We start from the raw sequence: 288,358 nt of genomic DNA on the forward strand, positions 1-288,358 counted from the left end.
AGGGATCTGTTCTGGGACTCCTGCTCTTTGTGATTTTTATCAATGACTTGGATGAGGAAGTGGAATGGTGCAGTTTGCAGATGACACGAAGGTTGGTGGTGTTTTGGATAGTGTAGAAGGTTACTGTACATTACGACAGGACATTGATAGGATGCAAAGCTGGGCTGAGAAGTGGCAGATGGAGTTCAGCCTGGAAAACTGAAGTGATTCTCTTTGGAAGGTCAAATTTGAAGGCAGAATACAGAGTTAACGGCAGGATTCTTAAGAATGTGCAGGAACAGGGGGATCTTGGGGTCCAAGTCCATAGATCCCTCAAAGTTGCTGCACAAGTTGATAGGGCTGTTAAGAAGGCATATGGTGTGTTGGCCTTCATTAGTCAGGGGATTGCGAGGTAATGTTGCAGCTCTATAAAACTCTGGTTAGACCACACTTAGAATATTGTGTTCAGTTCTGGTCACCTCACTATAGGAAGGATGTGGAAGCTTTAGAAAGGGTGCAGAGTTTACCAGGTTGCTGCCTGGATTGGAGAGCATGTCTCATGAGGATTGGTTGAGCGAGCTGGGGATTTTCTCTTTGGAGTGAAAGAGGATGAGAGGTGACCTGATAGAGATGTACAAGAGGATAAGCAGTAATAGATTGAGTGGACAACCAGAGACTTTTTTCCCAGGGCGGAAATGGCTAACACGAGGGGTGATTTTAGGGTGATTGGAGGGAAGTACAGGGGTGGGGGGATATCAGAGGTAAGTTTTTTTACAAGGAACATGCTGCCAAGGGTGCTGGTAAAGGCAGATACATTAGGGACATTTAAGAGACTCTTGGATAGGCACATGGATGATAGAAAAATGGAGGGCTATGTGGGAGGGAAGGGTTAGATAGATCTTAAGGGTAGGCTAAAAAGTCGGTACAACATCGTGGGCCAAAGGGCCTGTACTGTGCTGTAATGTTCTATGTTTGTTTTCAAATCCATTTAATAGTTTTACTCTTTATTTGCATAATCCCTTCCACTATCTGTGCTTCTCCAATTCTAGCCCTTAATCTCCTAACTGTTCTGGAATTTAACTTTTCTAGCACCTGGTAGCCATAATTCTGAAACGTTACCTTGTTGTCACCCCTTCTGTATTCCTCCTCAGCCCCTTAAAACTCCCTACCTCCATCTCATGTTCCCCCATCTATCATGGCATGCTCACAGCACAGGAGGTCATTTGGACCATTAGGTCTGTGTTAGAGCAACTCTCTTGTTCCACCCACTGGCCCCTTCTGTGGCCTTCCAAATTGTTTTCCAACATCTACGTACCCAATTCTCTCTTGAAGGCCACAGTGGAATCTGCCCTGCCGAATCTGCAAATCAGTGCATTCCAGATTCCAACCACATTCTATGTACAAGTTTGTCATCATATCACTAGCAATTCCCTGCCTTCACTTCATATCCATGGCCTCCAATCCTCAACTCCTCCAACAATGGAGTACATTTTGTGCATATCCATCAGATCTTTCCTCATCCTTTTTCTTCAAAGAAAACAATCTCATCCTTTCTGATCAATCCTTGTAACTATAGCCCCTCATCCTCAGAACTATTTGTGTAAATCTTTTCTGGACCCCCCTCTAATGCCTTCACATCCATCCTACAATGTAGTACCAGATCTGAACAAAGAGCTGTGGTTAGACCAGTGATTTATAAAGGTTCAGTATCACTTCCCCGCTTTATCAAAAGCCCAGAACTGTATATGGCTTAACCATAACCATCCTGCTGCATTTATTGATTTGTGCACTCATTGCTCCAGGTCCTTCTCTTTTTGCACTGTTTTTAGGACCTCACCTGTTATTTTATATTGGCCTCTCCATCATCTTCCCACCAAAATGCATCACCTTACATTTTTCCACATTAAAAGTTATGTCTACTATTCCGCCAGTCTGTTTATATCCTGATGCAATCTATCACTTTGCAGTTTACAGTACTGGATGTGTGTCATTGCAAATTTAGAAATGTTACCCCTCTTTAATCCAGTCAGGTGTCAAATGTTTGTTTGGCAGTATTATAATAAAGCAACCTGGGACATTTTTATGATCCTTTTTAAAGTGAACTAATACTGGATTCAGATGTTGGTTTGCACATTTCATATGCTGCCAATAATCTACCAGTTCTCTTGTTTAATGAAGTACTCACTCATGAAAAAATTCCTAGGAACTGTTGTAATGAACTTGCATTGAAAACCCTGAGAAACTTTGCAAACTAATGTTAATTGAGAAGACTAATGAAACTGTGGCCATCAGCAACATTAAGATGTTTTTAAAAGTTTGACTCCTAGCTTTTGACAAATGTTCATGAGAAGTTAGCAAAACTAACTGGGTGATGACAACCTTGCACATACGATACACGCACATTTAAAAAAAAAAGTTCCTGCGAAGGACAAAAGGCAAAAAAAAAAGTCAGGGAGCTTAAGATCAGGGAGATGACAACATCAATGCTACTGCACAGAGTGAAATACATGGCGTGTAGAAGACCATTTTAAGCTTTATAAGTCAGTGGTTCCAACCATTTTGAATGAAAGCTCACTTAAACTTGGTAAAATGTGCTTCCTGGTCCTGCATATCAAGTCTTGATAATATCAAAAGCCACTGTATTTAGCAAGTTGGGCTGTCCTGGGCAATATCAAGATCTACCGGCAGCTCTACTGTAGTCAGGTAGCATGCCAAGTGCCTTTACATTTTTACTTTTTTGCATGTATTTTCTAACTGACTCATCCTGAGGGTATCATGTACCCCAGATCGCAAACCACTGCTTTTGTCATTGCAAAAATGCAAACATATTTATACCAATCGTATGCAGCATTCCTATAGGTGCTGAGACGATGTTGCCTCTTGTAGAAGAACCTAGAAATAGGAAGTGTCATTTCAGAATAAAGGGTAGCTTATTTAAGATGGAAATGAGAAGAAATTTCTTCTGACAATTGTAATTTTTGAAACTCTCTACCCTAGAGAAACTGAATCATTGAATATATTCAAGGTTCAGAAAGACTAATCTTTGTCAGCTTAGGCAACAGAACAAAAGCAATGCCATATTGTTACTGAATGGTGGACCTGGCCCAAGGACTATTGGCCAACTCATGCGTCATGTATTCTTGATGTAGGGTGCAAAATAATGAACATTTTTCTTTAAAATATTTTAAAAATTTAATTTTTTATATGCAGAGAATTAACTTTGAGATAACTTAATTTTTCATGTACAATAGGTCAGCTGAAAAGCTGAACATACAAAAACTGTTAAAACACAAGTAGAATCTCTTTGGAATCCAAAAACCACTCAGAAAATATTTATACAACACCACCATTATTTAAGCAACAAATAAATAAAATGTCAGCTCATTTTTGTTGTAGGCCACAGGAGGCAGTAAAGAAGTCATCAGGTACATTTTCCATAACACGTAATTTGTAATAATGGTTTTAGCCCCTCAATTATTAGCAAACCAGTAATGCCTGCTCATAAGTACAAACATTACTAACAATCATTGAGACAATTTTTATATTCTTTAATACATTTGATATTTTACAACTAAGCAAAATAAACACTACAGCAAAATTTTTTCAAAATCTGTACAAAGTTTGTTAGAGAACAATCAGTGGGTTGAAAGTAAGAATCTAAAATGAACCACACTGATTTCTTTGTCAATATCTACAAAATCCAGTTGGTCTTAACGCTTTTTCTAAAATTCCCCTGCATGTATAAAAATAAATTAATAAAATGATACTTTCCCACTCAACTGCATAACTGCTAATTAGAAATATTACAAACCAAAATATTGATGTTTTATTTCAATTTGCCAAGAATTAAGGAAATTCACAAAGCATATTTACAGGTGAGATACAAACTGTGCAACATTTAACCTTGAGACTAATCATAACCAACTGCAAGTTTACATGGAGGGGATTGGTTTGGCCATGGAGAGCTGGGAATTCCTTCCAAGAAGGAAAATTCCTGCTGCTGTAACAGGAATTGTGATTGAGTGCATACTCAGCTGTCCAGAGCTATTTCACAATGGACTTCGCAACAGGCACTTGGTTAGGCTGACAGCCAACACATCTCTCAAAGAAACCTTGCCCAGCAGCAGGCTAATCCATTTCTTCCTCTTTTATAGAGTGGTCTGGTTCCCCAGCGACCAAAAATCTCAGAAGCCTATTGCACCACAACTGAGTACCCATCCTTGAAGTGGTCCTGGAAACATTCACAGCAAAGGGACAGAGCACAACACAAAATACATGCAACGTAAAGCTCGGGTAATGCAAATCCCAAGACTTGTCCATCACATCAGCAGGACCAGGAATAATCACTGTGTCACTTTTTTTTGCAATGTAACTTGCATTTGCCATTTAAAAGATTTAATTCTGCATTTAAAAATCATAATTACATTGGCATCAAAACATGCCAATACAAGCATAAAATCTGATTGATTCATGTTTTACTGATGAAGTTGATAATGAATTTATTTTTCAGATTCCTCAATGCCAAATGTTGCTAAGTTTTATGTTAGTGCAATCAAGCTGCAAAACTAGTAAACCACATGTGACAATTTAGGAATGGCTTATGGAAGTTTATTTTGGTTATATGTTCAAATGGGAGTGACGACCAGTGTATTTGCCACAATTATTCCCACGAGACACAGTAAGATTCATCCATTATGCAGCTGGTTGAGCTGCTACAACACAACACACATTCTGGAATTTGAAAGTCCTGTGTCAACTTTTCTCTTGTGTGACAGGGCTACCTTTTTCATTGAGCCTCTGGAAAGAAAGGAGAAGGTATGTTAAAATGATTCCACACAACTTAACTTTCACCTCAGTTTCCAAAATTCCTTTACTTTTGCAAATAATCAATGTTATTTTAAGATATTCTGTACCTTAACGTCTTTATATTTCAAAAATATTAAATTTTTAAAGAATTTGCATTAAATTAAATGCAGGAACATGCATTTGAAACAAATTTCATTTAAAATTAGATTGTGTTCAATTTCAACTTCTTTGAAATATGATCCAGTTAGATCTATAAAGATAAAATAGCTTTTGTCCTGAACTGCAATTGTTTAAAAAATGTATTGCTGTTTCTAGATGTTAAACTTACTGCAACTTTTGGTGTGGAAGCTTCACTATGAATGGATATGAAAGAGTTAGGAGGAGCTGAGTGAAGTGGCTGTGTCTGGGCACTTGCCAGTAGGTTACTCATAGGAATGTGTGCTGTCCCAGTGATCTGTAGCTGCTGCAGCTCATGCTGATGCTGGTGGTGCTGTTGCTGCATTATCTGATAAAACAGAGCCTGATGTTGTTCCTGAATTTAAAGAAAGGCATAAGAAAATGTGCATTTCAAATTAACAGTAAAAAACAACAAATCCTCTTAAATGTTTAATTTATAAGTACATGAATCAAAACAAACAGGCGAAAATAATGTAAGAGATCAGGTAACGTCATTATTGAGCTGCAGATTGGCAAGAATACAAGAACATAAGAAAAAGGAGTAGGAGTAGGCCAGTCAGCCTTTTGCACCGGCTCTGCTATTCAATAAGATCAAGGCAGATCCAAACTTACCCTCAACACCACATTCCCGATCTCTACCATTACCCCTGACTACCTTATAGTTTTAAATGTGTGTCAATCTCTGCCTATAACATATTTCATTACTCCACTTCCACAGTGCTAAGGGGTAGAGAATTTCAGGGTTTCACAACCCTCAGCAATAAGGAGAATTTTCTTCTGGGTCTTAAATGAGCAACCCCTTTGTTTGAAATTATGTCACCTAATTGTAGATATCCCAACTGGGTGAAATATCCTTTCAGTATTCATCCTGCCAATCCCCTCAGAACCTTGTATGTATTAATAAGATCACCCCTCATTCTTCTATACAATGAGCATAGGCCCAACCTGTTCAACTTTTCTTCATTATGTCAACTCCTCCTTCCTAGGAATCAACCTTGTAAACTTTCTTTGTACTACTGCCAATGTAAACAAATCATTCCTTAGAAATGTAGGCCAAAACTATTGGCAGTACTACAGATGCTGTGACACCAGCATCCTGTTTAGTTACATCAAAATATCCCTACTTTTATACTCCATACTCATTAAGAATATCAGAGCAGTTGCAGAAATTCTGGAATTGGGTGCAGGTGTGGAAGTTCCTGCAAGTGGATTTTAGCACCTCAAAAAGCAGCAATCTCTAGATTACTCCCTTTATCAGGGAGTATAGAAATAGGATAAATGAATGGCTGTGAAGATGGTGCAGGGAGGTTTAGTTTCTTGGAGCATTGGGACCAGTTCTGGGGGAGGTGGGGCCACTGCAGGCCTACCAATCGCACTTAAACAAAGCTGGGACCAATGTCCTCACAGGGCCGTTTGCTACTGCTGCTACGGGTGGATTAAGCTAGGCAGGAGGTTGTTCACAGGAAGGTAACATTGCAAAGGATAAAAAAAAAAGGTACACATTAAGGACTGGGAGAAGTAAATAGCATCAGAAAAAAATGGGTTTCTGGACAGAACTAAACTAAAAGAGAATATAAAGAGGTCTCGGATGCACTTACATAAATGTAAACCTGGGAAGTGTGTTAAACAAGAGTGATGAGCTGCAGGTGCTCTTACTCTTGTGGCATTACAATGTTGTGGCAATAAGAGGGAACTTAAAAAAGATTGGAATAGACTTTAAATTAAATTAAAAGGATGTAAGGGGTTCAGGAAAGATTCAGGATTTAGAGGGATCTTGATCAACTGGGTAAGTTGGCTGAGGAATGGCAAATGTAGTTTAATTTGGATAAGTGCAAGATGTTGCATTTTGGGATGACAAATGAGGGTAGGACTTTCACAGTGAACAGTAGGGCCCTGGGGAAAATTGTAGAACTAGGAATACAAGTACATGGTTCCCTGAAAGTGAGGTCACAGGTAGACAGGGTGGTGAAGAAGGTTTTTGGCACGATGGTCTTCATCAGTCAGGGCACTGAGTATAGAATGTTATTGTTATGTTGCAGTCATACAAGACATTGGTGAGGCTGCATTTGGAATGGTGTGTTCTGTTTTGGTCACCCTGCTTCGGGAAAGATGCCATTAAGCTGGAAAGAGTGTAGAGGAGATTTACAAGGATGTTGCCAGGACTTGAGGAACTGAGTTACAGAGAGAGATTAACCAGGTTGATACTTAATTCATTGAAGTTTAGTAGAATGAGGGGTGATCTTATAGAGGTGTATAAAATCATGAGGGGCAGTGATATTGTCAATGCACATACTCTTTTTTTTTTCCCCCCCAGGGTTGGGGAATCAAGGACCAGAGGGCATAGGTTTAAGGTGAGAGATTTAATAGGAACCTGAGGGGCAACTTTTTCACCCAGAGGGTGGTCAGTATATGGAACGAGGTGCCAGAGGAAGTAGTTGAGGCAGGTACATTAACAACATTTTAAAAGGCACTTGGACGTATACATGGATAGGAAAGGTTTGGAGGGATATGGGCTCTGGGCCAAACATGGGCAAATGGGATTAGCTTGGATGGGAATCTTGGCCAGTATGGACCAGTTGGGCCAAAGGCCTGTTTCCTTGCTGTATGACTCTATAAGGAAGGGAAGAAAGGAGAGAGAGCGAAAGTATTGATTAAGGAGAATACTGCAGTGCTAGATAGAGGATGTTTGGGAATGATCAAGGACAGAATTTGTTTAGAATTATATATAAAAAAAACAACAGATGTCATTAATACTACTGGGTCCATTCTATATTGTGGAGCAAGTCCTCAGGGATATGCAAAAACCAGAGGGTAGTGGTTATGGAATAAATCAACTATCCAAATATAGACTAGGAGGCGTTAGGCGGGAGGGGGTTTCAGAAGTATGTTCAGGACAACTTTCTTGAACAGTATATTTCTGGCTAAATAAGGAAGGTAGCTTTGTGGATTTGATTCTGAGAAATGTGCCCGGCCAAATGGAGCAAGTGCCAATAGCGGAACATCTAGGAAAAAGCAATCAGACTTTTGTGAAATTTAGAATAGCAATGGAAAAGGGTATAGATCTCTCCAGGTGAAAATAATCAATTGGAGAAGGGCCAACATTTATGGAGTGAGAACTGGTCTGGTTCAGGTAAAGTGGAATCAAAGCTGATAAAATTGCATCCAAACAATGGAAGGCCTTTAAAACAGAGACGTTTGAATTATAGTCCAGATACATTCCTATGAGGAAGGAGGGAAAAGAAATTAATGCCAGAGATCCATGATGACCAAAATGATAATAAAGTGGTTACAAAAAATAGCATTTCAGATTGCAGATTGTTGATACCAAGCCAAAATCAAGCTGATTATAGAAAGTTCAGAGGAAAAGTAGAAAAGGAAGAGGCAAAGAGAGCATGTGAAAAGACCATCTGATTAGAAAATGAATCCAGAGAGTCACATGAACAAGTGTTTAAGAGAAATGGGGCCAATTAGAGAACAAAAACTCATGGAAGAAGAGGGCATGGCTGAGATACTAAACAAGTACTTTACATCAGTATACATCAAGGAAGATGATGCTGCCAGCGTCTCCGTAAAGAGTGAGGTTCTGGATGCACTTAAAATTGATAAAGGGGAGACAGTAGAAAAGCTAGCTGTATTTATCTGATGGAACTGTGTAAGTTTATCAGAGGCAAAGATAGGGCTCCCATGATAGGGCTATCAAAAACAAGAGGGCACAGGCTTAAGGTGAAAGGTAGGAGATTAAGGGGATCTGAAAGGTACATTTTAAAAAAATTTACACAGAGTGTGGTTGATATCTGAAGCAGGCTGCCAGTGCAGGTGGTGGAAACTGATACAATTACTATATTAGAAGGGCATTTAGACAGACACTTAAATAGGCGAAGCATAAAACAATACAGTCCAAATGTGGGCAAATGGAATTAGGGTATATGGCCAAAAAGGTCAGCACAGCATGAATATGGTGGGCTAAAAGGGCCAAAATCTATCCTGTATAACTTTATGAGTATGAGTTAAAGTGGATAAATCACCTGATCCAGACAGCATACCTTCTAACCACTGAAGGAAGTTCAGGACTGGTTTGTTCCAGTAAGAGGGAAGGAAGGAAAAAGGATGCCAAGGTACAGAACCTTGAATGATGAGAGAGGGAGTTAATTTAATCAAGGAGGAGGAGGAAGCATAAAGTTTAGGAAGCTGGAATCGAACAGGGTGCTTGAGGACTGTGAAAGGCACAGAAGGGAACTCAAGAAGGGACTTGGGAGAGCTGGAAGGGGTCATGAAAAGTCCTTGGCGAGTAGGATTAAAGAGAATTCCAAAGGCATTCTACACATACTTCAAGAGCAAGAGGATAGCTAAGGAGAAGGTAGGACTGCTTAAGGATTAAGGAGGGAACGTGCTTAGAGGTAGAGGATGTGGATGAGATCCTAATTTGAGTACTTTGTATCAGTATTTACAGAGAAGGATGTAGAGGTTAGTGAGATCAGAGTGGAGCATGCTAAGATGCTAGGGCATTTTGAGATTAGGAAAGAGGTAGTGCTAAGTCTCTTGACAAACATTAAGGTGGATAAGTCCTCTGGGCCTGATAAGATATACCCCAGGTTATTGAGAGAAGCGAGAAACAAGATTGTTGGGGCCTTGACCAAGATCTCTGTATCTTCGCTAGCCACAGCTGTGGTGCTGGAGGACTGGTGGGTAGCTAATGTTGTTCCATTGTTCAAGAAGGTAAATGGAGATAATTCTGGAAATTATAGACAGTTTTTTTAAATTTTAAATTATTTTAAATTTTATTTACAGCATGGTAATGGGCCCTTCCGGCCCAACGAGTCCGTGCTGCCCATTTTTTAAACCCAATTAACCTACCTGTATGTCTTTGCAATATGGGAGGAAACCGGAGCACCCGGAGGAAACCCACGCAGACATGGGAGAACGTAAAAACTCCTTACAGCAGGAATCGAACCCTGATCGCTGGCACTGTAATAGCGTCGCGCTAACCACTACGCTACCGTGCCGCTATTGAGTCTATACAGTCAGTGGTAGGGAAACTAATGGAGAGGATTCCAAGGAATAAGATTTATGAGCATTTGGAGAAGTATAGTCTAATTAAGGACAGTCAGCATGGCTTTGTGTAGGGCAGGTCAGGAATAACTAATCTGATTGAGTTTTTCAAGGAGGTGACAAAGAAAATTAGGATTCATGGGATTCAGAGTGACTTGGCTGACTGGATCCAAAATTGTATTGTCCATAGAAGTCAGAGGGCAGTGGTAGATGGGTCTTATTCTGGATGGAGGTCTGTGACGAGCAGTGTTTCACAGGGATCTGTACTGGGACCTCTGTTGTTTGTCATATATAAAGAGGATTTGAATGAAAATGTGGTGGGGTGGGACAGTAAGTTTGCAGATGACACAAAGATAGGTGGCATTGTGGATTGCACAGAAGATTGCCAAAGGACATAGCGGATATAGATCAGTTGCAGATATGGGCGGAGAAGTGGCAGATGGAGTTTAATCCGGGCAAATGCGAGGTGTTGCACTTTGGGAGATCCAACAAAAAGGAAGTGTACACAGTTAATGGCAGGATTCTTAACAGCACTGATGAACAAAGGGATCTTGGGGTCCAGGTACATGGCTCCCTAAAAGTGACCGCACAGGGTGACAGGGTGGTAAAGAGGGCGCAAAGCATGCTTGCCTTCATTACTTGAGACATTGAGTTCAAGAGTCAGGATGTTACAGCATTATAAAACTCTGGTTAGGCCACATTTAGAGTACTGCATTCAGTTTCGTTGCCTCATTACAGGAAGGATGTGGCTTTGGAGAGGGTGCAGAAGAGGTTTACTAGGATGCTGCCTGGCTTAGAGGACATGTGCTAGAGGAAAGGTTGGACAAGCTGGGGTTGTTTTGTCTGGAGCGGCAGAGGCTGAGGGGAGATTTGATAGAGGTTTATAAAATTATGCAAGGCATAGATAGACAGCCGGTATCCTTTTTCCTAGATTGAAATATCTAGTACTAGAGAGTATGTATTTAAGGTGTGAGGGGGTAAGTACAAAGGAGATGTATGAGGCAATTTTTTTTTTACAGAGAGTAGTGGGGACCTGGAATGCACTGCCAGGGGTGGTGGTAAAGGCAGTTAGCAAAGAAGCATTTAAGAGACTCTTAGACAAGCACATGAATATGCAGGAGAGGGATATGGTCAATGTGTGGGGAAGAGGGATTAGATTAATTAGGAGTCGTTGGTTTAATTAGTTTGGCAATAACATCGTGGGCCAAAGGGAGTGTCCTGTGCTGGACTGTTCTATGTAAGGAAGAGAGAAAGTTGTGGAGGTCTACGCCATAATTTTTCACATTATTAGATTCAGGGCTTATGTCTGCAGATTACAAATATTAACCATTGTTCAAAAGAAAAGGCATGGGGATAAACTGAGTATCTAAAATCAGTCAGTTTAATCTGTGGTGAGTAAAGTTCTAGAAACAACAATCAGGGACAGAACAAGCAGTCAGTTTGATAAAGTTTGAATATTTTGCAGTGGTAACAGAGAAAGTTGATAAATAAAATGATGTTCATACAGTGTGAAAAAAAACTTCTAAGATGTATTTGATGCCATTTTATAGGCTTATCATCAAGACTGAAGACCATAAAATTAAAAGGGGGTGCAGGAACAGAAACAGAAAATTTGGCTGTGTAATAAATAGTGTGATGAAAGGTTATTTCTTGGATTCAAGGGAAGATTAAGAAGGTAGTTTGGGGTTTATAAACCAAGGTATGGAGAATAAGAACAAGATAGTCATAAAACTCTGGCTTAGCTACATGTGTGGAGTTCTGGCAGCCACACTTTAGGAAAGGTATTAAGGCTTTGGAGGGTACGCAGAAGAGATTTAAACAGATGACTTCAAGGATGAGGGATTTTATAGACTGGAGAGGCTGAGGCTGTTGTTCTTGGATGTTCGAGGCACATCAGATAGAAGTATTTAAAATCATGAAGGGTTCAGACAGAGAGAAGGGACTGTTCCGAGTGGCAGAGGAATCAGGATGAGGGAACACAGAATGAAAGGGATTACCAAAAGAATCAAAAGGAGGTTGTTTTTTTTTACACAGCCGAAGGTTAGGATCTGGACTACAATGGCACAATGGCAGGGGCAATAGTGGAGCTATACAGAATTGAAACATTTAAGAAGATAGTTAACTATCTGAAAAAATGGGTTGGGGGGGGGGGGGGAATATAGTAGTGGGAATAGCTAGATTGCTTTTAAATGGAGTCGCTATTAATGGCCTCTTTCTGTGCTGTTACCATTATTCTAAAGTCTCTTATCATACTTTCCACATTAATTAATCTATATAAATGCATGTTGATGGTGTAATGTGGAACAATCAATATGAAATTAGATTAGATATCACAACTAATTTGAAGATATTGACAATCAGTATTTGGTCCATTGCAGATGCTTACACCGCTTGGATGGATCTCCACCTGTTCACTGAGGGGAAAAAGTCCATGTATGTATATGTGTGTGTCTAATATATACATAAAAAAATTAAAAAATGGCTGTACGTGTATATATAATGGCTGTGTCGGTCCACCAAGTTTTTCTCCAGCATTTAAAATGCTTACATAGAATGGACAGCAGCATCCATGTTCTCTTAATACTTTGGTCAACAGCATGCAAGTTTGGGAATATATCCAGCAGCTCTAAAAGATCCCTCAGCTACTGTTAAACCTGGTGTAATATTCCAGTGGCATTGTACTGAACCCAAGCACTGCAACATTATTGCACAGATCAAAAGATTAATGTCACTCTCTCAGCAAAAATGATACATAAACACAAGAGGCTGCACGTAATGAGAATGCTGTTCTGAGCCAGTGTGTGAAATTCCCTGTCAATGAAGTCTGGCAATGTGGCTGCATGTGACTCATATTCATTTTCTGCATGCAATTTAGATGGAACTATCCTGCATTCTCTGCATTTCAGAGGGGTTGCTGCAAGTCTATCACATTGTTTCCTCTTTTGAGTAAATTGACTTTGTTTGCGGCATAATTGACTGCTGAGCTCAGATGTACACACCACCCTCCTTCCAATTCACTGACTGATAAATTAAAAGAAAATGGTTCCAGCTTTGTGGTACTTTGTAAATATGCATCTCGCCTTGCAGTTAACATTGTTCAAATGTGTAAGAAACACCAGAATAAAAAGACCCTAATCAAGGATAACCAGCGTGGATTTATTAAAGGAACTGCATTTTTGGACAAGGTTTCAACGAGGGCAACATGTTTGATGTGGTCTATGTGGAGTATAGCATAGCTTTTGACAAGGTCCCTTATGGTATACTATTCAAGACCATGGGATCCAAGTGAGCAATAAACTGGATCTAAAACTATCTCAGTATCAGGAAGCAAAATCATAGTCATGCAGCACGGAAACAGACCCTTCAGCCCAACTCATCCATGCTGACTGTGTTGCCTAGCGAGCTAGTCCCATCTGCCTGCATTTGGCCCATAGCCCTCTAAACCTCTCCTATCCATGTACTTACCTAGATGGCTTTTGAATGTTGTTAACGTGCCTGCTTCAACCACTATTTCTGTCAGCTAATTCCAGATATGCATCACCCTATGCATGAAGACACTGCCCCTGATGTCCCTTTTGAATCTCTCACCTCTGATCTTAAATGTATGCCCTCTTGTTTTTAGCACCCCCTCCCTGGGGGAAAAAACCATGTGCATTCACCCTATGCCCCTCATGATCTTATCAGGTCACCCCTCAATCTCCTACATTCCAGGGAATTAAGTCCTAGTCTACACAACCACTCTTTGTAACTCAGGCCCCCAAGTCCAGGCAACATCCTGGTAAATCTTTTCTGCATGTATTGGTTAATAGGTGTTTGTGAGTAAGTTTTACCAGTGGAATTCCACAGGGCTCAATACTTAGTCCCTTGTTTTTTTTAACAATACAGGTCAACCCCAGTTAACGATCATTAATTTAATAAATCTTTACAAGAAAATAAAGGGTTTCATTTGATTCATCACTTAACAAAGAAGGGTACAGAACACATTTGGAGACCATCTTTCAAACACAGATCCATGAACAACAGTAAGATTTAACAGACTTTGTTATTGGGTTAATGGGAAGGAATCTGTGAAATAAACAAGCTCTTCAAAATGGGGAAAAAACTGTTGAGCACCTGTGCTCTTCTGTCTGGCAACAACAGCCAATGACTTGCAAGGTTCAGTTTGTATGTTTCAGCTTGTCGAAACAAGAGCAGATTGCATTTGATTTATTGCATCTTTACTGGGAGGAGATTGACTAGCTGACTTTTTTCTTGTTATCCACGGCAAATGGTATCTCCTGCAAAAGTTACACATTTACTATACTGCTTGCAGTATGAATTTTTTCATAAGGAGTTCTTCAGGAATCTAATCTCCGCTAACAGGAGGACACCTGTATATATTAATGATTTAAACTTAAGTGTAAAGAACATGAAACAAAAATTCGCTGTGACTGATAGTAAGGAGGAAACCTTTAAGCTGCTATAAGATCCAGATGGTCTGGTCAGTTGGTAACAAAAGTGGCTGAGGTAAGACATTTGGGGTGTTGCAACAAGGCAAGGGAATATAAATAAATATGAAAGCTGTGGAAGAATGAAAAAACCTTTCTGTATACATCCACAGATCCTTAAAGACATGGAGGTGTAGAGGGACTTAAAAGGTAACAGGTCGACAAGGTCATTAGAACGGCATAGGGGATGCTTTGCTTTATTAACTGAGGCTTTGTATTTGCCAGCTGTAGACAACATTATCAGAATGCAACTTTGGTATTACGTACATAATGAAGGTGCAGAGTAGGAACTTTAAAAATGTCCTCATGGGACCTGGACATTGCTAATTACTGCTGAACTGAGGTGGCAGTTAACGGTCAAGCACATTGGTGAGTTTGCAGTCACATAGGTCAGACTAAGCAGATTTTCTTATTTAAAGGTCATTAGTTAACTAGATGGGTTTTTGCAATGAAACAGCAATTCCATTTTTACCATTAATTGTATTCATTTTTTTTTAAATCCCCCAGCTGCCATAGTGTGATTCAAACACATAACCCTCCAACTGTTCAGAACTCTGGTGTAATACTCTTGCTGGTGTTGCAACTAAACCACCACACTATCCTGTTGTCAGGGAAGGTTGAATAGGCTTGGGCTATTTTCTTTGGAACAGAGGAGGGAGAGGGGAGACAATTAATATGCATAAAATCACAAAGGGCATAGATGGACTAAATGGGGATGATCTGTTGGCCTTAGAGGTGCTAAAGGTGAGGGAGATAGATTTAACTAATCGATAAAACAAGTAGTGGGGAAACCAGGATGCTGTTAGTGGTGTGAAATTCAGTGCCAGAAGGGGTGGTAGAGGCCAATACCTTCATTGTAATTAAGTACTGAATGCATACTTAGAGAGCAGTGGCCTTCAGGGCTAACAGGGGTTTAGGTGGGGAACTCTTTCTTGACTGGCATGGACCAAACTGGCTGAATGGCTTCCTCTTGTTTTGTAAATTATCTATAATTCTTTCTATGATATAAATGTACATAGCAAGCTATCAATCAAGTAAGCCATCTTATTCATGTACTTTGTATGTGATAAAAGAATAGTCTTACTGGAGTAAGTTGCTGGGACGGTAACAATTGTTGAAGTTGTTGTTGCAGTAACAGTTGTCTCTGTTGCTCAGAAAGTAAGCTCAGTCCTGGCATGCTATAAAACAAAAATATTTTGCAGAATAGAATACTGTATGTAAGACATATGCACATTAAAATAGAAATACCAAGACCACTCATTTTTATTAGGTGCAGATTCATAAAATTCAACACTTTGCTGCAACAAAACATTCTTATTCAGAATTTTGAAGGGACCATTGCCTCTATGACCCTGGTTCACTCCAACAGTCCTTCCAGGTGAAGCAGCAGTTCATTTGAACTTTGTCCAATTTAATGTTTGGATTTGGGGGCCATAATCTGGTCTTCTCTACAAGATGCTGCTTGACCTGCTTTGTGCTTCCAGATTTTTCTATTTGTGTTTCAGATTTCCAATATCTGCAGTTTTTTTTCTCCAATTCTTAACTCATGCCTTTGTAAGCTAGTTATTTGGGTTCTTTTGGAAATCTGAAAGATTTACAACGTTGTCTTCTTACAATATTTGGTAAGTATTAGTAAAGCCCTAACCCACTCACATACATTGTACAATGACTTTTATGATGGCTCTTGAAATGAATGGATCTTGCTCTGTGATAACATATCATGTGTGGGAACAGCAGAAGATCTCAATAATCAGTGTTGAACCTAAAGACTAGTTTGTTTATAAAATTCAAATTTGGTAGTTTGGCAATACAGGCAAACTGGGTAGCTGGTATCTCATGTTTCCAGCATTCAGTTTCTTTTTTTCTGATAATTTTAGATTTCATTAATTGGTAAAGTATAATGAATAAACTGGTAAATTGGTTTATTACTGTCACACATACTGAGGTACAGCAAAAAACTTGTCTTGCATACCGTCTATACAGATCAATTCATTACAACAGTGCAAGGTAAAAACAATAACAGAGTGCAGAATAAAGTGTTACAGTACAGAGAAAGTGCAGTGCATGCAGACAGTAAGGTGCAAGGTCACAATGAGGTAGATTGTGAGGTCAAGAGTCCATCTCATCATACTAGGGAACCATTTCAATAGTCTTATAACATTGGGATAGAAGCTGTCCTTGAGCCTGGTGGTACGTGCTTTCAGGCTTTTGTATCTTCAGCCCAGTGGGAGGGAAAGAAGAATGTCTGGGGTGAGTGGGATCTTTGATTATGCTAGCTGCTTTACCAAGACAGCAAGATCTCTAGACAGAGTCCATGGAGGGGAGCCTGGTTTCTGTGATGTGCTGAGCTGTGTCCACAACTCTCTGCAGTTTCTTGCGGTCATGGGCAGAGCACTGCCATACCAAGACATGATGCATTCATATAGAATGCTTTCTATGGTGCATCGATAAAAATTGGTGAGGGCGAAAGGGGGCATGCCAAATTTCTTGAGTCTCCTGAGGAAGTAGAGGCACTGGTGAGCATTTTTTGGCCATGGTGTCTATGTGGTTGGACCAGAACAGGCTATTGGTGATGTTCACTCCCAGGAGAAGCTCTCAACCCTCCTGACCTCAGCACCATTAATGTAAACAAGAGTGTGTGCATCACTGACCTTCCTGAAGTCAGTGACCAGCTCTTTTGTTTTGCTGACATTGAGGGAAAGGTTGTTGTCCTGACACCATGTCACTAAACTCTCTATCTCCTTTCTGTACTCTGACTCATTGTTATTTGAGCTACGGCCCACTAAGGTGGTATCATCTGCAAACTTGTAAGTGGAGTTAGAGCAGAATCTGGCCATGCAATCATGGGTGTATAGGGAGTAAAGTAGGGGGCTGAGGATGCAGCCTTGTGAGCGCCAGTGTTGAGAATAATCATGGCGGAGGTGTTGCTGCCTATCCTTACCTATTGTGGTCTGTTGGTCAGGAAGTCAAGGATCCTGTTTCAAAGGGAGGTGTTGAGTTCCAGGTTTAGGAGTTTGGAGATGAGTTTGCTTGGAATTATAGTACTGAAGGCAGAGCTGTAGTTAATAAACAATCATCTATGATAGGTGTCTTTACTGTCTAGATGCTCCAGAGTGTAGGGCCAGGCAGATGGCATCTGCTGTAGACCTGTTATGGCAGTAGGGGAATTGCAGTGGGTCAGGATTGTCTGGAAGTAATGGAAATAAGCCATTTGCAGTCAGTTTTTGCCATGTTCTAGCATACAATGGCTCAATTTTCCAAGTTAATAGTGAAGCTGGAGGTCATAGTTTTCAATTCCCAACCCACTTCCTCTGTCAATATCAATGTTTTGGGGAATTAGAAAGATAAAAATCTAGTGATACCTGCTTGAATAGTCATCTCAAGGTATGTCATTGATCAGCTGTTTTCCTCCCCCAATAAGAAAACCTGCATGCCACTGAGATCTGAAGAACAGATATTAGTTTAAAATAGTTGGGAAAGCTGAGGACATCTTGGTTATTGGCTTCAGTAAGGAATAAGAACCTTTTACATAGGATTAAAAGAAAAACGGTAAACTAACAAGGGAGAAACCTTTTTCAGAATAGATGTTAGGAAGCTATAGAGAAAACTGCAATGTCAAAGGAGTTTGGTAAAAAGGTTTGAGAAAACAGAACCAAGATTTTGAATTGAATTTGTTGGGGAACTGAGAGCAAGTGTAGGTCTGCAAAGAACAGAATACAAACGCCTGAGGACAGTGAGGGTTGAGAAGTTGGTCTATCAAAGAAAATGTGTTTGAAAAAAAAATTATGAGGAAGTGGTCAGGGTCAGCACTCTTTGCAGCAAGGAACTACAAGAGGTGGCCAGTCCAAACACTTCAGTGAGCAAGGGACCAATTTGATCAATCATTCCTCAAAAGACAACTCAGTCTTCCAGGAATTAACCTAGTGAATCTTCTCTGAACTTGCTCTGATTCAAGTATATCACTCCTTGACTAAGGAACCAAAATTGGACAAAGCATTCTCGGTGTGGTCTCCTCAACATCCTGCAGCAAGACTTACCGACTTTTGCACTCCATACTCCTTGCAATAAAGGCCAGCACTCCATTTGCCTTACAAATAACTAGCTACACTAATCTGTCTAATGCACAAGGACACCCAGGTCCTATCGTATATCATCCTCTAATGTTTTTCCATTTAAACAATATTATGGTTTTGTATTCTTACCCAAGTACACTGGATTGCTTAAGCAGTTTGGGTAGGTTTGACCAAGTTTTTCCACACTCTCCACGTAAATGAAATGCCAAGGATTGCTCACGATGTAGTTATTAATGATAAAAGAGTGTGTGACCTTCAGATACTGTGCACTCAATACATCATAGCTTATAATAATTTCTAAGTTACACTTTAGTAGAAACCAGCCCTTAAGTAACTCTTAAAATTTCTACATCTCAAGCATTAAAATATCACATAGCCAATCTGCCAAAGCATGAGCTGCTGAACAATAAGTGGTGCAAAGAACCAAGTCTAATGGATTAAAAATGATTTGTTTCATTTAATGCAATAAGCAGTCAAACAAGAGCCCAATGCATAGCTGTTTCAAAACCAGTGAAAAGTTTTGTGCTACAATTTAACATCTTATATTCCAGTTGCATGCACGTATGCCAGTCACAGTCTAATATAGGAATTTACTGTGCAATTGCACAATCTAGCCACTGGATGGTAGTTTGAAGAAAGCAACTAAACTTCACACTATTCCAACATCATCTTGTTCACTCCCAAGGTAACTGCCAAGAAATTGGATTTCACCCCTTTTTGCATGCCAATACTCAACCTCATCTCCTGCAAAGAAAAAGTGAAACTGATCAAAAATGCTCCAGAAACACTTAATGATGGCTTATACACGGAACCGTACTAAAATGGGACCTATAGAATCACACAATGTAGAACTGCTAGAAACCCTTTGCTGTGCAATGACAAAAGGGGTGACAACCCTAAAGGCACACTCCCCATGGCAGCCAGACTGAGGCAACACATATTTATGGCTTCCATGGTAGAGAGCAACAGGGAGAGACTGCAGAAGAGAGGGCAGCTACACGAAGGCTTCTAAAAGGAATACAGACATCCTGGACCAGAAGAAAGGTGGCAGGAGAGATATTCTGTGTGCTGGAGATGGGGGGTAAATATAAAACCCACCAGGACCACCATTGAACCTTGACTGGAGTAGAGAATTGACAAGGAGCGAGAATCTCTTTATTATATTTTATGACACTGCAAGAAATGTCATGACATCACCACTTATGTCAAAGTAAGATCTAGACCAACAGAAATACAGGTCTTTCATTCTGACACCCAGTCACATACACAAATTATTAATCCCACCACTTCTGACTCCATCCACGTATTCCGCCCTCACTCCACTACTGCCATTCTAGCTCCCTACAACCCCCACAATGGTCAAGTCTCTAAAGTGATGATTACAAATTAATCAATCACTGTCTTTCATCTTCTCCACTGAGACAAAGACAGCGAGAAACAGGATAGGACAACCCATTGGGAAGGGGCTTTCATGTGCACCACATCATGAACTTCAGAAGCAGCAAGGCCACCAAGCCCCAAACCACCTGATGAGTGAAGAAAATATCCAAACTGTCAGGTGCTAGCAATGTTTCACTGTGATCACTTCATTCCTTTTGATTCAATCTAGAAACCATTACTATCATCTGTGTTCTATCGTCATAAAAGTATTTTTAATCGCAGCTTACAGAAGAAAATACCTTCTGTTTTGACTTTCAACGTAGAGGGATAGGACACACGTTTACCACTTTCCCAGAGAAGGAGAAAAAGGAGGAAGAAGAGGGGATCGGTGATGATGTACATCATTCTACGTGACAACACAGAACACAACTTCGAAGATCAGCACATGAGAAATCAGCAGACCAGGGCAGAAGATACACTGGACATGAAGGCGGCAGTCTGGCACAAATCAGAGGGAAACTAACGTGGGAGCTCACTGGAGGGTAGGTCCACACATCTGTACTGCCCTAAAGGATGCTCTCATGCCAATTCTGATGCAGATACACATGGAGATGGTTTGTGGGCTGTCAGGTTTGCCTCACTATATGCAGGAGATGACAAGACCAATGTAGGGGTCCCCTCTCCAAATTCTCACAGCAGATTATCAAGAATCAGGAGACTTTGACCTTGACTCTGGATGTTGTGTGTACTTCTTTGCTGAGTATAGATGACAATCACTTTTGGTGCAGGTGACAGCTGCTGTGGAGACACAGATGGAGGCCACATGACGTCTAGAAGCTTCTACACACAGACTTTTCATGTAGTAGCTAGAGGCCTGGTAGCCATTGCATGATAGCAGCTTGAAGCTTGGTAGAAACACTGACACGCCACCAGGAGCACGATGTGCGGTGGCAGAGAAAAGCCACTTGCATGCAGTCTACTCATGAGCATCTATCTCATGGTTCTACAGGGGCCATGGGATTCAGCACATGAACAGGTTGCATTCCTACACAAGCAGAGATATGGCAAATGGGAAGTTGCCTCATTTCTGCAGAAGCATGCTTCATTGTGACCAGTGTCCTGCTCTAATGGAGACAGGTCACTTCACAGAGTGAAGACAGCAGGGACCAGGCATCCACGACCAGGGGTCTACCAACTAGCTCAACTCTGCATCTGGAGGTGGAGAGGTCCAATTGTTAGGAGATCATTCTGTCATTGTCTATTCAATCCTCACAAGTCACCTAGCGAGTTGGTTCAGGACACTGATGCCCCCCCTCATCAGGGCACCCAGTCAGCTCCCAATGTGGCCCCCTTGGGCAGCCACAAGACCTTAACTTTCTGTCAGCAGTAAATACCAATCTTCCAGGATTGTTACAAAGTTATGGAGATTGTTATGGAAAGGTTATTACTTGGGTACTGATACGAGCAACCTGTGAGAAAATACATAAGTGGCTCACGTTATTCATACCAGGCTTATGGTTTCTGCAAAACCTCCATTATGCTACCTTCTGTGCTCCAGTCCAATGAATGACTTACTAAAGGTTGTGAAACACCCCAGCTAAATGTACAGGGGTTGCCAAGTTTAAAAACAAAAAGTACAGTAACTGGCCCTTTCTGACTGTGATGCCTATCAATGCTAATCCCACTTGCCCGCATTCGGCCCATATTCCCGTATACCATTCCTTTCAAGTACCTGTCTAAATGTATTTTAAACATTGTAATTGTATCTGTATACTGTATATAATTATCTTCTGCTCTCAACTGATGTGACTGGATTCCTATTGTGCAGTAGTACTGGAGATCATTTACTGTGTATACAAATGACTTTGGTCTTTCTCAGTTACAGAAGAGACCTAATTGTCTTCAGTTTTTTATTCTCTAAAATATCATTGATAATTGGTTGCTTGGTTTTAAAAATCATGTTTTCCTTGAGCAAATAGTTTGTAGAGAACAAGTTACTGGAGAAATAAATGGGGGAATGGAACTCATGGAAATGCTCTGAGAATGCAATGATTTGATGGGCCAAATGAGAAATATTACAATAAAAATTGGGAAAATACTGAATAGTCACAAGACTGATCAGATTAACTCAAAAATGAAAAGCAAATAACACTGCAGATGCTGAAAATCTAAATTTAAAAAACTGCAGATATATTCAGTAGATCAGACTGCATGTGTGTTACTGTTTCAGGTTAATGACCTTTAGTTACAACCAAAACTATAGCAAAACTCCAATAATCCACTTTCCCATTATTCAGAAATCAATGGTTTGGTATCTGGCCTACCAGGACCCTGTCTCCCACACTCACTTTAAACTCACCAGGGCCCCAGCTCCCACACTCCCTTTAAATGCATTGGGGGCCCCAGTTCCCACACACTCTTTAAATGCAATGGGATATCAGTTCCCACACTCCTTTTAAACTCACTGGGACCCTGTTTCCCACACTCCATTTAAACTCACCCCGCTTTGTTTCCTGTTCTCCCTTGAAACTAACCAAAGCATTTCCATGCCCTCTTGGGATTCACCAGATTCTCTATAAACTTAGCAGGTTTGTTGGAAAATTTATTATACTATTGTGTAACACCATAAAAATAAAGCAAATTAAGTGTTTGGAATATTAATTGGAATAACATGCAATATTTCAGAAAATGTACTAGTCTGGCAGGACCAAAGTCCTGAGCAAGCCAGATTTGTTGAAGTTTTATAGTAGTTCTAGTTCTGATAAAAGGCCATCAAGCTAAAACATTAACTTTGTTTCTTTTTCCATGGAGACTACCCGACCTGCTGAACATTTCCAGTATTTTCCGCTTTTATTTACAGCTTTGAAATTGTCAGATGAAAACATTTTAAAGATGTTACCTGTTAGTTAGATTGGTGGATATTGGAAAAGTTACATTCGGTGGTACAGTTGCATGTGACAGCGGACTTGGGTTTTGTGTTATTGACACTGGGGGCTGTACAACTCCATTCAAAGTACCCACAAATCCATTGACTGCCAGCTGGTTTCCTGGTAAAGCTCCCATCAATGCACCAACTGAAGACACTGTGGGCATGGTGGAGGCCATCGTCTGCATTCCACTAGCCAGTGCTCTTGACATACAGTTAACCCCTTGCAGAGCTGGACTTTGTCCAGTAGTGGTTGGACTGGCAAGAGAAGAACTACCAGTACTATGTCCACAGGAAGTTCGGTCCTAAAATGAGAACACTAGACTTTAATAAAGAGCTTATTTGAATAGAAACTTAATATGACAGTAAGTAAATTGATATAAACCTTTACACAGCATATTAAACTCAAAGAAGTTCTTCTAATGAGTGCACACATTGAAAAGTAGTTTTGATAACAGAACAGCATTGACAAAAGTAGGATGAAAGGGTCAGTTCCAGAGTAGGGCTAAAAGCTCTGATTATAATCAGGAGGTAGCAGAGTGATACACAGAGGACTAGAATTCAAGGATTAAGTGGTCTGGGCTGGGATGCAAGACTTAAAGCAAGTATAATGGGGTGAGGCCCATGAATGAACTACGAGAAAGCCGAATTCAGTGTACTGTAGTCTCAGGATCCAATGGCTGTTTCCAATCAATGGGGTGATCGGTGATTCTGATGACGAATGTTGGAAGAGCCGTATTTATGATTGATGGGATACTGGTTCTTAAGAAATGGAGAACACAACCAAAGCAAGAATACCATTTGCTGACCAAGAGTGAAGTCGATGGAAATAAATAGTTTGGATACTGAGAAAGGAGCTAGAGTAGGTGAAACCGATTTGAGTTCATACAGTACTTAATGACATGTACAGTATTGACATTAAATTCTAGCTGCAGTGTTCTTAGCCAAAAAGAATGATTTTTACCACCGCATTACTAGCTTACCTGACCATTCTCACGACTGTAGACAGGGTCAAAAGTGGAGTGAGAGGATTTCAGAAGGAAGGTTATTAGAAAGATAAGAGGTGTTTTGTGTTATAACAATACTCAAATTCTTTTTTAGGATACATAGGATATAGGACTGTCTGTAGGGTGATTAATGAATAGAGGGTAAACCAATTGAGAAGATTGCGATTACAGCTTTGAAATTAGTGTCTATGGGAATAAAGCCAGTTTTATTGCCAAACTTGCTGAAGATGGATGGAGATTGGGATTCATTGCAAAAGATGTAAGGTTCAGAAGAAATCAGCCTGGGTTGGGATAGAGGACCAAAATCTGCAGCACTGCAGGGATTGGCGATTATGGATTCAGCAGGCTAAGTTTTGGAAGAATTGTATTTGTGATGGATGGAAGGAGGGTGCTGGAAAACTAGAGTATGTAACAAAGCAGTATTTATTTTTAGCAGTGGAAGTGTTGAAAATAACAGTGATGATCCTGGTGGAAGAAAATAGATGTATAGAGGGAGGCATGGTATTGTTGAAATTGCTTGTATTATTGAAATGGTTAACTCAATTTTGCATTTAGTTTTCAGATATTAGGGTGCACATTTTAGGATGGAAGACAAAGGAAATGTGGAACATAGCTATCAAAGACAAATGGAGCCCGTAATTAATGAGGTCCAGAGAAAAAGAAACAAGTAGGATTGGGGTTGACAAGATTTTCTCAGCATCCGCCAACACCCACCTCAAGTCTGACACAAAGAGAAATAGGACTGGAGCTGAGAAACAAGCAATCGAGAATTGCCTAGTCAATGACTTGCACGTGAAGTGGTCTTTCCTGCTCTTATGCTAGGCATTAACAAAAATACAGTCTACTGAGAAGTGACACAAATAAATAAATTAATAAAATAATTCTCAAATACTATGCAAAATTCATAAATAAGATGTACACCTGGTTTGACATTGGATGTGAGCTTTCAGGCAGAAAACTGTTGCTCAGATGAGGACCTTTACTGCTGTTCAAGGATGTTGTGTTGTGGACTATAAGAGAACACAGCAAAATTGAACACCAAGATAAAATTTATAATTTCAAACATTAAATCGAACTGATTATAGTGATAAAATATTTTGAAATAATTAAAAAAATAAGCATGCAAAGCAGAATATCACTAACCAGCTTGTACTGTGAATGGGTGGATTTGAGTTGTTAAACTGGTATTCGAACTCACAACTGGAAAAGGTACCGAGAGCTGAGCATTTAGAAGTTGGAGGCGTTCCTTCTTAGCTGTCAAACTCTTAATTTGCTCCTCCAGCTGCCGATTCTCAACTTGAAGTTGATGCAGAGATTTCAACATTCCCATAACTATTTGCAAGACAAAAATTAACCATCACGAATAACAGAATCAAATTCATCGCACCAACATCACAAACTTCAAGCAGTAAATTAAATAAGAATCAGTTCAATGCAAAGAAACAGAAAGTTGCATATTTCAAGGAAATTAGATGAATGGAGGCATAGAAGTAACTGAAAAAATCCTTTAAAGCACCGTAAATAGAGAGAGAAAAGCACATGGAATATTAAAGGTGGGAAAGCAGGCTGAAAAGAGACTTCTGATTATATATTATGGTGTACCAAATACAAAAGCAAAGAATTGACTTTAAAATTGTCCAAGTCACTGGAGGTTTGTATGCTTTTTTGGCACTCATTACATGGAAGGTATCAGAGATATGGGCAGGATATATTAGAGTTGCACCAGGAAATAACTACAGAGAAAGTCTCCCTGAAAAAAATGAAGCCTTTAACTGGAACAGGTAAGATTAGGGGATCTAATAAAGAATTATAAGATTATGGAAAGTTTTGAGGGGGATGGGCATGTAAATAATCATACATTGCTTCCTTTGGTTGGTGAATTGTTAACAAAGGAATATTGTGTCAGTATAGTCACCCAAGGTGGTACGTCAGTATATTAAAAATGTTTGTCACCCTTTAACTTTACAGAATTGTTGGAATATGAAATATTTTACAACACTGCCATTAATGACTATAACATCTTTTAAAATCGAACTGGGTATTTATTTTGAAAGGAACAAACAATACAATTAATGTGCAAAAAACAGAAAATTGGATAACAGTATACAAATCCATTAAAAGACTTCACTGTACACAGTGAAATCATCAGTCCCATTAAGCTGGTGTTATGTGAATCAACTCAAGATAGGGTTATTTTAATCCCATTTACAATAATATTGATATTGCATTCAGATTTCTCTTAATATTTTTCTAAACACAAATCATTTTTATAAAGTGTAAATTCATATTCATTCTATCATTTTTAACTTCTTGTAGACTTTAGTTAAAAAAATCAAAACCAGGTTAAAATTAAGGGAGAGTAAATAAATATATACCAAGAGAAAACTGAATGGAGGTAAATTTGTACATCTTATTTCAGTAATAATATAGCTACTGCACTGTTCTTTGCTTTTTTGTTTGGATCATATATATTTTGATAGCATAATATTCAAATGAATGCAAATCGAAATCTCTGAAAGTTCACATACAACTCAAATCTTTAAATAAGGAGACAACCATCAACTTGCAGATGAAAAATTGGTCAACTTAGCTCGGAATTCACAAGTAAAATTTGGTAACGTTTTGTATTCATTGAAAATATGATGCTTGCTGTTCACTTCTAAGAAATCTGTCAACAATGATTTACAGTTCCATGGCACTGATTTCCTCTATATCAATGCAACTTTTAAAGCAGTAACAAGGAATGGACAAGATGAGTTTTGAAGTGATTTAACAATTTTTCTAACAAGTCAGGGAAAACCAAGTGTAGTTATGCTATTGAGATAGACGATCTAAATGCTTTCCTCAGTCAACTAAAATACATGAACTTTACCATATCCCAAACCAAAAGCAAATAACTTGGTTTATAATGCGATTACCAGAAAAGACCATGAATTAGCTGATCATTATGCTTCTCTAATTCATGATCTATTAAATGAAAAGACACAATTTTAAATCGCAGATGGATTTTAACTATCTTGAAAAATTAATTCAACCCTATAAGTGGAAAGCTCCACATACATCACAAGTCAAGGCACGCTTTGATCACAATCTGTAAAAATTGTTAATACCTTACTGGTGAAGTCAGGTGCTTTGACAAACCTTGGAAATAGCATTAGAATTTAAAATAAAACTACCACATGAACTAGCTACTAGGTGTGCTTGGTGACGGTCCTTGGAGAATAGTGGCCACAATTATATTATTTATTGTTTAAACATATATGTAGAATATTGATAGAATTATGAAAACAGCAACAATTGAAGAATAAAAATGTCTCTAACAGCATGAAAATACAAATAGACACTTTTTGTATATGAGATATAACAATACTGAGCAAAGAAAGCACTTATAAATACGTACCTTCACCTGGACTGCCCTGTTCAAAAAGAAACTGTTGTCCTTCATTCCATTGCCTTTCCAATAGTTGTTCTATGCTGGATGCAACTGGAGGCAAGTTCTCCAAGACACTGTTACTTGACTGATCGTAACGAATCTGTAAGCCACTCACAGGAGATCTGTTTGAAAGGTTAGGATTTCCAGATTAAAAAAAATACAACTAGTCTGAACAACACTAGCAAATAAAAATAAAAATGGAAGTAGTAAAATGAAAGATGTGCATTTCCTTAACAGTTTTTAAGCATCTCAGAATCTCTCAAAGCATTTTACTGCCAAAGACGACTTTCTGAAATGTAGTCATTATTGTAATGTAAAAGATATGGCAGCTTTTTAACATTCAAAACTTCTTGTTAGTTGATAAACTTTAGATCCTACCTGGACCTTTGGTGATTTACATCAGTTACTGGGCTCCAGTGAATTGCATATGAACTTCTGGCCACAATCATATAGGCGTCATACGTTTTTAGTGTCATATATGATTTTTGTATTATCTGGTTAATTTACTTTTAAGATTATAACTATTTGGGAAGCTTATTTCTATCGGTCACCACTTAACCAACTGAGGTGGCTCGGCTGGTGGTGCTTGTGTGTATAAAATCCTATCTTCCTGAAACATAGTGTAATTAGACACAGTAGTTCTTTTGAGTATGGATACGGGTGAGGGTGAAATGAATGGGGTTGGTGAGAATGACTCAACGTGACTTGGAAGTGTGATTCCTCAGTTCAAAAATGATGTTGGTGGAAGGCAGGTAGTTGAAAGTATTTTCTGGCAAGTTTCTACTCTGTACGTTACCTGTAAAGGTGAAGCATGGCAGAGCAGCTCAGCTGAGTGGAACATGTATCCTGTTACTTGGGAAGCCTGGTGACAGAGACAACCACATATGCAGGAAGTATCTCAAACAGCATCAGTTTGAGCTCCAGGGTTCATAGCTAGAGTGGAAGCCACTGCGGCAGCTATTGCAAGGCTGAGAACTTCATGGAGACACGAGACACTGCAGATGGTGGAATCTGAAGCAATAAACAAAACTGGACAGTCGACGTTTCTGGTTGAGACGTCCATCTGAACATGATGTCCAGATAAAGGGTTTCAACCCGAAACACTGAATGTCCACTTCCCTCCACACATGCTGTCTGACCCGCTGAGTTCTTCCAGCATCTTGTTTGTCACCCAGGACTTCATATAGCTTCTTTGGGGAGGTAGTCACACTGCAGCTTTCTGCAAGTGTTGACAGAAAGAGAGGAAATGTGAAATTGTCAGACTAACAAGAGCAAGCAGGCAGTCCTGAGCAAGCAGGTATCTCAAGTCAATCTGGCTCAGTAATAGATATTCTCTTTTGGATAATGGTGAGGGTGATGGTTCCTTGGGGGAGTGCAGTCAGACCTGGGAGTGTGGTACACCACGTGGCTTAGCTTCACAGAAAAGGAGAAAGAAGAGTGTGGCAGCAAAAGTGATAAGCAACTCAACAGTTAGAGGAAGAGGCAGATGCTTCTGTGGTCAGAGACATGACTCGAGGATATTATGTTTCCTTCCTGGTGCCAAGTCAAGGATGGCACTAAATGGCTACAAAATATCCTGAGGGAGAGAGTAAAGAACTAGAAGCTGCAGTCCACATTTGGTATGAACTACATGGGCAAAAGGAAGCATATTTTTAGGGAGCCAGAAAAAAGGTTAAAAAGCAAGCCTTCAAAGATAGTAATCTCAGGATTAATGCCAGTGCTATGTGCCAACGTACAGAAATAGGACAAATGAACGTGCGACTGGAGAGATGGTACAGGAAAGAGGACTTTAGATTTAGAGTCATAGGGATTTAGCACAGAAACAGCCCCTTTGGTGCACCGTCCATTTTGACCATCAACCACCCAATTCACACTAATCCTACATTAATCCCATTTTTTTTATATTCTCCCCACATTCTTATCAACTACCCCAGATTCTACAACTCATCTATTTACAGTGGCCTATTAACCAACCAACCCGTACGTCTTTGAGGCATGGGGAGAAGCTGGAGCACCTGGAAGAAACACACACAGTCACAGGGAGAACATACAAACTCCACATAGATAGCACCCGAAGTCAGGATTGAACCTGGGTCTCTGGTGCTTTATGTCAGCAGCTCTATTAGCTGCACCACTGTGCTGCCCTGAGACTTAAAGACAGTTTCTGGGGCAGGTGGGTCCTATACAAATCAGATGGATTACACCTTAAACAATTATGAGCAATATCCTGGGGCATTTGCTTATGATTTTCGAGAGGGTTTTAACTGACTTGGCAGGGAACTGGGAACATGTGAGGAGAGTCAGGAGGAAAAGACACAGAAGTGGGAAATGGAAGTTAGAAATGTAGTAACCAAAATAAATAGGCAGTGAAAACAATGGCAATCAGTAATATAGGGTCAGAGTATGAAAATCTGTTAATAGACCAAATTTAAAGCCATTATATCCAAATGCATCCACAATAAGGTGGATGAATTAACAGCAGGATTTTAAATGAGTATGATCTAATTGCCATTACAGAAGTTACTGTGGGTGACCAAAGCTAAGATTTAAATATTCCAGGGTATTCAACAGTTAAGGACAGGTAAAAGGAAAAGGAGGTGGGGTAGTGCTGTTAATAAGGGATGATACCAGTTTGGTAGCCAAAGGGTTTTGGCTCATAGGTCATGGTATAGACTCTGAATCAGATTGGGTGGAGATAAGCAGCAGCAAGGAACAGAAAGCATTGCTGGGAGTTGTTTATAGGCCTCCAAAAAGTAGTTGTGATGTAATGAAGAGTATAAATAAAGAAATTAGAGGATTGTGTTAAGGATTAATATGGTAATCAGGAAGGTCTTTACATTGCTACTACTGATGTAATTAACAAATTCCTGGAATGCATACAGGTTGAATTTCTAGTTCAGTATGTTGAAAACTAACCAGGGAAGAAGCTGTTTTAGAACCAAGACTGAATAAAAAGGGTTAAATAATAATCCTTTGGGGATCTCTAGGAAGATTGACCATGATGTAATAGAATTTTTCATTGTTTTAAAGTGATGCAGTTCAACCTGAGACCAAGGTTTTCAATCTAAATAAAGGAAATTGAAGATACGAGGGGCAGGCTGGTTTAAGTAGACTAGTAAACTGCATTACAAGGTTATGATAGTGGAGAGGTAATGGATTTAAAGAAATAATATTTGATGTGCTACAAATTACAAAGACACTACAGGAAAAGTGGTCCAACCATGGCCTAGAGAAATTGAAGTTAGTATTAAATCTAACGAAAAGAAAAACCAGCAAGCCTGAGTAGTTGGAGCATTCAGAATTCATCAGATGATCAAGAAATTGATTAAGAACGGGAAAAATGGAATAATGAGTAAACTAGCAAAAAAAATATAAGAACAGACTTCAAGAGCCTCTATAAGTATGTAAAAAGAAAGACTAATTGGGCCAATTGTGAGTCCGTACAGAGAGAGATGGGAGAATTTATAACAGGAAATAAGGAAAATAGAGGAATTAAATATCCTATGCCTCTGTTCAAGACACAATAAATCTCTAATATTGGAGAACCACAGATCCTGTGCATATGAAGAATTAAAAGTAAGTGTTAGTAAAGAAATGCTACCAGAGACAAAAAATTGATTAATCCCAAGGACATGATGATTTATATCCCAGAGTTTTGAAAGAGAGTGCACATGGAGACAGTGAGTACCCCATTATCGTGTTGTAAAACTCTATGGATTCTGGAATGGTTCTTGTATATTGGAGGATAGTAAATTTGACTCCATTATTTAGGAGAGAGAAAATGGGAACTACCATCTTATTTGCCCATTTCAGAAAATACTGGAATCTGTAATAAAGGATATGATATTAAAACACTTAGAAATAATGAATGAGCAGGGTCAAGATTAATTTATTAAAGAGAAATGTTTGATTAACCTGCTGGAGTTTTGTTGAATTTATATCTAGTAAATAGTTGAGAGAACCAGTGGATGTGGTATATTTGGATTTTTGATAGGTTTTCAATAAGATCCCATGCTGGAGGTTGGTGAACAAGGTTATAGCACATGTAATTGAGGGTAATATACTAGCTTGGATGGCAGGTAGGTAGGTAGGTAGGTTAACTGGTGGAAAACAGAGTAGAGATAAATGGGTCCTTCTTAGATTGGCTGGCTGGGACTAGTGTGATACCTCGGGGATTTTTGCTTGAATGCCAACTATTCCACAATTTATGTCAATTATTTGGCTGAGGAGGCCAGATACAAGATATCTTTATTAGTCACATGTACATCAAAACACACAGTGAAATGCAACTTTTTTTGCATAGAGTGTTCTGGGGCAGCCCGCAAGTGTTGCCACGCTTCCGGCGCCAACATAGCACGCCCACAACTTCCTAACCTGTACTTCTTTGGAATGTGGGAGGAAACCTGAGCACCCAGAGGAAACTGACACAGATACGGGAAGAACGTACAAACTCCTTGCAGACAGTGGCTGGAATTGAACCCAGGTCGCTGGTGCAATAAAGCGTTACGCTAACCGCTACACTACCGTGCCTGCCACTTGTAAATGTTACTTGTAAACTTGTAACATTTACAAGTTTGCTGATGGCATTAAATGAAATGGGGACATTAGCAGTGATCAGGATACAAAGGTGTTAAAGGGATACAGACAAGCTAAGTGACCGAACAATGACATGGCAGATAACAATAACACAAGAAAACAGGAGTAGGAGTAGGCCACCAGGCACCTCGTGCCTGCCCCGCCATTCAATATGATCAGGGTTGATTTATGATGGTCTCAAACACTCTTCTGTGCCAGTTCCTCATAGCCCTCAATTCCTCAATGGAGTACAATGTGGAAAAATGAGGATGTCAGAATTGGTGATATTTTTTTTAAATGTGGAGGGACTCGGAAATGTTGATGTATAAGAACACCAAAGTTTCTTTGGACAAAAGTTACTGATAGTTAGTATGCAGCATGCAATTAGAAAGACAAATTACATGTGATGCCCTTTATTGCAAGAGGATGCAAGCACAAAACTAGACATATCTTATAGTTATATAGGGCCTTCGTGAAAGAACATTTGGAATGCTTTGGGCAATTTTAGTCTTCTTATCTAAAGGATATACTTGCTGTAGAGGGGGTGCAGCAAAGATTCAACAAGACTGGTTCCTGGGATGGTGGGAATGTTCATGAGAGAATGAGTAAGCTAGGCCTCTATTCTCTAAAGTTTAGGTGAGCTCATTGAAGTGTATTCTTTGAGGGCTTGACAGGGTACATACAGGGAGCATGTTTCCCTTGGCTGAGAAGTCTAGAACTGTGGGTGGTTACAGTCTCAAAACAAGGGGCAAGTCATTTAGGACTGAGTAGAGGAGAAACTTCTTCATTTAGGGGATGGTGAATCCTTGGAATTCCCTACTCTGAAGGACTGTGGAGACTTAGTCACTCATTACATTCAAAATCGAGACTGATATATTTTTGGACATCAAAGTGAAATGGGCATGAGCAGGAAAATGGAATTGATATAGAAGATCAGCTATCACCTTGTTGAACGGTGGAGCAGGTTCAAGGGGTTGAATGGCCTGATCCTGCTCCAATTTCTTATGTTCTCATGTTGCAATCTTAACAGTTTTAGTAATTATTCCATTGCTGTGGGAATGCTGTACTAGGACAAAGATATTCTAAAATAAGAAAAATCAGCCTTGAAGCATTATTTCTAATAATTACTGTTCCAGTTCACTCATTATTAACAATATAAATACACAAAACATAACATCTCCAAATCATTATTCTCAACTAAAAAATTGATGAGCAGCATGGTCAATGACACATAATTTTTCATTTAATGGTCTGCTGTATCACGGATAGCAGGCAAGAGAATTGGGTTAAAATATGAAAATTTAAATTATTAATGTCATCAGAGGTTTTAGTAAGCATCTGAGATTTACTTTATGTAGAAGTAATGAAAAAAATCAAAGGGCAAGTAATTTTGCTTCACTTACAAGCCTGTCTTACTGGTGACATAGAATATAGAATAGTGCAGCGCAAGAACAGGTCCTTCAGCCCACAAAGTCTGTGCTGATTAAATTTCATCTGTCATTTCTCCACCCATATTTCCAATCAATCTATATCCTGCTGTCTTCTTTGACAACCTTCCTCACTAGCCACAATTCCGCCAATTTGTGTCACCTGCAAACTTACTAATCAGCCCACCTATTTTCATCTAAATCATTTACATTATCATCATCAGAGGTCTCAGCACTATTCTCTGTGGAACACCATGGATCCCACATGCCTTAATCCTTTGGATCAGCACGTCATGAGGGACCTTGTCGAAAGCTTTACTGAAGTCCGTGTAAACAACATCTACTGTCCTACCTCGTCAATCATTTTCTTCACCACCTCCTCAAATAATTGAATCAAGTTTGTAAGACATGACCTCCCCTGCATAAAGCTATGCCATCCCTAATAAGTTCATGCTTTTCCACAAGTGAATAGATCCTCTCCCCAAGAATCTTCTCCAATAATTTCCCTATCATTGATGAAAGGCTCAGTGGCCTATTATTTGCTGGATTATTCCTATTGCCTTCTTAAACAAAGGAACAATATTGGCTATTCTCCAGTCCTCTGGGATCGCTATGGCCAAGAAAACTCACCAGTGCCTCTACTTCCTCAGGAGGCTAAAAAAATTTGGCATGTCCCCTTTGACACTCACCAAATTTTATTGATGCAGCATAGAAAGCATCCTATCTGGATGCATCACAGCTTGGTATGGCAACTGCTCTGCCTAGGACTGCAAGAAACTGTAGAGTTGTGCACACAGCACATCACGGAAACCAGCCTCCCCTCCATGGACTCTGTCTATACCTCTCACTGCCTTGGTGAAGCAGCCAGCATAATCAAAGACCCGACCCATCCGGGTCATTCTCTGTTCTCCCCTCTCCCATCAGGCAGAAGATACAGAAGCCTGAGGGCACATACCACCAGGCTCAAGGACAGCTTCTATCCCACTGTGATAAGACTATTGAATGGTTCCCTTATACGATGAGATGGACTCTTGACCTCACAATCTACCTTGTTATGACCTTGCACCTTATTGTCTACCTGCAATGCACTTCCCTGTAGCTGTGACACTTTATATTCTATTATTGTATTTACTCTGTACCACCTCAATGCACTGTATAATGAATTGATCTGTACGAACAGTATGCAAGACAAGTTTTTCCACTGTACCTCGGTACAAGTGATAATAATAAACCAATACCAATATTATCTGTAGCTGAAGAGGATACAAAGGTCTGTCAAGACCCCAGCAATCTCCTCTCTTGCCTCTTAATAACCTGGGATAGATCTTATCAGGCCCTGAGAACTTATCCATCTTAATGTTCTTCACGAAGTATTTGCAGAGGTTTTGCCAGAAGTTTACCTGTTCTCAATTCTTAAAGACAGATTTAGAAAAAAAAACTCTAGTGTAAATAATGATTTTAAACACTCCAAAGAATAGATTAGATTATATGTCTATGTTACCTACTAGCAAGAATGAGAAAGTTTAATGTTGTCATTGACTACATTGCATTTGTCCTGTGCTTTTCATAGAATCAGAGTGATACAACATGGAAAGAGACCCTCGCATCAACTCCTCCATGTCAAGGTGCTAATCTCATTTGCCTGCATTTGGCTCATATCCCTCTAAACCTTTCCTATCGGTGACCCTTTGCAAATGTTTTAAACATTGTAATTATACCCACCTCTAACACTTCCTCTGGCAGCTCGTTTCATATACCCACCACCCTCTGGGTGAAAAACCTGTCCCTTGGGTCCTCTTTAAATCTTTTCTCTTTGACCTTAAACCTATGCCCTTTAGCTTTAGACTCCTCTACTCTGGGGGGAAAAATGTCTCTGACCATTCAGTTTATCTACGCTTCTCATGATTTTTATAAACCTCTATTAGATCACTCCTCGGCCTTCTTCGTTCTAGGGTAAACAGTCCCAACCAATCAAGTCTCTTGTGACAACTCAAGACCTCCAGTCCCAGCAACAATCTTGTGAATCTTTTCTGCATCCTCTGCAGCTTAATCACATCCTTCTAATGGTATGGTAACCAGAAATGCACATAACATTCCAGGTGCGGTCTCACCAACATTCCACAGAGCTGTAACATGACCTCGCAAAACTTGTATTCAATGCCCCATCCGATGAAAGCAAGCATGCCATTTGCCTTCTTCTCCACCTTGACTACCTGTGTCACCACTTTGAGGGAAGAATGTATTTGTATCCCTAGGTCCCTCTGTTCTACAATACTCCCCAGGGCCCTGTCAATTACTGTGCAAGTCCTATCCTGGTTTAACTTCCCAGAAATGCATCACTTTGCACAGGCTACCTGCCATTACTTTTCCCACTTTCCCAGATGATCTAGGTCCTGCTATAACCTTACATAACAAACATACTGTAGCGGTTGCCACCGCGGAATAAAACAAGACTCTACTCGGAGGATTGCCAAACAGAACTGGTTTATTTTCCCGCCTTGCGCAGGCCCTTTAAGGGAGAATGTTCCCGCCCAAAACAACCAGTAATGACGTAAGTCCTACGTCATCAGGACTTTCCCGCGCGCGGGTTCTCCCCGTCGCTCGGAAAGACGAGGCCTGCCGCCATCTTGGGCCTCGTCGCTCCGATGCCACGCGACCCGACTGCCGAGCCGGTTCGCCCGACTAGACGGTGAGTCGCCGCACAACCCCCCCCAGAACCGGCGATACAGTCCCCAAGGTCCGTGGGCTGTGCCAGCTGCCGCTTAGGGGGGCGGCCTCTGCGTCACGGCGTGGCAACCTCGACAGGCTGTTGCAGATCCAAATGAGCCGGTTTGAGGCGGTCCGCCGTGAAAACCTGTTCCCTGCCTCCAATGTTCAAAATAAAAGTGGATCCGTTATTCCGTATGACTCGGAACGGTCCCTCATATGGTCGTTGCAATGGCGCCCGAGGTGTGCCCCTGCGAACGAAAACAAACTTACAGTCCCGTAGTTCCTTGGGCTGGCAGGATGGGGCTTGACCGTGCCGTGAGGTGGGAATCGGGGCCAAGTCGCCAAGCTTCTTGCGCAGTCTTTGTAGGACTGCTGGGGGTTGTTCCCCTTGGTCCCGAAGGGCAGGTATGAAATCCCCGGGGACAACTAGTGGCGCCCCGTATACAAGCTCAGCTGACGAAGTGCGGAGGTCTTCTTTGGGGGCAGTGCGTATGCCGAGCAGGACCCAAGGCAGCTCGTCAACCCAGTTAGGATCCTTCAGGCGGGCCATCAAGGCCGATTTCAGATGGCGGTGAAAATGTTCCACCAACCCGTTTGATTGAGGATGGTAGGCCGTGGTGGTGTGCAGCTGCGTCCCTAGCACGTTCGCTAATGCAGCCCAGAGGCTGGAAGTGAATTGGGTGCCTCTGTCTGAAGTGATGTGGGCCGGAACGCCAAAACGTGAGACCCAAGTTGTGAGCAGTGCCTGGACGCAGGAATCAGTGGTGATGTCAGTCAGGGGGGTTGCCTCAGGCCACCTCGTGAAGCGGTCCATGATGGTAAGGAGGTACCGGGCTCCTCTTGAAACCGGCAGAGGGCCCACGAGGTCGATGTGTATGTGGTCGAACCTCCTACGGGTAGGCTCGAACTGCTGTGGTGGGACCTTGGTGTGTCGCTGGATTTTTGACGTCTGGCAGTGCGGACAAGTCCTGGCCCACTCACTGACTTGTTTGCACAGGCCATGCCAGACAAACTTGCTGGTGACCAGTCGGACAGTAGATCTGATGGACGGGTGCGCCAACCCATGTACCGAGTCAAAAACGCGTCTCTGCCAGGCTGCAGGGACTATAGGGCGGGGCTGACCAGTCGCAACGTCGCAAAGTAGGGTCCGCTGACCTGGACCAACCAAGAAATCTCGGAGCTGCAGACCCGAGACTGCGGTTCTGTAGCTGGGTAGTTCGTCGTTGGCTTGCTGTGCGTCAGCTAGGGCCGTGTAGTCGACACCCAAGGATAGGTTGTGGATGGTTGGTCTGGAAAGTGCATCAGCAATGACATTATCCTTTCCGGAGACATGTTGGATGTCAGTTGTGAACTCGGAAATGTAGGATAAATGTCTCTGCTGACGAGCTGACCAGGGATCAGAGACTTTGGAGAAGGCAAAGGACAGAGGCTTATGATCGGTGAAAGCGGTGAAAGGCCTGCCTTCTAGAAAGTATCGGAAATGCCGGACCGCCAGATACAGCACTAGAAGTTCCCGAACAAAAGCGCTGTACTTCAGTTCGGGCGGTCTAAGGTGCTTGCTGAAAAATGCCAAGGGTTGCCAGCGGCCTTCGAGTAGCTGTTCCAGTACCCCACCCACTGCGGTGTTGGACGCGTCTACCGTGAGGGCAGTCGGGACGTCAGTCCTGGGGTGTACCAGCATCGTGGCGTCTGCCAGGGCGTCTTTGGCCTTAACGAAAGCAGCCGCAGCCTCGTCAGTCCAGGTGATGTCCTTGCCCTTACCAGCCAGCAGCGAGAACAGAGGGCGCATGATACGGGCTGCTGCAGGGATGAAACGATGGTAAAAGTTGACCATCCCAAGGAATTCCTGTAGGCCTTTGACTGTGTCGGGGCGGGCAAAATGGCGGATAGCATCCACCTTGGCGGGTAGGGGTGTTGCCCCGTCGCTGGTGATTTTGTGGCCGAGGAAATCGATAGAGTCAAGTCCGAAGTGGCACTTGGACGGGTTGATCGTGAGGCCGAAATCGCGGAGGCGGGAATACAGCTGGCAGAGGTGGGAAAGGTGTTCCTGGCGGTTACGGCTGGCGATCAGTATGTCGTCCAAGTAAATGAACACGAAGTCCAGGTCTCGGCCTACCGCGTCCATCAGCCGCTGGAAGGTCTGCGCGGCGTTCTTAAGGCCGAACGGCATCCGAAGAAATTCGAACAGGCCGAATGGGGTGATAATCGCAGTTTTGGGGACGTCATCCGGATGGACCGGGATTTGGTGGTATCCCCTAACAAGGTCCACTTTGGAAAAGATGCGGGCCCCGTGTAAGTTCGCTGCGAAGTCCTGGATGTGAGGGATGGGACAGCGGTCCGGGGTGGTGGTGTCATTCAGCCTGCGGTAGTTGCCGCAGGGCCTCCACCCTCCGGTGGCTTTGGGGACCATGTGCAGGGGGGAGGCCCAGGGGCTGTCTGACCTGCGAACAATCCCCAGCTCCTCCATGTGACGGAACTCTTCCTTTGCCAGGCGGAGCTTGTCTGGAGGTAATCGTCGTGCTCGGGCATGAAGGGGTGGCCCTGTGGTAATGATGTGGTGACGTACCCCGTGTGTGGGCCTAGAGTTTGTAAACGAAGGTGCCAAAATCGATGGGAATTCGGCTAGGAGCTTGGCGAAATCGTCGCCAGAAAGGGAAATGGAGTCCAGGCACGGGGCTGGTGGGCTGATTTCTCCCAGGGGATAGGTCCGGAGAGTGCTAGAGTGGACTAACCGCTTCCTTCGCAGGTCGACTAACAGGTTGTGGGCCCGAAGGAAATCGGCTCCTAGGAGTGGTCAGGTGACGGTGGCAAGGGTAAAGGTCCAGGTAAAATGGCTGCCGCCAAAGTGTAATTGAAGTGTACGGGTGCCGAAAGACCGTATCGTTGTACCATTGGCGGCATTGAGTAGAGGACCTGGTGGCCTGTCACGAGTGTCGCGGCCTGTCGGGGGCAAAATACTGACCTCCGCTCCAGTATCAACGAGGAAACGCCGTCCAGATTTCTTGTCCTGAACAAAGAGGAGGCTCTGTCGGCGGCCAGCCGCCGTAGCCATCAGCAGCGGCTGGCCCTGGCATTTCCCTGAAACTTGCAGGGTGGGCGGCATTGACGGGCCTCCGCACCCCACCTCTGATGGTAGAAGCACAGCTGGTCACCCGTGTCGTCGTCTGCGTTCCTGGGGCGTGGCTGCTCGGTTGCTGGGGCCAGGTGAGGCGGGCGTTGGGCTCGTGGCCTGGTGATTTGACTGACGGACGAACCACTCTCGCGCTTGGCCCTCCACAGGACATCTGCCCGGGCGGCCACCTCACGGGGGTTACTGAAGTCGGCGTCAGCTAACAACAAGTGGATGTCATCGGGGAGCTGTTCGAGGAAGGCCTGTTCAAACATCAGGCATGGCTTGTGTCCCTCGGCCAATGCCAGCATCTCATTCATTAGGGCGGATGGGGATCTGTCCCCCAGGCCATCCAGATGAAGCAGGCGGGCGGCGCGCTCACGACGGGAGAGGCCGAAGGTCCGGATCAAAAGGTCTTTGAAAGCCGGGTACTTATCTTCCTCCGGAGGCGACTGGATGAAGTCTCCAACCTGGGCGGCTGTCTCCTGGTCCAGAGAGCTAACCACATGGTAGTACTTCGTGGAGTCGGAGGTGATCTGCTGAAGGTGGAATTGCGCTTCGGCCTGGTCAAACCAGACGCTGGGCCGAAGTGTCCAAAAGGTGGGCAGCTTGAGGGCCACTGCGTTGGCTGCTGTGCTGTCGTTCATTTCGCGGGTCCAAAAGCCGTTTGGACCGTCGGGGTCACCAATGTAGCGGTTGCTACCGCGGAATAAAACAAGACTCTACTCGGAGGATTGCCAAACAGAACTGGTTTATTTTCCCGCCTTGCGCGGGCCCTTTAAGGGAGAATGTTCCCGCCCAAAACAACTGGTAATGACTTAAGTCCTACGTCATCAGGACTTTCCCGCGCGCAGGTTCTCCCCGTCGCTTGGAAAGATGAGGCCCGCCGCCATCTTGGGCCTCATCGCTCCGACGCCGCGCGACCCGACTGCTGAGCCGGTTTGCCCAACTAGACGGTGAGTCGCCGCAATACCATCAATTTTGCTGTTACCTGCAAATTTATTAATTGTGCTACCTACATTCACATCCAAATCTTTAATATATATGGTAAACAAATGGGAATGCAACACTGATCCCTGCAGCACACCACTGGTCATAGGCCTCCAATCTGAAAAACAACCCTCCACTACCACCCTCTGACTCCTTCCACTAAGCCAATTTTGTATCCAGCTGGCACACTCACTTTGGATCCCCAGTGATCTATCCTTCCAGACCAGTCTACTACATGGAACCTTGTCAAAAGCCTTGCTCAAGTCCACGTAGATAACGTCTACTGCCCTGCCCTCGTCAATCCTCTTGGTCATCTTCTCAAAAAACTCAATTAAATTCATGAGACATGATTTTCCATGCACAAAGCCATGCTGACTATCCCTAATCAGTCCTTGCCTTTCCAAATGCAGAGAGACCCTGTCTCTTAGAATTCCCTCCAGTCAATTTCCTACCACTGATAACAGGCTCACTGGCATGTAGTTCCCTGGCTTGTCCTTGCAGCCTTTCTTAAATAAATGTGCAACATTAGCCACCCTCCAGTCTTCTGGTAACTCACCTATGGCTAAGATACAAAAAACTCTGCCAGTGTCCCAGCAATTCCTTCCCTTGCTTCCTACAATGAACTAAGATACACTTGTCAGGCCCCGGGGATTCATCCACCTTTATGCGCATCAAGATTGGCAACCTCTCCTTTCATAACATCGATATGTTTCAGGACATCACTGTTCTCTTCCCTGAAAGCCCTAGCTTCAATGACCTTCTCCACTGTAAATGCAAACAAGTAGTATACATTTAGGATTACACCCATTTTCCACGGCTCCACACATAAGACAGCCACACTAATCCTTAAGGGGACCTATTCTCTCCCTAGTTGTAGAATCTTTTAAGTCTCCTTTACCTTATTTGCCAAGGATATTTCATGTCTCCTTTTTGCCCTCCTGATTTCCTTCTTAAGTGTACTCCAATATCCCTTATACTCCTCAAAGAATTCATTTGATCCCAGATGCCTATACCTGACATACAGTAATGCCTCCTCTTTTATCCTAACCAGAGTCTTGATATCCCAAGTCAGCCAAGGTTCCCTAATCATGCCAGCCTTGCCCTTCACTCTAACAGGAACATACTGGCCCTGAACTCTCCCTACCTCACTTTTAAAAGCTTCCCACTTGCCAGAGGTCCCTTTACCTGCAAACAGCCTCTCAAGTCAACCTTTGCAAGTTCCTGTCTAATGCCATCAAAATTAGCCTTGCCCCAATTTAAGAGTTTTTTTTTAAACTTGTGGACCAGTCCTATCTTTTTCCATAACCATTTTAAAACAAGTAGAATTATGGTCACTGGTTCCAAAGTGCTCCTTCACATACACTTCAGGCACTGGCCCTGCCTTACGTCCCAAGAGGAGGGCAAGTGTTGCCCCCTCTCTAGTGGGTAGAGAGGGCATCCTCTACATATTGCTTGGGAAAACTGTCCTGGACACACTTAACAAATTCTGTTCCTTAGCACTATGGCAATCCCAGTCAGTATTAGGAAAGTTAAAATCACCCACTACCACAACCCTGTTGTTCCTACAGCCAACTGCAATCTACCAACATAGTTGTTCCTCTAATTCCTGCTGACTACTGGTGGACCTATAGCACAATCCCATTAAAGTGATCACCTCCTCCTTATGTCTAAGTTCCTCCCATATAGCCCCACTGGACGTTCCGCTGGAGAATATCCTTTCTAAGTACTACTGTGATGTTGTAATGAAAAATGTAACTCCCCTCCTTTCTTACTTCTCACACCTGTAGGATCTGCCCTGGAACACTGAGTTGCCAGTCCTGCTCATCTCTCAACCATGTTTCTGCAATAGCAATAATATCACAATCCCTTGTGTCTTTCCGTGCCCTGAGCCCATCTGCCTTACCAGTCAGGCTCCTTACATTAAAATAAATTCAGTTTAGCCTATTATACCTTCTATACTCCCTGTCCTGCTTACTGGATTTACTTGCTTTAATTTCTGTATTTGCCACAACTCTCTCATCTGTCATGACTACTTTGGGTCCCACCCCCTAACAGACTAGTTTAAATTCTCCTAAGTAGCTCTAGCAAAATCTCCCTGCCAAGATATTGGCCCCTCCAGTTCAAGTGCAACCCATCCCTCTTGTACAGGTCACCTCTGCCCCAGAAGAGTTGCCAATGGTACAAATGAGAATAGACATACTTAAGCAATTTTGAACAATACTTGTGCTGATGTCGCTGCAGCTGTATGAGAAATACTTGGTTAAAATTTAGAGGGTTCACTTTCTTTTAAAATACAGGCCATGTGTATTTTTCACGTTGATCATCGATATAATGGACATTGCGATTTTTTGAAGCATTACCTTTTTCCTCCTTGTTACCATCTTAGATGCCCACCACTATTCACTTTGATAGGACCACAGAGCTTTGACCTGATCCATTGTTTGAGAGATCGCTTTCCACCTGACAGCATTTAGCTAATTAGTAATTACCCACTGCATATAAAAACTAATTTCTGAAAATCCTATCTTGTAGAAGTCTTCTGACCAAAGTTTTGTGAAACTCCATATAGATGATGCCTACTAGGTCACCCTCATCACTAAATTCAGACTTAAAAAACTGATTTAAATTGGCAAGACACAAGCTTTTAAAGGAGTCAAGTGTATTAACATATCAAGATCTACCTACCACATGACACCACAAAAGTGATTAATTTCCATGCCATGAAGATGTATGCACAAATATCTTGGGCTAAACATAATTTGCCCTGAATATCTGCAGTTGTTTAGTTTACAGGAGATTAAACAGACTCCTAGAAGGATAGGTGCTCAGTTGAAAACTGTGTTCTCAAAGTAATAACATCATCTGGTTTAAAATGTAGCTGTACTACTTCTTCCACTGTTCCAGCTTTCTAATTATATATTTTCTTACATAGTCAAACAACAGCTACAGTATTCTGAGACTATGGCATTCTAAGTACTACAATGAGATGTAGCAGCATAGCCGTCTGTGTGGAACCAAAGGAAACGGGAGAAATTTTTAACGAATATTTCTCTTCAGTATTTACTGTGGAGAAAACGATGGAAGCCAAGGAAATGGTGAAATGTTTGGTAATGTCTTGGACCACATATGAATTAGCAGAGAGAAGGTTTTGAAGGCCTTAAAGTGCATTAAGGTGGATAAATCCCAGGGCCTGACCTGGTGCATTCTTGGACCTTATGGGAAGCTGGAGAAGAAATTCCAGAGGCCCTTGCAGAGATTTTTGCTTCATCACTGGCCACAGATGAGGCTCCGGAGGACTGGAGAGTTGCTAATGTGGTACCATTGTTTAAAAAGGGTAGCAAAAACAAGCCAAGAAACAAGAGGCCAGTGAGTCTGACATCAGTGTGGGTAAATCAGTGGGGGCAGGCACAGCAGAGTAGCAGTTAGCTTAACGCTTTACAGCGCCAGCGACTCGGGTTCAATTCCTGCCACTGTTGGTAAGGAATTTGTACGTTCTCCCCGTGTCAGTGTGGGTTTCCTCCCACCTTCCAAAGATGTACAGGTTAGGAAGTTGTGGGCACTCTACGTTGGCGCTGGAAGCATGGCGACACTTGTGGGCTGCCCCCAGAACATTACGCAAAAGATGCATTTCACTGTGTGTTTCCATGTACATGTGACTAATAAAGATATCTTAACCTTATCTTAAGTTGCTGGAGGGGATTCTGAGGGACAGGATCTACTAACATTTGGAGAGACAGGGTCTGATTTGGTACTGTTAGCACGGCCTTGTGTGTGGGGAGTCATGTCTGACAAATCTCTTGGAGTTCTTTGAGGAGGTAACCAAGAGGGTAAATGAGGGTAGGGCAGTGAATGTTGTCTATATGGACTTTAGCAAGGCCTTTGACAAGGTCCCTAATGGCAGGCTAGTCTGGAAAGTTAGATTACAATGGGATCCAGAGGGATAGCAGACTGGATTCATAAATGGCTCAGTGGAAGGAAGCAGAGGGTGAAGGTTGACTGTCGTTTCTTAGACTGGAGGCCTGTGGCTAGTGGTGTGCCACAGGGGTCAGTGTTGGGACCTTTGTTGTTTGTAATTTATATAAACAATGTGGATGCAAATGTACAAGGCACGGTTAGTAAGTTTGCGGATGATACTAAAATAGGTGGTGATGTAGACAGTGTAGAAGGTTATGAAAAATTGCAGGGGGATTTTGGTATGTGGTCTGAGGATTGGTAAATGGCTTTCAAACCAGATAAAACTGAGGCATTGCATTTTGGGAGATCAAACCAGTGACTGGTACGGCTCTGGGGAGTGTTATGGAACAGAGGGACCTAGCAGTGCAAGTGCATAGTTCGCTGAAAATGGTATCACAGGTAGATAGGCTAGTGAAGCAGGCGTTTGGCACACTGGCCTTCATCAGTTAGGGTATTGAGTATAGGAGTTGGGAAGTTATGTTGCACTTACAGAACTCGTGGCAAGGCCACACCTGGGAGTATTATGTACAGTTTTGGTCACTCTGTATAGGAAAGATGTTATTAAACTAGAAAGAGTGCAGAAAACATTTATCAGGATGAAGCCTGGACTTGGGGACCTGAGTTACAAGGAGAGGTTGTGCAGACTAGGACTTTATTCCCTGGAACAGAGATTGAAGGGTGACCTGATTGAGGTATACAAGACCATGAGGGGCAGACAGGGTGAAAGCATATAGTTTTTTTCCCAGGAAGGGGGTGCTAAAAACAAGAGGGCATCGGCTTAAGATCAGAGGCAAGAGATTTGAAAGGGACATCAGGGACAGCTTCTCCACACAAAGGGTGGTGCAAGTTTGAAATGAGCTGCCAGGAATAGTGGTTGAGGCGGGCACATTAGCAACATTTAAAAGCCATCTAGGTAAATACATGAATAGGAGAGGTTTAGAGGGTATTGGCCAAACCCGGGCAGATGGGATTAGCTCACTGGGCAACACAGTCAGCATGGATGAGTTGGGCTGAAGGGCCTGTTTCCATGCTGTATGACTCTACGACTCTAATGAAATGCCAGTTTAGAGTGCATGTTCATGTCCTGTTTGGGATTTAACTGCAGAAATAACTGTGTATCACTGTGTTTTCTACTCTTTCCTTCTACTCTTCCATCCACTAACCCTGTCACCCCAAAGCCAGATAGATATCTCCTGGGGTCCAAGTCCATAGATCCCTGAAAGTGGCAACACAAGTAGATTGCGTGGTAAAGGCGGCACATGGTATGCTTGCCTTATCGGTTGGGACATTCAGTATAAAAGTCAGGAAATCATGCTGCAGTTGTATAAAACTTTGGTTACGCCACATTTGGAGCATTGTATGTAGTTCTGGTCGCCCCATTACAGGAAGGATGTGGAGGCTTTGGAGAAGGTACATAAGAGGTTCATCAAGATGCCGTCTGGATTGCAGAGTATTAGCTATAAGGAGAAGTTGGACAAACTTGGATTGTTTTCTCTGGAGCATTGGAAGTTGAGGGGAGACCTGATAGAAGTTTATAATGAGAGGCATAGATAGGGTAGATGGTCTGAATCTTTTTCCCAGGTTAGAAATGTCAAATACTAGAGGGCATAGCTTTAAGGTGAGAGAGGGAAAGTTTAAAAGAGATGTGCAGAGCAAGTAGTTGTTTTTCTTTTTACACAGAGAGCGGTAGGGACCTGGAACATGCTGCCAGGGGAGGTGGTGGAAGCTGACACAATAGTGATGTTTAAGAGGCATTTAGACAGGCACATGAACAGACAGGGAATGGAGGGATACAGATCACGTGCAGGCAGATGGGATTAGTTTAATTTGGCATCATGGTTGGCACAGACATGGTGGGCCGAAAGGCCTGTTCCTGTGCTGTACTGTTCTATGGGTGCTGTGGACATTGTCAAAGGCCCTCATCCAAGTGACCCAAGGGGCATTTCTTTTATCGCAGATAATGAAAAGGAAATGTAGGAAAAAATTTCAAATATAACTTTAGCCTAAAACTTGAAATAAACTTGGTATACCGTGGTGAAAGACTTCCTCTTGGCGAACTGCTCCTCCCCGGAACACTGTGGCCATTGTCTAAATCTTGATCTAAAAATATAAACAAAAATAACAAAATTGTTCAGGTAACTAACATGGTGAAATGTTATTCAAATTGCCAACAACATTTAAAAAAAGATTCAGTTTGGATTATTTTTGTTGGACTACATTTGGTCTTACTTCACACTTTCTGCATTAAGCCATTTATTAAAGGAAGAGGGAAATGGGCAGAGGGAGCGTTTGAATCTGTTGCAAATTTGGGCACATAAATTAACTCTATTATATACAAATACTTGTTTTTAAAGCTGCAATAAAATATGCAGCTAAAATTGAAAGTTCATTTGCAATGACACAACTAAAAACAACAAAACAAAGACAAGTCAGCCCCTTCTTCAACATGTCAGCTGTTGTCAAGAAAAAAAACTTCGGAGGCTTCGTGGGTTTCACTTCAGAAGACATCGGGACTTCGGAGCAGATAAGTTTTTTCTTTTATTTTTAATAGGGTTTTTATTATAAGGGTTAAATTTTATAAGGTTCTTTTTTAAGTTGTTTTCTAAGTTTTTAATCGGGAATAGTGAGGGCTGGACTGCGCAGGCACGTGACATCGGCAGGTAAGGAGCGGGCAGTTTAAAAAGCAAACCGCTATATCCAGCGGGCAGCGTCGGAGCAGGCAGCTGAGTGAGAGGGAGCAGAGTGGTTGGGCTTTGGCTCAAGGGGCTTGGGTGTAAAGGGGCAAGGCAGGTGAGTAGCTGGTAGGTAGGTAAAGGTTAGGTTTACCTGTTACCTGTTATAAATTTTTATGTAGAAAAACTAGGGGGAAAAAAGAATTAGTTCTGATGGAGGACATGGTGGTGTGCTGCAGCTGCTTGATGTGGGAGCTCGTGGACCTTGCTGCAGTCCACGATGACCACATCTGCAGTAAGTGCTTGAGGCTGGAGGAACTTTGGCTCACAATCGATGAGCTGGAGTTGCAGCTTCAAACACTACGCAGCATCAGGGAGGGGGAGAGTTTTGTAGATACTGTGCATAAGGAGACGGTCACCCCCCCCTTAGAGCAGGTACTACTGGAGTCCAGGAAGTAGATAGATTGGTGACTGTCAGGGGAGGGAAAAGGAAAAAGAAAACGAACAGGCAGATAGAGCAGAGGACCACTGAGGCTGTTCCCCTCAGTAACAGGTTTTCCGCTTTGGAGGCTGGTGAGGGAGACTACCTGCTGGGGCCTAGCAGCAGTAGCCAGGTCTATGGCACTGGGACCGGTCCTGCTGCTCAGAAGGGAAGGGAGGAGAAGAGGAAGGCAGTAGTGATAGGGGACTCGATGGTCAGGGAAACAGATAGGAGATTCTGTGGCAGTGAGCATGAATCCCAGATGGTATGTTGCCTCCCAGGTGCCAGGGTCTGGGATGTCACTGATCGGGTCCACAGGATTCTAGAGCGGGAGGGAGAACAGCTAGAAGTCGTGGTTCATGTTGGTACCAACGACATAGGTGGGAAGAGGGATGAGGTCCTGAAAAGTGAGTTTAGCGAGCTAGGCAGAGGCTGAAGAACAGGACCTCGAGGGTAGTGATCTCGGGATTGCTGCCAGTGCCACGCGATAGTGAAGGGAGGAACAGGAGGAGATGGCAAATTAATGCGTGGCTGAGAAGTTGGTGCAGGAGGGAGGGTTTTAGATTTTTGGATCATTGGGATCTCTTCTGGGGAAGATGGGACCTGTACAGAGAGGACGGGTTACACCCGAACCTGAGGGGGGCCAATATCCTTGCGGTCAGGTTTGCTAGGGTGGTTCAGGAGGGTTTAAACTAGATTGCGAGGGGGAAGGGAACTGGAGGAGTAGGTCAGAGGAAGAAGGGGATGGGGAAAAGTCAGATCTGACAGGTAGAGAGGCTTTGAGGAAGGAGAAGCAGAGTACAGGCTATAAAAGTAGTAAGGTGGATGGGCTAAAGTGCATTTACTTAAATGCGAAAAGCATCAGGAATAAGAGAGATGAACTGAGAGCTTGGATAAGTACATGGGACTATGATATTGTGGCTATTACAGAGACATGGCTAACATCAGGGCAGGAATGGATATTGAATATTCCTGGTTTTCAGTGTTTTAAAAGGGATAGGGAAGGGGGGAGAAGAGGAGGAGGGGTGGCGATACTGGTCAGGGACACTGTTACAGCTGCAGAAAGGGTAGCTAATGTAGAAGGATCCTCTCTAAAGTCAATATTGGTGGAAGTTAGGAACATGAAAGGGGCAGTTACCCTCCTGGGAGTATTCTGTAGGCCCCCCCCGGTGGCAGTAGGGATACTGAGGAGCAGACTGGGAGGCAGTTTTTGGAAAGATGCAAAAATAAAAGGGTTATTATAATGGGAGACTTCAACTTTCCAAATATTGATTGGCACCTACTTAGTGCCAAGGGTTTAGATGGGGCACAGTTTGTTAGGTGTGTCCAGGACAGATTCCTGACACAGTATGTTGACAGGCCGACTAGAGGGAATGCCATATTAGATCTAGTTTTAGGTAATGAACCGGGACAGGTGACAGATCTATCGGTGGGTGAGCATTTGGGGGACAGTGACCATTGCTCCATAACCTTTAGAATTGTCATGGACAGGGATAAGAGCAAAGGGGACGGGAAGATATTTAATTGGGGAAAGGCGAACTATGAGGCTATAAGGCGAGAACTTGGGAGTGTAAATTGGGGTGATATCTTTGAAGGGAAATGTACTATGGAGATGTGGTTGATGTTCAGGGATCTTTTGCAGGATGTTAGGGATAAATTTGTCCCGGTGAGGCAGAGAAGGAATGGTAGGGTGAAGGAACCATGGGTGACGAGAGAGGTGGAGCAACTAGTTAGGAAGAAGAAAGCAGCGTACATAAGGTGTAAGCAGCAAGGATTGGACAGGGCATGTGAGGAATATAGAGTAGCAAGGAAGGAACCTAAGAAGGGGCTGAGGAAAGCGAGAAGGGGACATGAAAAGGCTTTGGCGAGTAGGGTTAAGGCGAATCCCAAGGCTTTTTTCTCGTACGTGAAGAGCAGAAGGATGGCTAGGGTAAAGGTAGGTCCAATTAAAGACAAAGGTGGAACGATGTGCCTGGAAGCTGTGGAAGTGGGTGAGGTTCTCAATGAATACTTCTCTTCAGTATTCACCGAGGGGTCTTGATGATGCTGAGGACAGTGTTGGTGAGGGTAATGTTCTAGAGTATGTAGATATTAAGAGAGAGGATGTGTTGGAGTTGTTAGAAAATATTAGGACAGATAAGTCCCCGGGACCTGATGGAATATTCCCCAGGCTGCTTCGTGAGGCGAGGGAGGAGATTGCTGAACCGTTGGTTAGGATCTTTGAGTCCTCGTTGTCCACGGGGATGGTACCGGAGGATTGGAGGGTGGCGAATGTTGTCCCCTTATTCAAGAAAGGTAGTAGGGATAGTCCAGGGAATTACAGGCTGCTGAGCCTTACGTCTGTGGTGGGTAAGCTGTTAGAAAGGATTCTAAGAGATAGGCTCTACGAGCATTTAGAGAATCATGGACTAATTAGGGACAGCCAGCATGGCTTTGTGAAGGGAAGATCTTGCCTCACAAGCCTGATAGGGTTCCTTGAGGTGGTGACCAGGAAGATTGATGAGGGTAGTGCAGTGGATGTGATCTACATGGATCTTAGTAAGGCATTTGACAAGGTTCTGCATGGTAGGCTTCTTCAGAAGGTCAGAGGCCAAGGGATCCAGGGAGGCTTGGCCGTGTGGATTCAGAATTGGCTTGCCTGTAGAAAGCAGAGGGTTGTGGTGGAGGGAGTGCATTCGGATTGGAGGGCTGTGACTAGTGGTGTCCCACAGGGATCGGTTCTGGGACCTCTACTTTTTGTGATATTTATTAACGACTTAGATGAGGGGGTGGAAGGCTGGGTTAGCAAGTTTGCAGATGACACAAAGATTGGTGGTGTTGTGGAAAGTGTGGAGGGCTGTCGAAGCTTGCAGAGGGATATTGATAGGATGCAGAGCTGGGCTGACAAGTGGCAGATGGGAGTTCAATCCAGAGAAGTGTGAGGTCATACACATTGGAAGGACAAACTCCAAGGCAGAGTACAAGGTAAATGGCAGGATTCTGGGCAGTGTGGAGAAGCAGAGGGATCTGGGGGTCCATATCCATAGATCACTGAAAGTCGCTTCACAGGTGGATAGGGTAGTTAAGAAAGCTTATGGGATGTTAGCTTTTATAAGTCGGGGGATCGAGTTTAAGAGCCGGGAAGTAATGATGCAGCTTTACAAAACTCTGGTTAGGCCACACTTAGAGTACTGTGTCCAGTTCTGGTCGCCTCATTATAGGAAGGAAGGATGTGGAGGCATTGGAAAGGGTGCAGAGGAGATTTACCAGGATGCTGCCTGGATTAGAGAGTATGGATTATGAGGAGAGACAAAAGGAGCTAGGGCTGTTCTCCTTGGAGAGGAGGAGGATGAGGGGAGACATGATAGAGGTATACAACATATTGAGAGGAATAGATAGAGTGGACAGCCAGTGCCTCTCTCCCAGGGCACCAATGCTCAAAACAAGAGGACATGGCTTTAAGGTAATGGGTGGGAAGTTCAAGGGAGACGTCAGAGGGAGATTTTTCACCCAGAGAGTGGTTGGTGCATGGAATGCGCTGCCTGGGGTGGTGGTGGAGGCTGATACATTGGACAAGTTCAGGAGATTGTTAGATAAGCATATGGAGGAACTTAAGATAGAGGGATATGTGGGAGGAAGGGGTTAGATAGTCTTAGGTGTGGTTTGAAGGGCGGCACACATGGTGGACCGAAGGGCCTGTATTGTGCTGTATTGTTCTATGGTTCTATGATTAAAAAGAATAAGGCTTCCAAATAATATTAAGCAGCAAGCACATCTTTCTAATTGTTAAACTTCTGAGCTGTTTATTACCATTGTATTTGAATATAAAACTGCTTTTAAGATGGCAATCAAAACTACATATTTTCTGTGGCTGAGCTATTGAAGTATTAATGTTTCGTAAAGAAAATGAGTCAAAATATACTGAACTTTCGTCAACAGTTTGGGAGAGGTGCTGAAGTCCTCTCGTGTTTATCCTGACTTCTGCACTTATCCATTGTAAAGCAGAATTTGGAAACTCACTGCAGGACAGATGCAGGTGCACCTGCCTTCTTGCTCCATCGTGAGACTCAGCATTGTGCCAAGCAGAGCTCAGTCATGCTGAGCACAATGTGCACTTCACATCCAGTCCCTTGGCTTTATAGCAGTGTGCATCATTAGCCCATTAATTTGGAGTAGATTGCCAATCCGGATAAAGTTGTGTTTTCTTGACTTTCTTTTTCCAAAATTAGTATTATTATTTCTAAATAACAGATATATGGCTTTAAATAAATTTCTTATTTAAATACTTTAACTGTTTTAATTCATTACATCGGTATCAAATCATTTTAAACATCTCTGATATCAGGGACATTTAAAAACAGTTAAAAGAAACCTTCAACAGCATAAACAGTCAACAGACCATGCTTCAGGCTTCAGGATCTGCCACTGAGGCCTAGTTGCTGCTCACTGACCAATTTACTTTGCAGGACCAGATACAGTAGCAAGGTTTCTAGCTAACTGGACCCACAGGACTGTAAAAGGCAAGTAAAAATGCAGAGACTGCTCTTGAGAGCAAGCTTGAGGTGAGACAAGATCAAGCATAATCCAGTCCAATGAAATTATTCCAAGTGACAAATCTGTCGATGCTATCCAAACTTCTTTAAATATTGAATCATGATATGGTCGTGGTTAAAGATTATGAAACTACCTAAGGAATCGTTTCCACCCAATAAAACCAAAAACTCTGCAAGAAAAAAATGCTGCGAAATGTAGGTAGAAAACATTGGCAGACTGATTATGCACTTATCATATTTTTGTTCTATCAATGATAGAATACATCTGTGAAACAAAAACTGTGCATAAGTAATCATATAGTTAAATTTTAATAGTATATTCTTGGGCTGGTGTTGGGAAATTAGACTTCCATGAGAGCAGTAGCAAAAGAGTAGTGAAATATTTTTTTTGGCCCAACAGCTCAGGGGATATAGGGGACAACTGAGTGAGCACAAGTGAAACAATTAGTCTATGTGAACATGGCAGAGGAGCAAATAAGCAGCTTTTCAGCTACCATACCAGGTCTAAAATAATCTTTAGGTTATGGTAGCCTAGTGGTTATGCAACTGGATGTGTTCCTCTGAAACTGTGAATTCAAATCCCGAAGGAATCTGGAATGAAAAACTGCTGATGTGGAACAGAAAACAAACATTAAAGCCATAGAAGACTGAAAACACAACCATCAACTTACTACCCAGACTGCTTCTCATGTCTTGTGCATACAAGCTACACTTTTGACTCTTCAATACCATTATGCTGCTGTTTGATCATCCATGCCCCATCCTATTCATGAGGGACACAGTGTACAACTATTGCCCAGCATCAGCTGGCTTCTCATAAACCATTGCTATCCTTCCTCATTAGTGCTCTGTGTCCAGCTCAGTGGTACTGAAATTTTCTTGCAGTGCATGGTTGTATCTGTGTTAGTGACTAGTGCTGTGGTGAGTGCTGCTCTTCAAGTTCAACAGGGTGACTGGATTCTTCCTTAGTCAATGGATAGAGTAGATAATAAATTAAAAGTAAATAAGACAATTAGATATTAGTTTGTTATTGCATGCCTTTTTTGGTCTGAACTCAGTGTGGACATATTATAAACCATGCACATCATTGAATATAATCCAAATGACATGACACATACCATATGTCCAGTGCTGTCCACCAAGTGCAACCAAACCCACATCTTTCAAGCTCTCCCTGCCAAAGAGCTTCCATCATATGGACTCGCAACTTATGGTTTCGTAGTGTACTGTCTCTTCCACCCTGAGCCCTCCAATTATATGATAAATTTTCCTGCAAACATAAGAGTAGTGGGGATCAAGATACCCCAAATTTGCCACGAAGTATTTCTTGTGATACATTTCCTTCATGGCATACAAAATTATTTGGACATCTTATTTCATAAATTCTTAAAAATATTTTTTCGTATACATATCTTATAGATTTTTTTGCACATGTTGTCACAGATCATAGAAACTGGCCTTTCAGCCCACTTGAGTCCATACCCAGTACATTAATCCCAATTTTATTCTGCAAATATTCTCATCAACTTCCCCCCAGCTTCAACCACTCACCTACATGGGCACTGTACAGTGGCCAATTATCTTTAGCATGAGAGAGGAAACCAAAGCACTCAGAGGAAACCAGTGTGATCACTGGGAAAATGTGCAAACTCCACACAGACAGCACTGGAAGTTAGGACTGAACCTGGGTCACTGGAACTTTGAGGCAGCAGCTCTACTAGCTGCGCTACTGTGTGGTACAGAGCAAAGGTCATATAAATTGTTATATTACTATGAAAAGCCATTTCAGAGAATATTGGCAAAAGAATAAGTACTGACCAAGACATCACAGAGAATTTCCCTGCTCTTCTTCAAACAGTGATGTGAAATCATTCATGTCCATTTAAGAAGGTCTACTTTTAACTGCCTTAAATGACAACTGCCTTAAACCTTATAGCAGGCCCCAAGATATAAAAAGAGAAAATGCTGGAAACTGTCAGCAAGTCAGACCACCACTCTAATGAGATAAACAGCCTTAAGGTTTCAGGACAAAGACTTTTCATCAATTAACTCTGTTTCTCTCTGCACAGATGCTGCCTGAACTGGTGAATATTTCAATGTTTTGTATTTCATACTTCTAATATGTGCAGTATTTGATGTCAATTTAATACTATGTGTTAATTCTCATGTTTTATTAGTGACAAATCGTAATGTAACTCTCATTTTTGTCTTAACGTTTCAGATAATTTTACTAGCTAACCTAGTACTTTCTTCCTCTGTTCTACCTTAAAAATCTTTATAATCTCCATAATTTAACTTCAAAAGAACTTGAAATGTATCAGGTCAGGAATTATATTTTTATTAATCTCACCCAGAATTTAAATTTTGGATTAATAAACATTTATATTAACACCAACTAGATGGCATGTTAACTGCTTAAAGAATATAGAACATGAATGTAGAACAGTACAACACAGGAACAGGCCTTTTGGCCCAGCATGTCTGCTTCAACCATGATGTCAATCTAACTATTCTCATCTGCATGCACAAGGTCTGTACCTCTCTATTCCCTGCCTCTTCGTATGTCTGTCTAAATGCCTCTTAAAAGTTGCTATCATATATGCTTCTAACACCTTCTCTGGCAGAGCATTCCAGGGACCCACCTTGCTTTACACATCTCCTTCAAACTTACCCCCTCTAACCTTAAATTTACAGTGGCATGCAAAAGTTTGGGCACCCCTGGTCAAAATTTCTGTTACTGTGAATAGTTAAGTGAGTAGAAGATAAACTGATCTCCAAAAGTCATAAAGTTAAAGATGAAACATTCTTTTCAACATTTTAAGCAAAATTAGTGTATTATTTTTGTTTTGTACAATTTTAGAGTGAAAAAAGGAGCACCATGCAAAAGTTTGGGCACCCCAAGGGATTTGAGCTCTCAGATAACTTTTACCAAGGTGTCAGACCTTCATTAGCTTGTTAGGGCTATGGCTTGTTCACAGTCATTGTTAGGAAAGGCCAGGTGATGCAAATTTCAAAGCTTTATAAATACCCTGGACTCCTCAAAACCTTGTCCCAACAATCAGCAGCCATGGGCTCCTCTAAACAACTGCTGAACACTCTGAAAATTAAAAGAAACGATGCCCACAGAGCAGGAGAAGGCTATAAGAAGATAGCAAAGTGTTTTCAGGTAGCCATTTCCTCAGTTCATAATGTAATTAAGAAATGGCAGTTAACAGGAATGGTGGAGGTCAAGCTGAGGTCTGGAAGACCAAGAAAACCTTCCGAGAGAACTGCTCGTAGGATTGCTAGAAAGGCAAATCAAAACCCCCATTTGATTGCTAAAGACCTTCAGGAAGATTTAGCAGACTCTGGAGTGGTGGTGCACTGTTCTACTGTGCAGCGACACCTGGACAAATATGACCTTCACGGAAGAGTCATCAGAAGAAAACCTTCCCTGCGTCCTCACCACAAAGTTCAGCATCAGAAGTTTGCAAAGGAACATCTAAACAAGCCTGATGCATTTTGGAAACAAGTCCTGTGGCCTGATGAAGTTAAATTAGGACTTCCTGGCCGCAATGAGCAAAGGTATGTTTGGAGAAAAAAGGGTGCAGAATTTCATGAAAAGAACACCTCTCCAACTGTTAAGCACGGGGGGTGGATCAATCATGCTTTGGGCTTGCCTTGCTGCCAGTGGCACGGGGAACACTTCACTGGTAGAGGGAAGAATGAATTCAATTAAATACCAGCAAATTCTGGAAGCAAACATCACACCGTCTGTATATAAAAAAAAGCTGAAGATGAAAAGAGGATGGCTTCTACAACAGGATAATGATCCTAAACACACCTCAAAATCCACAATGGACTACCTCAAGAGGCACAAGCTGAAGGTTTTGCCATGCCCTCACAGTCCCCCGACCTGAACATCATCAAAAATCTTTGGATGGACCTCAAAAGAGCATTGCATGCAAGACGGCCCAACAATCTCAAAGAACTAGAAGGCTTTTGCAAGGAAGAATGGGCAAAAATCCCCCAAACAAGAACTGAAAGACTCTTAGCTGGCTACAGAAAGCGTTGACAAGCTGTGATACTTGCCAAAGGGGGTGTTACTAAGTACTGGCCATGCAGGGTGCCCAAACTTGCTTCAGGCCCTTTTCCTTTTTTGTTATTTTGAAACTGTAAAATATGGAAATAAAAAAGTAATCTTGCTTAAAATATTAGAGTAATGTGTCATCTTTAACTTTATGCCTTTTGGAAATCAGGTCATCTTTTACTTGCTTAGCTATTCACAGTAACAGAAATTTTGACCAGGGGTGCTCAAACTTTTGCATGCCACTGTATGTCCTCTACTATTTGACATTTCCATCCTGGGAAAAAGACTACCGACCTATTTATGCCTCTCAAAGATTTCTATCAGGTCACCCCTCCAGTGAAACCAAACCAAATTTGTCCAACCTCTCCTTATAGCTAATACTCTCCAAATTCAGGTAGCATCCTGGTGAACCTCTTCTGCACCCTCTCCAAATTCTCCGTAACCTACCTGTAATGTGGAGACCAGAACAGCATACTCCAAATGTGGCCGAACTAAAATGTTATACAGCTGCAACATAACCTACCAACTTTTATACTCAATGTCCCAACTGATGAAGGCAAGTATGCTTTATGCTTTCTTTAACACCCTATCACTTGTGTTGCCAGTTCCAGGGAGCTACGGAATTGCACCACAAGATCCTTTTGTACGTCAATGCTAACGGTCCTATCATTTACTGTATACTTTCCTCTTATATTTAACCTCCCACAGTTTAAAACCTCACATCTGTCTAGATTAAATGCCACTTGTCTGCCATTTCTCTGCCCATATAGCCAACTGGCCTATATCCTGGTGAATCCTTTGACAACCTTCCTCACTATCCACAACTCCGCCAATTTTTGTGTCAACTGCAAATTTACTAATCAGCCCATGTACATTTGCATCCAAATCATTTCTATAAAATCACAACTAGCAAAGGTCCTAGCACTAATCCCTGTGGAACACCACTGGTCACAGACATCCAGTCAGAATAACACCCCTCCACCACTACCCCTTGTCTTCTATGGCAAAGACAATTTTGAATCTAATCTACCAAGTATCCATGGATCCCATGTCCCTTAATCTTCTAGATCAGTCTACCATAAGGAACCTTGTCAAAAGTTTTATTAAAGTCTATGTATACAACATTCACTGCCCTACCCTCATTAATTATCATCGTCACCTTCTCAACAAACTCAATCAAATCACGTTGTGAGCATCGAATGCATGACACTAACTTGAATCCTCTACATTGAAGAAACCAAATGTAAATTTGATGACCACTTTGCAGAACACATGTGCAGGTGGTCCTATGCTTCCAGTCTCCCATCATTTTAATTGTCTAACCCACTCCCACGATCTCTGTCTCTGCCACCTCCTGCTTTGCTCCAGTGATGCCCAACATAAGCTTGAGGAATAGCACATTTGCCTGAGTACATTAAAGCCATGGGCAATTAATATTGAATTTAACAATTTCAGGGAGTTGCTCTTTTTTTAAAAAAAAATACCTCTTCATGGAAATATGGCTGTACCTTTCTGTTTCAATTTGTTTAACTTTTCTGTTTTCAACTGCCAGTTTTTAAAGTAATTGCTACTGTGACAGCCTTGGCCTGTACTCTATCACAAATGTTCCCTCTGTTCTCTCTGACCCTTCCCTTCTCTGTAACTTAAAACATGCTTGTTTTCTCACTGCAATTCTGATAAAGAGCCCTTGACCCAGAACATTGCCCGTGTTTCTCTCCCCCAATGCTGCCTGATCTGATGAATGCTTCTAGCAATTTGTTTTTGTTACAGGAGATATTTTGGCTATTGAGCCTGTGCTGGTTATAGAATCATATTTTACAGTGCAGCCTGCCCATATACTCCACCCATAACAAGCCTCACCCATAACCTGTCTCTCATTGTTGGAATACAATGCTGGCAACCCTAATCAGGCTCTGTCATAAAAGAAAAATTAGAGGTGAACAAGCAGTTCAAAATATTACCAGGAAAAGGAGGAAACAAGAGGAAGTATTATTGGAATAACCTGTGACTAACTTAAAATAAAAATGGCTGTGAGGTAGGTTTATGGCAATGCCATGTAAAGAAGAATTAATGAAGCTGAGACTACTAGAGGATCAAAAGGCTGAGAAAATGTGAATAGCTAAGGAAGTCGTGACTACACTTATGAAAATAACAAGATGCAGAGGAGGAAAATGGCAACATAAATCTTGCAGATCCCTGCCTTGAAATCTCTAAACTTGTTAATTGAAAGGAATATACCTCAAGTGAACTTCCTTGGAACAGATATTTTCCTTTATGATGTAGCTGTTGAAAAGAAAAGTTTGCAACTTTGCAGGCCACACGTTATTTTTAAAACATTTGTACTGTCCAACTTATTCTTCCTTCTGTAAATTTGAGCTCTGCCTTCAACTGCTTGGCATCTGGGTTCAGGAATTCTCTCTTAACCCTTTCTTAAAAATGCTCTTTGAAAATCTCTCTTTGGCCAAGCTTTTAGTAGCCTGACACACTCCTCTTTTATTCAGCTCAAAATCAGATTTTATTTGCTAACTCTTGTGAAGTACCCTGAGACATTTTATTCTTTATAAATGCAAACTGTTCAAAATTTTCCAAATAATCCCAAATAATCCAAATAATCTCAAATTATGTCTAAAATTTTGCAGGTATTTGTACTGAAACATTTGTTTACTCAGCCAGTGAAAAAGCTCAATAAGGTGATCATCTCTTATTTCTCAATTTATTTGGCAAACATGTCTTTATCTTCATGTCATACATTTAACCACAATACTAATCAAAATACTTTAGGTTTCAAAACTGATCACATTTATTTCCATCCAAGAAACTTCTGATTAATGAATTTTCCCTATTTTTTCCAATAATCATAGAGCAATTCCAGCAAAGCACTTTTTAAAATCTGGCTATTAGCTCAGAGAAATTACATTTCTTCCATAGAAATGCAGCAAGAGCCTGTTTCAAACTGAAACATGTGCAACTGATAAAGCCAATACATAAATGAGCACTAACAAAATAATGATCATGGTCAAACCAAATTTCTTCTCTCCCTAAAAATTGGGACGGTTGACTTTTTATTACTGTGTTGAGGTTACAATCAGATCAGCCATGATCTTACTGAATGGTGGAGCAGGCTTGAGGGACTGAGTAGCCCAGTGTCTACACCTCCTACTCCTAAGTCATATGCTCATATCATGATTCAGATTATTGAAGCAATATATCTGTGATAATTGCAGTAAAATTAGGTTTGAAATGTGTAATTCTTGCAGTTTTAACATAAAAGCAGCCAAACACAGGGCAATGATGATCCTACGAAATTTGTATAAGAAAGGCAACAGGGACAAACCAGGAAATTATAAACCAATGAGCCTCACATCAGTAGTATGTAAATTACTGGAGAAGATTCTTGGGGGCAGGATTTACTTGCATTTGAAAAAGCATGGGATTATTAGGGAATTGAGCTTTTTAAGGAAGTGACGAAGATGATTGATGAGGGTAGTGCAGTGGATGTTCTCGATGTGGACTTCTGTCATGCGTTTGACAGTACCCCTCAAGGTAGGCTGGTCCAAACTAAGCAGATAGCAGTCGAAGGCTTACCTTGTTTTTGGCTGCAGCCTCCAACATGCTCTTCCATGTCTCCATGCAGTGCAGAGCTTCAGTGTAAGCTGGGTGATGACGCTACCAGCTGCACCTTTTAAGAAGTTGTGATTGTCCTGAAATTTCCAGAAACTAACTCCAAGGCCACTGTTGGGTTATTTGGGAATAAATAACATTCCCTAGTAGTGTCTACATGGGTCAACTTTTCTTTTAAATATGGGAAGTTTTGTACAACAAGGGGCCTTTGGCAACACTACGCTAGAAGGGAAAAAAAAAATCAGCTACCTGCTCCTTCCATCAATGTTTCACAAACTGCTGCATACTTCCAGGATTTTCTATTAATTTGAGATTTTTTTATTTCAGAACCTGCTCAATCAGTAGAGTTTTTTTGAACAGTCTGCTTTAAAGTTTTTCAACAGTTAGAATTTATGATCTGAAATAGTGCAGTGGCCTTTTAAAACAGGGATGTGACTTCAGTTTCAACAAGTGATGTTATTAAAATAACAAACCTCACAGTACAAAACAGCAGAGGAATCATCTTGGTCTCTCATTCCACTGGATCAAGATCTTGCACTTTGAAATCCACGTGGTAGCTGGTGTACAACAGCTACTGCACATTAAAGAAAACTACACACAGCCAACTTTTATTCCACAAATATGAAGTTCGGGACCTGGAACATCAGGACCCTTATGGACAATACCAACAGTGCTCGATCTAAACATTGCTCTACTATCAAAACTCAAGAACTTGTATGCTTTGACATCAGCAAGACCACACTGAGTGAAACATGATGGGCAGATTGCGGCCAGATTAAAGAATAAAATGATGGGTATACTTTCTTCTGGAGGGAAAAAATGGGAGAGGAGCACTACCTTCACATTAAGAAAGAGCTATTCTTCCATTTCAGTGACTCTCCCTGTGGAATTAGTGAATGATGTATGATCTTTGAACACACGATGGTCATCAGCGTAAATGTCTCAACCCTGAAAGCTTCACGCAAGGCCAAGAAGAACTTCTATTCTCACCTTAAATATCCTGGTCCGCAACCTTAACACAGATGAATTGGTTCTCCTGGCTGATTTCAATGTCAGAGACACAACCCTCTGGCAAGACATTATCTCAATGAAAGTAGTGAATAACAACTTGAACTAGATACTTCTCCTAGTAAAATGTTTAAAACTTGGCCTCGTCAGAACAAATATTGCTTTGTTAGAGGGACAAGCACAAGAACTCATGGCAACATACCCCTATCAAGTACTGGCAGCTGTTAGATGGGATTGCGAGTATAGAGGAGCATGTTAAGAGGCTTCAGGAGATGTGTTCAAGATGAGTTAGGGGGCGAGAACAAGGCAGCTGGAATATAATATAGAAAATATGTGAAGTCATTCATTTTGGTGATCTTAACACAAAAGCAGAGTACTTGTTGAAAGGAGAGAGACTGGGTTGTGTTGACGTTCAAATGAACTACAGTCAGCATCACAATCGTGCATCTCCACAATTATACCGATAGTAGAGCTGCAGTCTCACAGCTCCGGGGACCTTAGTTCAATTCTGATCTTCCGTGCCATCTGTATGGAGTTTGCATGTACTTCCTGTGACCATGTGGTTTTCCTCTAGATGCTCTGGTTTCCTCCCACCTCCAAAGCAGTGTGGGTTAACTAGCCTAAAACTTGACAGTGAAGAGCTTCTGTCATATAATCACAACATCACCTTTCACCTGAGAAAAGTATCTACCACGATGCCTCAGAGAGGCTGTAATTGTGACAATTTTCAGTAAAGGAAACATTTGACTATGATAACTACAAAAGGGTCTCCTTGCCGTCTGCCACAGAGAATGTCAATGCCAAGGTACTTCTAAATTTCCTCCTCCTGAAGAGCCGCTCCCCTAACCATGTGGATTTCGCCCATCTCGAGGTACAGTGGACATGATCTTCAGCATGTGACAACTCCAAGAAAAACACAGGGACCATCACCACTATACATGACCTTTTTGACTTCACTAAAATCCTATTATTGGGAAGGACTGTGGAACACCATCTTTAAATTTGATATCCAAGCCATGAAGCTAACCAACAGGACCATGACAGAGCCAATCTCAGTGAAGACCAGTGACAACAAGGCCACATTAATGCCTAACACTTTTCTCACTGCAAAGTTGCACTTCACCTTCAACAAGTTTCCTGTGGGAGTGCAACTAATGTTCAGAACTAATGGGAACTTTTCAACATACGACAACTACATTCCAGAAACAAGGCCACCCGAATGACAGCAGCTAAGCTGCAGTAGGCAGATGACGCTTATGTTTGAGTATGCATGGAGGCCAAGCTCTAAATATCATCAATTCGTTCACTGAAACATGTGAGACAACACTGTACTTCCAAAAGATAAAGGTCCTCTTCCACCTGGCAGACTAACCTTTTCCTTGCGGACACCTACCCCTGAACGACGACCAATAAACACCAGGCTATTGTCTCCTGCAATATCACAGATTTCTTTACATCAGGAGATCTCCCCTCCACAGCCTCCAAAGTGATAATGCCCTAATCCTGCACTTCCCATTTCTACCTCTTACCCAAGATCCCACTGTTACTGCCTGCTCTTGTCCTGCCGAATTTATCTCCTCATACCTTGACTCCATCCTGTCTCTCCTTGTCCAGTCCCTTCCTACCTACATCCGGGACACCTCACATGCCCTCCCTCATTTTGACAATTTCTGATTCCTTGGCCCCCACCGTCTCATCTTTACTATGAATGTCCAGTCTTTTTGCACCTCCATCCCCCATCAGAAAGGCCCTTCACTTCTTTCTGCAACAAGGATACAACCATTACCCTCCACCAACACTCTCTTTTGCCTGCCAGAACTTGTTCTTATCCTGAACAACTTCCTGTCGCTTTCTACCAATCAAAGGTGCAGCCATGGGCACTTGTAGGAGCCCCAGCTACACCTGTATTTACAATGGCTACATGGAACAGTTCTTGTTCCAAACCTTCTCTGGTACCACTCACCAAATCTTTCTCCGCTATATCGACAACTTCATTGGTACTGCTTCTTGCATCCATGCGGAACTTGTCGATTTTATCACCTTCGCTACCAACTTCGATCCCACTCTCAAATTCACTTGAACCATTTCTAAACACTTCTCCCTTTGACCTAACAATAGCGCCAATTGCTGTTTGCAGAGAGCTTCAAACTACCACCACACCTTGCTTATAGAAGTGTTTCCTACCTTTACTCATTGAGGTGCTGACTTTAAATTGTATATTACTCCTCTAGTCCAAGATCCAACTGTCAGTTATGAGGACATTGTAAAAGCTGAGAGGGAATACAATGAAGAATTTTTCACCTATTATTTGACAATAAATCAATTCTTTCATTTCTTTTGTTATAGTATTATTTATAAAGGCAATACATGCATTATGGCCATTTGGATTACAGAAGTTTGCCCTTACAGAATTCTCAAATCACTACCAAAAAATTTTGAGGTACTAAATAAAATTCACACTCATGGAATTTGTGTTTAAAAAAAAGGAAATAAATCGACATAGTTTTTTTTCAGCTCTCGTTTCTCGAATGCATGCACAGATGAAACGGCTCTGCATTACGGAAAATCGTAATTTTAACTGTTTTCTAGGAATGCAAGCATAGGATACCCCATAACGTGGGGGTTGCCTGCCCTAGTTTATTCACCCAAATCCCCTCCAGCCCCCCCCCCCCCCTACAAGACCTTTTGACTATTTTATTTATCCTTTCTTGTCAGACCCTGATCCCAGCTCAGTTCAACTGGAACTTACCTCAATGCTCAGTTCTTCCCCATCCAAGCACAGGTGTCAATACCATAAGATATGGAAACCCTGTTTCTTGTACTATTTCTTTAACCATATGGTCACCTTCCTAATCTCTTTATCCCTATGTCAATTTACATGATTTTTAACCCTTCAGATTCTCAGCATCAGAGTCATACAGCATAGAAACAAGGTCTTTGGCCCACTATGTTCATAGTTTGACTTTTATTCATTTTATCCATGCCCCTCATAATTTCGTACATCTCTATCTGGTCCTGTTAGGCAAGGAAAACAAGCCTAGCCTGTCCATCCTCTCCATATTCCAGACAAATACCTGATGAATTTCCTCTGCAACCTCTCCAATGCATTCATGTCTTTCCTGTAGTGTGGTGACTAGAACTGCACACAACACTCAATCTGTGGCCTAACGAAAGCTTTATAAAATTGTACCATGACCTCCAAGTTCTCATCTCTATGCCCCACCTAATGAGGACCTGCTCTCACATGCCTTCTTTGCCACCCTATCTATCTGTGCTGCCAATTTGGGTCCTTTTGGCCTCCAATCACAAAAAACCTCCACATCACCAGTCTCCTAGTACCAAGCCAACTTTCGATCTAATTTACCAATTTGTCATGGATCTCATGGGCTCTAATCTTTTGGGATTAATCTCCATGTGGGACCTTGACAAAGGCCTTACTGGAGTCCATGCAGGCTACATCACCGCAATGTCCTCATCAACATATTTTGTTACTTCTTCAAAACACTCAATCAAACATGCTGATCTCCAGCAGAGCTTTAAATTTTATCATGTTCCTGATACCAAAGTTAACATAGAATGAAGAACTGAGAAATGTTGAAAGTACACCACAGTGACTGAACTATGACTGTTACGGACATATTTTTTGAGTATTTTTCCCCCCAAAATGTTGATTCAACACTGCCTCAAAGTTTGGTGCAAAACAGATGTCAAAGTTGCTAATAATTATACAAAATGGGGGAAGGGGCTTAGAAGTGAAACCACTTAATATGGTCCTTGTGCCCTCAAACATCTTCCCTATAGAAGCACAAACACAAGATAAATAAAACGCAAGAAGAAACAGCATTCTGACTTGTTTCTCCATAATTCTTCACATTACAGAGGTGTAAACTTACATTTCAAGTTTCAGTTATTGAAGCCATTTACATTGTATGTTGGCCAGCCAGTTTGAGCTTTTACTAGTAAAGGAACAACTCTGGCCTCTAGGAATTTCCCTTGTGCTATTGAGTCACGTGACCTCCTGACCTCCCTTCAAGCCAAAAGCATGACTGATTCATTCTTGTAAATTGCCTAACCCTTTCCCAGGAGGTTGATGGTAGGAAGAGAGAAAAAGGAAGTATGGCTTCCTTCAGATGTCACTAATTCTACAGGAAAAATGATGCAATCACTACACCAGCTCTATAGGAATTAAAAGTTAGGGCACAGATTATTAGAAACAGAGAATCAGGCAAACACTAGCATATTAATATGGGGTGGGTGGGGGAAAGGAATGAAAGAGACACATTTTCTACGTTTAAAGCACAAGTTATCTCTAACAGGTTAAGGTCTTTGACACAAAGTAATCTAATATAGTTGCTTGAACAATAAAAAGGGAGGCTCAGCCCATTCGTGACAAAACATAGTGGTGTGTTCTTATTCACTGCACAAAACTAAGAGAATTGCACACATCAATCACACAGCCACAGGAGACATTGCAGCATTCCAGTGTACAAATAACTTTAGTCAAACATTTACACTTCAGGCACCAAAAAATGAGTTATAACATTTAGTAACAACAGCATTAACATTTTTCTTCTGACATCTAAAGTATTTTATCTAAAATAGTACAATGAAGACTTATCAAGAGATGTCTCTTCGAAAAGTTGTAAAGCAGTGGACTACTTTATTTTAGAATTGAAGCTTTAAAACGAATTCCAGAATTATTCTAAAATTTTGATCCACAGATGGTCAAAGCCAGGAGTGAGAATATCTTTGTGAATATGCTAAAGCAATTAAAAGGAAAACACTTTCCAATTTCCCATTTTTTTTCCTTTTTCCTCTCAGGCTTGAATATATTTTTCATGACTCTGCTCTCTGGGGTAGGGATTCCAGAGGTTCACATCCCTCTGAGAAGAAATAAATTCTTAATATCAATCGTCAATGGGCTAGCACTTATTCTGAACTATGCCCAGTGATAGATTACCCCTCAATGGGAAACATTCTCATAGCATCCACCCTTCGTCAGTTTTGCTCCAGCTGGTCAAAACAGAGCATTGCTCAATTATATACTCCTTTAAATATCTAATTCACCCACAGAACTCTCTGCACACACTGCCTACCATAAACATTTACTACTGTCTGCATTAAATAGCTAAAATCTACATTGTTTATCTTACTTCAAACTCTGAGAATGTATTCTTGATTCCAAAATTTGTAGCAACCTTAGTATTCAATTTATCTATTCTCTTAAGAATTTTGAATACCTGAACAATATCTCCCAAGCTTTACATTCTCCAGAGACAATAATCACAAGCTCTTCAACAGCTTCCCACAGTTCAGATATCTTAAGTATCAAAATATCAGTTTGCCAGTTTTGTTAATCATTTGTATTTTCTAGCTACCACAGTTCACTGTAATAACAGTAAATGCTGCTAGTACTCAATCATAAAGGAACTGTGGAGAGAGAAACAGTTACAATTTGAAGAACTTTTCATTGAATTCAAGTGTTTACTCCATTTCACTTTCCACACATGCTGCTGACCTGTTGAGCGTTTCCAGGATATTTTTTCCCATTTTTATTTCTGATTTCCAGCATCTGCAGTTTTTGGTTTTCAGTCACTACAATAATAGTTGACGCGCTTAAAATAACTAATTCAATAAACACTGAAAATAACCAATTAATTTGAAAGCACTTAACTGCAGAAAAATTTAGTTTGTTCTCATTTTTTTATGATTTTAAATTGTGCTATTTGAATTATTACATTGAAGCAAATAAAATATATATAGCATCTGTTTCTCAAACAGCTCCTGGATTCACTCTCTATCCACAATTTTCTTCAACCTTAAGCACTAGTTTGTTGACTCAACCTTTCTTCAACTTTGGACTCCCTTGTGTAACATGAATGCCTGTGTAACTTGAATCCCTGTGTGCCCAGATCCAAGCACATTGTTTCTAGCTATCTTTTCTGCTCCTTTCAGGCCCTTCTATCCCATTCCCTTCACTTCCTGTCACCCCATCAATGCCACCTTTCATTTCACTGCTTTTTGGTACTTAACCCAAGCCATTATTCTGAAGAGTCCTTTAGAGGAATCATCTTGCCTACTCACAAAAACCCAAATTCTCCCACCCTTTTCCCTTACTGAATTCTGAACCCAGCTGGCCTGCTGGGGCAAACCTCACCAACAGATTTCCACTCCACTCATCCCTGTCATCCTTGTCAATGGAATATATATGGCTGCTCCTTCAGAATGTCTTTGTCATAGAGTCCTAAAGCGCTGAACCTGGACCGTTGGCTCGTTGAACCTTTGACAGAACCTCAACTGTCGGGGGCTGAGACATTCCCCCTTACTGAATCTTGGACTCTCCTCCTAACCCTCTGACATTTTTCCATTGACCCATCTTTTTCTTTTAATCCCAGAGCAATCTCACATTGCATTTACCACATACATCAAGCTATGCAGATAAAATCATGTATGGTCCTGGACAATTAAATAGTGAACAAGAGGCAGCAGCTCCATGAACATCACCATATTTAATGGTGGTGGAGGCCAGCACATACATGCAAAAGACAATAGTAAAGTACTTGTAACCATTTTCAGCCATAAGCATTGAGTGAATGATCCATTTGGATCTGCTTCCAAAGGTTTCAGCAAAATGCAAGGCTGGCTTCAGCCACTTCAATTTATCCCACTTGATATTAAGAACATTAGTTTCAAATAGCCAGATTTCATTGTAATGTTGAAAAGGGAACTGGAATACTATCTGAAAAGAAAGAATTTGCAGCACTGTTGGGAGACAGCATATGGGGCAGGAAGCCACGTAGAACAACTAGACTGCATAATCAAACAAGTATAATGGAATGTCAGAAACCATTGCATCTACCAGACAACATGAAAAATCACCCAGCAATATTACATGTACAATAAACAGGACGAATGAAATCTGGCCAACTATCACTTTATTGTTCTACCCCAATTCATCAATAAAGTGATGGTAGATGTTGCCAAAAGTGATATTAATTGATTAAAATAATATTGGTCACCAATAGCCTGTTCAGTATTCCCTACTTTGGGTTCTCCAAACTTCAATCCAACTTTGACCCAGACACATACAAGAAACTAATTCAGATGGTGAGGTGAGAGTATAGGCAAATGACAAGACTGCATTTGGAACCAAGGTGCCAAAAGGAAAATCGAATAGGAATGACTGGTAAAACTCCCCTCTGGCTGGTTGGTTAGGAAGATAGTTATCGGAGTTCAACCAACTCAGCTCTGGAGCATAACTAGAGCAAGTATCAATGGGAAGGACATCTAGGAAATGGTAAATAATTTAGATCATACCTGGTAAGTAGAGAAGAGCCAATTTCAATGGATCAAGTGCAGATCTAGCCCAGGTAACTTGGGACAATGTTTTGAAAAGGAGGAAACAGAAACCACTGAGGTGAGGGAAAAAGAGACAGATGGAAATCCTATTGAAGCATAACATTTTTCAAATTTACCATTCCTGGAAAAGAAGTGGCAGTGAATTTAACACGTATTGAAAAATCAAAATTGTAGATACTGGAAATCTGAAACATCAACTTGTGCATCTGTTAGAACTGGACCAGGTCTTCATTCTGATATTTTGTTCCCCTTTCTGCTGATGCTGCCAGCCCTGCTGAGTGTTTCCAGCATTTCTGTTTTTGTTTCAGATTTCCAGCATCTGGTGTTTCTTAATTTTCATTTGGAATCAAAGGTGCACAGTGAAAATGGTAATTGAACAATAGGAAGCCTTTTAAGATGAAGACGTTTTAGCTACATTTCAATGAAAATGAAGGGTAGGGAAATTAAATAAAACAGAGCATAAAAAGAGATGCCAGGTTATTAAGACAGGAGAACTGGACTGATCAGAGAAAGTAAGAAAAGGAAGAGGCCAAAGGAGATCATGAGAAATGAGATGCAACAAAAGTAGCCTACAGCTATTAACAGGAAAGGAGCTGTAATTGGCTGATCATAGACTAGAAAGGAAATCTGCTCAAGGAGTTGGAAAGGATCACCGGTCCTAAATGAGTACATGATATCAGTCTTTACCAAGGAACATGCTGCTGCTGGAATAGATGTCACTGAGATTCTGGGAGGTGGTGGGGTTGTGTGGAGCTAAAAATTGATCAAGAGGAGACACTAGAAAGTCTAGCTGCATTTAAAGTGAATAAATCACCTGGTGCACATGGGTTACATTCTAGGTGGCTGTGGGAAGGAAGAAAGGAAATTGTAGAAGCTCTGGCCTTAAAGCTCTGCACACCTGTATATTCAGGGATGGATGGTGCCTAATGACTAGAAAATTACAAATTTTAGAATCTTGTTCAACAAAAAAAAGGGGGTAGAGATAAACTACAGCTCAGTCAGTTCAATAGTAACATTGGGAAAACTTCTAGGACAATGGACAAATATGGATTGATGAAAGAAAGGCAGCATGGATATGTTAGGGGAAAATTATGCCTAAATAAGTTCTTTTTTAAAATGAGATAATGCAGTTGAAGAGGGAAATACAGCTGATGTATAATATATGGGCTTCAAAAAAGCATTTGGTAAAATTCTACAAAATAGGCTCCTTAACAAGATTAAAGCCCATAGAATAAAAGAGATCGTAGCAGTGTGGAGAGAAAATAACTAACTGGAAACAATAGTAGTCAAAGGTGGTTTTTCAGATTGGAAGGAAGTGTACAGTGGAATTGCCCATGGGTCATTATTAGAACCATCGCTTTTCTTAAGACATATCAAAGTCTTGAACTTGGACTTGAGTGTACTGGGCACAATTTCTAAATTTGCTGATGATACTAAAATTTGGAGGCATAATAAACTGTGAGGATAGTAATAGACTTCAAGGTTATATAGATAGACAGTCTGGTGAAATGGGCAGATAGATGCCACATCTGGGGGTAGGTCTACGTAGTTCATTGAAAGTGGCAGAGCAGGTTGAGATAATGGTTAAAAGAGCATTTGGGATCCTGGTCTTTAAAAATGGTGCATAAAGTATACAATGGAGGAAGCCATCATAAATCTTTGTATTGAAATAGCATGGTCACAACTGGAGTAATCCATCCAATTCCAGGCATCACACTTTAGATAGAGATTTATTTAAGTGATTTTAGGGATGGGTGCTTTAGATATATAGAACAGAAGTAGCAGCAAAATCCAACTGAGGCAATTCAAATCATCGAGAGTATAGACAGTACATGGAGAGAAGCTGTTCTTGTTGGGAAAGGGTCAAGAATCAGGGGATAAAAGGAATCAATAATGTCATGAAGCAAACTTTTTTTAATATACCATGAATGATTAAGGAATGGAATACACTGGCAGGGATAACAGTAGAGGTAGATTCAAGCGAGCTATATAATTATCTGAAAATAAAGATTAAGAAAGTGTAGGTCTATGCAGAGAGGGGGGAGAATGGAACCTGCCGCAATTATAGTCATACAGCATGGAAATAAGGCATTAGGCCCACCGCATCCACATTGACCAATGGGCAAGCATCCATATTAATTGTACCTTCCAGCACTTGGCCTATAGCCTTCAATGCCTAGACTATTCAAGTGCTCATTTAGGCACCTCTTAAATGCTGTTAGCAACTCTGCTTCTACCACTCTCTCTGGCAGTGCATTCCAGGTACTTGCCACTCTGTGTACAAAAAGGTCTCCCTCATATCCCCTCTAAATCCCTTGCCCTAAATCTGTGCCCTCTAGTTTTATTCATCTCTGATAAGGGAAAAAAAGATTCCTGTAATCTATCCTATCTATACTCTCATAATGTTATATATCTCAATCATGTCCCCTCCTAACCTTCTCCGCTCCAGGGAAAGCAGACCTAGCTTCTCCAGTCTCTCCTTATAACTAAAACACTCATCTCAGGCAACATCCTGGTGAATCTCTCTGTGACACCTTTTGCACTTTTGCATCCCAATTCTTCTTAAATAGAGCCTTTGAGAACTCCTCCCATGCCATATGCATCTGCTATTCACTGTAGGAGTATCTTGAAGCAGTGTTCCAGACCCAACCATTTTCAGCTGATCGTAATGACCTTATTTCCAGTTCAGTTAGAGGATTTTAGCTAAAAACTGCAGTTTTCAACAGGGAAGGAGAAGACAGCTCAAGACAGAAAAGTTTTATAGCTAGAGCACCAGGTATGTAATTCTGCTTTCACAGACATTACTTCAGGCTGACAGGTTGTTTCTCTGGGTCAAGGTCAAGGAAATCACTGAGTGGCTGCAGAACATTCAGGAGAGGGAGTATGGTCATGATACATATCAATATTAATGACACAGAAAAAGGGCTTCAGTCCCACTGGCAGATTTTAAGGAGTTGGAAAAGAAATCAAGAAGAGCATTTCAATAGATAGTAATTTCTGGATTACTCCCAGAGCCTTGTGCCAGTAAGTAGAGGAAGACAGTGCCAATAAATGCAAGATTGGAGAGATGGTGTAAGACAGAGGGCTTTAAACCCTTGGGACATTGGGACCGACTCTAGGGAAAGTAGGACCCATACAGGCCAGACGGATTACACCCAAACACAGTCAGGGCTATTATCCTTGCAGACATATTTGCTAGTGCTGCTGGGGAGGAGTTAAAGCAGTTTGGCAGGTAGATAGGAAGCAGACTGCCTTTCAGAATGAACAAATGAGAAGCACGACAGAATACTCTACACTTGCCTGAAAAAGTAGAGCTTCAACAACACTCAAGAAGCTTGACACCATCCAGGACACTGGCAACCTGTCCACCTTCCTAGACATTCACTCCTTCAACCATCAGTGCCCAGTGGCCACATTATGTACCACCTACATTGCAGCAACTTGCAAAGAGGCTTCTTTGATAGCTCCTCCTAAGGATGAAAACTCTACAGTGCGTAAGTGGAAGGGAAGTAAGTGAATGGCAATGCTACTACTAGTGAGACCCCATTAAAAATGACACAAAATTTTGACTTGAAAATATTTTGTCATCCTGCATCATTGTTACATCTAAATATTGAAATTCCCCAGGCAAGAGCACAAAGACAGCAGCTAGTCACTATTTTATCATGCAATTTGATATGGAAGTAAATGCTTAGTCTTCCAGTTCTACCCAAGTGCTAAAATCTCACCAGAGGCCCTCAAATTCTGCTAAATGCACCCCAGCTGTAACATTTATTTCTGAAAATCTCCAAAATTGTCTCAACATCTCCCAAAGCTGTGCTGATCCTTCTGCCAATGCCAATCAGATTTCCACTCCATGACACTCCTGGCAAAGCTGTAATCAAATGGTACCCTCTGGTGCATTTTCTTTCCTCAATCATCTTTGTGCACACAACTGGTAAACCATACCATCCTTCTAACATAGTTCTTTGTTTTCATGCTCAGGAGAACAATGGCTCTACTTTAGTTTATCTATTCTTGCCAGTACAGCTCCAATCAAGGCTTTTCTTCTCAATGTAATATTTCCCCTAAATGCAAACTGCTATTCATGAAAAATCAGTTATTCGACATACTTGGAAGCTTAAATACAAGGTATGTGGATTTAAGTCTGCTTTTCATTTTACACACTTCTGTACCTATTTTGAACATTTCTGACTTTTATGAAAGCTCTGAAATTTAAAAGGGACTCATTTTTCAACATCAAATTCTTTATGCAAAATTTGGAGATTTCTAAAGGTAATGCTAACTCTGTACCTAAATAAAATAGAAATAATCTTTCAAAAGTTCTGTTCAAAGAAGCCTTTTCCATCATCACAGAACCTTAGAAAATTAAACACAAGAGCTCATTCAGTACATCATGCTTATACCAGTCAATAAAAAGAGCCTAATAATGCCAATTCCTAGCACTAGGTTTGCAATCGTGCAGGTTAGAGCTCTTCAAGGACACATTCTAATACTTTATAAATGTACTGAGAATTTCTACCTTTAAATCCCTTTTGGGCAAAGAGTTCCAGATCCCCAACGACCACTAGGTGGAAAAAAAACTTCTCATCTTCACTCTAATTCTTCTGCTGATTACTTTAAATCTGTGCCCCATTATTAATGACCTCACGACTAAGGGAAATAGGCGCTTCCCATTTGCTCTATCTGGGCCCCCTCATGGTTCTACATACTTCAATCAAGTCTGCCATCACCTCTCCTCCAAAATAAACAACAGCAACATTTTTAATCTTTCTTCATATCCAAAATCTTTCAGTCCTGGCAACATCCTCATAGAGCTCCTCTGCATCCTATCCAGTGCAAACATGTATTTCCTATAATGTAGTGATCATAACTGTATGCATTACTCAAACTAGAGTCCAACCACTATTGTATGATGTTCATGCATAACCACACTGCACTTACATTCTCTGCTTCAGCTATAAAAGAAAACCTTTTTAAGCAACCTCATCAAGTTGTCCTACCTCCTTTTAGAATAAGTGGACATGCACTGCTAGGTCCCTCTTTTCCAACCATTTGTGTATTCTCTTGCTTAGTTGTACCTCACTGATTCCATTACTTCACACTTCTCCATTCTGAATATCATTTGCCACCTTCTGTCTAAATGACCAGACCACCTCTATATTCCTGCAGTCTAAAACTTTCCTCCTTACTGTATCATCTCCAAATTTCTTTATCACATGTCCTGTAGAGATTTTAAAAAGGATAAACTAATTGTAGCAAACCATGTGATGAATAGTATTTTAAAATTTCCTAAGTAATACAAAATTCTTCAATAGGCATCTTCAGGTGGAAAACTAGCTTAGCACGCCATCTCTCAAGAATAAAAATCTTGAAATAATTTCTGATTTACATTTTTTCTCTTCTTCCAGTTCTGCTCAAACTTACCGGCTGGACTAGTTTCAGATTGTGCAATAAGAGCTGCCATTGCTGAATTAGGATTTAATTGATTTCCAAACATGTGAGATGGTGCAAGATTAAAAGATGATCCAGGTAGTGCACTTGCCTGTTGAGAATATGATAAAGCACAATTAGAAATTGAACGAAAGGCTTTGAGACAAATCACCTGTCATGGACAAATTCAAAACTGTTAAATTAATACATTTATAACAAAAGAAACCACATTGTGCTGGAAGATTTGTGATTACTCTTCCATACATAGTTACTTCCCAGTTTCAATTATGCTAATGTTAAGTCATCAGTTCTTCTGTATAGCAGCAAAACAATACAGCATCAAACTGTCACCCAAGTCACTTATACACAATTTCTTTTAAGGTAAACTTTGCCCCTTCTTCTCTTGCTCGTTAGGATATGGTTTGGTAGCTACTGGCTGCCCTCTAGTTGTTATTACGTGAATCTAGTTAGTGAATGCTAGCAGAATACTGCGGCACATAGCCATATTCTGCCAAAATAGTTAGATAGGTGCTTTTCAACAGTTAACATTCAAGTGTAAAAATATTAGCTAAATCTCTCCTTCCTACTCCATCCAAATCCTGTCTCAGCCAAGAGCAGTTAAGTTATCAGAGAATAAGAATGAAACTAGAGTCTCAATTGCTTGGTGCTAGATTATCAGGCAGCTCTCTTACAATTTCTAAGCTAGAAATAAGTTTATTAACAACAAAATATAAACATTAAAGATATAAACAAATTCATTTTTAACAATATTCTGGATGTCATAATCAGAGCTACAGCATTCAACCAGGTCAGTTAGATCATTAAATTATCACAGCGATTATCCAATTTAAGAACCACATATTTATTGAACTTCTATTTGAGAGTTCTTTCTTCACAGATTATCAAACAGAGTAAATTCAAAACCAGGTAATGGGCTTTTTATTGTATCCTATTAGATATAATTGTAAATGTTCCATTCAGTACTTTAAAGCATTAATCAAATAAAAGAAACCCCTACTGCCTAAATGGCATAAAGAATAATAATTTACTTGTCTTTTCTTCTGTACTGCTAATTCCAACAATAGATGTTTGGAAAAATAATTGCAATTATAGTTTAAGTTTTGTGCAGTTAATGGTTTCATTCTTTTGTACAAGAAGTTACAAAAATTGAGCTGTTGTAAGGAAACAAAGTACTGCTAAAACAGCATGCTGTAAGATGCAGCAATTATAATGAACAGGAGCATGTGACAGCAAAATTGTGCATACTTTAATTCAGGCCTATTTGAGAATATAATTCACTATGAGAATATGGGAGAGGGAGAGATTCTTCAGTTATGTGGAGAGACTTACGCAGTTGAAATGCCTTTCCATGTAGTGTCTTTGGACCAGGGCAGGTTATGGAAAGGGGGATGGGGGTGGGGTGAGGTGGTGGAGGAGGGAGGGGTAGGGTATTTCAAAATTGAGATTTATTAAGATAGATAAGGAAACACTGAATCTACTATTAGGAAGATTGGTAACCAAAAGACATATTTATGACTATTGGCATAAAAAAACCCTGAAGGTTAGATTTTAAAAACTCCATAATTCCAATCTGAAATGTTCTACCTGAAAGGATAAGGGAAGCAGAATCCAATGGTGGCTTTCAAAGGAGGACAACAAGAAAAGGAAGGCTAATGAACATCATACTAATTCAGCTGACAAGATGGGGTGAATTGTGTATTCCTGTTCTCTGATATTCAACAAAATAACATCTGAAGATATACATTTCACAATTTCTAACTATATTTGCAGGTTTCCACAGAGGTATAACCACAATGCCTTAAAGTTTCATGTTGTGACAAGAAAGATTATTCATTTTCACAGTTACATTTTTTACTCACGTTTCAGGTAGGTGAGGCACCGGGCAGGCAGGAAACAATCCTCACACCCTAATGAATGTGCAACCCAAGCCGTTTTAAAGCCGAGCCACACATGAATACTGTGGAAATAACATCCACATCAGCATGTGGAAGTGGGAATTTATGCCAAGAACACAAAAGAACAATCCCAGGCAAAACATTAGCTCCAGAAAGAAGCTTCAAAAAGGAAACAGTGCTCAAACATGGAAGGAAGACTAAAAGCTGGGGAGATGTAATGATTTCCTTTAGAGCTCACATAAGGATTCCCGATTCCTCAACCTTATAACAAATACTTTTAAATTTTTTTTAAAAAATGTGTCTTCTTTTGCTGCCACACTTAGTATTGCCACTGGTGCTGGTACTATTGGAGATGCAAGAGGCTGCAGATGTTTGGATCTGGACAAAAACAAAACAAGCTGCTGGAGGAACTCAGCAGGTCAGGCAGCAACAGTGGAGGCAAAGGGATGGTCAATGTTTTGGGTTAACACGCTGCATCAGGACAGAGTGTAAAGGGGAGAAAGCCTGTATAAAGAGGCAAGGGGGAGGGGCGAGGCCAGAGCTGAAAATCGATAGGTGGATCCAGGTGACGAGCACTGATGGGCAGACAGACCCAGGTGGGGGAGGGGATAGAAAGTGGGAAACAAGGGTCGGGGGTGGGGATTTGGAAAGAAGGGGGTCTGCGAGAGGACCAGGGTGGATCAGGAGGAGAGAAAAAGGAACAGGCGTGGCGTGGGGCAGGCACAGTAGTGTAGCGGTTAGCATAACATTTTACAGCGCCAGCGACCTGGGTTCAAATTTAGCCACTATCTGTAAGGAGTTTGTACGTTCTCCCCGTGTCTGCGTGGGTTTCCTCTGGGTGCTCTGGTTTCCTCCCACATTCCAAAGACGTACAGGTTAGGAAGTTGTGAGCATGCTATGTTGGAGCCTGAAGTGTGGCGACACTTGCGGGCTGCCCCCAGAACACTCTACGCAACAAGATGTATTTCACTGTGTGTTTCGATGTACATGTGACTAATAAAGAAATCTTATATCTTAAAACTGGAGAATTCAATGTTCATGTCATTGGGCTATAAACTACCAAGGCGGAACATGAGGTACTGTTCCTCTAGTTAGCAAATTAATTATTTACTAGAAATAAGGTTCAATAACATATTGTTCATTCATTAAGTCCTTACATGGTATAGTACTGTACTTTAGGGACCAGTGAAATTCCAGGTTTGATATTCTGCTCTGTGCTGACCAAAGATGGTCAGTTGTACATCTTAATGTCAAATGCTACTGTGAAATTTTTCAAGGATACATGGCCCCAGTACCCACTCTGAATTTAGGTAACAAGACTTAAGGATAGTGCTTGACTGTGATATCTCTTGTAAACACGCATCATTTTACCTCAAGCGAGGTATAGTGCCAAGACTGCCAGTGTACATCTTCAGCATAGGACGGACAAAAAAATTTACTGTATGAAAATCATGATGAAAAGCAAAACAAATTCATGATTGTAAAGCATCATCTACAATGTAAAATTTATTAAATGTTATTGTTTATTATATCACATAGTCAAACAAAAAAAAATCACATAATTACCAAAAGGCACACTTCTAAATTTCAGTCAATACCAGTCCAAACTAAACTGAAATGTTACTTTGTTCAGTGACTGGCAAAGTGTGTAATAGTGGTTTCTAGTTTTCATTCACATCCCATGTGTACAGCCTAATCATAAACACTGGGACTTACCAACACAGTGACCATGTAATAATCATACTAATTATTTAATCTTATTAAACCATTTATGCAGTAAGTACAGGTAGACAACAGATGTCTTACAAATGCTCAAGTCTTCCACATTACAAATTGTCTGCAGAGGTCAGAAGGTCCTACTTCCAGCTCTAGCCCTAAAAAGCTACATTTCCTTTCCTATGCTCAATCATTAGAAAAACTGCAAATCATTCCATTAACTTTATCACAGACGGAAATAATGTCAAACAAGCCTCTACTGGAAGTATAAAGGCATCACAAGTATGTGTTTTTCACAAAGTAGAACTAAATGATAAATCACAGCTCTACCATAACCCCATCTGAGAACTGTAATTTTGGCAGTCAGCCAATAGTACTACCAGTTAGCTCTTCCAAAGTTTGTATTCATTCATGATTCAAACCACAATTCTGAAGGCCTCTGCTGGGACTTTCGCCAAACAAGCAAAAATGAACCCTTAAACACATCAAGCAATTTTTTTCTGGCCAAATCCTCATATAATCCAATTCAATGAATAAAATTATTTTCCTTGCATGCATTTACCAAGGCTGCAAAAGCTACTAAATGGTGAACACCCAGAGGCACTTCAATGTTAAAGTGTGACAAGGATAGACATTCTACTGAAAGCAATATTTACAGCAGAGGAATCAATCATTACAAAAATACTAGGCTTTAAAAGCTTCTGCAGATGATGATATTAGTTCATACGTTGTTAGACTACCCCTCAAAAAAAAATCAACCACCACAAATAATTCAAGTCTTTGTGAAGTTGTGATCCACTGAGTAAAAGCTGCATACAAGTCTGTTTCTGGTAACTAAGTATCCATTTCATTTGTTTACTATTATTCAATCTTCTGCTTCTCTTTTTTACATCCAAATCAGTTTAGTGGTGTTAAGTATTTATCTCCTAAATTTACATGTTTTATTTCCATTTCATTTATTGTTTATCTGGAGTAATAACATGAAGTTTTCCAGAGAATTGAGGGAATGCTGTTTCCTACCCCACTATAAAAAGCTAGGACACAACATCCAGCAAATCTTTTACCGGTATTAAACCGTATTTGACAAACAAGTAAAATCAAGGAAAACATGGAATCAGCGATATATTTAAGTGTTTTTCTTAAATACCATGACAAAATACAATGATTTTTGATAAAGTTACAATAATGACAATCTATACCCACATTAGAGTGTGAATTAGACATATGTAAAATCATCAAGAAACACATCATGCAAACAATCTGGATTAAAGATTTTGAGGCAATGGCCCTTTGTTCAATTTTCAATCAAAGATGAAGACCCTTAAATAATTGGAATTTTAGTATCTGTGTGACAAAAATTGCAAGTTACACTTTCTGAAGCAACAGTTTTCAAGAAATTCCAAAAATATGTATATAAAATGCTCTGCTAATATTTGTTGCCACCAGTAGAGGCAGTATACACATTTGCCTGATTTCACTGAGAAAATTTCACTGCTCCTCTTATGAACTAAACAAATCCTGTACTGTTCCTGACCAAGAGTATAATGTTCCTTATATAGATCGAGATGATTGTTACTACCAATGCTACTATTTCATCCTTCAAGAGAAATTTAGAAGTGTGTTAAAAATGAGCTGTCAAAATCACAATTTTATCAATTATACTGGCCACTTATGATATATAACCTAAGTTTTAAAAAATTTACTCCAATAAATAAGTACATCAGAGTAACTCACAAACCTTTAAATCTGCAAAATTTTGAACTATTTCTCATCAGTAACACCACAAACATAAACTAATTTCTCTCTGTATTGGTTAAATTGAAAATGGATTTAAAAAATATAATGGCATCTCCAGAAAGAATGTTTTGCTGAAGGGTCACACAACTCCAAATGTTGGTTTATTTCATCTCTTTAAATAATAGATGAACTGTTGTGCACTTCTCTTTAGGTTTAATATTTCCATGTTTTCCTTTTTTAAATATTTAAATACGTTGGGACATCCGCAATTTGCAGATCTCTGGACAAATAAATTTATAAGGCATTGAAAGCAACAAAGCTTTTTTTTAAGGAATCCCAACAAGAACAATAATTGCATTGTCAACAGAAAACAAACAAACTGATGGCCAATGCAAGGAAAGGTAATAGAAGCAATTTTTTTCTTTCCCAATGCCCCATACAAGTTATGCACTAAGCAGGGTCTCCTGACAACCGGCCCCATTTCTTTCTGAGCTCCCCACCAGCAGGGTTTTAATACACAGCGTGTGATGAGAGATGAAACCAAGTGTGAACAACTTTAAGGTCCCATGAGCAGGCTGACTGTTGAAGCTGTCAGGTTCAATTGCATCATTCGACATTATTCAATGCCTCAAACTGCTCCCTAATTGTTAGGGGCTTAACATATTCAGCACCATTGTTTCGCCTAATGCAGAAATGCCCACAGAAGGACTTACATAAAGAAGGGGGAGGGTTCAGATTTTGGTAAACCATGACTGAACTTTCCTTCATTCATACAGTGACACAAGGAAGGGCTGGCTGAACAACCAGGCGCAATATGTAACACTTTGCACCTTCATTGGCTCACAGTTCATCAATACCTCAACCCAACTAAAAACATTTCTGTGAAGAGTCAGTGTGCACAGACATTTTATATATCCAAAAAAAGCAATTCCCTTTAAATGTATAACATTTATGTAGGCAAGTTAGTATTGTAGCACCAGAGCAGTAGTACATTTTAATATAGTTATGTAACACTAGGGAGTTAAAGCTACAATAGATAATGCAAACCAGACATGAATGGATCCCAAACAGTACGTATAAATTTATTTTTCAGCTGTAGAGCTCTGAAGTTATTTTCCAAAAAGATGAAATTACATATCAGAAAGAGTTAAAGATGTTTATGGTAGGTTGGTTACCAATTGGATTTGCATTTTTGGTGATCATTACATGCTTACTGTCAAGACAATTTTCCAAAAGCTAGAGTGCAAAGCCACACATGTGGGCAGCAGTTCACCCAAACGGTCATGCTTTTGATGTGAGCTGAGACAACAAGTGTGGGTAGATTATTTAACCACTGTGCCAGTGCATTATAGCAAAGCTTGCTGCCATATTCATGCACTTGCTTTTTATTCAGAGTTACCGAATTATGATCAGAGGCAAGAGCCTTGGCTTGTGTTTTCTTTTCCCCATCCAGTGACACTTCGATTAATTGTATAGCCCTCACTGCCACCCAGGCTGAGATTAGCTAATTCAGCACAGTCTAGAAATCAAACCTGGGACATTGTTAGTCTAATGGCTCAGTACTACACATGTTCAATACATTCTTGCTAAAATATATCAAGAAGTCAGGAACAAAGTTTGAAATGTAGGACAACACTACGATTGACCAAAACATAAGGTTAAAAAAAGAAAAGTAAATCAGAAAACAATGAGCAATTAGCACTAAATTATGTCTGAAGATTGCAGGGTAAAAGCAAAGATTGAGGAAAATAATGAGTCCTACAGTTCCAAAGAACAATCAATTAGATTAAGAGGTTGTATAGGAAATGTTTAAATAAAAGTTTAGTGTACAAACACAAAGAAAGGCAGTGAGCAATAGCTGCTGTACCCAGTATAAAGGAGATAAATGTAAGATGAGACTCAAAAAGAGAGAAATGACAAAAATTTAAGGACAACGGAAAAAGGAAATGGAGTGCTGTTTAGAAACTACAGTGCAGATTCAATAAATTAGAAAGGCTAAGAGGAAATAATGAAGAAAAACACCAGGAGAGAGGAGTAGTATTACTTCATACACTTTGTAAAGAAAAAGAGCAAATTACTGTTGTAAATCAAAATCTTATACAGCATATGGTACATATTTTGTCTCAGTTATTACAAAGAAGTAATAGTAACAATGAAAGATATCAAGACAAAATAATGTAGCTAATAGATAAAAGATAACGATAGAAGTAAAAAAAAATAGAAACTAAAAACAAAAATGGAACTGTGTTTTGATAAATTGCATTCTCAAACTATGAAGTCAGTTAAGGACCAGCAATACAGATTTACAAATATGCCTGACAAATATAAGTAGCATTTATGAGTACATTCACCATTTTGGGGATTTTCTAACAGGGGATAATAAATAGTATATTTTGGGAACAAAAATTAAAGGAAATGTACACTAAATTTTAAATTGAATAAAGGAAGAAACCTGGAAGTTCAAATGTGCCAATATTTAAAATAAGGTGGCCACATTGGTTAATGTCCCTCTGCAACTGGATCCCTGACTTCCTGACCAACAGACCGCAATCAGTAAGGATAGGCAGTAAGACCTACACCATGATTATCCTCAACACTGGTGGCCTACAAGGCTGCTCAGCCCCCTGCTCTACTCCACATACACTCACAACTGTGTGGCCAGATTCTGTTCTAACCCTATCTACAAGTTTACTGATGATCACTGTAGTGGGCCGGATCTCATATAACGACGAGACAGAGTACAGGAAGCAGATAGAGAGCTTAGTGGCATGATGTCAAGACAACAACCTTTCCCCCAGTGTCTGCAAAACAAAAGAACTGGTCATTGACTTCAGTAAGCAAGGTGAAGCACACGCCCCTATATGTACCAATGGTGCCGAGGTGGAGATGGCTGAGTGCTTCAAGCTCCTTGGTGTAAACATCAACAATAGCTGGTCCTCGTCCAACCATGTAGCTGCTATGGCCAAGAAAGCACACTAGCATCCTTACTTCCTCAGAAGGCTAAAGTAATATGGCATATCCCTGATGACTCTCACTGATTTTTATACATGCACCACAGAAAGCATCCTATTCAGATGCTCAACAGCTAGGTATGGCAATGCTCTGCCCAAGACTGCAAGAAATTGCAGAGAGTTGTGGGCACAGCTAAGTCCATCATGAAAACCAGTCACCCCTCCACGGACTTTGTCCACACTTCATTACCTCGGAAAAGCAGCCAACATAATCAGACCCCTCCCAACCTGGACCTTCTCTCTTCTCCCCTTCCATCAGAAAAAAGATACAAAAGCCGGAAAACATGCACCACGGGGCTCAAGGACAACTTCTATCCCGCTGTTATCAGATTCTTGAACAGACCTCTTGTACAATAAAGATGAACTCTTGATTTCTCGATCTACCTCATCATGGCCCTTGCACCTTATTTGTCTACCTGCACTGCACTTTCTCTGTAACTGTAACACTATATTCTGCATTCTATTATTGCTTTTCCCTTTGTACTAATGTACATATGTTTTGAAATGATCTGTATGGATGACATGCAAAACCAAGTTTTACACTGTATCTCAGTACATGAGACAATAAAAAAAATTACCAATTACACAAAGGATGCTACTGATCAGTTTAAAACTCGTTAGTTGATATTACCATTTTTTTCCTCAATTGTACTTTCATGATTTTAAGTTAATTCTGATTTTCACAGAACTTTTAATGATTTTAAAAAAGATTGTATAAACTTGTACAAAATGGCTGGGGGGCAGTTACCATTCAGTGTCCAGCTTTAATAAGGCTTGAACCATTGGTGCAGATTGCTAAAGAAAGTACAAAGAGAATTTAGTGAAAGCAGGCCCCTTTACATTAGCAATGTTTAAAATTATGAATGGTTTTCATATGAGAAAATAATTCCACCAGCCTAAAAATTAATGGGAAAAAGTCATAAAGTTATGCATGGAGCACTTGGGCAGTAACATAGAAGGAAATCTGCTGTCCTTGTCTGGTTTGAACTAGATGTAACACTGGACCCACCGGTGTGGTTGATTCAAATACTTCCTCAGCTCAGGTGGTGGCACAGTAGTGTAGCAGTTAGCGTACAGCGACCCGGATTCAATTCCTGCCGCTGTTTGTAAGGAGTTTGTACATTCTCCCCGTGTCTACATGGGTTTCCTCCGGGTGCTCTTGTTTCCAACCGCATTCCAAAGAAATACAGGTTAGGAGCTGTGGGCATGCTATGTTGGCACCGGAAGAGTGGTGACACTTGCAGGTTGCCACCAGCACATTCTCAGTAAAGTAAAAGGACACATTTCACTGTGTGTTTCGATGTACATGTGACTAATAAATAAATATCTTATCTTACCTTAATTTATTATCCAACCTAAACTGAAGGCTGGCATTGCCAGCAATGTCCACATCCCATGAATGAATATACAATTTATCCTTCTTCCTCAGCTTGTCTCATTTTCTTCCTATATCAACTTCTTCATGTTGTTTTCACCTGATCTCAATTTTCTCAACCATTAATAATGAGTTTTCCTACCCCTCCCCAACAGTGCATGGTTTCATTTTCAGATTTGCTTCCTCTTTTTGCACCCTACCTCTTCATTTTCGCTTGTGTTCCAATTGCTCTTCATTCCATGCACCTCATCTTTCTGCTCAATGCTCCCATCTTGCCTCTGTTACAATCTAAGTATTTACGATAGTCATTAACCTCACCTGGAAGCTATTATTTAACAGCTTCTCATCACCAAGCCAAAAAACGGGCATTTTGGATAAACTGCATATCACACTCATTACTTGATAGCTTGACAGAGACCATCACAATGCATGGGGCAATTTAGAAGGCAGGCAGGTGAAGCTTGAGAAGAAGGGGCTCAATAAAGGAAAACTAACTAGTTACAGACACAATGACCTTTATGGGAACTTGCTGTGTGCAAAATGGTTTCAATATTTCCAACACTGCACCAGTGAATTCAATTTTGGGAAGCATACATTGGTGATAAAACCACCACATATCACTCATCCCTAATAGACCTTGAATTCAGCAAACTGGTATGCCATTTCAGAGGATAGTTAAGAGTCAACCATGTCACTATAGATTTGGAGTCATATATAGGCCAAGGGCAGCAGATTTCTTCCTCAAGGGAAACCCAAAGGGTTTTTTTTTATTAATGGGAATGACTGTTGTCCATTTTAAGATTTTCCCCCAGATTTATATGTAATTATAGTTAATTTTAAAGCTTTCTACTAGCTTTCAGATATTTATTTGTCTTCACCCACTTATACCTCTCCAGAACCACCTTTTGTGGCTTACTAATGCATTCGCAGCTCCACCATCCCTTTTATCATTTTGTGCCTCCACCCTGTCGACAAGCTTCATCACCCCTGCCCTTCCCCAACTAAAAAGCTATGTTACTGCTCAACATTTCCCAGTTCAGATAAAAGATCATTGATTCAAAATCAACATTCACAATTATTACACCAACAAACTTGTATCCACTTCTTAATTTCCTCCCAGGTATAGTTTTCACACAGAAAGGCTGAAACTACACCCTGGTGGAAATTAAGTTTGCAGCCTTTCCAAATCAAGGGAACTCATTTGAACTACCATAAATCTCTAACATATTTAAGAAATTACAACCATAAAATGTCTTGAAAACCTTTGGCATTATTTCATGATATGAGAGTGAGTTTTCAAATTGCATTCTATGCCATTATTACTATTCAATGAAATGTCTAGTCTTAAATAAAACTGTTTCCTAAAATTCCATAATAATTACTTCAGAGAATATTTTACAACTATTTTTGAAAAGTAATACTTCAGCTCCTATCTTAAGCATAAATACTTTAATTTTTATTTTGCATTAGGTACCATGTTCAAAAACGAATTTAGATTTGTATTTTTTTCTGCCTGGCATGCTCTCTGTGAAAATTCTTTAATGCTTCTGCTGGGTGGTGAGCCAACTTTAGGATATCACAGCTGTAAGACAGCAGTGAATATTTTTAAGAGACATCTAATAACTTACCAGAAAAAGGGCAATTCTCATCAAAGAGATCCCTAGATCACTCTAGAGAGCTTCCTTTGTGAATTTGAGACTTCACTATTATTAAACATATTTGTCCATAAATTTTTTAAATGACATGCAATGAATAAATTAAATTCCATTTTTATTGCATGCTATTCTGAAATTCTGAAGCAAATATTTTGATGATTTCTGCAGCTGCTTGTTGTGAAAATGCTAAACCAATGTCGATTATTCACATTCAAGTAAATTTATTTTCCAAACACACGGAACTGCAGATACTGAAATCTGGAGCATCAAACAAAATACTGGAGGAACTCGGCACGTCAGACAGCATCTGTGGAGGGAAATGGACAGTTGGCATCTGGACCAAAAGATGAGGGGAGATCACCAGTATAAAGAGGTGAAGGGAAGGGGTGGAGCAAGATCTGGCAAGTCATAGTTGGATCCAGGTGAGGAGGGGTGATAGGCAGATGGAGGAGGGAAGAGTAGAAATAGTGACAGAGAATTGGAGGTGATACATGGGGGAGGGGATGCAGTGGGAAGCGTGTGTGGGTGATGGACCGATGGAGTGGCTGGTGAAGCAGAAAGAAGGGGAAAGAGGGTAATGTGGGACCAGGGTGGGTGCAGGAGGAACTGGATAGATCAGGACAGAGAAGAAGGTCAGAGGAGGAGCAGTTTACCTGAAATTGGAGAATTCAAATGTTCACGCCGTCAGGTTGTAGACTACCGGGCGGAATAGAAGATGCTGTTCCTCTAAATTGCATTTAGCCTCACCCTGGCAGTGGAGGAGGCCAAGGACAGACAGGTCAGTGGGGGATGGGGAGGAGAATTAAAATGGCTAGCAACCGGGAGCTCCAGAAGGCCATGGCAGACAGAGTGCAGGTGCTCAGCAAAGCAGTCACCTAGTCTGGCTTTGGTCTCACCATTGGAGAGGAGGCAACTTTGAGAGCACCAAACACAATAGCCAAGGTTGGAGGAGATGCATGTGAATTTCTACCTCACCGAGAAGGGCTGGTTAGGGCCCTGTATGATGGTGAGGGAAGAAGTATAGGGACAGGTGTTACACTTCCTATAGTTGCAGGGGAAAGTGCCTGGGGAGGGGAAGGGATGGGTGGAGATGGATGAGCGAACCAGGGGATTTATTTATTTTCCATCACATTATATTTGCCTTTCAATGTGTTATTTTATCTTTATTCCTTCATTTTTAAGCTGAGTTTATAATATGCACCTGATTTGAGTAGATATCTTGCACTTAATAACAGAAGGTGAAGCACAGGGCTTAACGGGAATGGAAAAAGATTCTAGGCTTTGGTAATTCTATTTTGGTAACTATGCACGTAACCTAGAGTTTGAGAGAATCAGGGAAAGGATAATAAGGAATGCTGCTTACTGGTGGATTCTTGCAGTTTCATCAGCCCAGAGAAGGTCGTCACAACAGTGGATAAGGAGGGAGTATAAATCCTGTCAATGCTGATTTGTATGTTTCTAATAAATCTCTGCACATATTGCTTTAAAATTGTCCCTTGAAGAAGTACCATTTGCTTTAAGTAACCATCATCTTCCTGGATGGGGCAACTGGTGCCTGATGGGAGGGGGAATTTGGGCAGTTTGCAAGACGAAGCACTTCTTCCATCATTCATATTAGGTTTATTTGCTCTTGGCCCATGGATACATAATGCTAAGTGCCATCCTGGAAATATATTAACATTAGATATCTGGTTGGTTTTGATGCACAATGATGGATTGGTTGAAGCTTTGATGGTACTTCAGATCATCTACATCCGAAATGCCATCAACACCTCCAAGAAGATGGGCACATTTAGGGACTTCCAGTTTATCACCAAACTCCTTTACTATTTTCAAACAGAGATTTGGTGGTATAGGTGTTCAGCCCACAACACAGCATTGGTTACAAGGGAGAGGCTCATGATGATCTTTCTCACAAATTTTTTAGTTCGTTAATTTTCAGGAATTGGGCGTTGCTGACAAGGCCAGCATTTATTGCCCATCTCTAATGAACCTCGAGGAGGATGGTGTGCCTCTTTCTTGAATACTACAGGGCGATATCTACTCCCCTGCAAGTTTCTGTTCTTTTTGATTTCATCCAGCCTGCATGTCCAGACTAGTCCATCTAGCAACAATATGCAACCAGCAATAAACAAGTACTGAGCACTGGCATCAAGGGATTGTACTGGAGTGATTTCAACCAAAGAAATATAAAAGCTATCATTATAACTATTTTGCATTGGGCATTCAAATTTTTAATTAGTTTAACATAATTTTCAATGTCAGAGGATATACCAAAAATGGGTGGGAGGAGTGATCCATGAAGGTTGTGATCCTAACAAATCCACAACCTACCCCACCTCAGTGTAGACTGATGTCAAATAAAGCTGCATGATCATCCCAAAGTGATTTTCAAATGTTCGTACTACAATTGGTCTCCAACATGCATCCTGCTAGAGTGGAACTAATCTATAGGAAAAATGGAAAATGGTTCAACATACATTCAAGTAGATGGGCAAAGAAGTCAGCACAGATGTGGTGGGCCAAAGCTTCTGTGCTGTAGAAATCTAAGATGCCACAGAAACATCCACAATGCTGTATCTGCAAAATCCCCCAAATCTGCTGGCAAGAAAAACAAACCATACCAGCCAACATCTCCAGCACAGATCCTGATTACATCCAGTCAGCTTCAAACAGCAGGCCATGTTATTTGCATACATTGCACCAGACTCTGAAAACAATCTAATCTGAGCTCAGTCATGGTAGGACATTACCAGGTGGACAGAGGAAATGACTGAAGCACACTCTCAAAACCTCTTGAAACAGGCATGACATCCCCAACAATTGTTATAAAAAAAACAAACTGCTAGAGGAACTCAAAGGTCAAGCAGCATCTATGGAAGCAAAGGGATAATCAATGTTTTATGCTGAGATCCTGCATCCAGACTGAGCAGAGGGGTGATGGCCAGTATAAATAGATGAGAAGGAGGGGTGAGGCAGAGGCTGACAAACAATAGGTAGAACCAGGTAAGGAGACCGATGATGGGCAAATGAAGCCAGGTGGGGGAGAGGGAGGGGTGAAGTCAGGAGACAGTGGATGGTGGGTGATAGGTAGACATAGATAAGGAAATAGAAAATAAAGGCAGATGGAGCAGGGTGGGGGTAAGCGAAGGGTGAAGGTAGATACAGAGGCTGGAAGGTGATAAGTGGAAACAAGAAGCTGTTGATGCTGGAATCTGATAAATAAGGTGATAAGTGGGACCAAATAAGGGAGGGATGAGGGGCAGATGGAACCATTGGGGGAGAGGATAGGAGAACCAGAAAATGTAGTCTGTGAGTGATAGACAGATGGAACCAGGTGGGAGAGGAGAATAAAACAGGGTGACTGCGGGAACGAGAAGAAGAAAGAAAGGAGCACAAGAATTGTGGGTTACCGGAAGTTGGAAATTTCAATGTTCATACCATTGAGTTGCAGACTACCCAGAAGGAATGAGATGTTGCTCTTGTACTTTGCTCTTGGCCTCACACTGGCAATATAGAAGGCCAAAGATGGTGTGGGGATGGGAAGGGGAGTTGAAGTGGCATGCAACCCGGAGGTCAGGATGGCTATTCAGACAGAGCACAGGTGTTCCTCAAAATGGTCACCTAGTCTACACTTGGTCTTGCCAATGTAGAGGAAGCCACATTGAAAGCACTGAATGCAGCAAACAAAGTTGGAGGAGGTGCATCTGAATCTTCATCTGACCTGGAAGGGTTGTTTGGGTCCGTGGATGGTGGTGAGGGAGGTGTAGAGACAAGTGTCACACCTCCTACAATTGCAGGGGATTTGTGGGACACCTGATCCAAGATTATTTAAACTGGAGGTGCAACATTCAGGATGGCACTGGGAACCTCCAGTCTATTTGTCGGGGGGCACACAATCCCAGCATAGTAGAAGGAATACACCATCTCCATGCTATCTGCCTGCATGCTCTACAGGTTTGTCTCATCAGCCACCTCAGAACCCACTGGAGCAAATCATCCTCAACTCGTGAGAGACTGCCTGAGAAGAAAAGAGGGAAGGAGTGGGATAAATGGCAGTACAGTTGTGTTGAACAGAATATTTGTTTGTAAGAATCTCAGTACAATAATTTGTTGTCTTACAAATTAGAGAGCTGGCAGCACTGACATATTGGATCCCAAAGTTGAGGTTTAGCCCATATATTCATGTCATCACTTAGGCCATCTATTTCCACTTCTGCAGCTTGCCCAACACTGCCCATGTCTGAACTTAATTAGAGGTGAAACTCTTAACTGTCCCTTTATTATCCATAGCCTTAACTACCTTAATGCATAGTTTGTCCATCTCCCTCACTCTATTGCTCACAAATGTGAATTCATCCCAAACATTGATGCTAGTGTTCTAATTTGGACCAGGTCCCAATTATCATCAGCAATATGCTACCCACATAGTTCCTAGAGAGGCCAACAACACAATTTTCAAATTCTCACCCTTGTTTCAAATACATCTACTGCCTACACCCTCCTCATTCTGTAATCTATCCAACCCACAAGCATAAATTTACATGTCTTCAGCAGTGAAGGCTCCAAGCTCTGAAATTCACTCCAAAAACCTGGCTGGTTTTCCAACCTCTCTTTCTTCCATGAAGTTACTTCTTAAAGTCTCTCTCTCAGACTAAACATTTTATATCAGACAACCTAATAGCTTTTTACGTGGCAGAGTGTTAAATTTTGTTGATAATTCTATTGAGCATCTTGGGGCATTTTTCTAGGTTAAAGGTGATATATAAAAACAAAATGTCATTATCCCTAACAACATGATACTTCCTTATAATGAGCACATGCTTGATAGACAGCAAACTGAATGACTTTACTGATATCACCCGATGCCACCTTGAATGAGTCTGTGGCGCAAAATATTCTGTGAAATATAGTTGATGTTGGGTTTAAATACTGTCATAACAATTGCCCAGCAACTGAAGTGCCACCTCCTACGTCTTTTTCATGTTGAGGTGGTAGCTCTTTGCCCCAGATCAACTTGTACATCTTCTTTGGTCTTCCAGAAGTTTGTGCTGTTCCTGAAGTTTCTGTGGCAGTTTCAGCTATTAACCTCAGCAACATATCCAACTTTTCTAGTACTCATTTAGCTGAAGTTAAAACTGTGCAGCTGCGTCAACTCTGCAATAACTATCAATAAAAGTCTAGAACCGAGACAAAAAGTGATTCCAAAAATTACTTCAAGATTTTACATTGAGAGGTGGAAATTCCTTTAAGCGTTGCTGCTTCCTGAGCACCTGAACCATGATTTTCTTGGCAAACAGAAGTACCAGCATAGTACTAGCTATTAGACACCAACATCCAAAAAAATGCCAATTCAGCCACAGAGCTCCTGTTTACATATTTTAATGACCCCATACTTATAATCAACTTACATCTAATAATAACTTGCATTTACATTTACACTTGCTAAACATCCCAAAAGTCTTTAGATTAGCTTTATCAATTTAAATTTGACATAAGCATTTATTGTTGTGCACGTTTCACATTCCACTGCAAAACCTGTGTGAAACTCGAAGTTCACACTGAAATATTTAGCAAAATATGAAGTCCAGGTTCAGTGCACAAGAACTTTAGCCCACGTTTGGGTACAAGAGCATAAAGTGTAAGAGTGTGGACCAAAAATATACCAATGTTATGATAACTTAAAACATAAACCTACAGATTAAAAAATATGACATTGTGGCAATCACCGAGTCATGGCTTAATGACGGATGTGATTGGGAACTGAATGTCCAGGGGTACACAGTGTATAGGAAAGATAGGTGGGTAGGCAAAGGGGGTGGTGTGACCCTGATGGTTGGTAATGATATAAAATCAATTGAAAGCAGGAACATAGGGTGAGAAGAAGTGGAATCCCTATGGGTGGAGCTAAGAAATGGCAAGGGTAAAAGGACAATAATAGCAGTTATATATAGGCCCCCCAACAGCAGCCGGGATGTGGACTATAAGTTACAGTTAGAAATAGAAAAAGCGGGTCAGAGAGACAATGTCAAGATAATTATGGGGGGATTTTAATATGAAGGCGGATTGGGAAAGCCAGAAAGGCAGTGGATCTCAGGAGAGCAAGTTTGTGGAATGTCTACAGGATGACATTTTGGAGCAACTTGTTGATGAGTCCACCAGGGGATCGGCTGTTTTGGATTGGGTGCTGTGTAACGAACTGGAGGTGATTAGGGAACTAAAGGTAAAGGAACCATTAGGAACTAGCGATCACAATATGATTGAGTTCAGTTTCAAATTTGAGAAGGAGAAGCTGATATCAGGTGCATCAATATTTCAGTGGAACAAAGGAAATTACAGTGGCATGAGAGAGGAGCTGGCCCAAATTGATTGGAAAAGTAAGCTAGTTGGAGGGACAGCAGAGCAGAAATGGATGGAATTCCTACAAGAAGTAAGAAAAATGCAGGATAGATATATTCCAAGAAAAAAGGTTATGAATGGAAAAATGGCACAAATGTGGATAACGAGAGAGGTTAAGGCTAAAACAAAAGCAAAAGGGAGGGCATACAAGGAAGCAAAAATTAGTGGGAAAACAGAAGACTGGGAAACTTTTAAAAACTTACAGAAAGAAATTAAGAAGGTCATTAGGAAAGAAAAGATGAATTACGAAAGGAAGTTGGCAGATAACATTCAAAAGGATACTAAGAGTTTTTTTTAAATATGTGAGGAGTAAAAGAGAGACACAGGTTGATATAGGACCAATTGAAAATGGTGCAGGAGAGATTATAATGGATAACAAAGAGATGGCAGAGGAACTAAATGAGTATTTTGCATCGGTCTTCACTGTGGAGGACATCAGCAATATACCTGATAGTCAGGGGTCTCAGGGGATAGAACTGAGTTCAGTCAAGATTACTAGAGAGAAGGTGCTCGGGAAGCTAAATGGACTAAAGACAGATAAGTCTCCCGGACCAGATGAAGTGCACCCTCGGGTTCTGAAGGAGGCGGCTTTAGAGATTGCGGAGGCATTGGTGATAATTTTCCAGGTATCAATAGACTCCGGCATGGTTCCAGAGGACTGGAGGGTCACAAATGTAGTTCCGCTGTATGAGAAAGGTGGGAGGCAGCATAAAGGAAATTACAGACCTATTAGTTTGACATCAGTGGTTGGAAAGTTATTGGAATCGATCCTCAAGGATGACGTTATGAAATACCTAGAGGTACAAGGCAAGATAGGTCCAAGCCAGCATGGGTTCATGAAGGGAAGATCTTGCCTGACCAACCTATTGGAGTTTTTTGAGGAAATCTCAGGGTGGATAAGGGAGAGGCTGTGGATGTTGTGTATTTAGACTTTCAAAAGGCCTTCGACAAGGTTCTGCACAAGAGGCTGATTAATAAGATGAGAGCTCATGGAATTACAGGTAGGATATTAGAATGGGTGTAGCATTGGCTGGTAGGCAGAAAGCAAAGGGTGGGAATAAAGGGATCCTGTTCTGGTTGGCTACCGGTTACCAGTGGTGTTCCTCAGTGGAGCTGCTTCTTTTTACATCGTACATCAATGATTTGGATTATGGAATAAATGGTTTTGTGGCTAAGTTTGCAGATGACACCAAGATAGGTGCAGGAGTAGGGAGTATTGAAGAAGCAGGAAGGTTGCAGAGAGACTTAGATAGTTTAGGAATATGGGCAAAGAAATGGCAGATGAGATGCAATGTTGAGAAATGTGCAGTTGTACACTTTGGAAAAAGAAATAAATGGGCAGATTATTATCTAGATGGGGAGAAAATTCAAAGTACAGAAGTGCAAAGGGACCTGGGGGTCCTCGTGCAGGATACCCTAAAGGTTAACCACCAGGTCGGATTGGCGGTAAACAAAGTGAATGCTGTGTTGGCATTCATTTCGAGAGGTATAACGTATAAAAGTAAAGAAGTGTTGATGAGGCTCTATGGGGCACTGGTGAGGCCTCATTTGGAATACTGTGTGCAGTTTTGGGCACCTTATCTTAGGAAGGATGTACTGATGTTGGAGAGGGTTCAGAAAAGATTTACGAGGATGATTCCCAGAATGAAAGGGCTTATATACAATGAGCATTTGTCAGCTCTTGGACTGTACTCACTGGAGTACAGAAGAATGAGAGGGGACCTCATAGAAACTTTTAGAATGTTGAAAGGACTGGACAGAGTAGATGTGGCTAAGCTGTTTCCCTTGGTGAGTCTAGGACTAGAGGGCACAGTCTTAAAATTAGAGGGTACCGGTTTAAAACAGAAATGAGGAGAAATTTCTTTAGTCAGAGGGTAGTGAATTTATGGAATTCTTTGCCATATACAGTTGTGGAGGCCCGATCATTGGGAGCGTTTAAGGAGGAGATTGATAGGTATCTAATTAGTCAAGGTATCAAGAGATATGGGGATAAAGCTGGAAATTGGGGCTAGATAGGGATAGTTTTAGTTTAGCTCATGGAGCAGGCTCGATGGGCCGAATGGCTTACTTCTGCTCCTTTGTCTTGTGATCAGATTCAAAGTTTATATACATATAGGGAAAAAAGAAACATGTTATTTCACCAGCACAGTCCCATAATTTAAGATTTGATAACAACCTCAATTGCATTCACAGAAAACTTCAGCAAATTATATACTTTGTTAGCCTTTGAAAAAATTTGCTTTTGTAACTAAAAATATGAAGACGCCTGGTACATCAATGACACTGATGTACAAAGGATACAAGTGTACTCAAATCAGGTCAGTTTCTTTTAATATAGTAGAACTCCAATAATCTCCTATCTAATTATTTAGAAATCCCAATTCTTTAGCATCTGCCTCACCAGGTAATGCTTTGTCATGCTTCCTTCCCATTCACTTCCCATGGGGCCCCAGTTCCCAGACTCCATTTCCGCTTACCTGGTTCACTGGAAAACTTACTATAATGCTGTGCAACATCTATAAAAAGTAGGTTGGGGGTATTAATGGAAATAAGATCCAGTCGTCCAGAAAATCTGCCAGTTTGGCACCATGAGAATGCAAGATTATCAAAGTTTTACTGCATAGCTTTGGCCCCCATTACTGTACTTGCACAAAATTGCTCCATCATCTACTCTTGATTTGACCTACAGAACTGCATAATTTCAACTCCAAAAAGACTGAATTTGCCTTAATGCACTCTCATTCAAAGTCTCAGGACACCTCAAAGCTTAACAGCTATTTTGCACTCCAGTCACAGTTATAGGGAAACAGAAAAGTCAGCTTTCAAACAAATTTCCAGAATCTGCAATTTTGTTTTATTTTCATAGAGCTGTACAGCACAGACCTAACTTGTCCATGCCAACCATGATGCCAAGCTATGCTAATCCCATTTGCCTGCATTAGGCCTGTATCCATCTACTCCTTTCCTCTCCAAGTATCTGTCCAAATTCCTGTAAAACATCGAAATAAACAGTATTCATTAGCACCTTCTGCTTTGCACATACATTGCTGTTTCATATTTTATTCCTATACAACACAGGCACTAGTAACTTTGTGCAATTTCTGGAAACAACGCTGATTTTCTCCAGCCTGTGTATCACGTGACCCAAGGTTCTTCCCACCAGTTCCTTTCGTTAACTCTCCCTCTCTGGTCTGTTGCAGTTCATGAAATGCAGTAACATCATAGTTGGGAAGCTGTTTGGGACACCTTAATTTCCCAAGTTAACACATGCATGTTTTCCTGCAAGCACGTACTCACCTCAATGCAGAGCTTTGTAGATTTGTGTAGACTAAAGCAGATATAACTAACATGGTCAGAATTTATAAAATTCTTTGAATCAATTAATTGGAATTTTAATTAACCCCAAACTAAAATGCAGTTCAAGTTACTGCTTCACGATGGAATGCTGAATTATTTTATCATGAATTCCATATTAATTGTGAAACCTGAAAATACTTGATTTTATATAAATTTTATGCACATGTGGCTTCTAATGCAACAAAAAAAGCTAAAGCACATGCAAAAACCTGACCATGCATCTGACAACATGTCAGCCACATTCAACACCATCAGTATTGTCTCTGGTTGCTAAATTGAAGTACTGCTACACTCAGTTCAATGAAGAGGTCAATGTGTTTCAGTTGCCTAGAGACTGATGGTTGCTACAGCAGCGCATGATAAGCCATGCTAAAACCAGCTTCAGTTTAGAGTCACAATATGCTTTTACTACAAGTTTAAGAGGGATGTAGAAGCTCACTCTGCCTGAAACTGCTTTTGTTATGCAGCCTCATTCTACATGAAGCAATATCTTTCAGAAAACAGAAGCATGCATTTTAATTGGAAGAAAAATTAGATTAAAATTCAAACAACTATGGTTCTTTTGTTCTTTCAATCAAGTCACATGTTCTAAAAGAATTTTCCCTGCAGCTATAAATTCCTTTCATTCCCAGAAGAAAAGCATGGCCAGGAAGTATGAAACATTTCTTTCGGTTCCACCTTTTGAGTGCCCCACTTTGACAGCTATACTACAAGACAATAAACTGCATCATATTTAGGGTATCATTGTAAATCCTCTTTGTCCAACCACATTTCAGTTGATTGTTGGATAAGGAAAAAGTAGTATGTAAATTGTGAATTAAAAAGGTATTTTTAATAGTTACAAGTTTGCTATTTCCAAACTATAGCAGAAAATTCTAAATGGAGCTATTTCAACTGCCAAATAATCAGGTCAGTTCTATTATGATCACCCATATGAAGTCACGATGTCAACAGACCATTTAATCAACCATAAAACTTCAAAAAAATAATGCTTCAAAAGTAGTGTTTACAAATGCATTCTCTCATCTTTAAAATAAAAAGGAAACGGCAAACATTGCTAAACGTGATACAGATTACAAGCTAATTTAAATTTAAGTCACATGTAAAGCTATCACCTAATGAGGACAAAAATTGCATAGACGTAACAAATAGAAGAAGGCCATTCATTACCTCATGCTTGCTCCGCTATTCAGTGAGATCATGGCTGCTGTCTTAACTCAGTTTAAGTTTCCCACGCAACTCTATATTCTTGGATATCCTTAATACCTAAAATTCTATCAACCTGTTTTGAATATACTCAGCAACTGAGCCACAAAACCCTCTTGGGTAGAGGATTCTAAAGAATCACTACCAACTGGGTGAAGAAATTTCTTCTAGTTTTAGTCATTCGCCTGACTTTGAGACTGTGACTCCTGGTTCTAGACATCCCAGTTCAAGTAAACATTACTCCTGTATATAGATTGTTCAGCTCTATCATTCTTTAAAACTCAAAAGTATATGCCCAGTTTGCTTAATCTCTTCCCATAACAACAAAACCACCCCAGAACTCAATCTGGCGAATCTATTTTATGGATAACCTAATGTTATATAAATTAGTGTTGGACAAAAGTTCCATGTTTGGGTCACCAAGATACTTTATTGACTTATATACATTCTAACTAAACCTCAAATTCAGCGAGCTAGCTATTTAGAACTTAAATAAAATGCTATACACAACCTTTGTTACCAAATGTATTACCAAATATTTTTGATTGAGCAAAGTGATTAAAATAAATTGCCACCAAAACAATTAATTATATGTTAGTTTAATCACAATGTTGAACAATAGTGGAAGGGCAGGTAGGGTGGTTAGGCAGTGTGGTGCTGGGGGTAGGGATAGAAAGGAATGTGGCCGGGGCACAAGGTTGGGGGTTGGGGTTGTTCAGGGATGAAGAGCAGGTCATGTTATTTCAAGTCGGTAGCTGGTAAGCAGTGTACAAAACTGTGTGGAGAGATTAAGCCTTCAGTGCATCACCTTCTTCCTCTGCTCACATCTCCTCCCTGGGTCCCCTTCTCTTCTCTGCCTTCCACCTCCACTCTAAATCTCCTCTCCCCAGTCCACACTAGTACCTCTTATCTATCCTTGTGGCATTAGGCGAGAGCGGTAGTAGGAGTGGTGGGGGTGGGAAGAGAACCAGACCAACAACCAAGGCATCTGCTGATCAAAAGTGAATTACAGAAGCTACCATGAGACTTTCTTTTGAAAAGAAACCCACGGTGCAACTTCTTCCCCCATTACCACACTGAATGAAATGATTTTTAAAAAGTACTTTTAATTTGTCAACTGTCAATCTTTTCCCATGCACATTTTAAACCATAAACAATCCCAAAATTAAAAAAATATATCTAAGCAGCACCCAAATGCAAAATAACTGCAAATGCTGGAAATCTGAGGTAAAGCAAAATTTGCTGGAAGTTTCCAGTTATATAAAAAAACAGAAAGAGTGAACAGATTTCAGGTTGCTGATGGACATTTTGGAGGTTATTGGCATGAAATGTTAACTGTGTCTCTCTCCACAGGTGCTGCCCAACCTTCCTGTCGGTCCTGTTTCATTTATTTAACCAAATGTACTTTAATGTTCTCAGTTGCTGCAGCAGTTTTAGAAAACTTTCTCCAGATGATTACTGCAGGACTGGTTAACTCATCCAGTAACAATATCTACAGATGCTATCTGACCTGCTGAGTATAACCATTGTGTATTAAACACCAAGTGCCTTTGGTGAATTTCACAGAACAGGCTTAAAAGTGGATAATATCCTCAAAGACAGATGAGATTTATCCCAGGCTCCTATGGGAAGCAAGGGGAAAGACTGCCTGGGTTCTGGTTGAGATTTTTAAATGTTTGCTGGCCACAAGCAAGATACCAGATGACTGGAAGAAGTAAGTGTTCACCTTTTCATGAAGGGCAGCAGGGAAAAGCCTGGTGATTATAGACTTGTGAATGTAACATCAGTAGTAGGGAAGTTAATGGAAAAAAATTCTGAAGGATAGTATTAATAATCACTTGAAAAGCCAGGTACTAATCAGACATAGTCACCATAGCTTTGTCAACAACAGATCACGTCTGACCAATCTGACTGAAATTTTTGAAGCGGTAACAAAGTGTATTGATGAGGGCAGTGCAGTAGATGTGTTTTACATGAACTTCAGTAAGGCCTTTGACAACATCCCACATGGGAGACAGATCTAAAAGGTTAGGGCCCATGGGGTCATGAGCAAGTTGGTAAATGGCTTGGCAATAGAAGACCCTGTGTGATGGTAGAGAGTTGATTTTGTGATTAGATATCTGTCACTAGTGGTATTCCACAGGGATCAGTGCTAGGATCCTTGCTATCTGTAATACAATATACATGAATGAGTTAGATACGGATGAAAGAGGCATTATCAACAAGTTTGTAGATGTCTTGAAGATCAATCAAGTTGTTAGTGTGGAGGGTAGTTTTAGGCTATAGGATGATATTGAAGTGTTGGTGCAAAGGGCTGAAAAATGGCAGGTGGCATTTAATCTTAATAAATGTAAGGTGATGTACTTTGGGAGTACTAATAAGGCTAGGACATACACCGTAAATAGTAAGGTCCTGGGGAATATTGAGACCTTCGTATTCAAGTCCAACGATTCTTGAAGATGGCAGCACACTGATAACATGGGTAAGAAGGCACATGGGATATTGGCCTTCATTAACCAGGACACTAAACACAAGAGCCTGGAGGTTATGCTCCAACTTTGCAAAACACTGATCAGACCTCAGCTGAAGTACTGCATGCAATCCCAGTCACCACACCATAGGAAGGATGTGATAGCGGTGGAGAAGGCTGCAATTGAGATTCACCAGGATGTTGCCTGGGATGAAGCATTTTAGTTATGAAGAGAGACTGGAGAGGTTAAGTTTGTTTTCCCTGGAGCGGAGGAGTTAAGAAGGGACATGACTGAGGTATATAAAATTATGAGGGGTATAGATAAGATATACTACAGGAAACCTTTCCTCATATTAGAGGTAGATAAAACTAATTTAGGGTAAGGGGCAAAGACTTAGAAAGGATCTGAGAAGGACCTTTTTCATTCAGAGAGTGCTAAGTACTGGAAATACACTGCCTGAGAAAGTGGTGGAAGTGGAGTCACTGACATTTAAGAAGTGTCAGGATGAGTACTCAAATAGACTAGGCAAAGAAGGCTGCTGGCCAAGTAATGGAAGATGGGTACCCACTGGTTCGCATGGATATGGTGAGCCAAATGTCCTGTTTCCATGCTGTATGATTCTATGAATCACAATGAAGTAGTGTACACATACAATCTTTCCATATGTTATCACTGCCATTTTATATTTACAATTAAGAGCCCTGTACGCAACCTTCCAAAAATTTGAGAATTGCTTTTTACTCTAAGATCTGCAATAAGGCAACACAGGCATGTTACAGAGGGGTTGCGTTCCTAGAAAACAGTCTGTATCGCATTTTTCAGTAAAGCGAAGCCACATCAATTGCACATGCATCAAGAAGCGCCAGGTGAAAAAAAATTGTATTAATTTACTTACCCCCCCCCTCCCCCACAACATAAATTCTGTAAAAGCAAATTTTATTAATTCGAATTTCTATTAATTCAAATTTTTGGGTAGCAATTTGAGAATTGTTTAAGGGTGAATTTTTGTTACCCAAACCGCCATAACATGGGGATCACTGGCACAAATTTCAGAGCTAATTCTACTTATATATTATCTTACCATATGTAGTATAAAAATCACTTTAGAGCCACCTGTTAGGCCATATGTCAACTGATAATCAGAGATTAAACAGACTAGGCCTATAATCTCTGGAGTTTATATTAAATGAGGAGATCTCATGGAACATGCAAAATTCTTAAGAGGCCTGTTAGGGGAGATGCAGGGATGTTTCTCCTGCTATGGTGTCTCAAACTAAGACATCAGCCATTCAGATCTGAGATGAAAAATCTCCTTCACCCAGACGGTTGTGAATTTTTGGAATTTACTGCCAAGGCAGCTATGGGGCTCAGCTGCTGAATACTCAAGACATAGATTGAGAGATTTTTAGATAGCAAGGGAATGAAGAGATACGGGATTTGGGATTAGTGCAGGCAAGTGGTGCTCAGGTAAACAATTGGTAAAGCAGCCATGAGAGATTAAATGGCCTGTTTGTTCTATTGTTAGAGCGCATTTCAAATGTGGGCACTGCTCACAAATATATGCTATGGTATGTAAATTTGGCAGGAAACACACTTCCAATTTACCATGAAAATGCTCTTGTTTTTTTTAAAATCACATTTGCGCCTAGGGATGTTGTTAAGTACCTGAGAAATGAGTCCTGTGTTGCTCAGTTATTCAAAAAATACGAACGAAGCAAAGGTAACGTGAACACTAATTCCCTGCAATATACTAGCTGACCGGAGCAAAACAGATGGTATACTTCTGTCACTTATTTATGATTTATAATCTGTTTATTTGCATATTAATATACAAATGGCTGCAGTTTAAACAAAATACACCAGGTAATGGTGGACTAGATTAAATTCGCCCTTGATTAACTAGATTAAATAACTTCCATAAGAGGAGGGACTGTTTTGTCTTCTCTAAGCAAGATTAATTCAAAATTATTTCTACCATGTTTCACAGAAAATAAACCAAGTTCAGATCCTCATGAAAATATTGGGAATCTTCTTTGTAAAAGAATGGCACATGTTGTTGGAAAGATGGGCAGAAATAGAATCAAACTGCTGCTGCGATTGTGTCTGAGAACTAATACAATATCCCAAGACTTAAGAAAATTAATTTAGTACAACTAACCTGAAAATGAAAATGCAATGAGTTTTATGCTTTCTCTTATATGGCAAAATTACAAGTAACAGAGGAAATAGTAAAGTAAATTTATTTAGAATTTTCCTGAGTTTACAATTTTTACAAATGCACATTCGGAAGAATCCGAACCAGTATTAGTGCTGACATACACAGCACAGGTAAACTGACCAACAACGCTGCAGCAAAGCAGTCATAAAGTGAACTCCTCAATAATGAAACTAGCTTCAACATTTGCTTTTTCTTTCAAAAAGCAATTTCAGATCAACATAATTACAGATGTTCTTAATGGAAGTTTTATGACCTGACTATACTCATGTATAGAATTGACAAAGAGAAAAATTAGCCTGCAGTTATTAAAAACATCATAATTTAAACAACTGCAGAGCAAGATTCTACTGGTCCTGAGGCTGAACTGAGGAAAAAGTGCCTGGGAGAAATTTCAAAAGATTTAAAGTCTGAACCAATATTTCATGCAGACTTAATCAAAACATTATTAAATGCATCTAACTCAAGTTTTTACAATTTGTTTCTAGAATGCAACACAAAATAAGATGGGCATCTGAATTTTTAAATAATGAACAATGTGAGCTTAAGGCAAGCTGAACACCAAGATGATTTACGAACTTCATTCACCCACTGTATATTAAATTTACTTGTATAGCAAAGGAATTGCTGAAATGTGGTTTCTGAATACTCCTGTGTAAATAACACTCTGACCTGCAGCTGCCATTGATTTCAAGCAAGTTCTTGTCTCCATAATGTGGAGTTATGAATCAAATTCATAAGCATTTGAGATTAGATAAAAATCTGCAATAATACATTGCCAGTCAGATGGGACTTTGCAAATGTGCATATCGTTAGTTTTAAACCACCATATTACATTTAAAAAACTTGGCTAATTCACCACCATTTTAACCTGCATTTCACATGATCTGATGTGGCTCAGCATTACCATAACAACAAAATCAGAAGAGGAGACAAACTGATTTTAACAGGGTGGTTATTATTTGTTACATTAATAACAATTATATTTATGACTATACTGATGAAAGATCAACCAGGAACATTAATTGTTTCTGTCTCCTGAAACGTTGCCTGACCGGATCAGCATTCTAGGCATTTCCTATTTTTATTTCAGATTACCAATATCTGGAATACAGGTCCTCCCCAGGTTATGGCAGGGTTCCATTCATGTGAACTGTTCGTAACCTGTTCAGTTCGCAAGCCAGAAACGCAGCTATGAACTGAGATCCCAGGCAGCAGAAGATGCCTGCTGCAGCTGGCAAATCCATCTTGTTGGTCTCCCACATGCTAGTTTGTATGTATGGGTTGCGCGCAAGTCAGGTGTTCGGAACCTGGGGAGGGCCTGTATTCTGATTTTATATTTTAATGCTAGTTCTTTTCTATATATGTATACAGAAAGATGGAAATATTCAAATATTACTTTTGTGAATGAGCACAATTTCCATTTAGCATGTGCATTAAAACATACGAGAAAAAGTGCCACTGCAACGTAGATGCAAATTAAATGGGTGCCTGACACTCAATCATCTTCCATAATGTACTTGGAGATCAGAAGTGGTTCATTTAGTTTCATTTTATAAACGATCTGGGTAGTACAACACATATTAGATACTTAAGGATTAAATTTGAACACCTTGGTTAAAACAGCAAAATTAAAGCAGTTAATATTTTTCTTGCGCTCTGAAAAACTTAACAAGAAAGGGCTAAAACTGTTCCACAGTATTCAAGTTTAATAGCTTTTGCTTCTATGATAATAAAAGCAGCATCTTATTTATTAGTTTATACAACTTAGAGGAAAAATCTTCTTAACTAACAAAGTTAATGCAATAATGGTCCAAGATACCAATAATTTCCATTATAATAATGATGGGGTTATACTGAGGACAAGCATAATGGTGTTATAACTTCTGCCATCTGTGCATCGTGTGCAACACTCAGCTTCTTATTGGCATATTACCAGAGCCTCAAGCAAAATGAAGCTATTATGTAATCCACCTACAGAACAAAATAAAACCAGAAAATGCTGGAAAAACTCAGCAGGTCAGGCTATATCTTTGGGAAAAGAAACAAAGTTAACACAGAGCGTCTTCAAACCAAAATATTAACCGTTTCTTTTCCCACAGATAGATGCGGCCTGACTTGCTGAGTATTTCCAGAATTTTATTTTTTATGTCACAAACCAGCAACAAAAGAAACACACTGAGCATGATTCAGTGTTAAAAACTATTTTATTAATCACTACTTATGATAATACGTAAAATAAAAGTAAAAATGTTAGTATGTTAGAATTCAAGAATGTTAAACCTCGAACGTTAACCCCAAAACTAAACTCGTCGTGTATGTGTGTGACAAAGTCCAAAACTCCCAGTTCCTGAATGGTTCTTAAAGTTCAGTTCCGCAAGCCATAAGGTGAAACATGAGCAAGGGCTTCTTCAACAACCACCGTTGTCTGAAGATAAGATGTAGATGTAGAAAAACATAGAGAGAGTACATACGAAATCCAAATGTTCCACGATGGAACCCAAACGACACTTCAGTGTTTACTCGGTAGTGACTTCCTCACCCCGAAAAGCATCCGAACCGTGGTCGTCCACACACAAATACCTGTTTCCTTCTACAGGTCAGCAACAAAGTGAACTCCACTGGATTACTTCCAACTTCCATACATGGATTTCAGTGGCAAACACAGTTATTGTTTCTCATCCATCGATAGAGAAAACAAGCAGGCTGGTGTCTCTCTCCCTTCTCTCTCTCTCTCTCTCCTTCTTCCTTCTTCAACAACGTCATTACGTCCTTTATCTTCTATTGACGTAAGCACGCCCCACACACACACACACACACTCTCTATCTTAAAGGGACTTTCACTGAGTCCATAACATTTAGATTTCCAGCATCTGCAGTTTTTTTGATTTACACTACAAAATACTTTGAAACCCAAAACAAACTACATGCTGGTGCACCAAAATTAAAAGTACACTCAAGAAACAAAATTTGAAAGAAATTATGTTTTGGACTTGGCACAATGCCTTATTTTAATGACAGTATTTGTGCCGAAAAATGTACCTGGTTCACCATTTAAGCCACATTTTGAAGGAAGTACTAATTAAGTTGGAAGGGGTTTGGACAAGGCAAGGTAGGTGGGTGGAAGAATGCACTGTAAGATAAGTAGCTGAAAAGTATTTCCTCAAACGCCCCAGAACTCTAGTAACCTAATTACAATGCAGCTTTACCTGAAAACTAGAAGCATCCAAATGCTAATACAGGCCATCCCCAGCTAACAAATGGGATCCATTTTTACAGAGAAGTTAATTTCGTCTGTAAGTCAAAAAATACACAAAAATCTCTCAGTATCAAAAGCACATAAGACTGATAAGAAAGAACAAATACTAAAAGTGGAGAGAGAATAAACTAATTCTGCCATTCATAGGAACGAACACATGTATGTAAATCAGACTTTCGAATTTAATGTAATGGGAACTCGCACATATGTACAGGTGTTCATAAGTCAGGCAATTGTAACCCGGGGTGGACTGCATACTTTTGGTGTAGGCTTAAGCCTGGTGTGAACATGCAAGCCTCTACATCATACAGCACTGGCTCAAGATCCATTCCAGGACTTGTCATTATCTAGGGAATACTGCACTGCTGGAGGTAGAGTCTTTTCAGGGTTAAGCTAAACCAAGGTTTGGACTACACCCTTAACAGATGTGAAAGATCCCACGATACAATTGGGAGATGCACAGAGATCTCTTCAAATGCCCTAATTAGTTTGTGCATTTTGGCAGAACAGATGAGAAGCAATATACTTGATGGTGCAGTTCACAGTGGTGCAGGACAGAGCAGCTTGGGGGACATGGTGGGAAATGGTTGCAAGATTCCCAGCTGTGGCCCAACCACAGCTTACTTTCATAGTCAGTATTCTACTTATGAAGCTCAAGATTTTGTTTGGAGACACAAGAGACTGCAGATGCTCGAATGTGGTGCAACAAACAATTTGCTGGTAGAACATAGTGGGTCGAGCAGTATCTGTGGAAATAAAGGAGGTGTCAAAGTTTCAGATCAAAACCCTGCATCAGGACTGGTGCAGGATTTTGACCTGAAACGTCAATAATTCCTTTCCTCCCACAGATGCTGCTCGACCCACTGAGTTCCTCCAGCAGACTGTTTGCTGCCCAAGATTGTGTTGGCTTTGCGAATGACTCTCTGAACACATCCTACAACTTTTAAAATTTTATTTACTGCGTGGTAACAGGCCCTTCCGGCCCAACAAGTCCGCGCCGCCCATTTTAAACCCAAATTAACCTACCTGTACGTCTTTTGGAATGTGGGAGGAAACCGGAGCATCTGGAGGAAACCCACACAGACAAGGGAGAATGTACAAACTCCTTACAGACAGCAACAGGAATTGAACCCCGATCGCTGGTGCTGTAATAGCGTCGTGCTAACCGCTACGCTACCGTAATCAATGTACAAGAAGCCCAGTGCTCAACTCGGCATTACAATATACTGCCAGTCCTTAATGGCCACTGGAGCCAAATACTGGAACTCAATACCCAACAGCATTGTGGGAGAACCTTAGCAGAATAACTGAAATGGTTAAAATAGGTGTCTCATCAACACTTTTTACAAGTGGGCTTGCCAGTGATGCTCAGTTCCCAAAAAATTGAAAAGGTTAAAAAAAAATGTCAATTGTCTGTCCATTCATTCCTTGTTACAGTTGACTTGTATGATTCTCATTACCTGCCAAACTTAGTTTTATATCATCTATAAATTTTGGATATTAGAAAACCATAAACTTTCAAATCATTTACATATATCAATAAAAAGGTAATGACCCTTGGGAAACACCTTTAGGTAATGCATTCGGGGAGTTGCAACAAGGCAAGGAACATACAGTAGGCCATGGGAAGCAAGGGAGGAGATTGCTGGGGCTCCAATGGAAATTTTTGCATCTTCATTAATGATCTCCAGTCATCCAGGGCTAACGCTGTTCCCTTATTCAAAGAGGACAGTAAGGATAAGCCAGGAAACTACAGGATAGTGGGCCTTACATCAGTAGTAGGGAGATTATTGAAAAGAAATTGTAAGGGACAGGATTTATGTTCACTTGGAGAAGCAGGGACCAATTAGGGGGAGTCAGCATGGTTTTGTGCAGGGGAAATCCTGTCTCACAAATTGATTGATTTTTAAGAAGATAAATAAGAAAATTGACGAAGGCAGGCAGAAGACATGGGCTTCAACAAAGCTTTTGACAAGGTCCCACATGGTAGGCTGGTCCAGACAGTTAAAGCACATGGGATCCAAGGTGTGTTGGCAAACTGGATCCAAAATTGGCTTGATGATAGGAGGCACAGGGTTGCGGTGGAGGGTTGCTTCTCTGACAAAGTCTGTAATCAGTGGTGTACCACAGGGATTGGTGCTGGGACTTGCATTGTTTGTCATAAAATGACTAGGATGATAAGCAAGTTTGCTAACAACACAAAAATCGGTGGAGTTGTGGATAACCAAGAAGATTGTCTAAGGATGCAGAGGGACATAGATCAGTTAGGAAGTTGGGTGGAGTGGTGGCGGATGGAATTTAGTCCAGGTGTGTGAGGTAATGCATTCTGGAACATTAAATGCTGGCAGGACAGATACAGTAAATGGCAGGGACCTTTAGGAGTGTTGATATACAGAGAGACTTGGGGTGCAAGTTCATAGTTCCCCGAAAATGATAACACAGGTAGAAAGGGAGTGAAGATGGCATGTGGCATGCTTGCCTTCATATGCCGGGATACTGAGTATAAGGGTTGGGACATTGGGTGTTGCAGCTGTACAAAATGTTGGTTAGGCCACACTTGGTGTATCTTGCACATTTCTGGTCACCACACTACAGGAAGGGTGTGGTAGCATTAGGAAGAGTGCAGAAGAGATTGACCAGGATGTTCCCTGGAATGGAGGGCTTTGGTTACAAAGAGAGATTGGATAAGCTGGGTTTGTTCTCACTGTTGCATAGGAGGCTGATAGGTGACCTTATGGAGGTATACACGATTATGAAGAGCACAGATAATCAGAGTCTTTTTACTCAGATAGGAGCGTCTAAAAAAGATTTAAATGTCAGGGGGAAGAAATTTAATAATCAGAGATCTGAGGGGGAAGCTTTTCACACAAAGGGTGATGGTTATATGGAATGAGCTGCCAGAGGAGATGGTGGAGGCACAAACAATGACAAAATGTGAAAGCCATTTAAACAGGTACTTGGATCAGAAAGAAGGATGCAGGCCTAATACAGGCAAATGGGATTAGCATAAATAGGCATCACGGTCAACATGGACAAGTTGTGCCAGGGACCCATTTCTGTGATGTACAGCTCTGTGACTCTGATGAATGGAAAGATATTGGTGGAAAAAAAGGGAGCTTAAAGTGTATGTCCAGAGATCCTTAGAGAATCCTTAATGGGCCTGATGAAGGTTCTTTGAACTAATGTTTCCCCTTCCAAAGATGTTACAAAGAAACTGTAGCAGGAGGAAAGAAATTGTTGTTTTGGGTCAAAACGCTTCATCAGGACTGGGTACAGATCAGGCTATAATTATGGGTTTGATGAGGTTATGGAGAAGCGAGGGAAGGGCGTGGAAGTTTTGTGACAGACTTATATATTAACAAACTTAACTCAATGTAGATTCAGAATGGAAGCTGAATTGGAAGTCTGTAGCTGTAGTTTGAGGCAGAAACAGTTAATCTTCATCATCTACTGAGATGTTAAGTAAACAACAGCAAACATTAATAAGGTGAGAAAGAATTGATCTACGAGAAACAATGGAACTGTGGATTGCAGACTCAACAGAAACCAGCAGAAATAAAAAAAACAAATGAAGTTAAGAACACATCTGGTCCAGATGAAATGTATGAACAGACTACTCGATGAATGAATAATTATCAAATATGCATAGCTGCACTAACTATAAATATGGGTGTCACCCTAGTGATCATGAGATTCCCATTTCAATGGTACTTGCAGTAACAAACATTGAGGCTCCCAATACAAGTGGCAGTTCTGGATGTCTTGCAGATCCTGATAGGAATCCGTTAAGTAAATGAGACAAATTTTTTCCAGTAACATTAAAGAGCTACTTAGTAATCAATCACTGTGTTGACATCTAACTTAGAATTATGTAAACTTTCAAAAATGGTCTCCAATTATATTAGATCAAAAGAGCTATAAAAATATTCAATATTAAAAAGGATTGCCATGTAGAATCATCAGATGCATTACTGGGCATCCTACAATGAGTGATTCACTTCCTAACATCTCCTTCCTTTGCAACATGTTGGTCTTTATTTGCATGATGAACACAGCACCAAAAATAAATCAAGGGATGGGCAAAAATTCTGTCCTTGCCAGTGATGCTCATAAACAAAAATTAAATAAACAAAGCAGTTCAATAACATTCATGACAAAGCAGCCCATTTGACTGGCACCCATCTATCATCCTCGATATTTACTCCCTTCAACACTAACACACCACAGCTGCAGTATATACTATCTACATATGGCAATACTGTACTTGCCTGGGCTATTCCACCGCACATCCTAATCCACAATTTCTAGCACCATGGAGAGGGGTAACAACTCTATGGAAATACCATCATCTTCCGTTAACTCTTGAAGTTGCACACCATCCCAATTTGGAAACATAGACCCAATGTCACTGAGGGACCACGCTACGCCCCAAAACTCACTAACCCTAAAACACTGCAGATTGCCTTTATCAGACCTGCAATGATTCAAGGTGTCTCACCACCGCCTACTTAAGAGCAATCAGAGATGGCCAAACAATACTGACTTTGCCAGTTAAACCTTGTCCTAGTCCATCACTGATGCTAAGAACTCAGTAGGCAGAGCAATTCCAAGCATTAATATATATTTTTCTATTAGGTTTGGGACTTCCTAGTTCGTAACACTTTCCTGTATCATCAATCATGGTTTGCTATGAATCAAAACTCAAATATTTATTTTATTAGCAAATAAAGAAACTCAATTTCAGTACACGTTTAATAAGTATGCAGAATACCCAATACATTGTAGTTTCAGTTATTCTGTGCACAGTGGTCCAGAAAAACTGTTCAAATTTACAGATAAACAAGCAGAAGTACAAACTATATACAATCAAGCTTGTACAATAATAAAGAAACATTTTCTTTTGCTGGAAGTCTAAACTAAAACAGAAAATGCTATAAATGCTCAAGTTAACCAAGGAGCATTTGTGGAGAAAGCACAGAGTTAATATTATGGTGAATGATCTTTCCAGGGAACCAACTTCTTGGAGTCATAGTGGCCTAAAAGCTGTTTTAACTTAGCTTCTCTGTGACCAGATGCTGCCTAATCAGCCGAGTATTTCCAGCATTTTGTGTATTTTATTATTAATGTGTTAATTGTTTGGGATTGCAATAATGCCTGACACTAGCTGAAAATTACATTTTACATCCATCATCAAGATTAATTCAGATAAATCAGCTTCATGGAGGAATGCAAGGAAACAAGCAATTGGGTATGTTTTGGCAACTAGAGATGTAAATATTACAATCAAGACAAGTCTGAGTGACATGATAGAACTTTAAATCTAACATGCATATATTTAACAACAAAATGATCATTGGCTTTCAAACAATTATTATCTACAATACCATCCCAGTGGATTGGCCATCTATCAATTCAGTAATAATACAAAAGCAAAGTACTCCTGCAACTGGAAATATGAAATTAAAATAGATAATGCTGAAAAGGGCAGCATCTGTGGTAATGGAAACCGTTCTCCATCCCTAGATCTAGCCCAACTTTCAGAGTATTTCCAGCATTTTCTGTTTTTATTATTACTAACCCTGGGATGGAAGTCAATTTTGGAGCTTCCTACGACCTTCTTTAAAAAAGTATGAATTTAACCAGTTAAGTAAAGCCAAAGAATTCTTTAAAATCTACTTCTGTCACATTTCTATTCTATACATTGCCCTGAGAGTAGCAAATTCTCTCTCAGACACATTAGTACTAAGAACAGTGATAAGTCTAATTCTGTTATGTGCCAAGTAGCTGAGCCTACCTTTTATAATAGTGTCTACAACCTTGATGATCTGCACTGCAGGAAAAGTGGGAATCACTATTTGAGAAGGTTTAATCACAATATACTCACCACAAATTGTACATCTGGCACCAATGACAGCAGTTACCATCAATCCCAAACACACACAATATTGCACTTGAATTTCTAACCCAAGATTACAGTATTTATCCATCATTGTTTTGATTGTTCTCAGAAATGTCAGGCACATGAATCAACAATTGTTTCTCCTGAGTGTAACACTACACAATATGTATTAAAATGCAACTGCAACATGTCCTTTGTGTCCTACTGAAGTCTGCTAGTACCCTGGACAAAAAACTGGTATACATTTCCCATCTTAGATACCCAATCTATTTTGCTCCATTCCAGAGGGGAGGCAGGGACACAATTCACCATTGGAGGGGGTTAAAAGGAAAATCATCCAGTAATCATGTCCTGATCATTATTTTCTGCTTAAGTATATGATGTAGTACCAGTCCATGGCTAGGCTATGATAATCATGCAGGCAAAAAATGTGTCAACACTAGTTTGGAGTAACTATGAAGAAAATCCACCTAGCCAATATATCTAATGAAACAGATGATCACTGAACAATATTCCAACAAGGATACAAATGTCTTTAGGAAAGAGAAGTGAAAGCAATCGTTAACAAAGGGAGGAAATCCAGATTTTTTGATGAAGAGTCTCAGAACTAAATCTTTCATCTAATGCTGTATGACCTTCTGAGCATTTCCAGCATCATGTGTTTTTTATATTTCAGATTTCCATAATTAACAATTGTTAAAAAAAAATTCATTCAGGTTCTTTCAACTTGAACAAACACTGAACAATCTCTTACCTGGGTTGTAGAAACCACAGTTGCAATGGGAATTGTGACTGAAGGTGATGTGCTCATCTGCTGAGAATGGGCTGTACTTTGAGGAGCCAAAATAGAACTGGAAAGTGGAGTACTGGAGCCAGATCCTGGTACTGTATTCTGCACTGAAACTGGAACATCATTACTTGTGTAAAATCCTGAAAAGAAAAATGTTTGTGCAAATCTCAGTATAAAGTTCTACACCAGCTCATTGCCCAAAATTTCCCTTTAATTCATCACTATGCTAATATAAATTCTATAGCACTAGTCAGTTATCCAGTCCTAAAACCAAATTTCTGCTTCTTGTTATTTGCTCATGGTATGTGGATAGTATTTTGTTTGTGGTGTTTAGTCAGGTTTTTAATAAACTATTTAAGAATTGTACTGCGCTGTGTGATTTATCTCATTTTCCCCACCTTGACAGGTTCCAAATGAACTCAGAAATAAACTGCCAGTAGGAGGAACTACCTACACATCTGCAACTTTCTCTAGTTTAACACACAAAAGCTGGAGCAAATCAGTGGGTCAGCCAGCATCGATGGAAGGAAATGGACAGTCAATGTTTTGTGTCGAGATCCTTCACCTGGCCTGAAAGACTGAGGGGAGATAGCCAGTGTAAAAAGGTGGAGGGAAGGGGTGGAGCAAGAGCTGGCAGGCGATAGTTGGATCCAGGTGAGAGGGGAGTGATAGGCAGATGGGAGAAGGGGAGAGTGGGAATAGTGCCAGAAGGTGATCTCCAGCTGATCCTCAGAATGAAAATTATCAGATCCAAGTGATTTTCCAGCTTTTATTCCTCTTAAATTTGCGAATATTTTCCCAAAACTAATATTAATTACATGAAGTGCTTACTGTCATTGGACCCATATTTTTTGATACACGTTGGACCTTCTACAACAAAGACAGATACAGTAAAAACTCAGTTATCAGAACGCTTCAATAACCAGTAATGTCCGGGCCAAGGTTTTTGGAAATTAAGGAAAAACCAGGGATATTAAGTTAGAACAGAAAAGCAGCGCTGGGCTTAAAAAAAATCAACCATGACCTTATTGAATGGTGGAGCAGGCAGAGACCGTCAAATGGCCTACTCTTGCCTCTACTTTTTATGCTCAATTTAATTCACATTTGAGCATGATCTTTCAGGAAAGAGTCATGAAGGTTATGAGTATTTTACCAACATTCAGTGAAAAAGAGTTTTAGCTGAAAAAGGGAGCCTATATGATTAGTTCAAAATCTTTGATTCAGTGTTGCCATTGCTGAAAAAAATGCTCACATTTTAGCTTCCCAAAGGAAATATTGAAGGAACCATGCCATCCATGTGAAAATTGCTGTAAGTAATCAAGTCCTACATTACTCAGAGATGCATGGAACTAGGAGGGTGCAGTGTCAGAGGTTGACTCAGGAAAGAGATTACTGGGTGGCTGGAGTTAAAGATGGCAAAAAGGCCAAGATGAGATGATCTTAGCCAATATAGGCACCAATTTATGTAGATATGGATCAGATTAATAATTCCTTTTCCATCAGGTTTACTGTCTGAAGCCAGAAGGGACCAAGGATAACAACATGAAATAAATCTCATCAATCTGCTTTTAATAAATTACTGAAGCTTTAAATGTTCTATATTTTGCTGGCAACCCAAGCTAAAATATGTCGGATCTACTTTCTTCCTCTGAAGATATAGAAAATTCACCCTTAAATTACTAATTCACAGTAACTTATCAGAAAAAGTTAAAAGACTGGCCTCCTTGTACTTTGTTCTATATCTTAATTGAGGAAAGAAACAATGCTTTCTTAAATTCCTACACTGCATTAATACAAGACTAGCCTGCTGTTAATCCAGAAAATGGATTAAACTTGATGATTCATGAATTCTTAGATCTAATTAGCTTCAACTTTCTCAAGCATGTAGAATGAAGGCACTCTAAATATTCCATTTCCTTAAAGCACAGGTTACAAATTAAACTGCAACTCCCAGTCGAGGCAAAGGAGCTACAGAGTATGTGAAAACTAGTGCTGGTTAATTATTTTGACAACAACAAAAGGAATTATTCACAAGCCAACAAAATTATAGTTTGTCACATTCAACTAGCACCGAATTCAATGTATTTTGCAATTCTTGCTAAGACTCAGGTGCAGGAATGTATAATGCTCAGTTAATTGTAACAATGTACATCGAAGATATGCAAGTGCTTTGGTTAGGTTCAACAATAGTTAGATACAGCATCAATTCAGCTCTATCTGCAAGTGATGGGTGGGGAGTAGAGATGTCAATTAGATATATTCAGTCCTTGAAGATGGCTGGGTAAAGAGGTCCAATTTCCAAACTATCCTAGTTTTCAAAGCTATGAAAGGTCTTGAACAAATTGGACACATTCCAACCAAGGCAAAATAGAGCAGCATTGTGTTAAGTATTGCATCCATGACCATTTGACATTTGTTGCACTAAATATTACTTTTAGGTGGGTATCCATTAAAAAATTTCGACTACCAGTAAGTGCGTATGAGTTTGGTTTCCTTTCAAAGCTCACTGGTTCAGATACTGTGCATATGTAATTCCAATACCACAGTAATGTGGTTACCTCACTGTCTTCCACAATTGACTTGGGGCACGTCCTAGTGACTAGTTCAATATAGTTCATACCACATAGAAGTATAAACACTAATGTCCAGATTCCTTCATTATCCTTTATCCCCAGCCACAAGGTAAACCAAGTGATAAGGCAGCATAGTTCTGTACAGTACAAGTGGAGATGGGTATGCAAATTATCCTGGGAGTCTTCATTATTGATTCAGAGACAAAAGGTGATCAACAGTTCAGCTGCACAAGACCTACTCAAGGGTAACAGACCAGAATTGTCTTCTATAGGGTGTGTCGTGCTTGTCAAATTTAACATGTTAATGGGCACAGAAATAGGCCATTTGGTCCATCACATCCATACTGACCGTCAAGCACCCATTTCCATCTATCTCACTTTTCCTCTTGTAACCCCCTCAGCTCCACCAGCTTCCCTCCATACTGCTGACACCCACCTACACCAGGGACATTTTAGGGTAACCAATTAACCAATCAACCCATGTGTCTTTGGCATATGGGAGGAAACTGAGCACCCAGTGGAAACCCATATAGTCACAAGAAGCATGTGCAAACTTTACACCAACAACCACTAAGGTCAGGATTGAACCCAAATCACTGCAGCTGTGAGGAAGCATCACTACTGTACAGTTCATTTGAAAAAGTGCTTAAAGTACTAGACAGGAGAGTGTCCATGGATCTTATTTATACAGGTTTCCAAAAAGCATTTGATAATGTCTTCCAAAAAGTACACTAGGTAAACTAACAACCTAGTTGAGAAATTGGTTTACCAAGTGACAAACAATAGTTATAATGGTGGGGTACTAAATTGGCAGGATGTGGCAAAATAGCTGATTTATAATGGGTTAGATAATGGGATAAAATATATTTATGTTTACTAATAACAGACATTGGTAGCAATGTAAGCAGTGTCAAAGGAAACATTTAATTACAAAGCAATATTAATAGATTAAAAATATGGCAAAACAGTAGTAAAACTCTGGTTAGACCACACTTAGGAGTATCTGGTTGTGGTGGAGAGAGTGCAGAGGAGATTCATCAGGATGTTACCTAGATTGGAGTACATTAGTTACAGGGAGATATTGGATAGGCTGGGCTTATTTTCCCTGAAGCTAAGGAGGCCAAGTGGTGAACTGTTAGGGGTATATAAGAGGCACAGATAGAGTAGGTAGTCAGAATCTTTTCCCCATGGTAGGGGTATCAAAAACAAGAGAGCACAAGTTTAAGATGAGAGGATCCAAGAGGAAAGTCCCACCCCCAACCCACAGAGAGTGGTTGAGATCTGGAATGCACTGCCAGAGGAGATGGTGGAATCAGATGCAATCACTACCTTTAAGAGATATTTAGACAGGCACAAATAGGCAAAGCATAAAAGGATATGATCCTAATGCAAACAAATGGGATTTGAGTAGATGGGCAAAAAGATCAGGGTGGACGTGGTGGGCTGAAGGCCTACTTATGTGCAGTACAACTTGATGGCTCTGTTCACTTTGGACCTAAATACTGAAAAGTCAGTAACATTGAAGACTGCATGAGACTTAGGAATGCAGGTTTATATAAAGTGATAAGGCCAATGGAATGGTAGTCTAATGTAATGAAACGCCCAGAATACAAGGGGTTTGAAATTAGAGTGCAGCTTTTTGAAGTCTTAGTTAGAATTCACCAAGAGTATGGTGGGCAGCTCTGGGTACTATGCTCAAGGAATGCTGAATTAATCTTGAAGGGAGTGCTGCATAGTTTTATTAGAATGATACCTGGACTTTAAGGGTGATATTACAATGACAGAACATACAAGCAAGTATTTGCTAAATTCAGCAGATAATGAGATGACTTAATCAAGGTCAGCATGACACCAAGCAAGATGGACGGAAACTATTTCCATTGGCTGGAGTCTAGGTCTAGGAGGTCACAGTTTAAAATTGAAACCAAACCTTTCATCAGTGACATTAGAATATTTCCACAAGCAAAGGGAATTAAAAGTTTGAAATTCCACTTCAGAAGGAGCCATTTATGCAAAGGCAGTTGTTAATTTCAAATCTGAGATTTATGGATTTTTGAATGAAATAAGATATGGCAAAGGAGTTAGTTTACAGATCATGTGATCACTTTGAATGTTAGAATGGACTCGAAGAGCTCAGTAGTCGACTCCCGTTTCCAATGAGACAAATGTTCTTAGCACAAGAACTTATTCATTCACCCACCTGAACCAGCTGGAGATGAGTTGACACTAAGGCTTTGTAAACTTCCATTCCGGAGCAAAGATGGCGATTTCTGCAGACTTGCACTTGTCCCACTTCCTGCAGCAGATGTGACAGATGATGAGGGTGATGCAGAAGAGAGGGAAGGCTGGGAAACACTGTCTTTGTTTTTACTTCCTTTTGGTCTGCCAGGTCCATGTTTATATCTTTTAGTTCCTTTTCGTTTTTTTTCTTTTATTGTCTCTTCCTCCATAACTGAAGCTTGAACCCTTTTATATCCTGGCAATCCACTTGACGTCCCAACAGTAGTATCAGGGGTCCCGTAATCACAAGCATCCTCAGAGTGTTTTGAGTTTTCAATATTTATTGTTTGGGGAGGTCCAGATGATGCAGGTGGGAGCCCCACAATAGGACTAACATTAATTATAGTCCTTTCTTGGTCAATTGTTTCTCCCTTATTTGCTTCTCTGGTCAAGGGCTGCTGGGAATGACTGTAACCATCATTCATCACATCCGGTTCGGTAAAACTTTGAAACTCTTGTGGCGATTGGACTGAACTGCCTGATGATTTTACACTACTTGGGGTTCCTAACAGACTCCCTGCAACAAAAATATTAGTTAACTGACAAAACTACATCAATAAGGCAAATACAAAGATCATATAGTATTTTGGTTTATTCTTTCTATAAATTAATAATGTTATTTTCAGCTCTATAATTTGAAGTAGAAAAGAAAATACAGTATTATTCATTTAAAAAAAGCTCATCCAAATGCTCTCCCTAGGAAATCTACTGATAAACATGAATGAGTTTCATAAATATATTCATTCATTAGTATTTTTATATTACAATATGCATGTGCACAAAGAACTCTTATTTCTTGGAGTAAACGTTCTTAGCAGTCAAACCAGCAATCTGCAAAATGAAAACGTTTTGCTGGCCAATTCATCAAATGAGTTGAGATACTGCCTTTTAATTATGCAAGTTCTCCTGAACAGATTACACAAATCTTCCAGTGCTCAACTCCATATCAAATATACAGTACATCTCATCCATTGACTGAACAATTCAGGGTGCTAAAAGACAGAGCACAGTTCAGCCCAGACAAATATTAGATCAACTAAGTCAAAATATTGCTTACACACCTGATGGGCCCAATAAATAAAACAATTATAGACCAATAAATTAATTTAGAATTGTGCCCAGTGAAAAAGTGGGAATACGAGATAGAAAAATGTTTAAGGGAGATTTTAAATTGGGTTTGAAGAACTTTCTGGGCTTTCCCCAAGATTACAACTAAAAGAGGAATTTACAATAAATAAGCAATGTGTATTTTAACTGCAGAATATAAGATTCTAGGAAAGTCCTACACCACTGAGTTACCAAAGGCTTAAATTGAAAGCAGTGTTTCTATTTTAAATAAAACAGAAAAAGGTTGAAAGTGCAAGCAACTCAAGCACTATCTGTGGTAAGTGATACAGGTCAATGAACTTTCAGCTCGATGAACTTGCATTGGAAGTGGGAAAAGGTAGAAGTAAAACAGGTTTTAAGATGCAGGGAAGGGGGTGGAGCTGGGTGGTTGCAGAGAACATAAACACTATCACAAACCAATCTTTGTGTTCTACCTTTCTATAAAACCTATTTATCTATGTTCAATCATATAGGGATCAAAATGAAATCTTCTTCCACTTTACTACAGGAGAACAAGGAGAAAAGGAGATGTGTATGCTCTAATCAGTAACAAGGACAAGTTGAAGAATCCACTAGATGACAAAAATGTCAGACTCCTCAGTTCAAGACCCATGTCATACAGTGCAGGTCTCATATGCTTGGCAGATTATCATGTAAGAGATGTTAATTGAGTTCTACTTGCTGCTTAACATCACCATGCACGCTCAGCATCCATCACATACATGCATGATACATGCATGGAAAATCCAGTCCAAATATCCAGAAGTGCACTGCAACCACAGGTTTTCGATAAAACTGGTTGCTATAGTGCATTTTAACAAGTATCCTTTTTATCAAACTTGTCCCTTTGTTATCTGTTTTTCTCCAGCATCCTTTGTTTTAAAACTGGAACATTTGCTGCTTTTTGTCTAAATTACTTAAAAATTGAAGATCTTAGCCTAGTGCCCATTGTTCCTGCACAAATTGAGCATAAGACTAATTTTACCCAGAGTACACCTGGGTGAGATCTAGCCCATTAGTAACTTGTCTGGACACTTCCACAAGCAATTCACCTTAACTTGGCTGACATTTCCTGGCATCAATCACAGACCTAATTGCAGGACACATGAATCCTCCCTCACCCCAGTAAATTAATACTTTTGAATCCTGGCAAGTGATTTGGTGCCATCATGAGGCAAGACAGCAAAGCCTGAAACTGCACATCAAGTGATCCTTTGGAAGCTGTGTAGATAATGGTGCAACAATCTGTTAGTATTCAGACTGCTCCACCATTGTTTCAACATCCAGAGCATCCATGACAGACTTCCTATTACATAATGGCTGGTTCCTGGTGTCTTCACTCTCTTCTGCAGAGTCAACTCACTGCACAGTCTGAACAGGACACTGTTCAGGATAGAGATGTGTGAGGCGTGAACAGCTTTCCTCGCAGGAAAAATGAACTCCCACATACCATCTCTTTATTCCTGTAGGAAAGTCATTTGCTCATGAATGGCGGCTCTTCTCACGCAGGATGGCAATCTGTTCATGTTCAGCATCTGTGTTCTTGGAGTATGGCTAGCTGTCATCCCTTTGTTCTATGCTATTACAAGCTGCTTAGAGGCTGCAAACCCATGTCCAATGAAACCAACAAGTTGCTCGCAAACAGTATCAGCCATCTCAGTGAAGAGATGAAGCTGTTCCTTGGTGGCGTGATGCTGTTCTTCAGCATTTCAAGCTCTGAAAGAACATAGTTAGTGAGCACACCGAGAAGATTGTGCACGACAGATTTGAGGGATCTATACCCCCTATGCCTATGAGATCCAGGATGGTCTCCTCAATATTGGTAAGGTGCTGTACACGCCAAGGCACACTCCCATGTAAGTGGCCTCTTTCCTCTTCCATGCAGTCTTTGCCTAAATAGGTAGATATCTACATTATAATGCTTGACTTCTATGGGGGGGGGGGGGGGGGGGGGGTGTGTGTGTGTGTGTGTGTGTGTGTGTGTACATAGGGCATAGATTGTTGATGATGGTGTGAGGGTGGGCAATGGTGAAGGGGTGATGAGGATGGAATCAGAATTGGTTGGGTGGGAGGGTAATTGTGAGAGTGTGTGTGCAATTGTCAGAATGGAATAGCAGCATTTCTTTTGGTCTGGAACTCACCTTGGCATATCCTGCGAGATCATGAAATTTCTTCCAGCATTGTAGTGTGGAGATTCTCCTTCCTGAAGCCATTTCCAACCAGAGTTCGAATGATAGCTCTGGTGGGACACAAGTGACTGGTATACCACTATTCTTATCATTCACTCTCTTCTGATCTCTACCTTATCAAAGACTTAAGCTACTGTTCTCTGCATCCCCATTTTTTTTCTCTGCAACTTTCATCTTGAGCCAATGTTAACATTTCTCCATTCCAATAAAAGGTCATTGACCTGAAATGCCAACCCTATTTCCTCTGCACAGATACTGTCTGACCTGCTGAGTATCTCCAACATTTTCCATTTTTGCTTCAGGAGAGGACAATGCTAAATCACTGGTGGGGCTATCTTTGTTGAGATATTTAAGCAAGACCTCATTAGCTTGCTTCAAATGCCAGGCAGCTTTGAGGAATAGTGAACTGTTCTGGTGTGCAGCCCAACAGTTCATCCTCCAACAGCTTTGCCAAATAAAAACAATTTAGGTAGGTGGTCGTCAACCTCTATTTCCCCATCTGCAGACAGTGTGTCTGTATAACCATGTGGAGCTTTCATTAGAGATGCGAGGGATTGAGCCCAGGGTCTTATTCATGCAAACCCACTCTCTACCACTGAGGCACATCTCCACTGATAAGCAGCTTGACAAATAGCAGCACGTAGAACAGCTGGTTACCTTGGAAAGAAATAGCTGAAGACTTCAAGATCATAATTCACTGTTAACTGGGGATATAGCCCATGTAAAATAAGGCCCTGGGTTCAATTCATAGCAGCTTCAAGAAATTTTTTTTTAGTCTTTTGCAGAGTTCTTCAAATTTTTTTAAATGACTCTCATTACCTTAAACGAGCAAGGATTCATCCCAATAAAAATCTTGCACTCTCCACTACCTTTTGAGGGCAATCATGGCTGGACAATAAAATGCTGGCTTAGGTACTGATGCCCACATCCAATAAATATATCTTAAAAATATAATTGAAGTGGATCACACAATTTTAAGAATCTCCAATTGCCATTCCAGTTATCATTAACTGAGACTATGCTTAAATACTCATCCAAAATAAAAAGATACTGAATCCCCTCTGTAATTCGCTACCCATCTTTATGCTCTACCATCCCTGTTCTGAACACTAATGTTGCAAGATTCAGCCATAGCAAATTAGGCATCACCATTTACTAGAAACTCAATAGGACTAGCCACATAAATGCTATGGTGGCAACAAGTCAGAGGCTTGTTATTCTGTGATAAGTGACTCACTTCTTAATATCCTAAAGCCTTTTCACAATCTAAGAACAACAAATCAGCAGAGTAATGGAATAGTCTGCTTGACTGGATGTGTGCAACTCATACAATACTCAAAAAGTTCAACACTATCAAGAGAAAAGAAGCCCACTGGACTGCTACCTCACCCATCACCCAAAACATCAATTCTTTCTGCCGCATGCTACAGTGAGTTCCATCTACAAAATGCCCTGTAGTTATTCACTTAAGCCACCCAGTCAGCATCTCCCAAAACCACACATGCAAACATCACCATCTTCCTGTACCTCTCCACATCACAAATCATTGTAACTTTGAAATACATCACTGTTCCTTCATTGTTACAGGGTCAAAATCCTGAAACTTCTTCCCCAACAGGCAGAACTTCAACTAAGGATTGCAATAGTTCCAGAAGATGGATAAACAGACATTCCCAAGGGCAATTAAAGATGGGCAATACATGTTGGTTTTGTCAATGACATTCATATCTCAAAAATGAATAAATAAAAAAGGTTTAGTTGCAGGCTTGTCAAACTCTTTTTAGAACACAAGGCATTTAGTTTCATCTTGAGGTCCTGTCACCTACCTTGATTTACAGAATCACATAGACACACTATTTTTGTAGACACATTAGCCTTTACAGACCTCTGAGACGTAATCTACAGATTGTTAGAAACAACATCTCATAATTGAAATAGCCATGCATTACCAGGCTACTGTGTTTGGCTACACAGATAACACTTCACAAATAATGCCCATTAAAATCTTCTGCAGTGTGTTGAAGACAAAATAAAGCTGTAATATAAACTAATACAAATTCCTTTAATGCAAAAATGAATAAATCACAATTCATAAATTATTTCACTTCGAAACTATAAATCTAGGTGTCACCACAAACGTCTTGAAGGACACGGCAAAGTTAAATGCAGGCCTGATCAGAAGTTTACCCCACGTGAAGAAATACAGCCCAGTGCTCCTAATTCAAAGTTGCCAAATTGAAGTTAAACATACAATTTAGCTTTACAAATAACATAGTAAACAATTCTTAATTTGGTTGTTTTAAAATACAAAACCCTACTTGATTGTCAGCAACAGAAACACAAAATGCTGGAAACACTCAGTTTTGACAGAAGATCCCAGACCTTTAATGTAAACTGTTTCTCCCTTCCACAGATGCTGACCTGCTGAGTGTTTCCAGGATCTTCTGTTTTTATTTCACATTTCTTTAAATTTCTTTTATTATCACCAATACTGCTATTTATAGAATAATAGCTTGGTTTGGCTTCATTCTCTTACCATCTTAAATTCATTTCTCCCCCCCACACAGCAATGTAAAAAAACTCTCAAATAAATTAGTGCCACCAAGCAGGATACCTCTGTACACTTTTGCCCACTCTTCAAATAGCCCTAAGAATATAAACATGTATTTAAGCACAACTTTTCAAAAATTGAAATGCTACATATAGTGCTTGCATTCCTTTGTTCTTTGTATGTGACAATGCTAACATGCAAAACAATGGATATTCTCTTTCAAACACCATTTATTCTGAAAACTGGATGCAGTAAACATAACAGATTGTGAAGCTTGAAACACCAGGAAAATTTTGGATGCAATGGTTCTTTAAAATTTGCCATAATCAATCACAACAATTTTAGAAAAATAATAATATCAATAACTGGAATTTTGTTTGATAATTAATGGATATTATTTGCTTATTTAATCGAACTAGGCAATGAGAAAGAGAACAGATAAGAATAGCAGTCCCATGTAACAATAATTACATGGCCTATTGTTGTCTCCATCCCATCCAAGTCAGAAGTGCTCTGGAAAGTTCATTCCAGATTCCAGGAAGTTACATTATAGCCTGTACATCACATGCTATGTTAACCAGAAATCTGTAAAGGTATCCTTTAAATACTATGTTTGTTATTTTCCTCCTCCTTCAGATCCTTTCTCCTCCTTTTCTGCCATCACATATGCACAACACAATTTGCAACTGAAATTCACAAGGATATTAAGTTCACAAGCTTATTTGAGTTTGCTTTATGCAAGTTCATAACAGTTTTTGGTATTTCTCAGTTAAGCTTAAAGTGACACTTAGGTTAACTCTGTACCCAGGGACCTTTGAAAATTTGTTGTGAAGACAGTGTTGTCAATTGCCTTATTTACCAAAAATAAAATTACACCCAAATCAATACACTCCAATGCTTTGACAACATGCTTCTCGAGTGACTTTAATTATCTCACAGTGTTGCAAATATTACAGCCACACACCTGCAACTACACCTTAGCTGACTTTGTGTTATTCTCAAAATTCTCAATCCTGACAAAATCCAAGTTTGGAAACAAAAAATATATCATTCTATTTTCCACAGATCAAGTACACAAATGAAACCTGTTTGACTTAATTAAACACTAAATAGCAACAATGCTTAAACCTACCCATCCACAATGTCAAAAGTTTATTTTTAAAGGCATAATATGTCTACTTATTATAGTTCAAGTAATCTCTGTACTAAAGACTTAAACATAGAAAAGTGTTGCTATAATTCTTTAAAAACAGATAATTAGAATTATGCAATAAACTGAGAGCGCTATTTGGTCACGTCTAGTTTCAAATATATCAATCTGACACACGTAAGATCCACAATATGCTTCATAATGATTCAGTGCATGATGCCCTGTCCTAAATTCTAATCCATAATCTTTTTCTTTCTAACTACGATTGATCTCCATCTTCAGTCAGCATTCAAATTCATTGAAAATGAAAAGCTGGCAAATATTTAAATACCGAATAGCCAGTCAAAACAGAAAACATACTCTAAATTGTCAAAATTAAAATGAGACAAGATAACTGATAACTACAATAACCGTACCTTGTGAAAAAGGGCTTGATGATGCTGTTGTAACAGAAAGACAAGCTGAATTCTTTCCTGGCTTCCTTCCTCTCTGACTTGAGCCATACCCTGCAGATTTCTTCCCCTTGACCTCCAAGCCTTTAATTTCATCATCATTCCCACTTGATGATTGAGTAGGTACTTCCTGGAAATTTGCATTTGTAAATCTGGCTGTAGTTTCTTCCAGCCTCTTCAAGGAGCCTGATATAAAGCCACTGCTAGTGCTTGTGTAAGTCTAAAAAGTATTGATCAAGAAATAATAGAGAACAAAAATTTACTATTAGCTAATAAAATATTTAGTTCCAAAACAGAACCACCAATAGCTTGATGCCACATAATACTGTATTCTTAACTATCATGAAATGAATACTTTTATCTCAAATACAAGCAATTCACCCAAAGCACGAATCTTAGCAATTAAGGATCTTGGTAACTACACAATTAATGACTGTAAATGCTTACAAGAGATTCAAAGAAGCTAAATCATTTCAGGATAGGTCATTCAGCCCATCAAGGCCATAACTCTTTATTGCAAGAGCTAATCTCATTCCTCCACTCTTTCCCTCAACTCCTGCAATTTCTTTTCTTCTTCAAACATTCATTCAATTCCTCTTATGAAAGTCACAGGTAAATCTATTTCAACTACTCTTTTGCATAGTATATTCCATATCACTACCATTCATGACAGCATTTTCCTCATGTCATCATGTTTACCTTAAAACCGTGCTCTCTGATCTTAAACCACCCACCAATACAAGCAGTACAATCTTATTTAATTCTACACCCTTTGTGATTTTTACATCAAAACTGTTCCTCAACCTTCTTTGCTCCATGGAAAATAAGTGTCATCTTCTCTAATCTATACATAAACTGTAAACCCCTCATTCTTGGGACCAGTTGAATGAATATTTTCTGCACCCAACACAAGTCCTTCATATCCTACCTAAACTGTCGTCCCTGAAATTGTTCACAATTCTCCATTATCCTTGTTTTTGTACTTTAAAGTATATGATCCACAATCCCATATGATTTTTAAATGCATTCTCAATCTAGCCTGCCACCTTCAAAAACTATTTGTTTTAGGATTATATTGGTTGCCCTGGTTCCTCCAATCAAAATGTATCACTTTGAACTTCCTTGCATTAGAATTCATCTGCCTGGTCAAACCCTATTCCACTGACCTATAGTCATATCTCAGGAAGAGTGGTTAATTGTACCTACACTAACTGGTCAGGTGGGTTGACAGTCGAGGCAGCCTGTGCCCTACATACCCAAAATTTAATAGTCCGGCATTTCATGAGAACACCAATTGCTCAGTAATTACAAAATATTGAGGGGGTGGGGGGTGTGTAGTAAAGAGAGCAAGTGAATGAGAATGAGAGCAACTGAGCAAGAAAGAGGGCAAAGGTCTTTTTGCCAAACTTAACCATGTCTTTTCATCTTCTAAACACTTGCTTATTAAGATACAGGAGACCATTCAGTCCACCATATCCATGTCATCTCTGAACAGAGTAATCCCATCATAAAATCATTGAAATGCACTGCATAGAAACAGCCCCTTAAGGGCCCACTCGTCCACCACTATCCTCTGCCTCCCATCACCCAGCCAATTTTTGATTCAGTTTACCAACAATATCGCCCTGCTTCCATAAATCTCCTAGGTTACCTCCTCAAACAAAACTATTCATTTTTGTAAGTCACGACCTACCATGCACAAAACCATGCTGACTCCTCCTAATCAATCCCTGCCTTTCCAAGTGAACATAAATTATGTCTCCCAGAATCTTCACCACCAATTCCCTACCACTGAAGCAAAGCTCACCACCTTGTAATTTCCAGGCTTATCCCTATTGCATTTTTTGAACAAGAGGACAACATTAGCTAGCTTCCAGTCTTCAGGCTAACGAAGATGCAAAAATATTCAGAGGCCCAACAATCTCCTCCACTGCTTCCCTTAGCATCCTGGGATAGATCTCATCCAGCTCTGGAAATCTCCAACATTTCTGGCATTTCCTCCTTCCTTGTACAGATGTGCTCCAGAATATCAGCATACCCCTCCCTTAATTTCCAGCCTCCACATCCTTCTCCCTGGTGAACACCGATGAGAAGCATTCATTTACGATCTCATTCATTTCCCTGGCTCGATAGACAGATTATTACTCTGGTCCCTGAGGTGACCTTTTCCTTCCTTAGCTAATCTCTTGCTTATGTACTTATAGAAGGTTTTTTATCACATCAAAGTGCAATTTCCTTTCATCAACAAATGAACACACATGGATGGGGAATTTGTTTGTATTTTCCCATCCAAAACGCAATCCTTGTAAACACGCAATTCCATTGAAACTGCCTTCCCATCTGAAGCCTCATTGGAGCAATTTAAACTGCATTTGATCACCTTGAAAGTAATTCAAAGATGTGACTTTGTAATATTTAAAATTGTACCAAACAACTGATGCAAAGAATAGGGAGTGGATTGAGGTCCTCTATCTTTATGCAAGGAAAGAGTGCAAAATTTTGTGTTAATCAAACAGGAAGCCACAATTTCACTTGTTAATGGCTAGCAGGGTTCTACCATAAAAGTAGGACCTCTCAGCCACAAGGGGGAGAGTGACCTGGTCAGTCACCAGCAGATGTCAGCAAGTGGACCACTGAGACAAAAGCTAGAGCCATGGTGGACTGGTCAGTCTCTAGAAATTGTGCCATATTGGATTGATCCTCTGGGATGGCAATGAGCACATGGAGCTCAGCATGTAGCACAAAAAGGTAGAGAGAAAGAAACAGGTATCATAGTGTCAGTTGTCACATTAAGGTTACTGTAACCTCACAACCTCAAGTAAGGTATTTCATCACAGAATAAGTAATTCTGGTCTTTTATAATTTTCTTGAAAATTTGCTCCTCAATATCCTTTCTACAAACTAGTTGCCTACAGAATACAGCCTACAGTATAACAGAACCTCCATTGTTTCTTAACTCTGACCTTAATCTCTAGGAGATATCCTCATTCTTCAATGTTGCAATGTTTTCTTTAATTAATACCACCACATATTCTTCTTTCTTTCCTTCTTTATCTTTCCTAAATACTTTGTTTCTAGGAATATTTCATAACTAATGCCTCCCTTTCTTAAGATAGGTCTCCATTTTCACCACAACACCATAATCACATGTGGCTAACAAATCCTGAAGATCTCCCATCATTTTCACTACACATCATGTTTGCACTTATGCACATTACAACTATCTTAGAACCCTCCCATATTCTTTCAGTCTGATCCAATCTAATCCTTTTTGTTTATCAATAAATTTTGCTGGATTTGGGTGATGCTGGCAAGACCAGCATTTATTACCCACACTTAATTAACTTTGAGGCAGCAGTGGTGACCTGCTCTCTTAATATGATGCAGTGGTAGTGAAGTGTTGTTGGGTAGGAAGTTCTAGAATTTAGACCCAGCAAAGATAAAGAAACAGCAATATTTTTTCTAAGGCAGGATAGTGTACGAATTCAACTTACTTTGAACATAGAAAATTCCAGCATAGTACAGGCCCTTCGGCCCACAATGTTGTGCCAACATTTTATCCTGCTCTAATATCTATCTAACCCTTCCCTCCCACATAGCCCTCCATTTCTCTATCATTCATGTGTCTATCTAAGAGTCTCTTAAATGTCCCCAATGTATCTGCCCCCACAACCTCTGCCAGCAGTGCGTTCCACGCACCCACCACTCTCTGTGTAAGAAACTTACCCCTGACATCCCCCTTATTGCTAGGTAAAAATTCTGGTACTCTATACCAACAGCATTCTGCTTCAGCCTTCACCACATACTGTGAAGTTTAAGAAGGCAGCTCCAAAATGTTGACCGTCTGCTTTTCTCCATTGGAGGGGAATATTCAGGTGGTGACATTGCTTTTAGTGTCCAATGTTATATCCTGGCACCCGTTCCCCTGCCAAATTAGCTTAATACCTTTCCCTACAGTACCGGTAAATCCTTCTCTACCTAACTCCCACCCTCCCACAATGAGGACATGGCCCCAGACTCATTAACCTACAACACACCCACTTTGTACATGTCATGCTTCACTCAGAACCAGCACCAATACTCCTACTGTCTAAAGCCTGTCCTTGAATAACACTGTTTCCTGTATTCACTAGCATTTGGCAACAATCGTAATTGGGAGATTACTTTCTTTGAGGCCCTGCTTTTTAATCTTTTTCCAAACATTAAAATTTGCTTGTTGGACCTCATTGCTTGTTCTAACCAGTAGCTGATACTGAAAAGCACTGCCTCTGGCACTCGCAATCCCTTCTCAGGTTGCTGTGCAGATATCCGGCAGCAGGGAGGCAACAAACCATCATGGAATCAGAATATGACTGTATTGTCCTCCACCCTTTCCTCAATAATTTAATCTCTGAGCATCAGGGCTTTAGTAAAGCCATCAACAAGGTCCCTTATGGCAGGCTGGTCCAGAAAATTAAGGCACATAGGACCCATGGAGATTTGGTAGATTGGATTCAAAATTGGTTTCGCCATAGAAGAGAGGACAGCAGTGGAGGGGCGCTATTCTGACTGGAGGTCTGTGACCTGTGAAGTTCCACAAGGATCAGTGCTGGGACCTCTATTGTTTGTGATATCACAAGATAAGGGAGCAGAAGTAGGCCATTCGGCCCATCGAGTCTGCTCCAAAGAAAGGGAAAAAGAAAAGTGAGAAATGAGAAATGGGGGAATGTCCATGAGCAAAAAAAACTATTCCTTTCTAGCCCCAATTTCTGGCCTTATCCCCATATCCCTTGATACCTTGACTAATTATTTAACTATCTATCTCCCCCTTGAACTCCTCCAATGATCGGGCCTCCACTGCTGTATGTGGCAAAGAATTCCATAAATTCACTACCCCCTGGCTAAAGAAATTTCTCCTCATTTCTGTTTTAAACCTGTACCCTCTAATTCTAAGATTGTGCCCTCTGGTCCTAGCCTCACCCTCCAAGGGAAACGGCTTGGCCACATCTACTCTGTCCAGTCCTTTCAACATTCTAAAGGTTTCTATGAGGTCCCCTCTCATTCTTCTGTACTCCAGTGAGTACAGTCCAAGAGCCGACAAACGCTCATCATACGTAAGCCCTTTCATTCCAGGAATCATCCTCGTAAATCTCCTCTGAACCCTCTCCAATATCAGCACATCCTTCCTAAGATATGGGGCCCAAAACTGCACACAGTATTCCAAATGAGGCCTCACTAGTGCCCCACAGAGCCTCATCAACACCTCCCTACTTTTATTCACTATACCTCTCAAAATGAATGCCAACATAGCATTCGCTTTCCTTACTGCCGATCCGACCTGGTGGTTAACCTTTAGGGTATCCTGCACGAGTACCCCCAAGTCCCTTTGTACTTCTGTACTTTGAATTTTCTCCCCTTCTAGATAATAATCTGCCCATTTATTTCTGTTTCCAAAGTGTACAACTGCATATTTCTCAACATTGAATCTCATCTGCCATTTCCTTGCCCATTCTCCTAAACTATCTAGGTCTCTCTGCAACCTTCCTGTCTCCTCAATGCTCCCTACTCCTCCACCTATCTTGGTGTCATCTGCAAACTCAGCCACAAAACCATTTACTCCATCATCCATATCGTTAATGTACAAAGTAAAAAGAAGCGGCCACAACACCGACCCTTGTGGAACACCACTAGTAACTGGTAGCCAACCGGAACAGGATCTTTTTATTCCCACCCTTTGCTTTCTGCCTACCAGCCAATGCTCCACCCATTCCAATATCCTACCTGTAATTCCATGACCTCTCATCTTATTAATCAGCCTCATGTGCAGCACCTTGTCGAAGACCTTTTGAAAGTCTAGATATACAACATCTACAACTTCTCCCTTATCCACCTTACCTGAGATTTCCTCAAAAAATTCCAGTAGGTTGGTGAGGCAGGATCTTCCCTTCACGAAACCATGCTGGCTTGGACCTATCTTGCCTTGCACCTCTAGGTATTCCATAACCTCATCCTTGAGGATCGATTCCAATAACTTTCCCACCATCGACGTCAGACTAATAGGTCTGTAATTTCCTTTATGCTGCCTCCCACCTTTCTCATACAGCGGAACTACATTTGCGACCCTCCAGTCCTCCAGAACCATGCCGGAGTCTATCGATTCCTGGAAAATTATCACCAGTGCTTCTGCAATCTCTAAAGCCACCTCCTTCAGAACCCAGGGATGCACCTCATCTGGTCCTGGAGACTTATCTGTCTTTAGTCCAGTTAGCTTTCCTAGCACCTTCTCTCCAGTAATCTTAACTGAACTCAGTTCCATTCCTTGAGACCCCTGACCATCCGGTATATTGCTGATGTCCTCCACAGTGAAGACTGATGCAAAATACTCATTTAGTTCCTCTGCCATCTCTTTATCATCCATTATAATTTCTCCCGCACCATTATCGATCGGTCCTATATCAACCTGTGTCTCTCTTTTACTCTTCATATATTTAAAAAAACTCTTAGTATCCTTTCAAATGTTATCTGCCAACTTCCTTTCATAATTCATCTTCTTTCCTAATGACCTTCTTAGTTTCTTTCAGCAGGTTTTTAAAAGTTTCCCAGTCTTCTGTTTTCCCACTAATTCTTGCTTCCTTGTATGCCCTCCCTTTTGCTCTTATTTTAGCCTTAACCTCTCTCGTTATCCACATTTGTGCCATTTTTCCATTCATAACTTTTTTTCTTAGAACATATCTATCTTGCATTTTCCTTATTTCTTGTAGGAATTCCATCCATTTCTGCTCTGCCGTCCCTCCAGCTAGCTTACTCTTCCAATCAATTTGGGCCAGCTCCTCTCTCATGCCACTGTAATTTCCTTTGTTCCACTGAACTATCGATACACCAGTTATCAGCTTCTCCTTCTCAAATTTGAAACTAAGCTCAATCATATTGTGATCACTAGTTCCTAATGGTTCCTTTACCTTCAGTTCCCTAATCACCTCCAATTCATTACACAGCACCCAATCCAAAACAGCCGATCCCCTGGTGGGCTCATCAACAAGTTGCTCCAAAAAGCCGTCCCGTAGACATTCTACAAACTCACTCTCCTGAGATCCACTGCCTTGCTGGATTTCCCAATTCACCCTCATGTTAAAATCCCCCATAATTATCTTAACGTTGTGTCTCTGACACGCCTTTTCTATTTCTAACTGCAACTTATAGTCCACATCCTGACTGCTATTAGAGGGCCTATATATAACTGCTATTATTGTCTTTTTACCCTTGCTATTTCTTAGTTTCACCCATAAGGATTCTACTTCTTCTGACCCAATGTCCTTCTTTTCTATTGATTTTATATCATAACTAACCATTACGACCACACCACCCCCTCTGCCTACCTGCCTATCCTTCCTATACACTGTGTACCCCTGGACATTTAGTTTCCAATCACATCCATCATAAAGTCATGACTTGGTGATTGCCACAGTCTCGTATTTATTAATCTGTAATTTGGACTAAAATGTAGGTGGGCTGATTAGTAAGTTTGCAGACACAAAAATGGGTGTTGTTATAGTGAGGAAGGTCATCAAAGGATTCAGCAAGATGTAAACCAGTTGGAAATGTGGGCAGAGAAATAGCAGATGGAGCTTAGACCAGACAAGAAGCTGAGGGGTGACCTGACAGAAGTTTACAAAATTATGAGAGGCATAGATTGGGTATATAATCAGAGTCTATTTCCTAGGGTGGAAATGTCAAATACTAGAGGACAGAGCTATACAGTCTGAAGGGGAAAGTTTAAAGGGAGTTCTACAAGTCAAGTTCCTTTTTTTTTTAAATACAGAGTGATAGATGCTTGAAACACACTGCCAGCAGAAGAGGCGGAAGCAGATATGATAGCAACGTTTAAGAGGCATTTAGACAGGCATGTGACCAGACAGGGAATGGAGGGATAGACCATGTGCAAGCAGATAGGATTAGTTTGGATTGGCATCATGATCGTCACAGATGTAGTGGGCCAAAGTGCTGTACTACTCTATGTTCTCTCCTGACCTCCTCTGTGTTCTAGCTTTGTATTAGCAACTTAATATTGGGAGAAAGTCAAATCTTCTAAGTCATCAGAGATGTACAAAATAGCACAACCATCCCTATAGATTTTAAAACTGCTTCAAGTTTTAAGGTCAATGCATTGCCCAATTATTTCAGCAGGCATTTGTAGAGGATATCTCAAACAAAAATGAAGAATTTTAGTCCTCCCCTTCTCCCTGATGCCCGAAATGAATTCTGCTCTTAGTTATACACACTGACCCAGAGGAAGAATCCAACATCAGGGCCAGTTTCTGAACCCTAATATTCCAAGCTTGGCTAAAGATCTACTAAGGTCTTCTGAACCAGCATAAGGTTCTACAGTTATATCAGTGGCTTGAAACTGAACTGCATCTTCAGAAGAGGCAAACAAAAACAAGATGGAATACAAATTAGTTAGTGTCCATCTGTTGTTAATTTAACCTTGTTACTTATATTCCTACTACATTCAGGGGATTAAGTCCATAGGGAAGAGCTCAAGTATCAGTAAAGATTAAACTCTTGTTAAACTATTTTCATGATTTACTATAAAAATGAGCCATAGCAGCAATACCTGATTTTTCATTTGGGATTTTCATCATACACTCAGTACATTAATCTACTTGTATTTTAAAATATATTACCACTTACCTTTTCAGTTGTCACAGTGAGAGGTGGAACTGTAGATGACAAGTCCAAAGATTTTTTAATTTTTTGATGCCTATATTTGTCTCTGTCCTTCTGTTTCTGCAGGGAATTCATGAATAGCCATGCATAAACAATAAAGCAACATTATTTTTTAAAAAAAGACATGTATTTTAAATTTGAAGACTGAAAATCTAAATGTAATGCATGAACAATTAACTGTGTACTGAAAACTCTGCCCCATGTATTCTTTTCCCATGGCAAGTTACAATTTAACATCACAACAACATTGCTAATCTACTTCAGCTTCTCAGTATGATACTTCCCACTTCAAATTCATAGTTCTTATGCTTTTATTTAAATTCTTCCATGTCCATGGCCTACTTGTCCTTTCCCCAAGTTCACCAATCATTAAAACTCCTCAAACCTTCCAATCACTGTTACTTCCAAATTTTCAGTTCCTCCAATTCCATCCTCCCATGCATCAGCCTTCTCGTCATCTTGCCATTAACAGCGATATCATCATGCACCTACACCCAACTCTTCAAAATTTCTCCACAAAAAACTCTGCCTCCTTTTAAACATATCCTCAAAAGCCAATTCTTTGCATTTAAACTTGAATTGTTCCTTTAATTTGGAACACTTTTCTGCATTAAAGTTGTCACATCAATACAGGCTGCTATGTGAAGACAAATAAGACTACATTCAATCTATATCCACAGCAAAACAAATAAAGCCGTTATAACCAAAATAAAAGACTATCAAAATATTGTTGCATTGTGCTATTGAAGGGGACTAAATAAACAAATCTTTTTGTTTTACACATGGAAGAAATATTGGGGAGAGAGAAGGGTGGCTTTTCTTAAAAACTGAAGTTAACAGAAACTCAATACAAATGAATAAAGTATTAACATGATACTTGACTCAGAAGAATAATAAAAGAATGATAAAAGATTTTTCAGAATCTTCCAAAGTTCTTACATCCATTGATGTGGAATCATTGAACTAAAAAGAAAACATGGCTGCCAATTTGCAAAGAGCAAGGTCCAATTAAAGCAATGAAATATTGACTGTCTATTGTATGTGGTGTTTGTTGAGAAAGAAATACCAAAATGAGAGCACCCTTGTTCTTCAAAATTATAGAATCAAGGAGAATCAAGGTTCGAACCTTCATCCCATCTGGTGTATGTGCTGCTGTTTACGTACTACATAAGCCTCTATTTCTAACTGCCACCCTTTGTCCCATACCCCTCCATTCCCCCAGGTAGACATTGGATCTTTTACATCCACTTCAGAGGATCACAGAGCCTGACTTAACATCCCATTTAAAAGACAGCACATCTGATTGTGCAGTTCTCCCTAGCATAGCATTCAAGTATGGCTAGATTTTTGTGGCCAGGTTTCCAGAATAACCTACCAACTTCTCAGAAGTGAAAGTGCTATTAATTGGACCATGGCACCTGCTTTAAAGTGAAAACAGTTCCCACCCTGCATTTGAAAGACAAGGACTGATTATGGATAGATAGCATGGTCGTTTGTATGGGAAACGTCTTTCAATATTAATTGAGTTTTTGGAAAAGTGATGGAGAATTGATGAGGGCCAGGCAGTGGACATTGTCAAAGGCTTTGCTAAGTCCATGTAGACAAAGTCCAGGTTGGTAGGCTGGTCTGGAAGGTTAGAATACATGGGACCCACGGTGAACTAGTCAATTGGATACAAAATTGGCTTGGTGGTAGGAGGCAGTGTGTGGTAATGGAAGGTTGTTCTCAGAGGCCTGTGGCCAGCAGGGATTGGTGATGGGTCCACTGTAGTTTGTCATCTGTAATAACAATTTGGATGAGAATGTAGTTGGCATTGTTAGTTGGTGATATAGTGGACAGTGAAAAAGACTACAAGGCTACAATAGGATCCAGATCAACTGGGAAAGTGGGCCAAGGAATGGCAGATGGAATTTAACTCAGACATATGCAAAGTGTCGTATTTTGGGAAATTAAACTCAGGCAGGACTTGCACAGTAAATGGCAGGACCCTGAGGTTTGTAGAACAGAGAGATCTCGGGTGCCTTAAAGTGGCAACACAGATAGACAGAGTGGTGAAGGCAGCACGTGGCACACTTGCCTTCATTGGTTAGAGCACTGAATACAAGAGTTAGGAAATCATGTTACAACTATCCAAGGTATTGGTGAGACTACACTTGGAGCATTGTGTGCAGTTTTGGTTGCCTAGCTATAGGAAGGATGTCATTAAGCTGAAAAGAGTGCAGGAAAGATTCACAAGGATTGAGGGCTTGAGTTACAAGGAGAGACTGGATAGGCTGGGGTTTTTTCTCTCTGGGGCGTGGGAGATGGAGGGGTGACCTTACAGAGACATATAAAATCATGAGGGGCCTAGATAAGGTGAATGGTCATAGTCTTTTTCCCAGGGTAGGGGAGTCTAGAACTAGAGGCCATAGATCCAACGTAAAGGGAAAGATTTAAAGGGGACCTGAGGGACAACTTTTTCCACACAGAGGGTGGTGGATATGTGAAATAAGCTGCCAGAGGAAGTGGTAGATGCAGGTACAATTACAATATTTAAAAGACATTTGGACAAGTATATGGATAGGAATGGCTTGGATGGGTACGAGGCAAACGCATGCTTAAATCGCATAGCATCCAAGGAGAGCTAGCAAACTGGATGCAAAATGTGGTTGGATGGTAGGAAATAGAGGGTGATGATGGAAAGGTGTTTCTTGGACTGGAGGTCTGTGACTAGTGGTGTACCCCAGGGATTGGTGCTGGGCCCATTGTTATTTGCCATCTATTTTAATGATTTGGATGGGAATATACGAGGAATAGTTAGTAAGTCTGCAGATGACACTGAAATAAGTGATGTCATTATCAGTGAAAAGGAGTATCAAGAATTGAAGTGGGGAGGTGAGCTGAGGAATGGCAAATGGAATTTAATTCAGATAAGTGCGAAGTGTTACATTTTGGAAGAACAAATCAAGGTGGGACTTTTACATTGAATGGAAGGGCCCTGGGTAATGTTGTAGAACAGAGGGACCTTGGAGTACAGGTATATAGTTCCCTTAAAGTGGAGCCACAGGTAGATATGGTGGGGAAGGCAGCTTTTGGCATGCTGGCCTTCATTAGACAGGACATTGAATATAGAAGTGGGAGGTTATATTGCAATTGTGCAAAACATCGGTGAGGCCACACTTGGAGTATTGTGATCAGTTTTGGTCACCCTGTTGCAGGAAGGATGTGATTCAACTGGAAAGGGTGCAAAAAAGATTTTCAAGGATGTTGCCAGGATTCGAGGGACTGAGTTATAGGGAGAGGTTAGACAGACTGGACCTTTACTCCTTGGAGGGTAGGAGACTGAGGGGCGACCTCATAAGGTATACAAAATCAAAAGGGGCATAGATAGGGTGAGTGGTCTTTTTTCCAGGGTTGGGGAATCGAAAACCAGAGGAAATAGTTTTGTTACAGGTGAAATGTTTAATATGAACCTGACGGGCAATTTTTTATACATAAAAACACAACAGGTTGCAGATATATGGAACCAGCTGCCTGAGAAAGTGGTTGAGGCAGGTACGTTACATACATTTAAGAAGTACGTGGACAGGTATATGCATGACAAGAGTTTAGAGGGATATAGGCCCAGTGCTGGGAAATGAGATTAGCTTGAATATATATCTTGGTTGGCATGGACAAGTACGGGCTAAAGGGCCTTTTTTCTGGGGTGTACAATTCTGTGACTCTAAATGGGACTAGCTCAGGTAGGCAATTTGGTCAGGATGGATGCTGTACAACTATGACCGACTCCATAAAAATTACCTAATGAGATAACCAAAACATGACTGAGATTAACAACTGTCAATCATCCACATAAAAAGGTAAATGTATATGGGGGAGGTTTCAAGACATAGAAACTCCAACAGACTTAACATTCATCATTTCAAACCAACACAGAGCAACAATTCACAAAATTTAATATTGAAATTCATAACAAAAAACAAAATATTATGAGAAAAGCATACAAAGATCAACCCAGACCTCAACAGGTGCAAAGCAATGAAGAACATATTCAAGCAAAGGATACTGTACACAGGACTAATTTCTAAAAGTAAGTGACTGATCTATGATTGCAGACACTTAAGCTTTCTAGGCTTAAAAGAAGGCATCTTGAAGAGATGCACAAATAAATTGTATGGAAAAGATTAACAGAAAATATTACTTAATAGTGAAAAAAGATCAGGTTGTGTGTTCTGATGACAATATTTTCCACACTAGTGCTTCTGAGATGTCTCTCTTTTTTCCTTAATCATGGCTACCTTTCCACCTTAATCGAAATGGCTTTTAAGAATATCCATTCCATTTCCTGCAATTCTGTCCTTGTCCCCACTCCTCCTACCACCAACCTCTACATTCAACAGGTTACCCTCTTTAGTTTCCACCAGCTTCAACATGATGCCGACCAACAGACACATTTTCCCCTTACTTCCCAGCATTCACCAGGGACAGTGTTGTCCATGTCTCCTTAATGCACTCTTCCATCTCCATCAATGCCAACTACACTGTAACTGCAGAAGGTGAAATAACTGCCCTTTTACTTCTTCCCTTCCCACCATCTAGTGACTAAATACTACTTCCAAGTGAAGCAGTGTTCATATGTACTTCTTCTAGTGTGGTCTCCTCCACACTGGAGAAACCACTTTACAACAACACCATGTTCAGTCTTCAGTTTCCAAAATAAAACAGAAAATGCTGAAAACACTTAGACTGTGGGAAGAGAACAACTTCTAGTTGCTTTACACTTTAATTCTCCATTGATCTCTGTCCAAGGCTTCTTACACTGTTGCAGTGTCCAGTGCAAGTACAAATGAAAACATCTCACCTTCTGATTAGGCATTTTACATACCTCAGGACTCAGCATTGAATTCAATTTCAAAGAATGAGTTTTTCCAGTAAGTATCAGAACTGGCCAGTTCTGATGAGAGGTCATCAACCTGCAGTGTTAACTTAGCTTTAGTTTCTCCACAAAAGTTGTCTATCCAAAATCCTATTTTTTCCATATTTCCAGGAGTGCAGTATTATGTATCTGACAGTTCCAGAACTTCTGTAATTCCCCCATCTCTCTCTCCATTGTTTTCCTCCTATTCACACTCCTTTTTGGCTAAATAATCCTCTCATAGCCAGCATCACCACCTTTATCATTCAACCTCTCTTCATCTCCACTGATGACACATTCCCTTTGTTCTCCCCCCACCCCCCACTGTCTTCTCCACAACTTGAAACATGCTGGATTTCTAACTTTTCCAAGATTTGATGAAAGACCATTCATCTGAAACATTAATTATGTTTCTATCTCCTGTCTGGCCTGCTTAGTTTTTCCAGCATTTTCATTATTCATTTCTGTTTAAAGAACTTATTTCACTGCTAGAATTACATACCTGTCAGATAACTCCACTTGGCTTTCAGTAATATTGTTAAAGCACTTAAAGCCTACATCCTCGGTAGATCGCTTTATTGATATCAAATATATGGTACTATGTAACAAGCTAGAAAATTTACATTCCCTTACAGCAGTATCATTTTCAGATTATCTTGATCAATAGCAATTGAGCCAATAATGGCCAAGCAGAAGCTTCAGTGTACCTCAGTTGACAACGAAGTTTGTATTTAACAAAATGCTAAAATATATAGCAATATAATCTTGCAAAAGGGGGGGGGGGATTGTTTTGAAAAGTCAAACCTTCATAAGACAACAAAAGCAAAAGCTTTGTTGCAAACCCCCCCCCCCCCCCCCCACAAAAGTAAAATATTTGACACTAAGAATGCTTGTTGCAAATTTTAGTTCTTTCTTCCTATTTAAACAAATATTTATTGCACTTTTTGAATTAAGGGTCTAGTCCTCATAATTCAGTCACTTCATGTATAAGTGCTCTTACAATGAAGGTCTCCTCTAACTCTTTGATAAATAATTACAGACATGGCTGATTACCACTCTGGTTAAACAATAGGGTCTATAAATTTCAGTGTCACACAACTGAAAGTAAACTTTGGATGCAGCAAAATCCAAAGACAACCATTTCTGGGTGGTTTGGAAATTTGACTGTGCAGCTCCTTGAATGGTTGATATGTACACTTGACAAAATTCCAGCATCAGATGTTTTTCGAACAACATTCCCTTTACAATGTTCCTTTTGGAACATTACTGGGAAATTACACTAAACTACCCCAGGAGCAACTATTACTGTCATTCCCATTGAGCAATGCCAGTTTGCAATTTCACTAAGATAGTCTTGTACTTCCCATCTTTTATTCCTCCCTATCACAATGCCACTCACCCCACTGACTAATCATCGTCAAATAGCCAAACACAGAAACCCCAAATTAGCCCTGGGCCCATCCAGTCCAGACCATGAAAGAGCTCCTAATTCCAGAATTTCTCAAAGGGGCTGCACAGTATCACTGCAGGTAGTGCAGATGTCTCACAATTCTAGCAAACAGGGTTTGATTCAGACCGCCGGTGCTGTCAGTGTAGAGTTCTCTCATTCTCACTGTGACTATGTGGGTTACTCCAGGTGCTCTGGTTTCCTTCCACATTCCAAAAACATGATGGCTGTTAGGTAAATTGATCGTGTAAACTGTCATTAGTGTAGGAGGGTGGTAAGAGAATCAGCGAGGAGCAAAGAGGTATTAATAGGGCATGAGAGACAGAATAGATTACAGGGAAATAAATGGAGGAAGAGGAATTTTGGGGTTGCTCTGCAGACTCAATGGACCAAATTACTGCCTTCTTTGTCTTATAGATACAATTTGAAATAATACACTCTGGCTCCAGTGTCTCCCAAGGCCATTGAAGCCTCTGATCCATCCATCCCAAGAACGATCCAAAACTCCCAACTCTCCGATCGCCCTAGGTCCTGCTCTCCAACCACAACCTTCCATCTCTGAGCTCCCTGTCTGATTGCCAACCTGACCCATACCAGTCCCTGATTCTGTTCAATGACCAATGCATTCCCATAATCCAAGCCCCAATCCAGATAACTAACCATACCAAGCCGAGCACTGACATCTCTATTGGCCCGTTACCAGATTTCTGAGATAACCATCACCAGCATCCTCCCACCCATTCATGATAATCAACAGCCTATCCCCATCCAAACTGTGACGGTTCAACTGACCAGCTCTCCCTCCGCACCAGCCCCAGAGCCTCACTGGGTCTCTGACCACCAGCAGCCAGTCACACCCCATGCCACTCTCTTCTCCCTTTCTCCCAGGCAGCATGTTTTCCACAAAAACTGTAATGCCCTGATGCAGGGTCTCAACCCGAAACATCAACTATTCTTCTGCCTCCAGAAATGCTGCTCGACCCCGAGTTCTTCCAGCAGTTTGCCATTTTTTTTTGCTGAAAGTGTAATCCTCACTCATTAGAGCCCAAAACTCCACAAAAAACTCATTTGTGCACATTTGCATAATCTGTCCCAACATACTACAGTTTCTTGTCTCACATTGTTACTGGTATATAAATTTATTGCAGATTTATCAGTGACAATTGCCTACTAAATGCTAATAGTGAGAACACTCTCCTGGTGCTTTGCTATCAGGCTACAAAAAAATTACAAGTACGAACTACAATTAAAATGAGGCTTCCTTCCAATTACCATCTTTGATTTCTAACAAATTATCTTTCAAGACCATATAGAAGTCATTTACATTGTAGTACAAGTTTTCTTCTGAAACACAGGGCAATTAATACCTATCACATCTCAAATACCAGTGCCCTATTCCTCACAACCCCGTATTTACTTAAAACAGTCTGTGTTATATCCAACCACAACTTGTCTAATATTTTCCTGACCAACCTTTCATCAATCATTCTCTGTTTTCTTCAGTTCACCCAGCACTCGGCTGTCCACAACCCACTCCATTTACACGAGTCCTTGGTAACCCACTGTAGTTCCCATTCATCAAAACATCCAAATTTAAAATTCTAAACCTCCTGTTTAAATTTGTTTGCCATCTTAATTCTTCTGAACTCTGTATCCTTCATCTATAATCCACCACCTTCTTCCAATTTTAGCTTAATAATTTGTTTTCTTTGCTGCACCATGGACAGGTATGCTATAAGCTCCACATTGAAATTCTCCATAAATAGAGTTACAGAATTATACAGCATGGAGACAGACTCTTCGGCCCAACTCGTCCATGCTGTCTACTTGAGCTAGTCTGACTTCTCAACGTTTGGCCCTAAATCTTTCCTATCCATGTACCTATCTAAATGCCTTAAACATTCTCACTTCTACCATTTCCTCTGGCAGCTCATTCCATATACTCACTACCCTGAATGAAAAAGTTGTCCTTTAGACCTCTTAAATCTTTCCCCTCTCACTTTAAACCCACGCCCTCTAGTTTTAGACTCCCCAAGGTCCCTCTGTTCTACAAAACTTTTCAGTGTCCTACTGTGCTAGTCCTGCGCTGGTTTAACTTACCGAAGTTCAATGCCTCACACTTGTCCTAGTTAAATTCCATTTGCTATTCTCTGGCCCAGTTCCCAAGTTAGTCTAGATGCCCCTGTAAACTTAGGCAACCCTCATCACTGTCCAGTACCCCTCCAATTTTAGTGTCATCCGCAAACTTACCAACAATGTTAACAACATTGTCATCTAGTTTTAACAATTTGGATGACAAACAACAGTAGACCCAGCACTGATCCCTGTGGCACATCATTGGTGACAGGCCTCCAATCTGATAAACAACCCTCCGCTACCACCCTCTATCTCCTTCCACCAAGCCAAACTTTTATCCAATTAGCCAGCTCACCCTGGATCCCATCTGATCTAACTTCCAGACCAGCCTACCGTGCAGGACCATAGGAAAAAGACTGACAATTCACCTTATCTATGCCCCTCATGATTTTATAAACCTCTATAAGGTCACCCCTCTTGCCTCCTTTGTTCCAGGGGAAACAGTCCCAGCCTATCCAGTCTCTCTTCTTAACCTCAGCCCTCTAGTACAGGCAATATCATGAATCATTTTTGCACTCCCTCTAGCTTAATCACACGCTTCCTATAGCATCGTAATCAGAACTCCATACAATACTCCAAGTAACCAACATTTGTACACTACAACATTACATCGCAACTCCTGTACTCAAAGCCTTGGCCAATAAAGGCAAGCACACCATAAGCCTTCTTCACCACCCTGAATAGCCGCATTGCTACTTTGTCCACTTTCCCAGATGATCAATATCCTTTTGTAACTTGAGACAAATTATTTCATTGTCCATTATACCACCAAATTTGGTATCATCTACAAATTCACTAATCATGCCACTTACATTCTTATCCAAATCATTAATATATATGACAAACACTCAGCACCAATCCTCTGTGGCACACCACTAATCACAAGACTCCAATCTGGAAAAACCATATTTTTATTTTTAAAGATTAACCGATATTTTTTTAAAATCTTGTTTAAAGACAGACCGCTGTGGTAATACAATATACAAACAGGCCAGTTTCTGTTCAGCTACTTTGCTGGCATGCACAGACAGGTTCTACCTTGAAGTGGCTAGAAAATGTAATTATATTCTCTAATGTTTGTTTTGGCATCAGAGGAGATCTGGCTCCTGAGGCGAACACATCACAAATCTTCTTATGTACATTAGATCCACCTGAGAGGTAGAAATATCGCCATCGTACGCATGATGTATATGTGCCTCAGGACACAGTGTCAACTCCCCGACTCTGGCAGCACACCAATAAGCAACATTCAAACTGCACTGCAAAACTGCATTTTACAACGAAAACTTAGAACCACTGGGCTTTCAGAGGCTTAAATCACGTTAATCTATGATTAATATGTACTGAATTAAAGAATGAATTTCATTTTCTACTCTGCAAACGATAAAGCACACTACAATTAAACCCATCAAACTACAATATTTAAACATTTGAATCCCTGAGTGTGTGAGCCCATCAGTGTGATGCTTTTTAACACAGCTACACAGAATATGGCAAATGTTCAGACTTCTAATTGCAAACTGAAGGATCACAGTGTTCTAAAAGTGCATCACCACAGAGACCTCATCCTGGATTCTGGTAAAATTACACTCAACTCTCCATGGTTATACCCAACCTTTACTGAACAACCTGGATATTTTCCATTCATGATTTGGATTTTGAAACCGTGTGTGAAAATTTTGTCAACAGTCTAAAGTTAGACCTAGTATACAACTCATCTCATCTAGATGAGTTCTGATGAAATGTCAATGACCTGAAGTATGACCATTTTTCTTTCTCTGCAGAATTATTTGCAGAGTATTTCCAGCTTTGCGTATTTTTACTACACCCAGATAGTTTGAGGAGAGCTCACGGTGGACTTGTTTTTCCACCACAAAACATAACTAAATGAAGCATTGTTGCTCCCATTATTCAGGTGGATTACTATAATCATTGACTTTGATAATTTTGGCCTGAGGTGCATTTCTGGACCTACTTCCCCATGATGTTCAGGATGAAGGTCGGCAGCTTCTCAGCCTCCGTTAGAAACAACGCTTGTAGGACTACCAACATTGTATTTCAAATAAAGGCCAATGTTATTGTTGTTGTTACTCTTCTCCCCCCCACCCCACTTCCATTCTCTGCCTCCCCCATACCTTGCAACTACTGCAGATGCTGGAAATTTGAGATAAAAACAGAAAAGGTGGAGATATTTATATTCTTATGAGGCCTTTTCCCCAAAACTATTGTGCTGAGCTGCTGCCTCACCTGCTGCCCATCTACAACCTTTTATGTACAAATTGTTCAAGAAACAACTAAAAATCCAAAGGTGAATTTAATCCTTGGGTTGGTACAACAAGATTCCACCATCAGATTGAGATTAATGACCAGATAATTTATTTTAATTACATTGGTGGAATAATAAATGTTGGCCAGCACACAAGTGGAACCGTGCCATGAAATCTTTTACAACTACCTGAAAAGGACATAGAACTTTGGTTTAATGTCTCATCTGAAATAGTGTAATTAACTGTCAAAGGATTAGAATGAGAACAACTAGAATGTAAGTAATTCATGTACTCATGTCCTTAAAGAAACATCTCTGCCAACTTTGTGCCAGAAGAGCCTGGCTGAGGCCTGAATGGTCTCTCTGGCCTCTTTCCCACATCCACCATCATAAAGAACATTTTTCCTCAGGACGTTGTTCTTCACCAGCCTATTCAGGTCCTTCTGACCAGTTGGGAGCACTCTTAAGCCCTCCCATCATTGTGGCATTCGTTCATTCATTGGTACCAGTCGGTAGAAGGGCTTTCCTTGTATTCTGGATATGTCCCTTTCAGAACTACTTGTGTTGCATTTTCACAGCTGCAAGAACTTTCAGTATGTCAGTTAGGAATGGCATGCTGAAGTTAGGAATGGCATGCTGAAGTCGGCAATGTGAGTTTCAGTGCGATGTTTCACAGGGAAACCCGACAATTCTGTTCTGTGAATCTAATAATTGAAGTTTTAGCCATTAATGTGACCCACAAGGCTGTTTTAACACCAGAAAATGGTGTAAAGCAAGTTATCAACCCTGATATCCTGCCTCTGCATGTTATTTATCATGTGTAGCCAACCTCCACACCTGAATACATACAATTCTACCATTGTAAAAGGTAAATAAAACTATAAAAATACCAATCCACACAGTCACCAACCACTCCCCACTCCAATCTGCTTCACCCAATGACTTTATTGTCTGATGGACTACTGGGAACCAATACTACCAATGTGCATTTTAAATCATCAGGCATTAACATCTTTGTTAAGGCACCTTCTATTATTTCATGAACCAAGCTTCATTAATTATGATCTGGCACATTACTCAGTTTCTCTTCTTTGCTTTTGGAAAAAGTTAAAGTTTTGCTTCCATGGATAACACAAGTACAGGAATAATAGAAAATACATTAAAACTAAAAAAGGTATGAAATATGTTGCCCAGTGCTTATTTATTTATAGTTGTTTAATTAAGTAGTTAGTCACATTTATTTACTTGAGAGTTATTTTAAGTGGTATCTTTTCATGGTTCTTAAGGACTCCAAGTTGCTTTTCAAGGTCCAAACCACTTGTTTCCACTTGCAAAGGTCTCCAGACAAATTTACAGTAAAGTATGACTCTCTGGAATACTTTACTGTAAATAAGTTTCATTAAGCTTGAACTATTTTATCAGTTTTAATGTACTCTTACTGCTCTATATGTATTCAGTGCAAGACTGTACTCTTACTGTAGTTCATGTTCTATTGTACTCATTATATTCCCAGGAGGAAGGATTTTAAGCCTGGAAGCCCAGACTTTTAAAACCAACAGTACAAACCTTTGAAACATTGGCTGGCTTCTGGGTTCACTGTGCAATCAGCTACTGGTTATCTGAAAGCCGACCTTAGTTCTAATTATTTGTTTCAAGTAGAATAAAAATAGCATAGGACAAGGAACCAGACTTGCTTTGAGTGGAAACGTGTGATGGGAAATTCTAGGATCTGCATTGAATACAAGTGGAATCTGAGGGATACATCATTATTTGTCAGTAATGCCATCTCAAGGATCAAAGAAGTCACAGTGAAAGAGGGTAGTGAGAAAAGGGTTCAGAGGATACATGAGGGTGGGCTCAATGAAAGACCTTGCTGCAAAACAAAAGCATCAGGGACAAAAATGCTATTGAAAGAACGAACATGCATGGTTGGACATCACCAGGATTTGCTACTCATCATTAAACCATCATAAAATGTCACTGACTTCATCTCTTAAATCTCAAAGTGGTAATCATATTTTGATTTGCAAAGTTTCTTAACCAAAGAATTAAACTAGATATTCTGAGAAGACAAAAGAGACTGCAGATGCTGGAACAAAAAAAAGAGGATGAAGGAAGAACTCAGTAGGTCAAGCAGTATTGAATCTTCCAATCTCAGGTAACCCACACAATCCCAGTGTTCTCCCCCCATGCACAATCACCTGTCTACCTAGTTTTCTTTTAGCTTTCTTCACCTTTCTCATCCCCTCCCCCATTTGGTTCCATCAGCCCATCATCTCCTCCCCATCTGGTTTTACCCATCATTTACCAGCCTTTATCTCACCATACCACCTTCCCCCCCCGCCCCCCCCCAACTTCATATTACTATACACTGGCAATCTGTCCTGATGCAGGCTGTCAACCCAAAATGTCAACTTACACCTTTTGCCTCCACAGATGCTGCTTGACCCACTGAGTTCTTCTAGTGTTCTGGTCTTTGTTTCAGATTCCAGCATCTGTAGGCACTTTTATCTTCATTAGTTAACGGAGTCCAACAACTGATAGATTAACTTTTCTTCATAATGATAATTCTTAAAATGAAAATAATTATTCCATCAACAATTTATTCCATTTAATTCAAGATCATTTAATGCAAGACAATTATGCAAGAAGTTTCTAATTAAAAATATACCAAAATCCATTACTGAATTTAAAATTAATAGCCAATTAAATATTCCAAATGGTCCTGGCAAATCAAATGATCCTGAAGAATTTGGAAATGTATTTTTGTAACATGGATCGTCCGTATAAAAATTCACCACATAATTAAGTCCTGACGCACATATGGGAAATTGTTTTCCTGCATGAAACATCCACAAGGTAGATTTTAAAATTCCTGAGACAGTATCTTGAGGCAAATCCAAATACAAATCTGCTGTTTAAACGAAAAGAACCCTACAAATACGAGGGTAAAGCTGAAGATAATCTGGCACCTTTGGGATTTTGGTGGTGCTGGAGCGTAGATTTTCCAAACTTCTGGATTTTATCTCAACACACTTCTAGTTTGCAGTGAGTTAGGGGGCAGCACAGTGGAATAGTTAGTGTCTCAAAGCTCCACAAACCCAGGTTCAATCCTAACCTCGGAGGCTGTCTGTATGGAGTTTGCAAGTTCTCTCTGTGGCTGCAAGGTTTTCTTTGTGTGTTATAAAGTCATAAAGAGATACAGAAACAGGCCCTTTAGCCCACCAATTCTGCACTGATCACCCATTTTACACTAATCCTACCACTATGCTCTGCTTTCCTCCCACATCCCAAAGTTGTAAGATTTGGTAGGTTAATTTCCCATTGTAGGTTAAATTGTCCATAATGTGCAAGTCACTGGTTGAACCTGGGGAAATGGGAAGGAGTTGATGGGAATGTTGGGATAGTAAAAAAAAAATTAAAATGGGATTAATGTAGGATTAAAGTACATGGTGGGTGATGGTCGATGTGGACACAGCAGGCCAAAGGGCCTGTTTCTGCGCTGTAACTCTCTATGATTCTGTACAACAGGGCCCCAGTGAACCAGAGATGAAACGTCAGGATTTCTCAATAATCATAAAGCATATTGTTGGAGTTTTACTCTATTTTGTTCTGGTAGGGGTAGTGGGGGAAGTGGGGGAAAGCAGTGGTATCAACCTTCATGTGATCGTTCTGTTAGTGTATTTCTTTCTCTGATTAACCTGCCAAATAGCCAATCAGATCTCATCACTCAACCTCCCAGACAGAACAAATTGACACCAGATAAAGGCCTTAATCAGATGTGAAAGGGGAAGAAAGAATGGACCAGCTCAAGTCTATCAACTAAGGCTTATCCAAAGCAAACTAAGAGTTACTGAAGCTACATTCCTATATATGATCTTGCCGCAAATAAAAATCCAGAATGTTTACATATTAAAATTAAACTCAAATGTGAAGCTATTCAAATAATTCAAACCCTCCAAAACCAAAGGCCTGAAGTTCACCAACTTAAAATCAAATGTATCCAGCTCTAGCCTTCCTAAGAATACTGCAGCTACAAGAGGAGGTCAGAAGCTGCCTATCCTGAAGCAAGTGGCTCATCTCCTATCACCACAGGGCCTTACCATCATCTAGAAGGCACAGGTCAGAAGTGTGATAAAATATTCTTCACGCAGCACTCAAGGTTAACACCATCCAGTCTGCTTGATTGGCACACCACCAACCAGCCTCAACATTCACTGCCTCCACCACCAGCATTACAATGACTGCAGTGTGTAAATTCAACAAAATGTATTGCAGTTATTCACCCAGAATCCTTTAACAGCACCTCCCAAACCCACAACCTCTGCCACAAATAAGGACATTGTTAGCATAGTGCATAGGTATATCTCCTGCAAATGCCACTCTAAGTTGCACACCGTTCTCACTTGGAAATACATCAGTCCATCATCATCACTGGGTCAAAATCTGAGAACACAGTTTGATCAGAACTACTTAGTCTAGATCTCATCACAGCCTTGAGCCAAACATGAATAGAATTCTGGAGGGAAGGTGAAAGCAATTGTGTTTGGCGTCAGCCACAGAGTCAAAGAGAGATACAGCATGGAAACAAGCTCTTTGGCCCACCAAGTATGCATTGACAGCAAGTCAGGTAGGCCTAGTGCATGGGGCTGTGTGTGTGCATGCATGTGTGTGTGCAAAGAAGAGGAATCGGGGGAGGTCAGGGACCAAAAAGAAACTGGGGAGTGGGAAAGGAAGATTAATCAGAGCTTCTCTTTGAAATCTAGGGTATGATAGTTATGATGCTGAGCTTGTAATCCAAGAGGCCTGGAATAGGAATTTAAATTCAGTTAATTGAATAAATCTGAGTTAAAACATTTTATAATGGTGACCATAAAACTATTTATTGTCTTAAAAGGTCATCTGACATACTAATATAACTTTAAGGGTGAAAAACTTTTGTCCCCATTTAATCTAATTGAGCTATGTAATTGACCCTTAGGCCACCTCTTGAATAGACCAGCAAGCTATTCAGCTATAGCAAAATTGCTATGTACTTCATGAGTATCTTTGCCACACAGAATTCAATGGTTCAAAAAAATATTCACTATTCCCCTCTCAAGAGCAAGGTTATGCTGGTCTTGACCATGTTGACCAAATTCTGCTAACTAATAAAGAGGTTGTACCATATGACCATGTCTCTCTGTATAATTGAAGTCACATTCTAGCAAACTTGTTCCACACCTCTCACGGGCAATACGTTACTGTAAATCGCATGCTAATTCAACTTGATCTGAACAAAGATAGTTATATAAATACACTATTTACCCATTGTCCTCTCACTTAATAAAGGGTTTCTGCATTTTGTAATAGCAGTATTCTGTTATCCTGTAACAGAAGAATCTTTATACTCATTTGTACAGAACCCCCACATGAACTACACATACTAAATGAAGCTATAATAGGAAACGCTGTTCAAACTTACGTTATGAAGTGCTTGAATTTGAAAATACATTAGCATCACAGCATTGGAGGCAAACAAATTGCTACTTAGTCATGCTGTTATAGCTTTATTCAAAAATGATAATTCCCTAAAGAAATGTGGCATTTAGTCATCCTGATGAAAATGAATATGAAAAGCAGCATCAAAAGGAAAACAAAACAATTTAATGAACAGGAAACTCTGAAAACTAATTTTCCCACCAGCTGAGTAGAAATAGGCAACAGCTAAACTTATATAGATAACAAGCCAAACACGTGCAGATTTTATTTTTGACAGTAGACGTATTACATTTTATGTAGGCTATTCAAGCCTGTTCCACCACACAATTACGTCAAGGCTGATCTACCTCTAATTCAGATACCTGAACTAGTGACATACCTAATGCACTTCAAAAAACTCAATTTCATTTTTCAAACTTTTGGTTGACTCAACCTAAACATTAATCTCCCCAAAAGTCACTAAAGTTCTAAATTTCCACTTCATTGTATGCTAAGAACTTCTTGACATCATATCTGAAAACTTTAAAATCAAAGCAAAGGTTCTGACCCCACAATGAAATAGGTAGAGAAAAATAACCCCTTCTTAAAACAGCTCAGTTTCGACATCCATTAATCTTCTGCTCAAGGAATGCCTTCATTATTAAACATTTTTAGTCTTGAGACAATTCTGGTATATTAGCACCAAACCTCTCCAACATACCCTTCCTAATGTGGTGCCCAGAACTAAACACGGCAGTCTAAACTCCATCTATACATAGCTGTCACATAACTGTTGAGTTGTACTTCAGCCCCCTTGTACTGAATGAGCTTTGCAACCGGTCCCTAAATTTCTATGCTGATGTAATTTGCAGCAACTCACATTTTTTTAAAAAAAATACACCGATTTATCTTTCGTGGGTTCAAAACTGATGACCTCAAGCACCCTTGCATTAAATTGAAACTGCCAGAGTTTCACCAACTTTGTTAATCTATCAATGTTCCTTTGCCACCTTCATCTCCCAAGTCAATTATTTGTTATGCCACCTTACTTAGTGAGCTAGCATGGATATTTGGCACCCTATTCCTTCATGTGTGATTCATAAACATTCCGAAAACCTACATGTCTCCCAGTTCAGATCCCAGAGGGAATCACACCACAAATTACCAACATGATTACATATCCATACCCACCGTCACCTCTTTTATATCCAATTGCTTTCACATCAATAGAACACTTGTAATTCTGTGTGCTTTTTTATTAAGTTTCTTTTGTAAAACTTTAAAAGTGTATTTTGAAAGTCAATTTATACAAATCCCAAGATTTCACTCATTAACCATGTTATTTACCTCCTCAAAAATTTCAACCAGCTTTATCAGAAATGACATACCCAATATAAACCCTACTTAGTTCTCTCATCAGTCCTTACTTGCTCATGCGGTCACTAATAACAAATCCTAGCAACTTCCTCATAACAGACTCTGAATTAATAGGCTTATATTTCCTAGTTTCTCTCTTACTCGTCTCCAGTAATGAAGTTACAATGGTAATTTACCAATAATTCCAATAATAAATCAAGACTGCTTTAGATCACAACATGAACTATTGACTACGTCCTTAAGAGCTTCCTTTAATTTCCTAGACTGGAAATCATCTTGTTCTGGAGACTTGTCCAACTTTAGTCTTATTTTTTCCAGAACCATCCTTTTAATTGTATTAAATCAAATAAATGCTTCCTATTTATTTTCAGAATAATTTTGCATTGCTGATATTTAAATTCATTATATACTGTGAAGATTGTACAAAGTAAACATGTAACAAATCTGACATTGCCCAATTATAAAGGATTGGAAGATTTTGGAAAAAATAATGGTAAGCAAACAATTGTTAATGTGTAAATCTGTCAGTTAGAGATTTAGAGATGCAATCAAGTCGCTGATTGTTTTATGCCCACTGTGGCTTTCTTTGTACAGAAAGCACCTTGGCCTTAGTTTCCCTTTTTTATATTAAGGACGTATATAATTTATATATTATTTGTCAAATAAATACAGCACAGAAAATAAGTCTAATTAATAACAATTAAAAATCTTTCTGGCTCAGTAAGGAAACAGGCAAAACAGTGCTGTTTCACTCCTTCAAATACTAAACTATTGTTGGAGACTTAAACCAATGTTAAATTTTGTGTTTTTATTTTTCATACCTTTTTCTCTCTTAAACCAATCAATCTTTAGCTCTGTTTTCTTTCAGTAGACAATTTGACACTAATAAACAACTTGTCATTTTACATTTATATCTGAATTCTTAAATCTCTAAGATATTCAGCTGCTCCTTTCATTCAAGTCCCAAATGCACAGTCGAGGCCTCACCGTGTTGTTTTCAAACCATGCTTCTAGTGAGTTCAGACAAAAAATTTTGATGATTCCAGGAAAAAAGTCAAATGACAACTGCCATAAGATGCCATTGCTAGCCCGATTACAACTAATTAACAGGTTGATTAACCAAATTATTAACAGAGGTTTCATCTGCCTTTCATCTCTCTCACTGTCATCTTCCTCACTCATGATTCCAGTGCTTATAGCTTTTGTGTCCCTGCTTATCACCTACCTGCCTGTCTCCCAACTCCAACCCTCACTCATATGGCTGTTTCTGCTCATCACTGGTCCACCTGTCACCCACCATCCCGTCTCACTCCTCCCCAATGTCTCTTTATACTGGCTATCTTCTCTCTTCACTCTCAGTCCTGATGAGGGGTCTCCACCCAAAATATCAACAATTCCTCCCTACACCCCAACAGATACTGTTCAACACACCTGGTTTCTCTTGCAGTTTGTTTTTTTTCTCCAGATTCCAGCATCTTCAGTCTCGTGTCTCTTCATTAACAGAAGCATCTATCTTTAAAGGGCCTACCTTATTACATCACAACCTCATAATTTACTTGTAAAATCTTTTGGTTTAATCCTTAATGTATCTTGCCATTTTTAAAAAATAATCCCTTTTTAACACCTGTTGTGGTTTCTATAGATACAAAAATACACACAACCTCTTATGAATATGCTCTTGGGTCCTCCAGTTTCTCTCTCAAATTCAGTTTCAGTTAAAACCACTTCCAACATGTAAAGCTATTTTTTGAACAAGATTTAGTTCAAAAAAAGTGACTACAGTGCACTACATGCAAGTATCTTTGCAGATTGTTCAACATACTTTTTTCTCCTTTTCCAGGAGTGAACCCGATTTGTCCCGAGAATGCGATGAGGAATCACTCAAAGCTTGGTATTTTGCACCAGATGAATGGTTGCCTCTCTTCTAAAAAAAAATTATTTTAAATAAATTTAGCTTTAAGCTAGAGAGAAATGAATTTATTAGGGTAGATGGTTAATTACAAGAGAGCTGAACAATTCAAAGGACGATACCAACAGCAAGTAAAATGGTATCAGGCGATGAAAAAGATCTTTGTTTATATTTTAAACAACATAATGAGTCACTTCTGGTTAAGGCTTGTATATTTGATGAAAACCAAAATTTTGTTTCAGCTGTTAAAATAGATTAGTAAAAACACAGGATTTCCATCCTGCTCACACTCTAGTCTGTCAATCATAAAATTGTTGCACTATTGAAAATAAATGATTCAACATGTTACCAAATGACTTTAGCAGTTAGATTACATTTAATTGTCCATAGGAAGCTAGAGCTTAGAAAATGGATTTGTGGGAACTGAGTGTATGCGGCCTATCTTGTAATTACTGTCAATGTACACAACGTGCAAGATTTTCACATGCAGCCAGCACAGTTGTAAAGAATCAAAGGAACCAGGGGACCTACATTCTGCCTAAAAAGACAGTTGAACATGTTTAAGAAACAGCTTAAGGAAGAAGTAAGCAGGGAAGAAGGTTCTATCAAATACCAGGGAAAAAGGCTTCTTCCTCAGCCAACTTTAATCCCTCATCTCCCCAGGGAACAGAAAGTCCCCTGAGCATATCTGAATGGCTGTGGGAAAAGAATGCTAATTTCAGTGCCAGGAACATTGCACCTACAACACAACTGCAATGCTTGAAAATATTTCACCTTAAAAGGAAAAACCAGGAATACACTTGAAAAGTAAAATTTACTATGAGTAAAGTGCTGCAGAATTGGATGACTCTTTCAAAGGTCTGGCACTGACTTACTGGACTGAATGCCCTCTTTCTCTGTGTAATCTCTGAAAGGAAACAGCCAATCACGAATGAAAGTTGTTAAACTACAAAGAATGGGAAAAATAATTTACTCCACCAAAACTTTGCACTATGCTACAATTACCAAAGTACATTTCACTAAACCTCCTTATGGTCATGCTTTCACATTCATCACTACTGCAACCCCCAGTTATTCATTACTCATACATTACCCACAATCAATCAGCTTTCTCAGCATGAAGGCCACGTTCTTTAAGCACCAAGACTTTCACTAACATACTGCTTTCTTGCAGAATACAATGGCAACAATGTAACAGACAGCTACTGGAAAAGAAGGCACCATCTTCACATTCGCTCAAGCCTGCTCCCTCCCCCACTCCCTAACCCAATAGATGAGAGTCTTGGGACCACAACCCAAGGCTGCAGTCTGTAGTCACTAGCAATGCTGGGATGCACAAGATTCCTTAATACTTAATGTGCTTTGTCTCTTCTGACTTCTCTCCATGACAAGTTCCAAATGCAATCAACACAATGTTGTAACAAGCTAACCCATGTTCGCTTTTTTCTCCCCTCATAGGGATAGGGCACCAGAGATACCAGCTCATCTGAATACAAAACCACATATTGGGTCCATTCTTGATGATGCCTTTAAGGACTAAGGCTATGTTACAAAATTCACAAATGTCCACCGGGAATTTCTAAGTGCACCAAACTGTCAGAAAACACACACTTGTTGATACAGGCATGAATGATTTCAGCTCTAACTTGCTTCAATTAATTTAAATTGGCTTATTATTGGCTTATGTACTAAGATACAATGAGAAAATTTTGTTTTGTATGCCATCCATACAGACCATTTCATCACATCAGTGCATTGAGGTAGTACAAGGGAAAAGAATAACAGAATGCAGTTACAGAGAAAATGCAGTGCAGGCAGACAATAAGGTGCAAGGCCATAAGGAGGTAGATTGTGAGGTCAAGAGACCACCTTATCATACTAGGGGACCATTCAATAGTCTTCACAGAGCATGGATATCATTATCTAACATGAAAAATTGTCAGTTCTTCAAGTATCACAGTATTAGAAGATGTCCTGTGAAGCTCCAAGTTATCATAAACTTCTGTAATGAAAGTTCAGTGCTGCTGCTGAAACAGTTCACTCTGCTGACGTGGAAGCTATGGTGGCTGCCATTTTGGGAATGGGGGCCATTATTGAAATGGGCTGCTAGAGCATGACATCACTCATGAACTCAGCCCTTAGAATAGCTGTGAAGGCACCAACCTCAGAAAGTCACATTAGGTTCCCAAGATAGGAATTTTCATGTCCTTTCTCAAGAAGGCAACACGTTTGTTCCCCCACTTGCCCCTTTCCTGAGGCCCGGTTGCAGCAGGTTCAATTCTACCAGTGGGTTCAATTCCCAAATCAAAATGGTGGGAGTGTACATTAAGTAAACACATCAATACAATTTTGAGGCAAAGCTACATTGTTAAGAGTGCCAAGCTTTGGCCAAGATGTAAAGGCCTCATTTGCTTGCAGAGGTAAATGATCACAAGAGACTATTTTGAATGAGAGTAACGGAATTCCCCTGATATGACCAATATTTATCAACAGGCCAAATCATTTTTAAAAAAGATCAACTGTTTTATATAATAGCAGTTTATGGAAGTACTCCATTAGCTGCAAAGTTATTTGCACCCCTCCTCCTGCCTCCATCCTAAACGCATGGAAGTTATTTCATTAATACAAGTTCTTTGTTTTCCTCAGCTAGTTGGCCCAAGAATATTGCAGTCTATTCCAAGATCTTCAGGCTGCAATAGAGTCATTTAAACCAGAGCTGCTCCCAATCATCTGAAGTTTCCTCAATGAAGCCCAAGCCACAGACTTCTGTAAGTATAGGCTCACACAATTTTTTTGTCAATGTTGATTTGGCAACCATAAGTTTATCTGAGAGTATAAATTTGTTAATTGGTATTTGTCTTTCTGATGGACAATGCTACCGGTTGGAAGTGAAGGAAAGCAATTGGATTTTAAAATAAGAGAGATAGTGATTATTGGATTATTGAAGGAAAAGCACGGACTCCAATTTAATTACACTAAGTCATTCCACAATGAGCTTATCTCCGAGCTTGGCAAACAGAGTCTAGTGGTCATTGCCTCTACACCCATTTCAGTGACATCACACAGCATACAGGAACCTAAACAGCTTTTTCCAGGTGAGGCAAAAATTCATGTGCACTTCCTATAACCTTGTCCACTGTATTTGGTGGCCTCTTCCACATCGGCGAGACTCAGTGCAGACTGGGTGACTGTTTTGCAGAGCACCTATGCTCTGTCCACAATGGCCATCCTGAGCTCCCAATTGCATGCTATTGCAATTCCCCTTCCCATTCCCACACTGACCTGTCCATCCTCAGCCTTCTTCACTGCCAGGACAAGGCTCAACGCAAACAAGAGGAGCAATACCTCATATTCCACTTGGGTAGTCCACAACTCAATGGCATGAACACCGAGTTTTCCAATTTTAGGTAACCCTCCCCTCCTATGGGTTCTCCCCCCTCCCACCTCCCTTCCTCCCATTTTTCCCCCTTTCCTACAATCCCCTGTCCAGAGCACCCATCATCCATCTTCGCCCCCCCCCTTCCCTGTTCCATCCACCCACTGCACACACAGTTCACCCATAGGCTGTGTGACAATTTAAATTCAGTTCAGAAAAATTTCTCAGTAAAAGGTGACAATGAAGCTGTCAAATTGCCAATAAAATCCTACCTTGTTTAGTAAATATCAGGGATTTCAGTGGTAGGGAAGTTATTGGAAAAAGTTCTGATGAACAGAATTAATCTGTACTTGGAAAGGCAGGGATCAGCTAGGATGGGTTGGTTACAATCTGACCAATTTGACTGAACTTTTGCAACAGGTAATAAAATATACTGATGAGCACAGTGCAATTGATAATAATACACATAGGACACTTATCCAAAAGGTTAAACCCCTTGGGATCCAAGGCAAGTTGACAAATTGGATCTAAAATAGTCATAGTAAACAGCATGATTCTGGAGGGTTGTTTTTGTGATTGAAAACAAGCAACCAGCAGTACACCACAGAGATTGGTGCTGGGACACTTACTTTTTGTTACTGTTACTTACTCTTACTTACTGTTCGTTATATACATTAACAATTTGGATATGAATGTAGGAGATATGATTAGCAGGTTCTCAACTGACAAAAATTGTTGTTGAAAGTGATGACAGTCTCAGGCTACAGGATGATATTGATCTGCTGGGAAGATAGACAGAACAACGGCAGATGGAATTTAATCCAATGAATTGTAGGACCAAAAGACGTATTGAATTTGTACACCAAGATTCCTCAAGGTTCCCATATGACGGCAAGGCAGGGAGATAAGACAGTGATGGTAGCATATGGGATACTTGCCTTCATGAGCCAGGGCACAGATTATAAGTGCAGGGAGGTGATCACACAACTTTATATGACATTGGTTAAGTCACAGATGGAATACTCTGTGAAGTCCTGGTCACCACACTTTAGGAAGGATGTGGTTGCCCTGGAGAGGGTGCAGAGGCAATTCACCAAGATGTCGATTTGGGGGGGGTGAGGGGTGTGGGGTGGGAGTAAAAGGGCACACAGCACAGTTGCCTGATAAAAGTAAACAATACTAGAGGTGTCCAAAGCTCAAGGGCATAGGTTTAAGGCATAGGAGGTTTAGAGAGAATCTGAAGAAACTCCCCCCTCCCCCTACCAAAGGGTGATTGGAACCTGGAATGCACTGCCTGAGAGGGTGGTAGAGGTAGCTACCCTCATATTTAAGCAGCATCCAGAGTAACATTTGAATCACCAGGACACACAAGTCTCCAGACCAGATGCTGGTAAATGAGCACTTGGTCTGTAGTCTATGTGAATATAGATAGGTATTTGATAGTCAGCATGAACATGGTGGGCCAAAGAGCCAATTTCTGTGCTGAGTGATTCCATGAAGGAAACAAGTCTTCAGTCCCACACCAACATGGCCAACTCAGAATCATCCTTTGAACTTCCCAAACAATTCAACTGTATCCATGGGAAATAAATGTAAGCCTTAACAGAGGTATCCACACAAGGTGGAATTAAAAAAAACATGCAACGCAATAAAGACCTGTTCCTGTAGGTAGAGTGGAAAATGTCTGGTTTAAAAGGAATGCTATTTGCATTGACATGAACCCATTATTAACTGTGGAAGCTCTTCGTAGGGCACTTTCGCTTGAGGAATCCCCCAGAACTTGGCATTGGACTATGGCATTTCATGACATTTATCAATGACCTAAATAAAAGCAGTGTGGGAAATTTTCACAAGCTTGGAGATCCAGACTTTAAAAAGTGGCACTCAATTACCTTGTAAACCACACCCACACAATTTAAGTGTCCATTTTATTTCTTTCTTAACCTATTATCTGGCAATAATGTAAGACAATACAACACTTTTCATATCTAACAAGAACATTTTAAATTAACTGCAGGCTGAGTCAGTAGTTAAGGTGGCAAATGCAATGTTAGCATTCATTTTGAGGACAAAACATAAAAGCAGGGATGAACTGCTGAGGCTTTATAAGGTGTTGGTCAGACTGCAGCTGGAATATTGAGAGCAATTTTGGGCCCCTTATCTAAGGAAAGATGTGCTGGCTCTAGACAGAGTCCAGAAGATGTTCACAAGAATCATCCCAGGAATGAAAGGCTTAACATATGAGGAGCGTTTGATGTCTCTGGGCCTGTACTCAATTGAGGGGAAATCTCATTGAAACCTACTGGATACTGGAAGGCCTGGATAGAGTGGACATGGAGAGGAAGTTTCCATTAGTAGAAGGCACAGCCTCAGAATAAAGGGACGTCCCTTCAGAAGTTACAGGAGGAGGAATTTCTTCAGCTAGAGAGTGGTGAATTTGTTTCCACAGAGGGCTGTGCAGGCCAAGTCATTGGGTGTTTTTAAGACAGAGATTGGTAAAGTGGTTAAGGGTTATGGGTAGAAGGTAGGAGAATGGAGTTGGAAAAATAAATCAGCTATGATTGAATGGCGGAGCAGACTTGAAGGGCTGAATGGCCTAATTCTGCTCCTGTATCTTATGGTCTTTTAAACACTTATGTTAACAGTTAAAATAAATTTGAGCCACAGCAGTCCATTGATTGGGGTGCATATGACCCAGGAAGCCTGGGGCTCCCAGACAAGAATACACATATGCAGAAATCTCAAACTTCCTAATGATCCTTGGAAGCAATTTCCCAATTAAGCCCCGTGTTTGACTCCATATGCAGGCCAATAGTGGAGTGCTAGCTTTATAATTCCCCAGTTACTCAGGGGAATCTACTCGATGAATCTGTACCAAGTTAGACCTGGCAATGCAGTTCAATGACTACATTCATTCCAAAGTAAAGTTATGGCTATGAAGTAGAGAGGCAAGGTTCAGTGAAGTTAGATCCTACTGAATTAATAGAGTTAAAATAATTAAAATATATTTATAAGAAGTGTTCAATGTTTTTTTAATATGAAGAAAAGTGTAATTAATTAATCACAGCTTTTGTTGTTTATGAATACCAGAGACAGTCAGAAGCAGCACTTCTTCATGTCCACCACATAATGTCATTTATGTCTGGAACCTGCTAAATACATTTACTAAAGCCACCTTTATTGCTGCTGATAGATTTGCTCCTAGGTCATTGAAGAGGGGCGAGATTAGATAGCTCCTCACTGTTGGAAAACTCAGGGCTGGTGTCTCATAAAAGAATGGTAAAATTTAAGATAGATTCCTGAACGGGTTGCAACTAAATCAAGGCCACTGGATCAGAGAAATACTGAATATCAAAATACATAAATAAGGCTACTGTAAAAACCTTCAAAATAGATGGCTTCAAGTTTGAAAGAGAAAACATTTAATGTTTGGGCAAAGGGGTAATATATATCATAGTGCAATACCTTGCATACTCGCTAACCCAGTTCAGTTCTTAAAACACAACCAGCAACATTCTATATAAAACATTACTGAAAGTTTATAGCCCAACTTAAAGACCATTTAAAATTCCCCATCAAAGTATTTCTAATAACTGTGCAAAAGTACATACAAAGAGTTTTGCAACCAAATTGCTGATATTTAACAAATATAATCCAAATGAGGAAAGAGTACACTATAAGTTATAGTTCATATAGGTATGTCACTTTTCTTTTATATATCCAGTTTTCAGCTTTATTCATTGAAAATAGACAACCAACAACTTTTTAAACCTATGACACTTTCTAGCTTAATGCTATTTTGCCAGAAGTACTCAATATTTTATATTCTCATTATTTGATAATCTTCTTCAGATGAGCAGACAGTTAACAACCTTTCTATCAGATCAACAGCAAAGAAGAAATAGTGAGATCAGTAGAAGAAGATAGTCTGATAGAGCACTTCTTCCTCTTCTTGCTTAATAAATTCAACTCAATCACAAAATGGTTGTTACTTTGGATTTTTCTTTTTATGGAATTCTTGCCATTTCCTTCACAAAATTCTTAGCACTTACCAATTTTCCAAAATGGTATTTACAGTAGCCACAGTATTTAACATTATCAGCTTCTGAACCTTCTTCTTCACATAGAAGTCCTGCCAGTTGTGCACTGAAAAAACAGTAAAAACAGTCAAGATACTAGCAAAGAGATTGAAATATGTGTCAAGTCTGCAGAGTAGTTTATGGCTGTCTATTAAGTTTTCACCTTTCTTTACTCTTTTCTCAATTAAGAATTCAGTATTCCAAAAAGGATATTATGACCTAACTTTTTTTGCTAATAGCTTGAGAACTCCATTTTTCACAATCCTCTCATGTCATCCAGCTCTATTAAGTCCTAATACCTCTACAATGCTAAAACCCTTTCCTTATGTCTGGAATTCCTCCAGTGGCCTAGGTACGTTTTATAGTATAAAGAATGAAAGATCTCAGATTCGGTTCTTGATCTATGCTGAATTAATTACCTCAGATGAACTATCACAAATGGTTTCAGCATTGAGATGACAGAATGAAGAGCATTATCTGGAAGTTAGATAACTTGCAAGAAGATGTGCATAAATCTTGATACAGTGTTTAAATTCATGAAAACCCCAAAACACCTGCAGATATTAGAAATCTGAAAACTGAAAATAGTGGAAATATTCAAGTCAGGTAACATGTATGGAAATAGAAAGTTAATATTTCAGCTTCTCTTCCAGAGATGCTGCCTGGCCCAAGTACTTACTGAATTTTATGTCTAGTATGATCGGGCTGCACAGAGATCAGTGGATAATGCTGAAATTCCAAGCCTCCAATGAAGTAGCCACAATGTAGTACCAAACATGCAAACATTTTATTGAGCTATGCTGTTCAGCACTGCTTAATGAAAATTCCTAATGCCTGCTGCACATCTAACAATGGTTCAAACTTAGTCTCTCAGATGACAAACTAGTCAATAACTTCTTTGGAAGAAGGAAGGAAGAGAAGGAGAGAAGCCAGATTTTATTCCGGGCTTTAGTGATGCAAAGATATAGAGGCCAATGACTAACATTACTGCCAAATTTGAATCTAGCCATCCCACTGTGCCTTAAGGCACTACTAATGATCAATGTATATTGAACAGAGGTTTGAGGTTTAGAACATGGGCTATGATTCTTCCTGTTCAACTCTTAAATTTGCAAGCCATGAGTCTAATAGCTTGGAAAGTCCAGGCAAAGTAAGCAACAAGCTTAGCTCCATTACAGGTATGCTTGAAACTGCATTAGTAATGCTGCACCCAAGTGTTTTTTTTTGATCTACACCTAGTTTGTCTGAATTGGTTGGCAGAACGTAGTTCTTCATGAAGAATATGCATTGCCATCTCTTCATCCACTGAAAACAATCTAATCAGTATTTGCCTCAACCTAAACTTTCATAACTTTCAAGGCCTCCCATGTGATCACCCCAGTGCCTGAGTGCGAAGCCACACATCAACACTTCCTAATTTTTTGCTAAGCATTATCGATTTGACCACAAAGTTTTCTGCAACCTCAAAATGATTGCGTTAACATGCCAAAGATATCACAATAAATGTTGGTGGTCTTAATATTTTAATCTAAAATATATCCTATTTTTTAAGATTGAAAAAACTGAGCACAATATCAAAAGTTATTAAATGCACTTGCCTTTAGCTTATGCACTTTAACTGTGGACTGTATTCACTGTGCTGAAATGTCATTAAATAATTATAAAAGCAAAATACATTCTGGCTTAAGGATGCAACTGTAATACAATAGACGAATTATACTCAAAATCAGACCACCATTGCAAGAAAAACACCAACAGCAGTGATGTGACAGAAAAATAATAGCCTATGTTCATGTGACACCTGTGCACAAGGATCCCAAAGTTTCCAGTCAAGTGTTTCTATGTTCATGGAAACAGCACAGTGGCATCACCAGCTAGCTGCTCCTTTAAAGGAGCTGGGAGAAGGCCTATAGATTCACAGCTCCTGCTATCAAGGCAGGGTGTCCTCTATTGGCAGTACTGGAAAATTGGTCCCTAATGCCAATGGGACCATTCAGAACAAAAACAGAAAAGGCTAGAAATACTCACCAAGTCAGGCCGCATCTGTGGGACGAATTAACATTTCAAATTGAAGACCTTTTGTCAAAACTGGGAAGGAGAGAAATGAAGCTCATTAACCTGCAGGGAGGATTTGGGGGGAAATGTTTCTGATAGAGTAAACCCAAGGTGACCATGGGGATAAACTGTAAACAAGGTTATCTGGTCAATGAGTAAATGGGAGCAGTTAGAGAGTGAGAAATTAGACAGAATGTAGGAGTTGCGAAATACATAGCAGGAAGACATAGCTAGCAGGTCAGGCTGGGCATGTCCTCCACTTCCTGAGAGGAAAAAAGAAAAAAAAGAGAAAAGAAAAACAAACAAGGTGAGCCAATATCACAGATGGATGACTGAGACAGAAAAATCAAATTATCTTAAGTTGTAGAATTCAAGAGTCGCTAAGGCTGCAACAGGGCCAGAAGGAAGATGAGGTGCTGTTCCTCAAGCTTGCATTAGGCCTCATTGTAACAGTGCAGGAGGCTCCAGGCCAACAGGTCAGAGCAAGAGTAGGATGGAGAATTAAAGTAACAGGCAACAGGAAGCTCAAGGTTGCTTCTGTGGACTGAATGCAGGGGTTCCGCATTCTGTGTTTGATTTCTCCAATATTGAGACCACCACATTCAATACACTAGATTGGAAGTCCAAGTGATCATTGCTTCACCTGGAAAGATTGTTTGGGTACGTGGATGGTGGAAAGGGAGGAAGTGAAATGACAAACGTTGCATTGCCTGCATTTGCAAAGGAAAGTGATGCAAGAATGGGGGATGGGGGGCGGGGTGGGCAGAAGACATGTAGGGTAATTTCTTTGAACATGGCAGAGACTGTGGAGAATGGTCTGTTGAATGCAGACGCTGATCGGGTGGAACTCCATCCTTGTTCTGTCCCAGAGGAAACGGGTGGGAACATCCTCCTGCTCTGTATTTTGCAACTCCTTCATTCTTTTGTCTATGTTTTTTCTTTCTAACTGCTCCCATTCACTCATTGACCAGATAACCTTCTTTACAGCTTATCGCCATGGTCACCCCTGGTTTTAGCCTTTCAGACACCACCACCCCTCAACCCTCCCTGCAGAATAATAAGTTTCTTTCCTCTCCTTCCCAGTTCTGATGAAGGATCTTCAACCTGAAACATTAACTGTTTCTCTTCCCACAGATGCCACATGACCGGCTGAGTATTTCCAGCAATTTCCGTTTTTATTTTAGATTTCCAACATTTGCAGTTTTTTTTTGATTTTCAGAGCTTTGAGAAAGCTAACAGGGAATCTGACAACAGTGAGAAAAACATAGCCTGCAGAATGTGACCCATCTGTTGATGATGTGAACTATTTTGTGGTCGGGACTCATACATTGGGAAATACTGCTCAACGCAAGCTTTTCTTTACAATTGGAAGCACCCATCCTTGGCAACGTCCTAGTGAACCAATTATACACTTTTTCCATTACTTAAACCTTTATCCAAGATTAAACTCAGGCCAGCTTTATTTAATGACAGTTCAGTGTTTTTTGTCTAACTCTGATACAAAGCAGGTTCCATTTAGACTTGACCTTTACACACCTCCTTTTGGATCCTCCAAAACAAGATCTTTAAGTTCCTCAACTCAATTAAAATGTCATAATTTAAACTGTATATCCCTTCTCTAACCTTACTTTAGCTGGAAGTGACAAACAACATTTATCCTACTAAAGTGCCAGGTGATACCAGTTTCCAACAAGCCAGTCTAAACACCTTCCCTCAATATTCATGACTCAACTATTGCCAGTGCCTCACCAGTATCCTGGGAGTGACCACTGATGAGAACCTCAACTGAAGCAGCCACAAATGCTGTGATTGGCAAAAGCAGATCAAAGGCTAGGTGTTCTGCAGCGACCAATTTATCTTTAGACACCTCAAAGCCATTGCACCATCTACAAGGCACAAGTCAGGAATCTGTTAGAATATTCCACTTGCTAAGATGAGTGCAACTCCAAAAACACTCAAGAAACCCAACATCATTCAGGACAAAGCAGCCCACTTGACTGCTATCCCATCCACCATGGGTGTATGGCGGCTGCAGTTATTTGCCTATGTTACTCCAAACAGCACCTCCCAGACTCACAACCTCCACCAACAAAGAGACATGCAGCAGATGCATGGGAACCCCACCAAGTTCCCCTCCAGCCCTCATATGGAATAATATCACCATTCCTTCATCATCGTCTAAATCCTGGAAATTCCTATCAAACAGCATTACCTGAGTATTTTCATTAGGAGAACTGCAGCAGTTCAAGGTGATGGTTCACCACCACCTTCTCGAGGACAATGAGGAATGGGCAACAAATGCTGGCTTTACCAGCCATGCCCAGATCCTAATATGTATAAAAATTTATAAAGTATAGACATTACAACAGAATTATAGCACATATGCATTTATTACATTTTCATTATCAAAGCTGAAAATACTTCTAGACGTATCAATTTTAATATTACAAGACATTAGTTTTAAGCAAGTGTCAACTACAGACAATGACATAGGTGCACAAAGCATCACTAACCAAAACTCAGCTGCTGTTTAAATGCTGCTCAGATCATATTAGATTTGAAGTCACTCCACTTACTACCCTTTTCTCTCCTTATAACCTTATCACATGTTTTAACAAGCATAAGAGCTTTCCACTGTCTTAGCTACTTGCTATTTTCACAAACAGGTATAGTATACATCAGGACATTTTATTATAGGAGTATCAGAATCTTATTTTCTCAGAAATTAAACTGCAATAAGGAAAAGGAGGAATCAAAAGTGGGAATGACACACAGATTGTTCATGCCCCTCCCCTAGCCAAGTACACAGAGGCCAACTGTAGCACACCAATCAATGGTCAACTTACTCAACAAAGATCAGGTTTCAAACTCAGGACCCTGGTGATATAAATGACCAGATACTTCATGATGCATTATTTGCTCATTGATCTGCTGAAGAAACCTGTAACGCTATTCATAAACTCGGTGAAAATGTATGAATGTCAAGTGAAGATGGCATTAAGCTTGCATATGATGCCATTATGCCCAAAACCCAACCCAGCATCAAATTGAATGCTGTCACGTACCTTCAAGGCTGATACATGAATAAGCCATTTGTGCGAGGTACTGACGGGGAACCAGTCCCTGTGGATCCTGCTCAGCAAGGTGCCAAAGCCTTCAGGAGAGGAGGGGAGGAGAGACAATATTAAGTAATTCTCCAACTGGCTCAGTTGGTAAGGTGATTGTGTTCCTGAGCCTCATAGGTCACTAAATTCCATGTTAAATTTTCAGTTAACTGTCCAATAAATGAAGTAGATGTGCTGCAATTGGCCTGGCACCCTTAGGCTAGAACAGGAAACAAATCATCTAGGTCTCCCAATCGTGATAACTATTGAGTCACTCTTGCTGGAAAGTGCCTTTGTTTAGACTTCAGATAAGGGAAGATCAAGTTTAACTATGATGCACCAAATGATTTACAGGTCTTCAGATATGGTTATCGCTCATGGAGGAAGAATATTCACTTTGAGAAAGGTTCCAGAAGATCATCAATAGCCACTGAACTACACCCCTAGAGAAGTTGATGCTTTTGAAAGAATTGGGGCTAAAGGGGAGTAAATATTAAAAATCTATTCAGTTATTTCTCTCGATCACAAATCCCACGCATGGGTCTGCAGTTAATGCAATTTGAAATGGCTTGCTCTTAAGAGTTACATAAAGTAGGGATACACTAAAAAATAAGGTCACTGGAAGAAACAAGTTTTCTTCAAAAAGTAGATATATTATGGATACAAATTATCCAAAAGATTAACTCAGAAATCTGCCTTTATAGTTCAGTCCATACAATTGGCAAAAAATGTGAAGAATACCACAGCAAAGGACTGAATGTAAGCAGAAGGATAATGTTAAATTTATAAGGATCTATGTTTAGAACACAGTATTATTTGAAGTTTTAAACATCTCTCTACAAATAAAGTAGCAAGGATGTAGATCTCACTGCCACATGAAGTGGCTGTACAAGGTAGCATTCAGACATTTAAGGGAAGACATGATGGACATATGAAGGAGAAAGGAATATGGGAAAACACGAGTCCAAGGTTGTGAGCACTAGAATGGTTGAAGGTTCATGTGAAATTACTAAAATAAGGATCACTAGGATCAGCATAGACCAGCTTATTTAAATAACCTATTTCTGTGTTGCAAATTCAATATAATTCTCTATCATTCTTTCCCCTCACCCTTATCAACTCTCTCACTTTCTCTCCTGAAGGAACCTCTGTTCTACACATCACCAGACTTTCCAAATGGCTGCTATTAGAGAATTGACATGAGAAAGTCAATGAGAGACAATGAGCAACATCATGGCTAAACTCAAAACATGCTTTATCGGTTTTGTGCACAACATTCAGCACCTATAACTTAACAATTATCAGACAAAAGATGGGTTGCAGACTTCACCTTCTTACTATTCCAGGGGTGCCAAAGCCAAATATAGCAGCACCATGGTCGTCTCAGGAGTGATCAGAAAAAACAATTACAGTTCAAAATAAATCTTGATTTGTGTAGCTTGCCTGTACCTATGCATTCATTTGTGTGTTCAGCACAACTTTGTCCATATTTTCCATTTAAAAATACTAACCAAGTTACATGGAAAGCTTGTCGACATCCATGTTTATTACATGTCATACAAGCACCAGTTGCTGCTTTGCTTTCACGGCCTTGTTCTTCACAAATGTAGCAAGTCTGTGGGAAACAAAAAGCAGATAAACCTAATTTTTAATTCAAGTAACCAAACAGAGGTCCCAATTATTCATTGTCATAATACATGCCATTGCAGAGCAATTATTTCACAATTGATTCAGAAAATTCAAACAATTTAACAGATTTGCAAGCATTATAAAACAAAACTTGCAAAGTGGCACCATTCACGTCACAAATTCCACATTTCCAATTTACTGACAGCCTCTAATGGAACAAGTCTTGGTTCTCTTCCTGATCAGTATCATGTGGAAATATAGCTTTTTTTTAAAATACATACACAAATGTAGAAGATATTACTGGAAAACTCTAATGTTGAAAAATTAAGTGGAGTAAAATGAAGCCAAGATTCAAGAAAGCCTGAAAATGAAACTCTCAAAATCATATCACTTACTACAGTATCAATCAATTTGTTTCACATGCACAAAAAATTTAAACTTGGGAGTTGAATTTTGTCTTTAGGTCAGTTTCAGTTGGGTCAGAAAATCTTTCGCACACTTTCAAATTTAAGTATAGTACTCAAGTCCAAATGTGAATAATTATATTATCACTCATTATGTTAATTACAGTTAACATAACAGGTGATAATGAATCCATGCAAGTAAAATTTAAATACAGAAGGGATAATTAAAAGGGAATATCACAAACAGTTAAGCAAAAATCCAGAGCACACTTAAAAGTTTGCAAAGATATTGTAAGGCTTTGCATGACGTGAAGCAATATAGGATTACAATGAAGAGAATCATATGCAATGAAGGCTGCAATGAAGAGAATCATAGAAAATGACAGCACAGGAGGCAACCAATCAGCCCATCAGGCTCAACCTAGCCAGAAGTTGAACTACTTAGGCAAGGACCATTTTCCAACTCTTGGCTCTTCTATTTACCTCTTAAATGCGATTACAGATTTCTCCTCCACCAACCTTTCACGAAGCGAGTTCCAAATACCCAGTAGATTTTTCTCAAATTCCCTCTAATCCATCCACCAATTGACAAATCTATTTCCCCTATTTATTGGGCTTTCTGGCAAAGAAATGGTTCCTTCCTCTTCATGCTCATGTATTCCAAAGAAAATAACTCCAGCCTAGAAAATCTCTCCTCATAGTTCTAGTATTCTAATACTCAAATATCATAAAACTCCTCTGGACTCAATCTAATGCACTTTTCCTGTAACGTAGTGACCAAAACTGTACATGGTAAGCTAGCTGTGGCTTACCAGGTGTTTTATACATTTCAAACATGACCTCCCTGCTACTGTTTTTTAAAAACACCTTTCTCAGGGAGGGAAGAGATCTCAAATGTCTTCGTAGTTACCTTATTCACCTTTTCTGCTACCTTCAGGGATCTGTAGACAGGCACCCCAAGATCCTTTTGTTTATGCTTCTTAGTGCCCTACCATTAATGATCTCTTTCCTTTCCAAATGCATCACACTTCTCCAGGCTGTATTCCATTACCATTTTTATGCTCATCGAACTGATCACTGAATACTTTCCTGCCACCTAGAACTTTCTTCCTCATGATAATCAGATTGATGATTTTGGTAACATTAGCCAATTTCTGAATCATGGTCTCTAAATTTCAGTGCAACTCATTAATATGCATCATAAAAAGAGACTACTACGGAGCTCAGTAGCACCCTATGCTTTACAGCCCCTCAGTCACTAAAAATTGATTGATGATTAACCCACTAAACCAATTTTAATCATTTTTAATCAAACTTGACACTTTTCCTTGAATCCCACGGACTTTGACCTTTCTAATCAATATTCCATGTTGGTCTTTGACAAACACCTTGCTGAAATCTCCTTGACACCTACTCAAAAAATTTGATCACTGGTCAGACATGTCCTTCTCTTAATAAATTCATTCTGGTTTACCTGTGGTTTACCTACGCCTCTGTAAATGCTGATTAATGCTGTCCTTAGATTTAATTCTACTAATTTTCCCATCACTGATGTGAAGCTAACTGACCCACATTTACTTGGTCTATTTTTAAACAATGGCACCACATTAAGCCATCTTCCAGTTCTCTGGCGACGTGCCTGTCAACAACTGGAAAATGATAACTGGAGTCAGCACTCTTTCCTTGCTTGGCTTCTTTTTAGGGCCCTGGGCATACTTTATCCAGGCCTAGCAATATGTAATTTTAAAGACACTGGACCCCTTAATTGGTTTTCTCTCTTTCTAAATTAGTCACTTGCAAAACTTCACATTCTTTCTCCTTAATGTTATTGTCTGTGTCATCTCAATATTCTATGAAGACATATCGAAGTATTCCATTAGAACTATGCACATCTTCTGCCTCCACATAGACCCTGCTCTCTGTTATCTTTCTTTTAAATTGAAAAGCAACAGGATTTTTTTTATTTGACAGACCAGTGCTTTTACATGCTGGAAGCGGCAAGGCATGGTGGGGTGCTGGAGAAACTTCTTTACTCAGTGGTTACAAGCGCAAAGAGCACAAAGCATAGCTGAGGCAAACCACACAAACACATTTAAGAGAAAACTAGGTAAGTTACAACAGGCAGAAAAAAAAAGGATGATACATTGATCAGGTTAGATGTAGACTGGGAAGAATCTAGTATGATCCTAAAATACTGGAATAAATTAGCTGGTCGAAATGACCCACTGCTATGCTGTTGCGTCATCGTATTCTGTTAGCTTTATTCTGTTACCTTAAAAGCTAAAGACAAGTATTTTCGATAATGTATCCACTAAATCTCCAAGACCTCTACTTGCTTTGTTGGCTCAAACATATCTCAATATGACATCACTCTTCCCACTAACGTGGCCTCTCTTTAGATTACTGTGCATTAGATGAAGCATTTTATTAGTTGCAAGCAAAAAAAAATCCTAGCATGTCCAACCGCTCCCTATAACCCAGTCCCTCAAGTCCTGGCAAAATCCTCACATATCTTTTTTTGCACTCCTTCTAGCTTAATGGCATCTTTCCTATAGCAGGGTGACCAAAACTGTACACATTACTCCAAGTGCAGCCAAACCAACTTGTACATAACATCCCAACTCCCATATTCAATGCCCTGACTGATGAAGTCCAGCAGGCCAGAAGCCTTTTCTTCACCACTTTCAGGGATCTGTGTACCTGTACTCCTAGGTCTTTCTTTTCTACAACACTGCCCGGGACCCTACTGTACACTGTGAAAGTCCTACCCTGGTCTGACTTCCCAAAATGTAACACCTCACATTTATCTGAATTGAACTCCATTTGCCATTCCTCAACCCACTTACCCAGCTGATCAAATCCCGCTGCAATTCTTGATAACCTTCTTCACCGTATATAGTAATGTTTAATGTCTATGATAATGTCTAATGTTCTGCTAGTTATGCCACGGACACGGCTCAATTCTTAGCTTTCCAAGTTATGTATTTATTGGACTAAGCACTAGTATTCAACAAAAACTAATCAAAGAGGAGCTGCAGAAATAAAATTCAAAATATTCATTAAACATTGGTGGAAGTGAAGGTGCTAAACTGAACTTACATTAATTAATAGGTGTGGTCTTTATTTCACATACCTTTGATAGTCCCTGCTATTTCTCAGAACTAAATCAAAATGTATTAAATTTACTGCTTGACAAGATCTATTACAAACACTATTATTAGAGACCATGTGAAATCATCTTCAGCCCTTGGATGTACACCCTGCATAAAGGCATAGAATTGAGACTTTATGAACAGGTGGTGACTATTTGACACATCTAGTTTATACCAACTACTAATGAAGCAATCTCCATCAGTCCCATTTCATCTGACTTTTCCAACAGCACTGCAAACTAGTCTCTCTCAAATGACAAATCTGACTCTTGGTGGCACATCATCCTTGCCCCAATAGCAGGAATTGTTCTGCTGTTTCAACAATGACCTGCCATCCATCACAAAGTCAGAAGAGGGCATGTTCATTGATGACTATACAAATGTTCAATTCCATTCACAACTCATCAGTAAATAAAGCAGTCCACACCTGGGTGCAATAATTAGACAACATTTACTGCCAAGCAATGGTCAGCTTCTCAACAAGAGAGAGAATCAAATTACCTACCCTTGACATTCAAGTTGGACTCTGGGTACCTTTTAGTGATGTCTCATTTGCTGACAGCCCAAAATGCAAAAGTCTGGAGTCTGACAGAATACTCTGGCTGCCTGGACACATTCAGCTCCCACAACACTCAAGAAGTTGACACCAGCTAGGAGAATACAGGTAGCTTGATTGAAACCTCATTCATTACACAAAACATTTGCTCCCTTCTCTACAGGCACACGGTGGTTATATTGTGAATCGTCTACAAAATACATTGCAGTTACTCGCCTAGGCTATTCCAGCAGCACCTCTAAAGCACCAACCACCACCACCACAGAAGATAAGAGCTTTAGGCACATTGGAATGCTGCCACCTGCACACATTTTTCCAATTCACACTACATCCTGACTTGGAAATATCTCACTGTTGGGTCAAAATCCTGGATCTCCCTACCCAATAACATTGTGGGAGTACCTTCATCAGAAGGAATGCAATGGTTTAAATGAACTCTCCATCACATTGCCATACTGAAAAATGAATTTAAAAAATTTTGTTATAACTTAATTTATCAATATTCAAATCCACTTTAATTAACTTGCACAGATCCTTCTCTTTGAAGTTAGCCCTCTTTCAATAAAAAAAATTTAAATTATTATTTTCCTTGCCTTTCTTTGGCTATAGGTCTAGTGCCAGAGGAATGGGAGGCCAAGGATGTGCTCCCCCTTTTTTAAACAAAAGTGTCACAACAGACCAAGTAATTGCAGGCCAGTCAACCTGACGATGGCAATGAGCACATTATTGGAAAAATTTCTGAGGAACAGCATACAGAGAATCAGCAGGTTAATCATGGATAGATAGCACAGAGATGTTAAGGGAACATTATGTCTGACTGAATTAATTGCATTTTTTAAAAGGAGGTAACTAAAGGTAGAGGATTTGCTATACAATGCCTGAATTTTAGAAAGGCACTTAACAACATCTCGAATAGCAAACTGATCGAGAAAGTAGAGGCCCCTGGAATCCAAAAGTGGCATTGAACTAAAAATTTGCTCAGTGAGAAAAGTAAAGAGTAATAGTTGACAGGAATCTTAGTAACTAGTGCAATGGAGTTCTGCAGGGCTTTATACTAGGTCCCTTGTTTTTCACCACAATCAAGTTCTGATTACACCAAAAAACTGGTAGTATATAGTTGATAGCAAGGAATAAAGTTCCGGTCTACAGAAAGTTATGCACATATTAGTTCGATATGCAGAAAAAATTGAAGTTAATCTGGAGAATAATGCATTTGATGAAGGCAAAACATGGAAAGTGAATGCACAATAAATAGAAGGATGTGAAAAGTAGAATAACAGGAATCTTGTAGTGCATATCTAAATACTTCTGAAGATAGCAGATGGATCAGTAAGGCAGTGAAGGTCTGGAGAAATATAGTTATGTGAGATTGGGCTGGGATTATCTATTTTGGGAGAAATTTAATTGAGGCACGTAAAGCTGGGAGCTCAGAGTAAACAAAAAGGCTCTATTTTCCTCAGCAGAGGTCTCTTAATTGGTAGAAAGGGGAGAGGAGACACTAAATTATTTCAGTCAATTAGGGCTGTGGAACTCACTACTTGAAGAGGCTGGAGGAGGAAGAAACCATTATTTTAAAAGAATTTGGATGAGTACTTAAAGAGCCATAATTTGCAGGGCTTTGGATCAAGCACCGGGAAATGGGATTAACCTAAATTCCACTCACTAGGCAAAAGACCTCCATTTTTTCCCCACAAGTTTCTATGGTTTCCATATTTTCCTTAATTAGCACTGCCACATGATCTTTTCTTCCTTCCCCATCTTTTCTGAACAGCCTGCATCATTTGGAGCCCAATCTTCTATCCCGTTTCAAACCATGCTTCAGTTATCACAGCAACATCAAATCCTGCAAGGTTATTTGTACTTGCTGCTTATCAATCTTTTTCCACTAGTGTGTTTTCATACATTTTTTTCAACCCATTTCATACTGTTCATATTCTATTCCCATCAGCTTATATCTAAAATCACAAAAGTTCCTTCCCTCGTACTTTCTAACACTCCCACTAACTTGTGCACTTTTATTTATCTTCCATTACTATATAGTGGTCCTCATCCTCCCGCCAGTTTAAGTTAACCTTCCCCAACCACACAATTGAACTCCCCTTCGGGACACCAGCCAAATCCTGTTATCTCCATGATGTTTTATACCTTGATACCATGGACACATTGATACTCACAGAAATGCTTCTCTGCCCTGCCTCCAACCACAAAATCCTCCATTGCAATTGCTTTCAGAATCTTTGCAGCCACACTCCCCAACACTACTCTGTGCAGTCCATTATCCTATGGTGCCTTTCTGGACTGCACTCTTTCTGTGTATCATCATACTCATCAACCTATAGTGCCAAGTACTATTGGTATTGGTTTATTATTGTCACTTGTACCGAGGTACAGTGAAAAGCTTGTCTTACAAACCGATCGTACAGGTCAATTCACTACACAGTGCAGTTACATTGAGTTAGTACAAAGTGCATTGATGTAGTACAGGTAAAACAGTAACAGTATAGAGTAAGTGTCACAGCTACAGAGAAAGTGCAGTGCAATAAGATGCAAGGTCACAACAAGGTAGATCGTGAGGTCATAGTCCATCTCATTGTATAAGGAAACCATTCAATGGTCTTATCACAGTGGGGTAGAAGCTGTCCTTAAGTCTGGTGGTACGTGTGATGGAAGAGAAGAGAGAATGTCCCAGGTGGGTGGAGTCTTTGATTATGCTGGCTGCTACACCAAGACAATGAGAGGTAAAGACGGAGTCCAAGGAGGGGAGGCTGGTGTCCGTGATGCACTGGGCTGTGTCCACAACTCTCTGCAGCTTCTTGCGGTCCTGGGCAGAGCAGTTGCCATACCAAGCTGTGATACATCCAGATAGGACACTTTCAATGGTGCATCTGTTAAAGTTGGTGAGAGTCAAAGGGGACAAACCAAATTTCTTTAGCCTCCTGAGGAAGTGGAGGTGCTGGTGAGCTTTCTTGGCTGTGGCATCTACGTGATTTGACCAGGACAGGCTGTTGGTGATGTTCACACCCAGGAACTTGAAGCTCTCAACCTTCTCGACCTCAGCACCATTGATGTAGACAGGTGCATGTCATTCCTGAAGTCAATGACCAGCTCTTTTGTTTTGTTGACATTGAGGGAAAGGTTGTTGTCATGACACCATTCCACTAAGCTCTCTATCTCCTTCCTGTACTCCGACTCATTGCTGTTGGAGAAACGGCCTACAACGGTGGTATCATCTGCAAACTTGTAGATGGAGTTAGAGCAGAATCTGGCCACACAGTCATGAGTGTATAGGGAGTAGAGTAGAGGGCTGAGGATGCAGCCTTGTGGGGCACCAGTGTTGAGAATAATCGTGCCGGAGGTATTCACAAGATCACAAGACAAGGGAGCAGAAGCAGGCCATTCGGCCCATCGAGTCTGCTCCAAGGAAAAGGGAAAAAGAAATGGGGTGGGAAAAAAAGAAAAAAGAAAAGGAGAAAAAAAAACTATTCTAATCCCATTTTCCAGCCTTATCCCCATATCCCTTGATACCCTGACTATTTAGATATCTGTCTATCTCCTCCTTGAACACCCCCACTGATCTGGCCTCCACTGCTGTGCGTGGCAAGGAGTTCCACAATTTCACCACCCTCTGGGTAAAGAAATTTCTCCTCATCTCTGTCTTGAAACTGTACCCTCTAATTCTAAGATTGTGCCCTCTGGTCCTGGACTCGCCCACCAAGGGAAACAGCCTAGCCACATCTACTCTATCCTTACCTGTCAACATTTTAAATGTCGCTATGAGGTCCCCTCTCATCCTTCTGTACTCCAGTGAGTACAGTCCAAGAGCCGACAAACGCTCATCATACTTAAGCCCTTTCATTCCCGGAATCATTGCTGCCTATCCTCACTGATTGCGGTCTGTTTGTTAGAAAGTCAAGGATCCAGTTACAGAGGGAGGTGTTGAGTCCTAGGTCTCGGAGTTTGGTGACAAGCTTGCTTGGAATTATTGTATTGAAGGCAGAGCTGTAGTCAATAAACAATAGTCTAACGTAGGTGTCTTTACTGTCCAGATGCTCCAGAGCTGAGTGTAGGGCCAGGGAGATGGCATCCGCTGTAGACATGTTTCGTCGATAGGCGAATTACAATGGGTTCAGGTTGTCTGGTGGGCTGGAGTTGATGCGTGCCATGACCAACCTCTCAAAGCACTTCATGATGGTGGATGTCAGAGCCACTGGTCGGTAGTCATTGAGGCATGTTACCTTGCTTTTCTTTGCTACCGGGATGATAGTGGTCTTCTTAAAACAGGAGGGAACCTGAGATTGAAGCAGGGAGAGGTTGAATATGTCCGCAAATACTTCAGCCAGCTGGTCAGCACAAGATCTGAGCACGCGGCCCGCGACACCATCTAAGTTGAGTACTGAAGATTCTGGCACTTTCTGGCTTTTGGGATGGTACCCAATAACTACCCTGAAGTCTGTGGCTGCTGGATGGCCAGCTTCAGAAATTTACAAACCAGGAAATTCTCAGCCTCTCTCATGTTCTGCTGTGTTGCCAGTTGCACCTCAAGCTTGGATTCCTTGATCATGAATGGCAGGTAATAGATCTTTACTCTCCCTCCAGGATGCAAGCCACCTCTATCCCCTTTTGGGTGTGTTTATCAACTTGTTTTCATGATTGACCTACCCCTTCCAATTTTTATGTGCTTGAGGACATAGAACCAGTGAAAAAGTAACAGACAAATGATGAGATTCCCATATTTTAAAAAAACAAGGAACTAAAGATCAATATGCTAGCATCAGTGGCAGAAGAAAAATAATGGAATCCTCATTTAAAGTAGTAATAGGAAGTTACCTAGGAAATGAAAATATTATGAAGAGTTATCAAAGGATTTCTAAAAGGGAAAGTTAAGCTTGATTAATCTTAGAAATATATATAGTAAGGAAGGGGGCATGGATAAACCCCTGCCCCAATAATCATTAAGCATGTTAAGGATATACAGGTATGCATCTATGTGTATAACATGTGTACTAAACTGGTAACAAGTGGCAGGCAGCAATTTTCTAATGCTGGATAAATGGTGTTTTTTTTGGGTGCTGTTGGTTGAGGGCAAAACATTCCCAATGATATCAACAAACCAACAAACTCTTGAAGAACTGCTGGAATCTTTTGCATCCATCTTAAACAAAAGTGGCTTCATCTTCTTCTAAAATAGTGCAGCCTTTCTATAATTCTCCTACACTGTACCCAAATCCTACCAATGTGTTAAAATGTCACAAAAACAATTATCAATTTTCAAATTTACCATTTACAGATGAAACCACTGTACATTTCATAATCAAACACAAGCTGTTCCTCTCTGCTGTATTGAAAAAGACTTCTACCTTTAAAGCGTCATAGTGTAGTCAAGCTCAGTCACTATAAGAAACTTAGATCCTCTGAAAACCTTGGTTTAAATTGCACCGTGATCAGGTGGTAAAGCAAGTCAACAGCAATAATGTAAAAAAAACTGAATTAAGGCAGATGCACAAAGGCCAGGAGAGTTTGCAGCAGGAAATTGATGTCTAAGCCAAACATCAAATTTCTTCTCAAATCCAGATAAACAGAAGTTGGATACAGTGAGGTTCTTTTGAAACAAGTGGGCTTAGATTGAATCACAATATGATTCTTCACTGGGAAGAATGGAGAAAGTTTAAAACTTGGCATCGTATCTCTACTGATGAAGTAGAAGTACTGATGATGTGTTAATTGAACTCCAAGTTTACAATTACATCCTTGTTTAGTTTCCATTAGGTGAATTACCTTAATAACCATTGAAACGATACCTGACAACACATTCGGGAAATCAAATGAGACCTCTCACAAGAAATGCAATTTGTCTATTGAGGTAACCATCTTAAAATTTATTAACTGCTCATCTTAAGTGCTCAACTTTTATTAAGACACTAAGGACTAAAGTTCCTTTGGTTATTCCATACTAACAATGGGTTTTAAACGTTTGAAAACTGATAGCATTAATATTATTGCTCATCTATAATATTCCTCAAGTAAGTGGTGATTAGCCACCTCAACAACTGCAGTCCATCTGGGAAACATACTTCAGCGTTGCTGGGTTGAGAGATTCAGGACTTAGACAAAGCAATAATGAAGGAATGGCAACACAAGTTAGGAAGGTGTGTGATTAAAGGGGAACCTGCAGCAAGTAACATTCCAACCCATCTATTTCCCCAACCCTTCTTGGAGGTTAAGGTCATAAGTTTGGGAGATGCACATTCCATCATTTGCTGACAATGAAGTTGAAACAACAATTTGGATCCAAGATTTGCCTTGCTTGTTATAAACAGTTCAAACATAGAAGATTTTCCATTTTGATGGGTAAGTGCCCTTATTATAAGTTTATAAGAACAGCTTAACTATAGGCACAGCTAGTGCTAGCATGCAAGCATTCAGTGCTAAAGACAGGATGTGTCTCGTCCCATTGTCTTTGGAGTATCCAGTGCTTTGAGCTGTTCCTCGATATGACGTGGAGTGAATTTAATTGACTACAGACAAGTTTCTATGGTGACAGAGACCCAGGAGGAAGCCAAGAACCACTGGACTCTTCTGGCCAAAGGTGAGCATTTGTGTACTAGATTCTATCATAGCTGAAGATGGAGATGTTCTTGCAATATCCTTCTCCCAGTGCTGTAGGACCTTGGGTTCTTGATCCATAGATAGCCTTGAAAATACTTAAGAACCCTCATATCATGGCTATCAGCGAACTACTTGGCCTCCTGCACTCTTTCCACCTACCACTCTTTTTTTTGGCTGGGGGGGGGGGGGGGTGGGGGGGGGATGTTGTGACAGGTTTTCTGTTGGATCTCAGTCTTCGGCCTATAGAGCAGTTTCTTTTCCCTGGAAATATGTTGGAGACTCCTTGCATTTGCAGTTACTTCACTCCTGGTCATTCTCATTAAACCAGCTTTGGTTCTTCCAAGTAGAGAGAATCTCTTAACAGATGCTACTTATGAAGGACTTCACGGCAGTCCATCCACAGAGGACAGACTGCAGCTGGGACTCAATAGATTGACTGTGAGGCACTTTATAAGAACAACTACTTTAAAGTCATACAGTACAAAATCAGGCACCTCAGCCCATTGAATTTGTACCGACCATGAAACACTAATCCCATTTTTATTCTCCCCACTTCCCATTAACTTCCCCCAGATTCTACTACTCACCTACACTCAAGAGGCAATTTACAGTGGCCATTTAACCTACCAATACACACCATCTTTGGTAAGTGGGAGAAAGTGGACCAACTGGATGAAACCCACACAGTCACAGGAGAACATGCAAAATCCACACAAACTGCAACTCTATTACTGTCACATTTTTGCAGGATCCTTTCAGCTTTGACATTGATCATCTTGTGGCGACATTTCTGTTGACAATGGTACTCTGAGAGAAGGTTGAAGAAGATAACAGAACAGATTATAGACAGTGATCAGTCCTGCATCATTGATACCTGTTATGGCTCAGATAAGGCAGATAGCCTTGCTGCCTCTCAGTCAGATGACAATAAACTCTGATAGGTTCTGGTGACTGAACCAAGAGTGCTGTCATGAATTTTGCTTGCCTTTCTGTATTGCAAAACATGAATTACTTCACATATCTCAGGAGCAACCTTTTGACGAGGAAGGCAGCAATGATGAAATTCACCACTGCCTTCAGTGCACCAGTGAACTTTAACTTCTGATATGCCCAAGAATGTACAACCTCCAATAGGCAAGTCATGGCACTGGGAAGATATCAATGCTATCTCTGCAAAATCCTTCAAATCCACAGGAAGAATAAATGAACTGAAGTCAGCATTCTCTCCTAGGCCAACTATTGGGGCCCTAATTACACTCAGTCAATTCCAATGAGCAGGTCACATGGTTCGCATTCCCAACATTACATTCCCAAAGCAGGCACTCTATTCCAAGCTCTGCCACAGGAAGAGATTGTCAGGCAGACAGAGGAAAAGGTGTGCGCAAAATCTCTCCATTAATTCCTGGAAATCCCTAGCCCGTGACCAAAGTGAAGAAAGAACATTTGGGATGGCACTTAGAACCTACACTCCATGCATTGAAAGCATACAGAAGCCCAGTGTAAACAGCAGAAGGAGCAGACCACTTGCCCCCTCAGGCATCTTAGAACCATAGTGGAAGCCAATTATTGACAGCTTGAGGGACTTCCTATGAAACAAGAGGTAGTTAATTGCCTACCACTATTCACAATGGGAAATGGTTAGACTAGAGATTTCATCTGATCCTTTGATTTAGTGGATTGCTTAGTTTAGCCTCTGTATGCTGTTTTTGCCCTCAGACTTGCATGTAGCCCTGTGTTGCAAATTGCAAGTTTGCAATTTTATTTTATACAAGTACACTGATGCTGTTCGCAGCATGCCCTTCTGCATTACTTATTGATCCAGTGTTGGTCCCCTTCCATGAGTCTACAAATTGAGGTGGAATATAATTCTGCTTCTACTAATGGCCCAAAAAGCATGTCAGTTTTATGCTGCCAGATCTGTTCTGAGACTGTCCCGTCTAGCACAATGGTAGTACCACACAACACAGGGAGTCATAAGGGTGAAAACAGAATAGTCTCCAATAGGACTGAAAAGGCATTCAACTCCTACCAAATGCAGGGGGCCCTCAGCAGCTGACTTGCAACTTGCAAGTTAACTCTGCATTAACTGCTTGCCCCTTCAAAGACCCATCCTTTCAGAGAGTAAAACTGGAGTACAATAGGAGATTAACTATAGTAGGAACACACTAAAACTGATTAAACTTTAATATCATTGAAGTTTATTTGCACAGCAGTTCAGTACCCCAGAGTCATACTGTATTGTAAGTTTGTCTGCAAATCCCTGTGTATTTTTTGATATTGATCAGAAGTAGAAAAAGGTACCACTGTAAAACAACTTTTAAACATACAAATAGGATTATTTAGAAAAAAACATTAATAATAATCTTCATCCAAAAGATTAAGATGCATGCGACTTGGTTGCTTGGTTGTTTGGATTCTGAATTGGCTTGCCCATAGAAGACAAAGGGTAGTGGTCAAATGGACTTACTCTGGCTAGAGGTCTGTGACTAGTGTCACGAACCAGCAACAAAAGAAACACACTGAGCATGATTCAGTGTTAAAAACTATTTTATTAATTACTACTTATGATAATACGTAAAATAAAAGTAAAAATGTTAGTATGTTACAATTCAAAAATGTTAAACTTTGAACGTTAACCCCAAAACTAAACTCGTCGTGTGTGTGTGTGACAAAGTCCCAAACTCCAAGTTCCGGAATGGTTCTTAAAGTTCAGTTCCGCAAGCCATAAGGTGAAACATGAGCAAGGGCTTCTTCAACAACCACCATTGTCTAAAGATAAGACGTAGATGTAGAGAAACATAGAGAGAGTAAATACGAAATCCAAATGTTCCACGAATGGAACCCAAACGAAACTCCAGTGTTTACTCGGTAGTGACTTCCTCACCCCGAAAAGCATCCGAATCGTGGTCGTCCACACACAAATACCTGTTTCCTTCTACAGGTCAGCAACAAAGTGAACTCCACCAGATTACTTCCAACTTCCATACATGGATTTCAGTGGCAAACACAGTTATTGTTTCTCATCCATCGATAGAGAAAACTAGCAGGCTGGTGTCTCTCTCCCTTCTCTCTCTTTCTCTCTCTCTCTCTTCTTCTTCTTCTTCAACAACGTCATTACGTCCTTTATCTTCTATTGACGTAAGCACGCCCCACACACACATACACACACACTCTCTATCTTAAAGGGACTTTCACTGAGTCCGTAACACTAGTGTGTTCCACAGGGATCCGTACTGGGATCTCCGCTGTTTGTGATATAGATAAATGACTTGGATGAAACGTGGATGGGTGGGTTAGTAAGTTTGCAGACAATACAAAGATTGATGATGTTGTGGATAGTGTAGAAGACTGTCAAAGGATACAGTGGGATATAGATCAGTTGCAGATATGGGTGGAGAAATGACAAATGGAGTTTTAATCTGGCCTAAGTGTGAGGTGTTTCACTTTGGGAGGTCAAATGTAAAGGGAGGGTACAAAGTTAATGGCAGGACCCTTAACAGTGTTAATGTACAGAGGGCTCTTGGGGTTCAAATCCATAGCTCCCTGTAAGCGGCTGCACAGGTTGATAGGGTGATAAAGGCAGCATATGGCATGCTTGCCTTAGTCATTTGAGGCACTGAGTTCAGGAGGTTATGTTGCAGCTTTATAAAACTCTGGTTAGGCCACATCTGGACTATTGTATTCCATTCTGGTCATCCCATTATAGGAAGGATGTGGGAAGCTTTAGAGAGGGTGCAGAAGAGGTTTACCAGGATGCTGCCTGGATTAGAGGACAAGGGCCTTAAGGAGAGGTTGGACAAACTTGCGTTGTTTTCTCTGGAGTGGCAGAAGGGGGCGGGGGGGGGGGGGGGGAAGGGTTTTATAAGATTATGAGAGGCATAGATGGAGTAGACAGCCGGTATGTTTTTCCCCAGGGTCAAAATGTCAAATACTAGAGAGCAGCTATAAGGTGAGAAGGGGAAAGTTTAAAGGGAGATATGGGGGGAAAGTTTGTGTTTCGAGACATGAACAGTGGTGGGTGCCTGGAATGCGCTAGCAGGGGTGGTAATGGAGCCAAATATGATAGATGCATTTTACAGGCTTTTAGATAGGCACATGAATGTGCACAGAATGGAGGGATATGGCCAATGTGTAAACACAAGGGATTAATTTAGTTAGGCATTTAATTAGTTCAGCACAACATTGTGGGCTGAAGGACCTGTTCCTGTGCTGTACTGAAGCAAACCCTTAACAACATGATTAATATTTTTTATTAATATGTTTCACATTATCCATGAAAGTGCTCCCCTCCATTACTGTGAAAGATCAAGAATCAACCATACAAAGATGAAGTCAGTAGCTTTATTCTTTTTTTGATTTATTCACCATCTCCTGCAAACCCTATCTGGCAGCTACATCCTTCAGGACCTGACAGGGTCCTGGGGAATGTTATAGAACAGAGAGACCTTGGGGTACAAGTACATAATTCCCCGAAAGTGGCAACGCAGGTAAACAAAGTGGTGAAGGCAGCATGCATGCTTTCACTGGACAGGGCACTGAGTACAAAAGTTGGGATGTCATGCATAGGATATTGGAGAGACCACACCTGGAATACTGTGTGTAATTCTGGTTGCTATACGAATAGAAAGGATATGATTAAACTACAGGAGGTGCAGAAAAGATTCACAAGGATGTTGCAGGAACTGGAGGGTTTGAGTTTCAAGGAGAGATTGGGTAGCTGGGATATTTTTCTCCCTGGAGCATAGGAACCTGAGGGGTGACCTGATCGAGGCTTATAAAATCATGTGGAGCATAGATAAGGTGGATGGGCACAGTCTTTCCCCTCCATCCCCCCACCCTACTGTAGGGGAGTCTAAAACTAGAAGGCATAAGGTGAGAGGGAAAAGATTTAAAGAGGACCTGGGGCGGTGGGGGGGAAGAAAGGGGGCAAGTTTTTCCGAACAGTGGTGGGTATATGCAATAAGCTGCCAGAGTGCCAGAGGAAGTGGTAGAAGTGAGTACAACTACAAAACTAAAAAGACATTTGGAGAGGTTCATCAATGGGAAAAGTTTAGAGGGATATGGGCCAAATGAAGGGAAGTGGGACTAGCTCAGGAAGGTGCCTTGGTGAGCATGGAGGAGTTGGGTTAAAGGGATGTTTCAGTGCTGTTTAACTCTGACATTGTGCATCCATTCTACACACAGTGCTTCTTCTAAGTGCTGTTCAATATGAAGGAGTACTGATTCATCATCTGAGAATAATGGTGGATGGTAATCAGAAGATTTCTTTGTCTTTATTTGACATGATGCCAAGAGATGTCCTGGGGTCTGCTTAAGATTCATAGATCCACTCCCTCTACACCGTTCAACCTCTGGTAGCTCTGTCCTGCTGTTGGGGCAGATATACTCAGAGTTGAAATGGAAGACCCCAAGACTTTAAAGTATAATTCTCGGCATACAACTACCTCAGGCTGCTGATTATCTGATCCGCGGGCCAGCTTTTCTAATACCTGTTTCTAGACGTTTCTGAGGAACACTTTGCAAGATTGACTTTGCCATATCCGTATCCAGTGCATTAGTCAATACCAAGTGGTCTACCATGTTTTATTCTTCTGATTTAATATTGTGGTTTTATTCTGAAGGGCAGTTACAAAGTCTGGAGTCACCAGATATGGAGAATGGAAGCAGATTTATTTCAATAAGAACATCATTGAACTAGATGGATTTCTGCAACAATTTTCTTTCATGGTCACCATTATAGCACTTCTGTTAAAATTCCACATTTAATTTATTAAATTTAAATTTCCCAGCCTCCATAATGGGATTTCAACTTGTGACTTAAAATCATTGCTTTACTACTATGTTGCTGTTCCTTATTTCCCAAAGCATACTTCTAAAGACCCAAGTAAATATGAATATAGTGCTAATTAACAAAATCTGCAGATTTAATTTTTCATGTGCATCAAGAAAGTCAACTTTTCAGGTTGAAGACCCTTTGTCAGATATGAAACAATAGCTCTTTTCTCTTTCCAGAAATGCTGCTGAGCATTTCCAGCATTTTCTGTTTTTGTTTTTATTTCAAGTTTCCAGCATCTGCTGTTTTTTTTATTTTTGAAAACTGTAATGAAGCTGAGCTAGCAAGAGCAGCAGAAAATAATAATGGCTTTGAACCAGCCACTGTTCAAAAATCAAGATTCTAGCACGCTTGTGCTGAGATTGGCCAGGAACACAGCTTCTAATAATACCACCCAAATTCACTAAAAGGTAACTGCTCTTGAGATCCTATTATTGGGTGCTGAGAATCTGAATCATTATCTTCATACAACCAATAACAGACATGTGGAACAAGGAGAATAACCGGGGGAACAGGGGAGAAAAGTGAATAAATGAGGTAGTAAAGTTTTATTCTATAACAATAAAAACACAGAACACTAATGCGTTATTAATGTGAATCATCTAAGTGTGAAGTAATTTTACATGGACATACAGCAGAAAAGTAGGCCATTCAGCCCAATCAGTGCATGCTGGTGTTTATGCTCCAATTTAGCCTCCTCCTGGTTTTCTTCATACAAATCTATCAGCATTGCAGTCTATTCCTGTCTCACTGCCCTCAAGAAATATACTCACTGCATCTGTGACCTCAGTTTGGTCACCACTGTGCCTTCCTTTCTCAAGGGAATCCTTTCCTTGTATGTACTTTTGTAATGTTTTCTGCACCCTTTCCAGTGCCTCTATATCCTTTTCTTGATACAATGACAGAACTATACATAGTACTCCAAGTGTGGTCTAACCAATGTTTGATACAAGTTTAGCAAAACTTCCCTAAATTTCACTTTTATCACTCTGGAAAGAAACCATACTGCTTAGTTCACTGTATTTACAGCCTTGCTAACCTGTGGTATAACTTTAGTGTAGATGTATCTGCATTCCAAGAATCACTTTGTTCATCTGTCCCACTCATTTCTCTCGCATCTTTGATATGAGCTCCCTACTAAAATGTAATATCTATGTTGAACTTCATTTGTCAATTTCTTGCCCAATGTGCAAGTTTATCAAAGTCCTCTTGCAAATTTGATAGATTCATCCTCAGTACTGACCACTGTGACCCCCTCCCCACACCCACTCAAAATTTACAATATTTGCAAATTTAAAAACTATGCTTTTGATTCCAAAATATTAAATCATTAATGGAAATTGTGAAGTGGTCCCAGCACCGATCCTTGATGGAACACTGCTACATAAGAAATAGAAGCAGTAGGAGGCAATTCAACCCCTCATTCCTCTTCTGCCACTCAATGAATCCATGGCTGATATTTCAGGCCTGCTTTGCCACACTAACACCATATCCTTTAATTCCCTTTGTATCTCGTATTCTATGATATCTGTCTTGAATACAGAGACTGAGCCTTCACATTTCTCTTTGGCTACGATCCTTACCTCAAGTGGTGTCTGTCTGAAGTGTGCACACATTCAGACTTCCCCACATATGTGGGTTTCCACTGGGTACTACAGTTTCCTCCCATATTCCAAAGATGTGCTGGTAGGTTAACTGGTTACTGTAAATTTATACCACAGTAAATGGCAAAAAGAATCAAAGGGAAGCTGATGGGCATGTGAGAGAGTACTTTGCAGACTACAGAGAAAGAAGAATGGAACTGATGGGATTGACCTGCTGGAAGCCAGCATGGACTCAATGGGCCAAATGGCCCCCTTCTATGTTGTAGCAAGTAATAAGCAAGTAAACAAGCAGATAATTTCAAAGATTCACCACTTTGTGGGTGAAGTAATTTCTTCTCATTCCTCTATGCAATAGCTAACCACTTATTTTGAGGCAGTGACTAGGAGTTCTTCACACCACCTCCCACCGCCGCCCCCACCCCCACCCCCCAAGCCATGGAAAACATTATACTTGCAAAAACCCTGTAAAGCCTGGTTAGAATTTTATGATCTAACGAGATCACCTTGCATTCTTCTAAACATTACTCATGAGACAAACCTACCAATTCATGTATTAATCTGGTGAACCTTTGCTGCATTCCCAGAATCTTGAGTAAATGATTCCAGTAACTCTGCTCTTCAGCAAAACAAAAGAGCTGGTCATTGACTTCAGGAAAGGGAGGGGGGGGGGGGGGCAGTGCACACACTCCTGTTTATATCAATGGTGCTGAGGTCAAGAGTGTTGAAAGCTTCAAGTTCCTAGGAGTGAACATCACCAATAGCCAGTCCTGGTCCAACCACGTAGATGCCACGGCCAAGAAAGCACACCAGCACCTCTACTTACTCAGGAGGCTAAAGGAATTTGGCATATCCTCTTTGACCCGCATCAATTTTTATCCATGCGCCATAGAGTGCATCCTATTCAGATGCATCACAGCTTGGTATGGCAACTGCTCTGCCTGAGACCGCAAGAAAATGCAGAGAGCTGTGGATATAGCTCAGCACATCACAGAAACCAGTCTCCTCTCCATGGACTCTGTCTACACTTCCCGCTGCCTCGGTAAAGCAGCCAACCTAATCAAAGACCCAACCCACCCCAGATGTTCTCTCTCCCACTCCCAACCATTGTGCAGAAGATATAAAAGCCTGAAAGCACGTAACACCAGGCTCAAGGACAGCTTCTATCCCACTGTAATATTATTGAACAGTCCCCTAGCATGATAAAGATGGATTCTTGACCTCACAATCTAACTTGTTACGGCCTTGCACCTTATTGTCTGTCTGCACTATATAACTATAACACTTAATTCTGCATTCTGTTATTGCTTTCTCTTGTACTACCTCAATGCACTGTTGTAATGAAATGATCTGTATGGATGACATGCAAAACAAAGTTTTTCACTGTACCTCGGTACATGTGACAATAATAAACCAACTTACCTTAGTTAGGAGACTAAACTTGTTCACAATATTCCAGATGTGGGCCTGCCAGGGTGCTATATAAATGGAACAGTATGGCTCCACACTTGTCACATCCCAAAAATTACCTGCTTTTTCCTCCTCTTCATTTTCTGCCCATTAACCAGTCCTCAATCCGGGCCAATTATTACTGCCAATACCACCTACTTATCGAAGACTTTCTGAAAGCCCAAATGCACCACATCAACTCATTTTGCTAGTTACCACCTGTTACCATCTTCCACTATACCCTTTACTCCTACTCTCTTCTCACTTGAAGCAAACCATCAATCCCTTCTGTTAAGTCCCTGATCTCCATACTACCCAACATTTATTAGTCTCTTAAGAATTGTATCAAAAGTCTTTTAACAGGTTACATCCATTGCTTTCTCATTGTCTAATCTCACTGTTCCCTCCCAAGAAATATCAAACTTACTCTATCCCCATATCCCTTGACATCTTTTGTGTCTATTAGTCCGTCTATAGTCTTGGATGCATTTAGCAACTGGAACTTCATTCTCTTCTGTGGTAAAGAACTCTATCAGTTCACACCATGCGAGTGAAGAAATTTCTCCTCATCTCAGTCTAAATGTCTTAACCTACTATCCTGATACTGTGGCTCCATGTTCTAATTCCCACAGTCAAGCCAACCCCACAGTCATTCTGTCCAGTCCTGTCAGAATTATGTTTGGCCTCAATTTTACATCTCTTCTGAAAGATAGCTCATCTGATAGTCCAGCTATCCCTTAATAATACAATAAATCACCATCTTAGATTAAATGTTAATAGCTCGGGATTGGGGCTAGAACTCACAACCTTTTAATCCAAAGGCAAGAATGCTGCTACCAAACTAAAACTAATACTCTGGCGGCTATTTACTCAGAGCTGCTTTTATGAAGATTGGGTGACCACTTCATTGAGTACCTTCGTTCCATCCGCCACAAAAGCAAGGATCTCCCGTGGCCGTCCACTTCAATTCCACATCCCACTCCCATAATCGACATGTCTATCCATGGCCTCCTCTACTGCCACATTGAGGCCAGACGTAGGTTTGAGGAACACCACCTCATATTTCACCCCGGGGTAGTCTCCAACCTGACAACCTCAACATAGATTTCTCCAACTTCCGGTAACTCCTCCCTTCTTCTTCCCTCCCCTTCTCTTTTTTTTATTTTCTCCTTTGTCTTCCCTCATTCTTGAGGCCCCCTTCCCTTTTCTCTTTCCCCTTCCCCCACCCTCATGACCTGCCCATCCCTTCCCCACCTTCTTCCTTTATTCCATGGTCCACTGCCCCCTCTCCTACCAGATTCCTTATTCTTCAGCCCTTTGCCTCTTCTACCTATCACCTCTCAGCTTCTTACTTCTCCTCCCTACCTCTCCCACACTCCTACCTTCCTGCTCTCACCTGGACTCACCCATCACCTGCCTGCATGTACTCCTCCTCCTCCCCCGACATTCCAGCTTCTGCCCTCTTCCTTTCCAGTCCTGATGAAGGGTCTCCACCCAAAACGTCAACTGCTTATCTCTCTCCATAGATACTGCCCGACCTGCTGAGTTCCTCCAGCATTTTGTGTGTTGCTCCAGATTCCAGCATCTGCAGAAACTCGTGTCTATGCTTCAAATATCCTTTGTTTCATTAATATGCTCCCTGCATATTCATTTTTGATTTGTCCTTCTTTAGAATTATGAAGAAAATGTTGTATATGAGTTCATTGATGTCTTCAGTGAAAAATATACTTTGAATATAGGAACACACAAGAAAACAGCCACACTACAAGAAAGATGTGGTAGCACTGGAGAGGGTGCAGATGAGATTCTCCGGGATGTTGCCTGGGATCGAGTTTCAGTTATGAGGAAAAATTGGAGAGGGTTGGTCTGTTTTCCCTGGAGCACAGGAAGTTAAGAGGGGACACAATTGAGGTATATAGAATTAGGAAGTATAGGGTAGACGGGAGGAAACTTTTCCCCATACCAGAAGTAGATCAAACTGGAGTACACAGATTTAAGGTACGAGGCAAGAGATTTAGAGGGGATACAAGGGAGACCTTTCTTCACCCAGAGAGTAGTGAGTATCTAGGACACATTGCTCGAGAGGAAGGTAGAAACAGAGTCACTGACAGCATAGACATAGAAGTCTATGGGCCAAGTGTGGAATCTGGGATTAATTCAGATGGGTGCCCACCGGTCAATGTGGCCATGGTGAGCCAATTGGCCTGCTTCCATGCTATATAACTCGATGAAAATAGTAGGTCACCTGACCCTCAAACCTACCCCACCATTCAATATGATTACAGCTGATCTGTCCCAGGCATCAACTCTTCCTCTTTGCCAGTTCTCTACTGCCCTCAAATCCCTGATCTGTCAAAAATTTATTTACCACCTCTAACTACCCAATGATCTTCCTTCCACAACTCTCCAGAGTAGAGAATTCCAGAGGTTCACCATACTCTGCAAGAAGTTCCTCCACACCTCAGTTTTAGAAGGCCAACCCTTATCTTGTAATAACATACCCTCAGTGGAGGCTCTCTGATTTGTAGAAACATCTCAACATCCAACTGTCATGCTCCCCAAGGATCTTCTATGTTTCAGTAAAATCACCCTTATTCTTCTGAGCACCAAAGGATACAGATCCAATTTCTTTAGCCACTTGTGATAGGACAACCCTTTCTTCCCAGGAATTAGCCTAGTAAATCTCTTCTGAACTGCCTCCAGTGCTAGTATATATTTTCTTAAACATGTGCACAGTTCTCCCGGGGTGGCCTCAACAACACCTGTACAATTGTAACAAAACTTACTCATTTCTAAACTCCAACCCCCTTGCAGTAAAGGCCAATATGCCTTTGGCCTTTCTAACTACTTGCAGCACCTGCCTGCTAACTTTCTGTTAGTCATAAACAAGAATACCTAGATCCTTCTGTACCACACTCATTTACGATCTCTATTTAGAATAATAGTCAGCCTTTTGCCTCTTACTGAAGTGCATGGCCTCACACTTCCCCACATTAAACTGCAGTATGTTACTAAATTGTATAATGCGCTGCTTTACAAAGACCATATTAAACCTCATACAACACAAAATAGTCAGAGCTATAGAATATGGAAACAGGCTCTTCAGCCCAGCATGTCTGCACCAACCATCAAGAACCCATTTACATTAATCCCAATTTTTTTTAAAATTCTACCCACATTCTCATCAATTCCCCCCCAGGTTTTACCATTCATCTGCACACTAGGACAATTTTACAGTGGTCAATTAACCCTCCAACTCACACATTTTGGGATGTGGGAGGAAACTGGAGCATCTGGGGGAAACCCAAAGAGTCACAGGGAGAACGTGCAAACTCCACACAGACAGCACCCGAGGTCAGTAATGAATCCAGGTCTGTGGTGCTGCAAGGCAGTGGCTCTTTTAGTTGTGCTACTGTGCCAGGTGGTGTCGCAAGTATCATTCTGTAATAGTGCAGCTGTGACCTTTTAAAGTCAAACATATCACTTAGTTAAAATTTTCAAATGGTCAATAGCTTGTTAATTCCCCAAACCACTGATATTAATAATGGGGCGTTTTCCTCTTCTGATTACTATCTCCTTTTTCAATAGTACTTCAGACACTCCAGATTTAACTATTTCACACCAAAGGTGTGCATTCCTTATGACTTGCAATTCCAACGTTCAGACCAAAACACACAAGAATCAAAATTCAATCAAACAACTATTAATGAATATTTTAAAACGTATTTACTTATAGACTTTATGAACCACAGCAAGACACATTCTAGGACACAACATTCCAAACTTCATATTTATAAAACACCTATGTCAGCAAGCAGTGCAACAGAATGTACACTGATTACATGAAAACTAACTATAATTTTTCAGATTGCAGTGAAAAGCACCCACCAATTTAACATTGGTTAACATCTCTAACGATATGCACTTTATTGTTAGAGCTTTTAACACATTATATGTCTGTTGTATCCGATAAGTTAGATTTAAATGTAAAATGGAATGAATGGAAATCACCAGCTGGAAAAATATACATTTCCCTGGTTTGGTTTCCTACTTTTCCAATTCTGATTAAGGGTCATTGATCCAAAATGTTAATGCTGTTTTCTCTCCATAGAATGTGGCTGGACCTGCTAAATATTTCTAGCAGTTTTTTTTTTATTTTAGCCACTTTATTACTGTGACCATGTCTGCGGCTGGGAATTCAGCAATGGAGTGACTCACCTCCTAACAACCCAAAGTTTTTCTACCGACTTAAAACATACATCAGATGCATAATAATAATCTCCACTAGCCTGTATTACAGCAGGTCCAACAGGACCTAAGCAGATTGACACTATCCAGCCAAAGCAGACCACTCAATTGTCACACTATTTAACTGATACACCATCCATCACTCTAAACACTCACTCTCTCGAAACCCAATGCACCATGACTGCAGTGTACATCAACATGCATTATTTGTTATTTGCCAAGGCTTACACAAGAAACTAAGAAATTGAAGGAATAGGCCACATAGTCCCACAAGCCTGCTTCACCATTCAATGGAGAAAATGTCTGGTTGGATCTTGGTCTCAAGCCCATCTTCTTGCCTTTTTTTCCTTAGTGTTCAATATGATCAATAACTTGGACTGTTGTCTGGATTTGAGAATACCAAACATTCATGACCTTCACAGAAATTTATCATCACAATATTAAAAAAAGAGAATTCCTAATTTGAAATTAGACTTCCTAGTTTCAAATTCCCCCATGAAGGGACATTCCCCATCAATATTTACCATGTGTGTCCCCTCAGAATCTTGTGCTTTGGTATAATGATTCCTCATTTTTCTAAATTCCAAGGAGTACAGAACCAACCTGCTCAAATCATCTTAAAGGGACAACTTCATCACAGGAATCAACCCAGTGAAGCTTCTCTGAAATGTCTCCTCAGCAGATATATCCCTCCTTAAATAGGAGGACCAAAACCATATGGAGCACTACAGGTACAGTTACACCAAAACCATTTACAGTTGCAGCAAGACTTTCCTTCATTTGCAGTCCATGCCCCTTGTGTAAAAAGCCAGAAGTCCACTTACCTCCTATGTGCCATTAACCTTGCTTCATGTGGAAGGACACCCAGATCTCTGTGAACAGCAACATTCTATAGTATCTAACTACAGAATGATTTTCTGTTCTTCCTCCTGAAGTGGATAACCTCACATTTCCACACATCTGCCAAATTTCAGTCCTTTTACTTACTCATTTACATCCCTTTACAGGCTTTTTCTGTCCTCATGGCAACTTATCTTAATTTTTCTATTTATTTTTGTCTCATCAACAAATTTGGCTACAATACCCAAGTCATGAATACAGATCATAAACAGCTGAGGCCTAGCTGCAGATCCCAGTCATACCTCTCTATTTACAGTTTGGCAACCTAGAAGTGACCTATTCATCCCAGTTACATCTTCTGTTCTTGCTAATATATTACCCCCAACACTATGAACACTTCCTCAACACACAACCTCTACTACTGAGAAGAAAAATAACTGGTCAGGTACACAGAAATGTTATCACATACACTTACCAAAGTCAAATACTATCCTGTTTTGGAAATACATCACCATTCCTTCATCATTGCCAGTTAACAGTATTGTGCAAATATTTTCACAATTCTTTACATGAATTTTAAAAACTGCCTACTGTACTTCATTGGCATACATTTCCACCAATTAAATGTTAATATCTTTATTGAATATGTGAATTACCATTTTATAACCTGAAACTTGGAAAGAGAATACAAATTAATCCAAATGCAGTATATAAACACTTCCATAGTAACATTAAACTCAATGCTATGATCATTTAAATAGTAGTTAGCAAGACTTGAAATTCATCCCTCCTCCCCACCACCTCCAAGATATATTTATTTAAATTCGGTAATAATTTTTCCCCCAAGAAACCTAAAGTGGGAAACTGTGTAGTACCACTGTCAACTTAAATATCAGGCCATAAAATTTTAAGGATAGAATAAATCCAAAAATGTCCACTTTCCAAAAGTAAAACATATACTTCTACTCTTAAGTTCTGCTCTTTAGAACAATCACATGAACAAAATAAAGAAAATATAGAATAAAAAGAAAGTCCTGAAAATAGTCAACAGGTTACCTAGAATCTGTGGAGAGAAAAAAAGTTAGCATGTCAAGTCAGTGTTAAGCTGGAGCAAGAGCAGTGGAGAACACAAAAAAAAAAGGAAATATATAGAAGATAGAGACCAAGATTGTCCAGATGATACAATGCTTTTGGTACTGTATACTTAATAGAGGAATGAGGGGACTTTAGAGAAAGTATGAAAAAGACAGCAACACAGCAAGGTGCTGAAAATCAGAAACGAGAGAATGCTAGAAATATCCAACACATCAGGCAGCATCTATGGAGAAAGAAAACCCAGGCAACGTTACAGGCAGATGGTCTTGCATGAGAATTGGCCAGTTTTGACACAAACAGAAAGATTGGTTATCTGATAATGCTCAATTCAATATTCAGTATCAAGGGCTACTTGCCTAAACAGAAGACAAAGTGCTGTTCTTCAAGCCTACATTGGGCCTTGTTGAAATGGTGTAGGAGGCCAAAGACAGAGGGATCAGAGTAGGACTGGAATGGAGAATTCAGGTCACAGTCAACTACAAGTTCTGGGTGGATTGTGGACTAAACTGGTTCAGTAAAGCAGTCACCCAACTTGTGTTTGGTTTCTCCAAAGTGAAGAAGACAACGTCATAAATGCCCAATGCAATACAGTAAATGTGAAGTTCAAGTGAATTGCTGCTTTACTAGGAAGGGCTGTTTGGGTCACTGAATAGGAGGGGGCCAGGGTGAAATGGTATGCATTGCGTCGCCTGATGTTGTATGGGAGAATGCCATGAGAAGGGGAATAGTTGGAGGAAATGTAATAGCAAACCAGAGAGTTATGAAGGGAATGGCCCCATTGGAATGGTCGTAAGAGCACTGAAGTAAGCCCTTTTGCCAACTGTGTCCACACCAACCATCAAGCACCCAAGTACACTAACCCCATTTTTCCAGTTGCATCCCCAGCCACTTACTTTTGGGGCAATTTACAGTTGCTAATTTAAACGAGAACACATGGCAGAGAAAACTGGGGCACTGGGGTGGAGAACCCAGTGTGAATCTGTAAACACCATACAGACACCAGGATCAAACATGGTTCTCTGGAGCTGTGAGATAGTAATGCTAACCACTGTGCCACCCACAGACAGAAGAGGTGGAGGAAGAGAAAATGTTGGAATGTCACTGAAAATGGAGAAAATTAAAGAGGATGATCTATTGGATATGGAGTCCGGTGTAGTGTAATGAGAGGACAAGGGAAGCCTAGCTTTGCTTTGGCTGGGAGGAGAGAGAAAAAGAACAGATGTGAGAGTTAGTGGAGACACATTTGACTGACTAGTCAATTATACCAGCGAGGAAACCACTGTCAAGGAAAAAGGGAGATATTTCAGAGGCATTGGTTTGGAAAGTCTCAACAAAACAGAAATGATGCAGACAGAAACAGGGAGAAGGAAATGGAGTCCTTACAGGAATCAGGTTAGGAGAAGTAAAGCTGAAGGAGTCTGTGATTGGATTAGGTAGGTACTGGATTAACAAATTTACTGAAAGGATGAAATTTGGTTAAAATCAGATATGTTACCTCAGAGGCACCTTGACCTAAAAAGTTGAAAGTCAATCATTATCCCCACCTACAACCGACCCAGATCATTTGGAATAGCAGCCACCTGTTCTGCTATTTAATTAGGCCCTGGGGAATCCACTACCTTTCCCTCCCAAAGGCCAAGCAAAATTAAAGTTCAGTGGTGCATTTTTAAGGCGCTTTATCTTACAAATCCAGTTCGGAGACATGTCTGTAGATTAAATAGGTTTATACTTCAGAGCAGATTTTACAATAGCCAAAGTAGTCTTTAAGGTTACGATTCACAGATTTTGACTTCTACCCAACTTATCCTTCCTAATTGCTATGGAAGGTACATTTAAACCAGAAATGCAGTCTGAATTTCAAGAAGCTGAACTATAATAGGAGCAGCCTGCTAATATACCATGAGAAACAGGAAGTAAATGGAATTTTTTTGAATAAAGTTCTGCTTTAAACACAAGAAAATCAATGTTTTAGAACACATCACAAGGCTCTTTCAATGACACTGCAAAATGACAATATGGTGATAAGCCAGAGGTTGAAAAATCTAATGACATTTTTACATGTGGATTTTTTGCCCTCTGCCAACAAAATGCTTTAAATGTGAATTGAGTGTCAGCAGGACTATTTTTGATTTTGATATCCTCCATATACAGATAATGTTTTGTAGAGTACCATCTATGCTCACGTACAGTTGAAAGCATTTAGGCATGATACCATAGGACAAATATACCCCTGTAGGTGACACTGGCTTCAGCAATGAGAAATATTTTTGAAAAGAATACATTTTCAAGACTTCTCGATCTAACACAAAAGTATCAATTTGAACATCTCTCCTCAACTTAAGAGTTTCATATAACGCTCTAACTAGTACCGTCATACACTTTTACAAAATAATGGCAGTTATAATTTAAAAAGTTAAAATGAAACTGATTTCATTTTTTTTTACATTTGTCGGAAGAAATATGTTAGAAAAATAAATCAATTCAGAATCAGTGAGAAGCAAAAAAGTAAATTAACCACTCCAGAATAAGTAACATACAAGAGATTAGTTTTGCTCCAAAAGAAAAAAATCCACCACTTTTGCTATGCAGCAAAAAATCTGAGAACACTTGCTTGCAATCACACACAGTGAAAATATGTTGATTTCTAAAGTTGTCCAGGTAACATACATGATATGCTGTATCTGGTAGTTTTCAAGTCTGCTTCTCACAATGCACAATATAGGAAGAGACATTTGATAAGTGATTTAAGATTTTCTCCAGCCATGCAGAAGACTTCTCGTCAACTTAAAAAGGCTAAGTCCATTTGAAATTTCAAATGGTGAGGAGATTTGCTGGATCAATGGAACCAACATTTATAACAAAATAAATTTCAGAGATGGATAAGTAATGCAGTGCACTGGAAAACCATACAATAGTATGAAAATGAGATGTTCCCATGAAATGCAACAGAAGTGTAACACAACTCTTCAAAATGCTACGCCTATCCAAGAACTACTCTAAATAGAAACAAGAGTCAGAAGAAGCCTCAAGAATCAAGTCCAAAACAATTTTTTGGAAGTGCAAGTATGCTGACACTACAAACTACCTGAAAATTAGCATGATTTTGGGTTTGTTTTAATAATTTAATTACCTTGTTGAAGCGTTCATGGGGAACGTACTGTAGTACAATGGGTTCCATTGTAGTAACATTTGCAAACTGCACCTCTGGAATATAAAGTGCACAAACCACATGGGCCCAACCTGCACATAAACGACACAAAACAAAAAACATTATAAACTACATCAAATCACAAAGTTTATAAACTTAAAAACAAAATATATATAAAATCTGCAATAAAAATATCCCTTAAATTAGAAGTAGCAATAAAAAAGTATTACATTCATATTAAATTAATCAAGAGGCACTAAGCTTGGAAATCCTAGTATAATGTTGAAAGTGTTGACTTAAAAGGTTGGCATGTAACAGTTCCTTGGCTTGTGGGGTTTCCAAACTAATAGTTTAAAAGTATGACACATTAGGCGTACTGTGCTGTTAACTGGCACTATACCAGATGCACGTGGGAAACATTGGTGAAAGACCAACAAAGAACCTTGTAGCTCAGCATTCCCAACAATCATCCAGATGGTTCACATTTCTAACACCATCCCCCTCCTGCAATGTTAACTACTATGCATAAACAAATCCAGAGTGCCCCATGCATAAAGAACACTAAGTATCCAATATTTTTTGAGAGAGAAAACATCCAAGTTAACAATCTTCCCTCTAGTGATTGTATTAAATGCATATGATGCATATATTTTCCCATAATCTAACAGCAGGCTTTATTTTTATTTGAACTTTTGCCCCTCCAGTACCATAAATATGCTAATACATCACCTCTAGATGCTAATTTAGCACAGTTGGAAATATCAAATCAAGTGGCTAGTTATTCAAATTAAATTAAAAATAAAACCAGATAATTTCCTTCCCAATAAAGGAAACAATTATAATCAATAAAGTATTGCTTTGAGGAAATATGATTTAAAAAATTACTATTTTTGATTCAAGGCTTAGTACATCAGCCCAAATAGTCTTAGGCACCAGAGAGAACATGCAGGCCCAATATTTTAAAACAAAGTAAAATACGCATGATAAGTACAGAAGAGCATTATAGAATCTCTCCCTATATGACTTGTATTTATAGTAATGCATCTAACTGCAAAACTTATAAACACATAACTAGAAATAAACTTTATAGCACTTACATTAACCTACATGTATTACACTTTGTTAATTCTCTTATTAGTCTACTCAAGCAAAATACATGACAAAAAAGGTCATCTTCTCAGTTTCCCCTAATTGTCTCAATTGTTAAATATACTGCCTAATCTGAAACTAGACCATATGAACCAGCAGACTCAAGAGTTAAGTCCAGATGTGTCATATATTTTCTTATGTCTACTAGATGGGGCATTAAATTTCCTCAATTCCCTGTGATGGAATGTAAAAATGTGTCAAATTAAGATCCCCAGTACAAATTGCTACCTAATGAAGCATTCTGGTAAATGTGTGTACACAGTTGTCAAGGGGAACAAAAATCAGAGTTAGTTGTGATGCCACAGTAGTCCAATAGACTGGCAAAGGATAATGAACAAGTGACCACCTGAATTGAGAGGGTAATAAGTATTGCACAAATTTATACACAGTGAAATGGAGCCCAGAGAGAAAATGACAACATCCCAGTGCTCTACTGATCAATTAGAAGCCAAATACATCACAGTATTAAGCTATGCAAACAGGATGATTCTAGGAATCAAATGTGAAAATCAGCCACCAGCCCCATTTCTGAAGACTAGGTGAGCTTTCTCCTGCTGACAAATATGCAAACTTGGGTGAACAAAACAGTGTTGTTTACTCTGATATCTTCAGTTTATTAGCAAAAAGTACATAGACCACTCATAATTAATATGCAGATGAGATAACTATCAACTCCTGCCATATGCCTTTGGAAGTAGAGAAATACAGAAAAAGATACTTCTATTTCAGTACTTCTATTTCAAGTATGTTAATATTAGAGGTGGGGGAACGACAAAAAGGAACCAGAAAAAGAACGTGTCCGTAAGCATAGGCAAAATACCAAGAATTATCTATTACTTTTGCATGTGGATAATGAATGGCTGAAGAAACAAAAATCATGTTTAATTGATAGCTTTTTACCCCCAAAAAAATTGCAACATATTTCTGGCATTTATGAACATCTGAGCGATCATCAATCCATATCATTAAAACACAATTTTTCAGGTTTCTTCTAAAACAATAATAATTTCTTAAAATATGATATTAAGACAAGGGTATCAGCATCTTGAGCATTAAGAATTAATTCAGTTAGGGGCTGGACACTCATTTGCTTTTGGCATGGTAGTAAAGACAGGCCATTAGTGAAATCTATACATCTAGGAATTTCAACAACCAGAAAGAATACAACCTTTCAAAAGAACAAGTTCCTTCATCTGATACAAATTGCATTTGTAGCTGGAAGGCACCAGTAAACCAAATGTTAAAAGAGAAATGTAAAAACGATTGAGAGTAAAAGCCAAAATTAAAATGAAGTATGGAATGACACAAATACAATGCACAAGGTAATCAATATATTAAGAAGCTTTATATTAACATCACACTAAGAAAGCTTTGGAAAAAACTGTTGAACATACGTCAATATATGCATGAATTGGAAAAGAAAATTTTACAGGCAGATTTTCCTGAAAATTTTAACAGACCAAAGCTGCTTTGACACAAGAAATTAAGTTCACACATTACTAACACTAGCCATCTTACTCCAAAAGCAGAGCCACAGACAATACAAGTGTGGTTTTAAGTTTGTTGCCAGTCATGGATGCTAATGTTAACAATGTAAATTCAGAAAGTCAATGATATACACTCACCCTTAACAAGAATGAAAGGCACTTTTACTAAAATATAGCACAGAATTTAAATACTTGAGCAGATACAAAATATTAATATTGTAACAATGTATTAAAATGTATTTTCTTTTGTGAATTTAAAGACATTTTAAAAAGTACACTTTACTTTATGCAATTTCAACTTTTGTTGGAAGACATCAACATAAACATTTAAGCTCAAATATTAATTTTGTAGTTGTATTTAAGAACACAATGTCAACAGTTATAATTTCAAACCAATTAAATGTAGTCTAGACTTTAAAATACTGTTTAACAGGCCAGTTAGTACCTCAAAAACAAATTTAAAACATGGAAGGTTTTTATAAGTGTAAGCATGATTTTAACTATAGGAATAGTAAAATTCATAAACTGTAGCACAAAAATATTACATGCAAACACAAACATACAAAGTATGTGACAAATGGTAATCACCCAACAAAAAGCCTCTGAGCATATTGAACAATCCAGGGATATCACAAGGAAAATTTAAGGTTCAATTCAAAATTAGCTTATTCTATTAAGAGACCACATCGCTCCAAACATAACAAGTTATCTTGAACTGATTGTTATGCGCCAGATTTGCATTGAAAAGATACACCGCATTAGTGGTTTTATAATGCAAATTTATCACAATTAAAACATAACTTGAGACAAAATTAAAGTAAATCTACAGTTCCTTGTGTCCCCAGAGCAATTTCTTTGTACTCCATCCAATCACATTTGCCTCCAAAATTATCCACTTCTTCTACAGAAGTTATAGGCATCTTCTTTGGTTATCACATCTCTTCAATCTATGCCTCCATTTCTCATGTATGAATCTAAGGAACAAGTGTCAGTAAACTAAACATCCACGTCAGGTAATCCAACTGAGCATAACTTTAATTTTAATGACTGACTTTACAGAGATATTTCCAACAAAGATCACTGGAGACCAATCATGAAGAGTATTCCCCCCTCTAACTTAAAGGCAACAGTACTGTCCTCATTACTGTCTCAATTGAAAACAAACAGAACAAAATTAACCTTGAGGCAATCCATAGAGATTTTCTTCAGCTAGTCACTGCATTAACTAAATAAACCATCTAGGACTGAGGGAAATGCAACTAAGAAATCAGGAGAACTGTGTCAGAGGTCAGAGAAGACGTAGCTATAGCAATTGAGAAGAAACACATGTGACACAGAATAGGCTCATGGTGAACTTTTAGTAAAGTAGTAGGGTGATGCATGGCAGACAAAACCTCACAATTTTCAAACACCCAGAATGGGTGGGCAATACTCACTGGGTAGAAAATTCAGTCGGTGCTGAGAAAAAAGTTCCTACTAATAATTCCAGAGGTTCTTTTACATTATTCTGATATTACCAATTTCCTGAAAGACAAATCTTGGGCACTTGGCCACAAGCCAATGGAAATTTGTCAGAACTCACTCAGGTCAAAAGACTTGCTGAAGACAGGTTTGCACTTGGCATACAGCCGACTTCGCAGCTTTTCCTCATATTTTTCACCATTAGCAAGGATCTCATATTGTACAAGATCTTAAACAAATTTAACAAAAAAAGTATCTTACAAGTAATTCTCATATTAACTGAAAAAGTTCTGGTAAAAATATTCACTCCATAGTTCACTGACTTTCAGCAAAATTTGGATTTAAATGACTTAATTGACCAAGACAATAAGCATTAAACACGTGATTAATGAATTCATTCCTGAAACTCCAATGGTTATCAGTGGTAATGCATTTTAATGCAATTAGAAATCAATAATAATGTAAGGCAGGAAGTCTATTAATTTCATTAACTTCTTTTAAAGTGTTTACAAAAACAATTTCAGGTTTACCAATATGTCATGCACTACAAATGTGTTATTTGAAATCACCATGGCACTTGGATTTCTAAATGGAGGCATGTAACCCTGTAAACTATGGAAATCTTGCCATTGTCTGGAAGACTTCCAGTTTCAGGAGATATAAATCACATTGTGTCAAACAAGGATTACGATTAAAACGCAAACCACCATATCACACATACTCTTATCCTGTTACATCTTAGAAAAACAAGAACACTGCTTAAACATAAATAAGGTGTCCATTTTAATGAGCAACATAAAGTAGGCAACACACGTACAAACCAACACGTTTACCACACTGACAAAATTGTTAGACAGCTCAGAACATACACCATTGTGGAAGGCCTCCTTTTGCTCTCATTCATTGTAAAGTCAAAGTGGACTGTTTTTTAAAAAAATGAAATCCAAGTTTTACAATACTATCCATAAAGCCTTCACAATTTGGTTTGCTACTGTCTTTACATGGTACTATAATTCTAAGACTGTTGCTTTATAGATTTGGCCTGTTGCTCTCCTGACTTAGTAAGTTTACCCAACAGATAAGCTCACTGAACAAACACTACAAGGAGTCAATGCTCCCCTGGAAGGAACGAAAGGAGACTCACAAAAAGAAAAAAAGGAGATCCCTCCTTATCACATCTTTACCCATCAAGGAATTATCTTGTGCTTGGGTATTGCTTCACAGACGTGAGAAGCTCTCCTCGCAGATGGCCATTCTTCATGTGCAAGTCTAGAGTGCCTTAAACTGTTTGACTACTGAAGACGAAAGAGAACCATATCCAATCTTCACTTTACATTTGCACACATGAAATTTACAACAAAAAAATTTACTGAATAATGATTCAAAAGAAAAATCTTAGCTCGCTTTCTTTAAATAAGAGGACACTTGCTTCATCACTGTGTAACATAATGCTGTCTTTCAAGTAGATTCCTCATAGTATTTTCTGCTTCAAGTAAATGCACTATGATATCTGACTTTCTTTAAAAGCTTTTCAATGTCCTTGTTTAAAAATGAACCTAGTTTGTAGGCTACCACTTTTCTCTTGCATTTACATTGAAACTCTCCTGATGAAACAACACTTTACTTCAATAGTTCACAATAATTATATAATTCAAAACAAAAAGTTATGCACATTACTAGAAACCAAACAATGAGAACGTGAAAGGGACTGGAGCTTAAGATTTAGATTTGATTTGCATTTGAAATAAATTATTTTAAAAGTTACTTCAATATTCAATTTTATGTGCAGAAAACTGACCAAGTACCGTTACTTAATGCCATCCTTCAAACATATGTAATCTGACAAACCACATATTGTATCATGGAGTAAGCATATGTAAAAATCACAGAACCCATTTCACATGCAAACAACCACTAGATGGAGTCCACTTTATAAAGTACACTTAAAATGACTGTCTTAAAAACTGAAAATGTGTGAAGCAGTAGAGCATTCATACACAACCATAGTCACATTTATCACTTTATTAGATATTAACAGTAGGATCTATGTACAGATAAGTTCAAAAGCAGCAAAAGCTGCAGGTAACCAACCCCATTTTGCATGATTCCACACACTAGTAATTTCAAAACAAATTCTTTCTATAGCTCTCATCAACAAATAGTGAAATCAATTCAAATTTGAATAAAGTGATTACTTACATTCATACTATCCCTGCCTATTAAATTTTGCAGTCCGTTAAGATAAAGCGATTTCAGAAAGTCAATAAGGTAATTCAATACATGCCTCATATGCATTTTCAAGCTGGTGTCTATCTAACTAACCAGTACATTCCCTTTTCATAATACAAATCACATACTGCACATTTTTTAAACCAAAAACACGATCACGAATGCATAAAATTGCCGTAAAGAAGAGACAGTTCATTTCATTATTATGTAAACGAACTTACCGCAGTTGTCAGTCCTCTTGAGAGCGCCATCCTTATGAGGGCAAAGTTCACATTTCTTGGGAAAAAATAAAAATAGTCATGTACTGTACTCTATTCCACATGTAAACTAATGGCGTTTACTGCTGAGCTATACTGTCGAAACAATTAATCACCACGAATTAAATCACCTGTCATTTATTGATATCGGCTTCACTTCAAACGCCCAACGTTGTATACTTCAATAACACCCTATTCTGTATACAAACTATTGTAAATTAGCATGGTTCGCTGCGCTGAAAACGTCATCTGATTTAGCATTTCAGTCTAAACATCAACGTTGTGCGGAGCGCATAAAAAGTTCAAAACGTTATAGTACAACTGAACTAAAACATTCATTTTCTTCGCCCCAGACAATCTGCTGAAAACCAGTGCCCGAATTATATGCATTCCCCATCCCCCACGTTAACGGAGCACAGCACTCGAATGCAGTCGTTTGTGTGAAGACGCAAATAAGCGTTCTGATCCCTACATTTCGGAACAATCGAAACTCAACCAGTTGAAAAAAGAAAGTAAGAAAGGCAACGACAAAAAAAATCGGAACTACACTGTTTTACTCTTTAAATTCTAAAATACTAAGCACAAGTGAACCTTTACACCAGAAAACGTACTGAGAGGTCGATCCTTTGGTTTTGGAAAAAAACTCCCTTTTGCTGCCTGACTTAGTGAATGTCGTTCAGGCGCTGCCCTACATACTGCAAATAGCAGCATTTCGCATAGTCTTCCGCATATTTTATTTTCGTCACCTTGGGAGGCCGCTTATCATGTACTGAAAGCACACCATGATGACGGCACCGAGCTCACAACGTAATTGCTCGACCAATCGACACCAGACAACTGGGGAATTTAAAAAAATCCACATTCTCTGCAAAACAGGCACGTGAGCAATAATAAAAGGGGGAAGGGAAGGAATCACATCCAGCCATCTCAACAGCTTTGTTATGCCAGTGGATCATTTTGTCGTAGTGTTTTGCAAAATGCGGCACGTGTTTGACTGCAGAGCTATTCTGTCGCTATTTAGCCATTCAAAATTAGAACGCAATCCATTTTAAAATATAAAAACACAAACAATAGCTGACAATAGCATTAAAACATTACATATTATGAATGGCAAAATAATTCCAATTCAGTCCAATTTTCACAAATGAAGATCGTCATGAATGTAGAAAAAAAATTAAAGCTGCAGATGCTGGAAATCTGAAATTATCTATTTTTGTTTCATAATGAAATCTGTTGCAAAACATTTATTTGAATATACCGGAGACCTAACTGAAGCACTGCGAGAAACATACTAGAAAATACTGGACTCACCACTCGGGCGGCTCTCTCTTGCGATTCACATTTTCTACAAAACCACGGTCCAGTGGGTACTTGCACAATGCCATAACATGCTGAAATTGCAAGGGCAAAAAAAATCTTAAGCCATCCGTTCACCAGTCAAAGTTAATGTAAATAAAAAGTAAATTGTAATGAAATACAGCCTCGTAGATATACAATTAAACAAACCCATTCTTATACTCACTGTACAGTTTTCGTACGTTGTTTGTAAATTGTTCTTGTGCATTCACACCCTTACATCAAATACATGAACTACTAATTAATACCAACCTTCCCCAATAACCTATTGAATCACAAAAATCATGCCAGAATTTAGAAACGAATTTTACACGAGTAACATTTCTACTTTCCAGAATACAATTTCAAGAAAATTATGAAAATCAAAATATCTGCAAATTATTTACTAACTTCAAATTAACAACTAGCAATTATTTTCGTCTTTTAAAGCCTTCATTAAAAGTTTACCCTAAATCGTTTCCAAAATCTTGAGCTATTTAAAAATATTCTTGACCCTTACATAAGTTGTCTTAAATTCATACAGAATGTGCCATTACTGTGCACTTTTCTCACAGAATCAGTGGCATTCAAGCCAAATCACACAATTGTTTATCTCCCAGTCTTTAACAAAATCTACACTTATTATTACAATTATTTTGAAACTTATACAAGAAAAATATCTCTTGTTTATTTGAAACTGTGCAAAGAGAGAAGTTAACATATTTATTGATTGCAGCTTTGCTGCAGCTTCAATTGATTTCAGGATGAAGTACTCTGTACACTTCAAAACATCTACTTCGAGAGAATATTCCTCAGCCTGATTTATTCTAATCATCAACATATAAAAGGTAAACTTAACTTAGTTGAATTTTTTTAAAGATAATATTTGTAAGAAAATCTATTGTTTAATGAAATACGCTTCTATAATTACTGACACCACGTGTAAGAAAGGCAGATAGACTGAATTCCAAGAATGAAGCGGTAGAGGACGGAAATAAGAAATTAGTTTATTTATAAAGGTATAAATTATAAATCAATCCCGTTAGATTTGGAACACTTCTGGTCCAACTGGACACACATCTTCCTCTCCCTGATGGCAGAGACAGGCAATACATTTACTTACAAACACACACACACATCAAAAATATATTGATATGCGTACAAATGCAGCTAGAGGTTTATAAGCACGTATGAAAACATATGCAATTATGCACATGTATACAGAGATCCAGACACTACATTTATAAATACACAAACATGTACATGCAAATATGTAGACTATATACATGCAAATATGTACTTGTCTTTACGAAGGTAGCAGGAAAGCATACTTAGCTAGGTGCATGTTTATGTAGGTGTGCACACATCCATATGCATTCAAACATACCCAAATCTGGCATTTACACATAAATACAAGACAGAAGCACATGCATATCTATACATCTATATTTATACAAACTCATATCAAATACAAACGGTACACAGAGATATTTGCCCAAAGGTATGTTTGTACCGAGACAAAGATCTGCACACAAAGATGCAGCCATATGCATGCACACATGCATAGACAATGGGACACCTTCCAAATCCAAGACCTCTACCACCAAGGTGGATAAGGGCCACAAGTGCATGGGAACACTACCACCTCTGGATTCCCGTCACACACCATTCTGACTTAGAAATATATTGTGTTCTGTCATAGTCACTGGTTCAAAACCCAAAACTTCCTGCTCAACAACGCTATGGGGGCACCTTCACCAGAAAGTCTGCAGTCATACAGTCAGACAGAAACAGCATGGAAACAGGCCCTTCAGCTCATCAAATCCATACCCACTATCAACCACCCATTTACACTTATCCTATGTTACTCTCTTTCTGTTATTCTCCCCACATTCTCATAGGATTCTACCACTTATCTACAATTTACAGTAACCAATGAAGCTACCAACTCACACATCTTTGGGAGGTGGGAGGAAAGAAGAGCACCTGGAGAAAAACTCACTACCACTTTCTCACGGGCAGTTCTGGTGATCCTAAGGATGTGCTAGTTTGTAGGTTAATTATAAATTAATCTTAGTGTAGGTTGCAGGAAAATCACAAAGGAGTTAATGGACATGAGAGAAAGACTAGATTATAGGGAAATAAGGGGCAGAATGGGATTGATCCGAGAGCTGGCACTGACTCTATGGACTGAACGATATCCAATGTTACAAAGAAATATGACCTATAGATATGGGCAATTATTGTTGACACTGCCAACGACACCATCATTCTGGAAAAAAATGCACACACAAACGCACAATTGAAGAAACACAAAATATCACACACTAATATAGCACTCAAATCTAAATATACTAATTAGCATTCAGACAACATGGGCCTGAGAGGACCTGGGAAAAAAATTTGTTCAACTTAATGCCCCATTTCTGTGCATACAGGATCTGATTAAATATATAAACACACACACCTGCATATGTGTGTATCTTTTTATAGGAAGACAGAATCACGTACATATATATACAGACACACCCAGACTTAATCATCCAAATACACATTTATACATAAACTATACTACTCCAAGGCATCTACTGCTGAAACCCATATTTATGCTTTGATTACCTCTTGACTTGACTATCGCAACAGTAAACTTGATGTCTTCTACACTCTGGGCATGATTCTAATTTGCAAGATATCCCCCTCACTTGCTCACCTAAATTGCCTGCCTTTTAAGGAATACTTCAGTATTAACACTCTCACCCTTGTTTCCAAATCTCTCCACTGCTTTGCCCTTTCTTAATTGTAAAATCCTGTCCTAGAACTCCTTGGAGCAGCTTCACTCTTTCAGTTCTGTCTCTTGATCATCCTGAAATGTAAATACTACCACATTAGTGGGAAAAAGCTTTAGGAGTGTCATCAAACAAAATTTGACTGAGCCATATAAGGAGCTAATAGGGTAACTGACCAAAGACCGGTCAAAGAGGAAGGAAAGAAAGAGGTGGAGAGGAACTTCCTCCATTTGGGAGGAAGTTGTAGATCTTTGAATCTTGACAGCTGGAGGAATAGCCACTAATACTGAAGTAATAAAATTTGGGGATGGTCAAGATTCCTCAGTGGAGGAGATAACAAAAATGGAAAACAGCAAGGTCACGAAGAGATTCAAAAACAAGAGTGAGAGCTTAAAATCAAAATGTTGCCCAACCGAAAGCCAATGCAGTAAACACAGGAGTGATGGGTGAATGGAATGAATTAAGATTCAGCTAACATTTTAGATGGCCTCAATTACACACAACAAAGGGAGCTGTCCAAGATTAAAATCTGTATGTTAAAAAGAGGCATGAATGAGAGATCAGAAGCATAATCTAAGTAATGGTGAAGAAATATGGTCAGAAGATTACTTTGGGTCTAATAAACAGACAGCCTAATTAAGTTCCAAGCAGGTACCAGGAAAGGGAACCAAGTCTGTGGTTTGTGAACATGATGGGAACCAAAAACAATGGCTTCCAATATTTATTTGAAGAAAACTTCTGTTTGCCCAGATCTGTTAAGTCAAACAAACAGTATGACAATTTTGAAACGCTGGAACAGTCAAGAGTGGTGGTGGTAAGGAAGAGGAAGGCGCCATGCAAATTCAAATGGAAACTCATACCATATATTTTCAGGTCATCTTGCTGAAGGCAACCATGGGAATCAAGAAACGGGCTGAGGATAGATCCTCGAGGGACAGAGGTATGGGGAAAGGAAGAGAAACAAATGAAGGCGATTCTCTAACTATAACTGGAGACATAAGATTGGAACCAAGCAAGGATAATCCTTCCGGCTGGTAGAGAGACATGAAGGAAAAATGACCTGGTTAGCCATGTCAAAGGCTGCAGACATATCAATAAGAAGATGGACGGATAGTTTACGTCACAGTAACTTAAGATATTACTGGTATCTTTGCCAATAACCATTTCAAGCCATTTAAACAAGGAGTTCCATGAAAGATGGACATGATTTTGGAAGGTGCAATACATTCAAGAGCTTAGCAGAGGAAACTAAGTTTGTAGGTATGCACCCATTTACAGTCCAGAGGCATCAGTGGCTGCTTTCTCAAGGAGAAATGGTCAGGTTTGAAGATCAGGCTGGACAAGAAGAATTAAAGAAGGCATGAGGAGAGACAGTAGAGAGACAGGACAGAAGAAAAATAAATTTGGCCTGGTGGGCTAAGGGAAAGGATTGAAAGAAGCAGCTTCCTAGATGGTCTCAAGAGATCTTTCTGCACCTTCCACTTGTCAGAGAAAAAGAGTGGAAAGAAGAAAGGGTAATTTCTGAAGACAGTCTGTAATAGGGAAAAGAAGACAGAGCTCGTCTACCAGGATAATCCCAAAATATTAGCAAGTTTTGAGAATTGGGCCCAAAAGTGCTTTATGCAGTCCAACTAGATCTGGCATGAATACATAAACCAGTAGGCTGTAATATTAGTTCATGTTTGTGTAGCTTGCACATGGAAGTAGCAATGGCCATCACTGGGGACAGTCAGGATGAGAGCAAGAGTAATGGACTGAGAAATCAAAAGTCGGAAGAATATGGTTGAGCTGACCAGTAGCTTCAGAAATGTAGGCGTCAAATGCAAGACCAAAGACCTCCCCTCCTTGGACTCTGTCTTTACCCCTCATTGCCTTGGTGAAGCAGCCAGCATAATCAAAGACCCGACCCACCCGGGACATTCTCTCTTCCCTCCTCTTCCATCGGGTAGAAGATACAGGAGCCTGAGGACATGTACCACCAGGCTTAAGAACAGCTTCTACCCCACTGTGATAAGACTATTGAACAGTTCCCTTATACAATGAGATTGACTATGACCTATGACCTCATAATCTACCTTGTTGTGACCTTGCACCTTATTGCAATGCACTTTCTCTGTAGCTGTGACACTTTATACTTTTACTGTTTTTACCTGTACTACATTAATGCACTCTGTACTAACTCAATGTAACTGCACTCTGTAATTAATAAACCTGTACGATCGGTTTGTAAGATAAGCTTTTCACTGTACCTCGGTACAAGTGACATTAATAAACCAATACCAATACCAAGTAAATTGGAAAGAGCTTTTTCTAGGGATGGACACAGGGATAATGGCAAGTGGAGGGGTTTGGCAGTGAAGAACCATACAAGAAGTCATTGAGATGACTGAAATAGAAAGACCACATGAAGTGGTAATGTCAAGGAAATTAATATTAATATGGATTGTGGAATTTCATGAAGGGAGAGATTAAGTGAGAGGAAATTAATGCAGAGGACAGTGTACAATATACTGAGAGACTGAAAACAGCAAGAACACAAGAAAATAGCATAGGAGCAGGCCACCAGGCCCCTCAAGCCTATCCACCATTCAACATGATCATGGCTGATTTATGCTGGCCTCAACTCCTCTTCTGTGTCAGTTCCCCATAACTCTCAATTCCTTGATCTTACAAATATTTTTCTATCTCCATTTTAAATATACCTAATGATCTGCCCCCCCACCACCCTCTGGGGCAGAAAAGTCTAGAGATTCACGCCGAGAAGAAATTTCTAAGCACCTCAGCTTTAAATGACCAGCCCCTTATTTTGTAGCTATGTTTCCTTGTTTGTGATTCTCCCATTAGGGAAAACATCTGCTCTGTCAAGCACCCTTAGGATCTTATACGTCTGAATAAGGTCACACTTACTCTTCTAAACTCCAAGCAATACAAACCAAAACTGTTTAACCTCTCTTGATACAACAACCCTCTCATCCCAGGAATTAGCCAGTGAATCTCCTTTCGACTGTTTCCAATGCTACTGTATCTTTTAGGTAAGAGGACCAAAACTGTAAACAGTATTCCAGGTGTGACCTCACCTAAACCCAGTACAACCGTAACAAAACCTCCTGATTCTTAAAGTCCAACCCCTTCATGATAAAGGCCAACATGCCCTTTGCCTTCTTAACTAGTTGGACATGATGCTAACTTTTTGTGATTCATGCATAAACACATTTAGATCCCTCTGAACTTTACTCATTTGCAGTTTCACTCCATTTAGACAATAATCTGTCTTTTGATTCCTGTTTCCTCACACTTGACCTTATTAAACTCCATTTGTCAGATTTTCGCCCAATCACTCAATCGAAAGTACATTGCAATATCACAATGTCTTCATCACAACATGCCCTTCCATTTATTTTCTCATCATTAGCAAACTTGGAAATCTTGCATTTGTTTCCTCCTCCAGGTCAGTAGTGTAAACAGTAAATCATGAGGGCCAAGATCTGATCCCTGAAGTACTCCACTATTTTCATCCCTTCAATCTGAAAAGGACCCATTTATTCCAAATCTTTGTTTTTTCTATGGCAATCCATGTTAACACACTTTCTTCAATCCCTTGGGCTCTTAATTTATGCCCCAGCCTCTTAGGTGGCACCTTGTCAAATGCCTTTTGGAAATCTAAATACATTACTTCTACAGGTTCCCCTCTATCAACCCTCCGTCACATCCTCAAAGAATTCATTCAAATTGGTTTATCTTTTATTCCATTATATACCACTTTCCTAAATGATTAGTTATTTCCTCTTTGATTATCAACTCTAGCATCTTGCCAACAATAGATGTAAAATTAACTGGGCTATAGTTCCCCACCTTCTGTTTTCCTTCCTTTTTGAACAAGGGAGTCAAACTGGCTGTTTTCAAAGCTTCTGGTGCCTTCCAGAATTTAGTGAGTTTTGAAAAATGTTAACCAATGGGTCCACAATCTCTGCAGCCACCCCCTTTAAAACCCTTGAGTGCAGGCCATCAGGTCCCAGCATTTTGTCTGCCTTTAGCCCAAGATGAAAAGGCTGAGAAAGAAAAAAGCAGTAAAGATATATTGGTGAGAAAATTTTTTATTGTATTTGGATATGTGGTTGAGGTGTTAATGATGATTCCAGTTGGATGGGGCAAATTATGTTACTATTCATGATGTGGCAACGACAACCGCCTCAACAAGCCCTTTGGAGGATGCCACAAGAAGCATAGAGTGAATACACAGGCTTACCTAAGAAAGGGTCAAGTCTGTAATAGTGGCAGGAAAGTAGGAAGGTTGAGGAGTATTTAAGGATTAGAAGTGGATGCGAGAGAGCAGATTAACTAACATGTAAAATTAAATGAAACAATAATAAGGGGAGAGAGGTCTACAATGGGTAAAATTAAAGAAGCAAAAATATAGTAGGAATTAGAAATTAATGGTTGGAGTCCAAAGTGGCAGGTAAAGCACAAAGATGAATGAACAAAATTAAAACTCAAGTTGCATACCAGTTTATAACATTATATGGAAATTATGAGAATCCCCATAATCTAAAATCCCAAAGATCAAACCAATAGGAGAAATAGGAGATAGATTGTACAAAGTTCAAGTTAAATTTCCTATGGTGGGATGAATTTGAAAACATCCAAGGTTATGAAGAGATCCTGATAAACATGCTATTACACAAATATCAATACTCATGACTAATGCAGATGTGTACAAGTCTATGCCAATTGTCTTTCTAAATATACTCCCTTAATTTTTCCCAAAAATGTGCTCATGTCCAGGCTAACTAACTTGTAATTACTTAGTCTAATAATCTGTGATGTTTGGGACTTCGATAGTGCTGAACTGGCAAATTATCTGGATTACTGAATGTTACTCAACACATTTTAATTCACTTTTTTTTTTAAGATGTTATACAATAATATAAGTTTTCCAGTGAATAATATAAGTTTTCCAATGAGTTTAAAGGCAGCACAAAAAATGGGGGCTTGGTGAGTTCAAAGGGAGCATGGGAAATGAGGCTTGGTAAACCAGGTATCAAATGGCTGGATTTCCAAATAATCAGATAGCAGATTATTGGAATTTTACTGTACCGGATTAGCAAACTTCCAGTCCTCTGACACTAAACCTGTAGGCAAAGAGGATTGGAAACTGATAGCCAAAACCTTTACAATTTACAACCTTGTTTATTTGAATCACCCGGGATGGATTTCATCATGGCCAGCAATTTATCTACTTTGAAAAATCCTGAACCCCTTACTTCCTCTCTCATCCAATATTTTTACACTCCTCCTCCTCAAGCATTATGTCCGTATCATACCCCCCTTTTTTGTAAAGGCATTAATTATGAACCATACCAACATCTTCCAATGCTACACAGGTAGCATTTTTTTTTCACTAAGTAAACCAGAAGATTACTAGGGAAAGAGTAGGGCCTGTTATTAAACAGAGAGTTAATGTGAGGACTTTGCTACCACATTAACTGTTCGGAGTTATATTCATCTGCACCACACTCCTATCTTGGTTCTTTCTAGTGCACAGCATCTGGGATGACACAAATTAGTACGCTCTAGATCCTGCTTTTTAACCTTTTTTAAATCTAATAGCAGGACTTGGTTCTTCTTTCTGCCCATAGTGTTGGTACCAATATGGATCACAACCTCTGGTTACTTACCCTCTTTCCTATAACCCACCCCAGAATGTCTTGCAGCCACTTAATGATATTCTGGAACCTGGCATCAGAAAGGTAAATCATCATCCTGAAGTCACATCTCTGGCTGCAAAAACTGTTTTTTTTGCCTTCTTAATATTGAATCCATTAACCCTTTCCTGACCTTCCTCTTCACAACTTTCTGCAGAGTTCAATTGTACATGTTCACTAGCTGAATTTCCTGGAGGAATTATTCAGATCTAAACTAGGGAGTAATACATAATCAGAGGTCTACTTTTGACTACCTGCCTGGTTTGCTCATCTGTCTGCCATCATCCATTCCTTATCTTTATGTAAATATGCAAACATATGGATATATACATACATAATAAATGCATACTGTACATACTTGCCCAACAAACATGCAAAAATGCACACATACATTCACTGAAATTTGAATAAACATCTATGCATGCAAACACACATATGCCCACATAAGACAAACATAATGAAAATCACAGGCACTCACACATATACACAAGCAGATATGTTCTTACTCACATAAGCATACACATATAACAACATAAGCTTGTGATTTTAAAAAACGATAATTTGCAGACTCAAACTTGCATACACAGATATGCAAAAAAAACTTCCATAGAAACACCTAATATATGTGTATACTCCTGCACTCATATGTATGCACATCTAGGTACAATTACATCAATATGCAGACTAATTCATATACTCAAGCCAAAACCACATTCATACACCTGTATGCGTGTGTACAACTATGAACCTGTGCAATCTCAAAAACATGTATCATGATTATGCATATACGAGCAAAGATACGTACGTATATCACATATTCATAGACACAAAATAGATTTAGTGTGTCAATCTGAATAATTACACTTCATTTCTATTACATTATGAAATATAACTATTTCATTAAGAGATCGCCACAGAGAATCCAGGAAGTTAGCCCTTATCACTCATGAAATGGGATATTTTATAATTAACTGCACAGGTGCGAACAATGGACGGACATCGATCCTCCACTGAATTTATCATTGTCCGAAACTCATTGCAGTTTTCATCTGAAGGTTTATTTAATTAAAAAAAACACTTTGATCAGACCTCCTAAGGCCTAAAACTGTATTGCAGAAAAAGTCAGTACGGGGCCGGGCCTCAATCGAGGCTTCAGCCTTAAACGAGGCCGGAGGTCTTTCCTGATGCTGCTGCTGCTTCTGCTAAAATTTACCTTGATGAACGGCAACATTACAACCGTGTCCGTCACAGTAAACTAGGGGGTTCTCAGCCCAGCCTCTCTCGTCTGAGCAAACGCAACAGCCGCCAATCATCTCCTTCATATTTGAAAAGTCAGCCGGAAGTCCACTCGAAACCATCTACGAGTAGAAGAGGAGAAAGAAAGGGCAGAGAAAAAAAAACCGGGAGAAGAATCTTGCTTTTAAAATTCACGTCCCACATGGTTTTAGACCCATTTTGACGGGGGCCTGCCAACACCACCACACCACACATACAAACACACGCAGCCCGGACTCAGGCTGCCCGAGCAGCGCGAGCAGGCGCACTGACAGCCCACGAGGGCTGCGAAATTCAAACGGAGAGTGTCTGAGGGGGAGGGAGGGAAGGAGGGCGGAGGGAGGAGGGGAGAGAGCGGGGGGGAGTGGGAAGGTGCGCGAGAATGCTTCACGCGCAACTGAAACTGATAACGGAAACCGCGCGAGCCCTCCAGCCCGGCGCGTTTGTTTGTGTGTGTGGGGGGGGGTGTTTGTGTGTGTGTGGGGGGTGTTTGTGTGTGTAGGGGGGTGTTTGTGTGAGGGGGGGGTGTTTGTGTGTGGGGGGGGTGTTTGTGTGGGGGGGGTGTTTGTGGGGGGGGGGTGTTTGTGTGGGGGGAGGGTGTGTGGGGGGAAGGTGTGGGGGGTGAGGGGGAAGGTGTGTGTGTGTGGTGGGGGTGGGGGGAAGGTGTTTGTGGGGGTGGGGGGAAGGAGTGTATGTGAGGGAATGAATGTGTGTGGGGGGAGGAGGGAAGGTGTGTGTGAGGGGGGGAGTGTGTGTATGTGTGAGAGAGAGGAGGGAGGGTGTATGTGTGTGTGGGGGGAGGGAGGGTGTGTGTGTGTTTTTAGACAAATGACTGACAGCTCCTCAACCAATAGGCGGGCCGGGCCGGGACGTCCGTTCAAGCCATTCCAGAACACGCCAGGCTGAGATGCCGACCTCGGCTTCCGGTGTGCGCGGGTTTTTTTTCCGCGCTCGCGCTCGCGCGCGCATTGACAGACTGAATGGGCATTGTGGGTACATCAATGAGCCGCAGCCGGAACGAGCGAAGGTTAAAGGTGACCTACTCAACCTATCGTTACCCACGTGAATCAGGCTAAGTAGTTGCAGATCCCAACATTTGAGTTTCAGAGTGCTGCAGAGGGGGGATCTGGAAAGTTACAAGTAGTTTAATTTTTCTTGTTTTTATTTTGTTTCCTTAAAAATACGGATTTGCTGCAACTTTTAAAACTATAAATATGTCGGGAAATACAGCACAAAGAATAAAAAAACAAATTTTCATGTTGAGATAATCACCCTGTTCACGGTAGGTTCGCTAAATTTGCAAAAAAAATGCGCTACAAGCTTGTTAAAATATTTTACTTGATATACATGGATAACCAAATACAGAACAAACAACTAATTAGATTATTAAAGTTGATTTTTTTTATCTTTAGAGTTAAAGCTGTTTAGATAAATAAATGACAATACTGAAATAGAAAGATACGTAGGGACTGAAATTTCTCAATGGAATGTGTTGGGCATTGCTGATTGCAAACGTGCTGTTACAAAAAGCTTCTGACAGAAATCTACATTTTTGCTTAGTACTTTTCTAGATATCTATATATTTAAAAACAAATTAATGGAATGTTTTGTATTCTACTTCCATGTCATTGAAGCCAAAAAATAAGGTTTACATTTAACGTAATGTTGTGAATTTCTTTTTTTTTGATTAAAATACTTCTCGTCAGTATTTACAAACTTGGTAATCTTTACATATATTCACTTTGTCGAAACCAATTCTCTTTAATTGCTTAAGATATTATTTCTGATATTAATCCTTACGAGATTAAAAGGGAATACCGCGTGCTTTGAGACGTTGAATTCGTGAAAACCAGTCTATTTCTGCAGGAAACCTTTGAAAATGTGCTTTGTTCGATCCAGACTGTATTGAACTTCCAACTTCATTCTGATTGAAATCTTCAAAAATGAAATTTATATTTAATCTAATATATGTTCACACTCCTTAAGACAACTTAAACAACTAGAGAGTAAAAATATGCAATTGATTTTCGAGGTCGAGAATGAATTCCCTTTGTTTCTGCCTTGCTGCCCACGAACCCAACAACGGCGTGTTTGGAAATGCTTACCTTCTGTGCTTTAAAATCGACAAAAGTGTTTCCGTGCATATTAGATCTCAAGAAGCTCGCCAGCGGTACCTATAAATATAGCAAACGGTGTTTAATGCACTACATATTTTCCTAATCTTGTTGTTTCTTTAAAGGCTGCCTTGCCGAGCACGTTGTTGCAGTAAGTTGACCCCCGCCTTCTGAATCGGTTACGTTACGACCCTCTAGTCCATCCTAATTCTGCTGCTGCCAGTCGAATTGAATGTCGAACTTTCAAAGGAAGTGGCCTACAACTCCATTAAGAACCCAGAAAATATTTTTTCTTTAAAATTTACTTTACTTTTGTGTCTTTGAGCTTTGCAGTTGTTTAAATTTGATTTAAGTTGACGCCTTTTAAATATAATCTGTAATGAAAAAGACATCACAAAGACTGTCCCTAAGTCCCAATAATATTGCAAAAGTAGCTTTTAGATTTGAAATAAATCGATTTGTTTATGTTTCTTATGCGGCACAATCAATGCACTGCATTCAAAAACCTCGCAAAGTTTTAATACTACACAGAATTGTGAATTCAACTGGGCAGAAGTAAATTGTACTTCCGAATAAATGTTCAATGTAACTATCGAAATCGTTTGCTCTGCTCTATCAATTTACTTAAACTACAGGTAGATTCATATTTTCCTTGCAAATATATTTCTATAAGCCCATGACAGGTTTAGAGGAAAAAAGAATTTAAATTTGTCTTGTGCATAAAACCCAACTATGATTTTTAGATGCTGCGAATCATTGACTATTATACAGCCACAAGGTAATTGTTCACAAATTGCGCATTCTAAAAATCCAATTATATGTGAATTTTATAACGTGATTAGGATTTTAAATACTTTTCAGTGCAAGCTAAGTGCTCACAATACGATAATAATATAATTTAAACTTTTATCCTCTTCGGGTAGCATAGCAAAATTGCATAATGTAATATTTTTAGTTAATGTAAACGTACATTGATAGTCACAACATATTGTTAGTTTAACACCGAGTCTATTTAAATGTTTACTCTATCCGCTAAATTGAACAGTTAATGCAGGTACTGAAGAAATATTTATGTTTTAAAAGCTTAAGTTAGGGCAAGTTCAGTCCTGACCGAATTATAATGCTATTAATGACATTCCTACTTCTTGCCAACTGCCTGCGAGTTAACCATTTCTTACGTCATTTAACCGATTTATACTGCATTCGAAATTTGTCGCTGACTAAAATCCTCGAAACTTGCTTGTTTAGATTTTTTTCTATCATAATCTCTTGATCCACAAGAAAACTCGAAATTGCTATCTTATTTCTCTTGGTACCTACTACGTGAACGTTGATACTTGTGAGAGGCGTATAGTCCCCTCTTTAGCTGCTTTTTTTTCTTGCTCGACCATTATCAGTGAGAAAGGGCGTCTTTTCTTTTTAGCAGAATGCACACTCTGATGGTCTGTCGAGAACAAAGCCTCCCCAGCCCCCCTTTGCATGTTCAATGCTTTGCAAATTTAGAAAGGCTGCATTGAGTTCGGGATAGGTCAGGGGGCAGGAGAGGGGTAGAAAGGTCAACACATTTTGATTATGGGTCAGTAGACAATTGGCATACAGTCTATATGCAAGTAAAATAGAACAAATTCCTGATGGAAATCCATCCTGGACGGTTTAAGTCACATTTAACGATCATTTTTTTCAAGCAATTATTTTTTTTCTCTTGGCATCTTTTTCACATAAAATATTTCGAAAAGGATTTGCAAAAACAGGAACATTATGTAAATGTTCTGCGCCAATTGATGCATTTATAAAGTGTCACTTTTCGCAGTCTTTAAAATTTGCCACTTAAGTGATACTGCACCACACACAGGATGGTTCCTTGTTTTTGTAACAGTAAGGTATTAAGGCAAACACAATTACAGTGGTTTATAAGTGAAGAAAGTTGGTGAAAACTTAATGTTCTCTGAAAAAATTTACGATATTAACCCACATTTTAATGTAATATAGCTCAAGTCTTTCTCTTGTACTAACTCTTAACCATCCTTTGTATTCCATTCCACATTCAAATATAACCTGTAGTTAATTCTGGGTGAGCAGATCGTTCTGATGTAATTATTGGTTTGCCACTTGTTGGGATTTTTTTGATTAGATACATAAAAGTGTCATTAGTTTGATAGAATGTGTCATTAAAACGTTTACTTATCCAACTTATCAGTATACCTTACATATGTTGACTGCTGTAACCTGTTATAAATGCTCAAAAGTGTACTTTTAAAGTACACATTTCAACAGTGCAGCCGATTTGCATGGTTGTAAAAACTTATTTCGATGAATAAAGCCTTTTTTGACCAAGGGGGAAACCAAGAAGTCACTCTTCATGTGTGTGAATCGTGTCTCTTTCTGATGGTGGTGTATAAAAATAACTAGACTCTGCCTATAAACAATGGTGAACCAGCCCACAATAATATGAAGTTAAACAAGCTACTAGTCTCTCTATTTAGAGTTAAAATTAATAAATAAGATTTGTTGACAAGTGAAATAGAAGCTGTTGATAAACAATTTTATCCAAACACAGATGGCATTTAGGCTTTAAAGCAACAACATTATGCTCTCTTTGTAATTAAAATGTTTGTAATTCAATTGAAATACAGCAACAGTATTTATCTGAATATATAAAACACTACAAGATTATGTTCTTTGTAATTCAAAATCACATTTGATTTGCCGTATTGGTGGAGTAGATATCTCGTTTGACAGTTGTATTTCAGCAACTATTTCACCCAGTTGAACCCATATGCAGAAAATATTTTGTAAGATGATTTATTTTATCTTAACATCTGAATGTAGCAAACTATTACTTCAAAACTATATTTTATGTCACTGCTCCAAATTATATTTAATTCAAGCTATGCTTAACGTCTCAAATGGGGAATTATATTTATCTGCGGAAATCACCTGCTATTGTAATTAGAACAATCAGTGTTGTTCTATGAAGGATGTTGCTGTCGCTGAGATCAAATCACTTACAATGGTCTTATATTTGATTAAAATGACAGGCAGCCACCTTGCTGTGTTGTCTCGCAGTTATCAACTCGGACATCTAGCCGTTGGATGAAAATCTATGTAAAACCTGTGTGTAGCTGTATAAATACATTGGTGTATTTTCCCTTATGTTTTAATCAAGCATTTTTAATCCTGTTATGATGCAACTTGGGTGATTAAAAAAAACACCAGCTCGCCATGTATAAACCCATGTGGAGGCAACCTGCCTTTCGTGTATTTAGAGATGGGCCTCGAAGAGCTTCCTTTCAGATTCAACCCCTTGTTCCTAAACAGCCTTGGATATACGACGTTTAGTGATGTGCAAGAGCGACCTGTCATTTTCTGTCAAATATTGATGGTGACAAAAACAACTGATGGCAGAATTAAGCAGCAAAAAATGGTTGTATAAAATGCAAGTAATGACAGTAATTGTTCAGTAATTTTATGAATTATAAGTGGAAATTGTTAAATACGTCTTCGTTGTTCTCATTTTCATTTTAGCCTTCACAATAATTCCCTAAATGCCTTGCGTGCCCCAAATGGACGGCCATTACATGTTATGCCCTCATGGTCCCTATAATCCAGTTTTATCCATTACATCAGCCAGCATAAATTTTAAAGCGATTTGATGATCAGTCCATTGTAGTATCCGTCAACGTATTAAATAATAGGGAAAATCATTTGTGCACAGCATTTTCTATATTTTCTGTTGTCTTGTGTAACATATTGTGCAAATCGTAATCCAGAATCCCTTTAAGACCAATCAATATATCAAAATGGTGATGAAGATTGTGTTGCAAAGATGACCTACACTTGAGCGAAGCACAACTATTATGAATAAGTCTGTGTTTTGACACATTTTATGATGCTGTGAGCCTAAGAATTCATACAGACCCAAACCGTTTAAGCTGAAGGCTAATAAAGAAGCATTAAAGATCTGCTTGTCGTCAGCAATAACTGCAATGATGCGTTGTCTGGTGCATTGACCATTAAATGAAGTTTGATTGTAGAAATAACTAGCGCCCTTTCATCGCTTCAGTAACCCATCGCCCCTTTCTGCTGTTTAGTACTGTTGCGCCACGAATAACGCTTCTGCTCCGTCCATTCTGCACTGGGTGGCACTAATTTTCAGACTTACTCTCGGATTGCTTAAAAGTTTGCATGTAGACCTTTTTCTGACGATTTATAGTCCGCTATGTTCGATTTTGCACTTTGAGACTAGTGCTTGGCAATTGTGCACAAAGCTTCATATATACCTAGTCAAAGCGCTCAACTGCCGTGCAAGGTCTTTTGCACGCTGCAGTCAGCAATCGAGTCCCTTTATTCTTAACTGCCTGGTCAGAAGAGCTTCAAGAAGCTTAAATTATTAAGATATTCAATCTTTGTGCCACGTCGTCTTTTCACCAGTGCAATAAAATATAAAGTTTAATATTGTTGCGGACGTCGTCAGAGCAGTTTTCAGATACCTGCTTCTCCAGTAGCGAGGTGGCCATTGTGAAAACGGATTTCTGAGAAAAGCACAGAATACGCTGCCTGCTTTCATCCAGTAGCAGAAAGAAACTTGTTAATTTTACTTTAATTTACTATATGCATGTACATATATAAAACAGGGGCCGTGCAGTACTATGAGATCCATGTTTAAGATCTTTATAGATGTTATGCTAATCTGCTGCATGAACTGCGAGGAAGTTCGCTAGTCTGATTATCTGAGGGGCTGTTGCTATACCATATTTATCACACGAAGATCTTTGTATGTGTTTGAGAGAAGGAATTGCACGTAGCATTTAAATTGTCCCTGCTGAAGACCATTTTCCTCTTTTGGAAACGTAACACGATTTTAAAATGTTTTTATTTAATTGTGTATGCATATTTTCTGGAATTAATCTTGATTATTAAAGTTATAAAGTTTCAGATAATACAGGTTCTCTCTTAATGAGTTCACTCAATGAGCATGGTTTTGAAGAATAGGAGGAAAAAGCATAACACTCAGCTAGTTGTAGATGTGCACCAAACATTACTGTCGTACGGTATGCTCAAGCAAGGTTGCTAATTCATTGGGCAGATAACAGTTAAGCAAGGAAATGTTATATGCACGACTACATACTTTTACAATTATATTCATTTTTGGGATATTCTACGATTTTTCCGCATCAAATTGTTAAACACGTGTTGATAAGTCAATAAAACAATGTACAAAAAATAAAATTCAATTTGTCTCCCTGAGAGCGCTTAATCTTGAGCTGCATTTGGTACGAACTCTACGCAAAACCTGGAAAGGTGATATTTCACCCAAGGATGAAATAAAATTTTTATTTCAAACAACATGATATTATTAGTATCTTATTAAAGAAAATTAGAACTTTGGACTGAAAGGAAAATGCGATTGATAGCCCTTGGTAAAAGAGAGGCCGTCTTTCTTCAAAAATATAGAATAAAATGTATAATGTCTCCATCAAATATTTTGCGTCTATAGCATAGTCTGACCTGCACAATATGGAAAGTCACGTTTAAACTATTAAGTTCATTTTCATCCGTATTTGTATCAACAACGTCGGAAGGCACAATAAATAAATGTATAAAATAACCCAGGTAGCTTGCGGCTGCTGGAGCGCTCTTTAGGATGATTTTTTTTCAGGGGAGGGGGGGAATATATTAAAGATTTGCATACTAACTGTATTTACTTCAGCAAGAGGGTGGGAGTATAAGGATATGCTAATTAGTGGGGGATTTTTGGAAGGGGGTGGAATATCAATTTTTATTGCATCACCTGTCAGTGGCATCCAATCAGAGCTGGCTTTAGGGGAATTAATTGATGAAGGTGTCTCCCGACGAGCTCACTTCACTCTGTCATCTTATTTGTGGGAGAAGCAGCGGCGGGAATAGCAGCTGCATTTCTCTCTCTCTCTCTCTCTCTCTCTCTCTCTCTCTCTTCATTCTCTCTTATATAGTAGAGTATATTCATGAGTATTTGGAATAATTAAAAGATTGCAGGTATAGCAATACGCATAACGTGGAAATTGCGCTGCATATGAATAACGTGATGCTGCTTTTTAATTTATATTTATATGTATTACAATACCATATGCTATGTATTAAATATAATCCCAAAGTTTTTTTTAAAATCAGCTGTATCAGAAAGAATAATTATATGTGTTTTCAAACAGGATGCCATGAGGAATGTCGAATTCCGCAGTCGATGTTTTTTTTCAGCGAATGTGGGACAGAATTTAGGTGTCGATATGGGAGACTTGGAATCGGGTTATGAAGAGGTGGATGGTGTGAGACTTGGTTATCTTATAATTAAGGGGAAACAAATGTTTGCGCTTTCCCAAGTATTCACTAATCTGCTGAAAAATATACCCAGGACAACCGTACACAAAAGGATGGACCATCTAAACGTGAAGAAACATCACTGCGATTTGGAAGAATTAAGAAAACTCAAGGCAATAAATTCTATTGCTTTTCATGCAGCTAAATGCACTCTAATTTCTCGGGAAGACGTGGAAGCCCTGTACACTTCTTGCAAAACCGAACGAGTTCTTAAGACCAAGAGGAGAAAAATAAATAGAACATTGTTATCCACGGAGCTCAAACAGGAGAAAGCCCCCACTGATCGCTACGCAAGTTTTTTGAAAGAGAACAAAGTTTGGTTGAGTTTGAATGGAAAGCCGCAGCCTTTGGCTGGAATTAGCAGGACTTTGCAAGGAGGCGGCAGCTCGCTACCGGCCTCCAATCTACCTCAATTCTACAGCAAATTTACCAGCCACAGTTACACAGAAATGGTCCGATCGCATTGTAAAACCCCTCAAAACTACGAAACCGCTGAAATATCAAGTAACTGTGTAGCATTTCACACAAATCACTCCTTATTTCGGAGCATGATTTGCCGACATCCCGTATTTTACCAATCCGCCATCGCCTATTACCCTAAGTCTCCAAATGCTACCGGGTTAACGTATTATTTCAGGCGCAAAAGTTCGTGTGAAATCACTCAGAAACATTTGGGGAGTTCAAGCACTGCCAAACGAGTCTTACTGGCGGCAGCTGCTCCTAAATCTTACAAAACTAAAGGAGGGGATCAGTGCTTGAATAAATTTCATCTTGCCAACGGACTGCATTGTAACCAGGGGCCCTTGCAAGAAAGCTGCAGCAGCGATTCCGAGTCCAGCTCCTTCTCTGATCGCGCAGACAACGACTCGGACTTTGGGTCGAGTTTGTCGAGTTCCAGCAACTCGGTTTCTTCGGACGAGGAAGAGGAGGACTCTGTGTCCGAATCCTCCGACGTAACCTCGGCCAGTGACGAAGACAGCTCGTCCGAATCTGATTCCAGCTCCGTTTCCAGCCAAGTTTCACTTCAAAGCATTCGATTCAGGCGCACCAGTTTCTCGGGCATCTGCAGTAAACCTCTTGTCTTAACGCAGCCGAGTTTCCACTACCAGTTCCAAGCCAAAAACAATAACGTGGTATATGAAACAGCCGGTAACGATCTCCTGGAAGGAAGAACTTCACATTGTAATTTAAAGTCCTCGACTGTTGTGAAGAGAAATGAGCAGAACTGGACTATTAAGTCACATAACGTGTGCTGCTCAACTGGCTATGGAAGTTGCGTGGCCGAGATAAATAACGATAGGATATCCGAGCTTCCATTCCCACATTCTGAAATTTCACAATATCTAAAGAGGACTGAATCGACAATTAACCGTGCTACAGAAGGGGGGCCTGCACCTAGCCCAAAGGGAAACACCGAGTTTCCACAACAAAGAACATTAACAGAGTCAACGAAATGCCTTGGAGCATCTATATCACACTGCGCAGAAGAAAACAATGTGACAATAGTTTCCGAGCCTCAAGACAATGATTCCCCATTAGCAGTAAATGTAGAGAAAGAATCGAAAATCAGCAATTTCATCGCACTGTCCTCGGCTTTCCAGAGTTTAAATGCGGACAGTAGTCAGGGGCCTGCCGTTCACATTCACAGTGACGATGCAGACAGGGGGAAAGCAATTATACACAATATTACAGTTAAACTGGAAGAAAATAGCTGCGAGGAAGAATATGGATATATGACTCAACACCCTAGAAAGAAACTCAAGTATGCGTGCAATGTATCGAAGCAAGCAGTAACCACTTTAAGTGAAAATAAAATGCGAGACTGTTTTTCGACGAAAGCAAAAGAAAGCTATGTGTGCACTGAAAAAGCTACCAATTCCCAAAACGCATCCAGACGAAGCGAAGACCTTCAAAGCACTTTAAACATTCCAGTATTAGAAGACTGCGAATTTCGAAATGGTGCAAGAATAAGAAGGAATTACAGAACTTTAGTGCTGGGGAAACAGCATACTTTGCAAAGCTCGTCAGTCAAAACAATTGTGAAATCAGAGAATCCGCGTCTTACAGGTAAAACAGATGTGCATGAAGGAACACTAGAAGAATTTGCTGGTACAAATAAACGTAAGCGAGTAGCCAATGGTGTAGCATCCACGTTGAAAAGGCCATTTAATTTCATGGCAAATTTTCCCTCTCCACCGTCACTAATTATTGGCAACGATGGGGATTTGTGCCCTGCGTATTCACTGAACTCTACTAAGGATCCCGAAGCACCTCAGAAGGCCCATCCTGTGTGGAAATGGCAGATGGGTGGTGCAGCAATACCTCTCCCGCCTAGCCATAAATTCAGACGATTTAACTTATGAAAGGGATATTTTGGATAAGAAAACTCTGCCTGTGCAAAAAAAAATTATATTAAAAAAGTACTTCCCTGGTTTCTTTGTCATGAACCACGACCGGATATTAAATCTCGACATACAGCAAAATTTCATATTGGAATAATGTTCTAGAAAACCGAAAACCTTTCGTGTGGATTATTCTTTTGATTTACCAACATCGCTATCTACTGACCGAGGCATTCCACAGTACACTTTTTGAACTACTGATGTCACTTTGAGGTTGTTTAACGGTTGTTTTCGAACAGTTAAAATAAAATTATTTCAATGTTCAAATTATAAGTCAATACCTCCACAAGGTTACTGCAAAATGTACGTCACAAGTCGACATAGTGAAATGTTAGAAAATGAGCCATTAAATGTATGCACTACAGTTTTAAATCGCAAATGACTTCATGTTTTGCCTGAGTGATTGATTATACTGTATGGGAACCGTAGCAAAGTATGAACGTGTGTTTAACTTAAAAAAAGAAGAATGTACCTTCATCTGAATCAATATGGCGGTCAGTCTATATAAAATAAGCTTTTATCTTGAAAGAGTCCCTATCATTGGTGTTTAGATAGATAAGCGCAAGCAGGTTACTGATTCAAAGCTTTGTTGTCTTTAGTTCTTAAACGTAAAATAATTGCTTTAAATGTTTACCTCTGGAACCCTGAGAATGGCTACAACATTAACCTTAGTTTTAGCGCTAACTTTGTACGTTATTGTATACAGATATCTAAGATAAAACAAAAGAAAATCACTAATCAAGGAGTGAATATAAAGCAGAATCAATCAGGTGAGGGCCCTTTACTTTTGCAAACTATCAGTTTTGAGCATTTAGTATGAAAGCAATGAACAAATAATACAGGCACATGGTTCATCATGCAACGTATAGCTTTTAGGCCTTACAAAATAGCAAGAAATTTAAATTCTGCACATGACGCAGATGTCAAACGTTCAGCGAAGACACCAGAAATAGTGCAAATGACAATCAGTTTACCAAACTTACATTTACACCAAAAGATAGAAACTCGAAAATGTAGATGCATTGCAAACATTTGGGTGAGACACCTATTTACTGTCTTCAGGGACTTCATTCAGAAAGTCTAGACAGAGCTTGCACTGTTAATATTACATAATTTAGCCTTGCATTGAAAAGTATGACAGACGATGTAGATGTCTCTTGATTACATTTGTTTCATTGTACAAGGATCTAATATGTTATTATTTCCACAATCCTTGACGTGTAAGGGGTAAATTCGCTTGGCATTTTAACTTAGGAATTACAATTGCTTGAATTGGCAAGCAGTATGTTAATTAGGTATTTTGCACATAATGAGGGCGTTTTAGGTCTCTGAAAAATGCAGAAGGTTGTTTAAAATGAAGATATTGTAAACTTTGTAAAAAAAACTGTATCAAAGGGATATACAAAAAGTTAACGCTGGAGGAAATGTGTTACGTTCGGGCATTGCACACATAAGTGTCCAGGTCTCTGAAAAGTGATAATAAGAAAATATTCTAGTGTTTGTGTATTTATTTTTTCATGATGCATAACCAGACTTGGCATTCTATGCACATTACAAAAAGAGATAACACGTGAATAACAGAAACTTAAAATGAAAGTTCTCATTTTATTTAGGTTGTCATCTGTGTAGGTACTTTTATTATGCACATTCAGATATCCATAGAAATGCTACACAAGTACTAGTCAGAATTTGTAGAATAAAAGTACACTGGCAACGAACTGCGCTGCTAAGCAGTGTCAGTGGATACTACTTTGAATCCCCCTATCACCACAAACCAGTCCCTTGTTATATCTCCCAAGGTCACTTGATATTCGAAACAGACAGTGGGTAATTTCAGCTTTCAATATACCGTCTATGCTTCTCATACTCTATTAATGTACACTGTTGAAGTAAAATGAAACGTTTTACTATATTGGACGAAGCAGAAGCTTTTAATATAACCTAACATAACACATAGCAATTTTATTCCTAATCCATGCACATGGAGAGAAATTTTCAACCAGCAAAACGCATGACACATTGCTTATTTAAGTTAATGTGCTGCTAACTGTAGAGCACTTTGCCATTGCTGACATATGTGACTTATTAGCAGTCTATGTTGCAATGATTTATCCTAAGAGTCTTGGTTTTAAAAAGGTCGTTTTCATTGGTCAAACACTGATTAAAAAACATTTCAAATACAGTTAAATTAGCCAGGGAAAAACAGCCCACAAATTTTACTTCCTGTAAAATTACTATATTTTGTCTCATTTACCACAAGACACAATAATTATTTACTAGACAACCATAATTTAATGAATGAAGGTATCTCAACGTTTGTAAATACTAATTTGGTAGGTAATACAATGTTTTAAATATATTCATATGCGTGATGTAGTTAAATGCATTTTAATGTTGAAACAACGTAGCACAGGACCAACACTGAACAAACACTATTGTGGCAAGTATCTCGACTCTATTCCAAAAACGTAAAAAGCTGTAGTTGTCTTTTTCTATGCCATAAAAGTTTCTTTTCCTATTTTTCTGTTAATTCATTTTGGTCTGTTTTAAACATGTTTCATCTTTGTTTTAGCCCGGTTTTAACGTTGAGGTGGCTTTAAACCTCTGCAGTCAAGTCTGGTAAATTTTTGCATGAGGTTCTCACAATAGGGGTTTAGTGAACTGACAGTTTCAAAACAAGCTGCTTCCCTCCAGATGCTTGGGTTTCTCCTCACACCATCCTTCGTATTTAATTCTCTCCTGCGCATACCTTAGTTTGCAATGTAAAGATTGCAACAGCTGTGTTTGCAAACAAAGGCCATTTTCAGGGTCAGTGCCACTTATTTTATAGTTACTAAAACTGTTATGATCTGCGAAACTGCAAAACCTATGTTTCATGACAAATAAAGTGAATAGGCTACATTGTTTAGTTGGTTTGCTGAAGTAATTACGTGTTAATGTAAGGATTTTCTTTCATATAATTATTTATATATATTGTATGTATAAATATATCTATGTGAATGTATAAGTATATTTATTTATACATATGTGTATATATCACGAATATAATATGCGAATATATAAATTGCGTTCAACTAATTGATGATAATTATCCAAAACAAGCTGTTGAAATGAATTAAACCACAGCCCTGGATATTTTCTTATATCCTGTAGGAAATGCTTAAAATTTCCGCCATATTGCTCCACTGATCCCAAGGTCTTTGTTGTTATTCAGTTAGAACTAGTGTTTACTGAATTTGTGACTACCTCATTAGTTTAGGCGGAACAGATCTTCCTTTTAGTGTGATTTATAACGTACGCTCCTCTGACATTTTAGTGCACAATATTAAGCAGCAGCATGCTAAGGAATAAACTAGAATTAAACTCCATTAAAGATGGCGAATCTGTGTGTGGTTAGCAATTTGCCCTCTCTTTTCTGCAGTTCACATGTTAATTTCGCTGTTAAGGAGGGTTGTCCAGTTGCCTTTTGTGTTGTTAGCTTGCTGCTCCAAAAGCCCCGCAAAACAGAGCAAATTAAAGTAAATCACAGCAATCTAAGTATCAGCAGATGCTCCGGATTCCTCCTGATCGAAGTTAATGATATTCGACAGTTAATAATACCGATTAAAAAAAATCTCTCAATCTTGCCGTTTCAAACTCTTTTTTAAAAATCTTCCAATGGGTTTCTAAGATTATAAGCATTATAATCAAAATAGAATCACTGAATGATGTGAATGGTGCCACGATATCCATTTAAAACATTTAGATCAGATAAAAATGTGTTTGTAACAACAATACACTTTGATTTAAAAGACACAGTATCGGAATGTTGTGGATGGAGTTTGGTTAAAAATGAGAGATGAGTGGCGGTACAGCTAGAATGCGTGTGCGCCCCTGAAACCTAGTTTACTTATAAAGCGTGTGAAATTACGCACTGCTCTCCTAAAGACTGGATAATTTATCGTAAATAGTCAGCTCTTTGTAAACGACTTTATTATGTTGTTTCTTGTTAATTGTTGAGAGAATCCCTATTGTTAGGTGTGAATAGGTTTATGGGCTAACCTGGTCATTGCTGCAATCAAGAGACAGTAAATGCTCGCCGTGGCGACCGTGGCGTGTCTTTTTTAAAAGAAGAGGCTTCAGGATCCTGTTCACACACAAAAAAATATTAGTTGCATTGATTCGCAGGGTTGTCATGCTTAAGATGCAAAAACATTATATTTGCATTTTTAAAAATACCAGAGTACCGTGGCCTGAACCTGTTTTAAAATGTCTCTTGATATACCATGTTGGTATATTACCAAATAAACAAAAAAAACTTTGCAGTATAGATTTTCTTCGGAATTACCAAATTTGTGATACCACGTTCCTTCTTCAAAGCAGTTAACCCGTCTTGGATTTCAAGTCAAAAGGCAGACTTAAACTTACATGCTAACACTTACTGCTCAGAAAAGGTCGACAGAATCAGATGATTGAATACAAACCACTGCTTGTCTCCACAGAAAATGATGTGATTGGGTTATGATATGAAGTGAATTTTCTGTTTGGAGATTAAAAATAGAAAAGTTGGGTTCTGGAGACGGCCTACAAACGTACTATTTATGGATTCAAAGGCAATCCATCAATAAACATTTGTGAAGCATTTCGCAATCAATCAGACGAATCGTTGTACTATCAAATTATCGATTTTATTGGAATCTCACGGTTTAATCTTTAACGCCGCTTCTTCATTGTCTTAGCTTTAAGAGGCAGTTTGGAGCCTCGAGTATCGCAGGTTAAATTTATAGTGTTTTTGAATCCCCAATTTTGAGAACAAACAGGCTAGTTTCATTAATCTGCGATCGGTATTCCCAGAGACAGCAAAGGACCCAGCAGGGGAACAGACGCTAGTGACACGTGGGGTCGGGATATTTTCCAAAAGTGGAGGCGTGTTGTTAATTCTTTACTTCCAGCGGGCCTTTAACTGCAGTATCTGTGGTGTAGTTTTGCGTTTTCAATACTTTATTTTAAATAATGTAATACAGATGATGGAACTATTCAATGGCGGTACGAGATTACGAAATTACGATAAAATCAATAATTTGTTATTAATCCAATGTTTTATAATACATACAAGAAGGATTATATATATATAGTTTTAACTAGTAGTGAGTGAGTTAGGGCTACAAGAGGAAGCAGGGATAAAGTGAATCAATTTGTTAGGAAAAATTGTAATGACCCTTTTGTAAAAATATATATAATCTCAATCTCTGCAGAACCCGAAAACTTTCTTTATACTGGAAGCATCTGTTACTTACACTTCTCACAATTAGTATATAATGTACAGTTTACGACTCTGGCAAAACTATTACAGTCTTTTGTTGAATGGAGGCATTGTTTCTGTAAAATGGTTTAGGTCATAATGAAACGTCCGTTTTAGACGTGAGAAAAATATTGCAGTTTATCATGAAACATTTCGTGTTCTGTGCAATCACTCAGCACATATTCGCCTTTGCCTCTGTACCAGTTTGTTATCTTCACCATTGGAAATCTTTTAACTGTAACCGGAAGAATGCAGCATTGTCTATACTGGTTTACTTGGTGCAAGTGAAAAGGTTAAACCAAGTTTCAATAGAAGGTAAAATAAACTGTTCAGAAAATGTGTTCGGGCCGGTTCTCCAAAAAAACTCCTTTAAAGCTCTGTTCGATCTTATCGGCGCCAGTTCTCAGTAACAAAACGATAGAAAGTTTCAATGACTGGTAAGCCACTCGCACAGGAAGCCAGATCCACTGGAACTTTCCAAAGTTTTCTTGACTTCGATGGAATTAATTGCAGAATGGCAAGTTTTTTTAAGGTCTTTTTTAAAATCAAATGTGAGTTTTAAAAATCTAAAAACCCCTTGATTTAGTCTGATGGCTAGCAATCAAAGAAGCCACGATCTTCTATAATTGCCAATCCATCCTTAATAACATACACTAGCTATATCTTCTGTAAAATCTGCTTTGTCTGTTTATTTTATTACATTAGGTTCCACGGAGCACGAATGTCCGTTGTTCATTCTTTTCAAGAAATAGGCTCAAACAGCATAAATATCCAACCTCTGAATTGAAACTTTGCGGGATTCTGCAAAAGTAAATATTAAGGTAATTCGGTTTTGAGCTACCGCTAAACGTAAAGTAAAAATCGCATAATAGCACAGAGATCAAACAACTCGCATGTTATAAACGTCTAAAATAAAGGATATATTACATTTTACGTATTCTCAAAAGCTAATTAAACTGTAGTAATAAAAAAGCTGCCTTTTAAACTATGAAAACAAGAAAGTGGTATCAGGGGGACGGGGGGAGGGGTAGTAATCACAGAAGAGGGAACACAAAAAAAACCTTCCAATGAATTGGAAAGATAACGGTGGAATCCAAGGAGAGCCCGGGCAAAATCAAGGGAATCGTGCTGATTTTATATTCCCGCTCAAAGTTTCCCCGTTGATTTTAATTGTATGATATTGTTAACATGTATTTGTGACATTGCGTGATATTTCTCTTTTAATCTTTAAACTTTGAGGCGACAGTTTGTGTTACAATATGTTGATTTGCGAGATACAACTACAGTGTATATGTTTAGTAATTTGTCAGCCATAATAAACATTTTTGTATTTCATGGTAACATTCACCTATTACAAAGAATACATTACGTGTACACAGTGATGTGAAGATCAGATGGGGACATATAAGTACAAATTAATTTTTACTTTACAACATGTCGCTATCAATCACCAGACTTTGTTTTGCAGTCACTAGTTCCAGTTTCTAACCAAAGACCTGACTATAGGATCTAAGACAAATTGAGGCGATTAAACTGTTCCAACTAAGGATGAAAATAAGATTTTACGCACCTATCATTTGTACTATGTATGGCAGGGATAATCTCGTTTACGACTGACTGGTGCTCCCAGTTTGTGAACGGCCAAAGGTTAGAACTGAATGTTCGACTATATGTAAAAAATACTCCTTTGTACTGAAAAAAAATAGGAGATTTAAGTTTCATCCACAATTAAAGGTTTAAGAGAAACCACCGGCTCTCTCCAAATCTCAGTGGTTAGAACAAACAAACTGGATCTACATCAGTGGTTTCCTCTTTGTTCTGACTCTACATCGAACAGCTGCTTTGGCTAACTCTGCACTTCCACTTGATGTTAGGCGTTAAAGTACTAAACATCGATCCAATTTTATTCTAACATGGAACAAAACTAAATAGAGAACGTGTTTTAATTGTCTCAATGATTGAAAAAAAACCTGCATTTTTCTCTGTTTAGGGAAATAAGAAAGCAAGCAGGTTGGTTTTCGAGTACGCTCGGTTGATGCCCCCACCAACCACCCCACCCCGCCCCCTCCATGCACTGATAAACATAACATTCTGGATGAGAAAAAGGCATTGGGCCATCTGAGTTCACACCTTTCCAAATGTCGTGGTACGAATATTTTGCACGGTCCTTGAAATGTGAATATTCTGTACAGCATAAATAATCGCAGGTAAAACCGGCGAGAGAGAGAGAGAGAGAGAGAGAGAGAGAGAGATGACATATATTTCTGGTCACCAGCCTCTAACCGGTAGTCATAAATTGTGATATCTTGTATCAAGAAACGATGTGAACCCAAATTAAGCATAAATGAAAATGCACAAATGGTCACATAAATATTTTGGAGTTCAACTTATATTGTAAACACGCGCTGGATTGTTTCACGTTTTTCATTGTTACATTTTCGGGAAAATAAAATATTTTGACGAGTAAAATATTGTACCTAAACTATCTTGCAATACTTTGCTAATTTGAGGAGCAAGAACGTTTGTCGAGAATCCACTTTCATTTATCAGATGCCAGGCAAGGTTAAAGTAAAGCGTCTCAAGCGATTCCCTTTGGAGTTTGGAGAAATGGAAAGATTAACATTTGTTTTTGGAAGCAATCCCAATGAATGGGATTAGGAAAATAGTAATAATATTTCCTGTTTTGCGTACATAGAGATTTGTGACAAAGAAGAGTATTCAAATTGGAAGCTAAAGCCGAAAATTAAATTGGAATGACCTTTCTCTGTAACCCGCTATAGTCAATGTCAATTAATATAATTGCACAGCAAAACGTGGAACTTTTTGCCTATTTATACTTTTCATCTGTATATTCATTAAATATCAAGCTTAAAATGTATGCGTCTTTTTGCAGTCTATATTTTCCCCAACCAAAAATGGAAAAACTTAGTTTTGCAATGAGAAGTGCAAAATATTCATGGATTCACCTGTCGTCATAATCAGAAACCAAGGTGACTCAGAATTCACGGCGAATGAAACAAAAACAGCACTTAAGATTCAATGGTGTGTGTGCTGAAATTTAATAAACTCGAATGGTGAAATAAACCAAGATTTCCCGCCGTGATAACTAGAATTATAACTTCTTAAACTTTAATACAAATACTCACATGGTAATTAAATGTGGATGTCCCTTTTACGTTGTTTTGAATATCGATCTATTTACAGAAAAGAAAAACGCTTCTAGTACCTGTATGTTCTGACTATCGGATCTTACTTTCAAATGAAGAAATAGATTAACGTGCTATCCTATTATAGAACAATATCTTTAAAGAATTTTAGTATAGCTTTATGGTAGACATTTAAAGCAAACACAGTTAATTAACATTGTAGTAGATTGTCTGCAGGCAGCGGTAACAGAATACAACGTTCCACTTCATCCAAGCGGCGATACTTGGAGAACTTTGGATTCCTCCACTTCTTTTATTAGCTACATTTTCCCCCTAGAAAATAATACTGCATAAACAATTTCCTGCCAGCGGATTTCAATTAGGAACAGAATTTACTTTTCACATTTCACCATCTTTACAAATATCAGAAAAGACAAGAAGCTGGCGATTGCCCTCACATCCTGCTTTATAAGGGCGTTGGGGATACTTCAGAAATCTCCAAACACCATTGTATCAGGCACCTTTAACAACTTACTTATAGGACTACTAGAGATGGCGCGTATGTTTAGACCTGCAGCTTCAGCTTCTTTGAATGACATTCTGGAAACCTGCTAAACTTTCTGAGAACGAAGTATCAGCGAAAACATTCGACGAGGATTCTACCGCAATTATAACCACGAAGGAGAAAAAGAATAAAATACACAAAGAGCAAAACTGGGTGGGGGGGGGGGGGTGTACTATATTTGGACCTTCAAACCTTTTTGCAACATTTATACAGAAAACAACTGCGAAGAGTCATGCATTTGTTGAATCATCTCAAGATGTATCTGGAGAAATTTATATCTATTCATCCAGTTTATGAAACCCTAATTACAGATATAATATAAACGTTCTGGTCAATATGAATCCATATAATCGATATATCAGGAAATCACACATTTTCCTTAGCATTTCAGAACTTACAGAATGTCACTTCTTTATTTGTAACCTTTCAAGAAAACAGAATTAAATGTCTAATATAAGGCAGTGGCTCGCATTGCTTTAATGAGATGTGCCATACTGCTTCTATTGGGCTTTCCATCTGCATTCATTGTCCTTTTCAGTGGCTGGATTTAAATAAACCCAGAGTAGTCTAAAAACGTGCTGAGTAAACACGGTTCTGTTTGTAAAGCGTCAGGCAACATCTCTGGCTGAAAGATTGGGACATTTTTCTTCTTGGATTTAGCAAAATAATGACCTACATTACGAATGAGTGATCAGACGGCCATTTCATTGTAAGTTAACATAAGAGGAAAACCAGTGACGTTGGATACAAACAATGGCATTCTGAATCAGCTTCTTTGATTGACGTTTAGGCTGCCCGACCTCGGGGAATAGGTTTCATTACGGAGAAGCACGCGAACGTTAGGTAGGATTATTATTTCAGGCCAGCTTTACAGCCCCTAATTTTATTTCAAAATTACACATATCGAAAATCTAAATGACTGGCGGGCTACGCAGTAAGAAAAACAAGATTAAGTGCACAGATTTGTACACGCAGTTTTGCTAAATGTATTTAGTTGCATTTGGGAACACAAGACGTTATTTTGTTTACTTTTATTTTAAAAACTGTTAATTTGTGTTGTAATACTAATTCCATCTTGCATCACGAACAGTTAAGGATTCTAAATATTTTTGTGTCGCTTAATAAAGTAGACGAATGTTGAACTTTTCCTTGATTTCCGAGAAGCTTATTTTTTGGAGAGATGTTTGTTAAATGTAGAGTTTCAAAAGTCATGATATATTCTGTCACTTGTACTGGCGGGAGTCACCGATCATTACTGCTGCTCAATAAGATATCAAATATTCGTCAACTGTGGGTCTCCTATAAATTTAAGAATTAACGCGCAGTTCACGAAAGCGCCACTTTTTTTTAACTTCGGAGTTCTTTCGCCTAAAGAGTGGGCAGTTCAAGACGGAAAAAGGACCATGCAGAAATCTCCTACTATTGACAGGTATGCCTATGATTTCGCTTGGGTTTCTGAACTGGAACTAAACGAAGCTCCTCTGGTACAGCTTCACGAATTAGGAGACCCAGCAGCCAGAAGGAAGTGCCGCCCTCCGGCATGAAATATTCCCATTCCAAACTTTATTTGGAAAGTGCACGCGGGTACTTACATTTATTTTATATACTTTGCTCTTATATTTAAACACCTTGAGACGAGAGGTCTCCTCAGGACCTGCCTTTGGTTAATGTGCAAACACCTTTCGCCCCATCATTAACTTCGTTTTTCGAAACCATTCCTGAGATAAAAGTGCTTTTGTACGGTGGATCTCGCCTGTCATTATTCGACGCCCCTATCCCCAACCCCCACACCTCCTCCTCCCACTAACTACCATCCCCCGGCCTTTTATTGTTTTGCTGTGTGATATCCTCTAAATCGCAGAACCGTTTAAATAAACACTCTTGGGAGAAGTAGAATCGCGTGTCTTTTCGGGAGAGCAAACCTGCAGCACCCCGCTCCGGCCAGAAGAGGAACTGTGAAGAGGTGAATGCAATAAACCGAGAACAATTTAACCCGTTCCACTCCCGTACATTTGTTCAGTTTTCAATTTCTGCTTGTCTTTTGGTAACTCAAAGACATCTGATTTTGAAACCGAAATATCACATTCACACGAATTCAACTTATTATTGCTCTGGTGTATTGATTAAAACAATTTCGAAGAACTTAAATAGGCTAATTTTAAACAATATTGTTCCCAAAACCTTGAACATACTTACAATTCATAAATTCCCATCCAACATTCTTATACAATTTCCAGGTTAAAAAGAGATAAAATTTAAATAGTAAATCACCATGAATAATATCGGAATGTTACCGAAAGCCCTTTTCCAGCATCGTTCTGCGAATCTGAAAGTAACACATATAAATAGATATCTACTATAAACATTATAGCCAGAAGTATTTACTTTCATTGCTAGTTTTAGACAATATAGCAACTGCAGGAATTGAGGAATTGCAACGAAATGTAACTCAGGTAGATAGATTTCAGTTTTTGTATAAAGTGAATACTGTTTTAGCTGCAGTTAGGGTTAGCGGTATCCAATGCTGAGAGCATGAGTGGGCACCGTGAAGAGTTTCAGTTACCACCACACAATACTGCTCTACATGCCAGATCTCTCCACACTTCCAGAATTGGACCTCCCATGGAAATCACTGTTCATACTTTAACCAGTTTGTAATTCAATTAACAGAATTATGAACCTGATGGTATTGAAATGAGAGTGTTTTGCATTCTAACTTTGCTTATTAAAATAATGCCAGCTTGTTTTCGTTGTCAACTATGGACTTAATTTAAAGTTTCCAAATGCATATCCTCCGATGAAAATTAAGATAAAAGTTGATCATAAAACTAGTTAAGGAGTTTAACTCGGAGCTGATGGCTTAATTTGGCGCATTAAGACCATCACTGCAATCTAACTCATCGAAATCAGTCATCAATGAATCTGAAAGAAGGACCCACGTGTAGTCAAAAAAAAGTATTTGGAAACTCAGAGGTTTCCCGCACAAAGAGAGGCCACCCGCCTGCGTCGGTCCTTGGCGAGAGCAACATTTATGAATTAAAGTGTATATTACTGGTGGCCAACAAAACTTTTTACATGAGTATGGTAACACTGCGTTCAAGCGAGCAACTAAGTTCTCAACTTCACACAGTCAAAAAAAACTACGGTTAAATATGCATTTCGGATGCATTTGCGGGTGCGTGTTAAATGCATCTAAGTGTATTTAGCATAGATATCACAAAATGCATTTATTCCTTTTGTAATTTAATGCGGACCAACATATTTTGTTTCTATAACCTCAAAACGTTCTTAGTAAGTAGCTAGGGGAATCATGATGTTTATTTATTTTATGTGACAAAACATACAAGGGTAGACTTGTAGGATTAGTAAAATTGCCAGAACAATGCACGGTGTAATACCAAAATAAACTTACTCGGGAACATATTTTGAACTTTCTTTTAACCTCTACTTTTTATATATCGAGATGGGCAAATACAGAGATAAAACAGAAATAAGATAGGAGACATTTAAATTCAAATTTCAATAAAACATTAAATAAAACGATGCTCACAAAATCTCTGAAGTAATAATTTTCTTGGCTGCTGTGTGCTGGCAACATTATAAATATAATGGGAAGATTTTCTTCCTTTTGTATTTATGATGCTGTGAGCATACAGCAACCTAGAAAATTTGTAAAAATAGCAATCACAGGAAATCTTCCTTCCACAGTTAGAATCTCACAAAGTACAGAGACTAGAGGATATCTCTCCTTGTGGCCACATTTGCTTAAAATATAAGAAACAATCAAACGTCTTTTTTTCTGGGGATAACTGAATGTTTGGAGAAAACAAGAATGTGGGAAATAGGCAATTAATCATGAAGCATCTGGAAAGACAAAAGAAAGATTTCAAAGTCCCTTCATAATTCTGAAACGATATAACTTGCCCACTGACAGCTTCTGACCTACTGAGTGCATCAGCATTTTCTGTTTTTTTTTGCATCAGTAGTCAATCAGTGTGGACCCAAAATCCTTTAATCTTTTACAACTAAACAACCATACACACAACTAAATACAAAGATCAGTTTTATAATAATTGCAAAATATTAACTTTTCATGTTGATTACTGCCACAGAATGCTGTACCAGTTACTTTCTTAAGTCATAGGTGGAAAACAACTTTTATTCTGCTTTTGCTAATGCTAAAACAAGAAAGGGGCATTTATTTGGCATTTTTCAGAACATCTCAGTGTGCTTCACAAGCAATTAAGTACTTTTTGAAGCATGTTGAATGCTCTAATAGAAGAAAGGCGGCAACCAACTTTACACGACAAGCTTCCAAAAATCAGCAGAGATAATTTATTTCTATCATTTTCTATTTCAAATAAGAATTTGCCATCCCCTAGATTGGTGTCAACAGCAAATGATAATAATGTTCCCTAACTGTTTTCTAATTCAATTCATTTGTACAGGTAACAAATAACAATGGGCCTATAACAATTTTTTGAGCAACACTATTTAATGTCATCTTTCTCTTTATTCCTATTTTTTGCTCTCTGCCTCCGTATGACCATTTTTAAATTCCATTTTTTTAAGATTTAAATTAACAAATGCATTTTAAAGTCCATATTAATCACCTGCACCCCTATTCCTTCATCTACATTTTCTGTTGATTCTTTTTTTTAAAAAAGAATTCCAATAAGATTCTCATTCATGACCCACCCTTTAGGAATCTGTTCTGACTGGTCCTGATTAAGTCATATTTTACCAGATGCTCAGCAATTTCATCCTGTTTTATAGATACTAACAGTTTACCAACAGTTTACTAGTCAATAATTTTCTGATTTATCTACATTTCCTTTCTAGCAAAGGGAAATTACATTTTGCATCTTGCAATCTCCAGCAACAACTTACTATGTATTGAATATTGGAAAGATATTGTCAGAAGCTCTTATTTTTTTCAACAGTCTTTCCTGGGATCTTTGGGTGTAAAACATTATAGGGTGATCAATATTATTTTTATAGCAGAATGATCTCCAGTAAAAGTTTAATACTGACATATGGTGGTTCCTTTTTCTCAATATTCACTTTTCATGAGGATGCTGAAGAAAGATACCTATTTAGTTATCCGCCATTCTGACTCGATGCTATAAGCCTGTAACCTGTAGCTGTCAGTGGCCAATTGGCTATTTTGATGTGCCCAATGAAAGTTTGTATAATTGTCTTTCATACTTTCTGTTATATTTTTCCTACTCTTTTGTAGATAAATGTATGATCATTTTATATTGCATTTTTACAGATGTGCCCCTCTGTAGGTGTTAGGAACACATGAACAAATGAATTAGGAGCAGGAACTGGCTATTCCACCTCTCAAGCTTGCTCCAGCATTTGATAAGATCATAGCTGATCTGACTGTAACCTCAACTCCATGTTCCTGTCTGCCCGTGGTATCCTCTCATCCCCTCACTTTTATCAAGTATTTACCTCTGCTTTAAAAATATTATAAACTCTGCTTAGATCACCCTAAGAGGAATAGAATTCCAAAGACTCAGCCTCTCTAAGAGAAAAAAAAAGTCTCTTTGGTCTTAAATGTGTAATTTGCAAGGCAAAGAAAAAACAGTACATAATTGTACGTTTGGGATGGTATTTGACTGAATCCTGAAGTAAAGCAGAGAAAGTGCAGGACAGAAAATAATAAGTGAAAACATTTTTATTTACATAATAAAACCAATAAGGAAGAAAATCCCTATTATGGAAGGCTGGAGGCATAACAACAATTTCTCAGCCAAATGCCTGAGCAACTCATGAGCTCCAGTGAACAGATTTTACCATCCTCAGAAACAAATTACCTGCTAACTTCCAAACTCTTCACAACTGAGCAAATGTTTGTAAAACCTAAGCTTGTTTGTGGTCTTTATTCCTCTTCCACCGAGCAAGTATATGCCTCTCATTTCATAACAGGTAAGGGTCAGAGGACAACTGGTCAAAGTATTCAGCCATTATTTTAGATACTGAACCCTTAAATGAACAGTACATGGCCACATTTGTTTTAAAAGAAATCAAAAAAAACCCTAAACACCACCTACAAGTCCCCCTCTGATAAAAGCCACGAGCAGGCCAGCTCCACATTGCTGAATGTAAACTCAGGACCTGCTGATGAGCAGTGCAACAGATTGCATGCAAGCAATCCCAAATCTGTCTGTTGGAGTGGAATAGATCTGGGCTGTCTCAAGTAACCGGTTTATACAAATGTGATTTCTGGTTGACAGCCAGTGAGTTATAGGAAATTGGAGCTTCCTGCCAACCTTGCCCAGTTGCCATCATATGAATGCGAAAAGATATTGTTGCAATTGGAAAGAAGAATGGCCTTCAAAAGGACAAAAGAAAATGTTTCTGTTTTTGAGTCACAAGTTTGACATAGGGTTTTATTGCCTGATTTTGCTTTAATGAATTCCCAATGGATGCTCAGAAATGGGCAACTAAAATGGAGGAACATTTAAGTCTACATGAACACTTTGCTGCTCCTATGCAGCTCATTGACACAAAAGGCTTTGACACTTCTGATTGACTTTGATTTTATTTTTTATAGGCCAACTTTGAAAACTAAATCTCCATAGCTCCTTGGGGTAAATAATTCCAAGGATTCATGATCTTCCTCCTCATATCTGAAACTGATGATCCCTTAGTCTGAAATGATGTCCCCTTGTTCTAAACTCCCCCTGGAGGGAAACCTTTCAGCATCTACCCCGTCAAATCCTTCAGAATCTTATATATTTTCAATATACTTTTTTCTAAATGTCAATGAGTATGGGCCCATCTTGCTCAATTATTTCCCATAAGACAACTCCTTCATCCCAGAAATCAATCTAGTGAACCTTCTTTGAACTGCTTGCCTACAAATATATTCTTACTTAGATAAGGAGAGCAAAGGTGTTACAGATATGGTCTCACTAATACCCTGTACAACTGGAGCAAAATGTCTTTACTTTTATTTTCCATCTCCCTTGTAATAAAGACCAATATTCCATTTGCCTTTGTAATTCCTTGCTGTACTGACATGCTCACTTTTTGTGTTTCATGTAGGAAGAAAACTGGATGCCCCTGTACTGCAACAATCTGTAGTCATCACTTGTTTTTGGTAGATATAAGTGATCTGGTAAAGGAAAATGGCAAATAATTTTTTCTGTTTGCCACTATTATTCTTTCCCCTAATAAATGAATATAAAATTTCCTTTTTGAAATTAATGGAAAAGAAAATCAGAATGGGGTGGTGTATAACAGGTGGGTTAACTGATATCATCTACTGTACGTTATGGGCCCAAACAAGATTAACTCAAATGAATGCGAGGGCCAACTACAGTTTGGAATCATCTCTACTACTCATTCCTCTGCAATAATTTCCACCTCCATAAATGCAATCTTCAATCTCTTTTTTCACTTCCTGTGCTCATTCTCCCTCCATGGTTTTCCATCTGATTTTACCACCATTTGAACTCACCATTTGAACATTCAATCTTCAGCTCATTGAATATCTCATCTTCCAAGTTGCCACCTTTGTCTTCTTTCAATGAGTCTTTCCTTGATTCTTCAATTCTCATCAATTGCAGCCCATCCCCAATCTCCCTTTCCTCTCCAAAAATATTGGGACTACGGGGAATGGTGGCAGAGGTGGAGAAAGGGAAAGGGTCAGAGGTAAGAGTCAGTCAAATTGTTACATATCCTATATGACCATACCAGAAATGTCTGAGATTGCAATCACTGTGAAAAAAGATTGAAAAGTTGTAAGGCAAAGGAAATGTTGAATAAAAATAAAGATATTGTAGAGGATATTTGTATGATCAAATAAATGGTCTGTTGTGAATATGGTTGGTCAATATGACCAGACCAAAGAAGGACCAGTTGAAATTAACTATCTGCTTCTTCTGTGAGTTGGAAATTCAGCTAATGAAATTCAGCTTTTACAATAGTGGCAAATAGAAAGAAAGCTGGATTTCGTAGAGTCCAGCCCACAGCCCAAGAAAAATGGAATGAAATATGTTTTTTCATCTAGTGCTTTTGGGAGTCTAAGAAAGGGAACTATGAATACCAGAAAGGTAATAATGACTGTTATTCAAATCCAAAGAGTGAATTGTTTCATTTGCTCATTAAAAAAAAGTGGAAACACTGAATGCTGGCTATTGATTGAAATCTAAAATCCCAGAAGGGAAGCCTCCCCTCCTTGGACTCTGTCTTTACCTCTCGCTGCCTTGGCAAAGCAGCCAGCATAATCAAAGACCCCACCCACCCGGGTCATTCTCTCTTCTCTCCTCTTCCATCAGGCAGAAGATACAGGAGCCTGAGGGCACGTCCCACCAGACTTAAGGACAGCTTCTACCCCACTGTGATAAGACTATTGAACGGTTCCCTTATACGATGAGATGGACTCTGACCTCATGATCTACCTTGTTGTGACCTTGCACCTTATTGCACTGCACTTTCTCTGCAGCTGTGACACTTTACTCTGTACTGTTATTACCTGTACTACATCAATGCACTCTGCACTAACTCAATGCAACTGCACTGTGTAATGAATTGTCCTGTACGATCGGTATGCAAGACAAGTTTTTCACTGTACCTCAGTACAAGTGACAATAATAAACCAATACCAATACCAATACAGCTTCTGTATGTTCATTAATTGAAAATGTCATGTACTTTGTAAGTTAGAAATGCAATGAAATTTTGCAAGAAATGTGTGCAGCAGTATAGGTAAATAAAAGAAATCCAGAAGTGTTTTGTGCTTCTAGTGATACTTCCATGTTCTATTGTTTATGATTCTTTTTCCTTTACTCAATTTTTTGAATAGAACACTGACTGTGGAGAACTCTCATCTGAGCTTCCTGTTTTTCAGTTCCATTCTTCCCAATCAGGATTTGTAGCAATTCCCAGAATCTATGGGATATATCTGGTATTCAACTGTGCAATCACTTTGAAATCAATAACATCATGCCATTTGCATGGTAACCTTGTGGTGGTTTCTGTTGCACATTGGCATGCTGGAGGTTCATGGTTGTGACTTAGACGGCAGGATTGCTTCCAGTTCTTTTCTTTGCCAATACGAGCAGCTAAACAAAGAGCCACACTTCATCCAATGAAGAACTAAAGCTGACTCCAAGATGTCAGCTGGCTCCCACTGTTTGACATTATTTCAATGATATAGTGAATTACTCACTGAGCCATTGGTTCTAAAAGTGATACAGGGACAATGCAGGAAAAAATAGTAAAATTAGAAATTCAGTAATCTGTGGACTTCTGCTTTGAAGAAAAAGATATTGACTAAATTAATAAAAAAACCTGAGAGATAGAATGGAAATTTTTCTTTAGTGTAAATAGAAATAATAATAAACGTAAGAAATAGAGGCCATAGTAGGTCATTTGGCCCCTTGTTCCTGCTTTGCCATCTAATAAGATCGTGGCTGATCTTTTACCTCAGGACCACATTCCTACAAAATCTGATATCCTTTGATTTCCCTGACGTTCAAAAATATTTGCTTTGAATCAGCGACTGAACCTCTGCAGTGCACTTGGGTAGCAAATTCCAAAGATTCAGTACCCATTGGATGAGGAAATTTCTTCTCACCTCAATCCTGAATGGCCAATTCCTTATGTGCATCAAATGGTCCCTTTCAGATTCATCTGTCTGGGGACTGTATTAAATAGCTAGAGAAAAACTGTTTGCTCTTGGGGATAGGAAAATCTTAATTAATCACCTGTGGTAATGTGAAGGGAAATGTTTTCAAAAAGTTTACGCTAGTATTTTTATATTTCCTGCTGAGTAATGTATTCCAATTAAACTATAAGGCAAGCTGACAAGGGACTACTGAATATTGAATAACATCTTTAGTGCAGTAAATGGTTATGCAAACAAATTCAACATGGTCAATACCGGTATGGACTGTATTAGGAAAGGCACAACTCAGACTTTGTTTCACAAGGGGGAAGGTTCTTAGTTTCGATAGCACGAATATACATTAACCATAAATATTAATGATCTCTAACTTCATGGGATTTGCCATTGTATCAAGACGTTGGAAAAGTCATTGGGGAATTTGTTTTCCAGGGTAGTCAAAGAGAAAATAAATACGAAAGGAACACATACAGAGCTGAGTAGATTTTTTGATGTTTTTTAGATCATGCACCTCTTTCAATTTGAGTTCGTTTTCAGCTCACATTGTAGAAAATTCTTCAAAATAGTTAAAATTCAGCAATTCTGGGTGCTTTGGAAAGTGAAAGTGTAGTAGGAACCTGTGAACATTTACGGAGTGGAAATCCTGTACAACCCAGGTCTGTAGGATTTCCACCTTGCGAATGCTCACAGGGCAAAATCCCTTTAAAAGGTGGTCTTTTGCTCTATGCGATGCATTTTCTGTCCACATTTGGTTGTTCTTGGGCTTGAATTGCGGTGGCATCCTGTGGAATAGCAAATCATTGATGGGGGTGCTTTTGTTGTCCAGTCACAGTATTGAGGCAGCCCGTATAAATGACTGGGATTTGGGCAAAGCAGCAGGAGAAGTTTAATTTGGCCAGACTGATACTTCACTCAGAGGATCTGTGGAATTTTAGTGGCCCAGGTCCTCTCTCCCTTACTGGACCCCCTTCAGTTTGCATACCGCCCCAATTGGTCAACCGAAGATGCAGTGTCCTTTGCCCTCCACCTGGCTTTGTCTCACCTAGATCAAAAGGACACATGTTAGAATGTTCTTTATAGACTTCAGCTCTGCCTTTAATACTATCATCCCACAGAACCTCATAAGGAAGCTACACCTAATGGGCCTTAGCACCTCCACCTGCAATTGGATTCTGGACTTGCTCTCTGGAAGGCCACAGTCAGAGTTCGTATTGGAAATACCATCCCAAAAATCACCAGGCTGAGCACTGGAGCCCCCAGGGCTGCGTGCTCAGTCCACTGCTGTTCACGCTGCTGACCCCTGACTGTTCTGTCAACTCAAGCTCCAACCATATCATCAAATTTGCTGATGATACAACAGTGGTGGGCCTCATCAGCAGGAATGATGAAACAGCTTACAGAGAGGAGGTGGCGAGGCTGGCAGATTGGTGCTCAGTCAACAATCTCTCCTTGAACGTGGACAAAACAAGAGAGATGATTGTTGATTTTAGAAAGGCTCAGGCTGACCACTTACCCCTGTGCATCAATGGCATCATTGTACAGAAAGTCAGCTGTTATAAGTTCTTGGGAATACATATAGCAGATGACCTGTCCTGGTCAACTAACATCTCTTCCCTTGCCAAGAAGGCACAGCAGCATCTCCACTTTTGCGGCAACTGAAAAGAGCAAACCTACCCTCCCCCACCCTCACTACATTCTACAGGGGTACCATTGAGAGTGTCCTGACTAGCTGCATCTCTGCCTGGTACAGTAACTGTAACATCTCTGACCATAAGTCTTTGCAGAGAATAGCGAGTACAGCGAAAAAGATCATTGGAGTACCTCTTACCTCCATCTGGGATATTTACAATACACAATGCACACGTAAGGTTTATAGAATTATAGAGGACCCTTCTCATCCCTCCCACGACCTATTTGTCCCACTGCCGTCTGGCAAGTGGTACCGGAGCATCCAGGCTAGAACTACTAGATTGCACAACAGTTTTTTCCCCCCGGCTGTCAGGCTCCTGAATACCCTGGTAGACAAATGCCGCGTCAAAAGCTCTGGTTTGCACAACGGCGTATAAGAACTTTGGCTGCTGCTGAACACGTTTATACAATGAGTACAACACACTGAGCTTGTATTTCTCTTGTCCAACTTGGTTTTGCACTAACTCTGCACTAAATTTGTATTGTGTATGTACTGTTTTTTTGCACTATTTGTACTTGCACTATTTTCTTTTGATTTTTTGTTTTTTGTTTGTGTTTATTATATGTCTTCTGTTCTATGTATGTCCTCTGTTGTGTGAGTCTGGGGGAAACAACATTTCATTCTGCCATGTGTTTTTATAGCATGGATGAATGACAAGACAGTAACTTGAACTTGAACTTGAACTGTGCCTGATGAGTTCTGGCTGAATAGTATCATCATTTGCCCATGTTAGGCAAGTTGGTAGCTTTACTCAGCTCCTCCACTGCAAGTTCAGTAACTGGCTCTTCCAAGACAGGAGGCCTATCTATGATGTGTAGAGCTTTCTTGGTCACAACATATCTCCTGGAATACTGGTCGAAGTATGTTCCACCTATCCCTCTGTTTCTTGCAATTGATGATGGCTTTCCAAGCTTTTGTTTTCAAAGGAGCTGTTATCTTTGCTAATGGACATCATTGCCCTTTCAATCCCATTAAATATGCACCTTAGAGCACAACTGACAGAGTTGTACCCAGTAAACTCAATGGCACTGTGCCTAGCAGTCCACTGCACTTAGCTCCGAGCAGCCCTTTATGCATTCACTCTTCTTGTTGACGTCTCTCTCACATAGATGAGGACAGATTGAAGAGCGGTTTCATTACAATGATTTTGGCCTCAAATCAGTCAACATTTTTTCAGTTCTTGTTTCCCGTACACTGTGAGTTCAGTGCTGTGAATGTTTTCTTGAGTAATATTCTAACTTGCTTCTGCATTCAGTGTGGGAATACTGAGAGTGTTTATTCATTGGAATCAAGGAACTATTAGTTCATATTTGGGTAGGTAGTATGACTGATATTGATGTGGAGGTGGCTTTTCTCCTTTGAATGAAAAAAACTCTGAAGATTTCATCCTTAACTTGGTACAAAGCAGAGACTGGTCTGTCCAAGACTCAGGGTTGTGGTGGCTATGTGTGTTGGGCTTGCTATTAAGAGAATCTTGAAAAAAACCCTGCAAATGCTGGAAATCTAAAATAAAAAGAAAATGCTGGAAATACACAGCAGGTCAGGTTGCATCTGTCCAAAGAGAAATAGAGTTAAGGTTTCAGGTCGATATTGTTTTGAAGTGGAAGCCTAGATTCAACTCTCCAGTAGAGATTATACCTTCTACCGACCTCAGAAGCGAGCATGATTCCTCTGAGCCAAGGCTGTAAACACAATTAACAGTGAATGGCAATAGTAAGGCTGAGAGTTAAATATAATATTAATTCCAGGAAACCATTAACAATGAATACTGAACTACTCTTCAACACAGTCAAATACACTTCCACATAATTTTCTTATTTCCTTTGCGCATTAGAGACACTGTATTACTTCAGCTAATTGTGTGTTAATTTTGTGCTTTTGCATTGACAGAACAGGTGTTATTCTTGGGCACATTTTTCAAATTGCTCCCCCGAGTAAATAACATAATTTATGTTAGCACACAGAGAAAGTGTTAACATTTTTTTGGCTTTCTTAAGCAGCAATTTATGGAAGATGTGCAAATTTAGCTTGTAATTACTTGATTTCTGCCTCTCTTTACATTTACATGATTGAAATTAACAGATTAGCAAAGGGGAAGTTCAAGTTTTGAGGAATGGACAAAGTAGGAGAAAACCTAGATATTGTCACAAGGAAGTCTTTCGGTGATTGCAGAGATTCTAGGGTAGCACAACTGGGAACCTAGTAGAGCTGCTGCCTCACAGCTCCAGCGACTCAGGTTTGATCCTCACCTCCAGAGCTCTATGTGTGGAGTTTGCATGTTCTCCCTGTCGCTGTGTGGGTTTCACCAGGGTCTTCATTTTCCTCCCACATCTCAAACAACATGCAGGTTGGTAAGTTGATATGCTACTGTAAATTGCTCCTAGTGTGTAGATGAGTGGTAGACTCTGGGGGAGTTGATGGGAAAGTCAGGAAAATAAAATACTATCAATGTAGGATTAGTATTATTTTGCTACATTGCTGTATTGGTTTATTATTGTCACGTGTTCCGAGGTACAGTGAAAAACGTTGTTTTGTATGCCATTCATACAGGTAATTTCATCACATCAATGCATTGAGGTAGTACAAGGGAAAAGCAACAACAGAATGGAGAATAAAGTGTTGCAGTTACCGAGAAAGTGCAGTGCAGGCAGACAATAAGGTGCAAGGCCATGACGAGGTAGATTGTGAGGTCAAGAATCCACCTTATTGTACAAGGGAACGTTTAACAGTGGGATAGAAACTGTCCTTGAGCCTGGTGGTACATGCTTTCAGGCTTTTATATCTTATACCCAATGGGAGGGGAGAGAAGAGAGAATGTCCAGGATGGGTAGGGTCTTTGATTATATTGGCTGCTTTACCAAGGCAGCGAGAAGTAATGGGTGCTAGGTGGTCAACACAGACTCAGTGGGCCAAAGGGCCTGTTTCAGTGCTGTAAGACTCTATGACTTTAGTCAAGGACAGCAGGAAAAGCTTGAAATTATAATTTAGGAGATTCAATAGCACAATGTTGAATTTTAGGAACTCATCCAAGGCAACTAATATCTATGGATATCAATCTTTTAGATAGTTTCAGGGTCTTTGACACCATTAATCTTTATGGAAATCTAAATATATTTTGACGATGTGTGCATGAGTGCAGAAGTAAAATGTGCATAGAAATGCCTGTCACTGGGGACATGATCTTTGATCCATTTTGACAACTACAGTCATATCTGCAGCTAGGCAGCAGCATTCAGTTGGCACCATCAGAGGATGTGAAACAGTGCTGAAGGAGAAAACAGGAATGCCAGTTTCATTCAATCAGGGCTCAACTCATTTATAAGATTCCTCCCATGATCTGAACTTGCTACAAATCAGAGAGTGGTCTGTCTCAGACTCAGTTTTCAACCTGAAACATCAAATATCCCTTTGCCTCCACAGATGCTGCCTGACCCATTGAGCTCCTTCTGCAGCTTGTTTTTTGCTTATAGAATCATACAGTAGAGAGACCACCATGTCCATGCCGATCATTAAGTATCCATTTATATTAATCCCATTTACAAGTACTTGGAGCATAGTCTTCTATGCCATTTGCACGAATGTGTGGGATGATAGAGATCAAGAACTTAACACAACAGGATGAAAGTCAAACAGTAAAATTATACAAGGTACTTCTGTGCTCAAATACACACTTGTCTTTAGATAACTTTTCTTCTTGGGGTGTGAGATCTTGTTGTGGCTGACTTGATTCCAAGGTGACATGTCCAGCAGAACACTGAAAACCAGACACAGGTCTGTAGGAGAGCTGGTAATCCGATATGTGAGTTTAGTAGGCCTGCAGTTCTCCAGGTGCTGTTGGTAATCGACCAGTCAGCTTGACATATTAACGGGACCTGGAGGGGTAGATATGTCATTGAGGTCTGGGATTCTTCTCACTCACTTCCAATTAATCCTGCAAGCCAATGCTTTAATTGAATAGCTGGATCTAGCTGAGTAAGCAATGCATTGCTTTCCAGCAAAATACTTGATGTGAATTCATACATTCTCCTCGAATGGTTTTCTTCTGGTAGCTGTGCAGTCTGAGTTGGTTAAACCCAGGTTCACCATCCGTGTATCAGCATCTGTGATGAAGAAACCTGCTATTATTCAGCTGCTAAAACCAGGCACTTCAAAGGACAAAATTGTTCCAATTGGCAGAGGAGAAGAGAAGGTGATTACATAAGAAGTAAGTGTGTTTGGATTGGTGGCTCTCTACCTCAAGGCAGTTACTACACTGGACCTGCTACCCACCCTTTTCATGGCAATGTTGGGGTGATACAAAAGACAGGAAGAAAAATCCACTTAGGATTTGAACCCCATGCCTTTGTCCCAATCCGCCATGTTGTCATTTACAAGTGGAGTTTACTTTTTTTCATTTTTTCCTCTATCTCTGACTTAACATGTTGTCCACTCCTTCCATATGATTTCAGAAAATGGGCCCCAATGCTCACTACATGCAGAATCCCAAAGTGAAGCAAATAGAAGTGAGATTGTAGAAGCTGTGGCCTAGAAATTTATTCTCATTTCAAAATAAATTTGATTTTTGTTTTTTTTTGTTTGCTGTATTAAAATTCATTTCCAGTGTAAAACTCCAAATGATGTCAAGTACAAAAATTATCACCAGTGAGATTTTCAGCCTTGTGGTCTGATAAACCACCATTCATCTTTACTGGCAGAAGAGACAAGTTTTACCAGCTTTGCTTCCTCTGGATCCGTGCTGTTTAAGGGGCCAATGCACCAATGTTTGTCCTCACTGAGAGCCACTATCTACTTAACCCTCAAATACAACTTCACACTCGTGTCTGAATTCCTTGCCTGTGGAGGTTAGGGTCAGAGTAAGGGTTACTCTCAGTTTCCCAGCCTCAGGATCTCTGCCACGTTTCACAGTTTGCACTCATTGGATAGGCTTCTCAGAATTAATTCACAAGGAAAGAAGACTTCTTCAACTTTTCCTTGTCCACAAGAGCAGGCAGAGTGGCATTTGAGTTCGTTGTAAGCTCCTTCAAGATACAGGCATTCAGATACTTCACACATATCCTGGCAAATATCTTCCTGTCCACCTCCTAGTTGTGGTCCTGGAGGTCTACATGTCCCCCATGCACAAGGAACATTTTACCAGTATGCACTGCCTTTCACCAATGTGTCAGAGATGCACTTACTTTCCATCACCATCCCATCACTTGAGCATCCATTCATTCAGTACCAACACTCCTCTGTAGGTCATGCAGTGCTGTTTGCATTGTTGTAGGTCCCCTAAGAGGTGGTTGCAGAGATTGCGTGTGCCATGCTAAATGCTGGCAGCTGCCTGAACTTGCAATATATCAATAGGGAACACCAGTACAACATTACACATGAAAATTGATAGCACTGTTCCATGAACTTTGCAATTAAAGATGTTGATGTGTGGCTTTCAGAAACAGCATTAGGGGGACCTACAAGACTGCTTTAATGCCATTAAAAGATTAATAAAGCAATTTCTAGCCCTGGGCTCACAACTTGGTCAGACCGTTTGGTTATCTTTCTTTCACAAGGTTATTTTTCATTTGTAATAACATAAAGGTAGGCTTCCTATTTAATATAATATGACAATGAACCAGCATAAAAACTAAATGAGTTTCTGACTGTGCTCCCCGCAGTGTGCAGGTGCGTTCTGTGAAATATTATTGTCTTTCCACTGGATTCATTCATAGTTCTGACTGGGTCACACCCTGTGTAATGGCACGTGCTGCACAGCCTCGAAAATAGCCCACTGTAGCTCAGAGGTCATTGTGGAGAGAAAATGAAGGAGTTATGGGCTGATCTGGTGCATTACGAATGTACACACAATGTGATTTTTGGCATAGCACACTGACTGCATGGTCATTTGTTGTCTTTTTCAATTCTACTGATTGGCCTGATCTAGACAAGGATGTGGTATGAAATGTATGCATTCAATGATTTCCTGTTTCCCTTGGGAAATCAGAAGTGTCACAGATTGTTGTTGTATTTGTTTTTGCTGCAGGGTTTTAGGGAAACAGATGTGACTCTCTGCTCCCTTTCCCCACTGCAGCTGTGACTTCGTGGATATGTTTCCATGAGCTGACGTGACTGATTCTTATGTAATTTGTAAATGAATCTTGCATGACAACAATGCTGCAGAATGTAAGATTATGGATACTTTTACTGCTACAGGCAACATTTTGGTAACTACAGATTAAGTAACAAATCCTGCAACTCATGTTTCATCAATACTTTGCATGAAAAGTGCAATAGTGCTCCCAGTTCCCAAAGAATGGGTCTTGTACAACTAGTTTTAAGCCCTAAGGCCTAGAACAGGTCTATAGGCCCTAAAGTTCACTCAGACCCACAGTGGCTCATGTGTTTCAGGATTAGCAGATAAGACCACAAGGTGATAAAGTCATAGAGATTCATAGAACCACAGATTCTATATGACTCTATCATCTTGTGGCCTTATTTGCTAATCCTGAAACACATGAGACACCGTTTCTCTGAGTAACCTTCAGGGCCTATAGACTTGTTCTAGGCCTTAGGGCTTGAAACTAGTTGCACAAGACCCATTCTTTAAGAACTGGCAACATGATTGAATTTCCAAAGTATTTTTAAAAAAGCCGTTATTTATTTTATTCTCGAAAGTGTAAATTTTTGGCCTACTCTACAATATGTTAAATAATTGATAAGTGCAGTTATCTGATGAATCACAGAACACCAGAATGCCATATGTGAATTTTCTGGTTACAAGTTGCTGATTGACACATAGTGCATTTCCAAAAATTTCCATTTTTATATAATCTGCACTTATTGTCTGTAATAATTGAGAACTGCTTAATGAAATGAATTATTTTAGTTACATTACTGCTTTTTCAAGGCTTCTCTCAGAGGATAGTGAATCTCCGGAATTCTCTGCCCCTGAGGAAGGTGGAGCCAGATCATTAGATATATTTAAGGTGGAGATCAACAAATTTTTGAAAGATCAAGGAATTGAGGGTTATAAGGAACTGGCACAGAAGAGGAGTTGAGGCCAGCACAGATCAGTCATGATCAAAGCCAATGGTGGGGCAGGCTTGAGGGGCCTGGTGTTGTGTTCTTGTGATTCAACAATCTTTTTACCATGTGTCAATTGTACAGAGGTGCTGATGGTGAAAAATATATACAGTATTTCCTAATCTACACTGATAAAAGTGATTAAGGATGAAAATATTATGATATTGTGTGAAGTTTAGCTTCTGTTGATGTTCAGATGCTACCTAAGCAGCATTCTCATGTTTATACACAGGCCACTGACAACAGGAGGACCTGGCTGGTGGTCTGACCAACTGATTCTTTCCATTGTCATTCTTATGTTGGATTTTGTCCACTTTCCTTGGCCTTTCCTTCGGATCTTTTCTGTGGAATTTACTTGAGTTCAGTCTTTACAATCTGTTCCTCTCACCTTATATGCTCCTTCATGTTCACCATTTTGTTCTTTCAACTTACATATTCACTCTCTCAGATTCCCTTTCTTTCCACATTATTTGTTGGAATATGAATTGTTTGTCATACTATGGGATCTAATCCACCACACTATCTGAGTAAATAGTGCCCATGCCCTAATAGGCCTACTTTGATGTGACCACACTCTTGATGTTTTTTGTTCCAAATTCTTCCAATTATTTAATACCTGTTTCAGGAAAACAGTCCTGTTCTCCCCACATCATGACATAAGCATTGGGTTTGTTCATATGTGGCATTGGACTGAAACTTGCAGCAAGCAGGACAGCCTCTGTCATGGAGACACAAGAGGCTGCAGATGATGGAATCTGGAGCATCCTCTATCATGTTGTATAAGATTTAATATTGACGCCTTGTTCCTTCACATATTCAGGAGATCTATGAATCAAGTTCTTCTTCTTAGTATGTCTTTAAAATGATATTGGAGCCCATTTCATGTTATATAAAGGTACCATTGTCTAATTAATGTTGAAGACTATACTTTACCAGTTCCATGTTTTGCCATCAGTATTAACATCTATCTATTGCTGACAATATTCACCCCATAGTTATACACAAAAAGTGCTGGAGGAACTCAGCAGGTCAGGCAGCATCTGTGGAGGGAAATAAACAGTCGACGTTTCGGGCCAAGACCCTTCATCAGGACCGGAAAGGAAGACGGCTGAAGGTGGACAGCCAGGACCTCCCGGTGGCCACCCACTTCAATTCTACATCCCACTCCCATACTGACATGTCTATCCATGCCACACTGCCACATTGAGGCCAGATGCAGCTGGAGGAACAACACCTCATATTCCGCCTTGGAAGTCTCCAACCTGACGGTCTCAACATCGATTTCTCTGACTTCCAGTAACCACACCCCTTCTTTTTCTTCCCTCCACTCCTTTTTCTTCACCTGTTCCTGTGCTCCCTTCCCTGGCCTTGATGACCTGCCCATCTCCTCTCCTCCCCTCCCCCATCCTTTATTCCATGGTCCACTGCCCTCTCCTACCAGACTTCTTCTTCCTCGGCCCTTTGCCTCTTCTACCTATCACCTCTCAGCTTATTACATCCTATGGGCAGGCACGGTAATGTAGCAGTTAGCGTAACACTATTACAGCGCCAGTGACCTGGGTTCAATTCTGCCCACTGTAAGGGGTTTGTATGTTCTCCCCGTGTCTGCGTGGGTTTCCTCAGAGTGCTCCGGTTTCCTCCCACATTCCAAAGACGTATGGGTTAGGAAGTGGCGATACTTGTGGGCTGCCCCCAGAACACTCTACGCAAAAGATGCATTTCACTGTGTGTTTCAATATACATGTGACTAATAAAGATATCTATCTATCTATCTATCTATCTATCTATCTATCTATCTATCTATCTATCTATCTATCTATCTATCTATCTATCTATCTGCATCTTCCCTCCCCCACCCACCTACCTCCCCCCTCTCACCTGGACTCGCCTGTCACCTGAACTCAGCCATCACCTGCCTGCGTGTGCTCCTCCCCCTCCCCCCGCCTTCTTATTCTGGCTTCTGTCCTCTTCCTTTCCAGTCCTGGTGAAGGGTCTTGGCTCGAAATGTTCACTGTTTATTTCCCTCCATAGATGCTGCCTGACCCGCTGAGTTCCTCCAGCACTTTTTGTGTATTGTTCCAGATTCCAGCATCTGCAGAATTTCTTGTGTCACCCCATCGTTAGTTCCCTTTTGAGCCAACCTGTAAATTTCCATGATCTTTTCACATTTCAGATGTTCAAGTCTACCTACATACTTACCAAACCAACAGACGATTGATTTGATTGGCATTTCCTCCCACTTGTTGCAGATCTGTCTATATCCAGATGTTTTAGCCATGCTCAGTAAAGATTATCCAATTTCACTCAATTTAGTGATTTCTGGCTATTTGCAGTAGTGGAGTTAACCTGAAACTGAATAATAGGATAGTTTGTGGTCATAGGACAAAAGTAATTTAAAATGCTGCACATTGAACCTGTTATATATTTAACATTTACATAAATTTAATGCTAACTCCCTAAGAAAATATAGAATATTCAAAGTGCTGCAGGCAGAATGGAGAGGAGCCATAGGTTTGATCCCTTTTGTAAGCAGTTTGAACAATGAGGAATGACAGGATTGAGTTGGGGGCCAAATTTAATAGTTCTTGCCAGGTGAGAAACAGGTGGTAGCTGCTCAGCTTTCCATTTCCATTGAAATCCCTTCCTTTCAAATGAGGATTGCTAACTCTGTTTGGATCTATTCCAAGAAGTTTCGTCACTTGACATATTGCACCAGGTGTAATTACGTCGCATGATGAAATGCATTGTGACTGATCTACATCCAATAGCTAAGCAGCCCAAGCTGAGCCAGAAGAATCCCCCCAACCTAATCTTCAACTCGAATTAGATAGTGATTTTCTGCAGCAACTTCAAGCCTTGCTGATGGTGAGAGCGATGTCCCTCTACCCCATATTCATGCTGCTTTCTCAGTTCCAAACTTTGGCCACTAAATCTGCCCTGATCCCACCTCACGTTCCAGTCTAGGGATGAATCCATCTGGGTGTCAGAGTCACAGTCATAGGATCATAGAGTGTAGAAATGGGCCCTTCAGCTCACCATGTCCATGCCAACTTTTTTGCCCATGTATTGATGTTAATAATCTCTGGAAGATATTTAATTTTATTTAAATTAAATAAAATGGTGAACTATCTGGGAGGACTCACAATCCCAGTTTAAGTAGCCTGCAGATGCTACACATCAAAGGTCACAAATGAATAATGGCCAGTAGGGGTGAGTAAAGAGAGGATGATTATGAAACACAGGTCCACTTTCCTCTTCCTCATGTTGGCAAGGCATGGGCAAGCAATTCCAAGAAACTGCTTGTTTTAGATGTGTAATCTCTATTTAAATATTATAATGCATGCCAATTCAAGCTCATGAATGCAAATAGTGGCCCAGATTCTGCAGTGGTAATGACAGTAAGATTTCTCCACAAGCTGTGCTGAGGAGCCTTCTCCGGAGCAATTAAGCTGGAATCACTTGAACTGCTGTGATTTTAAAATTTTAAGTACCTTAAAAATCTTCTGTTCAGTCACATGAGGTCCCTGAGTTTTGAACAGCACACTATGTCACAATTATTGCTTAGCAAGCTGCATGAGCCTGAAAAACTAATCTTATCTGGATGGATTTAAGAGTTTTCTTATATGAATATTTCAAGATACAAGCAATAAAACAGATTTGTACAGGCACGGTAGTGTAGCGGTTAGCGTAATACTATTACAGCGCCAGCGACCCGGGTTCAACTCCAGCCACTGTCTGTAAGGAGTTTGTACGTTCTCCCCATGACTATGTGGATTTCCTCTGGGTGCTCCGGTTTCCTCCCACATTCCAAAGATGTACGGGTTAGGAAGTTGTGGGCATGCTTTGTTGGCGTTGGAAGCGTGGCAACACTCCAGAACATTGTACGTAAAGAGGCATTTCACTGTGTGTTTCGATGTAGATGTGACTAATAAAGATATCCTATCTTATCCTATCTTATCTTATCTTATCTTATCTTATCTTATCTTATCTTATCTTATCGTGTACTGTGTCCACTTCTGGGCATCATACCTTAGGAATGATATGAAGGCTTTAGAGAAGGTGCAGAGGAGATTTAGTAAAATAATTCCAGGGCTGAGGGACTTTAGTTATGTGGATAGACTGTGGAAGCTGGGGTTGTTATTCTAGTATGAGGGAATCTGATAGAAACATTGAAAATGATGAATGGTATAAACAGAGAAGACAGACAGCAACTTTTACCATTGGCAGAAATTCAAAAGTCAGGGAAAACAGAAATAAAGTGAATGGCAAAATAACCAAAAGAGTCATGAGGAAAATATTTTTCCACCATGTGAATGGCTAAGGTCTGGAATGCACTGCTAGGGGATTCAATTGTAGTGTTCAAAGAGGAGCTGGATAAGTACCTGAAAGGAAAAAAAAATTACAGGAAAGGGTAGAGAAGTGGCACTGGGTGCATTGCTCTTAAATAGAGACAGTATTGATTTGACTGCAAACATTTTGCAACTCTGAGAGTTAATTTCTTTAATTTAAAGAGAATTTTTTCTTTTTTTATCTTAAACTAATTCAGCTTCCACTGAACATTTTATCTTCAACTTTAATCATATGTATACATCCTGGTGTTTATTTAGCAGCCTGTATTGCTTCTTGGTTTTCGATCTGTGAGAATTTTCTAATTTGATTGGATATTCAGTCAGCTTGTCAGCTTAAAATTCAATTTTAAGCCCTATAGTCTATAATGTTTCTGATTGGAATATGCAATGCTGGTTCTCAATCTTACAATATGTTTCATTTGAACAATGTAACAGGCTAAAGTCCAGGGGATATGAAGAATGAGAACTAACTACATTTTCGATTATAATTTATTGAAGTGCATTTTAATTGTGTAACCTAATTTTTAAATTATTTATCTTTTGGGATTGGTCATCATTGAAGAGGCCAGCACTTATTATTCACCCCTTATTGCCCTTGAAAAGATATTGGTGAATCACCTTCTTGAACCACTGCAGTCCTTCTGATGAACGTACTTCCACAATGCTTTTGGGTAGGAAGTTCAAGGTTTATGACCAGTGGCAATGAAGGAATGGTGACATATTTCCAATACAAATGGGGTGCGACTTGGAGGGTAACATGCAGATGGTGGTATTCCCATAAGCCTGAAGCCCCCGTCCTTTACAATTGCTGGTTGTGAGGTGACGTAGACTGGTGAGTAACTGTTGCGCATTTTGTAGATGGTGCATACTGCAGCCAAGGCATGATGATGGTGGACAGAGTGAATCTATAGGGTTGTGGATGGGGTACCAATCAAGCAGGCTGCTTTGTTCTGGATGGGGTTGAGCTTCTTGACCATTGTTGGAGCTAGACTCATTCAGGCAAGTATTCAACCATTCTCCTGATTTGTGTCTTGTAGATCATGGACAGAGGAACTGATTCAAGGATGTTCTCAAACCTCTTTGAAAGAATGTAATACTGCCACTGACTCATAGTAATCCTGGGCCCATCACCACTTAAAATGGAGAAGAAGAATTTGAGCTGGCACTGAGAACCTTGATTCAATTCATTGGGAGCAAACAGAAGCCTACCATAAATGGCTGAAGGAGTGCACCAGCTCTCAAACTACCTGCCCACCCACCTCATCATGCACCTCCTCTTCCACCTGTGGAAGAATGTATGGGTCCTACACTGGCCTCATCAGCCATTTTAGAACCCACAAAATGTTTGTTTTGTCTGGTATGTTCACACAGAATGAGAAAGTGCAGAAGGGAACCGTGTGACCCATCGCACCTTTGGTGGCTCTAAGAAGGAGATTTCATCCTTCAATGGTGAGATAGTATTGGCTGAGTCTGCTGAATTACCTCAATGAAACTCTTGTTTCCCAGCTTGCGTGAGACTCTGTTTTCCAAATACAAATATGACCATCCCAGTTTGAAATGACTGTGGTGAGGTGTGCCCTACTGCAATACAAAATGCACATCAAGCTTACATTGTGCTGTTCTCTGAGAGGTTAGCATGTAGCCCTAGTTAAGATGTAAACTTTATGGCCTGCATACTTTGTCCATGATCTTAGGAAAGACTGCTTGGCCTTAATTTGGCAGACTTCCTGAGCCTATTAAACTTTATTTCATCAGTTTCTTTATCCTTTGGGCATTGGATACATCTTTAACTCATTAACTCCAATCTTTCCAAGCTGAGTGCACACTCCTCCTGCGGGGGGAGTATGATAGAGACCCTCCTTTCCTGCCCACCTTTTAGAAGCACCTTCATTTGGGGTATTAGTGATCAGCAACATTTTGCAGATGTCTCATGTGTCATTATCTGCTGAAAACCAAGAAATACACAGCACTTTAATCAGCATCTGTGGCCCTTTAATAACTACAAAAGTACACAATTTCCTGACTCAACTGCTGTCAGTGGGCTCCTGCTGACAGGCACAATCTGGTCAGGGAGGGCGTTTCCTATTAGTAAATATGACAACTTGGGAAATGACATGCGATTGGTCCTGCCTTTAAGTGTAAAGTGAATTGCTCTCCAGTCCTGGTCCAGTCAATGGAGTATATAAGCGTACATCTCTGTCATTAACTCACGACAAATAAGGAGCGCAATTAAAGTAAGTTTTCCATTCATTTCATTTTTAATGATATTTTATATTTTTTATCTTTTTCTGTGTACTTCCTTACAACATAGAAGGAGGCCATTCAATCCATTGAGTCAAGGCTGTCTCTCAGAGCAACCCCATCAATCTCATTTTCCATTTATTTCCCTGTAACTTATTATCTTCACATGGCCATTAACTCTCCACCCAGCTACACTAGGGGTAATTTACAGTAACCTACCAATTAGCACATCTTTAAGATATGGGAGGAAACTGGAACACACATGGAAAACAGGTGTGGTCACAGGGAGAATGTGCAAACTCCACACAGAAATTTTTATTTACAAAGTTCTCACCTGGATTTTCAAGAAACAGATTGGATTTTTTTAATGGTAGGCTTATCAGTATAAAGACAATGAAACTCTTCGGTTTTGTTGTGCTACTTGAATCAGAATTGTGTTAGTTTTCAGTTCTGGTTCCCTGTGCTATTTGCATCCTGTAATGGGAGTTCTGGTCTGCACAGTAGGGAACAGCATCCAATTCTGGTGCCAAAGACCAGGTACTTTAGAAGCAAGCAAAGGGCCATCACATACTTTATTTTGTCCTTATGAAAGAAATAGTCACCATCCAAAGAATGAGAATGAAGCATTGGACCCCCAAGGCTACGGTCTATCACTCCTTACTAGAGAAATCCTTGGAATTCTAGAGCAGTTATAGTCATAGAGTCATCAAGTTGTACAGCACTGAAATGGGCCCTTCAGCCCACCACATCCATATCAATCTTTCTGCCCACCTACACCAATCCCATTTGCCTGCATTAGGACCATATACTTCAATGCCTTGCTTATTTAAATGTCTGTTTAAATGTCTCTTAAACCTAGTGATTGTATCTGACTTCATTTCCACCTCTGGCAGCACATTCCAGATATCAATCACTCACTGTGTAAAAGAAATTTTCCCTCAGATTCTCTTTAAAACTCATTCTTTTCATCTTAAACCTCTGCCCTCTTGTTTTTGATATCCCTGTGGACTATCTACTCCATCTATGCCTCTCTAATCTAATATACTTTCATCAGGTCTCCAGTCAGCCACCTTCATTCCAGGGAAAACAAACGCAGCCTATCCAATCTTTCTCCATTACTAAAGTCCTCCATTCCAAGCAACACCCTGGTGAATCTCCTCTGTACTCTCTCCAGCACAATCATATTCTTCAATGGTGAAGTTGTAGAAAATGGGGATGAAGGCAGTGGTAGGATGGGGTGTGGAGAATACCTGCTGTTGGTTGACCATGAAGCTCATTTGTTATGTTTCTTCAGTTCCTGTTATTCAGATGTAATTTGGTATTGCAATTTATTGTGAATAGCTTGTACTGAAGGTATTTTTGACATATGATGCAGATACCATTGACGAATGGATGTTATTTTTTACACGTGCCAACCTCTTTTCATTTACGTTCCCGGGTGTTCCTACAGCAACATGCTGACAAAAGGATTCGAAAAGAACCCAGGCACCCTGCCTCTGTACCATTCAGCTCCTCCCCAGGCCTGTTGCCATCCCCTTGCTTCCCGCACACAGGAGGAAGCAGTTACAGAGACTGAGGGAATGGCACACTGAGCACAAAGAACAATGAGGAACGGGAAGTGGGAGATGAAAAGGCAGCCAATGAAACCAGCCCTTTGGCACATGTGTCTTACCACCCAGGATTCAACAGACCAACATTTAAGAGAAAGAAGAAAGAAACATCTTTGGTGCCCTGACAGAAAGAGTGGGTCTTGAAGAAACTTTGTCTCCCTACATTTTTCCTCCAAGTAATTTGGTTTCAAATATTTGACATTCCTTGAAGGAGTTTTTACTGCTATGGTGGTGTTCCCAGAATTTTCATTTTTACAGTAGAAAGCTCCCTCTTGATTGTGGACAAATGGTACTAAGCTGATTACATTCTCAATGACCCTAACCCATTTTCCTGGGTTAGATCTCTGTGGCCATGGAGGTACACATAGAAGTCTGATCCTATTAAAACTCTGCCCCAAAGAAGAATTTTGAGCACGATCACATCTTCCAAAGGGCAGAAATAGTTGATGTACTTTTCCTAAATGGGAGTTAACTAAAGGAAAAACTCATGATTTGATCCCAGATAGGATCAAAACAAACATATCCCACAAAATCAATGTTTTTATTTATTTTAGATGCTGAGAATACTGGAATAAAATTTATGAGGACTGCCACAGTGAATGGCATACCTGCTCCTGAGATGTGAAGCTCTCTTGAAGTCTCCAGGTTCTGAAATGCCTCACTTCCGCTTGTCTCAGTTGTCGCTGACAACAGCTGCACCTTGTATTTCTCAGACTAAGTTACCTTGAGTGATTTGTGAGTGTAACAGCAGGAAACTTGGAGTTTAAGTATCACTGGCCCTCATTATCATACACTTTTACAAGCTCACTGCAAGCTCATGGACCAAAAAACACAATTGGTTAATTTTCGGGTGGCAAATGGTTTCAGCCCCATTTTCTTTTTGTAATCAGTTATTTCCTCTAAGTTGCATTGAAATTATACCAGATGCTGCATGAAAATTCTCCCTCTCAACCTCTATAATTGATTTTACATTTCTAGTTTGTTTGCACACAAGTGTGGCATCCTGCTTCTGCAGAATTTTGAATGTAGAAACAATGTGTATTCAGAGCAGAGACTGAATTTTGCCTGAGTAAATTCAAAAGTTTGCAATGTAATCAATGGTCACTGTGAGTTGTAGAATGTGAGAATTGGAGCCTTGAAGCAAGTACATCCGCCAGGCTACTAAACGAATTAGATCCTTTTTATCAATCTGGCCATTGCCATCAAAGACATCATGAGGTGTTCCATGTAACAAGAAAGGTCACACATCATTTATTGCAATTTTACTTGTGGTGTTATGTTTTGAGTGTATCTCTGGGGAAACTGAGCAGCTCTTAGGAACTACCAAGAAAGGATTACTTCTACTGCCATCTGAGTAAACTGGTATTAGTATTTATGATAGATTTGGCTAAGATTTCAGTGGTTTTGCTTGTTAGTTTAGCTGATAGATTTTCTGTGGGATGAGCAATTTGTTAGACATTGTTCCAACTAGCATGCATTCAGCAGGATTATTTGTCTGTGGGGTATTGACATCTTTCATGTTGTTATCCCTCTAATATAATTTATCTAAAGATTACTAAGTCCACTGCATTTCTTTCTCTTTGTTGATGAGTTTTTACTTCCGGTCAGATACTCATAGCCACATTAGGATAAGCTTAAATAGCCTCAATGTCTTTTTTATTGCATTTTAAAAGTCCTGCTCCATTGATCTTTACAACAAATCAGTAGTCTACATAAGTTTGCCTGGTCCAGTGCATGTGATCCCTTCAGGTCATACATCTGCAGCTATTTTTGTACTTGCAAAGGAAAATCATTCAAAGAGTTTGCAAATGTTGTAATTAGCATGGTATGATATACACTGATTATACTGATGATATAGATACTAATTACACAAATGAAGTACTTACAGTTTCCTCATGAATCTGCACATATCTTATTTCCACATCCTGCAAGTGCCCATAATCCTATATGTGCTACATCAGCTGAATTTAATAGTAATTGTTCAAGATTGTAGAACTTCAGAAGCCGATACTGAATCAGCAGTTTCTTTATGTTTTCATGTCTCTTCCTTAGCTTTTGCTTCCAGCTCCACCCACTAATATTTCTCACAGTTTCTGAGAGAGGTTTGAGATAAAGTTGCATTGATCAAATTTGGGAATCTTTATTTTTTTTCTCGTTGTAGCAAATGTTCAATTGCCGACATTTAAAAAATTTTCAGGTTTGCTATTGGAAGCTATTTGTGGTGTAATATTCTTAGATTTGTATCCTAAAATACATGGGTTCAATCCCCACTTTAAAAACCTAAGCATGTAATCCAAACTGAAACTTTAATGCAGTACTGGTTTATGCTATAATATGTGAATTGCTGTATTTTGGAGCAAATAATAAATTCAATTCTTCTCATGTGGGCATAAAACACTCATGATACTATTAAAAGAGCATGGAAGATTTTCTTATGTGATGACAGATTATTTTTTGCCGAATGCAGATTGGGTGCTGCTTTGCAGGACAATTCCATTCAGTCCACAAGGGTGACCCTGAGCTTTCAATTGCCTGTCACGTTAATTATCTCAATCCAACTCTGACCTCTCTGCCTTAGGCCTTTTGCACTGTTCTAAGAAAGCTCAGTGTAAACTGGAGGAACAGCTTTTCATCTTTCGTCGAACATGTCATAGCCCTCGGGGCTCAACAATTTCAGATAACCAACCTTTCCAGTTTGTGTTATTACTAGGCAGTTTTGATGAAAGGTCATTAACCTGTAATACTAATTGCCTTTTCTTCTCTCTATTGATGCCACCTGACCTGCTGAGTATTTCCATTATTCCCTTTTATTTCCACATTTTCAGCAGCTGCAGATTTTTTTATTCCACAGTTCTAACATTGTTTCCTTTTCTCTCCAACTCCTTCCATTTACATCTCCTCCAGGCAGATCACCTGTGATTAAAAACTCTTCATCACCCTTTCAGCCAGCAACAGCACACTTGTGTCATTTTGTCTCTTGTCGTCTTCACCCCATCGCAGACATTGCCTTGGTTTACTCCACCAACCCCTTCTCTGCAACTTCAAACATGTTTTATTTCTAGTTTTCCCTAGTTCTGAAAGGTAATTGACTTGAAACATTAGATGATCTCCCTCCACAGATGCTGCCTGATCTACTGAGTATTTCTAATATCTTCTGTACTTATCTCAGATTTCTAGCATCTGCACTTTTTGATTTCAGAGAGTTTTTCTTCTTTTGTATTCAGGGCAAATATTTCATTTTCTTCTGGTGAAACCTTTGTCATATGCAAATTTGCTATCATGTTTCTCTACACTACAACAATGGGTACACTTAGAAAAATATTTAATTGCTGGAGGGTCTATGTAAGTGCAAGTTCTTGGTTTATTGCCTTCAGTAGTGAAGCTTTCACTATCATATGTCAGCTTAGTGACTCTAAACAAGATTTATCTTTGCTAGTGCTGTACTGACTCTTCTAGCAGTTTTAGACCATAAGATATAGGAGCAGAATTAGGCCATTCGGCCCATCGAGTCTGCTCCGCCAGTCAATCCTGGCTGATTTTTTTTCAACCCCATTCTTCCACCTTCTCTCTGTAACCCTTAATCCCTTTACTAATCAAGAACCTATCAATCTCTACCTAAATACACCCAATGACTTGACCTCCATAGCCCTCTGTGGCAACAAATTCCACAGATTCACCACCCTTTGGTTGAAGAAATTCCTCCTCAGCTCAGTTTTAGAGGGACATCCCTTTATTCTGAGGCTGTGCCCTCAGATCCTAGGCTCTCTTACTCATGCAAATGTCCTCTCCATGCCCACTCTCTCCAGGCCTTTCAGTATCCGGTAGGTTTCAATAAGATCCCCCCAATCCTTCTGAACTCCATCAAGGACAGGCCCAGAGGCATCAAACACTCCTCATACGTTAAGCCTTTCATTCCTGAGATCATTCTTGTGAACCTCCTCTGGACCGTCTCCAGGGCCAGCACATCTTTCCTTAGATATGGGGCCCAAATTTTCTCACAATAAGGTACTTGCAAAATCTTTCCTAAATTTTCCACTCTGTACATATGCCAGACTATTTAGTCATCTATTAGTATGTTGCCATCATCAATATGTTCATGTCTCATTGTGTGGTATTTCTTAGACATTTCCCGGTTAGAAACAGTGTTGTAGAAAAGCATGATAACACATACTGACCCCCCCCCCCGACCCGCCCCCATCAGCAATAATAAACATAGACAATTCAGAATGTATTTACTTTCTTTTCAATTCCTAAATCTTCAGCTTACTTGGTAAAATAACATAAGAGCATATGTAAAAGAAGCAAGAAGAGGTTATAGAATCCCTTGAGACTGTGCCACCATTCAGTAAGATCATGGCTGATCTGACCTTGGCTTCAACTCCACTTTTCTGCCTGATCCCTATATCCCTTGATTTCCCTGTAGTCCACAAATCTATTTATCTCAGTCTTGAATATATTCAATGACTCAGTCTCCAGAGCTCTCTGGAGTATAAAATTTTAAAGATTCATTACCCTCTGAGAGAAGACATACTTTCTTTTATCTCCACCATAAATGGGTGACCTATTATTCTGAAACTATACTTCTTAGTTCTTATTCCCCTGTGAGGGGAACATCCTCTCAGCATCTATCCTATCAAGGCCCCTCAGAATTGTACATGTTTCATGAAAATTACCTCTTGTTCTTCTAAACTCCAGTGGGTATAGGCTCAACAGACAACCCCTTTATCCCAGGATTCAACCTAATGCACCTTCTCTGAACTTCCTGCAATGCAGGTATATCTCTCCCTAAATTAGGAGACCAACACTACACACCATCTTCCAAATATAATTGCCTCAATTTACTGTCCTACTTTTATACTTTATACCCTCTTGCAATAAAGGCCAATAATCCATTTGCCTTCCTAGTTATTTCTCTAAAATAGTTTTCATTAGTAAATGTGCCATTGTTTACTGAAGAGTTGGGAATCTGAAATGATGCTTTTTCCTATTATTTTCATCCCTTAGATACAAACAAATTTGTCATGTATTACCAACTATTTAATCAATGACTACAATTAATTTACCTAATTCTATCAGCTAATCCATCTTCAAGCTTTTTATTAATGTGCAATTGCTTTTATTCATGGATATATTAAGCTTGAGCAGTACTCTGACAACAAGCCAATCCTGGAAATAAATACTTCTATCTCTTTGAATATACTCAGATCCAAAATTAGCTTATGACATCACTACAAATCACAATTTCTCTCCATATGTGATATTGAATTATCTACTCCTGAATAATTATCACATTTATCCAGTTCCTTGTAATTTAGATCTATCCTATAACTTAAGTCAGGTGTCTTTATTTTTCTTCCTAGAATGTGGAACGTGTTCCCTAAACATGGAACAGTTGAGGAGAATAGTGCAGATGCATTTAAGAGTGTCATAGATCTACACACGAAGAAAAAAGGTGTAGAATAATATTTGATTAGGTTATATAAAGAAGGATGGGAGAAGGCTTGTGTTGTAAGAACATTGATATGTTAGGTCAGATGGCCTATTTCTGTGTTGTAACTTTTATGTAATTACCACATCCAATTAGTGTGGTATTACTCTTTCATATACTGCTCATGGCAACATTAAATCAGTTAGTTTGTTTCACTGACACTTATTCCATGTAAAATTCTTCACGTAGCTTTTCCTTAGTTTGTACTTGATTTTTCATGTTCTATGACTTATTTATCATGGAGACTTGATAAGCTTTAAAAAATATGCCCATCCATTTCAGAGCATTTTATCTGTTATGGCATTGGTTTGCTGAAGTTAGTCATGGAGTCATTCAGCATGGAAACAGACCCTTCTGGCCACCATGTCCATGCTGACCATTAAGTACCCATCTATACAAATTTTTCAGTACTTGGCCTAAGCCTTCTGTGCCTTGGTGATTCAAATCTAGATACTTTTAAATTTGAGAGTCAGAAATGCTACACAGTTTCTGAAAGAAGAAGTGTTGGTGGTCTTGTAGTGCATAATGGTGGATAAATCTCTGGAGCTTGACCAGGTGTATTGCAGGATGTTGTGGGAAACAAGATATTTGTATCTTCGGTAGCCATGGACAAGGTGCCAGAAGACTGGAGGGTGACGAATGTTTTTGTCGTTATTTAAGAAGGGCTGCGAGGATAAGTCAGGGAACTACAGGCCATTGAGCCTGACATTAGTGGTGGAATGATACTGGGTGGGGATTCTGAGAGACAGGGTCGATCTACATTTGGACAGGGACTGATTGATGATAAGATAAGATTTCTTTGTTAGTCACATGTACATCGAAACACACAGTGAAATGCATCTTTTCCATAGAGTCTTCTGGGGGCAGCCCACAAGTGTCGCCATGCTTCTGGCGCCAACGTAGCATGCCCACAACTTCCTAACCCGTACGTCTTTGGAATGTGGGAGGAAACCGGAGCACCCGGAGGAAACCCACGCAGACACAGGGAGAATGTACAAGCTCCTTACAGACAGCATCTGGAATTGAACCTGGGTCGCTGGTGCTGTAAAACATTATGTTAACCACTACACTTATAGTCAGCATGGCTTTGTGTGTGTGAATTTGTATCTCATGAACTTGATTGTGTTTTTTAATGAGGTGACCAAGAGGATTGATGAAGGCAGGGTGGTAGACATTGTCTACATGGACTTCAGCAAGGCCTTTGACAAGGTCCCGCATGTTAGACTGATCCAGAAAGTGAGATCACATGGGAACTAGGGTGAGCCAGCCAATTGGATACAAAATTAGTAGGAATAAGAGGGTGGTAGTGGAGGGTTGTTTTTCTGATTTGAGTGCCACAGCAATCAGTGCTGGGTCCCCTTTCATTTGTCATATAAATGATTTGGATGATTTGGTAGCATGATTAGTAAGCTTGCAGATGACACCAAAATTGGTGGTACAGTGGACAGTGAGGAAGGTTGTCTCAGGTTACAAGATCTAGATCAGCTGGGAATGGTAAATGTAATTCAACTCAGACAAGTGCAAAGTGATACATTTTGGTAATTAAACCAGGGCAGGACATACACAATGAATGGCAGGGCCCTGGGGAATGTTGTAGGACAGAGAGGCCTTGGGGACCTAATTCCCTGAACGTGGCAATACTGTTAAACAAGGTGGTGAGGAACGCGCTTGGCATACATGCCTTCATCATTTGGGACAGTGAGTACAGGAGTTGGGACATAATGTAACAGCTCTACTTGGAGGATTGTGTGCAGTTCTGGTCGCCACATGATAGAAAGGATGTGATTAATCAAGAAAGGTTGAAGAAAAGATTTACAAAGATGTTGTCGGGAGTGGAGGGCTTGAGTTATAAGGATAAGCTGGGGACTGTTTACCCTGGAGTGAAGGAGGCTGATGGTTGACCATATAGAGGTTTATAATATTATGAGGGGCACAGATAGGATTGATTGTCACAGTCCTTTTTCCTGGGTAGGAGAGCCTAAAGCTTGAAGGCAGAGTTTAATGTGAGAGGGAAAAGAGTTAAAGAGAGTCTGAGGGGGATGTATTTCGCATAGCGGTTGGTGGGTATAGAGAACAAGCTGCCAGAGGAAGTGTAATTACTGGCTTAGATGGGGACCTTGGTCAGCATGGATGAGTTGGGCTGAAGGGCCTGTTTCTGTGCTGTATAACTCCCTAACTCCATGACTCTACTCCCACCACTGAAATCCATATATGTAATATGCTCCCAGGGATGCCATTGTAATTTGTCTTACAAGATCACAAAATAATTACAGAGGATGGATGCCATTTGAAACATCTTAGATTGGTCCAATTAGAAGCACCCTACTTCTCCTACAAAACAAAAGCCAATTAACCCTTAAATTATTCTTAAAACTTTAGTTCCATTATTATACCTAAAGGGTATATTGCTTATTCTTTGTGTGAAGATAGATTTCTTGATATTAGCCCTAAATTTGGCTTTAGTTATTTTGAACCTATATCAGCTGCTTCTTTCATCACAACTTACATCAGAATATATTGCCCTTTGCCACGCATGTAACTATCTGTAGTTCCCTTTAAAATCACTTCTCAAATATCTACTTCTGGAAAGAAAAAAAAATCAATCATGTGATCTTAAGCATTGCACGATAGTACTTCATCAGAAATGTGATTTTCAATTCAGGTATTCAGTGTCTGTGATGATCATACAGGCAGAGGCACTGGGCATGTACAGTGAAGCCAAACAGCATAGTTGGCTTGTTTTGACATCACTCGTGCAGAATTCTGCTGCACATCAAAGGTGTGTGAATGGCAGGAGCCTCAAGGGCTGAAGAAGGTCTTTAACAGAGGTTGGCGGCAGCTTTGATTTTGATTAAAAGGCCCGAACCTCCCTGGGTTGCTACCAGGATTCAAGGAGTCTGTTTCCCTCTAGGTAGGAAACTTGTTGAATATTTTTTGTTAGTTATTACCCCAGACCTGCTCCCGGCTAATGTCTCATGTCTCCCTTGTTGCCTCAAACATCCCTCTACTGATGATCTCCCTGACTCTTCCCCATCATTTTCTAATTCTAGCACCTGCAGACTCTTGTGTTTCCATTTCCTAATCCATCATCTCTCTGACTGTCCCCACATTCATCTTCACGGCCAACCATCCTTCCTTGATCATTTCCCCACCTTGCTCATTTACACAGTTTCCTGCACAATCACCTTGTTCCCTCCTCTTAGATCCTGATTGTCTCCACACTCCTCACCCCTGGTCTGTTCTCCAAATTGGCCCATCACCAGCAATCCTTGCTTGGTCATCCCCTAATGGTTCTCTCCGATCACCTTTCTTGCCCTCTCCTGAAATCTCCCACTGGTCTTCGCCCTGATCATTTCTCCCCTGCCCCCCACCCTCCAACACATTTCCTTTCAGTTTTTCACCATTGGGAGATCGTGGAGGAAAGGCCTTTCTAAACATTTTCACATGCAAGGTCCAAGCTACCATATTTGGCATCCCGAATATCCTTGAAAAATATCAGAGCCTGGGAGCCTCACTGAAAACTGTCATGTTAAATAATGTGTTCTTAGGTGCACTGCAATTTCTCTGCCTAAGTTTCACCAGTCTTTTCCCATAATTCAGACATCCAGTACTAAGACTGATATTCTATATTTTCCTTTGCGCTCCCTCTGAACATACCTCAGTGATTAGGTTCAATTTCAATACTCAAGCAGGACTAATTACAAATAATAACAAAAATTGCTGGGAATATTCAGCAGGGGAGTCAGCACCTGTGGAGAGAGAAACAGTTAGTATTTCAGATAAATGACCTGAAACCTTAACTCTGTTTCTTTCTCACAAATACAGCCAACGTGCTGAGCATTTCCAACATCTTCTAACTTTATTTCAGATTTCTAGCATCTACAGATTTTTGTTTTTGGACTAATTACAAACTTGGTTTAATAGTGTTTATATCATAACATAATCACCTATGGACAGTGGCGTTTCTCACAACTGACTGCAGTTTTAAAAATGTTTGTTGGAAATGTTCTCTTAAAGGTTTGAAAACATTGCATTAGGTGACATGAGTGGGAGTTTCTGATTTCAGGAATCTCAGCTGAAAGCTTAATTGTGGAAGGTGTGGGGAAAATGTAGGCAGGCTGCTAGTATTAGTTAATGTAAAGGTTTCTGGATGACAGGGTAGCAAATATTCTTTGTAGCTACCAAATGGATCATCCCCCTTTTTGAACATGGTGTCCTCCTTCTTAACTATCCAAGCATATGTAATATTGTAAAATTGCCATTGGTATGCTCAATGATAACCCCAAATATTGAATACTAAACATCATTACACCTACTTCTATTGGAAATCCTTGAGTATCAAAAAAGGGTTTCGTGAGACATAAGATCAGAGGTAACCTGGGGACTACCAGGAAATGTTTATTTATGTGTCAAGTACTGGGTGAGTGGCTAGCTGTTTAAAAATTAAGCACTGCTTGGAAAACATTCACTTTTATAATCTGTTGCTGATAATTACAAATGGCCTGAGCATACAGAGGTTGGATTTCTGTTTTATAGTTGTGGCATTGTACAACAAAGCATGTAGGGCCACATGGATGTAATCTATCAAGATCCCTGACACTGTAAAATTGAACATCTGTCCCATGCTGCTATCAGTTATCCCAGAGGAAGGAAATAGACTTACATGGTCAAGAAAACCGGATATGGGTCAGTTGAAAAATAAAATTATGTACAACTGTTTGGTTTACAGTCCTGATGTCCTCAGTTCTAGCTTGGAGTGAACCCAATGTTAAAATTTATGTGACCCAGTTGCCACTGACAGGGCAATCAATACCTGTGGGAATATTTAGGTACAGGTCAACTTTAAATTTTCAATACACACCCATTGTAAATTGAAGCCCTTGAAAGCACTGCTCCTTCGACAAATGGAGATTTGAGAACCTTTCTGTATTTTCTGTTATGGGGGGTAACAATGGCTGTGTGACCTGCCTGGCCTTTCTCTGTTGATTCTTCTCTTTTCCAAACAAAATGTGGGGTTTCCATGGTAAAACACATTGTGAAAATGAAAAATGGTAGTGTCTGGCCACTGGTCCCAAAAGCCTCAGACAACCTAAATAGCAAACAGGATACAAACAAAACAACCAACTGCAGCAGTGGCATGGAAGTGTTCAGTCCAATCATTGAACATGGCTTCTTAAAACCATCGGACACCTGCAGGCACATGAAACAGTGCTAAGACAGCAAGAAAGTAGAATATTTGAGGCTATGACTTCATTTGCAAGGATTCATTTATGAAGTAATGAGCATATTTGGCTCCTTATAACGTTAATAATGAGAAAGTGGGTACATCACTAAACAAGCAAAAGTGCTTTTCACACCAACTTCAGATCAGTTTTGATAAAATTCAATTTTGGTGAAATAGATAAAAAAATTTGACCCATTTGTTTTTCTTAAGTTAAATTATTTTTAAGATACTGAAAAATCTAATCTCAAATGCCGACTCAACAAGACATGCTCTATTTGGAAGCTTTTTTACCTGCATCATCATTCAGAGCTCATGGGAGTTAGATTACACAACAAAATTTGCAGTCTGCTTTATTTCTCTTGATGAATATCGAATCAGTTATCACTTTGTTGAAAGATTGAAACTTATATTTCTCCAAATTGACACGTCTCAACAATGATTACCAATATGTAAAGATGAGCCTCATATAGGTAGATTGATCTGAAAAACAGGTGCTAGTGTTCTGTAGTTATGGACAGAGTCCATTGTTGTGTATCAGACATGATGCAATTGATTTATTTAGAAATTTATTTCTAAAGTTAATCTCACTTTCATTGGAGAGTTAAGACCATGGGAATCATATATGCCAAGCATGGTAAGAGAAGGAAGGGATTGGAGCATCTGACGAAAGAAGAGGCTATGGGAAGGGAGATGGATTTGATGGCAGCATCTGGGGAGAGGCATGTGGCTTGAAGAATGTTAAATGCAACCCAAGAGCAGGGGTACCAAAAAGGGAGAATACAAGTTGAGGGGTCGTGCTGGAAGGTTCAAGGATGGGAAAGACAACTATTATAGAAGGGGAAAATATGATCAACGGGAAAAGTAAGAGATGGAAAATCCAGCTAGCATAAGGCAAGCCAGGGAGGGTTCAGTGGCAGAGTAGGGTGATATTGTGGTTTGGAAAATTTAGATTAGTGAGAATTCAAACTGGAGAATCAAACCATTCAGGAAATTGGCGTGGAAGCTACATGAAATCAGGCCATAGAATTAGAGGTGTTGAGGAAGGGGAAATTCTACTTGGGTATGTCATGAGGAAAATGTTAATGTAAGAAATAATTAGGAACGCATTGCCTGATAAAGTAGTGGAAACAGATTCAATAGTGCTTTTAAAATGGATAAATGATTAAAGAGAAGAAATTGCAGGGATGTGTGGAAAGAATTATCAGAATAACTGCATGGCTTTTTGAAAGAACAAGGTTCAGTAGACCAAATAGCTCTATTGTGCTATTGTGTGATTCTATGTGAATGTACATTTGCAAGATGTAGTGAAGGAGTTCCAGGATTTAGAGTCGGAGAAAAATCAAGGAACAATGATACATTTCCAAGTGGAGGATTTATGTTTCCACGTGGCTGCTATCCTTGTCCTTCTTGGCAGCTGAGGTTGCAAATTGCTGAAACAACCTTTTGATTTTTGAAGATTTATTTTGTAGACTGCAGTTTTGGTGCAACTAAGAGGGCTGCTTTGTCCTGAATGATATCAACCTTCTTGAGTCTTGTTGGAGCTGCAGTCATACAGTGTTCCATCACACATTTGTAGATATTGGTAGGCTCCGTGGAATTATGCCATGAGTCACTCACCACAGGATATCCAGTCCCACACCTGCTTTTGTTGCTGTAGTATTTATGTAGCAAGCTCAATCATATTTCTAGTCAATGATGGTCCCTAGGAGGTTGACGGCGAACATCCCCACTTCTAACCTTATGATGAAAAGAAAGTCATTGATGAAGCAGTTGAAGATGATTGGGCCCAGGGCACTCTTCTGAGGGATTCATGAAGTAATGGCCTAGGGCTAAGATGAATCCTCTCCAAAGTCCACGACCACCTTTATTTGTGCAAGGTATGAATCTAAAAATACAGTATTTTCTCTTTGGTGCCCATTAACTTCAGTTTTCCCAGGACGCACTGATGACAAATACAGCCAAATGCTGGAGCAACAAACAATCTGCTGGAGGAACTCAGTCGGTTGAGAAGCATCTGTGGGAGGAAAGGAATTGTCAATGTTTCTGGTCAAGACCCTGCATCTGGATGGACACTCCAGATTCCAGCATCTGCAGTCTTATTGTGTTTCCACAGTCAAATGCTATCTTTATGTTAGGGGCAGTCACTTACATTTAGTTCTGGAGTTCAGCTCTTTGACCCATTTTCAGACCAAGGCTGTAATGAGGTCTGGAGCCAAGGGTTTCTGTTGAAAGTTAAATTGAGCACTGTTGAGTAGGTTATCAGTGAGTAAATGCCACCTTATTGCTTCTATTACTTTGTTGATGATTGAGTGTAGACTGATAAGGCTGATAAGATGTAAGGCAGTAATTGGTTGGCTATTACTTGTCCTGCTTATTGTGGATAGGTCATACCTTTATTTTTCCATTTTGTTGGACGTTTGCCTATGTTTTTACTGGTAATTGTACAGTTGGCTGTATTGGGAAGGCCACATTGTTCACGTGACTCACGAAAGAGATGCTCAATTCTGAGTTCTTTCATAGGAAGAGATTACTAGACAGACAAAGAAAATGATTCAAGGATGTGCTCAAAGTTTCCTTGAAGAATTGCAACTTCCCCACTTACTCCAGGAGACCTCTGGCCCATGACCACAAGTTGGGATAGTATTGAGACTCTCCAGGGCAGTAATCAGGAGCACACTGAAACCTTGTGTTAGCGGTGAAAGGAGGGCTCTACATCACAAACTAGCTATCCATTTGCCCTGTTGGCCACCTACTGCCCCATCTGTGAAAGAGCTGCAGTTCCCACATTGGCCTCATCAGCTACCTCAGAACCTCCAAAACCAGAGCAGATGCAAGTCATGCTTCATCTCAAGGGTCTGCCAAAGAAAAAGAAGAACTGTGCTGAGAAAGTTTGACCAGAAGCCCAGGCAGTTATGGAACACGAAACTCCAGTATTACATAGGCAGGCTGTTATATGGTTTAAAAGCCCTTCCGAAATCTTGCTGTCAAAATTGTCTCATCTGTTGGTTCTCCTATATAAGAACATAAGAACATAAGAAATAGGAGCAGGAGTAGCCCATCTGGCCTATGGAGCCTGCTCCGCCATTCAGTATGATCATGGCTGATCTGGCCGTGGACTCAGATCCACCTACCTGCCTTTTCCCCATAACCCTTAATTCCCCTACTATGCAAAAATCTGTCTATCTAACTGTGTCTGAAATATATTTAATAAGGTAGGCTCTACTGCTTACCTGGGCAGAGAATTCCACAGATTCACTACTTTCTGGGAAAAGCAGTTTCTCCTTATCTCTGTCCTAAATCTACTCCCCCGAATCTTGAGGCTATATCCCCTAGTTCTAGTCTCACCTACTAGTGGAAACAACCTTCCTGCCTCTGTCTTACCATTCCAATACAGGATAAGTATCCCACCAGGAATCTCACTGCATCTATATTACCTGTAGGAAGAAAGAGATGAAAAGTGCCAAAGAAAATAAGATTGCAGAAGAAGATTATGAGGGTTAAAATTTTACTGGAGAAACAGAAAAAAGGTTGCGCTTCATCCTTCGGGATTACTTCAGGCTGCACTTCAGGGTAGACCCATCATTTCCAGTTGCTGTACAGGTCACTTTCTCTCTAAACCATTTTGCTCCCAGCTGTTTCCAGCCTGCCACTGGGGGTATGGACAATGTTGGTCCAGTGGTGCACAGCGAATGACCTGTGGGCTACATACAGTCCATTGGATGCTTATTTCTAGCTCATCTCAGAGCTTCTGATGTTGGCCAAGTAACTGCTGCACTCATGCTAACTCAAATCTTTCACAGTTTAATCTAACATAGAGCAGTACAAGAAACCTCTCCACTGGCTCCTAACCTGGAAAGTCACATGGTGCCTTAGAACGCCTTGTAAAATCCGAGCTGCATGTACACACCTTGCACATGCTCCTGGAAGCTGCTCCACCTGGAAAAGATCACGCCTCATATGCACTCTGAATTATATCTGTGGTGACCTTTATTGATCCAGCTTGATGTTGCTATCTTGCACAAGGTGTTGGAGTCAGACAAAATAAAAATCAATATTGATTGTGCAAAGTCAAGGCAGCTTTCTGAGTCTAGCAGTAAGGTTTTGTTGAGGTGATAGTGCAATTTTGCCAATGCTGCTTCAAACACACTAAGACAGGGTGGGGTGGTAGCAGGGCATGGGGTGGGGGGTGCAGTGGGGATGGGGGGACTGGTCCCATTTGGTTCATGCCAGTCAGGTAATTGTCAAAATAAATGACAATATTTTATTTGAAAGAATTTAACTTGTATTTATACTTTACCTTTATTTTCCCTGTGAGAAATGCCAAGCCACTTTAGAGTCACTGGAATACCACCTTCAACTGAAGAGTACTTCAAGTGACCAATACTCTGAGGAAGCCCTGAGGTTAGCAAAGGCACATAATGCACTCACGAAGAGTGTCTCAGCAGCACCACTGCAGATGGAGGTGGCCTGGCTACTGAAGCTGCTGGTCATGTCTTGAGCAGGTGGTTAGAGACCATAAGATCATAAGGCATAGGAGCAGAATTAGGCCATTCAGCCCATCGAGTCTGCTCCGCCATTCGATCACGGCTGATTTATTTTGCCTCTCAACTCATTCTCCTGCCTTCTCCCCATAATCTTTGATCCCCTTACTAATTAAGAACCTATCAACTTGTGCTTTGAGTATACCCAATGATTTGGCGCCACAGCCATCTGTGGCAATGAATTCCACAGATTCACCACCCTCTGGCTAAAGAAATTCCTCCTCATCTCTGTTCTAAAGGAACATTCTTCTATTCTGAGGCTGTGCCCTATGGTCCTACTACTGGAAACATCTCCACGTCTTCTCTATCCAGGCCTTTCAATAGTTGGTAGAGAAACAATGCCTATAAAGTACCTACATATTTTTCCACCCTAATCTGCATGTCACTGTTATATCTAACCATGAGAGGATTGTTAGAAGTGATTACCAGAAAGTTCGAGTTGAACTGATCTCACCTTCATCCCAGAGTGGTACAGCTAAAGGAACTGCTTTCTCACATTTCCAGTGACCCTCCTGACCTCTAGTGCTGTCTATGTGGAGTGAAGAGTGAAGTATAAATGCCTCTCCTTGATATTCAACAGACCTAGCCATTTTGTATTCACCACATTCACTGGCATGTACCAAATCTCCCTGTGACCATCCTGTTCATCATTACTGACCAGAATCATAACAGGACTAGAAAAGGAGGTTGGGTATTCTGCCACAAATGACTCACTCCAAAACCCAGAGTGTAATGGACCACTCTTCATTTATCTGAATGAGGCAGCTCCAACTGTAACCAAAACATTCAATATCAGCCAGCACAGAGCAGCCCAGTTGATTGCCATCCGACTGGCCACCATAAATGTTCTCTCAATTTACCTCTGCAACGCTGCAAATGCATTTCACTTAACTTGACTGTATCTTCCAACCCACAAAATCCGCAACCTGGAAGAGCAAGAATGACATAGAAACATTACCACTTGGAAATTCCCCGCAAAAACACACATTATCCTTTATGTTACCCTTTCAGTTATCCTCCAGTTACCCTTCATAGTTGCTGGTCTAAATTTTGGAATTCCCTGGCACTGTGAGTTTCTTTCACCATACCAATGACAGTGGTTCAAGAAAGAGGCTGTCTACCACTTTCTCAAGGGCAATTAGGGATGCTCAGATCCCAGGAGGGATACCTTGCCCTTCATTTTCCCTTCCCTCTTTCTTGATGCCTTCCCTTGACAGGTTAATTAAGATTGGGAATCTGTCATGAAAATCATGGGCATGAATCTACTCCATTTTGTTGAATTTTATCACTTTGTCATTCATAGATGCAATCGTACTGTTATCAACAGGGGGGAAATCAATTTGGCTTTGTGCTAACACTGTCAAGTATGCTTCAAAATAGGTACAGTGTGGCAATTGCCCAGGATGTGGAAATCTCCAGGGTAATGCTGTAAATGGACAGCATTATTTTCAATTAGCAATAAATGTTTGACTTGACTAGTTACAAGTCAAAATGCTACCAGAATCTACATTGTGAAGTGTTCCTGACAGGTCATGCAAATACAAAGCACTTATGTGGAAGCGGATATGTCCCGTATTAGTGATTAATGAGGTTTGTTGATTTCTTTGGTGTATTTGAATTTTTTTGAGGAATTCAGCCCAAAGTTCAATTCATAGCTGTAAAAATGTGTGTGATTATCATTATCTGTTTTATACACAATCTTTATTTGATCCAGTCAGAAAAGAAATAATTTTTCTATGAGCACAATTTTTGTTTGTGTCTTAAAACTTGCCAATGCAACCATGATACTTTGATTTCAAAGATTATAACAGTAAATTATATAAAAGTCTTCTTGGACTTCACAATTATCATGAATTTTTGTCATGACCCAATGCTGTCAAATTATCAGCACACGTGTGAGACATATCTACAAAAAGCCTTTCGATGAAATCACCTTACACAACAGGGTTCAAATGTGGCAATTTTTTGTTATGTTTAAATGGTAGGAAAGTAACATAATGGAGGGAAAATGTGCGCTCACCTTCTACATATAAAGAATGTGTCTTGTAACTGAGAATACATGCTAGTCCCCTTATAGAAACATCAATTTATGTCCTTCACTAAAAAATGGCTTCAGTTCAGGGTTAATTAAAACTGATAAGCGAATATCACAGTCCTGAAAGCAACATTTCATGATGCTCAATGCATCAGGATTTTATAGCATTCTGTATGCCTTACCGTCATCACCTAATACAGAATATTTGAGAGCAAATTGAGGGTATTTTAATTTTCAGCAATGTACATAAATAATATTCATCAGTTTTCAATATTTTTTAGATATACCCATGCACTTTTGATTCTGCTGCAACAGTTTACAGCCCAGCTTCATACGTTACAATTACAACTGTAGCAGATTACAAGATTCGTTCAGGTTTAATGGGACTCTTTTGAAGCAGTACATTGAATCCCAGTGATGAAACTCTTGGGTGCACCATATCTGATTAGGAATGTCTAGCCCAGATAGGTGGACTGGCATTTGAAACATAAGAATAATAAGTCCACAAAATTTCTGTTATTAAACTAGGATGATCACTTACTCATTTCTTTATATCCTCTTTGAATACACTTTACATTATTTTTCCTTCAATAGCCAGTAAATAAACATTATTAACTGCAAAGTAAAGAATATATAGAAGGGAAATAATATAATATACATTTCAAAGTCCCAGGCTAAAAGATAAAAAGAAGTGTGATCTGGTATTGGTGTGGAAATCTTAGCCTGGAACATTTACCACAAAATATCCATTTATTTCAGGCTCAGAAGCATACAATGCTGCAGGCAGGAAATATACACTCATTGTAAGCTGGAAGTAGACCATCTATGACATTTGATGAACACAAAAATAGCATCTAGAGTCCACAATTAAAACAATCATTTTGCTATTCAAAGAGTCTTGTGTGATGCTGTAGATAAAATCATGAAGAACAGTGTATAAAATCATAGGCATAGACAGGATGAATGCACACAGTCTTTTTCCCAGGGCTGGAGAGTCAAGAACTAGAGGGCATAGGCTTAGGGTGAGAGGAGAAAGATTTAATAGGAATCTGAGGGGCAACTTTTTCACACAGAGGGTGATATGTATATGGAGTGAGCTACCAGAGGAAGTGATTGAGGCAGGTACGTTAACAACATTTAAAAGTTACTTGGACAGGTACATGGATAGGAAAGGTTTAGAAGGATATAGGCCAAACGGGGGCATATGGGACTAGCTTAGGTGGGAATCTTGGTCTGTGTGGACCAGTTGGGCCGAAGGGCCTGTTTACCTGCTTTATGGCTCTATGAATCTATGAGTCTATGTAGTTCTGCAATATGGATTGCCCGGAATGCAGCTGCTGTACATAGGAAGATGAGGCCTACATTTGGTGAACAGGATACCCGGGATATTTTAAGGAATTGTTGCGACCCAGATTCAACTGTAATTTCTAAATGGAAAATAGTATTAAATCAAAGGAACAGGCTTATAAAAAATCCAGAAAAAGCAGTAAGGCTGAGGATTAGGAGCATTGTACAATTCAGCAAAGGATGATCAAGAAATTGATAAAGTAAGAGAAAACAGAATGTAAGAGTACACCAGGGAGCAACATTTAAAAAGACTCTAAGAGCTTTTGCAGGTATATAAAAAAGAGAAGATGAGCAAAGACAAATGTGGGTCCCTTACAGACCCCAATTATAATGAGGAGTTAGGAAATGACACAGGAATGGAAGAAATATTTGTGTCTGCCTTCCTGGAAGAAGAAGCAAACAATTCTACCAGAAGTACTGGAGAACCATGGCTCCTATGCAAATGAGGAAATAGAAGGTATAAGTATTACTAAAGAAATACTACTAGAGAAGTTAATACATCTGAAAACTGATAAATCCCCAGGACCAGAGATTTGAAAGAGGCGGCTGTGGAGATATTGGATATAGGAGAGTTGGAGTATGGAGTATAAGAGTTGGGACGTCATGTTGCAGTTTTGTGAAACATTGGGTAGACTGCAATTTGAGTTTAGTGTGCCTTTCTGGTCAGCATGCTACAGGAAGGATGTGGTGGCAATAGAGAGGGTGGAGAAGAGATTCACCAGGATGTTGACTGGAATGGAAGGCTTTTGTTATAAGGAAAGATTGGATAGGCTGAGTTTATTCTCAGTGGAATGTGGGAGGGTGAGGAGTGACCTGATAGAGGTTTGCAAAATTATGAGGGGCATAGATAGGATAGATAGAATCTTTTATTCCCAGAGCAGGGGAACCTAGCACTTGAGGGCACAGGTTTAAGGTGAGGGGGGAGAAATTTAAAGGAGATCTGTGGGGTGGGTTTTTCACACAGAGAGTGGAGAATGTCTAGAACAAGCTGCCAAAGGAAGTAGGATGGGTACTTGGATAGAAAAGGCTCAAAGGGATAGAGGCTATTGTGGGCAAGTGGGATTAGCAGAGATAGGTCAGTCAGCATGGACGGGGTGGGCCAAAAAGGGTCTGTTCTGTGCTGTATGTTTCTATGATTCTATGATTCCATGTTGGACGCTCTGGTTTCATCTTCCAAAATTCTACAGATTCTGGGATGGTTCCTATAGCTTGGAGGGTAGAAAATATGAAAAGGGAAGGTGAGAGAAAACAGGCAGCTACTAATCTGTTAGCCCAACATTAGTAGTTGGGAAGATGCTGGAATATATAACAAGAAACTGCAAGATATCAAGAAACTGCAAAAATAATAGTATGATTGAGCAGTGTCAACATGGATTTATGAAAGTCAAGTTTTATTTGACTAATTTATTTGAGTTCTTTGAGGATGTATCTTGTAGTGTGGATGAGAGGGAATCGGTGATACACTGTATTTGGATTTTCAATAACACACTACAGGAAGGACGTGGCAGCACCAGAAAGAGTGCAGAAGAGATTCAACAGGATGTTGCCTGGAGTGGAGGGCTTTAGTTTGGATAGGCTGGGTTTGTTCTCACTGGGCGCAGGAGGCTGAGGAGTGACCTTAAGGAGGTTCATAAAACTACGAGGGGCATAGATAAGGTAGATAGTCACAGTCCTTTCCTCAGAGTAGGGGAGTCTAAAACAAGAGGACATAGGTTTAAGGTGAGAGGAGAAATATTTACAGGTGACCTGATGGGCATGTTTTTCACACAGATGGTGGTGGGTACATGGAACGAGCTTCCAGAGGAGGTGGTAGAGCCAGGTACAATCACAGCATTTGAAAAACATTTGGAAAGGTACTTGGATAGAATAAGAATAGAGGGATATGGAGCAAATGCAGGAAAAAGGGATTAGCGTAGATAGCCATCTTGGTTGGCATGGGTGAGACGGGTTGAAGGGCCTTTTTCTCTGTTTTACGCCTCTATGATTTTCTACGACCCTAATAAGGTCCCATACTGGAGGTTGGTGAACAAGGTTACAGAACATGTATTTGGGGGGGGGGGGGGGGGGGGTGGTAGGATACTAACCTTTGATGGAGGATTGTTTAACAGGTGGAAAATAAAGGGTAGGAATACTCAGGTTGGCAGGTTATAACTGGTGTGATGTGAAAGCAATTGTTGCTTGAACCCCAACTATGCACAAGTTACCTCAACAATTTGGCTGAAGGGGCCAAATGTAACATTTCAATTTGTTACTTACATGGGTGGTGATCAGGATGCAAAGGGGTTTCAAGGAATGTAGACAAGCTAAGTGACTGGCAACAAGAATGCAGGGGAGTCTAGGACTGATGGAGTCCAATGTGGAAAAATGTGAGATTGTCTCTTTCAGTAGAAAAAACAGAAATGTTGAGTATCTTTTAAGGTATTAAAGATTGGGAAATATTTATATTCATAGGGACCTGGGTGTCCATTTATACATGTCACTAAAAACCAACATGTAGATGCAACAGGCCATGAGGGAAGCAAATGATTGTTGGGCATTTTTTGCAAGAAGATTTTATACGATAAAGATTTCTTATTACAATCATGTAAGGCCACAGCTGGAGTATTGTGTACAGTTTTGTTATCCTCAACTAAACAGGATGTACTTGCCACAGAGAGAATGCAGCAGACTCACCAGACTGGTCCCTGGAGTGGCTGATATGCCACATGAGGAAATCCTTGTTCTCTAGGATTTAGAATAAGAAGTGGTGACCTTATTGAAACATGCAAGATTCTTAGATACTTAACTGGAGTCTAGAACTAAGTGTCACAGTCTAAAAGAAATGGGTAGGTCATTTAGAACTGGGGTGAGGCAAAATTTCTCCATTCAGAGGTTGGCAAATGTTTGGAATTCTTCACCTCGAAGAGGCTCATGCATTGACTGTTTTCAAAACAGAGATGAATACATTTCTGCATGTTAAAGGAATCAAGGGGTGTGAGATTAGGCCAAGTAAATAGTGTTAAAGGTAGAAGGTTGTCCATGATCTTGTTGAATGGTGGAGAAGGCTCAAGAGACCTTGACTTATTCCTGCCCCTATTTCTTATGCTATGTTCTTATATTCTTTGCCCTAAATCCCAGTGGTGTTGCTAACAGCAATTCAATACCTTTACAACGTTATGAAATTGATTGCCCAGATGTCCTGTCACCACCTCACTCCACCCCTCCTCCTGATCAGCTTTTTTCCCCAAGTAGCACTCTAAGAACCTTTGTATTCAGCTGATCCTGAGAATCTTTAAGTCACAAGTTTCAGCAATGAGCTTGTGCAGCTCTTGGGGTCGAAGAGCTAGTGGGTTCCTAAGACATGTGCATGTGTCGAGGGAGCTTACATTTTATCCCAACAAATGTTTCCCATCACCCTCACCACAGAGACAATGTTTGAACCCCACAGCTACTGAAACTGAGAGCTGAGTGAAGGAAGAACTACAATTCCCACAATCCCCATGCAGTCTGTCTTAAAGTACCCATAATGCCTTAGTACATGTTATTTTGCTGTGTGTCATGGAAAGCACCTCAAGGTGTTATAATTTATACTGAAAGCCTGGCAGGTTCTTAGCTGTGCTGAGAAGGCCCACAGGTGTGTCTTGGGTCTGCATTGTACAGATATGCTGGAGGGCAACAAACATAAAGAGAAAACAGCTGCTCCAGTGATCTGCAATGATCTCGTTAAGGACTGACGATTTGGCCACTGTGGGCTTGTACAAACCAATGTGTGGTTTATGCTCCATCCAGTTTTTGTCAAATTTGGTATTGGGGTCCTAAGCAGGGACTTGACTATCCAACTAACACCTACCAGGTCTGACACATCTGTGGTGTATTCCCTTGTCACACAAAAATAATTGGTTGCCAATTTGGCAATTGGTGCCCTTCTGGGTATTAGACCAAGAAGATCACATTTAGGGATCAGTCCCCACAGTGTGCATTTTGTGCCCAGAAAGGCCAAACGTGTTTTAATTTCTCAGCAAACTCAGTAAGATCTCTGCTAACCCATGCTACATATTTCCATCATTTATATATTATTATACAGTACCCAAAACTTAAGCTTTTATGGAAGATGACTTCCTTACTTTTATATTCCAAAAGCTTGAAATTTCTGGGGTTGGGAAGAGCAGGGAGTGTGCTTCAAACTATCTGCATGGAATTAAGCATGGGATCTATTTTAGGTTGGTGCCTTTGTATGACAATCCCTTGTGAGATTGTGGTGTTTTTCAGCTGAGTTCCCCACACCCTAAGTGGCCATTATGCTGATTTAGGACAAATTTCAAGTGACATTTAGTCTTGTGAGAATTACCAACACAGTAGTTGCTGCAATAATTAAACTTAAACAAAATAATCACTCTAATCACACACCGAGTAAGCATTTGCATTGCACACATCAGGATAGGTCTGTGGATTATGCCGCATTTGTTCACTCCTGCTTGGGTGTAGAAAATTGGCTGTGAATCAATTTCAGCTCCTTAAATCAGTATATTGTTAGAGAGAAAAAAAATTGTGCCTTGCCACATCTCTATGGACTCCTTTAGAATTCCATCTGACGTTCACTCTTAGTTATGTAGGTGAATGCGCAGCCATCCTACTCACAGCAAGGTCCCACATACAACAATGACATGAATGACCAATTCACAAAAAGAACAGTTTTAGGAAACTCCTTGTAATACTGTGCCTCTTTTAATCCCTGGCTGCTTGCAGAGAATTTGACAGTTTATTACTATTCACGACAAGTCAATACGACCAGTAAAGATAAAAAAAGGGAGAAGGTTCAAAGTAAACTAGTTGCAACAGCAGTGAACTGCAATAAAAGAATCCCACCTTAAACACCCAACACCCACTGGCACACATCAATGGAATGAAATGACACAGATTAACTCCTTTGAGTACTGAATGTCTTTTGGAACTTGCATGTTGTTAACGGCCTAAAATGATATTTCTGAAAATGCAAGAAATCTGAAACATTTAAGGATAAAACATTAGTTTGCTTCCTCTTTTCACAGATGCTGACAAACCTACTTTGTATTCCAACATACTCTATTTTGAATTAGAAACAACATAAAAACTGCTCTCTATTTACCATGTGAATTTACTACAGAAAGTAACAATAATTTGAAAACCATGCCTTCGGAATTCCATTCCAGAGAATAATGCTTTTATGCATCATGCAACAGAATTGCGTGAATATAAATGGATCCTGTACTTTGTGGGGGTTAGTTATTTGGAAAGTTAGGTGTCTTCTGTGTACATGAGTGGTACAAGCACGGAAGCAATTGGGCATGTGCAGTGATGTCAAGTGGCATGCAATGTTCATTTCTTGTACACAATTGTACTGTGTAGATGTGGTCTGTGAACTTTGCGGTCCTCGCATACTGAAGTAGGTCCTGATCTGCCTCAGCACTACTGAAAGGAGCTTACTTTACGGAATGCTGTTAGGGTGTCCAGGGAATTCACCTTCTTCCAGATGGATTCCTTCTTTATCTTCCATTGTTAGTGATCTCTTCCATGCCATCACCCACTGCTCACTTTTGATGTCCTCAGAACACACTGCCCTCCACAGTGGAATCCTCTCCCCATTTCTTCTATGACTCCCTCTCTCCTCACAATGACATCCTGCCACAACAACCTTTTTCTCTCTCCCTGGTCTTCCCCACCAAACATCTTCCTAAATCTCCCACTATCCCCAACCCACCATCCAACTGATTCTTCTGTGATCCACACTATTCACAGTGGCAGAAGATCAAGGAGAAAAGGCCTTTGTATGAATTTCCTCATCCAAGGCATTTTCTGCTGGCCATGAGGCCCAGGGCACCATGCCCAGTGAACAGTTGCTGCCAGAGGACCTCATACTAAATAGGTGCAGGACTTGCAAAGCACTAGCTTAACATTTCAATTCTATGCCCACCTTTTCTGCTGGCATCTAAAATCTCCTAAAATGAGACCTTTGTCATCCATGCAGTTATTGGAATGGACGGCTTTGAGACACCCATGCCCAGAAATTGGAGCTCACCCAATAAGTGTGCTAAACATGTGCTGTGTACGACGCTGATGCACTCGCTGCTCTCCTGAGAAAACTCATGAAATTGGGTATAGATATTTCAAAAGTAGAGCCCTGGTATTTTGCACAATAATTCATCTGTTAACTTGGGACCTGTGCAGATCCCATTAGGAACTGTATGTAGAACTGGCAGATACTGCATCATTGCCATGTTGATTGCTGGAAAGTGAGTCAATACTTCAAGAGTTCCCCCTTGGTAGCCACATATAGCACAGTAAAGGCACCCATGGAGGTGAGTGTAAATGTGGGGGAGGGGAATATGGCACACTCTAATGTCTCTGGGGCAATTCCTACCATGCGATGAAGTAGCCCAATTGAGTCCTGCGCTGCGAGTGAACCCCAAGCCACTGCAAACTGCAAGCTGATCCAGGGGTCAGTGATTGCAGCTTGTAGCTCCCAATAATCTTTTTTTAAAAGGCTGTGATCAGTGGCGGGAGTGTCAGTGAGTTATTTAGCATAATGCTGGCCATGAAAGCTGGTGCTGGCTGATGCAGTGTGGGAGACGTTGATGTGATAGTGAAAACCTATCTCATTCCTTGACCTGCACAATGTGCTTTCTACTTTACTTCTGTGTTAATGATGAAGGTTGCTGGGTTACCCCAGAAGCTCCAATATTTTCCGCCTCCGGAGAAAACATGCACCGCGTGGCCTATGATGTCGTACAGTGCTGGGCAAACATCAGCTCTGCTGATTGCGCATCAAAAAGGTTCAGAAATCTGTTAAATTTCTAGGGTCTGATGTGTTCAATTTCAAACTGAAATCACATTGAATGAATTAAGAGAAGGTTAAAGACTCCCTCCAGACCTTCCAAATTCTTGATGGGCATTTCTGTTGTGAAATTTACACTTTATAGTGCTTGGTTTGTTTTTTTAGAACTGCAGATATGCTGACTTTCAGCCATCTCTAATAAAAGAATTACAATCGCATTAACAATTTGTCATCCACTGCCCTCATAGAACCACAGAACGAAGCCATTTGATATTTTGTTATCTGCACCAAACTCTTACAGTCAGTGCTTAAGGCATTTGCAGCCTGGTCTGATCGAGAACCTGAAAAGCACATGGTAAAATCTTCTACGGATGCATAAATAGGATAAGATCAGCAAAAGTTAATATTAGTCCCTTATGACCGAGACAATTGAAATTATATTGGGAATATGGAAGTGGCAGAAGAATTAAACAAATATTTTGTGTTTGCATGAAACAAGATGAAAAAAGTTATCCCAGAATTAGTGGAGGTGCAGGAAGAATGAGGAACTGAAAGAAATTAGTATTAGTTTAAAAAAGTCTCAGAGACTGAAAGCTGATAGATCCCCAGATCATGATGACCCGCATCCTTGGGTTTGAAAGAGGTGTCCATGGAGATAGCGGGTGTACTGGCAGTGGGTGCATTGACAGTGGTTACACTGATTACTGTCTCCCAAAGTTCTGCAGATGCTAAAACGTTTCCCACAGATGGGAAGGTATCAAATGTGGTTCCACTATTTAAGAAGGGAGGAAAGGAGACTGAGAACCACAGACCAATTAGCCTAAGATCAGTAGCAGGAAAAGTACCAGAATCTATCCTACAGGTGATTAAAGGACAGAAAACAGGGAGTAAGAAAAAGTTGGTCATTTTTGGATTGGGTGACTATGACTACCAGGGGTGCTTGGGCTATAGTTGTTTAAAATCTATATCAAAAATTTGGATTGGGGATCAACTGCTATATATAAAAAAAACTGCTGGAGGAACACAGAGGGTTGAACAGCATCTGCGGGGGTAAAGGAATTATTGATGCTTCAAGTCGAAACCCTGCATCAATTCTGGATTAATGGTAAACGTGTGAGGTTCTGGGTGAAGGCTCTGTATGACATTTAGTTAGGAGTCGTGATTGATAGAGATTATTGATGGACAAATAATGAGAGTTAATGCGTTGAGCAGTCTGTGAGATGAGTGATGCAGTTGTTGAAATTTTGCCTTTGATGTTACCTTCACTGACCTTAGCGGTGAATGGTCATTAAACTTTTGAGGCATGACCTCCATGTTCTTACAGCTTTACTCCTGGCATTGCCTTTGAATGTGGCCTATTCTCACTGCCCCTGGCTTCTTGGACTATAGTGCATAGCAAACTCCTCTCCACCATGTCACCCAGCCCATCATTGGATATTTGGGGTGACTACCCTCTTCCATGGCTTGACATGCCTTCTGGCAAGATTCTCAAACTTTTGGAATGAATTTCATCAGTATTTGGATGCAATGAGCACTTCTGTTTTTGGAAATGCACTTCAATCGTCAGGGCCCAGTAGGCTATGGATAAGTGCTGATAAATGGGATTAGTATGGATGGGTACTTGATTGTTGGCATAGACATGGTTGGCTGACGGGTTGGTTTCTGTGCTGTATGGTTCTATCACTCTGTAAGTGTAGACATTTTTGGCTTTTATTAGAACTAGCTGGCTTCAATGATGGCCACCCTCACAAGAAATTACTCCCTGCATATAGATGATAAAAGGAAGACCCTGAAGAAGTCCTGACCCAAAACGTTGACCTCCTGCTTTTCTCCACGGATGCTGCCTGGCCTTCTGAGTTCCTCCAGCATCATAGTGTTTTTCATTCAAAAGGAAAATTAGCATGGTTAAAGCTTCCCAGATGATACAATTTTAATGGAGCAATGGGAACATGGATTGCGCTGTGCTTCCTACACGTGGTCAAAATGGCAGGTCTAACCACATATTGCCATTCCAGTGTACATTTTCTGACCAATTTCTTCTCAAAGTTTTCTTATATCTGCTTGTCAGAGAAATGCATTTATGAACTCCCAGATCTATTAAACTTGGTTGGGAGGGTAGTGATTCTGGCCGGCACACCTCCATATATTTACTCTCCCTGCAGCTGCAGATCTGTTCATTCCTTTACACTGCTGTTGCGCTTCCTTTTGGCGGGTTGAAACTATTAGAAGCCCAACAGACAGAAATAAAATTCATTGTCTGTTGCCCTTTAAGTGTTAGAATGTTCAGTGCTTACTACACCATTGTGAAACTGATTTAAGTGGCAAAAAAACTGCTGCACATCACTAAATGTCTCCTAAATTCTTCTAGCCATCTACCCATGAGCCATTAAAGGTCATTTTAATTATTGCCGGAAGTTGCCACCTGCTGACTCAAACCACCCAGGATTTGTGGGTGGGATCAGAAATTGGTGGTAGCAACACAGGCAGGGGTGACATTAACACAGAGGCAAACTATAATGGTAAATTTTATAGTAAAACTGAGAGAGGAACAGACCCAGAGAGGAGTTGAGAAAAATAAGAAAGACTCTCATTCTCAAAACTGAGGGTAAATATAAAATAATAATTATTCTGGATGGTTACTTCCTCAAAGTACTCAAAAGAGATTACCAAAGCAACAAACCTTCCCCGAGAAAGGCAGAGAAAAATAATAGATTCAATATGCCAGATCAGGACAAAGGAAACTCATAACTTCAGATGATATTTATTATCTGAGACTTTTGAAAGAAATGAGGAAGAGGTTTCATAGGCAATATGTGGGACGCTATGGACACTGGTAAAGAACCATTAGACCTGAAACTTGGCAGGATTGTGTCCATATTCAAAAAAAAATGTCAAACCAGATGCTGACAAGAGATATCCTTATTAGTCACATGTACATCGAAACACACAGTGAAATGCATCTTTTGTGTAGAGTGTTCTGGAGGCAGCCCGCAAGTGTCGCCACACTTCCGGCGCCAACATAGCATGCCCACAACTTCCTAACCTGTACGTCTTTGGAACGTGGGAGGAAACTGGAGTACCCGGAGGAAACCCACGCAGACACAGGGAGAATGTACAAACTCCTTACAGACAGCGGCCGGATTTGAACCCGGGTCGCTGGCGCTGTAAAGCATTACGCTAACCACAACACTACCATGCCTGCTAATTACTATATACTAATTAGTTTAGTTTAAATTCTGAGCAAAGTAATGAATTATTCAGATGAAATTTGAAAATTAGTTGTGTATCTAGTAGATGTCAGATTGACAAGAAAGTTGTCTGGGCCATTCTGGAGGTCATTCAGCCTTTGTGTCTGTTTCATCATTCAATGAGATCATGTCTGATTTATACACCTTTATTCCATAGTCCTCATAGCCTCACCCAACAGCAATGAATTAATTCTGGTCTTGGAAAACCTTAATTGACCTGGTCTCATTGGCATAGAAGAATTTGGCTGCCATGTCGGACTTTGCATGGAGCCCATTTTTTCATTTAGGAAATGGTGGCTAGCTCTACTTGTAGACCCAATTGTTTGCAGCATCTGAGACCCAAGGTCTCAGGTTCCATTGTAGCACCAGCAGAAGCCACTCAGCTTCTGAGTGTTGCCTTGAAAACTCCAACCTTCTACGAGAGAGCTCACATCAAGCCAAGGGATCATCCCTGCTTCAATGAGGAATGTGGATGAGCATGAGCTTTGCACTAAACAGGAAAAACAGAGTGCAATTGATAGAGTTAAGTGATCAAACAACCAACAGATCAGATCAAAGCTCTGCAGTCCTGCCACATTTAGTCACAAATGTTACTGGACAAATGAACAGTTAATGAGAAGAGGAGACTCCAAGGACATTCTGAATCTCAATGATGGCAGGGGCCAGCACATGAGTGCTAAGGATAATGCTGAAATATTCACAGTCACGTCAGGTCAGAAGTGCTGAGTGGATGATCCATCTCGATAATGACATTCACTCCAAATGATATCAAGAAACAGGTGAGAACACTCAACACAGCAAAGGTAACAGAATCAGACAACATCCCAGCTGTAGAGCTGAAGACCTATGGTCCAGAATTGGCTGCATCTGTAGCTGAGCTGCTTCAGTGCAGTTATAACATTGGCGAAGGAAAATGAGGAAAATTGCCCAGGTAAGTCCTGTTCACAAAAAGCAAACCCAATCCAGTTAATTACTGTGCAATTAATCAATATTCTATCACCAGCAAAGTGACGGCAGATGTTGCCGACAGTGATACCGTGCAGCACCACTCATCAATAACCAGCTCACTGATGCCCATTTTGGGTTTCACTAGGACCACCCAGCTCCAAATCTTATTACAACCTTAGTCCAAGCATGGACCAATGAGGTGAACTCTGGAGGTTAAGTGAGAGTAACTGCCCTTGACATCAAGACAGCATTTGATAGACTGCTGCAGTCAATTGTCACAACTAATTGTTTCACTGTTTCTGAGGGCTGGCGTGGAGCACCTCTCTCTCCAGTACCACGACCAGCAATCAGTGCCTGCTCTCCTCTGTGTAATGCCATTCATAATGCCCTGCACCACATCAGAATAACTTCCACAATGACTCCTACCACACACTGAACCCACAATACATCATACCATTAGGACTAAGAGGTGCAGGCTGGCTTTTGGTACCACAGGCTAGCTTTAAGTGAGGCTAGCCAGTCGCAGTATTGGCCCCTCGGTGAGGCGCATAACCATTCAGCAGCACAGTTAGAACTGGATGTGAGCAACAATTATGTAAGTTAGCTGGCTGCACCACGTTGTTGCACTGCCTGCATTGGAAGCAACCAATGTAAGTTAATCCTGCATC

General features: G+C 39.8%; 2 protein-coding genes across 5 annotated transcripts; one reads left to right on the plus strand and one right to left on the minus strand.

Moving 5' to 3' along the window:
- Window positions 1-4,571: 4,571 nt before the first annotated feature.
- mllt10 (MLLT10 histone lysine methyltransferase DOT1L cofactor) lies at window positions 4,572-211,965 on the minus strand. 4 transcript variants are annotated; one of them, XM_052016275.1, is made up of 20 exons: window positions 211,554-211,965; window positions 201,829-201,908; window positions 200,482-200,536; window positions 193,917-194,026; window positions 164,885-164,988; window positions 158,188-158,281; window positions 150,673-150,774; window positions 131,235-131,330; window positions 122,529-122,784; window positions 115,036-115,632; window positions 110,227-110,402; window positions 73,251-73,368; window positions 46,112-46,181; window positions 27,285-27,439; window positions 25,028-25,216; window positions 24,806-24,894; window positions 22,851-23,182; window positions 15,583-15,676; window positions 5,114-5,317; window positions 4,572-4,776 (listed from the first exon to the last, which is right to left on the minus strand). In XM_052016275.1, the coding sequence occupies exons 1-20, from the start codon at window positions 211,696-211,698 to the stop codon at window positions 4,732-4,734; spliced, it is 3,111 nt and encodes a 1,036-aa protein (XP_051872235.1). In that variant the 5' UTR covers window positions 211,699-211,965; the 3' UTR covers window positions 4,572-4,731. The 4 variants fall into 4 exon arrangements, with proteins under 4 accessions (XP_051872235.1, XP_051872236.1, XP_051872237.1 ...); XM_052016276.1 differs by lacking the exon at window positions 150,673-150,774; XM_052016277.1 differs by lacking the exon at window positions 5,114-5,317.
- Window positions 211,966-218,632: 6,667 nt separating this feature from the next.
- skida1 (SKI/DACH domain containing 1) lies at window positions 218,633-222,814 on the plus strand. The gene has a single exon (XM_052016451.1). The coding sequence runs from the start codon at window positions 219,819-219,821 to the stop codon at window positions 222,444-222,446; it is 2,628 nt and encodes an 875-aa protein (XP_051872411.1). The 5' UTR covers window positions 218,633-219,818; the 3' UTR covers window positions 222,447-222,814.
- The last annotated feature ends 65,544 nt before the right edge of the window (window positions 222,815-288,358 follow it).

The sequence above is a fragment of the Pristis pectinata genome, chromosome 5 (assembly GCF_009764475.1).
Source record: "Pristis pectinata isolate sPriPec2 chromosome 5, sPriPec2.1.pri, whole genome shotgun sequence".
Classification (NCBI taxonomy): domain Eukaryota; kingdom Metazoa; phylum Chordata; class Chondrichthyes; order Rhinopristiformes; family Pristidae; genus Pristis; species Pristis pectinata.

Coding starts and splice junctions, on each gene's coding strand:
- mllt10 (XM_052016275.1), bottom strand. CDS start 211,698: ATGGTTTCGAGTGGACTTCCGGCTGACTTTTCAAATATGAAGGAGATG. Junction 158,282..164,884: donor CAAGCTTTCCATGTAACTTG/GTTAGTATTTTT, acceptor CTGTTTTTTCAG/TGCACAACTGGCAGGACTTC. Junction 24,895..25,027: donor CCCATTCACAGTACAAGCTG/GTTAGTGATATT, acceptor GTTCTCTTATAG/TCCACAACACAACATCCTTG.
- skida1 (XM_052016451.1), top strand. CDS start 219,819: ATGTATTACAATACCATATGCTATGTATTAAATATAATCCCAAAGTTT.